This window comes from Numenius arquata, chromosome 1 (assembly GCF_964106895.1).
Source record: "Numenius arquata chromosome 1, bNumArq3.hap1.1, whole genome shotgun sequence".
Taxonomy (NCBI): domain Eukaryota; kingdom Metazoa; phylum Chordata; class Aves; order Charadriiformes; family Scolopacidae; genus Numenius; species Numenius arquata.
In genome coordinates, this window is record NC_133576.1 from 75,348,850 (window position 1) to 75,637,207 (window position 288,358).

The window sequence follows — 288,358 nt, forward strand, 5'->3', positions numbered from 1 at the left end:
AAGACCAAAAGGGAGGCCTATAGAGGGTGGAAGCGGGGACAGCTAGAATGGGCAGAAAATAAAGAAACTGTCCGAGTGGCCAGGAATCAGATCAGGCAAGCGAAAGCCCAGGCAGAACTAAATCTAGCCAGGGACATCAAAAACAATAAGAAAAACTTCTACAGATATGTCAGGGACAAAGACAAGACTAGGGAAGTTGTGGGCCCTCTCCAGAAGGAAATGGGAGACCTGGCCTCCCAGGATATGGATAAGGCTGAGCTACTGAACAACTTTTTTGCCTCAGTCTTCACCGGCAAGGGCTCTAACCACACTTCCCAAATCACGGAAGGCAAAAACAAGGGCTCTGCAAATGAAGAACTACCCACAGTAGGAGAAGATCAGGTTCGAGACCTATTAAGGAACCTGAAGGTGCATAAGTCCATGGGACCTGATGAAATCCACCCACGGGTCCTGAGGGAGCTGGCGGACGAAGTTGCTAAGCCGCTTTCCATCATATTTGAGAAATCGTGGCAATCTGGCGAAGTTCCCGCTGACTGGAAAAAGGGGAACATAACCCCAATATTCAAAAAAGGAAAAAAGGAAGACCCAGGCAACTATAGGCCTGTCAGCCTCACCTCTGTGCCTGGCCAGATCATGGAGCAGATCCTCCTGGAATCTCTGCTAAGGCACATGGAAAATATAGAGGTGATTTGAGACAGCCAGCATGGCATCACCAAGGGCAAATTGTGCCTGACAAATTTGGTGGCCTTTTACAATACTGCCACAGGCTTGGTGGACAAGGGCAGAGCAACAGACATCATCTACCTGGACTCATGCAAAGCGTTTGACACTGTCCCGCATGACATCCTGGTCTCAAAATCAGAAAGTCATGGGTTCGATGGATGGACCACTTGGTGGATAAGGAACTGGCTGAATGGCCGCACTCAAAGGGTTGTGGTCAATGGTTCAATGTCCAATTGGCGGCCAGTGACGAGTGGAGTTCCTCAGGGGTCGGTACTGGGACCAGTGCTGTTCAACATCTTTGTCGGAGGCATGGACAGTGGGATAGAGTGCACCCTCAGCAAGTTTGCCGACGACAACAAGCTCGGTGGTGTGGTCGATGCACTGGAGGGAAGGGATGCCATCCAGAGGGACCTGGACAGGCTTGAGAGATGGGCTCGTGCAAATCGCATGAAGTTCAACCAGGCCAAGTGCGGGGTCCTGCACCCGGGACGTGGCAATCCCAGGCACAAACACAGGTTGGGCAGAGAATTGCTAGAGAGCAGCCCTGAGGAAAAGGATTTGGGGGTGTTGGTGGATGAGAAGCTCAACATGAGGTGGCAGTGCGCGCTGGCAGCCCAGAAAGCCAACTGCATCCTGGGCTGCATCAAGAGAAGTGTGGCCAGCAGGTCGCCGGAGGTGATTCTACCCCTCTACTCTGCACTCGTGAGACCCCACCTGGAATACTGTGTCCAGCTTTGGAGTCCTCAACACAGGAAGGACATGGACCTGTTGGAACGGGTCCAGTGGAGGGCCACGAAGATGATCAGAGGGATGGAGCACCTCCCCTATGAAGACAGGCTGAGAGAGCTGGGGTTGTTCAGCCTGGAGAAGAGACGGCTCTGGGGAGACCTCATAGCAGCCTTCCAATATCTGAAGGGAGCCTACAGGAGAGCCGGAGAGGGACTCTTTGCCAGGAGATGTAGTGACAGGACAAGGGGTAATGGTTTTAAATTGGAAGAGAGGAGATTTAGATTAGATATTAGGAGGAAATTCTTTACTGTAAGGGTAGTGAAGCACTGGAACAGGTTGCCCAGGGAAGTTGTGGATGCCCCATCCCTGGAAGTGTTTAAGGCCAGGCTGGATGGGGCTTTGAGCAACCTGGTCTAGTGGAGGTGTCCCTGCCCATGGCAGGGGGGTTGGAACTCTGTGGTCTTTAAGGTCCCTTCTGACTCTAACCATTCTATGATTCTATTCTATTCTTTGGGAATTAAATGGACAGACAATTGGAGCTTAGGCAAACAATTTTTTCTTTCCTATTGTAGGCTGACTCCAATTTTTATGACTCAGAACACCATTTTTCAGTGCTTAAAACTTGTGGTAAACTACTTTTCATAAATGACACAAATAATGAATCTGAGGTTTCGGGTATGGAACAGTCTCAGACTAGTATCTACATGCTGTCAAAATAGTTATGGCTCACATCTGAATGAGGCATCTGAAATTCTTCAAGGTTTGGCCAACACAGCAAACTGCATAGAGGTGTAATGTTAGACCAATTTAATTACATCAACTCAACCTTACTTCCTCGTATACCTTCCTGGTTTATATTTGGCTCCTACCATATATCAGCTATGCTAGGCCACAGCCAAGCTTAAAGAAACTGTACATTCAACAAAGTTGAACACGTATTTCGCTGTTAGTCAAGGGACAAGATGAGGCAGTGAGAAATAAAAAGAAGGTAAGAAAAACTCTTGCACAGAGTTCAGTGTCCTGCAACACGGGACTGTTTCTTATTTTTGTAGTAAAGGGCAAAATGAGAAGCACTTACCGACAAGAACCCGTAAGTTTTTATACTGGTTAATGCATTGAGCTCCAGAAAGTATAAAATACTCATTCAGAATTGTTCCCCCACAAAACCATTCACCATCCTCATCTTCTATTAGAACGGCCTACAAAGAGAGAGAAGAAAGATAAAGCACAAAAACATACATACAGAGAAATCCTGAGCAGCTGGCTGAGATTCAAGCAGTTTTTCTGAAAGTAGACATTTTCATACGTATTTTCTGTCAAAGGTATCCTTCATTCAGAGGTCATGAGAGTTACACTGAGGAGCAGCCACCACAGCGGGAAACTTGTCAAGACAGACCTTTTTCCCGGCTCAAAGCAGAGTTTGCACATTCAGGCTTTTTACCAACAGGTTTTGGTTGCTGTTTTTTAAAAAAAATTTAGCTGGTACTGTAATAGCACTATTCCTGTTGGGGTTGCTTTTGTTTCGCTTTAGTCTTGGCCACAACAGGAACTCAGGCTATTCTTCTGATGCTGCAACCTGACTAACGGGGTGGCTGGCAGGGAAGGGGCCCGGTGGCTCACCCAGCTCTACGTCCTGTATCTGCAACCCTAATCCTTCCTGGCCTCCTCCTCTCAGCATTTGCTTGATGCTGAAATGAAGGCACAACGTCATTCATGGTAGGAGACCTGTGCAGAATCGCAGTACTCAAGAGGGGGACAACCACCCCATATGTGGACACCAGGGAATTCTGTCTCAAATCAAGTTAGCCCCCTTTGGCAAGCGGGGATGAGTATGATGAAGCGCGAATGGCTGCTGGTCCTGGTGAGCTGGGTCAGGTGTTAAATATCTCAGGATAAGGGTGCCTTACATGCCATGGGCACACACTGGGTAAACTGTCAGCCTCCCCGGTGATCTCTGGATGGCTGCTCGGGGCCTCAGCGGTTTCCTCATTTTCAGGATGAGCATCTGGGCTTGCTGTGGTTCCTCCAACTTTCTCTCGACCGGCTTTATAATTTCTCTGAAGTTTACCACACGGGAACTTGACTGCAAAGGCAAAACCAAAATACTAATAGTTGATGTCTGGATGGTACTGGGACTTTGAGGCACATATCACATGCTGAGAGGAAGACGTTCCTGTCCATAACACTGAGCAAACAGCTGTGAAGGCTCAGCTGCTGTTACCAGCCTTCACTTCAGCTCAGAGCTACCTTTCTTGCTGATTTAAGCCAATATATAGGATGCGGAGGACCATGGCCTCCCATCTCTGTGGGGGGTGGTTCCCGTGCTGTCGCTGAGGCACTGAGCCAAGTGACATACAAGGGACAATAACCTCCAGCAGAGCAGAAGGACAGACAGTTGCTGTTGAAAACAATCTCTGTCACTGAAGTGCCATTCAACAGACATTGTCTGACAGAGCCCTTGGCATAAAGGACAGTTTCATGGCCAGAAAAATAAATCTGGCTTCCAGTGCACCTTGTGTTGTTCATCATCGCAAGAAATAATTCAAACCTGTTGTAACATGGGTTTTGCAGTCAAAAGCAGCCCTTAGAGTTACAGATAGGTATCTACAGTGAAGGAAAATGGCTTGCAGGGAAACAGGTCACTTTCAGGGAATCAACTCTTCATGAAAATGAGAGAAAACGTGCTTAACAGTTCAAGAAAAACTCCTTGACAGTAGCCTTTTGCAATCAAATTAGGTGTGCAGATGTCCTTATCAGGGGTGGCTCTGCTAGATTTTTCAAGAAATTAAGAAAAACTTTACAATTCAAAAGGACTAGAATGGTTAAAAAATGAAAATCATTTTCCACTTCTAAAACTCGCCCATTTTGAACAAGTGGGCAAATGGGTTTAGAATTTTCAAAGTATTGAAAAGGTAAACATCTTCCATTATTGGCACCACTATTTTCGTATACCTGCCATTATTGAATCTTTTGCAATTGGGAAACTGAGCAAAGTATTATATGTTAGAAATTATAAACTCATGACACCAATTTGGAATTAAATTGCAAAGGACATTATAACAAATATTATCAGACAGAAGAATAAATTAATAACTGGTAATGTTCACTTTGAAAGGAGACAAAACTGATGGATTTAAATTCAATGTCGGTAGCTATTCATGTATTTAGGTTACTATAGAAAAAAAATATTACAGAAGACATGTTTTTAAAAGAAAATAGAAAGGCAGGTTGTATTCCTTTTAAATGGAACAGGTGATATTTGAGGGGAAATAAGTGAAATATAACTGCAATCACATTATGTCATTACCACTGAAATTATAATGAGTCCTTGTGAACTCTGCATTGTAAAGGGAGAAGTTTCTTGGGTGCCTACTCATTTGGATCTGTAGATGTCCAGCACAAGCTGGAGGCCTTGAAAACAGACACCAATTCTCACCAATGAGAAATCTAACCCATTCCTTTCTAACAAAACCTCCTGAAGCCCGAGAGGTCTGTTTCAATCTGTGAGTGAAGAGAAATCAGCACCCCATTGTAATCACCAGTTTCTCATATAGCTTTGTACCTGCTGGGACATAGGTTTTGCAGTCCGCTCCGCGAATGCACCCACTTACACAGAATACTTCCGTGCGTTATTTTTGCCACTGCTCATTGCTCACAGTTGCTTAATTTGATGTTACTTAAATTATGACCTTTGGCTAAGATCTTATTAACTTTGTTGGCAACACCTCAAGCAAATGATGTGAAAGGCATGAAGAGTCAACATGATTCCTTATGCTACAACAGCACTACAACACACCAGCACTTCCCAAACAGGGTGAAGATGTGATGTGTGTGCCGTAGAAGGAACTTGAAGTGTGGCTTCATACCTACAGGAACGCAGGTTTTGTTGTCATTGCCCAGGGCATAGCCAGCAGCACAGGAACATACAACTTGATCATCTTCAGCTTTGCAGAACTGCTCACAGTTCCCGTTGTTGACTTTGCACGCATTTGGTATGACTGCAAAGGAGATAAATTTATAGGCAGGTTACAAATTTGTGGTCATTTAATAAAAGCACAAGTAGCTCATAAAACCTCGCTTGCAAGAATTGGTCAGCCCCCCCACCATTTGGGGAAATTCTGTGCAATTCCTGTCAAAGGCCTTAGTAACAACAGTTGCAACTATCATTATTTTAAAAATGGCAAGTTGTCAACATTAAGTAGACCACTACTATTTTACATCCTATTCTGTGTTTCCCAGCTATACCTGACAACTCTTCGAGGTCAAAGGAAGGGATAATCCATACTCACCAGTACAGGGTACTAAGTATTAGTACAGGTACTAAGGTAAAGATGAACATGGGTGTGGGTGACAGGCTAAAACTAGCGACAACTGAAGTATCAGTAATAAACAAAGTACTGGACTTTTGGTAGACCCTTGCAATATTCCTTTTCCATCTGCATATGGCTCACACTACTCACCTGAGCTCAGTCCCCGGCACCGCAAGATCACAGGCAGAATGGGAGAGCTCTTTCTGGCACTAACAGTGTGAGAGCAAGGAGAAGTAAACCAGTGCTAACAGATGCTGTTTAACCTGTTCCTATAGATTCACAATGAGTTTCCACAGCTCGCCCACACAGCCTAATCTGCTCCTTAAGTAGTCTTACAGTGTCTAAAAAGTGTTTCCTAATATCTAAACTGAGTGTCCCTCACTGTGGTGTGATCCCATTACTTCTTGTCCTAGCTGTTCATCCTCATGAAAATGGAGATTTCTTGGTTTTATTACATTTTACAAATTTCCTTGGTTGTGTATTGAAGGACTGAGGGTGAAATTTTGTTTATGTTTTTACTGAATTGCCTTCTATTTACGTTGGACCACTGTTCCAGTTTCACAAGGTCATCTTGAACTCTCATCCCGATTTATGGTAGTCCTTCCAGTCTAGAATGAGCTATAAATTCAGTGAGTAAACACTCTCTTCCATCTTGCATGTCCCTGTGGAAAATACCAAGTATCTGAGGTCCTGTATGGAGCCCTGCACGTATAATCTTTCAACCAATTAGCACAGTTTCTCAATCAGATGTGCACCAAGCTTATAGTAGTTTAATCCAGGCCATGTTTCTCTTTTTGTTACAATAAAAGCATTATATAAAATGATGTTAGAAGCCTCCCTTAATGGAGAGATCTGACTTGTACTGCATCTTTTGCAGCCACCCAGCCTGTTATCCTGTCCTTGGAGGAGACAGATGTGATTTGTTCCTAACTAGTGCAACTCAGCAGTTTTTTTTCTCCTTGTTGGACACAAATAATCTGGTACTTTAGGGAATAAAAATCTTCTTCTCCATTGGGAACGGGCTAACATTCTTCTTGGTCTCTCTTCCAATATCCATATACTTGGATCAGCCCTAGATTTTCACATCATGTTTATCTTACTCTATTTACTCCTTAGCTTTCCTGGTTTTATCTCAGGACGCTTGCAATTCTTTTATACAGATCTAGATTTTTCTATACTTCCTTCTGGATGTCAGGTCATGAAGGAGCTCATGATTTTACCTAATCCTCCTGTCCTTTCTTGACCTTGGCATAGTTTGGACATGTGCCTTAAACACTTCGGGGTTTTGTGGGTTTTTTTAGAAGTAGCCAGATTTTTCTCTCTTTTAAAAGATATGTTAATTTTATTCCCTTGTTTTTCTTTACTTCCTTTATGAGCTCTGTCATTTTACAGCTATTTTTATTAAAGTAATCTTCTGTCTTTGTATTGTCAGCCACTTCTAATCCATTGATTAAAATCAAACGTATATGAGTGCACTCAAAATTTCAAAATTGCTTCCTACATGCTTGTATGAGAAAATTTTCCTGGAAACCTCCTGAAGACTCTCAGGACACTGTATGTCCCATTAAGTACCTTTTCCACCTCATCGCTGGGATGTCAAAATCTCCCTTTTACTCCCAGCTCTTGTAATGTTGGTGACTCAGGTGTTTGTTCAGTTGTGTCCAACTAGTCCGCTGTAATCACCAAATGACTTTTACAGCAAAAGTAAACAACAAAGCATGCATCATGTCTGCTCTATGATTTACATGCTTCACTCGTAGAGAAGCATCTCAGGCTCCAACCTCAAAGACAGGTGAGACACTTCCTCAAGTGGAGACAGGATGTTTGTGTTGAGACTCAGACAAGCACAGTGGGTGACGGTGTGGGGTTCTTGTTCCCCTCTGCACTGTTAAACCTTGTGGGGTTCATTTTGTCACCCAATAGCTTATGAATGGATAGTAAGGATTATTTAATTATCACATCTTGAGGATGGTGAAGAACAGCACATTGTTTGTGCTGTCAGTTCGAAAGCCCTGCATATTGACATATTAACTCCGTATTTTACACTGGCATAATTATTTCAGACCAAAATGTTATTCCTCTAATGACTCAGGCCTGGATATTATTGCACTGCAGCAGACAAATTGTAGCAAGGCAGGTGAGAAAGCAAAGCTACCAGGTTTTCGCTCATGTCACCCTGGTCCACAAAGCACAAATAATGGCATATAATTACCTGTGTTCTTTAGGCAAAGTAGCACAAAGCCAAGCTAAAGCAAAGGCTGTACCTGTCTGCACCAGCTGAAGGAAAAGGAGGACAACGGGAAAAAGCCACATTCTCCCGTGGTGACCTGCCGTTGCCATCCTCCGAGCTCACTGTCCGTCTCCCACCCGTTTCTCTGCAGGGCTCTGGGTCAGCTACTAAATGAGAAACACTACAGCACAAAGGTCACTAACACATGAGAAAACAAAACCTCTAAGAGTAAAGCCTGGGCTCAACGTCAGCATGGGACAACATTAAAACAGAAAAAAAGCCACTGTGCTGCAGCAGTGCCACCCTGATAGCTTGTGTGTGCCTCACGTCAGCAAAGCCCCTCTCTCCTGCACAGGCAGCATGGAGCTGGGTTTGCCACCAAGGCTGTGAAACCTGTGTATTTCAGATTCCTCAGGAAGAGGGGACTCCATTAACCAGGGCAGGTTCTGCCTCAGCAGAATAACATGTGGTCGCATGGTTGAACTTGGATATGCCTTCTTCACTGTCAAGCATTGGAACAGGCTGCCCAGGGAAGTGGTTGAGTCACCCTACCATGATATATACCATGAGGTATTTAAAAGATGTGTAGATGCAGTGCTGAGGGACATGGTTTAGTGGTGGACTTGGCAGTGTTAGGTTTACAGTTGGACTCAATAATCTTAAAAGTCTTTTCCAACCTAAATGATTCTATGCTACCAAAACTCACACACAGAGTCTCTTGCCCAGATACATCATCTTGGACTAGGAGTGAGCAATATCCTACCTCTTCTATTCTTTGTATTAGTCCTTTGCAAAGCCTCAAAGTGATTGCAGTCTTTACTTACCATCCTTCCTTTCTTCCCTTTCTTCTCAGGACTGGGTTTTCCTTGAAGGCTGAGGAAGCCTGAGCACCCGGGGGTAGATTAGAGCTACTTCTTCCACCATCCTTGGCAAATATCAGCTCTTACCTAAACCAGCAGTGTTTGCTTACCAGGAGGAGTTCTGGTATTTTAAAACCCACCAGTTTACACATCAGTGTGCTGTACCTCTTGCCTGGATTTTGCAATCTGTTCAAATTTTGCTATGTGCAATTACGTCAAAACGATTAGTCTACACAAAAAAAGTGTGCTTTAATTCTTTTCTTGCAGGCCCTAGAGTTGTTTATGGGCTTTGGTAGGAGGCCAAGATCAAACAGGTGCTTGACTCCTGTCCTCTCAGCATGGCAGGGACACTTATGGAAGGAGGAATCCTGAAGCTGGGATGTGGAAGGTCCTGCACCTGGGATGTGGCAATCCCAGGCACAAACACAGGTTGGGCAGAGAATTGCTAGAGAGCAGCCCTGAGGAAAAGGACTTGGGGGTGTTGGTGGATGAGAAGCTCAACATGAGCCGGCAGTGCGCGCTGGCAGCCCAGAAAGCCAACCGCATCCTGGGCTGCATCAAGAGAAGTGTGGCCAGCAGGTCGCCGGAGGTGATTCTACCCCTCTACTCTGCACTCGTGAGACCCCACCTGGAATACTGTGTCCAGCTTTGGAGTCCTCAACACAGGAAGGACATGGACCTGTTGGAACAGGTCTAGCGGAGGGCCACGAAAATCATCAGAGAGATGGAGCACCTCTCCTATGAAGACAGGCTGAGAGAGCTGGGGTTGTTCAGCCTGGAGAAGAGACGGCTCCGGGGAGACCTCATAGCAGCCTTCCAATATCTGAAGGGAGCCTACAGGAGAGCCGGAGAGGGACTCTTTGTCAGGAAGTGTAGTGACTGGACAAGAGGAAATGGTTTTAAACTGAAAGAGGGGAGATTTAGATCAGATATTAGGAGGAAATTCTTTACTGTGAGGGTGGTGAAGCACTGGAACAGGTTGCCCAGGGAAGTTGTTGAGGCCCCATGCCTGGAAGTGTTCAAGGCCAGGCTGGATGGGGCTTTGAGCAACCTGGTCTAGTGGAGGTGTCCCTGCCCATGGCAGTGGGGTTGGAACTAGATGATCTTTAAGGTCCCTTCCAACTCTGACCATTCTATGATTCTATGAATTAATATAAAGCCCTTGAGCCTCAAGCACTGTGGGTGCCGTGGCACAGGATGAAAGGCTCTCTAGGGACAAGTTTCATTTGTAAAAGACATACTCCAATTGCAAAGACCAAGGACAAAATCTCTCATACTCTGCAGAATAATGACACTTCTTTTCTAAACACAGTCGTTGCACACAAATGTGGACTTCTATCACCCTCTTGCATGCTTAGCTGTTAAACCAGCTGTGTGCCTGCTCTCAAGGTGCTCTCAAGACCCTTGGCTTGACAAAGACCTACATACACACCAGCTAGTAAAACCCAGCTACTGCCACCATGGCCAGAAGTAGGGCCTCCCCTCAACCACCTCAACACCTTATACAGTCCAGTCTGAGTTTCACTTCAGTCCTTGGGCTTCACTGAAGTAGAAGAATGCCATTTGCACAAGTCCATAAGTAGGATGTGGGTAGCACCTCTTCCTGAGGAAGTCTCTTTGCAGAGGAATGTTTCACCCTGATGAAGCACAGGGCAGGCTACCCATGGGACAAGGGATTAGAACAGGAATCCAGTGGACAGAAGAAGTCAGGGAACAAACATTGCTGAGCAAACATGGAAGTAAGCCAACTGAGAGTTTATACAGGTGAAGACCATCAAGCTGGGGTAACTGACCTGCAGTCCTTCCTGCCCGCATTTCCTGCTGACTGCAGCAATACCTTGCTGCTCTTCAGAGTTGTATTTCTAATTTTTCAACCTGGTTTGCTCACAGCACCTGCTATACAAAATGAGCCAGTACCAGCTCAAACCCTAAGAGATAATTAGCAGGTGCCTGGTGAAGTTGAGCGTACCTCAGACAACAGAGGAGCATAACAGATTGGAGGTGCCTTGGAAAGGCCATCAGGATGATTAGGGGCATAGAGCACATGATGTACAATACAAGGCTGAGGGGCCTGGGTTTGTTCAGTCAGGGAGAGCTGCAGGATCTGACTGTAGTCTTCCACTGCCTCAATGGGGATTACAGTGAAGACAGGGCCAACCAGTCCCCAGAGGCTCCCATAGAAAGAAGATGAGGCAGCAGTCAGAGGTTGCAACAAGGAAAATTCCCATTGGACATGAGAAATTTTATCCACGAGAGTGCTAAAGCACAGGAACAGGTTCCTGGAAGGTAGTAAAAATCTCTGCCTCTGAAGTTTTTCAAAACAACATGCTCTAACTTTCATGTTAGACATGCTTTGAGCATGGGGTTGGGCCAGATCACATTCATCTGTCCCTTCCATTGTAAATTTTGCCATGATTTCTGCAACTAGGACTGAAGCTGAGAAGGTTTAAAGAATAATATATGGAGGAACACTGCATACAAAAAACCATCTGAATGCGGAGCTTCTGCCTGGAAACCTTACAGCACAGATCAGATCATAGTACCTGAAAAGACTATGTGTGGGAAATGATTGGTTGAGTTTGCCTCTTTCCATGAAAATTAGTATATTGGCATCTAACTTCCCATTTATCAACATCTAGGCCAGTGAAAGTCAATTTTAATTACCCATCTCCACCCTCTACCTCCTCATCAGCCTTGACATAAGGCAGGTGAAATTTGTCACATGTATTTGCTTAGTGATGTTCACTCTTTTTTCACTCTCAAATGAGATTTTGTCTTCATATATTTGTAAACTGACTAGAAGGAATAGATATAAATAAAAAATAAAGAACAAAAAAGAAATAATATTTTATTTCAAATGCTGGTGTACATCAATATTGCACCTTACAGAAGAAACATCTGGAACAAGTACACATGGGAGGAGCTTTCTGATCCTCAGCCACATACAATCCAGAACTTGATACAGAAGACAGTGAATATGCACTTTTTTTTTTTTCTGATGAGCAGAACAGAAGTGTTCAAATTAAACTGAAGTGCAACCTGTATAAAGCAAACCCCCATTTTAATTAGCTGCTGTGACCTAAGCAGGCAATTTTGTTGAATATGTGGTTATTTAGCATCACATGTTGAATACTTACTTGTGTCCCAGCATTTACCAAGCAAGCTTCCCGGCTCCCTTAATCTTCTAAATACACCTGCAGGTAGAAGCTGAACAGCTCTGGTAATAACAAACTCCCTACTGAGCCAGTTGGCTGCAATAGGAGGATTAACTGAAGTCCTGTCCTTCTCCCTCTCATCATGATTAGTGCAGGCTCCTATTATCTCCAGAAGCCTCTGGCGGAAGCACTTGGGCAAACAGACAGGAACCAAAATGGCAATAAAAAAATAACCAAACAAGCAAACAGAAGACCCCACTGAGCAGCCATCTTGTTTGGGGAAAGCCCCTCACTGTGCAAATTCAAAACACCAGCAGCAGACCGCATATACTTGCTTAAAGCCAGGAATAAAACAAAAAGAAGCAGTACCATAGCTTTAAGGAAGCAGCTCTCAAAACAAGTTTAGCAGAGGTGGCTAAAAAAAACCGAAGAAAGTTTCCATTAGAGAAACTGCACCTTATTAGCTAAGAGAAGGATCAAGAGCCATACCACTAAAACTTTTGTCTCATGACTGCTTTTACCCAGCGTAAGAACCTGGACAGTTTGGTATAGACACCATATTTCCCTTTCCTTGCACATCCTTCTCCCCAGCTAACAATTCCAGTAACAAAATAAGTATCCTTATATCTGGTTACGTGGGGACCTCCACTGTCTCCTTGACAAGCATCTTTTTGCTCTGTTTCATAACCAGCACAGAACATGTTTTCTGTTATTGCAAAGTTAGTGGATTGCTTGCAAGTGTTCCTATCAACATAGGGGACTTCAAGCACTTTCAGTTTTTTGGATAGTCGTCCACCTTCAAATTCTCGCCCGAAGCCACTAACCATCCCAGATCTTTGGTTCATCAGAACTTCATTAGCAAAGTCTGCTTCAGGGAGGCACGCTGCGATAACGTACTCAGAAAACGTTATAGGTTCCTTCAGCTTTATTAAGGCTATGTCGTTATCATAAGTCTCAGCAATGTATTTAGAGTGAACAAGTATTTTGTCCACGGTATGCATCGTTTCAGACTGTTCTTTCTTTTCTCTGTCCACTTCACCTGTACAAGATTATTAAAAGGATTGTTAATATGGACATAGTATAAGAAATTAAGAACAACCTTGATATAGGAGGAGAGTAGTACACCCATTCCTAACACTTTGCCCAAGCCTTTATACCATCCAGGTGAACTGTAAGAATGTACTGCAACATTTATTAGCAGCACCTGGATCAGTTTCAGTTCTGAGCTTTTGTTTACGGAGATTTTTGTACCAGTTTACAGAAAGGCATGAACCGATTCAGCCAAACTGATGCAACTTTGGGTGGAAGCTCTTACAGGAGCTTGAGCCTGGCTTGTATCAGGGAAGAGAAACTGGTCTGCGTCAAGACAAAAACAGTGCAAATATAAAGTTCTGTTGATCTAGTATCATGCCTGAGTAGTGAAGCAGTCATAATTTGAGTTCGTTTCTTCTTCCTCTAGACCATGGGTCATAGCTCTCCTCAGTGTTCCTGCAGAAACACATCTGTATGCTTCAGATGTGCCAGGAATGACAAGCTTTCTGAAGCATCACTCTGATGAACACAATGCTAGCCAACACTTCTAGAACATTTGTTCTTAATCACTTCCAACCAGCTGGCAAAGAAGAAAGGGATGCACCATTATCACCTCCCACACCAGCTGTCCCTGTTATTACAAAGCAGGATTCCCACAATAACAATAAATTAGAAAAAGGAAAGCAAACCAAAAAAAAGTAACAAACCGTGACAAATAAAGTATTATGAGTACATCTCACATGAGATTTAAAGCACAGAGGATTAGTCTGCAACACGTGCTCAAACATCACAGGAGTAAAATAAATAACCACTTACCTACAACAACTTTGATTTCTTTAGATTGGTTGATGCAATGAGCTGCAGTAAGTATAAAATAATCACTAACAATAGTTGCACCGCAAAACTCTTCCCCTTCCTCGTTTAATAGAACAGCCTGAAAAAGGAAAAAAAGGAAAGTGCAGAATCAAGAAGAGCAATTTAACTTCAATGAGCTATGAATAGGTAATTGATTTCTCAACACTCTACATATATGCTTATTACTACCACACGTACTACTCTGTGGGTGTCTCCTAATATTGCACACACATACGTGTATGCTATAGATTGGCACATACTGCTACAGAGTCTCAATTGTCTCTAGGTGATGAAGATGTTTGGCTTCCGTGTCACCTCACTCACAGGGCTTAGTAATGTCTTTCAGGAACAAGACACTGGCTGACTGAGCAAGGAGAGTGCAGCCCCCAAATCATCTCATTCCTTGGACTTACCACCCCAAAGACTCCTATCCATGTTGTGTTCCCATTTGACCTCCTCCCTCTTAGTGTCCTGAATACAGAAACTCATTTTGGCTAGTCCAAACTCAAGAGAAAAACTTAGATATGAAACTGTATTTGTGAAGCAAATGCATGCTTTATCTGACATGCTCTCAGGTGTACTACCTAAATGGACAGACAACTGGACTATAACCTGCAAAACCAACGCTAGTAGGCCACCACGACCCAAAAGCCCTCTCCGGTGACAGGTTAAGGAACACCATTAAAAATCGCACAAAGCTTTTCATTTTGACATTTTAAGGCTGCACTTTGCAGAATAGCACATCTAAGTGCCTGGGTTCACACAATTCAGCTACCGCCAGTGTACTACATGGGTAGCATTCAGAAGGCAACCAGATTAAATGGACAGTTGCACACTTTCCCTCAGAAACAGGTTCTGCTTATGTGCAGAGCACAAACATCAGACTTACCTGCCATGGACATTCGCCAAGACGACACTCATCACCACCTACTATCCTGGTATTGACATACGGAGTCTTGCTACTTGTTTCACGGCCAGGAAGGACGGTTGGGCTTTCTGTGGTAGTAACAATGTCCTCCTCCAAACTTGTTTCATTTGTGGGAGGGCCATCTTGATCACTAGTGACATTGCCATTATCAGCAGGTAAAATTGTCGACCTTTTTTTCCTTTTCACAACAACTTTTCCACAAGGATACTTTACTGTAAAGACAAGAATGTTAACTTAGAGACTGACACAAACAAGGAAACTCCTTGATGAAAGCATCTGAATGTTAACTTAGAGACTTAGAGATGGACACAAACAAGGAAACTCCTTGACAACACCATCTTACAATAAATCCGTTAATGCAGCTGGCCTGTTTTCAAAACACTAGCAAAACCTTGGCAGATGCAACAAAGGAAGAAGATGAGAGAGTCCTAAAACTTGTCCATAGGTTAGTCTCTGGACAGTGTTTTCAAGGTATTTAAAATTTAAAACATCATCTTTAATTGTTTACATTCCTGTATTAATGTACTTGCTCTTACTAAAACCATCTTAATTAGGAGACTGAGTGGAGTATTTTATTTTAGGAATAATAGGGCCCATGACAGCAATTTATTACGAGTTATAAAGGATATAAAAACTGATATAATGAGTATATGTCTGACTTATTCCTCCCCACAGGTTAACTGAAATCTAAAGTAGAAAAGTTTTTGGGAGCTGCTATTTTAGATGGAGTGTAGGTTTAAGCAAATGAGATACAGCAATCACTTCTCTCCTGTCAACAGCAGAGTTTACTCAGGTAATTCTGTGAGAGGCACCTTGCAAAGCGTTCCAAATCAGCTAGATTTTGATAAGTCCATCACATCACCTCACACATGGAAGGCTTTGGAAATATAAATCAGTTGGCCTCAGTGTTAAACCTATGTTGTGTAGAACACTGATGGTTCAAAAGACATTCTTTAAGTGCGAAGCAGCCCTCACCACCATTGCTATTAGTTTATGACATGACTTCGTACCTGTTGAAGCACAGCGTTTGCCATCCTCTGCTAGAACATATCCTTTTGCACAGGAACACAAAACATCCTTCTGTGCACCTTTTTTGATGCTGCAGAACTGCTCACAGTCACCATTGTTTATTTTGCAGTACTTTGGTATGACTACAAAAGAGAGAAGTTTGGAGAAAAACTGTAAATAAACACTGACTTCACAGATCTTGAAGTTCACCAAATTAAACTGCACTCTTTAAACAGGATCTGTATCTCCACCTGTAAAACACCTGAAGCACATCTTAGTAACAACATGAGTGGCTAACATTAGCTTATGCCTTACAAAGCAGTCACATCCACTGCACGAAACATGCTTGCCAAGCCCAAGTGGGCCCAGGGGCCATGTCATGGTGACCTTAAAAAAGAAGAGACAAAATGACAGTGGAATAATGGATAAAACACCGAGAGTGAAGTCCTGATATTGGGAAATCCTCGCACGATTCCTCCCTCCTGCCTTAGAAAACCTCAACTCCTCATCACTCCCCTCAGTCCCGTGTCTGAACTTAAGTTCCACATCTCTTACTCTGGGCTGACCACTCTTACATTTGGGCTACCGATACACGCTTGAATCATAGAATCATAGGATGGTTAGACCTTAAAGGTTATCTAGTTCCAAGCTCCCTGTCATGGCCAGACACTCCTCCCACTAGACCAGGTTGCTCAAAGCCCCATCCAGCCTGGTCTTGAACACTTCCAGGGATGCGGCATTCACACCTGTATATCATATACATAGCTGTATGTCACAGAGATGAGACTCAGGAAGGATTTACATGCAAAAAATGATTCCTTGCAAGGCTGAAAAAGTCTGCATTGTCTACTGAAATCTGCTTTCTTTGGTTCTTCGCTGCTGTGAGCTGAGAAGGGAGGCTGTACTTCTGTACTTGGGTAAAGGCTCTTTGGTATCAGTTATAAGAATCATATGCTTCTTAGTCTTATCATCACGTTTTGGGGATTCAAGCTCACACGAAGAGGCACTACCATAATTAAGAGTGCTTTCTTTGGAGTAAGTGTAACATTGGAGCATTCAGAGTTGGATGGGGCTCTGAACAACCTAATCTAGTTGAAGATGTCCCTGCTCATTGCAGGGGGGTTGGACTAGATGACCTCTAAAGGTCCCCTCCAACCCAAACGATTCTATGATTCTAACACCATGCAGCTGTAGAGCCACTAGGGCTTTGTGTTTCTGGCACTGTCCTCCAACTCATTGTTGACTGCCATCCTATTCTATGTATTTTCCCAAGAGGCAAATAATGCCTGTTAAGAAAGCATTAACTCTCTATGTTTCAAATCCCTGCGAAATTCACTGCCATAGTTTCTAAAGCAGAAACATACCAAATTCACAGTTCTTGCCTTGATAACCATCCAAGCATGAGCAAGTGTAGGAACCAATTCCATCTTTACATTGTCCACCGTAGTGACAAGGATTTGAGCTGCACTGGTTCCCATCTACAAAAAACAAACAAAAAACCCAATTATTGTAAGAGCACAAGCATTTTTCAGTGAACTCTGAAAGAGCGATACTTTAATAAGCAATCTTTCATCTTTCCTTTTAAAATGTACATCCTGTGAGTTGCCACATTCCAGATGGAACAAGGAGTATAAATGCAATCACCAATGATTCATATACATATCCTCAGTTTTGCAATCTGTTTTTGGTGGCTACTGTATGACAGCGCATATGCAAGCCTTTTCTTGTAGGAAGATAAAGTAATACTTCATGGTCAGAGTATATACATCATTTACAGTGAAGGCTGTAAAAGCAGACAGGACACTTCCACGTTGCAACTGCTGTGTGAAGATATTAACCTTTTGGCCTCTTGCATTTCCCTACAGTTTCCACATAATAATGACAAAACTTTTATTTGTTTAAAGGTCATCTCATCCCTTGTGCATGTCTTTTGCCTGCAGGGCAGTTCATTTAAAGAAAAAGACATCAAAACAGACAGCATATTAATCAGAAGATTAAACAAACAAAAATGCTTTAAAAGCCTGGTTAAATCCATGTGTGCAGGCCCAATTCCTGTTTTGTGCTGCTTACAGTATCAAAATTGTCCCGCTGTATCCATTGAGATACTTGAAGCTTGAGCTTCAAAAAAATCAGCTCTTATCTCACGCTCCCCACATCTACGCTGAGATCTCCCACATTTGAAAGGTAGTTCTCCAGCCTTCCTTCCTTTCCACGACCTGGGCACAACTGGCTGACCCGACTCCAGGGCCCAAGCCACACGTGTGTATAGCACAAACTCAGCTACAGGTAGGACAGTGAGGCTGCGCTGCGTTTGGAGACACGTTCCACGTAGCAGCCCTTTCTCCCACCCCCACAAAGGTATCTCACTCCTGCATGGATGCTCGCTGCCACGCTCTCACCCATCTAGTGACCTGCTGTAACAAATGCATTCCCCCACCGCATGACCTTGCTGGGCTCTTCTGCACTGTTTGATGAGAAAAGCAGGATATCCAGAGAAGTGGCACTTGCTTAATAATAATAATTTTTTCATATTTCCCAGCACCGGCCTCCAATATGCCGAACATCCTGGCCTGGCTCCCACAGCCAAGGTGGCAGCCAGAACAACTCTTGTTTTCTTTATGTATGCTTTAGATACATGGTCTTCAAATTTTTGTATTTTGCCACCTGCTCTGCTCCTGTTTGGAGCAGCTGGAAGAAGGGTAGTGCCCACAGAGGAGGCAAGATGTAAGAAGCTGCTCATCCTAAGGATCCAGCTCACCACCTGCATGGTGGCTCTGGCCTGTGACCTCATCTGCTGCAGCTTTATCTGCCACAGGGAACATCTGCTGGGCTTTGCGTACTGCCCCCACACCTCAACGTCCCTTCTGTCCCCACGCTGGCCAAAACCAACAGCACCCCAAATGCCCTGTCTTTGTGGTCTGCCACAGAGGCACTGCAGGCCGATGTCCATCCTCAACAGAGGGAAGGCGAGAGCACCATTTACAGAAAGACAGACAGACTCAAGGCCTGCAGTACAGCTCCTGGTTTCTGCCTCCTCTGCAGTGCCAGAGCACTCCGTTCTGTAGTGGTCTTAGCTAAGCAGCATCCTACTGTTAGAAACCATACTTGTTTTTCCCTCTACTGTAGCTGTCGCTGTGGTAATGAGTTTTATATCAATATTGCACAAAAGCATTGCAGAATCCCCTACTAAAAAAGGAAGCAAGAATGAATTGTTCTAGCAACAAGGCTGAGGGTAGCTGTGGTTTTCAATACTTCTGAACACCAATAAAGCATTCGTGGACTGTGGTTTAAAATGTATGGAATTGGCATTTCCGCTAAGAGCACTGGCACTGATGTTCTGCTGCTTGTATTCTCATGAGAAAATGGTTTGAAATTTTCCACTCCTGTTCACTGAAACACTGACTGGCTTTGCTTGAAATTTCAGCCTGCAGGTTGCAGAGTTCATCCCCCACTAAGAGGATTGTGAAAGTCTGCATCTTCTGTGTGGCAACTGTCTTCAATTTTCTGCAGACTCTAAAAGACAAAGCTGAGCTGTCTTTGATCAACATTTTTGAGGTAATCCTACCACGCAAGCTGGACACATACTTTCAAGGAGAACACATTACCAAACACTAATACGTTAAAAATCTGTCCCTGCATAGTAATTACGAACAATGGAACCCTAATAAACACAACTCAGACCTTTAGAAAAAAACAGAAGAGACTGATGGGTAGTATCTGCTAATCTACTGGCGTATCTTCATGTTCTGTAGAAAACACATCCCACAAAACGCTCTATAATACAGGAATCAACAACACTCTGGCATGGAAGGTGACGCCAAACTGGCAAGTGACAGCTTAATAACTTTGTGTTGGCCATGGCATTTAAGGGCCATCCTTGTCTATGACTCTTTACATCTTAAATGCCTCCAACCGGCGCTGGCCTTCTGGAGGACAACTGACCATTGCTGTCCCATTGAGTCCCACACCCAATTTCTGCTTCTCACTGTCCTTTGTATGCAAAGGGCCACTACTCTTTTTTTGAGAGGAAAAAGATCATCCCAGCAACTGAAAGCAGCTGAACCTTGCCTTCAAATGAAGCGACTGGGTTCAAGCAACAGCAAGGCAGGAAATCAGATTCCTTCTTCAAAGAAAACACAAAGTGAGGGTGTCCCACGGTGGAACGAGAGGAAGCAAGGGAGCAGGAAGTGGTTACTTAAGAGGTGCATCCTTTTTAGCCCTGCAATAAGGAAGCTTAATTCTCTAAACAAACACAGAGTGTTTCTTACCAACGTAGACGTTCCAGAATTCCTCCTACAGGTAGGTGTGGGAAAAGGGGAATAAAAGGAGACAAAAAGAGTTAGATGAGAATTACTGAATTCTTCAGAAGAATATTAGAGCTTTCATACAGAGGATACTTCCAGCTAACAATTGTTAAAACAAATATTTGAGTTACAGGCACATCCTGTGCCTTGCAGCCTGCTATTACTATTTAAGAAACTAAAACCATATGATCCATCTATGGTGCACAGCTCTACAGAAACAAGTCTCATGCATTTTTCAGAAATATCTAAAACTCTGTAGAAATTTTCCAATGTGACTCACTCAGCATAAGGCATTTGATTTCTTGCATAACTGTATCCTTCCATCAGTTTTGACCGAATTTTCTTACATTCGTGTAATGCCAAGTTCTCAGTCTCCATCCCCCCCTGTACACTCATCAATAAGGACCTCAGAAATCCTGAGATTTTAAAATATTTTGTCCAATTTGTGTGCTTCTTCCCCTCTGCACTGAGGACTTCAGGTATGCTGTCTGTCCAAGACAGTCCTTTTCAATGACTTTTGATCACCAGGCAGAACAGGCTGTGCTGGTTCTGCTATAGATCAATCAACCTTTATGCTCTCAAGTACACTGGCAATGCACCCATGACTCCCCACCCAGGTCATCTCAAGGCCACTCCAAGAATCAAAACCACAAAATGGTAGAGATTGGAAGGGACCTCTAGAGACCATTAGTCCAACGCCCCTGCCAAAGCAGGTTCACCTACAGCAGGTTGCCCAGAGAAGGAGACTTCACAATCTCCCTGGGCAGCCTGTTCCAGTGCTCTGGCACCCTTGTTCTGGCCATCAAGTAATGCTAAAGTGAAACTAATCTGGCCTTAACTCCACTTTCAGGGATGTTCTTAACAGCCACATAGCTACAGTCGATGTTCCCCATTCCCCTCCACCATCAAGTTACTTCAAGTTTTCAAACATCACCGTTTCTACTGACCCCAATTGCCCCACCTCTTTAACTCTCCGTTGAGCTTGGGAACAGATCATCTTTCTGTCTAAAGTTAAGCAGCCATCACAGTAGGGAAGATGACACAAGAGTCATGCATACAAAATTCATCAGGGTAAGGAAGGTGACACAAGAGTTACACATACAAACTTAATTCCATGTGGGCAATTTAACATTAAGGCATAAAACAGCTGTCCACAGTATACATTCTGTCAATTCAGACAGTGAAAAAGAGAGCCACAAAATGATAAGCACTGCAAAGCTGCTTGAGATAAGTTCAGCAAAATTCTCCCATGAAGTTCCTTACCAGCATTTGCCTTCTCAACCTTCCCGTGGACTCTCTACCTAGGAACTCTTGAACATAGTCATGACGCTCAGCTATGCCAACCCAGACACCGTGAACATCTTTCTAACACGGGTAGTATCAAATCATCTAAAGGTCAAATATGTCACAATGGCAATTAAACAGATCAGAACAGGTGAAAGAATGGAGGCTTTAACATGGGCTGGCCTTGCAAGAGCTAAATTAAGACTGTCATTGTATGTTTATGCCTTAGCAATTCCAACCACAGCCAAAACCACTATTTATTCTTTGCGTTAAATGACTGAAAGCAACTTGTATGTTCTGATGCCCAGCTCAAAAGACCTTAATACTATTTCATAAACCTGAAATATATAGATCTATGTTTCATATTAGTTCATCCTTACAGTTTTCTCCTGGTCTTCAAAGGCTTCTCTTGCTTCTTCTTTTGAGCAGCGCTCCTCATTGCATTCTCTTTCAATATTCCCTTGCCTCATTTCCTCGAAAAGAGAGTTAGCACGTTTTGATCTTTCCAAGAACTTGTCGGCATTTTCTTTCTTGATGAATACTAGACAACAGAGAAAATGATACAGGTGGCAGGTAACATTTGGTAGTGGTGAAGAGTCATTAGAAATAAGTGGAAAGAAAACCAAAGGAGACTCTCACCACTCTACCCATAAGCAACGTCAACCCTCACACAGGCTAATATATCTCAGGATCTCTCAGAGCAGTCTGAGAATCAGTGACTCCAGGACAAACCGTAGGCACCAAGATTTTTCTCCTACTGTTTTTAGTCTTGAAAATAAAACATGCAGGCTGCTGCTGCAGGATTATATTTCTGTCGCTCCTGCTGAAGACTCTGGTCTTAATCAGAATGACTTTCCCTGAAGGCCAGGGATACTGCTTTCCTTGATTTGGTTTTAAAGCTGACAACCAGGCAACACCACCACCTACTCCAGGTACTTGTGGTGCAGAAACTAAATGCCACATGAACTCAAGATGCCGTAACTTGTCTATTGACAGATGGGAAAAGCTGTTTCACGGTCCAGCCCATGTATGAGTTCTACTGCCCTTCACGACCCCAAATCTCACTGCACTGCCCTGGGGTCTTCCTTCCCTCTTAACAACACTTCCCAATTGCGTGTAGTAATCATAGAATCCTAGAACCATAGAATGGTTTGGGTTGGAAGGGACCTTGAAGATCATCTTGTTCCAAACCCCCTGCCATGAGCAGGGACACCTCCCACTAGACCAGGTTGCTCAAATCCCCATCCAGCCTTACTGGTATGTGTGCAGGTAGAGCTAAGGCAGCTGCGTTTTAAGATTTAACAAAGAGCAGAAGTAAACGAACATCAGCGTTAGCAGGGAATACAGCCTGAGCTCAGTTTGCTGGGTTGTTTTATTTTTTAAAAGGTTGGTGTCACAGAGGCATGCGACCTTCTCCCTTCAAGTTCAAGATGCAGGTACCTGTTGATTTAAACTGAAGGATCAGAGGCATTAAACCCAGCTCAGCCACTTGGCTGCATGAACAATAGCATTACTCTCCAGTGGCATGTGCACACATTACCAGATAGGAAACACAGGAACACCACAAAATTAAATAAATTGCCAACTATCCTGTGAAAAGCATACACTCTAGGACTAAAGTTTGTAGAGTCTGGAAGCTGGCATTTAATTCTGTTCTGAACAGCTGGAATTTAAAGGGAAAATAAACTTCCCTATCGCAGACTGGAGTGTGGAAGACAGTGCCGCAGATGGGCCTTCAAGGCCAATGGCTCACGCTCAGTGGGCAGCTTCCACGCACCTTCTGGCACATTCTTCATGCAGCTCAATTGAGCAATGAATAAACTAGATGATTAGTAATCATAAACCTTAATATCCTCTAAGCAAACACAGAGGGGACTTACTCTGCTTTCGCTGAAATGGGTGGATCAGCAAAAGGGAGCCAAATTCTGCTAGTGATATTTATATTAATCGATCCCACAGAGCCCACAAGCACTTTGGAGCCCTGCTTATCCTGAAAAGGCCCCTTGCAAGGAAGGCTTACAGAAGTGCTTGTAACTTGTAGCTCAGCAACTGTTAGTTCATTCACCCGCTATCTTATTTGCCCTTAAATCCCTCTCTGCAGTGACAGGAAAGTGACAGGACACAGCCGGTGGGGTTATCGCCTCTATATTCCTTTGCCTCCGTATCACCCGGGCAAGAGGATGTTTTTGTAAGCTTGAACTAGCCGATCAGTCTTCTGAGGCTGGTCGTTCCCTTCCCAAGCTTTCCTTCATGCTTTCCTCTTTGGAGACCTCAAGGAGAAACAGGCATTGGTCAACTGAAGCAGGATGTTCCAGAAACGTGTAGAGGACCTCAATTCAAAGCCCAAGCGGGCTGACTCACTGAAGGAAGAGTTAATGACTTTAGAAAAGCCACTTGCTGGTGCTGCTCTGGACTTTGCTGCTGACCTGAGCGGCACAGAGGACAGTGGGACGTCTTGCCCCTCCACGGCCCCTCCATGGCCAAGTGCACCCAACCGAGCCTCGGCCAGGCTGCCTCTCACGGAGGTGTGAGCACCTCAGGCTGTGGGGCCAGTTGTCTTCCCGGTGCAAATAGCGGTAAGGGCCAGCAGTCCCGTCTTCCAAGGGGCGGGACAGATCGGGGGGATGGGGAAGGGACACAGCCCGGGAAAGGTGGTGGGGAGGGGCAGTGGGACACGGCGCCTCCGTGGCTCGGACACTTCCAGGTGCCCTCTGGCAGCTCCCTGCCGCCGAGGCAGGGTGCGCGGGGGGCGGCACCGGTGCAGAGAAACCCTCGGCCGCTTTGAAGACCGAGCCCCCAGGGAAGGCGAGCTTTGGGGTGCCCGCTCCCGTCCGCCGGCCGCTTCCTAACGCCCGCGGCTCCCCGCGCAGGCAGGGTCCGGCAAAGCCCCTTCCCTCGGCGGGGACCGGAGGGGCTGTGTCCACCTCACCCACCGCGGGGTCCGAGACCCCGGCCCGCCGCGGCGACCCGCCACCGCCTCACGCCTTCCCCCGGCATCTCCCCCCAAAGGCTGTGAGGAGGGGGACCCTCGCCCCCTAAAAAATACACAAAGGTGCCGCCTTACCGCCTTCTTCAGCCCGCAGCTCGCCCGCCAGCGCCGCGCAGATCAGGAGGAGCAGCAGCCGGCCGGCCATAGCGCCGCGGAACCCCCGCTGCTGCCGCGCCGCCGACGGGACGGGACGGGACGGACGGGACGGGATCCGAAGCCTTCACCCCCCCGGGCGGGGAGAGACTGAAGAGGCGTCGCTTCACCCTGCCCAGATACAGCGGAAGCACCGGCGAAAGGGGAAAGCCGCCGCGGGATGTCTCAGCCCAAGGAAGGCGGGGGGGGGGGGAGATGATGAGCCTCCTCTTCTTTCTTGTGGTTTTTTTTTAACCCAAGGAAGCCGGCTTTTTTTTTTTTTTTAACATTGTGCCTCTTATTTGCGGAGGAAGGGAAGTTATCCAACACTTTCCATAAGCAAAGCCCGGCGCTGGCAGGTGTGGGGCCGAGCAGGGGCAAAGCCAGGCTGCCAACCCCAAAATCCATGCCGCCCTCGGCAGCTCCCACCTGTCTCTCCCACATCCCAACGCTATCACCTGCTGGCTCCCCACTTTCCACGCCCGCAGCCCAGCAGCCTTGGCCTGCCAGGAGCTGGCTGCCATCTCCCCCTTTTTTGGAAGGGTTTCCCTCAGTTATGCCCACTGAGGTCTCTGCATGCTTGTGGAGGCCATGTCTTTGGTGCTTCCAGAGCCTGCTGTTGGGTTACCTTCATCTTCTTGGCTTGTTTAAGAAGGCAGTTATATTGAAAATATACCTAAAAGCCAGCTTTGTTTTGAAAAAATCACTCCGTGCAGTCATTAGTACTGGTTGTTTTCTTTTGGGATTTTACCCTTTTTCTGAAAAACGATGATTTGTTCATAAATGTCATTATTTATACAGGAATCTTACAAGGAAGAAATCATCCTATGGAACATGGAAAATCATAGAATCACAGAATGGTTAGAGTCAGAAGGGACCTTAACGATCATCTAGTTCCAACCCCCCTGCCATGGGCAGGGACACCTCCCACTAGACCAGGTTGCTCAAAGCCTGATCCAGCCTGGCCTTGAACACTTCCAGGGATGGGGCATCCACAGCTTCCCTGGGCAACCTGTTCCAGTGCTTCACCACCCTCACAGTAAAGAATTTTTTCCTAATATCTAATCTAAGAAATTCTTTCAGTTTAAAACCGTTACCCCTCGTCCTATCATTACACTCCCTGATAACGTGTCCCTCCCCATCTCTCCTCTAGGTCCTCTTTAAGTACTGGAAGGCTGCTATAAGGTGTCCCAGGAGCCTTCTCTTCTCTTCTCTTCTCTTCTCTTCTCTTCTCTTCTCTTCTCTTCTCTTCTCTTCTCTTCTCTTCTCTTCTCTTCTCTTCTCTTCTCCTCTCCTCTCCTCTCCTCTCCTCTCCTCTCCTCTCCTCTCCTCTCCTCTCCTCTCCTCTCCTCTCCTCTCCTCTCCTCTCCTCTCCTCTCCTCTCCTCTCCTCTCCTCTTCTCTTCAGCTGAACAACCCTAACTCTCTCAGCCTGTCCTCATAGGAGAAGTCTCCATCCCTCTGATCATCTCCGTGACCCTCCTCTGGACTCGCTCCAACAGGTCCATGTCCTTCTTATGTTGGGGACCCCAGAGCTGGACACAGTACTGCAGGTGGGGTCTCCCGAGAGTGAAATAGAGGGAGAGAATCACCTCCCTTCACCTGCTTGCCATGCTTCTTCTGATGCAGCCCAGGATGCAAACCCCAAAACTATTCTAGCTTGAGGGGTGTGGAGGGTGGTTTTGCAATGCTGAGTGCCTTGTCTCAGTGAAAATGAGGTTTTATTTGCTGGTCGCTGCTCCTAGTCTCCTTCCTCCCTGGAAGTGTCTTCTGCTGGCATATATGCTTTCCTTCTAGGAGCAACAAGAACTTCTGGGGTATGTTTTCATGCTGTAAGACCTCTTTTTTCTCAGGTCTTTGGAATTTGCTGCTTTTTCCCAATTCAGTTCACCTGTTAAATGAGGAGTATACCATTTTTCTGTGTCAGTGAAGCAGGTTATAGGATCTTCAGTATTGCATGGTATATGTACCGTACAATGTCAGTGTTTTCCCTGATAATAAAGCATGCTTAATTGTAAGCATCCTACTTGCTGATAAGCTTTTATGATTGAGCTGATATTCAGCATGATTGGAATGAATCCAAAGTGTAAGTTTTACATAAGATACTTATACTGTTTTCTAATCTCCTGGTCAGTTTTATCTATGATCTCCCCCACCTTTTCACTGTTTTAATTGTTAGATTAGAAGGTACATTTCTTAATGGTATAGTTGATGGTGTTTTCAGAGCTCTTCAGGCCCTACGATTTATGCATTAACACTTTAGAGAATGATCTTTGGCCAATGTTTTGCAGATGGTCAGACAATTATCTTATTCTGCTTTTAGATCTCAGGACAGAGAGTACAATTTAGATTACACTGGGCAACAAATTAAACATTCCCTTTCATTTGTCCTCTTCTATATTGATCAAGCATAGTACCAAGGCAAAGATTAGATTAAATCAATCAGTGGTGTTCTTCACCACTTATAGGGTTAAATGTTACACTTAATAGCCTTACTGCAATAATGCTTGGTGCAAGAAGACTAAAATCAAGTTTTCATAGCAGACCTGTAAATGTGGAATTAACTTTTTCCCAGCTTTCTTGTCCTGGAGACTCTCTACAATTCCTCCCCCTCAAATCTACCTGTTGCCACTGCAACTGTTGGAGAAAGCTACTTTAACATAAGCTAAAAGAAACACTTTTTCTATTTCTTCTATTGCATCATTACATTACAGGACCCGTCAGCATAGGAAGTTGCAAAAGCCAGAAGCATAAATGTGTTCAAAAGAGATTGCACACGTTTTTGGACAATAGGTTAATTCTTGACTATTCAACCTAATGCAACTTCTGCCTCAGGAAGTCTGTACATCACTGATTACCAGAAGCTGAAAGGGTAGCTGGAGGAAGGAACTTGATGTGTTGCTGACAGTCTTTCTCTCAGCATCCCTCTCTGTCCCTTAGCAGAAAATGGGTGCAGAACGAGAGGGACTCTGAGTCCAATTTGTTGTGGCCGTTCTGTGCCTGCTTGACGAGACATGCAAATTTACAAACAATGCTGATAGGGAAGTTATTTTATATATTCAAGTAGGCATTAGGCTCATTTCAAATCATTAATAGTGGTGTAGGTATCACATGTATCACATATCTAAGATAATGAAGGAATGCTTCAATAGGAAAATGGCACAGAGGGATTGAGGGGCAACAACGTGATCTGGAAATGCTCTGGTTCACCATCATTAATCCATGTGCTTGTTCAACCAGTTGATGTATTTGGATACCCTTGTGTAAACCCCATAGCTGCCTTTAACAGCACAGCCCTTTCCCCAGCTGACAATGCCAGTCAGAAACCAAGTGTTCTTGTACTTTGTAGCATGAGGTCCACCACTGTCTCCCTTACAGGAGTCTTTAACGCCGGTCAGGTCTCCTGCACAGAACATATTCTCTGTAATATTTAAATCAGTCTCCTTTTCACATTCTTGTGTCTTTACACGTGGCAAATCAATTCTCATCAGAACAGAAGAGGTGGCACCTCCATCTAGTAGGCGTCCCCATCCGCTCACTGTGGAGAACTTGATGGAGGACAGTTCATGCACTGCAAACCGTTTTTCAGGCAAACATATCGGCACCACGTAATCGGTGAGATTCACAGGAGTTTCCAGGCTCAGGAGGGCAATATCGTTATTGACTTGTCCATTTATGTATCTTTCATGAATGATTATCCTGGCAACTCCACTTTCTTGCTCGGTTTTCTCATCGTAATTTATTGCGTGTTCACCTGGAAAAGTTGTTAATCGCAGGTCATGTCAGGCAGCTCCTTGCTTCCTCAGAAGGTTGTGGAGATAGGGGGTTTCTAGTTTTTAAGGACAATTCCCTTATTCTACCAAAGCCTGCACTTTTTGTCTTTTACTCTGGTTTGTCAGGATGAGGAGTTGCCACCATAGCCCCAGCTTGATAACATGAGGAGGAGAAGATACATACCCAGTCTCACCCGAAGATCTTTAGGATGAACATGCTCCAAACAGTGAGCTGCAGTGACTACCCACTCTGGGGAAAGCAGGGTGCCGCCACATGTTTCTTTATGATTCTGTATTATAAGGGCCTGGCAACATAAAACAAATCTATGTCTTACATCAAATGTGCGCTTGCACTGAATCTCAGTAATCAGGTTTTATATTGCTTCAGTATCTCACTTTATGCTACCGCATTTGAGAATACGGTGCTGACTGTCTGGAGAATTTAGGGAGGGGGGAGTCTTTCCATTGACATTTTCTTCATCTTGTAGTGTGGACTCTGCCTATTATGACCAAGAGCATATCCCTCCAAGCTGCAGCTAAAATTCTTGCTGGCACTAAGGTTAAAGACTAAGGGGTGAGGAGATAGAGAAGGTTGTATTACCACTCCACTCCTATGAAAGCAGGCACTCCAGAACAAGGCTAAGATGCATGATCTGCTGGCTATGGATGAACACAGAATTTGTTTATCCAGACCTAGCACTTTTTATGGATTTTTAACATAATAAATACAAAACAATGAATTTAAGGTAGTGGTTCATAAGGCAATGAAAGATTTCTGAAGACTCACTTGCCATGGACATTCACCTGGAGGACAGATTAAACCACCTACTATTCTCCCCCGTGTGGTTGCATTTTTCTTTGCCAGCACCGGTATTCTTCCACATGGGTATTTCACTGAAAAACAAAAAAAAGGAAAAAAAAATCCATAGGGCAGCAAGCGTGATTTTATTGCACTGAATTCACAGCAAAATGTGCAAGGTCTTCAGTGAAGGTATGATAGCTGAAAAACTGGTTTCTAATCGGGGAGCATGGGTTCTCAAAAATAATTGAAAGCAGCTCAGTAGGCAGGTAGTCTTTTTGTTTGGAAACAGCCAGACACGCTTTTACAAATGGAGTGCAGGTCCACACTGTATCATTGACATGTATTGACCTACCACAGGAGTTTATAAACAGTATACCTGCTTAAGTTGTACATCAACACAATGAGGCAGAAGTGACTCTGTCAAGCTTTCTAGTCTACATATTTTCAGCAACCTGCTGACTTTAACTCAGTTGTACTAAACGCCCAGCATCCATGGCATGGTGAGATACAGGCTTAAGTGTGGGATGTGCAGCTTGCTATCCCTTGTTTGAGTGGACTGAAGATCTTCTAAGAGCAGACACTATGTCTTCTGGTATACCTCCCAGCAGACTGTGCCTAGTTTGCTTGGGTGCGGAGCATCCTTGATTCTTCTGGACTGCACGTCTCAGTCTAAGGTCCATTTTTAGCCTGAGCAAGCATGTGAAGGTTGGCAATAAGAGAATCAAATCTTGAGGACTGAACCTGAGGCTGAGGTGCAGTGCAGAGGAAGCCTTGGTGTTTTCAGTACATCCTTCACCCAACAGAGCTTTCCTTTTAAGAAGAAGGTGGTCTGCCTTTGGGTTTTCTTGTGTGCCATGTGGCTGTGCGGTAACTGAACACACACCTTCCCTTACATCCAGCAGTCACTCTGCCATAATGCTGTGAGGATGGGTACTTTGGGAGCTAGGGTCAGTCTATGCTGAGCTGAATCTGACGTCCCCACGGATCTGTAGTAGCCTGAATGTGCCAATTACTTCACCTGATGCAAAGACAGCATAGAACTGTTACAGGAACAGGCAAGGTATGGAGAAACAGGACTGGCTCTTTGGTGGCAGCTGGTGGAAGGTCAGCATAGACCTAGCACAAACCCATACCCTCTAACGCAATGACAGTTCGGGCGTTTGAAAGGGACATCGTGAGAGATGACAGGAGGACGGTGAAGGGACTGGCAGTCTGGCAGTGACACGGTTTTGTCTCCTTGCAACACACGGTCAGTCCTGCAGGTATTTTGGTCCCCAAGAAGCAGGCAGCGACAAATACATCTTTCTCGCAGGGGAAGACACGCTGAAAAGCCCGCGGGGAATAGTGAATTTGCTGTTGCTGGCTTTTAACAAAAGCAGCTTCCCCATCATGTGATATTGCAGAATCTGCTAATAAGGGATAAGCACATTACTAGACATTGTTTTCTAATGAAATTGCGGCTGTTGAGAGCGAGGTTGTCATTATCAGTTCTTTGCATGAGTGCTCCACTGAGGTGTGTGTAGGGGGGCACTGCCCCTCAGAATTGCTTTGCATGCTCCCTGCAGCTCTGTCCATTATTTTCACATCCCCAGGGGGCTCTTTTTCCCCTCTAATAAAGTAATTGAAGTAGGCATCTGCAATAGAGTCAGGTGCCAGCTTATGTGTTGGAAAAATAATTAACTTGTGCTATCCTAGTCCCTGTTGAAATTTACCGTGTTAGATGAGTAGGAGAAATATCTAGCCGTAGTGTCTAGAGGAATACCAAAAATGCGTTGGTTCTGCTAAATGGGAAAAAAAAAAAAAAAGAAGGAGAAAAAAAGAATAACTGATTTTCTCTGGTTTTAATAGGCCTCTTTTTCTCTTGACTCCTGTGCTGAAATAAATATGGTAATAAACCCCATTCTCACAAATTCAGATTGGAGATCCAACAGTAGAACAATGCTGCCCCAAAAATATTTTCCCAAAATATTTTACCTCTGGGGCCAGAAAGGAGGGGGTCCAAAAAGCTCCCTGCTCACTGCGCACACTTCCCCAGTTGCATTTCTGGGGTGCTTCACTTCCACCAGCAACCCAAACCTACAGCTCTGGACTCTGCCCTTGAAGAAGAGGTGGGGAGCTGGTGGCTCAGAGTTATAGCTCGCACCTCCTGATGTGAACATGTTAAAAACTTCTCTTCCGGAGCTGGTTTAGACTTAGCTTTGGGTCAGTAGCATCTTACCTTGGGGAACGCAGGACATGCCATCACTCGCTAAAGCGTAATCGTCCGCACAGAAGCACACTCGTTTTTCAGACTGCTCGTCGGTGCAGTACTGTTCACAGCCACCGTTGTCGTAAATGCACTTCAGTTTGTCATCCACCGCTAAAGTCAGAGAAAGAGTATTTAGGTTTCCAAATGTGGATTTTGGTGCTTAACGTGAGTCAATTGCAACTTGCCAGGGAAACAAGGTAGCAAAGTAGATTTCTGTGGTTTATGTGCAGCGACTGCATGAAAAACACCTTCCATTTGGCAAAAGCGAGGTAGACCTGGATCTCCAGGGTTTAGGGAGGAAAAGTCTATGCCTAAGAAACATACACCTAAAATTAAATTGGTCTGCATTTATACAGTATCTGAGTTGTTTGGAGGTGTTGTAATTGTGTGGTAACCATCGTCACGTATGACTGAAAAATTATAATATTTTTTTTTTGCCACTTGGCAGAAGGGTGCTCTGGGATGCCCATTCAGACTACCCCATTAGACTTAATCAGTGCGTAGTCCTCGTTTGGGCTCGGCATGTTGTGAGGGTGTAAGTGCAACACTCGGTATGCAGAGCCCACTGAAATCAATGGAACGACTTCATTAACCGCTGGATCCGTCCCCTCGGGCTTTGGATGATACATATGCAGCGTAGTTCTTATTCACGTACAGCACCGAGCTTCTAAGGCAAAGTGACTGCAGCACTTGGGTAGGAACAAAAAAAATTTCTCCTTTTGTCTCAGGTGGTACACAAAAGGCACTTGTTTTGTTTTTTTAACAAAGTCATCATCGGGTAATAATTATCTTGCTGCCTTGCAGTGCCTGACTGCCAGCTGGTTGGATCCATCACGTGACACCGCAGGCAGTGTGAACAGTAGCTGTCACAGCTAGAATGATGCAGAATGATAACGATTGCTACTGTGTACCTCAATGCCTCGTGTTTGAATTAATAATGGTGTTTTTATTTTGTTAAGCTATGCCACAGCTGACCTTTTTCACAGCTTTTGCCCTCATATTCTGCAGGACAGCGGCAAACGTAATCCTGAAACTGGTCGTCACAACTCCCGCCGTTCTGACAGGGGTTGGAGTCACACTGGTTAGGGTCTGTAAAAACATGCAGTGTCAGTCTGGCTCATGTGAAGAGCTGCAGCAGCGGGAGCATTTTCACAGCTCCTAGAACATCCCGAATGGTCATACCGGAATAGATGTGCCAGAACTCTTTCTGGAAGAAAAAGATGCGAGATTTAATTAAAGAAAAATTAACTCAGGTTAAGTCTTACAGCCCTCGTAGCACAGGATGGATTACACACAGCCACAGCGATACCCTTTTTGCCTTCATAATTTATGACTGTTGATACCCATAAAACATTCTACATTATTTTCTACATTCTACATTATTTTCACATACGAACAGAGAAGGGCACTGTGTAACACACACAAATAGGTTATCCATCAATAACCTCAGTATAGTTGAGGTGGGATTGTGATGTTGCCCAATACAATAATTTAAGTTATTGTTGGGCCAGGAATTACTTGGGGGGGGGGGGGGGCTGGGAAGAAAACTTAGAAAGCATTCACTTTCCCACCATCCCCCAGATAAGTATTGCCCATGCAGAATGCCCTCCTGCAACTCACTGCTGCTGCCTGTCCCTCCTATAGATATAAGAGAAAGATGCAAACAGCAGGACACAAAGTGCTTTTTTTGCTCTCACGGTTTAAAGTCCTTGAGTAGGGGGAGTCCATCTGACAGTGAGCGCTCACCCAGCCCCGTGTTACTTACTGTCCTTTCATCATCATGGTAAATCTCTCTTGCTTCCTCAAAGGAACACTTTTCCTCCATGCACTCTCGCTCTAGGGACCCCAGCTTTATCTCTTCAAAGAAGCTGTTGGCTCGTCTTTTCCTTTGCAAAACGCTGCTTGCCTCCTCCTGCCTTAGAAAGACTGAAAAAGAGTGGCACGTTCTGTTTGTTGTACAACTGCGCTCTCAGACCGAGAGGACAGGGGGATTATTCCCTCCAAAAGCTTTTCTGCTTCCCAGGCTTTTTCTGAGACGCTTTAGAAAAGAAATTCTCTGGCCTGCCTCCCAGGTAAATTGGCAGCACGGGCTTACAGAGCCCAGAGGCTAAGAGAAGATGGTGTGTTACACCAGTGGTGTACATCAGCAACTTCTAAGGTACCATCACACGTCATATAGTAGGTCTCACCATACACAGCAGAGTTTGCCTCAATTCTAGCAGCTGAAAAGCATGTGTTTCTTTATCTAGGACTGATGTAGATGGTGACACCTGATTTTCCTCTACTGGTTACAGTAAATCCCTTGATGACAGGTGGACCACAGTCACCCCTTCACCTACAGTCACATCTTATCTCACACCCCTTCACTCTTTGGACCTGCAGAAGGGACTTAACCCACCACTAGTAGACCACAATTTTAAAACCACTGCTTTAATATATTTATCTCTGGTTTTCTTTTGTAAAAAAGGCTACGGTAAGTACATAGGAAGGCTGGACAATGCTGTATGCGTTTCCTAGTGTAGCCTGTGAATGGCTCCTAGCTGCTGCCAGAACCACAGACTACGGCCTGTGGGTCTTCTAAGCCTACAGGATCTTCTCCCTGTGTGTCTCTGCCACTCTTTGGAAGGACATTGTGTATGCAGGTTCAATAGCAGACATGAGCAGTGCTCACATCATAGAGATACACCAACTTTCAGCTGACAGAAGGGTACACCGAAAGAGCTGATGGCATTGTCACCACGCTGACCTGCTCCTCAGCTTCAGGATACAGGCACACCACACAGCTACACCCTCCCAGTACAGATCAGGATAATGAATAAGAGGTCCCAGTGCTGTGGTCTACTTTCGCTCCATGTACTACATAGAACAAGTCTTGAAATAATTAATTCTGCAATTTTTTTTCTCCCCCATGTAACTAGTGGATTCTGGAACTTCATGACAGCAACTTACATTTCATAGTCTGGGATTGTGGGTAGATTTGGGAATTAAGACTGATGTAAATCACCTGCCTTTCCTTCAGGATGTTCTTGACTACATGACCCCTGAGAGAGCAGGAGTTACCTCCTATCTGCTGGAATGGCCCTGAGGTGGTCACTGAAGGATGAGACTTGTGGGCATCCTCACCGACATGCACACACACATAAATCCTGAGAGGGTTCATTCCAGTCTGGTGAGGTGTCTCTAAACTTTTGTGTCTAATCAGAACATTTGCTGAATTTCATGCATTTCATTTGCATTTCATGCAAATAGTGGTAATTTTCCCTATATTTCAAAGTCACTCAAAGGAATAAAATATTGTGTGTCGTGCATTGAATTTATCCCAAGGTGCTTCATAAACATTTGCCCATTGTAGGAATTTCAGCTGGGTCTTTCTGCTGTCATTTCAAAGTTAGGCTGTATGCATTTAATATGACTTTCTTTAAAGGCTTTTAATTAACCTTACACTGCAGATACATGACACATGTATCAGTGCATAGGCACAAACTCTGACAGAGGACCATGCCTGGGCGTGTGGCTGAGGACATCGTCTGCTTTTATTCTGGTGTTTTCCACTTATTTACGTTGGAAGGCTTTCGACTTTGCTACATATTTTTCCAGCTTTGTTCACTGCGATGCAGGAGACACAGTCAATGCCTGACTGGGAATCTGAAAGCACTGGGGCTGCCTTATTAATTTGGGAGCTGATTTTCAGACACTAACTGGAGCCACCGAAGAGCTACCAACTCACCACCTTCTGCTGCTGCCGAAAAAGGGTGGATCCCCACCTCTTTAATTTCTCATCAGCTGAATGACAGACTATTGAGTATTTGCTTTGAAAAATACCACAGTTCAATATGAAATAACAATAAATCCAAGTTCCTTTTTTTCATGTAGTGGGCAGACAGCTAATGGTTTGCCTGCTCTCTGTGCAGTGTGATAATAGATCCATTTAGCAGTCTAGAGGGGCTTTTCCTTAGGTAGCAAAATAAGTCTGCGTATGCCACCACTGAAAGCAAACAAGAGCCTTAGAATAACTCGCAGGTACAACCGGAGACGGGACAAACATGCAACAGGGCTCAAAACTTGCAATGAGAATTACATCTGAGTAACAGGAGAGAGGCCCCTTGCCAGTAAACATAATTACAGCCATATCCTACGACATACCTGCATCCAGAGAAAAAGGAATCAGTATCGGAAAGCAGAGGAACAAAGCCACACACTGCCTGGAAACCATGATGAACCCTGCAAGCCAGCGTCCCAGTAGCGTATTGACATTTCAGCAAGGACTGTTTGGCCAAAGATCTCAGCTTCAAATGCTGGGAGCCAGAGGAGGGGCCGGCGAGTCATGGAAACAGAAAAAGATCCATGACAGACCGGCAAGCGGAGCAGAAGGGCACATGCAAATCCTGAAATGTGCCCTTTTCACACAAGCAGACCCATCACACTCCTGACCCGTGCAAAGGCTGCGCTGATTACACAGGCCGCTACCCCAGGCCTTCATTTTCTATCATCTAATGCATTTTTTTCATGGGAAACGTAAATGCCGGGACCCTGCATCCATATGACTGGCACTAATTAACATAGCCCCATGTGAGAGAGCAGCGACGTGATGTTTATCTCGAACCAGCAGTCACGATACGATCTTTCAGTGCTTTGGAGTACGGTCGAACCGCTGACATCTGCCTTTTCCTGTTTCTCCGTCACCAGCTGAAAAATCTGCACTTCTGGCTGAATTTGCTTGGAGACACTAATTAACCAGCAAGAAGCACCCTACACTGTTTTCCTCTGTCTTTACTGCAAGACCCATGTGGCCTGCACAAGTTGTACCCGGCTGGAAGAGGTGCTGAGCTGGTCCACGTTATATTTCATCAGCAACGATAGAGGTTTGAGGGGCTAATCTGCAGACAACGTTTTATCTGGAAAACAAGCAGTCTTCTGATTTAATGGAAATCAATTAATGGCATCAGACTAGAGGGCTGACAACATTCTTGGGGAAATATTTGCTTAAGATAGCAGTGAGGTAAAGAGCATGTTTGCCTATGGGAAGTGAAGAGCTGCCTGAGGGCTGGAATATTTTCCCGGCCGTTCTCCCATTCCTGGCTGGAAAGGAAGGAGGGTCAGCTCTGCATCTGGACGCTACAGCAAAGAAGAGCAACAGCTGGATTTTTGCTTTGCTGCCAAAAGGCTTAGCAAAAGTCCAGCGTAGCTCCCTGCAGAAATTGCGATTGCTCAGGAAAGCCGGGCAGGCTCCCGGTCATTCTTTGCATGCGGTCCTGTTATTTGTGGTGGTGCACACAGCTGGATGTCCTGCTTTGAGACTGTGCTTTCCCAAGAGGGAACATCCTGGCACTTCTCTGGATCACAGCCTAGCTCGTTCCCAGCAGCCTGGTTCCTGGGATGGCCGGGGCTGGGTGGCAGGTCCTGTCCCTGGGCAGAGGAAGGAGGCCGGTTACAGGAGTCCAAAGGGAGCTACAGCAGTCCCACGCTCTCCCCGTCTCTGCTTTTTGGGAACTCTCTCCACACCTCACAGCCTGCCAACACGATCCTCACTCCTTGTTCACTTGCCTGAGTTGAAAATAGCAAGGGCATGTTCAACTTAACAAGACCAAAGCTAAGCTTGTTGAAGCTGCTTGGAAACCTCTCTTTTTCTCTCATCTTCTTGGAGAAAGGTCCATTCCCATCTATTTGAATGAGTCACGCAGATCGGAGCATGGGGCTGTGCCTCCCATACCTGAGGCCAGCCCGGGTCTGCACCTATTGCCCCCTCTGCCCCCCAGCTTCCTTAGGCTGTGTATCTCCCTGCCAGGGAGGGTTAGGTGGCCACCACTCCACAGCAGCTTTGCAGCACCTCTGCACCACAGCACCCCTTGGCTTTCTCATCTCATTTGCAGATCCTGTACATCCTTTAGGACTGATGCAGTATTTTCCTCCTTTCTTCCTTCCTTCCTTTCTCTGTTGGCATTCCTTAAGTGTGAAAGATTCTTCTTTTATTGCTTTGGAAATACAGCCAAACTCTCAGTTGTTATTTTTGGAGCCCAGGGAGAAGCCCAAGTGGTGGGAGCAACAGTCAGTTCAGATGGGGACAGTCCTTCTTCCAAGAAAAATTCATGCCATTAGGTTTCACCAGGCATGATGGTGACGATCATGCTCATGAGGAGGGTCACTGGGGATTCAGCAGTCCCAGGACTTCATTACAGCTCTTTGCTCATGAACTTCATATTCACAGATTTTGTCTCAAAGCTGTTTCCTACTAACTTCAGCTGGGCCAGTTCTTTGGTTCAAAAGATGAGTTTTTAAAGAAGAGCTCCTCTTCCTCACTGTCTTCTACCCCAGCCAGAGGAACAAACGTCAGTTCATTAACTTTTCTTCCCTAGAAGATCCCTAAGTCTTACTTCATTTTTCTTCTTGTGTGGTCTTGCTGCAGTTCATGAGAATTGCCCCGGTATTCTGCTCTATAAATCTCCTTGCCAGTGCAGGCTTCAGCCTTAGCTTATGTTTTCTGAGCAATTCCAAGAGAAATAATCCGTTGTTGAATTAAAAGTAAATATATATTAACGCAAACATGCACCCCTGCTGCTAGAATCAGTTTGGGGACAGCTGTTCAGAAAATATGATTTAGGGTGGTTTTTAGCGTATGCTTTGAATGCGCCAAAGTTGCTTTATTTAAAAAAAAACATGTTAAAAAAACTAAACATGGAAAATGTTAACAATGGGCAATAAAAAAAATCTAAAGCAGAAACATTAGCCTGGAAGACATGATGAAACGATGTCTCAGAACATACCGTTCTTTATTTTTGTTTTGTTTCCTACTGACTTTTTTTCAAAGAAAAACTCTTACAATTTTGCTATTTTTAGTTTCGTGTTTTGGGTTGAAGAGGAGACAGATATGGAAGCGATTGGGAACTGTGTAACTTGATCTGATCCAGTAGGTCATTGGTCATTTAAACATGAGTTTTCTAGTCAGCACTCAGGAAAAATTTAAAAAAATAAATCAATGATTTTTATTTCAAAGAGTTAGTTTGAGCAAACTGACAAGGCTGTGTCTAGGTATGAAAGGTTTAAGAACAGGCCGCCCCAGGAATTTACGGAAAATTAAATTTACATTTCCAATAACAATACTAACTTCCCATCATTCCTTTATCAGACTAATTAAAAGCAAGCCAAGCCTGTGATAAAGATAAAAATTTGCTGTTTCTGTTGTACTAATCCATAAATATATGAATATCATGCTGCTTAGCTTTAAAGCAAATGATTTGGATTTTAGACCTCAAAAGAGAACTATTTATTTCCAGGAGAAAATTACTTGCCTGCTTGACTGAGGTCTGTATCCCCATACAGCAATTATTCTCATAAAGAGGAACTAGAAAATGAGGAGATAATATTTTTGATAATTTCTTTTTTTGTGACCAGCTCTGAATACAAGTGCTTAACTTTTCATGTTAATTTTTTTAATCTTGATGAGGGCTGTTTCTCTCTCTTCTTTTTCTGCCTGAGGAGAAGGATACCTGAAGATACCTAGTTAATAAAGGAAGCAAAAGACATAGAAAAGGCAGTGCAAAAAAAGTTTATAATAAAGGTATTGGCTCCCCAAAGTTTGTCTGTTTAATACCACATATCTCAGATGGTAATGAGAGATATTAACTCTACTACAGACCTTCTCTTGACTGTGTCCCCAGACCATCGCAGCTGCAGCAGCACCACTGGTAAATCCGTCATTTAAATGCAGCTGGGGACCTCGCTGTCTTGTCAATTGGTGCGGAATGAATAAATATAAAAACCTGAAAGGTGATTCATCAATTCACTTCAGTTGATTTGTCAAAGAGAGCATTTCAGCACCAAACCAGCTAATCTGAGTAAAAACCCTTCAGATGAAAAATGCAAAACTTGATCCTTGATTTTCTACCACCATCTTTAGGCTGCTGCTGGTACAGACAGCGGTGGTCACAGTGGCACTTGGGAGAGGAACAAAGATGCTCAGCAAGCATATTTTAATACATCGTCTCTTCTTCTCTTACTGTTGTAACTTAACGTTGTGGGCAATTTTGGCCTGTCCTCGTAGGGTCAGAGCCACAGAGAAGCTGGTAGAGCTCCTTGTGGTTTGCCTTTGCCCTGACTGTGATTTGGCCTCTCCTTGTGAAGGGCTGAGGGACTCATCTTCTTGCTGCACCGGTAGGTTGGATGGGGAAACATTTCCACCTTGTCTTGCAGCCTGCTTTTTGGGTACACCATGCTGCTTTTAGTTTCTCTTGAGGCTTTGTCTAGACATAACATTGCTCCCAGATTTCTCCAGGAAAAGCCTTGAGCTTTGGGTAAGGATGCTTCAGTGTGAACGCCCTTCGGACCAAGCAAAAGGGCTGGAGCCCATTGATGAGGGGTGTGTGTTTATTTACACATGACAAGATATTTTGAATCAACCACGTACAACAGCACATGAGCAGCCAGGGGAGGGAACAGATGCCAAAACAGCTGTACCAGCCTTACCCATGCTCCAGTGCCTCACAACCCTGGGCACCCTGTGCCCCTGCCCTGCTGCCTTGGGAGTTTGTTTTGCTGAGGCTGCAGCCATGGGAGCAAGTGAGGCCACTAGTGCTCAGGAAGGGGAACACCACACCTGTTCTGGGAGCTGATCCAGCCAAAAACTGCCTGGGGAGAGGAGGTGATAACTGAGTTGCTCCCCGGAGCTAGAGGGAGCACAGGGGCAATGGGGGAGGACTTGGGAGGCAGGAGGGGAGCTTGCTGCTGGATTGGCAGCAGCTCAAAGCAGCAGATAATTTGGCATATGATATGCAGCATTTTTGCAAGTTAAAACATCTTTGTGCCCTGTGCTCCTCACCCCACCAGCCCCATGTACTCACCTCAAAAGGTAATCCATCCGCTCTGATCTTTGACTGACCATCATGTTACAGCTGAACGTATCAGCTTGAGGTGCAGCAGCTTGGGAATATGTGGAAAGGAATAATGAAAAAACAAACAAAAACCAAACAGGAAAAATCCAATACAGTCTTGCTGGCAAGGGAGCTGGCATCCCTCTGTTTGAGCTGTCTGTTCAAGTAACACCTCACCACCCAAGGAGAACAAGTGCTTTGGTCCCCATGTTGCTATTTCAGCATGTTATTTCTATGCAGGAGGGTGTGCAAAGTAGCAAGCTCCAAGTTTCACAAGACTTTAAATTTCTTTCCTGGATGTGTTAAGGGAAGAAGGGATAATTTTATAAATAAATAGGACAGCATTTAAAGAGGGTTTCTGGAAGTTGCCTGGAACAAAGCGGAGCACGTGTAATACCTTTGCCAAAGGCTTTGGGTTGTCCTCCTGCAGCTGGCCTCACCCCGTCAGGGTGTTTATAAGGACAGGAGAAGCTGTTTATCAAGTGCTTTGCTATTAAAGGTCAGAAAACTACCTTGCCCTCTTTGCATAGCCATTTATTTCTTTCCAGCTGCTTATGAGTCTCCAAAAAGTCTCATCTTCCTTAACGGCTCCTAAAATAAACAGTAGTTATTGCTAACGTAGCCATCATAGCTTACATGTTACCTATTCATCTCCTTTCAAATGAAAGCCCAGAGAACCTATTTCAACATCTAAACATCTTATTTTGATAATAGGGCATCTAGACACAGTTTACACCAAATTGTAAGGGACAACAGAATCTGGCTCTTCTATTCCTACATCCTAAGTTAAGGGAATTGAATTTGGGTAGCTCCCCTGGACCAAACTGAACTGACACTCTCCCCCACAGATCCAGGGAGGCAACTGGTGACTTGTGTGGACACTCAAAACTTTACAGTGCAGTTCATAATAACCATCTGATGTATGACACAGAACGGGAGTCCCTGTCATTTTGAGAGAACTGAAGTAAATGAGTTATGGCCCAAAGTCCTCAGTTTTGCTGACAACATCTGTGCAGAATGGAGAAAAGGTTTTGAATTCCAACTAGCATACAGCCTCTGTATCTAGGAATGACTGTGCTCCAACTTTGAGCCAATTATCCAGCATATAAGAAACCCAATAGGAAATAAACATCATTACAATTAAAAAGAAATTAATCATTATTAGGCTTTTATGTAGAAAACTCTTTACTTCCCACTAAGGTAAATCTGGGCTGGACTTCTTTCATTCTTCTGCTGTAAAAAGTAGGATGTGGTTGTGCTTAGAAAGGCTGGACCTCCTTTTGCTCAGAACAGTAGGAATAGCTACTACAGAGGTAGCTCTTATGGTACCAAGAAGAAGAGTAAATAAAAGCAATCAAATCCCAGTAACAGCTTAGCTGCATCATATAATTGCACTTGGCCACCAACTCAGCCCAAATCACTCCAGTTCAGTATGAAATTCACCTTCTACCAAGGCGTGATGGTCCTTAAAGCCATTAATCAGTGAACATGCAAACATGTTCCTCTTCAGACGCTGTCAGTGTAAATGTCATTTCTTGTTTCTCACCCAGCTGCAGCTGTTGCCAGACACAGACCTCCAACTTGGTCTGCTAAGACCACAGGATCAAGAGGAGCATGTGTACAGGAGGAGGGGAATCACAGGATACACAGCTTTTTTAGGGAAAACCCAACAGTGATGTGCCATCTGTCAAAAAAAAGGGAGTGTGGGAGAAAGGGAATCAATCTGATCACCTGGCACTGGCTTTCATTTTTTTATCCTCAGCCCACAGACACGCTTTAATTCCTCAGTGTCAGGTAAGTGAGACAGGGTCACATGGGTAACACGGTGTTTTTCCGAGATGGTCCAGAATGAGTAGGCAAAGGATTTGAACACACAGACCCTGACAAGCAACAGCTAGACAGACCTGGTTTTCTGTTCCAAATCCTTCAGCCTGTCTCTGTTTTTATATGATAGCTGTAAGAAGCTTTTAAGACTGAGACAAAATAAAACACCGAGCACATCTATATAAAGGCATTCAGCAAGAAGCGCTGAAATTTATTCAAATTAATTACAATAGAGACCTCTGAACTTCTAATTCACAACAGCAGTAAAAAAGGAAATGGTGAAATGGGTTGTATTAAAGTGCAATGATGTGGAGAAAACCATTGAAATAACACAAACGAGGCCGAGAAATGAAAGGACAGTCTCATCCTAGCAATGACAGCAATATATAAGTAAATTATGTTACAGATAATTTACAAAATAACTTACATAGATGAAGATAAGCTGAATCTCATGTTGCCATTCCATTGTTAAATATCAGACTAAATATTCCCGGTCAGCACAGTATTATATGGGATAATTAAAAAAAGATCAGAGGATTTCTACATTGGAAAAGATGCCCGAAGTAAAACCCTGATCAGCCTTTATATTGCAGTATTGCAAGAAACCTAAGTATTTATGAATTGTAAAGTGACACATTGAGCAGCATGAAGACTATAAATACATCTTTTACATTGATACATTATATCTACACACATATACATATCTACACACATATATATACACACACAAGCACATACATGCATAGATATATGTACATAAATATACGTGTGTGTATATATATGTTTCAATTTGTACTGACCACGGTCAGCTGCATTTTGATTGCATCTGGGGTAGGGCTGCTTTTGCAACTCAGGAGTAAGATAATTCTTTAGAGTATTCATCCTTTACATTTCCTAAGCTGCAGCCTCTAAAATCTAAAATTCTGGCATAAAGACAGACTTCAGGGCCCAGTCATCAGAGGGTCTGATGATTAACAGCAGTTCCTGTTGCTTCTGAAAAATTGCACTCTTAACGTCCACAATATTTTTAAGTAATATGACACATGAATCAGTTAAAAACCTATTTTCATAGAAGTAAAAATATTTGAGAGATGGACAGGCATGAATACAATATTCCATACATGCACACAGTTCTGGACTGTTTGTAAGGATGAAGTGCAAAGAACATCTGACAAGGTGAAAATTTACAACATTGGCTTACATCATACCTTGAAAACCTGCAAGTTTAGCATTATCCTTCCTTTAAAAAAAAAAATTAAAATACTCATCTGTAGAGAAGAGTCAGATTTATGCTAATAAAGGCCTTTTTTTCTCCCGTGCTCCCCTTTTGTAGAAAAATTATGCCATCGTGGTTTTGTCTTTGAATAAATCTGCAACAAACACTACTGACTACAAATATGTCTGGTTTCTAGCCCTCACAAGTTTGCCTGAAGGAAGGCTCTTCACCCATAGTGCAGCCACATTGATTTCCTCTGCCTGTAACTGCATGTTGATTGTGAGACCTGAAGGTAACTATGCAATTCCCATCTATTAAGAAATCATTTAGTGAATAAGAATGTTTGTGTTTCATTGTGCACCTGCATAAGGAAAAAAAGACACTACTAAATTGCCAAGGCTATGTAAACACAGTGATCTTGGTAAAGAATTTGGTTGCGAGGCCAAAATACCTCAGAGAACAGCTGTTCCATTGCACACATCATTAAAAGGTCGGAAAGGATAAAATAACGGTTCCTTTTGATGCTGCTGTGGTCAGTGAATAGGTCATGTCTGCATCCCAGTTTCTCGGGAGCAGAAGAATATCCTGAAGACCCGAGAGAAGATAAAAGGCAGGACCAAACCTCCCTTCCTGGTTGCTGGAAGAGTCCCGTTCACTGCATTGACCGAGGTACGTCCTTGGAGAAGGGGTTTTTTGGGGAGGAGAAATTGTAAACTCAGATTTATTTTCTTCATACATATCCTGTACAGTGATTGCTGTGTTATTAGTTTACAATAAGGATTTAGCACTGAACACATTTTGTTTGCTCACATTCAGATCCTGGCTGTTACAAAATGATACAGTCCTGCAGAAACCTGATTGTATGTCAATGAGAAAATGTGTTTTATGCTAACAGCTCTGCAGCTTCAGACTTCAGAGTAGAAGCCTCTGCAAGACCCTATTTCAAATCGTTTAACTTTTATTTACAACTTCACATTCCACGCCCTTTTCACTGGGATCCTCAGGGAGAACCTGTAAAAGTCACCAGTGAAAATACTCAAAGCTGGCAACACAGAACTGGTGGTTCTCCAAGTCCAACATCCAGAACTCCGCCTAAAATGACAAACTCTGGATTTACCTTCCATGGAGGTGTGGTGAAAATTTAATGTTAGCCCTTAATATCTGAGAAGCTGGTGCTGCTGGCATTGCAGCTATCACTGCAACTTGATGATGTGCTCAAAGTGCTGGAGGCAGTGCCTGATTCTGGGAAAGGGAAAGAAAAGAAAAAAAAAAGTCAAGAAAATATGATATGGTCATTGTTTTGCACAACTTACTTTCATAAGAGGAGTCTTCAGAAAGACAATCACATAATTTAAAATAAATTGCCTACCAGAGCTGCTTAAAGATTGAGCTGATTTTGAATTGCCTATGAGCATGAGCAGATTGTTTGCTGGGATCCAACCTTCTCTACCAGTGCTCAGGTTCTTGACATACCTAAAAAAACCCCATAAACAATAAAAAGTCAGATGGCTTCATTTGATGCCTTTGAGAGTTTTGCCCTAAACATCTGCCTTCCAAACACAGTTCTGCGTATAAAAATTTCCAAACACAGATCTGCGTACCAAAGTCCATCCTCCCCTTCACGAATCAGTTGAACTAGATCTCCACTTTTCACTGTAAATTCTTCAGAAACTCCTTTCTCATAATCAGTCACAACAGTATATTTACCAGGAGTCTAAATGCACACAGAGGAAAAACAAACAAATTATTTCTATTGAGTAATTTAAGGTATGTTGCAGCTTTTGTTATGAAATTACAGTACTTTTTTCCTTCTCTCTCATGCACATAAATGCTGAAGACTGTAAATATACATACACCGAGAGCGAGTAAAACTTTGCTGTTCGATTACATGCAAATTCAGTACACGAATTCTCAAACCCTGAAAAACATTCAGTGAAATGTTTCCATTACGACAATTAATTCAAAGCTCTACAAATAAAATTAAAAAAAAAAGAAAAAATACCAAGCTGGCAAACTAGTGACATGATGTATGCGTGGAAGTCTGTTGACATGGTAGCCAAGCGTGTCATTGCTTGACTGCTGTACTATGCCATGAGCAGTCACGGTCTCATTAGCCTGTGGGCCCACAAAGGCACGGACAGACCTTCCCAAGGAACAAACACAGGCCTGATTTAGAAGATGGGGATATTTTCCATTCCCCTAGGAATTTTGCCCACCTGAGGATTTCAAGGCAGATACTTTCCTTCCTGCAAGCTTCAAAAAGTATTCCTATATACTGCCACATGCAATGTATCAGTAACATTTGCTTAGCTCAATAGGAAAGCATTTCTGGTTACCAGCTTCATCTCGGCTCCCCCTCCTCCTCCTCCTTCTTCCTCTGCATCCGATGAATTCAGCGGATCTTCAGCACTAGACCAGCCATCATTTTCTTCAGATGCATCAAGAGAATGAGATGTTTTAGCCCAACCTTGGGGAACAAACAGCCGCTGGTTAATTTTGCGGCACTGAGCCACTGACTGGGAAAAAAGGTCTTCCCGCTGAAAAGCTCTTAAGTGATCAACATAAACAGGAGGAAAATCGTACACAGGGAAGTTATTACAGCCACTGGGTAAAATTCACAGCTGGCAGAAGTCGGCCCGTTTCCATCAGAGAAAGTGGAGTTGTGGCAATGCACAGCAGTGAATTTGGCTCTTTGGATTAATATAGAGGGAAACAGATAGAAAGAACACAAACTAAAAAGAAGCTGTTTCTCCCTTATACAAAGATGAACAACGGATAGATACTCTTTTTCTTGGGAGGAGGTAGAAGACAGGAACATGCACTCTATGGGAAGAGGATGAACACACAGGGTTGTCACCCAAAGCAACCTAAACAGCCTGCTGGAACAAGAGATGGATGCACATAGCTTTGTTCAAGCTGTTGAGCACCTAGAACTGTTAAAAAATTCAACATAAGCTACAGGCACTCTGTACTTCACCTGATGAGGCAGCTTATTATTTAACAGTATTCAGGTACAAGAATTACTTAATCACACTGAATTATCTTGGTGTTAAGTCATTGCATCAAGCACAACAGGAACAAACTCCTGCCTGTCATTTATTGAGAAGTGTTCCTTTTCCTCTCTCAGGGTGAAGCATTGCATTTATTTACAAGGTTGAATCATATCCAGAGTGCACAAAAGCCTTTTCCAAATAAAACTACAGTAAGCTTTACTAGTGGAATGCTTTTCACTGAGGTCAGCAGCTGCTAATAAATGTCAAGCTTATAATGAAGAAAAAGTAATAAAAGTCAAATGAATACTTATAAGTAAGATTTTGGTCTAAGCCAAAGGGTAACAACAATGAAACTCAATGAAAACAATGAAAGGAAGAACAAACCTCCCAACTTTTATGTAACTATTAGTTAAGAAAGCACCACCATTTTTGCTCTTCACTGCGTCTGAGGCATTTGTCGCATGACTGGTCAAACCAGTACATTAGGAAAAAACCTGAGCATCGCCATAGTAAAGCCAGAGCAATCTAAGGTTCATAGAAAGAAATCACACCCAGAGCACACCAAACAGAGTGGGACTTTTACCTCGCCTGCACTGCTGGATAACCTGCACAAGTTTAGAAGTACTGACCCCTTTGGCCCTGTCCAGGGTTAAGAATGAACTTCCATCTGTGAAGAAACTGAGCAATACATTCCCACTGTATTCCATGCAAATTTCCTTGGAAGCTCACACCCTATAGTTAGCTCGTAGGACACAGGTGAAACCCTTTCCATAATTTCCAAGTTAAGAACAAAGCAACAAACGAAAACTTGGTTTCTCCTAATTGTTCCAAGCTCTCCTTAGAAACAGAACCAACGAGTTGCACAAAAGAAAAAGTGAAATCACTGTAATTGCTCTGCCTGTAGCATCGTACTCACTGAACTGCTCATCCGGAACACTTTGGGTAACAGCTCTTGTTTCTCAGCCTTTCTTTTCATATATAAGCTCATATAAAATCCCATCTCATCCTGGGCAGGGAAGTGGTCACTATGGTCATATTCATGTTAGCTAACTACAGGCACCAAAAATATGCATACACATTCAACATGCATGTGCGTATTCTGCACAGCGAGACTAAATCAGAGCTCCCTATAAAGGCAGGAAATGTCAAAAAATGGCAGGCAGTCTTGAGAAAAGGCAAGGTTATGCAGAAATTAACTTAGATTTGATGGTACCAGGAAAATCAAGAATTCATTAAGTGCTTCTCTTCAGAAATGGGCCCACAGGTTTCTTCACAGAGCTGGGATCTCTCTGCAAGATGTGATTCTGTCAACCAATTCATTTTCCTTGAGCCTATTGCAACGTAAGTCAGAGAAACGTAGCAGTGAAAGGAGACCGGGGGAGGTCCATCACCTGGTGCAGTTTCATCCTGAAATGCCTGGGTCAACTGCCTTCTTACCCCTCTTTGGGTTGAGGGAGGAGAAGAGATTAAGTGCCAGAAAAAGAGATCCGAAGGTACAAGACAGAAAGGGGAGTTACTAGATGTTTTGAATTAATTTACTTGGTTTACTGGTTTCATGAAGTGAAAGGCTGCTGGACAGGACAGCGAATCAGACAAGTCTGTTCCAAGGACCCAACAATTTTACTGTAAATTAGCAATGATCAAGGGCTCTCCACCCTGGAAAATTCCAGGCCACAAAACACCCTTTGCTATCTGATAGCATTTTCAGGCCCTCAGAATTTCCATGATACCTGGAGGTCTCAGAAGCTTGACCGCTACCTACAGAAAATTAGCCTTGTAACTCCCGTGACTGCATTGGTCTGGCCTGGGATTACTTTTCCTGCTGCTCAGACAAGGTGAATGGTGTTGCATAGTTCCCCCAGCATGACAGCCCAACCAGCATCATTTCCACAGGTGAGACAAAGACAAAGGCTGTGGAAACCTAGAGAAAAGGATGATGGCAGGGCTTGAAACAGCTTCATCTATCTTTAGAATAATATTTTCTAAAAGAGATGTTGGTGGAAAGACAGTCAGGAAGAGAGGGACTGCTTTCCTTGTACTCTCTAGTTAATTTGCCCCAGGGATTTGTATTCAAGCCTTCACCAACAGCCTTGCTGGTTAGAAAAGGCTCATTTAACTGAAATGATTTTCTATTCTTTGCTTAGCTGCGGGTTGAGAGGACAGGAGGCAAACTGCTACAAGAGGTTCAAGTTAAATCATCTGGGGTTCACAGGGTGCCAAAAATTGTGTACTATCACCCAAAGAAAGATCATAGAGTCATAGAACGGTTCAGGTTGGAAGGAACCTTAAAGATCAAGTTCCAACCCCCAAGATGCAACTGGACTGTGACTACAGTAATAAATGCAGATCTAAAATGGAAATTCCACATGACATTGATGATCACCTCTCTGACTAAAGTACATGAGTTTTGGATTGTTTTGGTTTTTTTTCCTTTAAATAAATTAAACCCTCTCCACAAGGGGCACAGTGACAGGACAGTGCTAACCGGAAAACCACGTGTTTCATAGCAACTGGACACCCCTGTAATTCCATTAAACACCTAGCTTCTGGTTATTTCTTCAGCAGAAGATCCCCTTCCCATTGCCCTCTTCTAAAAAAACTAGTTAGTCATAAGCTACTTTATTTGATGCCAAAGTAAAACTTCAACCAGCTGTGTTATCAAAAACACTATATATGGAAGCTGACAGACCCACTTGGAAAAACTCAGCTGATACCAATACTGCTGCACACAACAGCATCATATAGGTAAATCCAGCGCCCTGTTGTAACATATTACATGAGGGATGTGTGAATATTTGTGGAGTACAAGATGTGGTATCACTATACCTCTTAAACCAAAAGGAGTTGGGTCACTCACTACTTCATGTCGTTTAGATTTTTTGTCAGGACTGGTAGGAGAAGCTGCAGGAGGATGAATAGGCAAAAAACACAGAAGAGATATATTGAAGAACTGGAAAAAAGAGAATAGGTGGAGTGCATGCTAAATACCTTTGAGTTTACACTGGAAAACAAGAGGATTTCTGTAATCACTCTAATTTTAGCCATCATTGGTCAATTACAGCAGGAGAAATTAATTATTTACATGTAGTTATTTGAAGATAAACTGGCAAATTTATTTTACAGTAATAGGTGAAAGTATATATAAAGCTTTTCTAAATGAATTAGACATCAACTGAATACAATTAATTTTAATTTTAGACAATCATTACCAAATCAAGCAATCATTTTTTGTATAAATCTAGTGCTACAGCAATACCTGGTCCTGTAAGAAGGATCATTGGCAATGTCTGGCTTTTAGCAGAAGATGGAGTTTCTGTCAAGGCAAGCATGGGACATTAGTGCTCACCTCATTAACATCGGATACACAACCCTAGAGTCTCACCAGAAAGAACTCAAAGGTAATCAGGTCTTAAAAAGGCATTCTGAAAAGATGCTTGGGGAAAAAAAAAAAAAAAAAAAGTCATGCTCATGAACAAGTGTCATCATCTTAATGCAATTCAGACTGTTCAGAGGCAGCTGTTCAAAGCAAGAAGTGAATGTGCCAGTGCGATTACTTGGCAGGAGGAAGCAAGAAAGGTATCAGACTCCTATTGCCTCTTTTACTGAAAAAAACACAACAAACCAAAACCAATAAAAAAACACACACCACCAAAAAACCCCAGACCATTTCTGGAAGCATAGGAAAATTCTTATTTAGTTTTGTATCCAGCAAAACAACATTGTCATACACATTCTACTGTAGCCATGACTTAGGAGTTTTGAAAGATGCTAATATAGAAATACTCTAGCAAAACCTTGATTCCTTTTTGCCAAGTAGAGGTGCATTTGGGGCAGATCCACTGAATCCAGAAGCCAGGCAGGTGTCTGATCTGAAGACAATTTCCTTCCTCTAGTTTTCTACAGGTACGGGGCACTATAAACTCCTTCCTCAGCCTCAACAGTGAGACTGGAGGCATTTGAAACTTCACTCTGTCCCTTGCATTTCCAACAGCTCCACTTTTCATCAGTTGCATCCCTCCCTTTCCCACTCTGGAGCCAGTTTCTCTTGAAACCTCCCTGTCAGGGTCAGTGACTCAGGAACCTAGCTTGAACTCAGGAGAACAAGATAGTGCATAAACTGAAAACCTGTTGCACTACACACACATACAAAGTGATGCTTCAATTACAGCCTTAAACAGAAAACAGCCTAGCTTTTTTTTAAAAAAAGTTACCTTTCTGACTTTTGAGATTAGTAAAACCCTGCAGCGTAAAGCGCTTTTTTGACAGTACAGAGCACTCTGAGGTAAAGCTACTGTCATCTACAAAGAAATAGAGAGACACAGAAAGAAAGGGGAGAAGGCCATGAAAAGATCAAGGCAAAAAATCATTTGCAGCCCTACCAGGGAACCTGCATGTTAGGATGAGAAAGGACAACTAAAAGTCCAGGTACAACAAAAGAGTCCAAGTGGCCAGTTGTCCTCACTATGCAGGGGGCTTGTACCGCCACTGGTTCAGTAAATAATTATGAACGATGGGAACCAAAATTCAAGAGGAAAGAAAACGAAACCAAAAGTCTTTGGAACAGAATGCTGAGAAATTTACCCAGAGGAAGAGAACCCTGAGAAGGTGGGCAGCTCTAAGAGAAGACCCACTGCAGACTTGGGCCTCATAACACATAGTTCCCACCTCCTTTTGGCTACCCTTCATTCGAGGTGGCTTTTGGCCTGTCCACACCACACAGTGGTATGCAGAAACCCCAAGCTAAGGGCAGATGGGACCTGCACACTGGTACAGTGTGGGCAGCTCTTTGTGGATGGGCTGCCTTAGGGCTGAAAGCAGCAAAGCTTTGCTTGTTCTGGCGTAACGCTGCATTTCCCTGTGCTACTGTGGCTACTCTGCTGGTGGATCTGCCTGTGCAACTGCAGTGCAGGCATGCTCTTTGCAATTCAAGGTAACGATACAAACATGTGAACTCACCTTTGCCTTTCTCAGGGTTCTTTGGTGCTACTGCGGTGCCATAACCTTCTAGACTTGCAAGATCAGCTTTTCTTTCCTCCATTTTTTTGGTGTTTCTGATGTGGTTCCGTGACGGACTGTTTATTGGAAGAAAATTGAGACAATTACTTCACCTCCAGCAAATTTGAGGTGGGTGAATGAATTTGAACGGGGGTGATGACCTTCAGTTATGGGCTGCCTTTTACATACAGATATATAGGCTGAAAACCATTTATTAGCCACTTCCCAGATCATAGCTCACAGGGCTGAAGAAATCATTGGTGATTGTGTATTTAAAGACCATGAGCACTTACAAAGGAGAAAGGATCCCCTAATTGACTGCAACCACATGTACTATGGCAGTGGGAGCTACTGAACAGACAGTTCAGGACAACTTCCTGTCACTCAACTACAGGCACACATTCTGTTCTGACAGTTTCCTCCTGAACATACTAAGGAAAAAAAGAAAAAGAAAGTAATGAACTCTGCCCCTCAGAAGCTCTTAACACAGAAACTGATAAGGGATGAACACAGAACACAGATTGGATCTTGCAATTGGATTCCCATCACACGTCTCATTGGGAATAGAATGGAGAAAGACATCCCACAAATACTATACATCTGGGAAATTCTCCCTGAGTGATAAGAAGATGCATAAAACATGCAGGGCAGAGAGCTACTGATATGTATTCAAGCACACACCACGTGCGAATGACTGAAGACATGAGCACACAGGCTTATGGGTATTTACACATACACATATGATGAAAAAAAAGACTGAGTAGCAGAGGATTAAAAGACGTGTCACAGAAGGGCAGAACAGCAGGTGGGAGCAGAAGAATATACAGGTTGGTAGGATGAAGGATGAAAAAAAGGAAAAGAAGAAAAGCTTGACTCAGAAGCTGGGATACTGGAGGAATCAACACATTGCTTAATTTTGAAAAAAGGAAATTAGAGGAAAAGAACAAGAGACAGAGGAAAGATAACACCCTGAAAAAGACAAAAATTACTATCATGACATTGGAAAAGGAAGAAAAAAACCAATCCAGGTAAAGGAAAACAACAGAGAAGGAGGGAAAAGGCTGCTCCACATGACTCTCTTATCTGGAGTGCAAAGTATATAATTAGCTGTTCAACAAACCAACCCATAATACCACCAGGAGGTTATCCTCCCCCTCTACTCTGCCCTGGTGAGGCCTCATCTGGAGCACTGTGTCCAGTTCTGGGCTCCCCCAGTTCAAGAAGGACAGGCAACTGCTAGAGAGGGTATAGCAGTGGGCTACAAAGATGATTATGGGACTAGAACATCTCTCTTATGAGGAAAGGCTGAGGGACTTGGGTCTTTTTAGTCTGGAGAGGAGAAGACTGAGGGGGCATCTGATCAACACCTATAAATACTTAAAGGGTGGGTGCCAAGAGGATGGGGCCAGTCTTTTTTCAGTGGTGCTCAGTGACAGGACAAGAGGAAATGGGCACAAACTTGAACATAAGAAGTTCCATCTAAACATGAGGAGGAACTTCTTTACTTTGAGGGTGGCAGAGCACTAGAACAGGGTGCCCAGAGAGGTGGTGGAGTCTCCTTCTCTGGAGACATTCAAAACCCGCCTGGACATGTTCCTGTGCAACCTGGTCTAGGTGGACCTACTTTGGCGGGGCGGGGTTGGACTAGATTATCTCTAAAGGTCCCTTCCAACCCCATATCATTCTGTGATTCTGTGATTTTGGCTGGTGCAGAAAATGACTTTTCCATGTTGTTCTCTATCAACTGGCAAAGCCCCTGCCACTGCTGCTCAGTTTAACAGTTCTGGAGATGTATAAGCCCCAAGCTTTACAGATCTAAAGTAGGAAGAGACCTAAAAAACCCCTAAAGCATAAGGGCCAGTTCTAAGGGATCAGAGTAATGACGCATTAGTATATTTACAAGACAGCCAGACTGATTTGGCAACGTACTTACCTTGTACAAGATGATGATGGTAAAGGTAAACTCTGTGTGTGTTCTAGTGTCCTGTGCTGACTAGCTTCTGTAATGGAGGAAAGAAAAAGAATTATTAAAATTGATTTGTGCTTTGAGCTTTTCACTTCTACAGTCCTACACAGTGAAGATATACAGCCCAGGTTTTGAAGTTCAAAGAGAAAAGCAATTACTACATACATCCAAAATATTTTACCTCTGCATGCCTGCAGTTGACTTGTCAGCACTTTTCTTATTTCATTTACCCAAGTGGCTTTAACTTCAGGTGTTGGTGCCTACTCAAAAACAAATACAATCAGCCACCAAGCATATAATACTTACTACACAAAGAGTTGCATGCCACAGTACAGCCTCAGAGGAATCCTTCAAGAGGGACAGACAGATCTCCCTCTAGTCCTTCAGTGAACAAAAGCTAGTTGTGACACCTGGAACACGCTGAGGCAGAGGCTTCGCATGTGCTACAGTCAAACCCTGGCTTGCAAGCCATCCGCTACTCCAGTGACAGCAATAGTAATAGTGTATATAATATCCCCCATGGATATTGTAAAACGTGATTTCCACCCCCTCTGCCCCCCAAAGACTGCAATTCAAATACATCATTTAAGAAACTGCCTTATGAATTAATCTGGTATGCTTTGGCTTGGATTTTTCCTCATTTCCTCATCACTGTCTATTGGTGATATAGCAAAGGGAAAACAAAAAAAACCCAAACAGATCATCTTAGTGTTAAGACTTCCCACCCCCTGGCCTCTCTCTCTCTTTCTTTTTTTTTTTTTTTTTTTTTAGTGGCGTGTTATTTACCTGTATGATGTAAACTTCTTCCCTTGCATTATACCAGATTTCAAATTTTTTTGCATCCCCTTTGACATTTTCTGTTATTCCAACTGCTGCCATCTGGAAACAAAGAGAACAGAGGCTGACCTACCACATTACAATTATGGTAACAATGGAAGCAGGCGGCTGTTGGTATTCTTTGGTACCCTATTTCTGAAAAGCAAAGCCACATTTGGCTTCTTATTCAAGGAAAATAATAACTAATAAAGAATGATATACTAATGAAGCATGATCTGCATGTTGGATGAAAGAGATTCAGTGCTTTCTGTCAGCTTGGCTACCTCAGGTGGAAGAAAGGTTTAGGTACATTAAATTGAGACTGACCCACAAGATGTCTCTCTTAAAATCCAGACCACCAAATCTTACATCTATTTTGTACTACCCTGCTCTACTCATTATTTTTCTGTGTGATTAATGCAACTGCCATTCAGCTGGACTAGTATGGTTTGGATTTTCTCAAAGGATAATTTCCCCCTACCCCGACTCTCTAGCAGACAGCAACACAAAGTGACACAGACCTGCAGCACCAGTTAGGTTTGCCTGAAAGGGTGAAGTTCCCAACGCAAAACCATAACACAGCTTTGCTGACAAAAAAAACTAGAATACTGCATTGCTGCAGGCTAAGCCCTCAGTACCTTGACCTTACTGGACTGCTCAGTGTCTTACATTTAAGGAGTGTTTGTAGCTGTAAGAAGGTGCTTTCTCATATCCCTCTCCATTTTCTTCTCGCTTTTTACAGAACAACACTGCTTTCTCGTGGAGGAAGAGGTGCCGCTGCATTGGCTTGAAGCGTGCCAAATCTTTCACCTTCGAGTGACCCTTTTTGTGATCAGTCCAGACATTGAAGGATCCCTGCATTAAGAGCTTGCCCAGCTCATTCAGGTTTCCCTGGAACAAAAAAAAGCACAGTATTTATAACTACAAAGAGATTATATCAGACTAAAACACATGCTCTGACCAGGTCTTTACAAGTTCTGTCATTCCAAGAAATCTCTCACATCAGTGTTTATGTTGGCTTTGGAAACATAATAAAAATAAAGTCAGTGTTGGATTTTTACACATAATTTTCTCCCTCACCAGCACTGTTCAGGCAGGATTTTACAGTCAAGAGTACCAGTAGCAGAGATGCAAAGATCTACACATAGAGAGAGGAGGAGGCACAAAACACATATTTGGTTGGTTGGGATTTTTTCCCCTAAACTCTGCTCCAAAGCTACTTACGTTGTGTTTTGGGGTTGGTTTTGTTTGGTTGGTTTTTTTTAACTGGAAGTTTTGGGTGTAGTTTTACACATAGATATTAAAACTTAGTGGCGACTCCCACTTGACAGTAGCCTAAAGATAACCTCAAGAGAGGTTATCCTGCCCCTCTACTCTGCCCTGGTAAGGCCCCATCTGGAGCACTGTGTCCAGTTCTGGGCTCCCCCAGTTCAAGAAGGACAGGCAACTGCTGAAGAGGTACAGCAAAGGGCTACAAAGATGATTAGGGGCCTGGAGCATCTCCCGTAAGAGGAAAGGCTGAGGGACTTGGGTCTTTTTAGTCTGGAAAAGAGAAGGCTGAGGGGGCATCTGATCAACACCTATAAATACTTAAAGGGTGGGTGCCAAGAGGATGGGGCCAGTATTTTTTCAGTGGTGCCCAGTGACAGGACAAGAGGAAATGGGCACAAACTTGAACATAAGAAGTTCCATCTAAACATGAGGAGGAACTTCTTTACTTTGAGGGTGGCAGAGCACTAGAACAGGGTGCCCAGAGAGATGGTGGAGTCTCCTTCTCTGGAGACATTCAAAACCCGCCTGGACATGTTCCTGTGCAACCTGGTCTAGGTGGGCCTGCTCTGGCAGGGCGGTTGGTCTAGATGATCTCCAGAGGTCCCTTCCAACCCCATGTGATTCTCTGTGATTCTGTAAACCAGACTCTTCATGATGCTTTGCAGTTCCTAACTCGGTGTCAGGTAGATCAAAGAAAGAAAACTCGGGCAGACAAAGCAAAATATTATTCACAGCAGGAAAACTTCAGAAGAGTATAGAGAGATCCATTTCCAATTCAGTTTAAAGGCACCTTTTGTAAAACATTCTTCTCATCATTGGTACAGTATAGGGTATGCTGTACATATATCTAAGAAATAAATGAAATTAAAATTATGTAAAAATACTGTTACTCACATCATAGCCTGTAATGGCTATCTGGTGCATAGAATCATTAACTGCTTTGAGAATACCCAGTATAGAAGTTAATGCCTCCTGAAGGTCTTCAGCACCTTCACAGTTCTTACTGTACTTCAGCATTTCCTGAGATGGCAGGGAATGACAACATACTTAGATTTGGAATCAGCAATAACTAGAAACATTCAAATTTTAACACTGAATTTAAGCTTTTAAATTAAGTGCTTATAAAGTTTTTAATGTTATCCAGTAAAGTTTTATACCACATGATCTAGTGCATTAAATACTGTCTGGAACTCAGAAGACCCTAAAGTTTTATTTCTCATCTCTGCTGCTAATTAGCCACATTATCTCGTTCATCTAAACATTCTATAAGCACTACACCTAAGAATTTTACAAGACTAACTTTACAAACATTTTCATCATGATTGCTAAAAAAAAAACCAATAAAAAATTTTGTTATTTTTTGTATTCATAACTTTTTAGAAGTGAACTGTAAAAACATAGGCAAATTTAATTTATTATTTGAATTACAGTGAGGCCTGGGATGCTAGTAACAGATTTAAACTTACTGCACTGGGCATTGTCTACACATTTAAAAAGGCATCACTTCTCCAAAGGGATTATTGGTGAAGCTGCATCTTCGAGTTTGATGCAGATAAACATAGCTGTGAGTTGACATAGAAACCCCAAGATTTCATGGTATGAGAATAAGCATTTACTCATGGACTGCAGGAACTAAAGATACTTTAAATCAAGAACCTTTCAAACACTCCTCTCTTCATACAAACTTAATGTAATTAATTCTTTAAAAGCAGTTAACTTTAACTCAGTTTTAACTCAAAAGTACATGTGGTCCAAGGTACTTTTTTTTAAACTACTGTTAAATAAAATTATTGAAATATGCATCTATGTGGGAAATGTTTCTTAAAACAAGCCAACTTCAAACGTGGAAAAAACTTAAGACATTAATTTTAAAATTTATAATAGTATATCACTCTCATTTTGATGTCTCAGTATAGTGTGTTTAAGTGAATCATAACAGTACCTTTCCTCAAAATACCATACAGTGCTCTTGGTTAAGTGCGTTTGCTAGACCCTAGCAAAGGAAATTCCTGTAATATGCATGAGGTGACCATAACTGGCAAGTAACAAATATTTCAAATACTCTCTTTTCTTTGTTGCAAAGATTTCTTGGTCCTTCTGTTTCCCCTAATCAATTTTTCATTCTTCTCTTCAGCAGAAACATATGGAGAAAGCAGTTACACAAGGTGTCTCTGTGTAACATTTGTCTGTCTACTAGCAGCTTTTTGGCTGAAAGAGAAAGGAACCGAGCTGAGAGTCGATAGACTGGGATTTGTCTCTGTTTTGATTTACACGTGTCCACTAATTTTTAGGTTTCTCTCCAGCAGGATGAGAGAAGCAGCATTTAAAAAAACCCACAAATGCACATACCAGACTTAGTGTCATAGCTTAGTAACACATACCTTTAGCAATAATTGGTATTTGGTTATTCTTTGAACGGGTTTCAGCAAATATGAGTCCAAACTGAGCTTGTGATCGAGTTTTCTTTGACATTCCTGTAATCAGTGTTGGATTTCATCAGTACACTAATCAGTATTTCTGTTACTCAGTCTTGACATAAATGAAGTTTAAAAGAAAACAACCAAACCAACTTCCCCCCTCAAGTATTTTAGAGACTCAAGCAAGCATACCTGAAAGAATACAGAATCTGAAAACTGCCTCCACAAACTTTCAGATCGAGGTTTATTTTGACAGTATTTTTCATAAATCTGGAAGTCTTCCATCTGAAATTGCAGAGACAAGTAAAAAGTTAATACATTCCTGTGACCTTAATGGACAAAGTTCATAAGATTTTTTTTTTCATAATCAATAAGGCTCAGAAGAAAAAAACAAAACAAAAATGCAATTCCTTGAAGCATCCCAAGCAAAACTCAATTATTCAAAATAATTTATTTTGTAATGGCTACTAATTATTTACTTGGAACATCAGAATAAAATGTTCCTGTTAATTTTTGCTTCAGTTGAATGTTAAGCACCTTATGAAGCAGCATATATTGTATTTACAAATATATTTCTATTACAATATGAAAAATACTTCTATGAATGCCCAACCATGAGTCCTTCTGTGCAACTTTTTTAAATGCCTTTGCCCTTTTTTCATTACACATTTTCATTTTATGAACATGTTTCTCACTGGGAGTTGCACTAAGGTAGACCAAGTAGTTTGTTGCCCCTTGTCACTTTAGCATCTAAGCAAAAGGATGTAAGACTGCTGAAAATGTCATAGTAACTACAGATACAAAGGAAAGACTAGGTAGGAAATCAGCAAGCACGTAAGTACCTCTGTCCTTCTAGTTTTAGAAAACAGCATCTCCATAGATGTAGCCAGTAAATAGAAGAGGGAGGCATGGCTCCTCCCTGGAGTTTTAGAGCATCAATAGCAACAAGAGAAGACTGATTTCCACAAAAAGATTCCTATTTAGCCTTTGGTATACTAGGGATAAGACTCATTGTTTAATAAATGCCAGATTAAAAAGTTTAATTCTGTCATAGCTTTCTATTTTTCAAAATATTTTTATTATGATTTACTCTGTTGAGGTGTACTCTTTAAAGAAAACAGAAGTACAACAAAACCAAATCCAGTAAAGAAATCTAACCAAGTAAACCAATCATTTATTGTGATATGAAACAATGCAAAACAACTCCTTTTCATGTTTTCCTAACTGCCACTTTAATAAAGCAGTTTTCTTTCAACAAGGTGGTAGCTCCTTCTAGCAAAATTAATTACCCCACACAGCAGAAAATATCCCCAATTCTCAATTAACATCTACATTCTCAACCTGTTACCTGTTCAAGACAAACGAAGGGGACATGGCGGCGATTGCCACATGAAAATCACTCTCATATGTTACAGTCTTAGAAGGGCTTACAAATTAAATCCCAGCAGAAGATGACACATACCTGATCCAGAAAGCACCGTCCTACTAGTTCTGGGTATTCTATGTATTTTTCTAGTTCTCTCAAGAATATTCTATGAAGAAGAAGATTTTCTTAGAGCACATGTTAAAAAAGTGGCAGTAAGTGTTGACATTCTTGCAATTAGCTCTCTAAACTTTTGGAAACAGCTGCAATTCTGTACTACAAAACTAAACAAAACTCTTCTAAAACATGTACTTAAAAAGGGATAGCAAATTAAAATATACAAACATTCCAAACAATTTCTTTAGCTTACTGTTGCTCCAACTGAAATCAAATATAAGATTGGGGAGGAGAGTGGGATTGTTTTTCCCTGCCTTATGTATTCAGCAGCAGGATTTGTACAGTTTAAAGTGTTTTTTCCTTCCAAATACTACCAAACACCACAAAGCAAACAGACAAACCAAACCCCACCTCCCCAAATAAACAGAAAAAAAAACCCACCCAAAAAAATCTGTGGCAAAAATTTCAGTCTAGTTTTGTCTGAATAAGAAACAACTGTTTAATATGCTCAACTTCTCTTGAAAATACTTCTCTTTTCTACCAGTTTAAATATTATCCTGTGAAAAAATACCTCTCTAGCAGCAAGGATTCAAACTTCAGAGAGAGGTCACTCAAGTACAAAATTAACCAGCCTCAGCCTTGTAAGAGTTGAGAACTTGTGGTTTAGAACAAACATTTACTTTCCATATCAAATTTCATAAAAAATAAAAGCAACCCAAACCCAATCTTGTAACCAGATCCCAATACCTTTCTTCAGAAAGAAGAGAACAATGCAAAATTTTACTTGTGTACTGCAAACATTTGAATAAAGTTTCCCACAGCTTTGCTCATCTTTTATAGATATTCTGCTTTTCCTCTTCTACGCAATATGAATTTTGACATGCCACATAGCCAAGTGGGACTCAGTAAGGATCTTTTTGCATTTTAAATCAGATTAAAAGAAAGAGTAAAGAATCCCATCCAAATGCTACTTTCAGATCTGAACGTGAATCCTCACCTGTTGTGAAAGTGATAAATTTCTTCCATATTCCCAAACAAGATATCCTTCTTATTTTGGAGTTCTGGTGAAATGAGATGAGCCATTAAGGGGTTGTCCATCTCTGCAGCATAACCCTGCAACACAGGAGAGAGGCACACTGATTATCTCCCTTTATTTGCAGTACTTATCTCTCTCTCTGACAAAGCAGTGTGCCTGCAGGTTGACAGACGGCAAAGAAAGAGCTCAGAACTAATAATGAAAAAAGTATACAAATTCTGTTTGTCCATCAGTCCAGTAAGACACTCCTTTAGAAAGACACTTGAGTATTTACTGCAACTTTAGTTAAGCAAGGATGAAACAAAGTTTGCAATCATTTCCACCAAGCAAAAGCTATGCATTCCCATACTGCTTAAAAATTATAATTTGTACTTTTTCTGTTAAGACTTTACACATCTGACATTAAAGCCACAATTCCAGTGCACACACAAACCTTCATGCTAGTCTTAGCTATTAGTATGAGGGAACAATCTGCCTGCAGTTATTTCTGCAGGTAACAGAAACCATTAAGCCGCAAATTCTATCTTTAAGAAGCTATTTTCATTAGCTTTGATACCAGAAGTCGTAACTTTATATTCTGACATCTTCCATTTGGCATATAAGGTCACATTCTTTTGTCTGTTTATCTGTCACAGATAAGGAAAAAAGAGCACACACATGGCTTTAGTGCAGGATTCTTCTCCTCTGATCCTGAGGTCACCATTCTGTGATCTCGCAAAACACTAAAAAAACCACCAAGCAACACTCAACAGACAGAGCTTCCCCCCCCCCCCCCAAAAAAAAACCCCACTCAAAACACCCCCAAACAGTCAACAGGAAAAACTGCATGAATGCTCTAGTACCTCTATTGTAGGCAGATTTCTTAGTGTACAGGCACTAAAGAAAGAATATGCAACCCATTTTAGATTTAGGTTAGTTTTTTTTCTCTTTTTTTTTTTTTGTTTGTTTGGGGGTTTTTTTGGGGGTGTTATTTGTTTGTTTGGTTTTTGTGTGTGTGTTTTGTTGGTTTTTTTTTTTTTTAAACAAAATTATCATGGACAAGGTGGTCACTGCATTAGTGACATTGATTATGATAAACTGCACTGACAAATTAAATGAACCAAACAAGCTGATGGAAAGGATAAGCAAAAGCGCACCTACAACTAAGGTTTTAAGTTTTCAACTGATGTCCAAGCTACAAAAAGCAGGAGAACTAGCTGGTAAACTCAGTTAGCCTGAAGAACTCAAGCATCTGAATAGGACAGTGATTAGATTTTTTTTAAAACCAGAAATATTCCTTTACAAATCTGTGTATTTTTTCCTCAAACACCAAAAACCCCAGTGGTATAGGCAAAGATGCTGGGGCTCATAGATAGCTAACCATTGGTCCCCCTCCCATATCTCTCTCCCCAGACAGGAAAATGAAGAGTCTGAAAGGGGGGTTGGGGGGGCAGAAGGAAGTGGTACAGCCTTAAAAAAGATAAAAATCATTTATATAAAATGGAGTTTAAAAAACTGCAAATAATAGGGAAAGAATAACTGCGTCCACCATGGAGTTTAGATGCAGTGAAGAGATGTACGAAGAGAACGATTAAATTCCACTTGAAGTAAAGGTGATGCTGAACATAGCAACAAAGCCAGCCTTGGCGTAAAGAAGGGGTACCTCACCCAGTTGAGGTGAAAACAAACCTGCCAGAGCTCAGTATTTTGAAATTCTGAAAGAACAAAAGCACGAAATCCACATGGTGACAAAAGGCATTTGACAATTTTTGATTTTTGTTTTTCCACTTCAGGCTGATGTAGCACTTTAAAAATTTAATATAAAAACCCTTCATGCTTTACTACCTATGCAGTACTTGTGTTTTAAGAAAGCAGAGGGAAACCTACTCCATGCAGTCACAGGGATCATTTAATCTTACTTTAAGAATATATAAGGCTTTGCTTAGTCTTACATTTGAAAGCTGTTCAAGAAAGCATCAAAGTAAATTGGAAAGGATTCAAATAAAACACCTAAAAATAGATTACACCATTATTTTTCCCCAATAAAAATTACTGTATTTCACATACTAAAGTGGGATTACTATGGTTATTAATGAAAACTATCAAGCTTGGATAAAGGCAGCTATAGCAGTTTCCCAATAATCAATCTTGGGAACGACCTTGTTTTTTTTCTGTTGGAATCCTTGGCAGAGAGAAAACACATGGAAATTAGATATGACATCATAAAAGGAGACACAGTATCAAGTTATTTTACAGGAAAAATGGGAAGATTAATAGAATAGTAGAAACAAAGGAATTGGGAGAATAGCCAGAACTATTGATTAATAACTAGAATTACTCAAAAGCTGGAAGACTGCCATTGAACCATAGCTCAGCAAGGATCTGATCCAGAATTACTGCTGGCAGTCCCAAGCACCCAAGTTCAAGAGATGAATCCCAAACTGCAAGGAGGCAGAGAGAAGTGTGCCTGGCATGATCAGAGTACTGAACAGTCTATCACATTGGCAGAAAACCAAGACAGCTTGGCCTAGAAAGACAAAGGTTGCACCATACTCTATGCAAAACAAGTAATACCAGAGGAACAGAACATACTGCGACAACTCACCAGTAGCAGCAGTAAGGACCAAAAATCCTCCAACTATTTGAGTCGTGATTTTATGAACAGAACGGTAAAGATAGCATTGCATAAAAAAAACAGAGAAGAAAGTGATCCTTAAGGTCCACTCCAGACCTACCTTGCTTTATTTACCACACAACTGATGCAACCATCCTACGGTCAACAACACTTCCTAGCGCTTGCACCGGACCCAGGACATAAATGCTATGGGAAGCTGAGCACAAACTAGGCAAAAGCAAGACCAGAGTTCAAAACCCTCACACTGTAATTCTTACTTGAAGGTACGTACTTAGAAATTATCACTACCAGTCCGTAACTTCAGACAGCTCCCATTTAGGGGCTTAACACTGGCATAGACACCAAGAGTACCCACTTGGCTCAATTCCAATTCATCCTCTAAAATAATTCAGCCTCTAATCTCTGCAACTTCATCATCTCCTACAGTCAAAATTACACTACAATAAAATGACACATCCATGTCTGAAAACGTAACAAACTTGAGGAACAACACAGAATACTGCGACGCATTTCTACAAGCAACTTGGCAGTACTGCAATTGTGCCTCCAGAGCTGTGGGGCAAAGGGAATGCTTTGTTTCCTTTACAGTTTTGAATGGAGGTATTATTCTTACAATGCACCCTGTTACCACAGTTGTACCCAAGACATTTGGACGATTACTTAAAGATATGCAAAGAGGGATGCAAGAAACAAATTTTCTCTTCTGACACAAGATTCTCTCAATGCAGATTCACACTCCTGTGTGACACACAACCTTCCTGGAGTTGACTCAAGGCTCTGGAATGAACAGGAATTAATGATTATTACAAATCTCACTATGTTCCATGTAAATAGTTAGGCATATCTTATTGTCTGCCCCATTTGTGGTTTCTAATACAAAATCCTAGTTCCATGAATATGTCTAGAAAAATATTGCACATTCCTGCCTCTGTGAAAATATGATGAGAGAGGAGAGATGCAATGATCACACTGCTTGACAGGACAAGCAGAGGCATTACAATAAGGAAAGCATAAAAGCATACATGAAACAGAAGAGAAAGAGATTCACTAACAGCTGCAACGAAATTTAATCTTTACCTCAAGAACACAGAGAAGTTCTTCCACATATGCTCGTTCAGTCTCAATAAGTTCATTAATTACATGCCTGTAGACAAAGAATGTCAATTAAAGTAGGCATATTCTCTTATGCAAAGTAATGAGGCAACATCAGCTTTGTCTGTGTTTCTACTTTAGTTCAGACAACAATAGAGCACTTTCCAGGTAATGGAAAATGTGATGTTTCATGGATATTTCTGTCAACAGTTTATATATCCTTATTGCAAAGCACATATTTTGAAAAAAAAGGCCCTAGGTGGACCTGCTTTGGCAGGGGGGTTGGACTAGATGATCTCCAGAGGTCCCTTCCAACCCCATATCATTCTGTGAAAACATTTGAAAATGTGTTTAAACAGGAAAAAAGTAAAATCTAGCATTTTAAGTGCTGTAGTAATTGAGATGAAGCAGTGAAATATTTCATCATTGTACATACGGGATCTTGTTATGCTGTGTTCAGAAGTATTACAGGAGCTGGAGTTAGAGCTGCATAAGATTTTCAAATACAGACTTAAAGTTACACCGGTCATTTTAAATTAGAGGCATTTGGGGCACACTTTAAATATCACAATGCTGTGTTAAGTTTAATTTCCCTAACAGTCAAGTAAGCATGCTTCTCCAAACCCACCCCCCTTGTGATTTTGTATGATTTCACATGTGGTTCTAACAGTGAAAAGACAGTAAAAGTACCCAGTTCACAGGCAGAAATGCAAGCTTTGCTATACACATTGTAGGTGGTACTAAGTTATTTTTTGAATATGTGATTCTTTTTAATTTTTATATAAGAAAGTGATTTTTTGTAACATTTATCAAAGCAGGAACTAAAAAGTGTCAAATAAAAAGACACAGTCTTCTGAAGTATGGAGACCCAAATCTCTGATAGATTTACTGGAGGCTTATTACTCAATACTATGTAGTCTCCGAAATGAAAATATGCACTTATCTTGCCATAGCATCACCTTGCTGCAACAAAGATAGAGTCTGGTACTATATATAATATAAATAACGTTGCAGACAGACTGAAATATCTTCCTCTGTGTACAGAGCACAGCCAATGTGTTCCAAAAAGCACTGAGGCTTAGTTCAGAGAAGCATACTTGTCTTATCAAATCCTTAGCTGAACTCAGCCTTGCTGGAACCAAATCAGAGAAAAAGCATTTTTTGTTTATCAAAATACACTTACTGCCGTAACACAGCTAGGTTTTCTTCATCATCCATTGCAGATCCTCCTCTGCTTTGATGGAGTTCAGTCATTTCACTCTAAAGAAAGAAACAAGCACAACAACAACAACAAAATTATCACAGCATCACAGATGGGGGAAAAACACTTTAAAATATGGAGCTTTGCACTCAGCTCTACTTGCATGTGTTTTCACAGAAAAGACTCCATTAAAACTGAAGGCAATTTTCAAGAACGCTGCAAAAAAAAATCCAAGTCAACCTGAAGGTCTTGAAGCACACAAGAACACTTACACACAGGGAGTTCTCTGTGAAAGGCCAGCTTAGAAAAGACCATGGATCGAGGCCCCTTTCCAGGAAGGCATCAGAGCATCAGCATAATCTTGGAGGCAACACTGGCCTTAGTCTGTTTTCCAAGCTAAAAATGAAGTGCTGTGCTAACTTTCTGGTAACGTCCTAACTTGACACAGAAGTTCTCTTACAACTTCTACTGTAATGGCTGACCTAATTACGGCTTGCTGGAAAAAAATGAGAGGTTGTTCTTTCAGTCTCACCCTGAACCAACCCTTTTCTCCAACTGTTGTCCCTACTGGTCATGTGGTCCTGCCTTCCTCCTTGCATTGTCTCTTGCTGAACCTTCGCTGAGTCGATTCAACTCTCTAACCCAGTGGGAAACTACTTGTTTCTGTTGCTGCCGTCAGGTTACTTTCCTCACCAGAGGCGGGGCAGGAAGACCATCCCCACTTGGGAACAGCAACCCATTAGGTCAGGTGAAGCTGTCTTGGAGCCAACGACAACTACCTCTTCACTTTCACCAGTTTTAAGAGTAGCCAATTACTACTGGCAAATAATAAATGTTTCCTGTTCATAGATTTTATATTTTGCTGCCCCTAACATTTTTCCTAATATAGGCAACTATTTACTTTACCTTCCCTCATACTCAGCCCAGTGACAAAGCAGCCTCTATTTAAACCACATGACTGTTTCACCCGAGTTACTTCGATAGGGGCAATATCATCATGTTTTCAGTGGAATTGCTTCATTCTTCTTGACGTTCCTGAATATTCCATTGCATTACGACTTTAAGCAGTACGTGCATGAAAAGCCCAAAATAAAAACATTACCTTTCCTCTCCTGTAGTTTACCCTCCGAAGCGCACTGCTTTCTGAGTTGGATACGTATTCTCTTTGAAGACCTAAGCACATAAACCAGAATCAAACAGCAGTTAGAACTTGAGTAGATCTGACACAGATGTTTGTGCAACCACAAATTAGAGTTGAAAGTTTCTTTAAGTTTCTCAGCATAGTGCAAGATTTTAGTTAAAGGCTACTGCAGTTACTTACCTGGTGAGGTACAAGGAGATTTTACAAAGGCTTCAGGTCTTGGTGCAACTGGCTGAACAGGACGTGTCTGCTTAGCTGCCAGTTTCTTAAGACTTACTTGTCTCTTTTGAAACATTTCTTCCATGCTTTCTTGCTTCTGGAAAACCTTTTGCACATGCTCCTACCGTTGCCACAGAAATTTAAAAAAAAAAAAACACCACAAAAAAAATCCCTGTCAGAGACCTATCAACAAGCTACACTGCCATTTACAGCACACTGATTTGAAATTGTGATTGCTTTCATACCTCGTATAAAAATATTACCCTAATCTTCAATCCTAACAAGGCATAATTTACAGTCATTTAGTACACTTAAAAATTGGAACATCAGTTCATAAAACTTTTTGTGTGCTTGCTGTAGAAAAACCAATGTGGTTCGGGTTTCCATTTAAAAAAAAATATAAATAGGGAAAAGTTTTCTTGACAGTGTCTAACGGTTTTGTTACATGAAGCGATCAACCAAGAAAAGGGACATATTCTCAAGTTCTAAAAAAAAGCAGTTACAAAGCAGAAGTAATACAAATATCATGGACAGGTGTGTTTTCGCTACATAAAAACAAAATTTACATACTTACTTGGGAGAATTTTTTTAAAAGCAATCCTACTATCTGAGAAATTGAAGTAGTTATTAATAGGCTCTGAAGCCCTTGATGCTTATCCAAAGGTATGACAGGACTAGCTCCTCAGGTAGGAAGATGTGTTGTCTTTCCAGTTCCTAGGCATAACTCCTAGTACTGACTGTTTAGCTTTATCAATGGCATGCAAGAGAGCAATTCTAAAATTAACAAATGGACGCATAGACAGACGTAAACGTCTTGTGGTACCTTTAGGTCCTCATTGAGGATGTGTGCATACTCTCTGTAAATTTTATTCAACTCCTTGATTTTATTGCCCGCACCAGTGTCCAGGAATTTCTCAATCTCCTGTAATGCTGATTCTGCACCATCCTGAGACTGACACTTATCTACTGGCTGCGAAGCCAGCAGATAAATTCCTTCATCACACCACTTCATAGACTAGAAACAGAGAAAAGAACAGGCTCAGAATGCACCCATGTCAGCATCAAACACTAAAAGGTCTAAAACATTTCATACTTTTACTTGTAATGTATTCAACTATTTAAGTAGAAAACTTCCAGCACACCTAGGTATTTTTACCTGCTGTTATGAGAACTGGTCAACTGAGGTTTTAGCAAACAAGAACTGTTTCATACAAAATTTACCTTTTCTAGTAAGTCATGCAGTTCTAGAGATTTGTTAAGAAGATTTCTCCTCTGTTCTGTTTCAGTAGCGAAGGCATCACAGAGATGATGAAGTTCACTGCATTTTGGAATAATGGAGTCCACAGCATAATGATTGCTTTGAATAAAAGCATCACCCTCTGAGGCTAACATTCTGGCTTTTGCTATAGTTTCCTAAGAAAGCAAGCATTGGTTTAGGTACATCTTTCCTTGGATCAACATAAATGAAAAACATTTAAATTTATGTAATTTGTTTTTACGTGGTTAAATACACATGAATACATATTTAGTTAACAGCTGCCTTGCTTAATAAATCAAAGTGATTTCCTGTCTTCCCAGATGCCCAAGAATTTTTATGCCTCCTCCTTTATTGTATCAGAGTACTTTAGAAACATTAATGAGATTAATCATATGGCCTCTGTGTGGGAACCACTATTAGTCCTTCTATGCCTTAGTTATTCAGCAGCATGTTTGTGTGCCTATGTATGCAACTTGGAGTACAGCAGCAATCTGAACCCAAATCTGAACCCACCTCAGTCTCAAGAGCAATGACCTCACTTATAGAGCTGTATATTTTATTATGAAGCACAGATCATAAGATTTTCTTTCCACATTGTTCAGAATGCATATTTCTGTTGGTCATCTTTGAACATACTGTACATTCAATACACAGCCTTCTCATTTCTGAGATTTGACGAAATAAGTGGCTTTAATAAGAATGGAAGTGGACCCTTGATCACTAAGTGCAGAACTTGGCTATGTAGACACTTCATGCAATTCTTCCATGAACCGATCCCACCGACTTTGTGAGTGGCCACTCTGCTCTTTATTGAGGGATGTTGGAGAATTGGGCCACTCCAATGGTTAAAGACTTTATTTCAGATTCCTTCTGCACATTACTTGAGACACTAATTCTGCCCTGTTGTCAGCTTAAGCTCTGCTCGTAAGATATACTCGATAACCAAATACTGTTCCCCTCCACATACACATTGTCATCCTGGAAATTAAGGGGACTTGCAGAGTTCTTACACATGATTTTTCTTCAAAGTTGGCAAGATCTTTCAAAATGTGCTCCACATGTGAACAGCTGTTTCCCACATCTGTGAAAGCAGACAGTCTCTCGGACACAATATCCAAAGCTGCTTTGACCTGAAATGAGACACAGCTATGTATCAATTAAGTTGATTCCACATCTCTGGAGACCCATCAGTTAAATAGTTGATAGCCACTATTTCCAGTCAGGTGACTCACATTATGGGGTTACTGGAGCACAGAGACAAATCACATTTTTTGTCAGCCTTTGTCAACCTTTAACCCCAATTCAAACTGAAAACAAGTACAAAGAAAAGGCAGTGAAGTAATCCTGTTTCCTGGTACTGAAAAAAGAAAAATGCAGTAAAACTAATGCTCAGGAAACATTTATGGTCTTGCTTTTACCAGATGACAGTAACACAAAGCAACTTCAACATAAAAAGCAAAACATGAGGGAGACATCCTCACCCTAACAACTGATTGAGACACAGACATACAGAGAAGGAGATACACACACTTGTAAGAGGGTTTCTGAGCATTGCTCCCATGGAGATGTGGGGGCTGTGCTCTGAGATCAGCTACACCAGCGTAAAGTGACTGTAGGTGCCATCAAGCATATGAGTTAAACTAATATGAGATCAGAAACTGGCTGTAAAAATTTTAGTTCAGCCTCCACCCAGTTTCTAACAGTGTGGTTGCAACTTCCCACCCACAGTGTTGGAGACTGTTTTATAAAATTTCAGCCAGAAAGTTTAGGTAAGTCTTGGTTCCATAAAAGGGCCTATTGGCAAGATGAAAGGTTTGCAGCCAGCATATTATGCTTCTGTGGTGAAGAACAGGTTTCAAAGAGGTTTTTGAAAGCTTATACACTGCTGGACCCGTGGAAAGAAAATCATAAGACTGCAGAAGAGAAGCTATTATGTCTCTATAGGTGAGTATTCAAGGTAGTAAAGATAGCAGGATGTCAAGTAAGGACGCGTACAAGAAAAACGTTGGAGAAAGCTTTCAAGAACACACAAGACTGCAAAAACAAGAGGGAGAAGTATTTTCTTCTGAATCATTTCTATATTACCAAATATTGACTGCCACCAAGAAGTTCTCACCTCTCTAAAATTCTGTTCAAAATTCCGAAGGTGCAGACACTGCTCAAGTTTTTGCTGGTGCTTAATCCAAAACTCATCAAAGGCAGTCTCCGTTTCATGCAATTGAGTCAGAAGCCTTAAAAAAAAAAAAAAAGCAAAGAAATACTGTAAGAATGATGGGTGCAACCTTCAAGGGACAATACAATCTTCCACAGTAAACAAAAAGCCTCCCCAAAGCAATATTTTCCAGAAAAAATAAACTGGATACAGGAAACTTTTTTGAGCATTGCACAGAATTGTTTCCTAAAATAACATTGATGTAAAACCGAAACCCAACACAAACATTAAGTTCTGAAAATTTGGAAAGTGCGGATTTGAAGCTAGCTGCTGCACATACTACTTCTCAGCTCTGGCCTGGAGACATGGGGCTAGCAAACATAAATAAAACATGCAAATGCGTGTGGGCTAGGGCCCATGGGAACCCAAGCCTTGGGCTATAAGGAAAAATGAAGGCAAAAATTCATACTGCTGTGACCCGCCAGCTGCCCTTACTTTTAATTCCTTGGAGCAAGGCTCATCATAAACCTGAAGGTCATTGCTCCTCCTCTATCTGAGCAGAGTTACTACTGAAATATCACAGGCAAGTGCACAGCACTACTGCGATGCAAAGAATCTTCTTCAGTTATAATTTTGGCCAATGCCTTAAGACTTTTACTTTTCAACTTATCTTCCAATATTACATTTGACAGTATGATATCTTATGGACTTGGATCCTTACAGTGTGCTCTGCTGTACTTCAGCTACATCCAAGGAAGGCCATACATCTGAATTTTAATGAATTTTTGTCTTTAATAGCATGGATACAAACCCTGGATTTACAAATTAAAACTGATTAGAACAAAGGCGGGGACACACACACACAGTTTGTTCCAACTTCAGTCAGATATTGTATTGAGTGGGAACATTTTGGATAAATTAGCAATCTCCACCCCGATTGTCCTTTGGAGAGCTGATAGCAACAGCGACCAGAAAAAGTGACTTCTGCCAAGCCTTGTGGACTGGAATGGACAGTTATTTGGAAACAAAAGTCAGCCTGAGTGTAACAGAAACAAGGAATGACAGACAAAAAAAGAATGCAGAATACTGCCTGGGGAAAATGAGCTATGCTTTCATAGCTTTGTGCAAATTTACATCTGTGCTATGGTGATATAATATCTTCAAAATTGGCAGTAATTTAAGGGGGAGTGGGGAACAAAGGAAAACTTCTATTACTTATATGCTCAAAGGAAGCTTATAGGAAGTTTGTGCATAGATACTTCAAGAGTTGTGTACTCCCTAGTAGCCCTTTAAAGGCTACTAATGACATTGATAAGGTATTAGCAATGTTAGAAGCTCCTTCAGGCAGGTTTAAACATAAAGAAGCCTCTCACTTCAATTCAAAAGGACTTAATAAAAGTGGACAAATCTGCTGAAATAAAGGGATATATCAATGCTGTCTTTCCCTCCTGCTTTCCCTAGAGCAGTGAAGTTTCCTTGGATTGCAAAGCATCAATATTCTTTAAAATAAGGAGAACCTTCTCAAGTATATAGTCTCAATCTGACAAAAAGGGAGAAAAAGAACAGCATTACTTTTTTGGTACTGGAACTCAAACCACATCCCCTATTTCCTCACATCCAGGTGACCCAGTAATGAACATCAGTGGGTTACTTTGCTCAGGACAGATCTGAGAACAGATGAGCTGTTTCCCAAAGTACCTTTTTTATATTCACATTGTGACATTTGCTTATTTGCTAAGCATGCATATGGAATTAAGTAAAAGAGCCGGGGAGAGGTCAAAAAACCCAGAAAACCAGCATGTTCAGTATTTCGCTCCTCTCACCTTTCTACCGTTGTTTGATTGTCTAGCTGATCTTGATTCAGTTTGTATTCAGGATTCTCAGTAACTGGTTTTGTAATACTTCCAAGGATATCATCTCCCTGTTCTACTGCTAACCTGATATCCTCCTACAAAACAAAACAAAAACCCCACACACTGTAGTTGTCTGTTGTTGGTTTGTTTTAAGCAGACTTCATAAGGCAGCAAACTGGAAAAAGGATTTTGTTTTAATAGCAATTGAGCAAGCATAGTTTGATTAAAAGTGGTGTTTGACAACAGATACAGACAGTAAATGCTAAATGTCAGCTTCTTCTGCATTTACCATCTTAAGATCCCAGTGTAACCGAGTTGAACTTTCATGACAGATTGCCTTCTAGAATTTCCTTAGGCTACAAATATCTCAAAAGTTTTAGATGTATAGTTTTGAAACTCTCAAATAGTTTTCATTTAAGCCAATTTGAAAGAACATTTGTCCATTGTTTAAGAGGTCATATATTTTCATATGCAGGCAAATGCAGTCAAATTTCTTGTTGCAAACAAAACTACAAATTAAACACACTACTGCTTACAAAGAAATTTGTTTCCACATACAAATCAAGACGCATTTGTACATGAGTAAACTTAGCTTCAAGAAATGTCATTTTTGAATGCAAAAAGGATTTTTAACATCAAAGTAAAACAAGTTCAATAAGATTTAAATGTTTTGTATTATTATTGTCTATTAACATCCTCCAGGTTTTCTATTAACATTACTACCTATAAATTAAAACACAATTTAACTAGAAGACAGCATCTTTACAAAAATTACATACCTTCATTTTGTCCTTCTTCTCTGTGTGTGTTGCAAGAAGGGAGCTAGTTGATTGCACATCATTTGGTAGTTCTGTTTCAGCCAGCTCAGTCCCAAAGGACTGAAGAATCTGAGCTGTTTGCTTAACCTTTTGGGCAAAACCTTCTATAGCCTTTTGGAATAAAAACCATTAATGATGTTTCATGCTCATCACATGCATATGTACAAACAGACACATACACACAAAATATAACTCAGAAAACAAACCCGAGCAGATGAATTACGAGACTGAAAAAATGGTCAAAGTATAATTTTGCAAGCAACAGATACCGTCACCATTAATTCCTCAATTGTATGTTTTTCCTAGGCTCGTATCAGGTATATCTTCCTCATATTTTTATAATCTGGAGTTATTCTACAACTTGAGCTTTTTCTTTCTTGTAGCAAAAACAATAAACCTCAACATAATAATACACTGTAGCTCCTTTGCTCCAACTGTTCAGAAAACCACTCCCAAATTATTAGTCATAATTTTTTTCTCTAAAATGACTAAGTACCATTGGGAACATCTTCTCACTCCGAGCAAGTGAACTTGCATCACTTGGAGTCTGTTTTATAAATGACAGGGTATAAACCAGAAGGGTTTGTTAAGCTGAAAAGTTAAAAGAAAAACTTAGACTTACAGTGCGACGGGACAGCCATCTGTTATGGCAGTAATCCAGCGTGCCACCAAGATCTTCTGTTAATTGTGTTTTATCAATGTAACCCTGTAATTCTGATACTGAGCCCAGCATTATGATCTGCAGCAGCAATAAAAAAAAGTAAATGCAAACAGCAGCAAGAATTCCCTTAATAATGATTCTAAGCCCCATCCTTCAGCCTCTGATAGAGAAATTTCAGTTAAATACATAAGCAGGTGATGGAACTATTTCCTTTGGGTATAGAATAAACAAACTTAAGAGTTGTTTCAGTTGAAGATCATGCATTTAAATGATCTTCACTATGAGAATTTAAATAACAGTAAATGAACATAAGTACCACGGTTAACAGTGCATTATGAAAATAAAGATTATGAATTACAACATAAATGACTGTATCAAGGGTTTTTATCTTATTAAACCATGCATGGCTATTTTCTAAAAGGAATCTTTAATTCAAGATTCCAAAACTACCTTTAAGCATGGGAGTTTTGTTAGTAGGTTTTTTTTATTTTTGGTCCTTGCTGGCTAGATTAAGCACTGTAACAGATTGAAAATAAAAGTTTACTTACAGGTACTTTCATTTTAATCTCATCTTTGTTCAACTTGAAAGCAATGTCCGAGAGAGCTCGATGAAAAAATCCTGTTGGGCGCAGAACGAGGACTAGTTGCAGGTTTCCTGGGAAAGATGCCTGCAAAACAAGTTTAGTCTGCTGCTGTGTCTCAGCTCCAGAAGATATTTTTGGACAAGCAGAAGCTCCTGTTAAACCACAAACTAACCCTATCAAAGGCGTCCCATAATGGGGTGACCAATTATAAACTTAGCAAGACCTGCACAGAGAGCTTCACTCAAAGAAGCTCTCACATTTACTTATCTTTGGGAACAGGATTTATTCTCCTGGAATCAAATTTTTCAGGACTGGCTTGTGCTGCTCTTCAGCTAAGATTACATCCTTGCCAAGGAGGACAATGAACAAACAGCAGGGGCCAGGAGAAACCTCCATCACTGTCTGAACACCTAACAACACATTTCTGCTTTGTGCATATATTACTTTGCCAGTTGTCTACACAAACTATCACCACTGAGACGGAATTTCTCAGGCAGTAGCTTAGAAATAAGCTCCAATTTTGCAGAGAAAAATAAAAGATAATAGTAGTTCTCAGCTGGGGTTTTTCCTCATCATCTTCCAACTAGTAGTCTGATGGATCTTTCCCAGTTCTAAAAGTGATAGTGGGAAAACAGAAGAGAGAAGGAGGAAAGCAAAGAAATAGCATTAAATTACTAAAAATCAACCTCCGCTGAGGCAGAGGTTTGCATTCTTGGCATTTAGCCAGTTGTGAAATCATGCAAGTCTTCTCCCCTATTCAGTGTTTCCACGGTAGGGAGGTAGTGAAGCTCACTAAAGAAACTATCATTATAATGATTAAGTATGCAATTTTCTTCATTATACTGTTGGAAATTATGTCACATTTCTAGCAAATTGATGTACTACAACCAAAAATAAACACTGACTGAAGGAGCTATTCTGCCATGCTCTGTTTCCATGCCTAGTGGAATGTATCTGGAATGTTGGAGAGTGGTTTAATGCTCATTTTAAGGTTTCCAAGTGCTCCAGGTATTTAGCATTGGAATCAACATACTTTTAATAAGAGAAGAGTAGTTAAAAACTTCTCTGGAAGACTTCATGGATTCATTGTGGTTCCCTAGATATTCAGTATACAACAGAGATCTTTAACTGATTGAGGAACCTTAAAAGACTTGAGCTTCACAATCTGCCTCCACTTCAGTGATGTCCAAATTTTCTAGAAAGCACAGTAGCTCAGTCCTAAAGAGTCTGCCCAAGGGCTGGGAACAGATCCCAGGTAATTCTGAGTGCCCACACGAGCTCTTCATCCTTGCACTGTAATCAATCTTTCTATGTGTATTAAAAGTTGTAAATCCACAGTTATCAAACAGAGGAAAAGATTTTTACAGAAAATTCAGAAGAAAAAGCAAAAACAGAAGATTTTTTTAACCATCTTTTCTGAAGTATTCAGCCACAAACAAGAAAATTTAACTCATACTAAGAAATATCATAAGAATAGACCTTTTTTATTAAAGTCTCCCGAATAATATTTTAGAATTTTAGAATTATACCTATGTAATCTATTTATTTAGACATGCATCAATTCATTTTATGCCTGTAGCAGCAGGGTGCGGACTCTGACAGAGCTGTTGAAGGTAAAAATCAACTTCCAAAATATGAAATTTATTCAACGGCAATACCAACATTTCAGAAGAAAAAGCTCCAAGAAGAAATACCTTTTAGATAACACGCTTTGAAAAAAATAACGGGACTTCATGTGAGATATCTGCCCCAGTACATGACATTGAGACATGCTGTCTTCAACAGAGCATGCATGTTACCCATTTAGCTTTACCCAGAACACTGGGAAATACCTGGCCCATTTGCTTCAAATTGATCAGATACATCAGAAACACACAAAAGCATGAAATGATGAAGCATGAAAGACACTGAACGGTAAAAATATATTTTCAGTTACGTGTATGAGTAAAATTCTAACTCTAAATTCTCACTTTTAAACTTTGTGACTGTAGTCTAGATTTTCACTCCAGAGTTGTAGAGAAAATATCCTGAGAGGGACCTGGGATCCCGGCGGACAACAAGGCAAACATGAGTCAGTGTCCTGCTGCAACAACCAAGGGAAATTGGATCCCAGGCTTCACCTGCAGGGGCACAACTAGCAGAGGTAGTCGCGTGACCATCCCACGCTACTCAGCACTTGTCCAGCTGCACCTGCAGTACTGCGTCCTGTTCTGGTCCCCACAATTTAAGAAAGATGTGGTCACACTGGAGAGGGTCCAAAGGAGGGCCACAAAGATTATCGGTGCCTATGAAGACAGACTGAAGGAGTTACATCTCTTCTCCAAGGAGAAGGCTCAGGGGGCACCTCATCACAATATTCCAGCCACCACTTACAAGGGTGCCTACAAAGAGGACAGAGGTTCTCTCTTCACAAGGAGCCATGTGGAGAAGACAAGGGACAATGGGTACAGATTGCACCAGGAGAGGTTTCATCTCTATGTAAGAAATTATTTTACAGTGAGAACAGTCATTCATTGGAAAACCTTGCCAGGGTCAGGTTAGAGTGCTCATAAATGAAGGTTTTCAAGACACAATTGGACAGGGTGCCAGATAGTCTTATCAAGGCTCCCTTTCCCCATGAAAGGTTGGGCCAGATGATCTTTTGAAGAGCGCCCCAACACTCCCAGGGAGGTGACTGTCCCACTCTACACTGCACTGGTGCAGCCCCCCCTCAAGCACTGTGTGAAGTTTTGGGCACCTCATTGTAAAGAGGACATCAAACTATTAGATCATGTCCAGGGGAGAGTGACGAAGACGGTGAAAGGCCTCACAAGCAGGACTTATGAAGAGTGGCTGAGGTCACTTGGTTAGATCAGCCTGGAGAAGAGAAGGCTGAGGGGTGACCCCATCGCAGTCTACAGCTTCCTCAAAGTGGGCAGCAGAGGGGGAGACGCTGATCTCCTCTTTCTGATGACCAGAGATTGGACAGAAGGAAATGGAATGAAGCTGCATCAGGGAAAGTTCACATCATTAGCACTTCACAGAGAGGGTGGTTGGTCACTGGAACAGAGTCCCCAGAGCAGTGGTCATGGCATCAAGCCTGTCAGAGTTCAAGAAGTATCTGGGGTGACACTCTTAACCATATAGTTTAGTTTTAGGTAGACCTGCAAGGAGCAGGGAGTCAGACTCGATGGTCCTTATGGGTCCCTTCCAACTCAAGACATTCTATGATTCTATGAACCCAGGGTGTCATTCTATGATATTTAGACTATTACTGAAGCAAACAATAGTAGCCAAATTCAATGCAATAGTAATTTTTTCTAAACTGTGTATTAGGTCTTATGAGATACAAAGTTTAATTGCATGACCAATTTAAGTAGGGTCTCTCATTAATGTTTTATACATTACAATGTTTCTCCACCTCAGTGTGTCTACCCAAAACCATGCTGTTGAAATCACTAGTCTTGTACCAACTAGATTAATTCTCATTCAAGACTTGGCACAAGTTCTCAACCTCTCAGCAAAAGCTCAAATTATAGATTACTGTCCACAATGCTGTTCTTGTCTCCAATGCTTCTCGGGTTTTTCTGTTGGTCATCTCCCTCAAAACCACAAACAAACCCCAAACCAGTCTCAAAAAATGATGCCTCCTTTGTTTGTCATGGCTAGGAGTGAAATCTGCAAATTGACCTCTGTGAAACAACAAAAAGGGAGGATTGCTACAGTAAGCAATGCTGGACCAGTGCCAGCTTTTCCAGTTTCTTTGAGCTTATATCTTCACTACCCAAATGTTACTATTTTCCTAACTTTTTTTTTTTTTTTCCTTTCTAAAGCCCTGGTGACTTACAGAGACCACAATATGATGCAAGAGACACTGCTTAGATGCATATGAACTTTGTCAACCAGTCAACTTTACCCTGAACAAGAGAGAACAACAAAATCTCTGTCCCAGTCCAGCAGCATAGTTGTTTGAAGCCATGGTATGCTCAGCAGGCAGAGCAAACAATGACTTCTCAACAATGCTGTGTCAAGTGTTAAGCACAAAAATAAAGATTCATGTATGCTTAGCAGTGTCATAAAATAAAGTGCCTTCAAGGACTGTTTTAGTGAAGTCACTGAACATCATTGTGACTTGAAGAAGCATGTGTGCCTGAAAACTGTTTTTTTCCAAAAGTGTCTTTTTTTATTAGATTAATTAATTAATTAAGGGAGATTGCTCCCCCAGCATCTTGTCTCAAATATTGCACTTCAACTCATTTAATGCCTATGCAAAATTGACCAGTGGGGAAAAATACACTGTCATATTTTTGGTACCCTCTGTGAAGATTAAGGTAGCCGTTATTCTCTTCTAGCCCAACCCATGTATTCCTCCATCTCGCTTTCATCAGCACTGGCACTTATTTGATACTTCATGACACTCCTGGAATTAGTTTTCTATCCACTTAGCTCCTTCACTTCCCCGTCCAGTCAAGCCAATGCTGATTCCAAAGATACAGAAAAAGATGTAGATGTGCACACAGCTATCAGCTTTGAAATAAATCTCACCAAACCAGGAATTTATATACAGCACAGCCCTTAAATCAAAGCATTCCAATACACTGAAATCTTTGCTGCCCTACAAGTACCCCAAACCTGGAACAGGGAAGAACTTTTGCTGGCTGGGCAAAACAGGAGCTACCTGAAATCTGCCAGGAAATCAGTTAATAAATACTCAGGAACAGGTTGAGCTGCCTGCTTTCAGGCCTCTACTTCTCAGGGATGGGGAGCTTTCCACTGCACGCTCCAGGCTTCTGGAAAGGGGTAATCTTAGAGAGACTGAACCCAAGTAGGTTTTGGGCAAAACGTAAAATTGTTTGTTGCATATAATCTTAATTATCACTTTCCTTCACAGGATATTAATGACAGAGAGGCATCAGTGCTGACTCTGAAGTTAAGTGGCTGCTAACAGGGGAAGGGGGGCAGGGGGGGAAGGAGAGGCAGGCCATCTCATGAATGAAGATGACATGATGGTGAATGGCTGGTAAGGAACTGCAAAGCTGAGCAGGAAACAGCCCCTCAGTAAGGGGTGGTGGCAGCTTATTTGCAGGGAAGGAAGGTCCACATTTCCCCAAAGACAGGTACTGAGATTCTTTCTATCTTTGGTTTTCACTGTGTATTGTGGTCTTGCTATGTTGGTGCCAGTGGGGAGCTATTTAAGTCACTCAACAATTTTACCTGCCCTAGTCAGGCAGAGCAGCAATCCCACACACTCCCACTTGACAGCAGCTGTAAACAGCAGATATGTGCTATAGGCTATTGGGCAGATGGCATTTTCAAAGGAGGACTAAGTCTCATTAAATTGCATACTTTACAATAGTCACATTATTCACTGAGACAGGATGCAGTGATGCCAGGCTGCTGCTTCCTGAAGAGGCAGAGTAGGAGCAGAGTGATGGCTGGGGTCTACAACCAGAAGCCAGTCAACTACAGCTTTCAGCAGTGAATACCCAAAGGTGAGCTTTTGGAAAGAAAACCAATACTTTTGAGTTTTCATATCTCAGGTTTCCTCCTAGGGCTTATTTAATATACAAAGGAATTATGCAGGTAGATATGTATACCTTTTTGACAGAGATACACTTAAAGTTGCAGTCAATCTCACAGAGCAATTCACTTGGCTGCTCTGGTGCTCAGAAGTCTTTTATACTCCCACACAGCAGAGGAAGGCTGTGCTGATAAACAGTGAACCTACAATCCCTTTTCTTCTGCTTCCCAAGTAAACAGCCAGCTTTCACAAATATGTGAACCACGCGACCCATCAAAGAGCTAACGCTTGACTCAGTTTTAGTAGCTCTGTCTTAAAATACTTGGCACAACACTATTATTCATTTTGTGAAGAGCTTCAATATACCCACATTACCAAACTCTGTGGTGGTGTTTTCCCTTCTGCACTTACCAGTATGCCGTAAGCCACAGGGCACTTCTTTCCAAAATACCTCTGTATATAAAGGAGCTAATAAGTACTTTTTTTTTTTTTTTGAAAGACTGTTTATTCCTGGTCAGAATGAAGTCTCTTACACAGGCTTCTTGTCAAGAAAGAATCTTGAATTAAATAAATTCATAAAAGGACCAGTTTGAAATCTAGTTTTAAAAACATTGAGTTGTTTTGCATTAGATCTGGGTTTAGTGCTTGAGATGTTATGATCCTGTTTTCAGAGTTTCAGTGACTCACTTCTCTCTTTTTACGTATTAAAAAAACATGTAATAAGAAGGAAAAATGGCTGACTATACAAGAACAACTGTGAAAGTGCCTGCACGTGTAATAGTCTCAAAATATCCAAAGCAATAAGACAACCTCACAGCATCTCAAAATAACCTTTTTAGTCTATCGTTTACTGGAATAATTCATAACAATATCTACAAAATTAATACAAATACTATTCTAGCTTGATCATACTGTCAAGTTCTTGGTCTTGTTTTGAATCCAAACAAAACTTAGAAACATGACTAGGGGCTGAAGAAGAGCAGTTTTTTCCAACTTAACCCATACAAATTGCTAAGTGTCATTACAGTTTTCAGGACGTGACGCAAAGAGCTAGCTAGAAATGGGGCTAGCAGGAAATACCTATCCATAACATAAAATAGTGCCTTTCATGGAGCATCAGTTACTAAACGCATCTTTTCTCCATCAACCACTCACTAAGAAATTCAATGTCTCTCTACAAACAAGGTCAGAGAACTCAAGGTCGGATTACTGTAGTTCACTGTTTCTCACCTTGGATGTAAAACCAACGATAAGACTCCAGATGGCACAAAACTGCGACTGCCTGGCTCCTGCAAGGTTTAGGCTGGTATTAGCACTCCAGTCTCTCCATTGGCTCTCCATTGGTCTTCTCCTGCTAGCTAAAGATCTTGGCCCTAGTCTTGAAAGCAATAAATGGGCTAAGCCTCTGTTACAGCAAAGACTGCTTTTTGATTTATGAAGAACTAAGGAAAACAGTGCTCTGGACAATGCAGTCCAAAAGAGATGGCATGAAAACCTGCATGCAACACATCCTCAATCAAAGGTGGCAAATCAGGAAGCAAACTTCACTAGGAAGTTGGATAGAACCCAACTCTTGTCACATTGAGAAAGGGCTGAAAAGTTGCGACTGGGTAAAACTTTCTCACTACAACCTGAGTGAACTCCATACGAACTGCTTCCTCAAGAGCAGTTACACACACGTATGTTATTTCCTAAGCAGCAAGTTTAAGGAAGTTTATTTTCTCTGGACTTTCAATATGAGGCTGATGGATGCCTATGGTGGAACTTTACATAATGTTGGAGTGCAGTTTTCTGTCTGTCTAAGAGACTGAGTTCATGCTTGAAAGCTTCCCTCAAGATGGAGGAAGACAATGATGACAGGACAACAGAGACAAAGACAATGTAATGACATAGGCTTAATATTCTTTTTAAGAAAACACACTGGAACTGTGAACAGAGCAGTGTGAAACCACAGAACACACTGATTAGTAATGTGCCTTGTTCCTACAAGTGTGGATTGAATATTGCTTGTTTGAGTACGATAACACTAGGAGAGAAAAGAAAGAGGAAAAAACAAAAATGTAATTTTGACTGCATAAAAAGGAAAAGGGGATCAATTTATCTAGTGTTTATCATTCACCTGACTTCAGCTGGGACAATATGGAGCCATTATACCAAGCTACGTGACTGCTCCTCCTTTCACCCTCTTCCATGAGCCTACCCTCTTGTTCAGTCACAGAAGCTAAAAAGTTCAGAAGGTCTTGTGTGGCTCTGTATACTATGTTTAACTGAAAACAGGACATTGTAACACAAATTTATAAGAATCTCAGCAGCTGACAAGGCAAAAAACTTAAGAGTGTTTGTATCTTCAAACAACGATGTAATAAGAGTGAACAATTTACAACAGCTAACTTCACTATTTTTCTTGCAATACCTTTCAGATTTCTACAGCCTCTCTGAGAACATGACAATTTAGTGCCAAGACTTCACACTAAACAACATAAAGCTTGGCTTTTGGCATCTCTACCGGAACTCCACCTCTCAACCCGGCTATCCCAGTAGGCCAGATTCTTCTTAAGAGACTCAACAGTAGGGATGAACTCTGTCCAACTTACAGGTGTCTAAAAGCTAAGCTTTCCATATAGTCAATGGTATCTCTAGGTTATCCATCCCACCTATCACAGATAGGATGAGTCACCCTCCAAACACGTGCTGTTCTTGGATGCATTAGGCTAACAAATTTAGCTAAATCAGGGAAAAAAATTTAAAAATCATTTCGTTTGCAGTGGCCCTTAAGCCACAGTGTCTGCAGTCTTGCACTGGCTAAGGACAACCTCCTGGGCCGCTTGCCCATTGCATCTTTGTCAAGTTGAGTGTAAACAGCAAAGCCTGGATGCCTGGGCACATTCTTTCTGCAATCTCTGGGTACGTCCCAGGAAAAGAGGGGCCATTTTTCAGTCCAGTGCATCTGGCTTTGGTTTCAGTCCTGCTGTCACTGCACCTGCTTGAGCAGCAGTCATCCTGGGTGAACGGTGCAGCTGCTGCCCTTCCACTATGACTGCAAAAATAGGTTTACCTCACCTTCACAGCCTTGACTCTCTACAGCAACCCTAAAGTATCAGCAGGAAATAAAGATTCAGCTTATTTTTGCTTATTTTCTGTCCCAGGAAAGAAAATGATCCCTAACAACAAAGAAGGAAAAATGAAGCGTAGAAATTTTTTAATATGGAAAGATATTCCACATTAATTTCAGCCTGAAACAAAAATTCTTTCTCCATTAGTTTTGTTTCAAACCATACTTCTAACACCTATTAGCAAAACCCAAACATTCGTGTGTCAAGAGTCTTGGAAATAACATAAAATTATTTAAAAAATACACATTAGTTAGCAGCTAATGTTAGCAGCTGGTCAGTGCTTAAAAATATATTTCCTACAGTTGTCAGAATATTAGTGATAGGCAGATGCTCCAGCCAGAATATTCCTGTTGGGCAGTGCTCCAGCCACATGACCCTGCGCTGGCACCTCTGATTTCACAAATTGAGAGGGTCAAACACCTTGGAGCAATCAGAGAAAAATCGGGAAAGATGGCCGGGAAGATGCTGCAGGACCTAGTACAAATAAGCCAACAGCCAAAACTCTGTTTTCAAACAGCATGAGACTCATACCCTCACACACAGCAATAACCTTAGGCAATCAAAACTGCTGGAGATACCAGGTTTTCAGACACAAGGTTCAATCTAGACAGCCCAAATGACACTCAGATGCTCGATTACCATCAAAAGATAACTTGGGCGGTTAGGAAAACCAGCGAAGGGGAAGTTGAGCCTCTAGTTACCCTTGAGCCATTTAAAAATCTCTGGTTCCTGCTGATGGACAAAGAAGTCCTTCTGACTCTGGTGCAAGATACATATTGCGTATATCTGGCTTTGTTTTTTTAATGGACAGCAGAATGCATTTAGAATTCATTTATGGCAAATATTATAGTAAAAAAAATGGTGGACAACAGCAAACAACAATTTTTCACTACATTTTTTTTTGGAATAGGAAGATACAATTTTCAAGTGTTCAGGGATGATGCGATTATTGCCGAAGCCCAAGAGGAGGACAGTCGCATACCTCCACTGACACAACACAAAGCCAAAGCTGAACCAGTTTTGGTTCAAATATAAAAACGATCATGCCTCTAACACATTAGACTTCAGATGAGAAGCATGATTTCTCTTTAAAATAAACCTCACAGAAGAATGAGAAAATAAGAAAAAAGAAAATTAACCCACCATCAACAGCACTGCAACCCACAGAGCTCACTGCACTTAACACCCTTCTCTAGGCAAAACCCTTAGGCACGAATACCATCGCTACAATGATGGATCCCGTATCCTGGAGAACAGATACTCAGGTTCTGTATATTGTGCTCCTAGGCAAAATAACACGCACTGGAGGAACGTCACCATAAATGTTAATATTATGGCTATAAACAACATGTGTGTAGTTGCCCCCTACCACCTCAATTATGTAGATAAAAGGAGTGTCACATGTTGACTACTTATCTCTCTTGAAACATAAACTACAGCATTGAATTTTGAAAGAGATTCAAAAACTCCAGAGATACAGTCCTTTTTCTTTAACCAGCCCAAATTGTGCTGCTCTCAGTTTCCATTACTGGAATCTGTTCAATGCTGCATCTCAAAATTTCAAAGTGAGCTGCAAAAGCAAGTTTTGCTATATTTATGTATATTCTCCATATTTTAACATTCCTAAACATCCTTAGTGTGCAAAAAGTTGTATTGTGGGAATATTATATCATTATATATTCATCCATGAGAAGTCATATAGTGGTAGTGATACATTACCTTTAAATAAATACCTTTTAATTTACAATAAACAAACAGTTCTTTGACTTTTTCTTTTACAGAGCTTAAAATTTTCAGCCTTGAAAAATTAAAGAAGAATTGCTTACAGCTCTGTTTTTCAGCACTTACTGGAAAGATTATCAGCACTAACAATTCAAGCAAGGATAACAAGAAAAAAACCAACAAAGAGTAAACAAACAGTATGGTAAGCACATGATAAAATGAATCTGTCTTTTCCTACTTATGTAAAAAAAAAGGAAAAATCCTCTAATAAGCTTAGTTTTCATATTAAAAATATTAATTAAAAAGGAGATAAAGTAACCACATGTGCTGTTGATTGATCATAGCGGGTATATAAGATTTTCTTGCTTACAAGCAACTTCTGTTTTAATTTGAACACCACAAGATCAGCTTTTACACCTGAATTCCTTTCAGAAGTGGTAAACTAAATCACGACCCTCATCCTCAACTCTTCCTAAAAAGGAAGCTTACTTGAGATGCACAGGCTGCCCACGCAAATATTAGTTCCCACTTGGGACAGCTGTGTGCCACACACACATGTTCTCCGAGTGCCTTCTCAGGCTGATGTCCTGAGCTACAAACTGCATTAAAATCACGTCATAGACACATGATACTTGGTCCCAGTCACCTGGGACACAAAAGCACTACTTGATACTTTTTGTGTCATATATCAGCTAACATTTTGTTGAAGAAATCAAGTCATTGCTGCTTTTCTACTCGTAAAAGAAAAAGGTACAACATGGAAACATTTTTCTAAGGAGTTAATTAAAAACAATACTCACTGCTATCCGCAGTATAGAAGCTTTCACAGAGGTCCATTTGTCCTGTCTGCGATCTATGACAAGAATAAATCCAATTCCAGCATCTTGTAAACTAAGTTTGGAGGAGGAAAGAAGAAAAAAAAGAGAAAGTTTAGTTAAAAATACAAATTAAACTCCTCTGGTTCTCTCACTCAAAAAAGCAGTTTAAAACTAGTTTAAAAAAAAAAAAAAAAAAGAAGTAGTTTGACCTTTTTGTGCAGAATCTTCTTTATCTAAACATATTAGATAAAGATATACTACACACCATTGGAAAGATGCAGCAGTCCCAAATATGTTCCACAGAGCTTCAAACCATAGTCAAATCCTGAATTCTTCTTTTTCACGAAAGAGTTTTTACATTTCTTGTTCAGAGATAATTTCAGAGGAAAATAAACCCCTTTGATTCTCTATTTTTTTGGTGTTGATATAATCCCTCCTTCATGCTGTTTTCAGTGTAATTTCAGGATCAAAACAAAGTTGTTTTTCCTTTTACATCTGCTTTTAACCTGCTGTTTGAATTCTCTTCCTCCTCACTGATATTTAAAACTCCTTAAAAACGCAGGTCCTTCAGATCATTCCACGATACTGCTCTGCGCATCTGAAATTCTCATACGCCTCCAGGTTGCAAACTTGCTCCCAGGTACATTTTCACATTCACCGTAACAAAAAATCCCTGCAGCATTTAAACCCTTCAAGTCATAGATGAGAAAAACGAGATGAGGTGCACTTCTCCAGAATGGAAACATCTGTGAGAGAGATCCCGCTCAAATCCTTGCGTACGGGTGACCTTTCTTTTTTCGCCTGTGCTCAGCTGCATGTGCTACCGAGTCCCAGTCAAGGGACCTGCTCCTGTTTTGTAATTCCCCATCTAAGCCAATTGTGCAATGCCAGCAGCAGCCCTTGCCAGCCAATCGCAATCAAAATGGAAACGACAGGCAAACACAAGGCAGACGGACTCGGATTTGGTTGCTTTTTCTTTCACCTATATTTGGTCATTTTTAACGTATGTGCTGTATTTTTAGTCCAAATAATCATTTACTGCAAGGCCTACTGTCTGCACTGTGTGACATTTAAAAATAATGCGCATCAATTTATCGTCATAGTTTAAAAGAAATATAAAAATCAAGACAACAGAATGACCGTATCCCTTATTCAAGATTGCTGAATCATGAAAACACCAGCTTTGCTTTATAAGATTACAGTGGCAGCATAATAATAACATGATGATGAGGAGGATGAAGAATATAGGTACCCAGACGTGTCATCTTAAGCTATTCTTCAAAATTACAAATTTAAACGTGACTCACAGTCTATCCCCTCTATTTTACCAACTGTAATATCTCTCAAATTTACAGGCTAGATATTTAGAAGGAAACATGAATAAACATAAAAAATGCAAAGGAATGCTTGCTTTCCTTCAAAAGCAGCTAAACAGTCATTTTAACATACGATAATATTAGAAACAACCCCTCACTGTCCACATTCAGTGCACATCACTTAACTCTTGCCTCTGGGTAAGGACAACACTGATAAACAACATCTGAGTGCTCGCCTTGTAAGCCTGAATAACCCTTGCAGACAAACAGGGCTTTATACTAGCAATATGCTTCCCACTTTCCACGATTTACTAAAGCTTCCCCTGTTCCTTGTCTTTCTTTATTTGAAGGGCAAGAGGAGAGATCTAGACTGATTTCAGTATATTCCTGTTCCCCATTTAAAGTTATCACCATTTTATCCTTCAGTCACTGAGCAAAGCAAAACGCTAATAGCATCCACATTCCACAATAATCAGGTAGCAAAACAAACTCCTTGGGTCACACAGTCCACTGTGGATAAATGGAGTCAAAAAGGTGCTGCAACTGTTCCCACAAGAGTTCATATGGATTTTGAAAAGTTTCAAGACTCTTTAAGAGCTAATTCCCAGGCTCAGTAGAAGTCCCCGAGAGTCCTGAAATTTCTGCATACTTCCTCAGCGGAAGCACAATCTCAGACCCCACAGAGTACCTAAATGCAACTTCTGCATCATATTTCAAGAAACTATTGACATTTCTGCATAACAGGAATAAAATTCAAGCCTCTGAATCAATCGGATTTCTCTCCAGGAGCACAGGGAAAGACAGGCTTAACTAGGATCCCAGAGAAGATCTAGATGGCAGCTCCACACACAAACATCGTGCTTCAATACCTGGCAATAAGCAGAGCTTAATATCGTTATCCTAGGAAAAAAAAACCACAAGGCCTACTTAAATGGAAAAGTTGACAAAGGAAAGCATATCGCTGCGACAGCCCAAAAGACATCTTTAGCCAACCTTCTTTTTCCACTGGATCAAATTGATGGATCAAATACGTGGGGTGGTTGCATGATCCAGAATGTGGCCCCCTTCCAGGCTCAGAAATAAAAGTCAAGATTCCCCACTGCTGACTAGAAGAGATGCAGAGACAAAGTCTTGAACACCTGACTTCAAACTGTTAATACTCCGTTAACATAGATTGCTTAAAAAAAAAAAAAAATTAAATGCTCTGTTCTGAACCGATCACAGTGGGAAAACTATTTGTTATCTTGACAACAGTGTCTTGTTGCAAAGGGCTGGCTATTGAGTCTGGGATCCAGCTCCAGCATTCGTAGGCAGGAAGCAACAAACTCAACTAACACATTGTGTACAACAAAGTTGAGAACATTATGAAGACAACAAAGTCACGTATTCAAGAAAAGTAAATATTGGAAACAGGTCTCTGTGCCAGTGCACCCTTGCTCTACTGACCTCTCTTTGCTGCCACATGCACCTCGGTACATAGTTATAACCCAGTTTGCAAGACCCCCCCCTCTTTTAGGGCGTAGGATAAATAGTGATATGGTAACAAGCAGATATTCAATTTGGCTCCTGTTTTAACTGTGAGTGCCAGCTGCCCCTCTTTCCCTCAGCCATATTTATTCAATTCTATCCAAATACTGATTTTCTCTCCCCCACTCCCCTCCCCATTTGCTTGAGAGTAAAACATTTTGGCTTCTAATCCGTCTCTCAGCAGAGCCACGCTCTGATGGACACATCCTGTCCTGCTCATCAAGCTTTACCCCATCTTGCTCTAGTTGCACTGTACTCATCAGCTTAGCCCAGGTCTTCTCACGCCTCTGTAACACCCTTCAATAAACTTGTCACCACCACCCACATTTGTCTCCTCCACTCATCCCTTCAACCATTCTCATTCCTTGCTGCCTTGTCCCAAGAACAGCTCAAAAGGTCTTGGAGCTTTATTTTTTTAATTTTTTTATTTTTTTTTTTTATTTTTTTTTTTACTGTCAGGACAAATGACCAAATTGGTTCTCACCCCACTCCTTCCTGAATATCACGGTCACCTTATCCTCCAACCTGAGTCTCCCTTACTGAAAGATTGAGTGGGATATAGGGTATCTTTCCTCGGGTGGACACTTCCCTTGGCTGTGGTGCTGCCTGCACCGTCTGCCTGTCAATATGCAGCACTCGCATCCCATGAGACAGTCTTCCTGCTCTCAGCCCTCGTAGTGGACCTGGCTCTTGGGCAGCTCACTCTGCAATCATGAAGAAGCCCCTGCTCAGCCCCAGGATGAAGAGGGACATTTTTGACAAGACTCAAGCAGCTGCTAAGCATCAGTGACCTGAGATTTAGGCAGATTTTTCTCAAGGTATTTCTTTGAGACAAAGGCCATCATTCTTCTAAGTGTCAAGTCCAAGTCCTTGACCAAATAGAGAACACTTGAAGAGAAGAGACACTTGAGCTTCTCAAACAAAAGGCTGTTTCAATGTTTGAAAAGCACAGTGGGTTTGTTGCCTGGCTTCTTGGGAACAACTTGGCTATTTTGGCCAAACTTTAAACCAAAAACTCATGTGAGACCTCACAAATGGCAAGAAAATTTGGCAGAGTTGCAAGTGACTGGAAACCAACCCTTACAGCAAGAAACAGCAGACAACCTTAGCAGAAGCACCTGCTTATTAAGGGTTTCTTGACATTTCCCTTACAACCTCTGTTTTCTTTAACACATTAACTTGTATCCGGTGTACTTTCTGAAACATAATTTATATAAGCTTGCAATTCAAACTTAGTATTTCCTTCCTTTGTTTCCCTCCCAACACACACCAAAAAAAAAAAAAAACCCCAACATCATGAGATAAGCTCTGTTCTTCTGTTTATTCACCATCACAAAGAACAGAACATTTTTAGAAATCCAGAGAAACAATCCCTGCCGTGCAGGAAATACGGCCAGCAAACTCACAAAGGCCAGGTCAGAAAGGTAGAAAGCAGGGGAAGGGGAGCAGAGGCTTCAGAGGACAGGAGAAAAAGCAGCCGAGGGCTGACTTTCCGCTTGGTCCCCTCCCTCCATCTTGGGGAGCAAGTGTAACACCATCCGGAGAAGGTGAGAGAGTGAGGTTGAAGTACCTGCCCAACAAGCACTGACTTTTCCACAGAGAAGATAGAGCAAGAACTGAATTTTCCACTTAGTGACTCCTCAGCTTTAGATTATGGGGACATCTCCCTCTCGTTTGCAAGACTTATGAGCTCATGCACCTGGGGGAAAGGGTGGGAAAGCTTATAGCACATAGGACTGCAGAAAGAAACTTCTCTCTGGGGTGTGTGGAAGCAATTACATAGTCATCATCTGAAAGATCCTTGCTTTTCTCCAAGGTATGGGTGGTGACAACTGCTACACAAATAAGTTCCTATTCCTAAGCTTCTACACTGCTTTATGAAAACTGCTTGTATACATTGCTCTCTACTACAAACAAAACAAAGCAAATCTCCAGGTTCATCGCAGAGACTCAATAATATCAAACTTTTGCATGTTTGAAGTTCTGTGCAGCATTTTAGGGTAAATAATTCCAGTTTAATAAAAGTGAATTTCAGTCTTAATGCCTTATTATTAAGCAGTTGGCTTACGTTACACTTAAGATTGTTCCATACCTTGACTACCTCTGCCTGGCCATACAAACCAACTAGAAATTCTTGCTCTCAACGGCTGAACAGCTATTTTGATAGTAGAACTTCAGTAATATTCAGCAAAGACCTACTGCATAGAGCAGAGCAACAAGGCAATGTCTGCAGCAATCTGCATTATAAGCAGCTGAAAGCTGTCTTTAGATCCCTGGTACCACCCGTTCTTAAAGCTTACTCACCCTCTGTAGCTCACCACTAACCATCAGTGATAGGCACACACTGCCTGAAGAGATGCGGGGCCTCAGACTGCTCACAAATCCTGATCTTTTTTGGCATGCAACACATAGGCCTATGTAGGAAGTACCGTGGAATTGGTCCATCCACCCATTATTGGCCATACTACTGTCCCACAAAAGGGCAAACATACAAGACTCGGTGACAGGTCATCTTAGGAATGGTATTGCTCATCCTGTCCATACAGCAGTTAGGTTTATGCCTGGGCATGCCACAAGGGTTATGGGTATCAGCTCTTAAAAAAAAAATATTAAAAAAATTAAATCTCAAAGGTAGAATTGTATCCAGTGCAGAAAAAGACAAGCTGGAGCTCAAACAGGTTCAGCATATACAAGGAGACAGTCCAGTAGCCTGAGCACAGGGGTAACAAACACTTTGGACAGCAAGGATTCCTATCATGCCCCAGTGATAAAAATGATTCCAGCAGCTATCACTCTTTGAAGTCAGAAGTCATCCTATATTCAGTCATCAGCAAAAAAGCTAGGGTAATCAAGAACAGCATTGTCTGTTACTTTGCTTAGGAATAGGCTATTGGAAACCAGGCACTAAGGTGCAAGGTTATTGTTTCCCAAGAGAAACTTTGCATCCTACATTTTCAGAGGCATTTCAACTGACTGAACCTGAGCCACTTCAAAGACCACTTCTCCATCTCTCCTGCTGCTAGGAATGACTTCTTGGGGGGTGAGGGGGAGACAAAAACTCTTTCTTAATCATAATTGTTTCACACATTAAAAAAAATATGAAACCACTAATGGCCCGGCAATGAATGAAAGCAGAGAAGAGCCATCTCTTAGTGGCCTTTATATGCTCCAGAAGACAGCCAGATAATATGGTGAAGAACATGGTATTAACAAATCGAGATAGAAATCTCCAGTACAGCAACCATGAAAGAAAGTAATTCAGCTAAACCCTATGGTGACATTTCACATTACAAGTTTTATGCTGGTTTCCCAGCAAGTAAAAGGGCAGGAACAATTCACTTGGCATAGCTTTGCCCCACATCTCCCTTCCTTGTGTCCCTAATGTGGGATAACCAAGACTTCTTCCATTTAATCACTAAGTCCTAGAGGATGCAATTTTTCCTAGAGCAGAAGAATTTAATGGTGTATGAATTTGACAAAGAAAAAAAAAGTTTAACTGTAACATTAAACAAAATCTGGTACGCAGGTACTAAACAATAATTAGACCTACAGCAGTTTAATTTTCTTACAATTCTTGATTCCTTGTTATCATAAAGCGAACTTTGTTTCAAAACTGGCTAATTTATACGCTTAATTCCAAACAAACCCACCATCTGGGTATTTTAAAAAAGAAACAAATTTTGTTTCACATTTTCCCCTCATTTTAAAAGGTGTTCTACTTATTAATTTTTAAAATATTTTTGTGCATGATTGGTTTTAAGTATTTTGATCTTATGACAGCTTCTTGCTTACTGTCTAAAGTTAGACTAAGATTAAGGACTTCTTAACATTGGAAACAACAGTTTCTAAGAAGAAAGTGGTCTTGTGCTCTCTTGAGTAAATGATGGAAATAAGAGGATATATCATGCTCCAGTTTGAAAGCTACAGATATCACAGGGTTTTGTAGCCCATAATACCCAGCCTCACTGTAGGTGGTGCCTGATTAAATCAATTTAGAGACAGCAGGAACTGAAAAAGAACTATAAACCAGCCATTATTTGATCTCTATATTGGACAATGAACTTTATAGTTTCAATTGCTGAGTGAGCCTGTAGGTTTCTGACACAATCTCTAAACTGCATACTGCTTTGTAATGCTGCTGCTATTTCAGATGTTATGTGTTTTCTAGAAACCTGCACTTAAGTTAGTACTTAAAAGCATTCAAGTTAAGAATAGTCCGGAAAATAAAAAAATGTTATAATCCTCTAATGTTACAAATTATATTCCAAATACACAATGTAAATGTATAAAACAAATTGATTACACACCTAAGACAAGTTAGAAGTGTTCTGAAAGCTGGATATAGCAATACCTTCCCACTAACTACACTTGATCTAAATTAGCAAACTTTAAAATTATATTTTCTATTTTTATGACAGAAAATTTGAGGTTTGCATTGGAATTGAGATATCAGTGGCAAAAATATGCCAAGAAAATAAATAGAATGAAAACATATTCCCAAAAGATGGCTGTATATACAATTGCATGATCCTGTCATGACATTTAATTGGTTAGACAGAAAATAGCAGTTTGGTGCCAAGTTCTGCCTCAGCATGTATGTACGACAGAGGTTCAAAGAATATTGCACACATCTGAAAACAGAATTGTTCCTAACAAGGGTAATCTTTATGAAGACAACGTTTACAAAGACCCAGATGAAGCTGTTTGGCTACCTAGCAGACCTCCTGAGCCCCTAAAGCAAACTGAGATGACATTCTGGCTCCAAGTCAATCTGTGGGCCTGATATCTCAGTTTGGATTCCCCCAAGAATCACTTTCAGTTGAGGTGTGTAACCAGTTTATCAGAAATCAGTTCTTATTCTAGTAACATTTATGAGAAAAAAAAAAAAAACCACAACCCAGAAATGATGAGTGTGCTCCATTTCTGGCACATGGCACCGCATACGGGACAAAAATGAATGCAATGGTTAACGACTTCTGCATAATTTCAGATGGAATTAGTAATATAGTTTTGTCTTTAATTTTTATAACCTACATCTCTTGAGCTGAAAACATGGAAGTCAGCTAGTGCAGGAAACGCATTTGGGAGGACACGTCCATTGCATCTGATCTCCTTGACCATCCCTAGAGCACAGACCCAAGGAACAGGCCCACCTCAAGGTTCCTGAGGTGCTGAATTTAAAGCCAGTGCTTGGTGGTGTGGAAGTCACTGCACTGCACCTATCTCTCTGTATCCGAATCTCTGGAAGCAGGGACAAAACTTGGCATCTACTTCTTACTGTGAGCGCCTGCACTGTATGCTTCAACAAAAGGCTATTGACCTAGAAGAATTTTCTGTATTTGATTATTGGGCCCTCTCATAGTCAGCTCAATGAACTTTAACCGTAGAAGGAAAGACCTAACATAGCCAACTCAAACTGAGGCTGACCATTGTTCATAAAGAAATAGAGGAAAGAGAATGAATTCCAGCAAAAGAAATTTAAAAAAAGACAGAAGTGCTGCTATACAAGTGCAGCCTCTAGTGGTCTGTCCAAAAATCACTGAACGCCAAGTAAAACTTATTATATATAAAGCTCCTGGCAGTAACAGCTGCATTTCACCCAACACAGCTGATGTTGTGATGCTCAAAAGCGGAAGCATAACCTGTAAGCAAGGAGGCAGCATTTCTCATTGATTCTTATGTCTAAAACCTGATTTTGAAAATAAAAACTGCCCCTCCACCACCAAAACACACCCCACCAAACCCCAACTAAATCACTACCAATACAACAATGGCATACTATTCTACGATCTTTTTCATTCTACGGTAGAATTCTGTGAACATACGGATTTTTGAACACACATTCAAAACACAGCATTTGTACCTTCTCTTTACTTTGGTTTTGATAGTTACTACCTTCCCTCCAGAGAAACCAGTGAAGCTGCACAGGAAATGAAGAAAATCTGAGCCTTTCTGTTGGAGCTGAACCTGTTAAAGTTTCATTGTTAGACCAGGCTCAGATAAGAAATTTGATGTGTTTCCCTCCACTATGTGCTTCTTTTTCTTCCTTCTCCACATTTCACTCTTTCTAAATCTTATCCAGTGTATGACTGACGAAAACCTTATCTCTCCCCTTTCCTATTATGCTTACTTTTGGTCTTGGCTGTTATTAGTTCACGCCCCAGGTATGTCTGAAAACACTCATACTGTATTTCAATTTTCTCAAGATTGAGGAATCATCAGATACACAAAATTGTATTTAGGATCTCACAGCAAGCAGGCAAAGAAGAATTTAGATGCATGTTGGGTTGTGAGGTGGCATAAATAAAAACCATGATAGGCAAGTGGTTATAATTTGCTCATGAGGCAGAAGAGACAAGCAGAATCATACAGTCTGGAAGAGCAACACCATGCAAATGCATTTTGAAGCTTTATAAGCATAGGCAGAATAATTATACATGATGTCGTGTCAGTGACAGGAGATCTTAAAGGGCAGGCGAACAGGAGACAAAATAATGAAAGCAACTTCAAAGAGCTTTGTCTAAGGGGCTAATAAATAATTCAAAACTTTGGAAGTCTCATCCAAACTTCATGACGACTAGCCCAGTTACATGCAGCCCTACCCCTGATCTGAAAATCCTTCAGTCCCCACAGGACTGCGACATCAACAGCTCACTGCATCTGCCCGCAAAGCAAGAGCCTGCGAGGAAGATGGGCTACTATCAGAGAGGTACTGTTGATGAGGCGAGTGACAACTCACTGACAACCAGGAGAACTGCTCTCAAGCCTTGGTCCCAAAGGCGATCAAAAGTCCTGCACAGCAGTAGGTCCCTTGAAATTGTGAGACAGAAATCCATCCAAACACGTTTACTTGAAGCACTTCTTGTCTCAAGCACTGCTTGTGTTCCTCAGCCAAATAAGCAGGGCTGGTACATACCTTATTTATTTTAAAGCATGTATGCCAACTTATATAGCATACACAATCACGTTTTTTCCCCCCTCCTCCCCACTTAGCTTCGGAGATCTAGCCATTAGTATCTTCCTTGTTTGGTCCCTATAGCTCCTCTATCTCCTATGCAACTCTAGATCCTCAAATCAGCCTCTCTCCCACTTTCAAGCCAATTCCTCCTTAAAAAATACCACAACTAATTGGAGTACAGTAATGCTGGCTATATTCCATCATATATGCTGACATTCTTTCTGCTCCAAAAAGCTTATGCTGTTGGGGGAAAGCTGAGGGAATGTAGCCAGTGTTAAAAATAAGAACTGAAGTGTCCAGGCGCCATCATCTGCCTGGGCCTGGACATCTGCTTGTACCACATGCACTGATTTCCTTTCTGTGGTTCCATCAGCCTTTTTTTTTTTTTTTTTTTTTTTTTTTTTTTTTTACTGTAACTTAGTAAGCTTTACCCCAACAAGGAACCCCACAGCCTAAAATCAGAATGGCTTCGATGTATTTCTGCAGGTAATGGAAATAACCATTAAAAGACAAAGTTACCACTTAACATCCTTTTTTTAACTGTGTGAAATTAATTAAAACAAGTTTCTTTAAGGTAGAGTTTTAATATTCTAAATAGAAAAAAACAGCGTAATTTCTTCAGGTCACTCAGACCTTTTGAAAGGACTGTTTGGAGCAAGACAACAACTTTGAGAACTCATTTAGATTTAAGTACAGATGGCTCAAGTAAGCCATGTCATCCTTGAGGGACAATTAAGGATAAATAGGTCAACAAAGGCAAAAAGGCTCCACACTGGTTAAGCTTGAGTAAATATGAGCAACAGAAAGTCTGCACAATTAACTCAGACTCCACAAAAGCATTTTTATACCTATTCAGAACTATGATATTAGAATTACACATATTTCCAGTAGACTTCAACAACTGTTAATGCCACTGCACAATGTATTGATGCAACCTTACCTGGAATGGTGTGTGTCATGTTTTAGAAAGGTGAGTTTATACTTAAATAGGGTGTTAAATATTCTGAACTTAAGACTAGACTAACAAAAGCTCCTGTGTGAGCTCCAGCATTTTAGTAATTAACTTTCAAAATTTTACAGTGCTCAATTTACCTCATCTCCTTAGCAGATTAAATTTATCACCGGACAGTGTGTGTCATGCATACAGAGCCTATACACTATTCAAATCCTCTAAGCTTTGACGGTGTAAGTGGGATTTAATGACTAGAAAGGCTTTGCCTGTACAGGGCTGAGCTTTAAAACAAGTTTAAGACATTCACAAGGTGGACACCAAAACAAGTGTAAATTGTTCCAAACTCAGGAAAAATTCCGACTTTAAGTAACGCATTCAGCTTTGACCTAATCTTGTGAAACTAAGCATCTGACACAAAAGATTCAAACTACTACTTAACTTTAAGATGCAATGCTCTTACTTCAAACATAAGCCTTTACGTTTCCTTTCTGCTTACAGGAACATATGGCTTTTACAACTGTTTGGCAGCTGTGCTCTGAGAAAGGAAGGGCACACACAGCATGACAGATTTTGCTGGAAGTCCTGGGATGTTCTCACTGATGAATTTGAGGGGCTGCCAAGGCAACAGCAGGGTTCAGGTTCCACATCTTCAGCCCAGATTGTAATCCCACAAAGAGAAGAGCATGGAAATGATGCACAGCTGAGAGGAGTAAACTCTGAAGCTGCAAAGCTGTTGCTCAGTGTATCAGTGGGAACTGTCAGGGCATCTGTTTTTTTGGCACTTCTTACCCATTATGTGGTTACGTTCATCCCTGGCACTCTATAAAACAAAAGTGGTTAAGTCTCAGCTAGTGGTGGTGCGCTTGCTTAGTTTGCAGGTAAATGAGGAAACATTGTGGTTACCCTCCCACATTGGATCTTCACAGGGTCAGCCCTAGACCATGAGGGATTTGCCAGCTCCAAACACAGCATTATCCCAACACGGCTGCCCCCGCTTCCAGAGCACAGTGGTGGATCTATGCCGAGGAGACTGGCCAGACCCAAGCTCTCTGCTCTCCAGTGGCCCCTCATGCTGAGAAGGTTTGTAAGCTCCAGCAACACCCACACTGTGCTGTGACATGTTCTTCTGGCTGCTACCTAAATCCACCCCGTCATGCTTTGCTGTGCCCACGCTAGCGAAGCCTTCTCAGCCCACTGGAAGGCTTAGCACAGACATTTCTTTTTCAGGTTTCCAGTGTTACCCCAAACAATGGGGAGCTGGTGTAGTTAAAGAAGGGTCTACCTGAAGCTTAGCAAACCCTAACAACTGAGCTTGCAAACTGTCAGACATCGACACTTTCAGAGGTCATATTGTTCTGTTTCGTTACTTGGACCGGATGGCTCCCTGGTTTCCAACACCAGGCGGTAGCACAAACAACAGGATTTCTTAGAAGTCCACATGGTGTTCAAGCACTGTAAGCCATTGGGACCTCAAAGAAGGGGACGTTCTCCCGGGCAGGAAACTGACAGGGACAGCTTTCAAAACAGGAAACTGCCGAACATGACAAGTTAACTTGAGATATGCTCAAAATCATACAGTAGGACAGAAAGGCATTACAAAGAGAGGCTGTACAAGGCTCTTTCTGAATAGAGTAAATAAATGAAAAGGCCTGTGTACTGTATGTAATCAGCAGCATTGGGACTCAAACTGGTCATCAAAACCTGTTCCGAATTTTCTAATCTACACTATTTCTTATTTCTCTTGAAAGGAACTTTGTATTTAAGACTAAGTGTTACATATTTAAAATATTAATTTTCCAATCCCTTGTGACCACAAGAATTTTTGCTTGCTTTCTTTGTTCAAAGATGAACCTACATGAGCAACAAAGAAAAGCATTAAAACTATATCCTTTTTTTCTCTCATACAGCATATTGTTTTCTGATTGCAGTCAAAACTGCTTAATTAACTAGAAGCAAAACCATATGTTGAAAAATCCAGTCTTTTTTTTTTTAACCACTGCAATTATCTATTAATTTGTTTTGGACCAAGTTCTCATGCTACATCCCACTATTGGTAAATTCATATTCCAAGAATGTGTACACACTAAAGTTAATGAAATATGTTTAGAGTGGCAGCTGTGATGGATAGAAGTAAGTACGAATAACACTTGCCTTCAGGGTACATTGCAAATCTTAAAAGTCTATTTACTAGGATAAATAGAAAGAGTTAAAAATATTTTCAAAACAGAGGGGAAAAATGAAGGGAATACTGAATGCCCCGAGATGACTTCTTAAGGGTACAGTTGGCAGCTATTTCAGGACCTATCGCAAACTTGAATGGAATATTTTTCCTCCGTATTCTGTATATGTGGGATGCAAAAGGTACATCCTACAGGTGCCTCTCCCACTTTGCAATAAGAATTATGGACACTGTGTATGGAAGTTGTCAGTTTTTGCCTCAGCTAAGAGGTGGGACAACCTTGTTCTGCACGACATCCTTTTCCTACCCAGCTCAGTAGCAATCACCAAAGGACTCACCCAGTGAAGTATTAGGAGACATTTTTCTCTGCAAAAGGAGAATCAGACTAGCTACATGGACATTATAAAATGTTCTCAAAGCATCTCAGATAGATGCAAGACTTGGCTCACTGTCCTCTGCTGAAACCCAATTGAATTTAAAGAGGTCACCTCTTACAGATATGACTTTATTCAGCAACTGCATCAAAAAGAACTATTAATTCATGTGGATCAATACTTATATGTAAACTATTTGTACCAATTCAACATTTTAGCTAAAATAGTCTTCCTAGAAAGTATTGCCTTAAGTACATTACATACTGCCATGGATCCTTCTTCTTTCATCTTGGGTACTATATGTATAAAATAAATCACGTGACCTAAGAAAAATCTAAGAGAATCCCCACCTTTTTAATAAAACTTTATCTTGCACTTCAATAATAATAAAAAAATACTAGCTGCTAAAATGAAAACTCTATTTCAGAAGTATTACATGTATACCTTTACAACATACATCTCATTACCAAAACAGCAGTTATAAAAGGATTAGCTGTAATCTTCCATTAACTATAGTACTCATCCTTAATCCATTGGTTTTCCTTGATACAGCAGCAATCTTGAAGTACACAGGGTACGCAACTGCTGTCACACACTATGTCGACAACATGTACTGAATATTGATATTATTACAAACTATACATTAGACATCGTATTTTATTCAGCTGTATATAGAACATGAATTTACCTTGCAACATTAACAACACTCACCTGAAGAAGATAGTTCAGCTCTCTGCTTAATTATATGCAGTTGCACCAGGGTTAACTGAGTATCTTAAATTGAGATGAGGTATTCCCTTTCCCACTGTCTTCTTTCTTAACATCATCATGTATCAGGCATTTACACATCTAAGCACATGCTTAGATAGCTCTTCTATTTGCACTATTCTACTCCATGGTCATCTAAGTTGGTAACATGCAAATTGCAATAGTTCCATTCCTAAATGCAAGGTGCCCCACGAGACAATTAACTCTTTATTATTAAAGTTCACTATGAAAAAGACAAGAGAAAGTTTACATATATAAAAAAAACAACTTGTGAAGCCCAGTGTTTAGATAGTATGAACAAGAACACGGTAAGAGGGGACAAGGTCATGTTTACCTATAAAAGTAGAGGGAGTAATAAAGGTAGGTTAAGAGGTTTCAGTTTTTCCTCTTTCAAAGTCCTAAGACAGTCTTATTACCAAAACTACTTCTTTCACTCGGGAACAAATCTTGAAAACCTGATGCCACTGCTAAGATTTACTATACCAGTAAATATTTTATTGGGTGAACTCTACTGCAGAGCATAGAAAGGTCCTTTCTTATGAGGCTTTTAAGTAGCTCCTCACCGTCATTCCCATGAAATATTATTTCCCTTAACATGCGATTGCAGGCAGTCAGACAATGAGTTTTGAGTTATTGCTGCCAAACCCTTGCTGTGATCAGGAATCTTGTACGGGGCCAAGTAGCACAAGTAGTTTTCTGAGGAACTGTTGTGGCTCCAGACATGTCCATGCTCTACACAGAAAAGTCCATTTCCCCCAGTCAGTCAGAACAGCCAAAAGACACCAGTTATGTATTTCATAAGATAAATGACACTGATCTGGAGAGCAGTCCATGCGTAAAAGCTGAGGGCTGCATTTTTGTCCTCCCTGTAAATCTGTACTCCTTAGGCCTCTTTAATAAACTGAGTAAATAAATAAGTAACAAACTGACTCTGCTTCCCTCAAAAGCCGTTTCCAAAGCATCCAAAGCAGTCTTTGAAGTTTTAGCCCTTGAAAACTAAGTTAACAGCAAAAATCCTATCTTATGACACTTTTGGCAGCACTAGAAATATCACAATTCAAGAAAAAATACTGCCTATCTTTGGGATATAGACAGTCAATTTATCATTAGCAAAACATATTTTATAAGGGCATGTATGCTGACATCCAGCTAGTGGCATTTCTACAGTTTGTTATTCCTACAGACCTGCACAAGGGGTCATAAACACAATTTTACACAGTAAGCTCATAACACCCCTTAGTGAAGATATCTTAGTGAAGATATCTTCAGCTTTGAGACTAGAGTAATCCTCAAGCACAAAGAGGTCCCAGTTCTATCACTAACAATGGTATTTTTACAAAGTTGAAAATGAAATGATATCACCCTAATACCTAAAATATTATTATATTCACAACAGTTAATACCTTACTTTTCACATCCAGCCAGCTGAGCTGTCTCCTTGGTTTATACAGAACAGTGATCTCTTTCTAAAGGATTTGAAATTAAAGAAACAAGAAAATCCTACAAGAACAGCCAGACTTAATGGCCCCTTCTGCCTCAATACGCACCAAGGAGTTGTGGGAGGGTAGGGAAACAAACTGAAAAATCTGAAAATCTGCTCCCAGGCTTTTAATCAGCAAAAATGTGCTCCTGCCAAACTGATGCTCCGGGATGCGCCCAGTGCTCCCTCCCCTGCACCAGATGCTGTTTGTTCTGATCAGAGCTTCTCACATAAACCCCACTCCGCACAGAAGTTCAATGGCCACCATGAAGCATACCACCAAGAACTTTCAAAAGGAGGAGCAGATGTGAATTTAGAACATAATTATTTGTAATAACAGTATTCAAGAAAGATACTATCAAGGGAGATTTTGCATCACGCAGTTTAACCAACAGAGTGATAAACAAAGAAAATGAAGCTGGCTGTCAGCTTCACAGCTCCTCTCCCTGATAAACTGGGGATTAACAAGTACAACCAGGAGGACATGTCACAGTACTGTGCTGTGTAGAGCCAGCATTCCCTTACAGGGAGTAGGTCCTACAAAACAATTCAGAGGAAAACCCTTTGCAAGAATATAACTATTTCTCTTCCTACATGCACAGTAAACAAAAGTACACATATATATGAGGGACATCTGCCACAAGCAGTTCCAAATGTGAACTGAGCATGGTCCATGCCGAGTTGCACCGAATGCCGTCAGTGAAAAGAACATGAAACGCAGCTTGAGATCAACATTTAATCAGCGTCATACAACCTGTGTTTCTATGAGTTTTTAACCTGGGGCAGCAATATAGCCTAATTTGGGAAAGACATAAAGGAGATCTCTTGATTCATACAATCATTCAAGTTTGAAGGGATCTCAGGAGGCTTCTAGTCCAACCTCCTGCTCAAAGCACGGTCAACTCCAGATTCAGATCAAATTGTTCAGGGCTTTGTATGGTCAGGTCAAAAAACCTCCATGGACAGAGTCTTCACAGCCTCTCTTAGCAGCATATCTCAATGCTTCGTTATCCTCCCAGTGACAATTTTTTTTCCCTTACATCTAGGTCAGAACTTCTTTGTTCCCATTCCCACCCCAGGCCTCTCCTTCCCCACCACCCATCTCTGTCAGGAGCCTGCTGCTCCTTCCATCAGTGGAGACAGGGGCTGTTGGGCCCCTGCAGTTTTCCATCCCCCGGCCGAGCAAGCTTGGCTCCTGTAGCCTCTCCTTACACATCATTTTCAGCCCTGGCCATTGTGAGGGCCCCTCTGGACTCATGCCAGTTTGTGAACCCCTACTCTATGGTAACTCAGAGCTGGGCCCGCACTGCAGATGGGGTCTTGAGAGAGCCAGCCAGGGGATGGCTGCTGTCACCCACTCTAGGCCATACTCCTGCCTGCACAGCCCCGGAGCTGCCAGCTTTCACTGCTGCCAGGGCACCTCGCTGGCTCACATTTAGCCTGCTGTCCACCAGTGCCCTCAGATCCTTTTCAGAAGAGCAGCCCCACAGCAAGTTAGTTCCTGGGCTGTACTCTCGCAAGGGGGTTAGTCCACCCCAATTGCAGGATTTGGCATTTGTCATTGCAAAATTTCATGAGGTTCCTGTCAGCCCATATCTCCTACCCATCTATGTTCCTCTGACTGGTAGTCCTTCCCTCAAGTGTACTGACTGGTCCACCAGTTTCTTATCCATAAACTTGATGAGGGTGCACTCCATCTCCTCCTCCAGGTCATTGCCAAGGGTATCAGGCAGCATGTATGGTTCCCTGAGGAACTCTGTCTCCTGGTAGAACATGAGCCATTTAACCATCACTCTGTGCTTGATGATTCAAGCAGTTTCTCACCCACCCAGCAGCACACCTGTCAAGACATAACAACTCAAAGTGTACGCAAGGCTACTGGGGGAGACTTTATTGACAGTTTTGCTTAAGGTGAAGTAAAAGACATGCACAGCTTCCCTTCATTCACATATCCAGTAATTTCATCACAGAAAAATGTTGGTCCAGCACAATTTACTGGTTTTCGATCCATGCTGGCTATTCCCCATCACTTTCCTCTTTCTTGTGCCCACAAATGTGTTTTAAGAGGACTCACTCTGTAATATTCTCACAGACCAAAGTGAGGTTGACCAGCGTGTAGCACTCTGGATCATTACTCTTACACTTTCTGAAGATGAATGCAGCATTTGTCTCAAATCATCACAGTCCACCTCTGATCTCAAAAACCTTTCAAAGACGATGAAGAGCTTGCCATGACATTGGCCAGCCTTCTCGCCACTCTTGATGTAGCTTATCTTATCCCAAAGACTAGATGTTAGTCAAGGTTCCTCAAGAGATCCTTGACTTCATCCTCATCCATTGCTAGTCATTCTCTTCCTTGAACCCTCCCTCTAACCACATCAGCCTGGGAGACAGAGTCAGAGGAGACTGAAGAAAAGAATTCAAGTGCCTCAGCCTCATCTGTGTTGGCTGCTACTAATTTACCCAGCCCATTCAGCACAGGTCCACATTTTCCTTGGTTATTCCTGTATTTCTAAAGCAACTGAAGGTGGGTTTTTTTGTGTTGGTTTTTGTTTGGTGTTTTTTTTTTTTTTCTCCCCTGAGGGGCCTTCATGTCCATTGCTCCTTGTCCCTCAGTTCCAGGTGTGCTTCAATTTTCCTGAAAAACTGTCCCTACGTGTTTGGGCAACACTTCTATATTCCTTCTTTGTAGCCTGTCCCTGTTTCATTTCCTGTATGGTCTCTTTGTACTCCAGCTCAGTCATAAGTTCCCTGTTCAGCCAGGTCAGTCTCCTGTTATGTCTATTCATTTTCCAGGACATACCATTCTTTTGCTTGAAGGATGCTGTACTTAAAAACTTGCCAGCTTTCCTCAGAAGATTTAATCTTCAGACTTGCTTTCCATTGAATCCCACCCATCAGTTCCCTCAATAAGCCCAAAGTCTGGTCTCTTGAACTCTAGAGTCTGTACTTTAATTGCTACTTGCCTTCCCTCACCTCCATCAGGATCTTGAACCCCGCTATTTCACTCCCTAACAGATCTTCAACAAAATCACAATTTTTATTAAGCAGCCCATTGATAAAAGCCCCCCTTTAAGAGAGCCAGGATAAATTGATGGGCCTGCTTAGCACCTTCAGCCAAAGTTCTGGAAGTGCTGCAAAGACTACGTACAGCTGAGCCAGGAAAACAGAGCACAAGTGGTCAGGACAAAATTCTGTATGTAACTATGGAGTATCCTCTCACACCGAGTAACATCTTGAGTAGCATCTAAGAATGAGCTTATTCTGCCAAAATTATACACGTTTTCAATTAAAGCACTGAACATTGCACTCTAAGATACAGCAAAGATAAGAAACAAGAGGACAACGTCCATCATGGAATCTGCAGCCATCCATACCAGGAAGTAATTTTCTGAGGAAATAGGGATAGCACTATGTAATTCATCTAACAACTACATTAGGCAGCTGTCACTAATCAACACTTATTGACACTGCACTATAAGCTGCATTTTCCTTTTCTTTAATTAATTACCAAGCCTAACCTTTACACCATCACGTAAGTGACTGAACAGGAAAAATCACTTTGTGGACAAAAAGGTATTTTCTCCTAAACAGGTGCCTACCTTGGGATGCTTGTCAGGTAGGTCAGGACATTCTGGAACTCCTTCTCGGGGATCTCACTGAAAGCTGGATAGTCTGGAAAGGTGATAACAGGGCATCCATCTCCCCCTCTTCCACCTACAAAAGAAACAAGCAGCAGGCACGTTTACATGCAAGTCCCTTCACCTAGCCTGAAGTTTCCCAGTAATGAAACTACAGTGCTCCCCCCGCCCTTTTTTTTTTTTTGTGGTGCAGGGCTCATCGGTGTGGAACCTCTTTATTCTGAACAGTCTAATGCCTTCTTCAAAACTTTTATAGGAAGTTTTGTAGGAAGGAACTTGTTACACCGCATTCAGTTTTGGTTTTCTGTACAAACGTCCTTGCTCATGTGAACACAGTTTTGACGCCAGATGGCAGTGCATCTTTCTTTTGATAAATGTCAACTGTATGTAACTATGACCAATTTGGAGAAAGAAAAGAACTGATTTAGAAAAAAAAAAAGTTCATTCAGAATTAAGTAGGTGAATCTCCATCTTGAACTGAACTCAACCTTCTTACTAGTTTGAACTCTTTCCTACAACACCCCCTCCTTCAGATACCTGCTCTGCTTCCAGGGCAGTCTACAAGAAGTGGCAGAACATTAAAAGAACTGGGGGAAGGTGTTTCAAATGAGATTTCTTGTTCAACTTCTCAGATTACCTACAAAAGGTAAAGCAGAGCTGAACACCTAGGCTGCAGGATGGCTGCTGATGAGCTAGATATCATCTGCATCTTTTTTGGCGTGTGCACCACTGGGTAGAACTCAAAAATGCAACACTTTTTGAAGTGCTCCACACACATTTTACCACACAAAATGTAATATTTTTTTAAAGGCAATGTTAAGGTTGTATGTCTTATGCAAGAATATTTTGATAAAGATAGGCTGGATAATGGACTTGTTGAGCCCTAGCAACTGCATGAAGTTAACAGCTGGGGGTGGCAGGGACACATTGCCAGAAACTTATCTTTGCTTTACAGTTCAAAAACAGAAGAAAAACAGCCCAAAATGACTGTGGCAAAATAATAAGGCCTTTTTTCCAGCGCTGAAATCTGACAATTCTGCAGAAGTCAGCTGTAAACTGGTTTAACAACGCTGTCTGATCATGACAGCAACAGTGATCTGTGAAAATTATTGTATGCTACTGGCCACTCCAAGTCCCTTTACATCTAACCTCACCAGAAAAAGAGAAGAAATATTTGAGCTCAGATTCATTTGATAAAAGAAACCACCATTTCCCTCCAAAACCACATGTAATTAGAAGAGCTCAAATAGTATCCTTATGTTAATTTGTGGTGAATCTGACTTCAAACTACTTGCTTACAGGCAATATGGTGCTACTACTGTGAAGCTCTTGAAATCAAACTACATCAGAAAATAATGTGCTCTGGATGCACTTAAACAACAACAAAATGCAACTATTGGGCAAATATCACAAGTTTGAAAACATAACATTACAGTATTTGGATAAAGGTTAAGTCAATGGAGTTAATTTTAGCTATATAAATGTTCACAACACAAGTATAAGTTAAGACCAATTTTGATTCTATGATTTTTCCTTCTACCCAGGCTACAAGGACCAAAGCATTTTCCTCCCTCATTAAAAACCTTTTTTCAAGCATGATAATGATTATTTCTGTTGCTGACAAAGTGTTCTGCTCTCTCTAGCATATTTATTTTTAGGTACAATTATACATTATTTGCCGTATCCTGCTCAGTTACTTGCTTTGTTCTATTTAACTTCTATAAATAGGGCATATGAAACAAAAGAAGAACAATACGCTTGCAGGACACATCCTAAAAGCAGAAGCCCGGACTATGACCTCCAGGAAGTTCCCAGACCACCACAAATTGTCAAGGGCAAATAGAGCCATCCTGCCTTCACATTGCCTATTAATTTTCAGTTTCTAGTATACTCATCCCTGGTTATCTTGGGTGGAGACAACTCTGTCCTGCCACGTGCTGTTAGAAGATCGTTGTTCACTGATTATCTTTTTCTCCAGTATTTTCCTGCTGGGACACTTAAACACAAATATATCTTCAAATGCTGCTCAAGTGCTTTTCTCTTATCAGGACCTCGCTGCTGAAAAGAGTTTAGGGCAGAGTGACCTGAAGTACTATACATAAAAAATTCTGTAAAATTTCAGCTTTAACATTGCTGGCCTATAGAAGTTGTTTTCCATATTGCAGTTTTAAATACGTGGCCATCAATGGGAGACAAGCCACTCAGCAAAGCAGTTGCTGCTTACAAATGAGTGTTTGCCACTGCAATCTACAAAAAAGGCATGGGAAATACAACAAAGGAAAAATCCTACATTTAAATTCTGTTTGCATTAAATCATAGTAAAAGTACTAGGTGAGTTCACTTTTTAGAGTGTCCTTTATTTCATAATAAACTTGACACAACAAGGAATGATTTTTTTTGTCTTTATTCATTTTTTTCTTGCTTCCTTTCTGCAAAAGCAGAATTAAACAGTTTATTCCTAAATTACCTGTGTAAAATGGGATTTTCTTCCCTTCTCCCAGAAGTAAATCAAGCCACAGAATTTAGGGTGAGGAGATAAAATGGAAATGCAACTTTAGGAAGCTAGGCTGGGATTTGTTGTCGTTGATTTTGCTTTTAGTGAGAGGGAAAGCATGTGAGTGACAAAATTAACTCCTCTCATCATTCTTGAAACACAGGTTTAACGCAAAAACTTAAAATACCTTATTAAAATCAATTCACATAATAGTCTTCCAGCATCTCAGAATTATATATACCCAATTACAAAAAAAAAAAGGATATGAAAGTTTAGATGAACTCTATGAGTGCTACAACTCATGAGAATAATTCAATTTGTACAGAGCAATTTTTAAAACGAACAACTGGGATTTTAATCTCCATCCAAAAAAGTAGCGATTTGCTTGGCAAGTTTTGTCTACTCTAGTTTCTAGGCTTAAACTGGGATGAACTGACTTATACAATTGGAATTTAATAGTTTTATGTTTTCCTATGACAACCAAGTATCTCTTTGAAAGCATTGAGAGCATTTTCTTAGTCTAATCTTAGTCTTTTTTTTTTTTAATCTACATTTCTGAAAGGATATTAGACACCCTTATTTTATATAAAAAACATAAACCCAAGCCATTCTGTGATTCAATGAAAATGTTGAAAACCACTCAGTATTATTTAAACATTAAACAAATGCCACTTGAGCACCAGCTTTAGGTTTTGTTTGTTGCAAAGAACAGAAGAGAACACAGCAGGTTTTAAGCAGGTGCAATCACAGTCCAGGTACATTTTACCTGAAATCATAAAATAGTTTGGGTTGGAAGGAACCTTTAAAGGTCATCTAGTCCAACCCCCCTGCAATAAGCAGGGACATCTTCAACCAGATCAGGCTGCTCAGAGCCCCATCCAACCTGACCTTGAATGTTTCCAGGGATAGGGCATCTGTCACCTCTCTGGCAACCTGTGCCAGTGTTTCACCAACTTCATTGTAAAAAATATCTTCCTTATATTTAGTCTGAATCTAGCATCTTTTAATTTAAAACCATTACCCCTTGTCCTATTGCAACAAATCCTACTAAAAAGTCTGTCCCTATCTTTTTTGTAAGCCCCCTTTCAGTGTTGAAAGGCCACAATGAGGTCTCCCTGCAGCCTTCTCTTCTCCAGGCTGAATAACCCCATGATGGGGGGATGAAATGATTCCCAAGAATTACTTGATACCTGTCTCATAACATGCAGCTGTAAGGAACGGTCTCCAAATGAGAGGTTTATTACTTTTCAGTCTAAAAATGGAAACACCATAGAAGTAAAGAGCACTGATGTGTATGTCAGCAATTACAAAAAAATAAAAACATGCCACTTTAAGTAGATATGTTTCCACCCTACTTCTGTGATCCTTCATTAAAGAAAAACTTTGTTATTAACTCATTTATAACTGACTTTGGCAATCTATTCAACTGCAACTTCTTTAACAGAGCTAGTATCAAAGAAAACACAAATAACCTCTCTAAAATGGATTTTTTTCAGTGGATAAATCTCTACAGTTCTAGTAAACCTCCCGTTTGGCGGAGCTCTTCTAAATAGATCTGTGTGCCTTAGTCTAAGGCCAGTTTTTATGACAGCAACAGCCCTGCGTTTTGGAGAAATATCCATTTAAAAACATGCCAAATTGCATTAGCCCCAGAGGTTAGGTAGCAAAATGACTTGACTGCTCTTAGGAAATAGCACTTTGTGTTCTTAACTTCTGTATAGAATTATTTAAACACTAGCACCAACCATTAAAATTTTGTGGACCCAGAGCATCGTGATCTTACGTACGAAAGGAGTAGAAAAATGATCTTTGGAAAACTACCAGTCCCATCTTACAGCAGCGCATCTAAAGTTTACCTTAAGTCTAGGTAATTTAGCATTTATTCTTTATATTCTGCTACATCTAACTTTTCTCATAACAGTTGCAATCTCTTTTGGTTTTGTTGGGATTTTTTGTGTCGGTTTTTTTTTTCATTATTTATTTATTAAGCAGGTAGGGTGGTAGAGAAGAGCCACACCAAGGAAATTGCAATGCTGCTTTACACAATTCTAGTCAAGAGGCATATTAGTGTCTTTGTAGCTAAAAACAACCTCAAATGAGAAATAATTAATATTATTTTCAATTTAAAAGGGCATTGACAGGGAAAACTATGAACTGTGCAGCTGCTAGCACATGTGAGCATGCAAACACACAGAGAACAGTGTAATTCCCTACAATCCTGCAGAGACATGCTAGGTTTTTTGGTACAGTCCGCAATACTGGGGAGCAGCAAAGGACATTTCTCAGACTTCCAGGAAAGAAGAGTAGGAGATTATTTTGTAATGCTTCCCTAGTTATTCTGCTCCTGTTTACTTACAAAAAAGAAAAGGTTAATCTCAAAAGCACTCTGCCCAACCCCACCAAAAGAATCACAGAATCTTAGTGGTTGGAAGGGACCTTTGAGATCGAGTCCAACCACATTAAAAAAAACAAACAAAAAACACAACACACAAAAACAAACAAACAAGCAAACAAAACAAAACAAAAAAAAAACCAACAAAAAAAACCCCACACACACAAAAAAAAAAAGCAGCACCCACCAACTAAACCCCACACCCACAACCTCACACACAACACCCCACCACAAACCAACAATCCCGGGCACTAGAGCATGCCCTGAAGAGCCATGTCTACACATTTCTTAAATACCTCCAGGGATGGCGACTCCACCACCTCCCTGGGCAGGCTGTTCCAGTGCCTGACCACTCTCTCAGTAAAGTAATTCTTCCTAATATCTAATCTAAACCTCCCTTGCCGCAGCTTCATACCATTTCCTCCGGTCCTGTCGTTATTCCCTTGGGAGAAGAGGCCAACCCCCGCCTCTCTACAGTTTCCTTTCAGGTAGTTGTAGAGGGCAACGAGGTCCCCCTTCAGCCTCCTCTTCTCCAAACTAAACATGCCCAGTTCCCTCAGCCTCTCCTCATAGGACTTGTTCTCCAGACCCCTCACCAGCTTGGTGGCTCTCCTCTGGACACGCTCCAGCACTTCAATGACTTTCCTGTAGTGAGGGGCCCAAAACTGAACACAGTACTCGAGGTGAGGCCTCACCAGTGCCGAGTACAGAGGCACGATGACTTCCCTGCTCCTGCTGGCCACGCTATTCCTGATACAAGCCAGGATGCTATTGGCCTTCTTGGCCACCTGGGCACACTGCTGGCTCATGTTAAGCCGGCTGTCCACTAACACTCCCAGGTCCTTTTCTGCCAGGCAGCTTTCCAGCCACTCAGCCCCAAGCCTGTAGCGTTGCTTGGGGTTGTTGTGACCAAAATGCAGGACCTGGCACTTTGCCTTATTAAACCTCATCCCATTGGCCTTGTCCCATTGATCCAACCTGTCCAGATCCCTCTGTAAAGCCTTCCGACCCTCAAGCAGATCAACACTCCCACCTAGCTTGGAAGCAATGTAGTTGGATATACTTAGATGATGACAGAGCAAAGAGGTAGGTCTTCTAGCCTGACTCTACAAAGCAAATGAAATGGTATTCGGACTACAAGAAAAAAACATGATCTCTATGTTGATCAATATGCACACACAAGTTTCAAGAGCATCATCATTGTTAAATGGCTTGGATCTGTAACTCTGGTTCAAAAGACGTAGCTCAAGTAAAATTAATCTTGTTTACAGTCATGTAAAAAGTGAGATCCTTACGTGAGTGACAGAAAGGCTTACTACAGATTTTGCTTTATTGTTGTGGTGGTTCAGATATTATGTTTGTATGATTCTGATAAAGAATTTCTCCTTTCTACTTGCATAATACACTTAACTGGAGCACTCGGAGTATTTGAAATTACGTGTAGACTTCAGTGAGGTAGTGGATAAAAGCTTCATTGCATATCCTTTGCAAAGAAAAACAGAATCAAGAGGAATTTATTAAAATATTCTTTCCTTGAAATGAGAGAGTTTTACTCATACAACTTAACAAGCTGCATTTAGCCTAGGCTGATCAGCAGCAAGCATACTGGCTTAGAAATCAGATTGCAATAACTAAATTTGTACCTGAATGTATTTGAACTGGAGATCTCTTAGCCAAGGATTCATTTTTTTTCTTTTCTTTACTACCTTTCCTTTTTTTTAATAAAATCTCTACAGACTGTGGGTTTAGCACCATGAATATAAAACAGCTGTAAAGCCTACACCTGTGCAAGACAGAAACTGCTAAGTAATACCTTTTCCACTGTCAATACACAACATATACATTGACCGTATCATACTGGCAACAAAAATCAAGTTGATATTTTTAACTAACTGATGCAATATATGTGGTACAGGATCCACTCAGAATTTTGCAAACAGACTGGGCACCCGTGGATACTTCAAAGGGAACAGTTTAACCAGTGAGGTATTTTCAGCTCATTTCCACAGAGGAGAGCAAGAGCACAACCAAGGAAATAAAGTTATGGAGAAGCTTATTATTTAGAATGATAATTTAAAGGACCAAAGATACAAGCATTTTGAAAGCTAGTACCAATGCTAACTTTTTCAATTGCAGGAAAAAGAACTATGAATCAATAGGCAAAAATCCAAGTAGCATGAACCCCTATTTGTATTTCCTTTTGTTTGAAGTTGGTCAATGCATAAAGAGGCATTCAAAGGAAAGTGAGTTGAAATAATTACTACTTATGGTGACCAAGAGTCTCATTTGCACATCAGTTTGTACGATTTAAGATGCATATAAACATACACACCTGTCTGGATGCTCTTCATCTACATTTACTTTAACATGCCTGCATGAAGCGATGGCAGATAGTTGCAAAGTTGGGTATGAAAGTCACACAGCAACTTTCCAATTAAGGAAAGAGAAAAGAGAAAACACAGGAAAGAAAATATGAAGCGTGAATAAAAGACTGTAAGGAATACATTTTCCAGAGACTTTAAAATGGATCTTCCAATGTCCTTCATGAGGATTAAAAAAAAAGGCATAATACCCTTTGCAATGAAGAAGAAAAAGTGGTTGCACAAATACTAACTGAAGTAAGAAAAGTAAGACAGATGAAACAATGAACCATGTAGAGAGGATGTTTAATAAAGCCTAGCAACAACAAAAAAGAGTAACAACAGCTCTTGCAAAGATAAGGACCTTGTTCCACAGAAAGAATAAACTCCAAGGGAAAAAGTAAATAGCTGGGCATGAGGTAAAATATTAACTTTGGGGTTTATAAACTTGTTATGTGAATGATTGATTAAAAACCTCATCCACTGCTTGTCCTTCCATTACACTCAAGCTGAACACACGACTGCAGTCTCACTGCTGAGCAAGAACTAGAGCCTTCGGCACCTGTAGGACCTGTAGCCAGCACCTTGATCTCATTGCGCTTTGCTATATTGACTGAAAAATGGAAGCATTAATGTAAATTTTTTGCTTTATTTTGTTTCAAGCCTAACTTGGATGTGCCTGTAGCATTTCTGTTATAACCTAGCAGAATGAGGGACATTAATTACTTTGTACCTGCAGAGGAAAAGAGACCAAGAGAAAAAAGTGACCCCTATTTAGATCAAAACACAGAAGTGGCTTGGGAAGGGCTAGAGCCTTTAGCCACAGAAGCAGCTTAGGTTTCATTCACTATTCAAGCAAGCGTCCCACAAGACCTAGATACATCCTATTAGAGAAACTAAAGTGATTCAAGCATAAGTTGCCTTGCTCTTAAAAAGCCAAAAACTAAAAACTGAAATGCATCTAGGACATTACACAATTTATCATACCTGCAAAGACGCTATCTACCAAAAATGTTTGTAATCTATAGACTTTCATTTTAATGGAGTTTTATGCCATGTCCTAAGATTCTATTCCCAAGGCAACTTAGTAATAGGCAAAAAAGTCCCCTTCACACACGCGGTGAAGGTCTTAAGCGGCATTGCAACAAAGCTACTCATAAGCACAACTGCAAGAACAAGTTGTACATAAATCAAGTATCAAAATATTAGCTCTGTTCCTTTGTTCACAGAACTCGCACCACCACTATTTGGTACAGCACAGAAAATTAAACATCAGTGTCACGCAGGAGAATATGCAACAAAATGAAAATGCCTAACAGTCAGAGTGCCCAAGAGTAATAAAACACAACAGAGGATATAGTCAAAGCCCACAGTAATGCAGCTGGCCTACTATTTTAGGCAAACAAAACAGACTTCCAATAGACATGAGGGTGAATAAATAGAAGGAAATAGAATGATGAACGTATGCTTTTACTAAGCTCCACTGCACAGTGGATATAATGAGTGCTGATGATGCTTGTGGCTGTGTGAACTCAACAGTCTTAAGATGTGAACAATCTCCAGTTGGACTCAATGAGATTTTATTCATCTACTGTAGTTACCAGTTTTCCTTGTCACTTCAGAGGGGCAAAATATAAACCCTACTTACAGTTTTCTAGATAGGCTGATTCTTGCATAACATTATTATGAGCCATATTCTGCCCCTGGATAAGAAGGAAGAGCTTAGAAAGTCAAGAAAATAAACTGCCAGAAAAGAACTGTAGACTAAACACCATCATCTCAAATGGAGCATGAAGAGCAAGCTTCACAAACAAAATTTTATTTCCAAGTGCTACCATTGCCCCATAGAAAACACAGTTGCTACCGCAGACCCACACTTAAGTTTATATCTTGTGTGGCAGGAATAAATCATAATTATATATGAGAAGATTAAATGAGCTCTTGCCAAGCAAAGCAGTACACTGCTTCATTCCCTGTGTCTCTTGATCTGATGCAGCGATGGATTGAAAGGAAGAGGGGACAGTCATAAAGCCCAGCTTCAGCCTGGCGAGGTAAATCTCCTTTATGTTGAAGGAGGCAGGGCATCTCTGCAAAGCCACTGGTGCTCTCCCTCTCTGTGTATCAGAGGGAGGGCCGGGCAGGGCAGTAACTCCAGCAAGTTCACTGCTGCACACCTGCAAGAGCTTTATAGGCAAGAGGACGGGAAAACAAACCCAGAAGCTTATCAGACACCTGCAACATGGCCTGATCAGTGAGCAAAGGCACTATCTCACTTTACCCATTAGCAGCCAGCTGTGGTTCCAGCATTGAGATGGACCAAGCCCAGCAACTAACACCTGCACAGCAGATAAACACAGGGTCCCAAGACCTACCTGGCACAGGTTATCCAGGGACATTGAAGACACTGTGCTGTGTGAACGTAGCTGTGCTGCTTTTAGAGATGACTTCATTCCTAAAAGCAGGTTCCTTTGCAAAAGGCAGGCGGTGATACCAAGCCAAAAACCCTGTCCAGAACTTGGTGCTACACACACCTGACCCCTCGCGCTGAGGCTGTAGGGAAACACGGTACTGCAGTGCTTGATCAGACACTACTTTGGTCAAGTCCAAGGTGTCAGCTTGGACTTCAGTACTGAACCTGACAGCAGAGCCAGCGGCAGCGCAGCCTGTGGGGTGAGGACTGTGACACCACAGCAACAACCAGGACATCCACGCTGCCCCCTCCAGCTGTCAGCAAGGGCTCAGTAGGCTCAGAGAGCTCTAGGTCAGTGTTTGAGCACTGTCTCAGCTCCAAGCACGGGGAAGCTCAAGGTAAGTACCCACAGCTCCCTTAGCACCAAAACCAGGAGACTACATGTTCCCGTACCGAGCTCATCAGCACTTATTTATTTTCCCCCCATTTATTCTTTTATCCTACCCTCAATTCCATCTCATTTCCTGGATATCGGAAAATGAAGTATAATATAAAATTCCTATTATATTTTCTTTTTTAGAAAAAAAACATCTTCTCTTCATAAATCCTTGAATAAAATACAGACTACCAAGATTTGTTGAGTTGCTCATAAAATATTCATTTCTCCTGTATGAGACCTCAAAAACTATGAAAGCACAACAGGTCCAACCATACACCCAAGCAAAGTCTGTAAAAAGGAACCCCATAGTCTTACCTGAGAGGTAAGCAAATTGTTTCTTTAACTGGTCCTGAATATCTGCAGCATAGAGGGGAATGATATCCTGATGCATGATTTCATCTGTGGAGAAAAAAAAAATAATTTGCATTGCAAAGTCATTTTATGTAAAATTTCACAGCAGACATAAAAAAAAAAAATCATCCCTAGAACACAAGCATCCAGAAAACTACCCAAGTTTTGAAAAATACATGAAAATGTTGAGAGTCTTTCAAGTCTCTGCCAAAGGGAAACTTTTCTTTGAACAGCATATTGATAAAAGAGTAAAGTAACATTGATTTGCTGACACTTGGAAGCGGTATGGGATGTCACTGAACCAAATACTGTAGAACTTATATTTCTCAGGAATATATGGGGTTTTTAGATATAAAACTCAATTTTTATTAAAACCTTCTCAACTCGCATGAAAAAGAGAAACTTATGATCCGTCTAGCCTGTTGTCTAGTGTTCAAATACCCCAAGGCAACAGCATTCAATAAGGTAGGCAGAACAGGCTTGAAAGAACATCTTCACATTGAACATACACATTTACAGCTCAACTGTGAAAGGCCTTGCTTATCTTTTATCTCAGCCCTTCCACTTTAGCTTAATGACACACATAAAACTTTCCCAAATCCTAATTTTCTGCCACAGTGTTTGAGTGGAGGGATTTCCTACAGCGTTTTTCCAGAGGTCGAGCAGAAACCTGTTTCACTGACCACGATAAAGATTGCATGACGGAGTTGCCTCATTCATTAAACTATGATTTTTTTTTTTTTTTTTAACATGGAAACAAAAAGTTTTACTCTTTTGCAATTTCCAAAAATTAATTATTCTACATTTTAGCCTCATTGCAAAGCAGTGAAGGGATAACCTAGCACTTTCATTATTTGGTTTTGAACAGTTCTTTTAACCTGGCATTGTATAAAGAAGTTTTGTTTTTAATGTATGTTGAAATGCCATTAAGATAGACTCAAATCTGACACTCAGAACTGTGAAATTCACAGGAAAAGTAAGTAAAAATATAAAAGCGGTGTAAGGATAAGTGTCATCTGCCTTGAAGTATAAGCCAATCAAACAGAAGTAGAGCTCTGGCCTTCAAGGAAGAGCTTGCTATTACTGAGATCTTTCAAATGCTAGATCTTGAGGGGAAAGCCACTCACTTTTACAGCGATTCTCATGTGTGCAAAATTCTGAGAACTGTAATTATTTGAGAACAGCAAAAAAACCCCTACTTTCAGTTACTTCATGCAGATAAGCAACAACTTATACTGGGAAACAGAACTTGTCTGTTCTCTTTTGGCCAGTCCGGCAGAGGAAGACCCGTGACCACTTTCAAGGTCACACAATGATTAGAGCTATTTTTCTGCATCCGGTGAACTGCCGCTTGATCAGAAGACCTCTGCATACCATGCTGTCAAATCCATAAGTGGATACGTTTAACTATTAAGTCATATTTCACCCAGACCATCAGTTATGTCATCATCTTCATATTTTTAAGAAAAAAACTGAACACATAACTTTCAAAAGTCCGATCTCAGATGACCAAGTAATTTCCAGAGGAAGGTACACCTCCCTCCCCCCTCACCCCCACAAGGGAAAAAGAATTTAAGATATTTTTTTTTTTTGCAGTCAGTGCTTTTTAATATAAGGAGTCCTCCTGCAGCAGTGTTTAAGAAAATAAACACCCCTGATTCTAGGCAAACCAATGCCTTCAGTGGTAGATGGGAAAAGGGAAAATAATGTAATCGCTTTGTAATATGCCTCCCTGCCTACCGTCACAGGCAGAAATAAATTTTCATTATTGCAGCATAAGCATGTAATGAAATAGGCGTGTCTTGCATACGTGAGTAAATACGTGACACAGAGCATTCAAGCAGGCAAGATGTTCCTAAGTCGGGGAAATTATGTTTCCCAGACACATAATGGTCGCTATTTCCTCATGTATCCGTGTGATCAATCCCATTGCAGTTCTGACCTCTGCCAGGTAAAGACACAAGCCTAGATTTAATTGCCCCGGTGTTCTCTCTGACGGGAACAGTAGCTTTTGCAATCAGCACAGGGCAGCCCGCAACATTGTGGTCAAATACTATTTTCCTGAAAAGACAGTCTTTTTCTGTTTTCCTCCCTGTCATTCTAAACTCTGTGTTTGCAACTGGAGGAACTGCACGCTATGCTTGTTCATGGCTGGAAAACCTCCAGAAGCTCTTTCTGCTGCTCTCTCCTCCACCACAGCCGCCTCCTCATCTTGCTGATCTGGTTTCATGACACTCTTCAGGAAGCAGAATATGTCTTAAGATCAGAGCTGATTTTCAATAATTTGAAACAGTTGAAATAACAAGTAGCAGTACAAAACAATGTGAAAAAACGCAACTGTTGGAACTGCTGAACAGTTTGCATCCAGAAGCTTGACAGGATAGACCTGAACTCGGTATCAGCGCTCACAGATTTAGTCAGAAATCCCTCTCCGATACCCTGTCTCCTTTCAGAGAAGATGCAATGGTAAGAACTCACGGCTCTGCATCATTTCCTTTATATTTAGCATCCCTCTAGAAAAGAGGGTTCACCACAGTTTGTCTGGGACTGAATCTGATTTCACTTTAAGTTTGTCCATTGTTACTTAAATATACTATTTCTTTAGCGGGATAAGGCAATGAAAGGCACACATGCTAAACAGACTGTGAGGGCACACACTCCCCGCTCTCATGGACTTTGGGGAAAATAATTTCTTGGAAAGATTCTTTAAATAGAGAATCTGCCACCTGCTACAGGCTCTGGGGACAATTTCCATTTTAGTAAAGCTAATTAAGTGCACATTGAAATACAGAATTACTGAAAATCCGTTCACTGTTTTCTAAGGAATTTTTATAGGTTCCAACTCTAAACTCTACTTCCACTTACTTGGATTAACATTTACACAGCCCACAATTTTCCCTGTTCTGTGTTGACTGCTTTACATAGTATTTTCAAAACAGAGACCTAAGCATTTGGCTGTTTTACTGTATCTAAAATTCATGGCTGAAAAGAGATGCTCACACCAAAATATGCTAGAAAAGCCAGTCTTTCCTGAAGAGCTCATTTAAAGGCTTTCCCAAAGTAGTCTGCTTAAAATAAAGCCTGTGGGATTTATAATTAATCTGCTGTTGTGGGTGCTAATAAACAGTAAAATAAGGTTCTGTATAGTTATTACTGCTTTTTTATCATAATTTTTAAAAATTTAACACACATAATAGCTGGAAATGCACAAAGATTTTTTTTTTCTAAGACAACAGCTGGAGGTTCTTTAAAAACCACATTATCTAGTATTTAAAATAAGACAGGACAGATTGTCATCTTGCTAACATAAAGGAATCGGTTAAATATGCGGTTCTCATTTAAAAAAAAGCCTCTCTTTAAAAACGTGAACCATAATCTTGCAGATATATAATCTTCTAATTCAATTTTAAATCTTGCTTTGATAGTTCTGTCCGTGTGACGGAGGAAGATGGCTTGGGGGGGGGCTGACCCTGTCCCATCAAAGGCTCCTGACTGCATTTCAAATGAAGCAGGATGACAGATTTAAGCACAAGGGCACAAAGATAACTTGTGCTTGAATTACCTGGTGCCACTAAGCCCTGCAGAAACCCGGATCTGAGAAAACAATCAATGTCACTCAAGTCAAGATTTTCACTTATTAGTAAAAGGCTCCTCTTTCTTTCCAATCAAACTGAAAATCATCATCATTCTGAGTTCACCTGACATGCTGAAGCAAAGCCATTTTCACAAAAGACAACGCTGGAGGGGAGTCTGAACAGACCGTACCTACATTACATGGAAGGAAGTCTCCCAACACGACTCATTAGCCTCCTGTAATGGGTTTAATCCAATTCCCACCAAGCCAGCTGGAATTACACCACCCTTTGAGTAGGTCTGCATGAGCCGTTACTTTATACCAACTTGAAAGCCAAACTGTTTCTACACATACGGACACAATTATGCCTTTCAGTGCAGATCCCAGTATCACACCATAAAGCAAACTACAAACCATTTTTTCTCCTCCATTTTCTTGCTGAGTCAGCAAGATTTCCCTGAAACTGTGTCTATGGCTTCTCTATGAAATTCATGCCTTAAATTGAAGTAATGTCTTTTTCTCAACCAGTTTTGTTTTGCTTCTCCTGTGGAACAGCCAACCCACCCAAAGAGTTGAATGCCTTTTATGAAGGGGGTCTTCATGTGAAGCACCCTCCCATCTGGTAATTATAAATCCAAGATAATGACTTTCAGAACAGTCCCTTCATCTCTCTCAGCCCCAAGGCAAACCTTTCATTTCCTCATTCTTCCCTCTTCATCTTCGCCCCCCCGACCACCATCACTAACAGTCAGCTCCTTTGTGTAACCCCCAAAGGAGGAAGGGCAAGAGCAGCTGATGTGGTGAAGATAGCCCTCTTCCGCGCTAAGCCACATGAAACTAATTAGCTAGTCAAGACGGCAGGAGAGCTCTCCAGCTTTAAAACTGAATTTTAAAAATCGCTGCTGAAGAGCGATGATGCCTGCAAGCTCTGTGCTACATGTGCTCAGGCACACCACCTACAGGCCGAGCTCCTCAGGTCCATGTGCTATTGGTAGCCACACTGGGCTGATGACAGGAGTTCATGCAAGCGTTCATAAATTAAGTATTAAAAATTCACCAGTCCAAAATACCTTAAGGAAGAGTTCATTTCTATTTTATTTCAATACACTGCCATGAAAACAAGGAGCTGGGGAAAGCAAGCGATTAAATCTCTGGAATTTTCATGTAAAAGGCAGCTCTCTGCTAAAGTGTACTTTGGAAGGAAATTATCACCCATGTAAAACAGCACTCTTGCAACTTGCTTGTTTCTGGTGAGCTAAAATATCCCAAGCAAGTAGGCAATATGAATTCTTCACTTCCACCAGCATCCCAATTGCTAGCACAAATAGAAATAAAGCAACCTAGCACTCCAAACAGCTTCATTTGGCACCGAGTGTCCAAAAAATATTTTAAATTATACAGATATGTAAGAATTTTACTTGTAAAAGCTTAACAGCCTACAGTCAAGCTACATCTCCCATTGCCTCTCCTAGTCAAAGAGAGACAGTTTCCTTTTAAGAGCGCTAGTGCATAAAAGAGATGCTCAAGGTGAAATACTTTTTGGTTTTTTTTCCAGAAAATTATGCTTTATAGAAGTTCCTCCTCCTATAGAAGTAGTATAGAAGATAGCATCACTAACATCAGTTCATTTTCTAGGACTGTATAGTCTATTGCCACAATACACACAGACCACGTATCCTAGCCCAGCTAGGTTGGAATCCCATGTATTTTCAGTGCTAAATAAGGATCTAGTTCAGTCAAGACTTTGAAGTGCTACTGCCGAATAAAATCTAAGCCCTTAGGAGTGATGTTCTCTCTATTATAAGCCCATGCATAGCAGACAGAGGCACTTACTGTTTGAGTGGTGTTTTTAATGCCTCATGCATCGGAAGCCCTGACCATTTGGATGTTTCACAGAGTCTATGATATTTCTGCAGCACTTTTCATAATCCCTAAACTTTGGTAATATTTAAATGATTCCATTGAAATGAAACTTGATAACTAAGCTTTAATCATACCTGAAGCAACTACTTAGAAGACACATAAATTAACCCCAAAAGGCTGCAATTCCAGAATTTAAATACAAGGGGCAGGAACTTATTCATGGGTGAAATAAAAGAAAAAAATCTCTGTATTATATAGATGCCTACTGAGCCACCTGCTTCCTGTAATCACAATTCAAGAAAAACAAAGAAGTCCACCTGTTTCTTCTTTAAGATCACAGAGTTGGAGATTTCACACAGGACTATCTACAAAGCTACAATGATGATGATTCGGATTCAAGTAGGGAGATTAATCACTGACCCTTCTTTTAGAAAAAATGTTTGAGGTGTACAGCAAATGCAGTGCTGTTGGGTTGACGCAAGACAACAAGAGGTGTAACAGTCCTCATTTTCTTGACTCAAATGATGAAACACCTACTCAAAAGCACACTTTGAGAGCCAACCAAGATTTTGGTTTCTCTTAAACTCTTCTCTAAAATTTTTGGATTTGACCACTTATTATGCATGTTGAAGGATCTCTTCCTTATTCCACCTCCCCTTTTGCAAAAGCCAACAAAGTTCTTTGTCTTGATTTGCCTAAATAGCATCATCTCAAAGCACAAACGTCAGAGGAAATATAATCCTCTCTCTTCCATGTATAGTAGATGTACTCACAGGATACTATGAGTGCTAAATACTACAGCTTCTTCCTCTTCTGCTTCAGCAGTCACACCTACTTGACACACATACTCCGTAGTCCCACAGCTTCTCAGGGATCAGCTTTAAGTTTGGATATGGCTTACAAGAGCAATCAAATATTAGCTAACCTGTAACTAGAAGAAAACGATGTAGTAATTAAGAAGTCAATCTACGGATCACCAAGAACACCTAGTGTTTCTCTGTACTTGAAGAAAATCTAAAACAAGATGGGGGGTGGAGGGAAGGAAATGTTGCAATTTTTGCAAGAAAACTTAAAGTGTTACCAGTTATAGCATCTAATTTTTGTCATGCTTTTGCTCCACACAGTGCTTAAGTGCACCTATTATGTTTTGGTGAGAAAGGTGTTCTTCGTGCTATTTCAAGTCATAATAATTACTCTTCCCAAAGGGAGAAGGAAGGGGAACTTTGAATCATGCCACACAGCCGTATTATAGCACAGATTTTATTAGCCACAAAGAGGACTTAGAGATAAAGGGCAGCAATAGCATCACATGTGTTTACTACCTAAAAGTAAAAATTAACCTGGTGTGGATGGTATACTCTTACTACTTTAACAATAATATTCCTCTCATCCTCTTTCCAGGACATCCTGAAGAAAGCCAAGCCTGCTGGTAAACCCTTTTACGTTCTTGCAGGGTAGTTTCAGACTGCTAGGAACCACACCCACAAATAAGGTTAAAATCTTGCCAAAACTGCAGCATCATTAACTCCTTAATACTGTAAATCATGCTGAGTGTAGAGTGCAAAAATATCTCAAAAGTATTAGCTGTACTTAGTCGCCTACAAGCAGCAGATTTTGCAAAAAGCAAGGATTTATTACTTTTTTTAATGGAAAAATATTAGATACAGCCTGAGCAGCAGAGAATATTCCCCCAGCCAGCACTCAAGCGATAAGACGACAAGTGACCCAGATGCGGCTCGCTTAGTACTTAAGCAAGCAAGTCTCCATAGAATAACAAAAATATTAGATTTTGCCAACTGCATTTAATAAGATTTACTGCTCTGAGAAAGTTATTACGGAAATTTTGCTTTCTAACTACTGAAGCCTTGCAAAAAAGGAGTCATCTTATAAACATGGAAAATAGAAAGATCAACTCTGAATAGAAGAGCTGCATGCAAATTATAGGACTCATCTTCATTGTGGCTTAAAAACTAATGATGCAATCAGACAGCTTAAACACGTGCTAAAAAGGACATCTTTTTAGACAACCAAACCAAAGATACTCTTCACTGAAACTGCCTGCTTTCAACCTTCCCTCTGTAGAAAAATACATATTTCAAATCATGCCCCAAAGCTTTAACTGAAAAGTCAACACACACAAGACCAGCTGCATGAGTACTTGGCAATTCTACTAAATGGAAAGCTATTTTTGTGTGATATTTTGGAAGCAAGACAAGGTTTTAAACAATGCGTGATTTTACTCTTGATCTGAAAATTAAAATCACTTCTATAAAATAGCAAAGAGAAAATCCCATTGCTTACTGTACACATCTATTCTGGAGAGAAATTACAGCAGTTCTAACAATTGTGAGGTTGTCACAGAATGGTTTGGGTTGGAAGGGCCCTTCAAAGATCACCTAGTGCAAGCCCCTGCCAAGGACAGGTATCTCTTTCACTAGACCAGATTGTTCAAAGCCTAATCCAACCTGAACTTGAACAATTCCAGGGATGGGGTATCCAGAACTTCTCTGGGCAACCAGTTCCAGTGTCTCGCCACCCTCATCATACAAAAAAATTTCTTCCTTACGTAGAATCTAAACCATTGCCCCTTATCCTGCCACTGTAGGCCCTGGTCTTCCTTGAATTTTATCATTTCAATGACATGAAAGATGGCTAGAATCACTTCTAACAAGTGATATAAATTTATGGTATTCTGACACAAGTACATTTTTACATAGAACTGTACATCTGTAAACTAATGTTTTGCAAGGTGATGTGATGCATTTCATGGGTGTGAGAGAGTAGGAAGAGCTAAGTGTTCACTAAGTGGCATATTTGGAGCTGAGTACTAGTTTTCAATTATGACACACTTACTTGCAGATGTTTGTAAACTTCCCAGTTCTTGGGACCCTGACTACAGATGACTTACAAAGAAGAGGTTGCCGAGTTCATAACAAAACTGGCTGCCCCATCTTATCACACAGAGGGCAGAGTTGTTAAAGAAGCAGCTCTTGAAGCACTGTGGCTTACTGCCAATACCATTAAAAAGATTAAACCCATCACATTTCTCTCTGAAGGGATACAAAGACAATTAGGGGACTAGAACATCTCTCTCACAAGAAAAGGCTGAGGGACTTGGGTCTTTTTAGTCTGGAAAAGAGAAGGCTGAGGGGGCATCTGATCAACACGTATAAATACTTGGGTGGGTGTCAAGAGGATGGGGCCAGTCTTTTTTCGTTGGTGCCCAGTGACAGGACAAGAGGTAACAGACACAAGCTTGAACATAAGAAGTTCCATCTAAACATGAGGAAGAACTTCTTTACTTTGGGGGTGGCAGAGCACTGGAACAGGCTGCCCAGGGAGGTGGTGGAGTCTCCATCTCTGGAGACATTCAAAACCCGCCTGGACATGTTCCTGTGCAACCTGCTCTAGGTGGACCTGCTTTGGCAGGGCGGTTGGACTAGATGATCTCCAGAGGTCCCTTCCAACCCCATATCATTCTGTGATTTATTCTGTAAAGGACTGCTAATATTAACTGCTTTGGGCAATACAGAGGCAGGCCATGGCTCAGCATCTTTTACGGGCAGCTAAAGAGTCCTTTAATGCAACATACCCAGGTCTGCTGCTCACATCCAGCATTTTGCAGGCAGCATGCTAGAGGCTGGGCAGGAGCCTCCCCTCCTTTGCTTTACAGACCCCCATTTTCACCTCTTTTAGGTCTCAAATGAAGCATCCATTCATAGAATCATTCAGGTTGGAAGAGACCCTTGGGATCATCGAGTCCAACCATCTACCCTACTCTACAAAGTTCTTCCCTACACCATATCCCCCAACACCACATCTAAATGACTCTTAAACTCATCCAAGGATGGTGACTCAACCACCTCCCTGGGCAGCCTATTGCAGTGTCTGATCGCTTTCTATGAAGAATTTCTTCCTAATGTCTAGTCTAAACCTACCCTGTTGCAACTTGAAGCCATTCCCTCTTGTTCTATCGCTATTTGCTTGTGAGAAGGGACCAGCACCAACCTCTCTACAATGTCCTTTCAAGTAGTTATAGAGAGTGATGAGGTCTCCCCTCAGCCTCCTCTTCCTCAAACTAAACAGTCCCAGCTCCCTCAATCGTTCTTCGTACGATTTATGCTCCAGGCCCTTCACCAGCTTTGTTGCCCTCCTCTGTACCTACTCCAGCACCTTGATATCTCTCTTGTATTGAGGTGCCCAAAACTGGACACAATACTCCAGGTGTGGCCTCACCAGTGCTGAATACAGGGGGACAATCACCTCCCTACTTCTGCTGGTCACACTATTCCTAATACAAGCCAGGATGCCATTGGCTTTCTTGGCCACCTGGGCACACTGCTGGCTCATATTCAGCCGCTTGTCAATCAGAACCCCCAAGTCCTTTTCCGCCAGGCAGCTTTCCAGCCACACTTCCCCAAGCCTGTACCGATGCAGGGGGTTGTTGTGGCCCAAGCGCAGGACCTGGCACTTGGTCTTGTTGAAGTTCATACCATTAATGTTGGCCCATCGATCCAACCTATCTAGGTCTCTCTGTAGAGCCTCCCTGTCCACATGCAGGTCAACACTCCCGCTTAACTTGGTGTCATCTACGAACTTACAGATGATACACTCTATGTCATTATCAAGATCATCAATGAAGATGTTAAACAGGAATGGCCCCAACACTGAGCCGTGGGGAACACCACTTGTGACTGGCCGCCAGCTGGATTTAACTCCATTGGGCACCACTCTTTGTGACCGTCCAGACAGCCAGTGCTTGATCCAGCAGATCGTATGCTCGGCCAGGCCATGTGCGGCTAGTTTTTCCACTAGAATTCTATGAGGAACAGTGTCGAATGCTTTCTGAAAGTCCAGGTAGATAATATCCACAGCCTTTCCTTCATCCAATAAATCTGAGAATTTGGCACATGGTTGTCATGACTAATCAAGTTCTGGCCTTGTGAGCGAGGAGTTATTTTTGATAGAAATTGTCTGTGCAAAACAAATCAGTGAGGGTACAATGTCTTAGATTTATTTCAGTCTCACCTGCAAAAAACCATTAGATTCTGTTTCCTTAAGCGCAACAGTCTAACTGGATGTTACCTCTATTTTGAGAGGTTGTTTTGCTAGACTTCTAAATCCAGAGATGGACAGCTTTCTCTTAAAAAATCTACACTTTTGGGTATAGAAGGAAATTACTTAAGCTTCCTAGAACAACAAAAAACCCCACCCTATTTCGTATGTACCAAGTACAACACAGATGCACATTAAAAAAGTAACAACTTGCTGTTTGTTAAGAGAAGCCATGGTCCATAAATCATCTTAAGTGAAATGCAAAATCCTTGCTTAGAACTTAAAACCAACAAAACCTTGTCGTGTTCAAACTGAGACGTGAATAGATGCATCATTTACTCTGAATTAGACAACCTCCACAATTTCTTGACTTTAAAAGTGAACACAGAATAGGGTAAAATTTAGTTAAGCTGACACACCTACTGTATCTCAGGCTAATAAAATCTGTCTACCATCATATAATACATGGTATATCAGTTTTCTGGAAAACGAACTAAAGCAAAAAAAAACCAAAAACAACTTGCTCTTCCAACTAAGAGGAAGTATCCCAGAGTCATGATGAAGTAGCTCTGCTTTCTAAAAAGACCTAGCAAGTAATTTGTTTCATAAGAACTGTTCACAACGCTCTGGAAGGGTCCCATGTCAACAACAGCTTCAGGATGCAAAAGTATCACGTGCTAGCAGACCCCTTCCCAGTGCAGTACTATAGCTCTGAGAAGATCATAGAAGATCACTGACTTGCCTTGCTTTCCTCCTTTCAGGTAAAGCTTCGGCACATCCTTAACATTGAGATGTAGCAAATGATGAAGATTCATCCCCTGCATCATTCGTTCCCTGACATGCGACTTGCCAGCGCTGTGCCTGACTCCAGCAGCTGAAGGGAGTCCACCTTCATCACAAGTAAGGCTGAGACAGACAGATTTTAAGGACACTCCCCTCAATTACAAGCACACACAGAAGACCTCTGCCGGCATTCCAGTCACCCTCTTTCCACATTTCTCTTACCTGCAAAGAAAGCTAGGAGAACCTCCATGAAGGATCCTCCATGGGATCCTGTCCCTTGGAGACAGCCTGCTAACTCCTGGGGATTCATGGCCACAGACGGGCAGTGCTGACTCCACACCCCACTACTGCAACACCCAAGTTGCGTCAGAAACTTTTTGGTCCTGCAATGTACCTACAAGGCAGGAGGCGCTTTACCCCTATTTGGATGTTGAAAAGCAGAATCAGCATTGCTCACAAGTACCTGCAGAGTCTTTAAGCAGAACAGAGACTTGAGTCCTGTGCCAACATTCCAAACCAATCCTCTCTTTTCCATTGGTTCATCCTTTTTCCCATGTCTCTACCCTCACTCCCTGATGTGGACTGACAAAGGAATTCTCTAAGACGACATTGATTTCCTTGGAAATTTTCACAGGGCTGAGTACAGAAATAGGAAGATGGGTATCTGAGACCTCCCCTTGGCTTTCATTCCCTCCCCTCTGCTGCATATAGGCACAAACCCTCCCACCCCTGTATAGTGCTCAGGAGGAAAAGGAAAGAACGGTGTTGGAGAAAGGGACAAACCCTCTGCCCACTTTGAACACAAAATCATGGCAGTGATCTCTGGCACACTGAACATGCCCACAAGAAGCAGTGGCAGTCAACAGATGAAAATCAAGCCTTAGAAGTTGCTAACAAAAGCAGCCCTGCTCACTTATTTCTCAGTAATCAAATTCAGATTAAAACCACGTATTTTAAACTTGGCGACTTATACAAATAGTCCTGGCATAGCTACATATACAACATCATGATCTGACACAAAATACTCCCTGCCTCTGCAGTTGGAAACAGACATCCCCTCTCTCATACAATAATCACCCATTTCCTAAATCCAACCCTCCCCTCTCAGCACAGACAAGGATGCACGTAAAAACCAAAAGTTACTCAGACTAATTAATCCCTCCACTCTTTCCATCTGGCTAGCCTCACCTTTCTTAAATCTTTCATTCATTCCTCCTAAGCAGCATGCCTTTTCGTATTATCCCTAGTAGCATGGAGTACTACTGAGAAGCAGAGCACTCAGACTCACATGTTGATAATTTAATTAGTAATACTAATTAAAGATTAGTAACAAGATCCACCCTACAGTTAGAAGAGCCACCATCACGTACCTGTTTCATTTAAATTTGACATTTCAAAAGCAACAACGTTGGAAGGTTAGACATCAGTCCATTGACTCAGTGCTCTTTCTCTGGTCCTCCCCTGCAACAGTCGTGCATACCACAAGCAGAAAACAGAACTGGAAATGTGAATTCAAGCACCAGAATAAGGAAGCAGTTTTTGCTTGCCCCTATTCCACAAAACACGCTTTCAGTTTTGCAATGGACTGTAGCTGCACTATTAACAGCAAATAATATCTCCACTGTTTCATTATATCTTAACAGAAACAAGATTCCTATAGAAAGCTTTGACTCAAGGAATTTAAGAAATAATGCATTTTAGATTAATCTCCTATACTAACCACAAGGGGATGCCAAATTGTATCCTGTGAAAGAAACTATGTTTTTTTCCCTACCTCAAATAAGAAGCAGGAAAAACTATGTATCTGAGATTTACATAAAATGCAATTAATTGAGAATTAAACTCCTCTCTAACTCAGGAACAGCAGGACAGTTCTCTGCAACAGCAAATTCTCCTTGTAAGCTTTAGCTGCGGTTCTGATCACCATAATCACTGCGTGAGCGAATCCTGAACAAAGTACCTTCCATGTAAAATACAGGAATAGATTTAGTGGACACATCTGATTTACTGAGAAACACATCTGCAAATAAAATGATACACTGCAAATTTACACAAGGACAGGACACACACCCACTCGTAACAATAAACTGTATTTATATATGAATGTACACAAAAAGAGCACAACTTCTGCCTTCGTACTAAAACACATCCTATTTCCGTCAGTAGGATAATGTCATCTGACAGAGTTCCTGCCTGACCTGCAATCAAGTAACTAAGAAAATTTGAAAAACTAGACACACCTGTGCTTTTCTTCAGAAGAAGCCACAATTCAGCAATATCTTTGTAGAGCAAGGAGATCAGGCTTAAGGTCATGTTGCTTCTAATCGATTTAGTGCAAAATAGTTCCGGAGACAGTGACCTATTTATCTGTGAGCCCGTCTTCAGTGCAAAATGAGAGCGCAAAACTCCATCTTTCAGTAAAAGCCAAGCCACCAGGGACACAATACCCTTCTTCAAATTACATGCAGAGCAACTGTGTCTGTCAGGAGGCTCAGAGGTCCCCCGGAAGGCTAGCTGTTTGCTGGTTACTTACCACTTCTCTTCCTGCATAAAGTGCTGGCATGTATTAGATGCAAGCTGTTTGCTTTCAATGTGTACACATGTACTGTTCAAACATTATCGGAGTAAGAATGCATTAAAAAAAGTTAATCGTAAGTGTGCCTTGTCGAGAACCTCCCTTTAAGAGCCCTACTTTTAACAAACGATGATCCAGTAAATCCATCATCGTCATCTTTTTCTGCCACCCACCCCTTCAACCCCACACAAGGAAACTAACTGCCCGAGGGGCAAATGTCCTCTTCCAATGAGCCTTTGGTTAGAAAGTTTCTCAGAAATGCATGGAACATTTCCTATCTGTGAGGGAATTCTCACCCATGTGTCTTTGGCGGAACTAAACTGGGATGTTTTCCTTGGTGGTAAACCCATCAAGCACCTGTTCCCTATGAAGGGCCCTACCCAAAGCAGCAGGAACCACCAAAAGGACATGTCTTTCAACTTATAAAGTCACATTAGTACAATATGCACAAATCATTCATAAGAAAATGGGAAATAAGGCAACAGATAACAAAATCAACTATAACCAAAATATTCCATATGATCTTTCAGGCACAAATACTCAGCCGTCTTGCTTTACTTGATCCTTTAAAGTAATTGTCCAGTGAGGGACTACCTGTTAATTAATACACTTGAGATTAGTTACTGGCAATCCAGACTCACCAATACAAAGAGCGAACCAATGAGCTGGAGTGACAGCAACAACCATATGAAAACAAACGGATTATTTTTCCTCACTTCATGGTGTTCTAAGAGCCCTTTCCCAACAAGAGGGGTCAAGGAAAGAGGCCAGTGAGGATAAAAAGCTTGGACTGATGGTTACATCTGTTCAAAAAATACCATTTACAGATGGGGCAAAGCTCAGCTTTAGCTTCAGCGTTCCTGGCCATCAACCAATCCCACAAACACAAACCCAAACACCACACCAGAGGTTATTTTCTGAAGTGCCCCCACATCTGTGTTCTCACCACTCATCCACCACGGGGCAGGAACTGTTGATAATCCCAAACCAGTCAGCTGTATTGTAATAAATCTACCATCTAGATAAGCAGCTCTATTCAGTGCACAGCATTAAAACATGACCTGAAGAATATAATTGAGGTAATTTATTTTAAATTCTGCTATTTAATTTTGGGGCCCATTACATTTTGCGATATGTCAAAACACAAGAGTTTCCTAAGCAATATTTAATATTTTTAATTAAAGGTAGATTCAAAAGAAATAACACTCAGAAATGTTTTACTTAACTGCTCTGTATTTTACAAGGACATTACTGGCATGTTTGATTTTGAGGAGAGTTCAAAATTAGTGAATGAGTCTCCACACCGCTCCCACAAGTCATGTAAATACTCAAACATGTGAAAGTCGAGACTGAGTAAGTGACCTAACCTGGATCAGGTAACAGCATCTGTCGCAACATCAGAAACAGGATCTACGTCTTGTCTCGGCTCTAAGCCAGTACTCCCTCCTTTCCAGGACTGTCACCTAACCGGCTTGGTGGAGATGCGTGCTCCTAGATCAGTATCTTGACTTGTAGTCCTCAGACAGAGATCACAAGTCACAGCATTTTATTTCTAGCTGTTGTGCTACAACGTGGCTCCAGGAAGAACAGTCTTAGGAGTAGCTAGAAATCCTATTAAATATGATACACCATATGAAAGTATACACACTGATATTAATTTCTTTCTTATTAGCACCAAGCCAGTCTTGCTAGCGAGAGTCCTCAGCAATATGCTTGGCTGACTAGTTATGACTGTTAATATTAACAGGAGTTTGCTAAAACCTAACCATTGTTATCCCAAGTTTTACGCAATGATATAGGAGCGCTTTCCAAACACACAAAGAGAGGGAGAGGAAGCTTTATGGCCTTCCTTCAGACATTAAAACCAACTGAAAGAGGAGATACCTTTCCGAGAAGGGTGTATCCCCCTCACTCACACCCATCCAAGTAAGACAGGGGAACCTAGTATTTTGGCAAGCTGCCTGCTTCCTTAAGAGGGGAAAAAAAAAACCAAACCACTAAAAAATCATTAATGTAAAAGAGGAAAAAGAACCACCTACAGCATGTTGGCTCTGCTTGCTCATTGTCAAGGCAGAGAAGAAGGATAAACCCATATATTAATCAACTCTGCCTGTTCCAGAACCCCTTCATGTTTTATGTAACATAGACAATCACCTCTCAACAGGCTTCTGTCTTCAGATTTTGGAGCAGAGGAAACTGTGGAGCAAGTAATTCAGGTCAAAACCAAGTACTAGTTTAAAAACAACCTAATTTCTGAGACTAGCCCAATAGATGCATATGATATCCATTCTCCAGGCACCCACCTAGCATCCTTCTAGCCTTCAAATCTCCTAAATCCACAGTTCCCGGACCACTCAGGATCTAATAATGGCTATGAGTACCAGAATACAGCACTGTTTGTTTCAATCTTACTACTCTCCAATATTAACCAACTGGACACACCTTCACCTCTCACTTTCACAACCCAGAGAGTCCCAAGACTAAACACCACACGTGAAGAAACAGTACGGAGAGCTCAGCCTGTGCTGTACAGGAGATTTGGAGCCTGCTCCCACTGTGCTGGAGGGACAGGAGTTCACACAGAGTTCCTCTGTGGAAATTGGCCTCAGCTGTCTGGCAAAATGGTGCTTCAGGCAATGGTGATTTTTTTTCTCTAGCAGTTCCATTCTGCACAGAAAGCTTAAACTTTCACTGGGCTAGAGATGCTCCAGGCTCCAGGCTGCTCCAGGCTCCAGGCTGCGAAACAGCCTCCTGGGAAAAGAGGGCTCCTGCCAGTAACTGAATGCATTTTTATTTTAGCACTCTATTTTGGAGCGTGTGCGTGGGGGAAATGTTTGCTCCACAGTTATAATACTTGGTCTCCTTGCTGTGGGCTTCAGAGAACAGCAGCAAGAAAGAACAAACAAGTCAAAGCACAAACCCCTTCCCCGGCCTTCCTCTCCGGTTGTATTTCAAGCTGGATTGTGAAAACTGGTATGTGGGCATGCATGTTAGCAACAAGACTTCAGGGTAAATTTAAACTCTATTGAAACACACAGGAGCAACAGCCCTCCTGAGAAAGTCTACATGGGTAAGAGCTATATTATAAATGCAAGGAAAGCCATTTCAACTCCACTCACACTCCACGCTCAGGTTAAGCTCTCCCTGCCACCTCAGCATGGGCTGTGAGTGACATACTCCAGCCCACAGAGCAGAAGAAAAAGCTGTGGGAGAAGCTGTTAAGGGATGCATGCAAAGTCAACTGAGGGTAAAAGGCTGTGGCATCCTAGTCTCATGAAACCCATCAAAGGAAATTATGGCTGTGGCTTAAATATACAGGATACCGTACCTGCTTAATAAAGCATGTGCAAGTATACAGCATGAGGATGGCGACATTCGTGGTAAAGGATGCCGAAGTTTGATAAGTTCAACATTAAGGTATAACTACTAAACGTATTTTTCCTTTGGGGGTGCAGTACTTAGCAAAAAGCACAACAAGAAAACAACGTGGCACATTGTGGGATTCAGCATGACAAAAGTTATCTTTACAGGATCATCTTTAGCATAACGTAAATGCATACTCTCTCTAAAAAAACCCAGCAAAATATACCTAACTCGCACCTGTAACCACAGAATTTATAACTGGGTGGAGTTTTGAAGATGTTGAACAATATGTTGCATCTGTTGGCATCTCGTTTAACATACTAGATTATTTAAAAGCCCAATTAATTTTCTCCTTCTAATCCTTCTTGATGTTTTGTTTTTCAAAGAATGAACGCAAAAAAAAGGTTTCATTCTTTTTAAAGTCATCAAGCATTCAAAATTGCTGATTCTGTCTGGTTTACATCAAAAGATTCCAAAGCATTGAAAATGAGTTTATATACACATCATACTTTCATACACACACACATATGTTTGCATAAATCCATTACATAAAGCAGCTTGTTAAATCTCCACGCAGCAACAAAACTAACCCATTTTGAAACTGCTTTGGCAGTCTTCAACTTGGGTGCTAAGTCACCAAAAAAAGGTCCCTGTATCACATCCAAACCTAAATTTAAGCAAGCGTGAGCTATCAAAACTCGTGGTCAGAGAAAAACAATAAAAGCTGCCATCCATAAAGACAGACACTGCTTCCATGAAAATGAGCATGCTGGTAACACCAGTAGTTGCTGGAGCACTTTAAAGTGAAGGATGCTGTTCAATTAATAGGATGAAGCCTGCAATCTTTCAAAAAAATATTGCCAGGAAGAAACGTAGGAAAGCTACTGAGGAATTACATCTTAAAAGTACACTTTGCACTGTAAATCAATAATAAACTTCAAAGCTTTGAAGATTACATGTCCCTTACACTGGGTATCTTGGAAGTGAACAAAAAGCAAAAGACTTCAGTAAATTTTAAGGAAGTGCAACACCCCATCAGGGACATCACATCTCCTCTCTCATGACCACACTTAAGAGTTTCTTCCCCAAACCATGACAGAAGCCTGGCCACTGAATGCAATTATCACACCTCTGTTTCCATTTCTAATTTCAAAATTGTATCTTTTTGGGGTTCTGTGAACTGCATTTCAATCAGTTTATATTTTTCTATTTACACGTCCTTTCTAAACAAGCTCCCACAAATATTTAATCAGCCTCTCCTCCACCGTGCTGCAGGATTTACTGAGGTTTCTCATTTCAAAGAGACATGAAAACCGGACTTTTCTTCAGGTCAAATTTAATCACGCAGGAGTTAGTAGTAAAACACTTTATCCTGCAGTATTTGGTGACAGTTCCATCTGTCCACAGCTGCAAAAGTCAACAAAGAAATGCATGCGACCTTTTTAACTTCACAAGCAGCGGTACATCCATACAGCAGTGCCTGCAACGAGATGCGGCTACTCAGACTCCACCAGGGTGAGGAAAAGAAGACTCCTGCCTCTGCATTGAAACTGCCCACAGCAGTATTCAAAATTCAGTAGAAGGGAGACTGCAGTCTGGTAAGAATTGAAAACTGTAATTAAAAGTGGAAATCAAATCACCACTGACATTAGATAGAAGGTAGGACTAAAATCCAGGAAAATCAAGAGGATGAGATCTGTTTTCATACCAGCAGTGGGATTAAAGGAACAAGTGGAGGAGATAAAAGAAATGGATGAGGAGTGTTGTGGCAACAGAAATGGTAACCCAACAGTGAGTGACAAGAACAGAAACACATGATGAAAGCAGCACAGCAATTGAACTCAGGAAAGGAAAACCAGGTTTATTTTGTATTCTAAAACAATATATATTAATAAGAACATTACTTCAGAAAGCAAGGAAAACCAGCAAAGACTATTACAACAAATGAAGTGTTGTGCCACAATCACAACTATATTTATAGTCAAAATACAAAATAAACTTTTTCAGCAATAGTAAACCCTTTTTGTGACTCTTAAAGTACGTGGAAACATTTTTTTTCCAGATTAACAAGATACTGAGGCAGGAAGCATAAAAACTTTCATGTCAGAAGTTGTGGGAGAATTGGTTCCAACAAAAATATCAGATAAAGGCTGCAAAACTATTTATTACAAAGGAAGGAAAGGAAAAGAACATTTGCAGAAACCATCATTCCCCAAAATCCTGAAAGAGCAAACATGTCAGAGAGAAGAGAAACCTGCCTTTGATATGAGATAAAATGAAGGGACAGAAAACATTAATTGCATCACGTCTCTAAAATAATTGTGTGTGATTTTGGACAAGCTTGTTAGAATATTTCAAAACTGGAAATTATTCATAGGTCCCAATAAAATGAAAAAAATTCCTATTAGATCATCTCACCTGTCATTTTACATTGGTGAGTATAAGCAAAATCCTTCAGAATTGGCCATCAATCTTACACCTTACTTACCCTGCCTAAATCTGACCAACATTACTGTGAGGTTACACTTGAAAAATGGTAAAACCCACATAACAGATTAAAATGCCATTGTCTCTTTAACAGCTTCTTACTTTTCAAGCCAGTTTTGACTCATGATGTGGAATTTTTATGGCCAAGGCATGCATGCTGCAGCAAGCTTCCTGTGGCTATGCAACCCACCAAGTCCCCACTCATGGGAAAAGTGTGAAAAACCACAAGTAAACCCTTCGAGCAATCCTCAAAGCTCACCATTCTCTCTTCTTACTGGTTCCCAAAATAGTATCTCAATTTCTCCCACTGCCAATCCTTCCACCCTCCAAGGCTTCAAAATGCTCCACAGTTCCCTCAAGAAAAGAGAACATTTAACATCAGCAAAGAGTAACCAAACCTCATTTTCCACTGGTCAAAAAGAAAAAGAGCAGAAAACACATTTAGAGTAGCTTTTTTTCTGGAGAGGCAACCTGGAGAACTTCTTCAGATTCTGGACAGAAATTAACTTCCTTTCAAGAAAGGAAATCTCACTGCAACAAAAGAACAAAATGCCTTATCCCTTGTGCTTAGCAGCGCAATATCCTTGGTTAAATTTAGTCAATGGAGAAAAGAGAAAGCTCATACTGTTTGCTCTCTGTGGAAAGACAAGACATACAATCACACCTTACTTTTTTACTTTGTAGATGCAGGATTTTTAAAAAAACATTATTGTATCCGTAAAAAAAGGCAGTGATCCCTTTAATAAAACACTGCTTTAAAAAAAATAGAAATCTAACCCCACAAAGAGCTGTTGTAACATCCATAAACAGCAGCAGCAAAGATACAGAGCAGCTGTAACTGTGTCCTGTTTCCAGTCTCCAGGAAGCAAACAGGAAACCTATATCCTTACCTGATTGAAAAAACAGCCAGTCCCTGAGATTTTAAACAGCCTAAAGCAATAGACATTTTCCTTCTTTTCCAGTTTCCTGGGATGCTTCCTGACCCATTCAGGATAGCAATATGGAGACCAAGCTTTTTAACAGCAGCATTACCTTCATTTTCCACATTAAATATTGCTACTTGCCCTATTACTGTATTTACTTTTGGCCCAGGTGCGACAGCTCAGGCAGGGTTGTGGATTCAAACAACAAAACCACTTGTCTGCCAAGGGCAGTTTATTAGCATCAGCCTCTAACTTCAGAAGGCAGGATTTTTCAGCACACCTCAAAAACCTTCACACTATTTTGAGATGTGCAGTAATAAAAAAAGATGCACCAGCCATGCAAGAGATGTAATTATGCAAACCTTCAGCAAACAAGGAAGAAAGATCTATAAAAGTCTGGCAACCCATCACATCCACCTCCTAATCTCCATCAATTAGGACTTTGCAATTAAGAGAAAGCAAAACTTGCCAAGCCCCACCATCCCCTTTGGTAGTTCTGGGGTAACTCCTCAACCCCCACAAATGCTTTTGAAACAGTTTTGTGTTTCTTCTCCTTTCCAGAAGAAGAACAAAGATGTAAAGAAGGATGAAATGAAGGCCAAAGAGCAAATTCCACTTGTTCTGACACACACAGCAGCTGAACTAACGCCCCTGAATCTCACAGGAGTAAGAGACAACCCAGGCACAACCCCCACCCATTCTTTCTGCTCTTCCTCTTGTTGTCTTTGCAAAAAATGAATTTAGTTTCCCCCAGCTTCTGTCTTAACAAGTGCGTACCTGATTAGTTGAACATAATTGTAACTTAGCCCTTACCCTTGTAGTTTCATTAAGAGAAAAGCACAGGGCAAGCGGATCAAAGGTGAGCGCGCTCTTTGTAGTTCCCTGCACTACGGTGGCAGCAAATAAGACTTCTTCAATTAAAGTCTCATCCTGCAGCCAATTTTTGGAGTATTTAACAGTTTCTTTTTAACAGGACAGATTTTATGCCCTTGGTTAAAAGCCTCCCTCTCCCCTTACCCAAACATTGATTAAGTACTCAATGACTTACTCTGTGAACACCCTGTGACTGCTGCTGTTTTAATCAGCAGTTTAGCCAATGCTGAACACACATATACACCTTTTCAGGACACCAAATGCACAATGCTGAGGATAACAAATACAGATACCCAGGCAGTTCAAAGGATCAGCAAAGAACCAAAGATACTGCACAGACAGTATGCTAGAAACGTTTTCCAGCAGCTCTCAGGGTTTTTTCCTTATTGGAATTTCTTTTCCTGTACTATGAACAAATTTGATGCAGCTTACACATAAGATGTGTTCAAGTCTGTACTCTTAGCTGCATATAACTCCTTAGATCAGAAAAAAACAATCCACATCTTTTTAACCTGCCTAGTTTATTAGCTAGCAAAGGAAACAGCAGCTCAGCTACAAATAAGAGCATATAAATACATTAGTCTCCACAAACCAACAACAAAACCCCATGACTTCACTGAGCTTATTTCATGTTTTCTTCTTCAGGCAAGAAGGAAGAAGCTCTTACTGTACCTGAGTGGAAGGAAAAGACTCACAGTTCTATCATCAGCTTGCCTAAAAAAGCAGCATGCATCTGTGTGGCACCTCCTGGCAGCTGATGGGTATTCAGCTTCAGCCAGCCCAGCTGGGGCGGATTCTCAGGCATTTAAAGATTCACAGGTGCAGCTACCAGCAGTTAGCTGACAAAGAGCTTGTGCAAATACTCCTTTCGCAAGCAGGTCTTCAGATCAAGTGTGGTGCTATAAACTGAGGTTTCTCCTGAAGCCTGAACGCTGAGAAAGAGACTCAGACCTAATGTGAGCCTGCTCCCATCTGCGGCAGCCGTTCCACTGAAGTTACTGCCTCCCATGCAACAGCAGAGATTAGGAGTTAATCAGTATATTTCTGCTGCACTCCACAATTTAGCAAACTATAACCCAAAGCTTCCTTCATCACATTTTCTCTGTTCTTATTTTATTGTTTTATACCATGCTGCCTCCCCTCGCTTGCTTAACTGTTGGTATTGTGCTCTAAAACATGCCCTTCGTCTCTGAAGCACTGATGCTGTTTGCAGGTACCAGCAGCAACCTGTGTTTTTTCCTTTCTAAAATAAACATGGTCACATAGAGGAAATTGTTTTAAAAAATTTAAACTATTCAAGAGTGAACAAGCCCATTGTTTGGAGAGCAGACTTCAGGGCAGCAGTGCACTACCACAACCGTGTTGCAGAGCATCCATAAAAATCCCGTGGAGCGCGAGGGTTTGAGGATGGCGTGTGCTGGGACAGGGGGAGAGGGGACGGAGCATTCTCATTGTTTAAATGTAAACAATAATAATAATAGGCTTTCGTAATTGAGAGAAGGAAGCAATCTAATGTGGAAAACAGTTGTTATGACTCTGTTTATGACTCCCTGTTCCTGAAAAATATGCTGGGTTACTTCAGAACACTGAAGGGAGCTAAACTTAAGTGACCTGAAACTGGGTGAATGGCTGAAAACCCATCTGATAAGATGCGCTTGGGAATACCTTTTCTCTTTTTTCTGCTGAAAGCATGTCAGAGTGGAAAATACTGGGTGGAGGATCCATAACTCTTGCGACTGTAAGAGATTTATCCTCAACCCCCCAGACAAATTCCAGTTATTTAGGCAGTAAACTAGATTCACTGCCAAACAGTGGCTTAGTACCTTCAAGGAGAAAGCTGATACCCAAGTCTAAGAGCATGATCCCCAAAACAACCTCCTAACACCTCAAAACCTGAAGGTTCATTAGAAATTCTTCCAACACATCTGAAGTTCTCTGCATACAGTATCTGATCTGTATTTAGACAGTTTAATACAGAAAGAAATTCCAAGACCCAGACCAAAACCCCAAGTTCCTCTTTTGGCAAGAAAATGGGCTTTGTTTGGGGCCTCTAGGACTTATTTTTTTAAGCTCTAAATACTAAAGGTGGGTACCATCAAACATCCTCTAATGCTTTCAGTGAAAATGAGAGCAGAGGTTGGTTTCATGCTGAACTGCAGGTGCACGTCACTCACACTCGGAGCATGCTAACCAGACCGGGATGCCTCACAGGACATAAGCAGAGGATCTCCTCACATAAGGATGCCACTGCAATTTAGGGTGGCAAATCTGGCATTCCTAGAAGGATATTTTTTGGCACTGTGAGTATAGTGAAAACTATATAGTTTTTTATATATAAGCAGTGATACTTAGGGACCCAAAGGACCACGTGAGGACTCTCTCTGCTGATGTACCCAACTTCCATTTAGATCACTCTGGGACTTTGAGCCTCAGTGGCTCTTACGCTGCTAAAGTAGCACTGTACAGGCAGTCACCTGTGCCAAAGCAGCTCCTGTCTCACACTGCAAACAATACTAGTCCCTTTGACAACATAAATCTTAAAAGTTCCAGCCACACTCGGAAAAAAATAGCAATCTCCCCTTAGGCGACCTTAAATACACATTTTGTCTTGCTGCTTGAGCTAAAAGATGACTAAATCTATATTTTACTTCTCTGATGCCTTTTCTGCCATCAGGCATTCTGTTGTGTCTACAAACTGTTTTACTGGTGAAGCATTACAAGATTTTGCCACAAGCAATGTATATACTTCATTTGGTCAAAGGAGGTATCTTTTAATGAAATATGAAGTTAGCACTCTATCATTACTCTAATTACAAAGGAAAACACTCAGAATAGTCAGTAGCCTGATTTTTTTTCTTGAAGGAATCTATCCCTAAAATAACTCTTTAAATTCACATGACAACATCTGCAAAAATTATTATTACAACTTACCTTGCAGACAAATAACATAATTTTCAATAGCTGGAAGTCAGAAAAAAACAGAGAAGGAACCAAGGTCAAATGTTATCAACTAAAAGGGGAAAAGTTTACACTGAAGAAGGTAGCAGACACCACCTGTACTTCCACCTGAGGTCCTTAAACAATCTTTGATAGCCATCATGGTAGATGACACAGAGACAGACAGCAAAACATTATCTGTGTCCCAGATGTACAGTCCAGTTAAAATGTCTGAACACATTACTGGAGTCCTAGAGGTTTAGGTGGTTAGAGAGTTAGTGAGCTGAAGGAGAGCTGTGTGGTTTTGCGCTCCCAATAAGGACATGTTTTGAGTTTCTGTTTCAGAAGACCAGCTATGACATGCAATATTGAAAAGGTAAAGCTTCTCTAATCTAAAAGGATAGAGGCAGTATCTTGAATTCTTTGTTTCACGTCAGCTCTCTTTAAAAATAACTGACCTACTGATCCCTACCCATTTTCTCATATACACCTTTTGAATACACCAAAGAGGGTAAGAATTAATAAAAGTTTGGCTAAAACAGAGAAAACACTTATTTTTTAATCACAAAGGCTTAGGAATTAAAGAGTAATTCTGCTCCAAAGACTCACTGCATGAAACAAGTTGCCTGTGTTTCATGAAAGCTTATGACTTTCACCTAGAAGAAGAAAAGGAGGGAAATACAGATTGCATCTTTCTTTCAAATAAAAGCCTGAAAAGCAAGTAGCTCCTTCCCCAAAACCCAAAGCACACACAGAAACAAGTTCTTCAACTAACCCTCTGACATATATTCATATAAACTATATGTCACATACTATGGAGACTTCTAAAGTGATTTCTCAGAGAAGTAAATCAAAAGATGGACTCATTCAGAGAATTACTCAAGACTAATACAACTAAGCAACCACGTTATGACGGTCCATCTGAAACCCATGACAATTTTTAGAATACAGCCTCATCCAGATTAAGATCACTGTAGGTAATTCACAAATCACAAGAGTTCTTATAATCCAGGGCAACTCTAAGATAAATTGTCACCTGAATTGTACTAGTCACAATTTTTAAAAGTATAATCTTGACTAACCACTCACATCTGAAATTATAGGGTCATTCTCTCCCAACTGCCCTGCCAACTGCTACATGTTTGTTAAGTGAACACAACTACTTACTAAAAGACAACTGCAAGCTACTCCCACTGAGTCCTTCAACATCCTCTTCTAATTTGCTCCCTGGACTCATTTTTTGTGGCCTCTACAAAAGTTCCAAAATTGACTAGAAACTTTGAAATGAGAAATAAATGTAAGTCTGTTTAAAATAATTAGATGAGGATGAGACTCACTGCCTGCTGATCTCACATTTTTTCCGCCTGAGGAGAAGCCCCTACAGAAGATTCCCATAGGGTCCTCCAGTTAGCCTCACTCCAAAAGGAAAGCAGGCCTTGTCCATTATTTTCAGAAAAAGGACCAACCAACAAGGCTGAGGAAGGTTTCATGCCATACTCAAGTCAAAGTGGAAGAAACACAAGTTGTGTGTGAGGTTGGATTAACCACCGACTAAAATAGGATCTCTTTTGGTTTTGGTTATTTTAAAACACGGAGCAAGAAATGAAACACATAAAAGTTGCGTTGATCTTCGCTTCCTGCTTTGGAAGAAGATGTAGTGGCTCTGAAATAAAATAAAATAAAATAAATAAATAAATAAATACAAGAGCTAGCTTCAATTAGGAAGTGCTGGAAATCTTACAATAAACTTTGATCCTTTTAACTTAGCGTGCTTTACCGTGAGGCCGTGTATGTTCAACTTTTTCAGGTTAGCTTAACCTTTGAGGTTAATCTGAGGATCATGTGAGATTTTGTTAAACACTACAAGGAAGTAGTTCAGGCCATCTTATTAAGCATGACTTCAGTACTTGCAACAGCACATGAGATTGGAAACGTCTTGAAAGAACAATGAAGAAGATAAAGGGAGTAAATAAAGTTACATTCTGGTAACTTTACCAGACCAGGACTGGTTCTGCCCAGAGAGTAAATACCTTCTTGTTGACAGTTCTCCATATGGAAAAGCAAAAGCATGCTATAAAACAGCAAGTCAATTTTACTCTAAATGACTGAAGCAAACTATCTCTGCTTATTCATCAGGGAAAGTGTAAGTTCTTTTTTTCACTATTGGATTATTTTTTCCAATCTCCTTTCCTCATAAAGGCACATACTCTTCAGTGGCCATGAAAGCAGGAAAAATATAAATTCCTACTAACTCACTGCATATTATGGCATTAATACCATAAATGCTAGTGTCTCTAACTAAATAGGCTTTTAAAATAACACTAATGGTCAGGAAACCATTTTTTCCCCATTTCAAGAGTCACAGGCACAGTCAGATTTTCTGAGGATTCATTTTACACGTACTGAAGTAACACGATAATTTTTGACATTTTTTTTTCACTATTCACATGTGTAACCACTAATGTCACACAACAACAACCCTTAGAAAAGGTCTGTTCCTTGGAAGAAGACTCATTGGCAGCTTAAATCTTAGCAAACGGGGACAAAAAGAAAATCATAGGCAGAGGCTGGGGAGGTGCAAGGGGCAAGGGAGAAGGTTCAAGGAGTTCAGAGCTCCTGTTGGAACAGGAGCCTAGAGGCAAGGTCTTGTATTGCCCTTAATTCTCTGTTTGTGTGTGTGTCTCTCTAATTGGAAAGATTTTTAAAAGCCCTTGGTTTCTTGGAGGAACCATCATCCAGAGGAATAATAGTGGTAGTCTGTACATCAGTATCTGAGAGCCTATGTATTCCTTCATTATTATGCACATAGCTGGAGAAATAACATTTTTCCCCAAAAACTAAGGGACCAAAAATTTTAAAATATTAACTTTTATAACATTGTAATTTAGAATAGTATGATTTTATGTTGTTTGAAAAGGAATTCAAATCACTTTTTAACACAAGAAATGGGAAATAATTAGCAATTTCAGGGACCTTGAGTGGGACCATTCAGAAATCTGCTGATAACGTCATCCATTTTAGATATTTCTTCTTTCTATCACAGCATAACATGATTGTAAAATACACTCCTCAAATCATGCCTTTTCTTCACTTTTACTTTTTAACACAAAGAATAAAAATTTTAAAACTAAAAAAAAGCTAAATTAAAAATTTCAGAAAAAAAAACATTTTAAAAATGAGGCTAAATAGGAGGCTATATTTAGTTTTATAGGACAAGTCAATACAGCTACCTAAATGAAGGAAGAAAAACATTTGCCAGTGTCACTGAATTGGTATCTCTGAACAGTCACAATCTCTTTATCAGAAAACATATACTGAACACATTCCAGCAGCAGAAACTGCCCTATAAAATTGCGTGATGATGCTCTGAAACTAATTTCTGAGGGAAGAAATAGCTCATTCTTGATGGACTTACTGCCTGGAAACTTTTCTGACAGCTGTGACTGTTTTTGTTGATGTGATTACTCTTCACTGAGTAACTTGGCTGAGCCCAATAAATCATTTAATTTAAACACCTCACAGATATTAAATGGTAGCAAGTTGTGAAAGGGGATGATATCTGAGAGGAAAGAAAGTTCTATAAAAACCTTATATGAATATTTAGACACTAAAATATCTAATATTTTACTTCCTTCAGAAAAGGGGATTTATAATAAAACCTAAACATTACCACGCACCAGACTCTCCCAACAGCGTGCATTCTGTGAACAAAGTGTATTTTTAAGAATCAATGAGCTAGCAAAATTTATAGTAGTAAGACTCTTGAAACACATGCTTTTTTGGCACATGTAAAACAAGGAGTTCAAAATGCTTCAAAGAACACAGACCCAAGCCACACAGCTTACCCACCCCTGACTTAGCAGCATACAGTCTGTTTACATTTACAAGATCTGGCAGTTATTATAAATTTAAGCCAACTTACCCTGCGCTACAAAATCCAGCCACGAACACCATTCTGAGAAAAAAAAATAGCTCTTCATTTCTGCTACAGAAATGCCTCTCTGATTCATAGTCAGAGATGAAAAACGTCCTCTTTGCCCTTCCTCTGCTCAGAACAAACTACCCCGAGAAGGTAAGAGCTTTCATATTAATTGAACTTTGTTCCATAAATGCAACAGGTGGCACAAGATGACTTTACAAATATATTTTCCTCCAGTACTGCCATTGTTCTTGTAATTATCTCTTTAATTATAGTGTTCTCCCCTCATGTCCCCACCCTGAATATTTACAGACTGCCGATATACCCAGTGTCTGATACAGTATATCTAGGCTATAGGCTCAAGCCCTAAGCATATTTTCACTCATGCTAGGCTTTAACAAGGCAAAGCAAAACTGTTTTTCACTCAGACACTCATAACGCTATCTGAAACTAGTTGTATTGAATTGCTAACTCATAGTTTTAATATTTTGGTACAGTTTACCACCTCTGCTGTGGATTCACACCCAACTCTCTTCTCCAGATTGCTGTTGGAAAGTGTACCAAGGCATTGCCAGCAGGGCAAGTAATGGAAGTCTCAAGCATGGAAACTCCGAATCTCAAATAAATCCCTTTTCAACACTTTTATCCAGCCAGCAAACGAAGGTGTGAAAGCAGCAACGGTAAACACAGCCTTACGTGCCTGGACCTACCTGGCATGGGGACCAATGGTAATAAAGTTGTAGTGGGAGGCTTTAACCTGACCAGAAATCCCAGTGTTTACACAGGCTCCAAGCAGGCTTTGGTTATGTTGAAGCCTTCAGTACTTAAGTATGCCTGCTACATTTATGTATTCAGTCTGACATTTCCTGCATCCATGCATTTTCCTATCCTACCTGTGAGTTAACACCCTCTTCCCACACAAGAAAGCCCAACATCCAACAGAAATACTCACACAACTCTGGGAAAAGAAGCACGACATCTCCATCCCCTCGGCTGACACAGAAGATGTAAGAGTGCTCTTCCTCTAGACTCCTCTTCACTATTTGTAGTGGATTACCCAGGCTGTGGATTAACCAAGCTTGGTCTGACTCTTTCACTACAGATGCCCATTAGTATTATACACCCACATTACAGCGCTGCCTCACTGTACCTCGTCCCAGAACTCCTTTGGATTGGATTGGAAGGACGTGGGACACGGACGGTCTCTTCATCCATCCATTCATTACACGCCTAGAGCATACACACGAAAGCAAATCGCCTCACAACTTCAGTTGCCTTCATCAGAAAACTAACCTGAATCCAGTGTGAAAAGATGCAGACTACAGGATGCCTCCAAAGATACTCCTCGTCCATACCAAGCGCAGCACAGACTGAAGACGGATGTGTCTCCAGTCTCCACTTGCCAGACTTGTTTTACAGCTCTCAGCTCAAGCTGACCTACTGTTCCTGTTTGCTTAGAGAAGGAGCGAGAAGAGGGAGAATCTCAAAGCATGGTCCACAAGCACCACGCCAGGAAGCCCATCACAAAGGGCCACAGCAGGTCAGCACTGTGGAATATCTCCCCTGCTGATGGGAGACAGGTGTCCCAACAGAAGACAGCTTGAAGCCATGGCTTTCCAGGGCTGAAATCCTCCACAAACTCTACAACTGCCATCCCACTTGCCTGGAGTCGGAGATGCAGAAGCACGCAGAAGATGTACAGTCAGGGACAGATGGAGAAACCATGATGCCCTTCTGTCTCACATGAGCCTGGCCATACCAGCCTGGGCCCTGACTGCCCAGGCAGTAGAGGCCACAGGGCACCCAGTCCCAAACCTCTGCATTCCAAAGAGCAAGCGTCACTAGAGCCAGGGCTCAACCACAGCGAGGGGGGCTAAAGGCAACACAGCCCACCCTGAGTAAAAGACACCTACGGAGAGCAGCGCAGGCAGGATTAGGCCAAGGAGAACAGATCCAACTGTCCACAAGCTATAAGTAAATAAAGTCTGCTTTGTTAAAATGAAAACAAAACAGAGATGGATTTGATGAAGCATGAAGACTCTGGAAGCCAGCCCAGCTTGCCTTACTAAGGTAAATAAGGTAATGCAAAATCAATATATAAACTAGGACATCTATTGTTCACGTAAAGATTTTTATAGGGTTTTTTTTTACATGAAGGCAAAGGGTGAAGTGACAGTGATCAAACCTGCTCTCATGACTTTCTAGAGATGTTAATGAAGAGAGAACAAAGCCCTATGAGACTTGGGGCAACAGAACCAAGTGGCTTAATTTTGTCACAAGGAGAAGAGAGATGCATACATCATGGGATTCACAGAATCACAAGCACATTTACTTTGGAAATACATGCTTGCCGAAATTTTAATTTTACCCGGTGTACCTACAGGACAGAAATGTTCCCAGGCTGCAGTACCTTTCCTCTTCCACAATCTAATCCCTTGATCCACCTTCTGTGCAACTTTTGGTCTGCAAGTGCCACTGAATGCTAATTGAGGTCTGCCACCAGGAAGGCGGGGAAACTCTTATCAGTCCAAAAGGCTGTAAAGCGGCTTTGACCAAAACAATGGAATAATTCTTACTGGATATACAAGGCTAACATTAGAGGCATATAATTGCTTTCCTACTGTCAACATAAAATGGGTAACAGGAAGGAAAGGAAACAGAATTTTTGCATACTTGAAGACTTCAAACAGAAAAGGCTGTAACACAATCAAAAGGAGCTTGGGAATAATAATAAAGATGGGTGGGAGAGAAGACAGACAGCTTCCTACAGAAACATACATTTTTCTGACTACACACACCTATATATAGTGAAAGGAGCTTGCAAGTAAGAGATGATTGTATAGCATACAAGATTTTTACTAAGGGTCTGAGTCTGAAGGAAATTAGGCTAAAATGAGGAAAATTATCTGTGTTAGAATGTGTTCAATGTATTAAATTTGAGTTTTTCTCTTATGCAGTCAAGGCTCTGCCTCTAGTTGGGATTAGCTCCAATCCACTCATGAATGGCCAGCAGGTGCCTGAAACTCAGAAGTACATAAATGTTATAAAATAATTGGTGCAAGAGGTAACTTTTATGGCTACACTTAGAAGTTGACTGCAGTGTGATTACTACCAAGTGAAGGTTGAATCCTAAAGGAAGGTAAGACTGAAATTTTGCTTTGCTTTGTAAAACTGCATCCCATATGTTTAAAATACAACTCATTTTTTTCTGATTTTTCTTTACTGTCATTACCAGCAATTAACATAAAATCTTTTTCTAGTCTGAGCTGAATGGAATTAATTGTTAGATCTTAATAATTTATTAGTTAGCACTCCCAAAGGTACCAAACCTTGGCTTCATGAATGCCCAGAACTGACAAGTCAGGAAAGGTGAAATCTTTACATTTCAGAAGTTACCAAAACCTTACAATTTTCATTCCAAACAGATGACAAAAGATTTAGTGAGCACAATACAAATAAAAGTGTGAGCAAAAGGAGCCACCAGAGAGGGATTTTTCTCTTCCTATTTTGTTTCTAGGAGTATCAACATTAAATAAAGGAATATTGAAAGGCCTTGAAAATTCTATATTTTCCTATAAAGGTAGTTTAACTTATGTTGATTTCAATTTCATATGCTCCAAATCAGTTTTGAAAGAAACACAAAAAAGTCCTATTTTTTTAAAACCATAACAGGTCAGTGTGCATATAAAACCAGAAAGGATTTATTATTGAAAAAATCTGTTTCAGCCAAAATCTTATCTCAGCCAGGCAGGGTTAACCTATTTCAGGGGAAAAAACCCAATAAAATATAGCTTTACTAAACAAAAACATTATAAAATTATCAGTCACACTAACATACTATTACACTACATAGTGATGAAACAGACTTTGAGATTGAATAAATGGCAGCGAGTCCTAAATTTAGTACATTTCACTTAAAGATCAGAGGCTTCCTGATTTTTTGAGTACAGTTAAAAATAATTTTTTGGTGCAATTAGTTATATTTTTTAAGAACAGAGCACTCAGTGAAGTTCTTCTAGACTATCGAAGGAGAGTTGGTATAAAGCATTCAAATCTGTGTTTGTTAGATATTATCACATACCTGGAAGAGTAAGGAAAAACAAGATAAAATGTTTTTCTCCAGTAAGTACTGGTGACAGAGTAATCACTATCTATGAGTAATATCTAATATGGATAAAGATATATAAAGATATATATATAAAGTGTTCCTGGATCCCTACGTGAGTATGCTTTGAGAAAAAATACTTGTTCCTGTAAGAATCATCAGAGTTGAGAAAATCCGTAATGCCAATACTAGGCTACTTACTGCTCATATTCACCTCGCACGCTGCTCAAATTTAAATGCAAACATTCTATGTAGATATAAAACACACTATAGGACCACCTATACGTTCATCTCACCAGAGCATATTTGGCGTGGGTTATTTCGTGAGTGTCGTCTGCCACGTAGAATCTGGATGATTCTTGGTGGGATCCTAAAATGTCCGTCCCTTAAAAGGCGGCGTTGAGACATTGATGTGTATCCCTGTATCTTCACCAAGTTATTCACCAAAGGAAATAAAAAATCAGCTCTTCAGAATTACACTCTTCTAACACACTGAAAGATACTCTGACTTTGTTTTAAAATGTCAATGGAACATAAAATTTCTTTGTCAAATTCAGACTACCAAAAAAGATGAAAAAAAAAGCAGATTTAAAGAACTGGAAGTGGGTACAGTTCGGTTATTTGTATTATATCTGCTTTTCCTGAAAAACCAATACTTGGTTTTACTACATAAAAAAAAAAAAAAAAAAGAAAAATCAGTTGTACTTAAGGGATGGAAAATGCCAAGACAGTTCCTGCACGAAACTGCGAGACCCTCTCGGTTCCTAGCACTCTGCACCCAGCAGGCAGGACATCTTGCCACAGCCTTCAGTCTGCTGTCAGTGTGGCTAGCATGAAGGCACAGCTTCTCACATAAGCCAGTCAGACTAGCAGATGAAATTTTGAAAAAAAAAAAAGGGGTGAAACGGTCTGTTATTCAGTGTTTCATCCAAAATAACTGTAGCCAAACTGACAGCCCTGTGCTGTTTCCGATGAATAAAAGCCCCTGCAAAACGTCCAGTTTGTTAGTGCACTCCAACTGCACACGGTGATCCGATGCCGCTGCTCACCCCAAGTAGCTGGTACTATCGCCTCCGCCTTCACATCCTTCTCCTTAACATGAGGGGTGTTCAGTCGTTGCAAAGAGACATCCAACGGTTCTCCTGAAGAAGGGCAAGTTGAAGATCTTTCTTATAAGTTTACAGTCTTGCTCGTAAGTTCACAACTCAGCACTCCAAGGGCAGGAATCTCACGCTGACACTTGCTGTATTTCCCTACTCCTGTGTCTGAAGCACCCTGTATCCCTCAGGGGCCAGCAGATCGAAAGAAAATACTGTTGTCAATACAATGTTGTCAATTAGAAACTCCCCTTCAGTTCGTTTCCCTAAGTCAGACTCTCACCGTCAATCCACCTCCTCTTCCTCCCCCTGAATTTGCAGAGAAGTGAGGACCAAGTCCCTCAAAGGCAAAGCCCGTTTCCAGAATATGCAAGCAGAGAGGTCTCAAGAAAAACGTGAATCTTCCTGGGAGTTAACAAACAACTAATAGGAAGGAAGGGAGGGGAAATGAATCCCAGGCTTTCTTAAAATGTATCAGGAAACCCTACACTGTCTGTTCCCCCTGTCTTTTTCAATGCAGGAGAGAGGAAATTGATAATGCTGCTTTACTTGGCAGTCAACGTTTTCCTCTCAGTTCTGTTTAACTATGTCCTGTATGGCCACCGATCCACCACAACCCCAATTTATACCATTGTGCACATCAAACTGAAGAAGTGTTTTGAAATACGGTGTACCAACAACTATCATTACTCTGAAAAGCAAATTAAAACAGGTAACTTTTAGTAAAGTCACACCGAAGTAAATATTAACTAACTTATTACAAAATACTAGCTTGAATATACCTTGCTAACACAGGAGAATCACTACAGTTTTAGCTGGAAAATGTTTGACTTTCAAATGAAATCACGGGCAAATGTGACAATCACAGAATCACAGAATCACAGAATATTTTTGGTTGGATGGGACCTTTGAGATCATCAAGTCCAACCAACAAAAAACAAACAAACAAACAAAACCCAAACAAAAAACCCCCACACCCAAAAAATCCCAGAACACCAACACCAAAATCAAACCAAAACAAACACCCACAACCACACCCCACCCCCAAAGAGACACAAACCAACAATCTCGGGCACTAGAGCATGCCCTGAAGAGCCATGTCTACACGTTTCTTAAATACCTCCAGGGATGGCAACTCCACCACTTCCCTGGGCAGGCTGTTCCAGTGCCTGACCACTCTCTCAGTAAAGTAATTCTTCCTAATACCTAATCTAAACCTCCCCTGCTGCAACTTCAGACCATTTCCTCTGGTCCTGTCATTATTCACTTGGGAGAAGAGGCCAACACCCACCTCTCTACACCCTCCTTTCAGGTAGTTGTAGAGGGCAATGAGGTCTCCCCTCAGCCTCCTCTTCTCCAAACTAAACATGCCCAGTTCCCTCAGCCTCTCCTCATAGGACTTGCTCTCTAGACCCCTCACCAGCTTGGTGGCTCTCCTCTGGACACGCTCCAGCAGCTCAGTGTCCTTCCTGTAGTGAGGGGCCCAGAACTGAACACAGTACTCGAGGTGAGGCCTCACCAGCGCTGAGTACAGAGGCACGATCACCTCCCTACTCCTGCTGGCCACGCTATTCCTGACACAGGCCAGGATGCCGTTGGCCTTCTTGGCCACCTGGGCACACTGCTGGCTCATGTTAAGCCGGCTGTCCACCAACACCCCCAGGTCCTTTTCTGCTGGGCAGCTTTCCAGCCACTCTTCCCCAAGCCTGTAGCGTTGCCTGGGGTTGTTGTGACCAAAATGCAGGACCCGGCACTTGGCCTTATTAAACCTCATCCCATTGGCCTTGGCCCATTGGTCCAACCTGTCCAGGTCCCTCTGTAGAGCCTGCCGACCCTCCAGCAGATCAACACTCCCACCTAGTTTGGTGTCATCTGCAAACTTACTGAGGGTGCACTCAATCCCCTTATCCAGATCATCAATAAAGACATTAAACAAGACCGGCCCCAAAACTGAGCCCTGAGGGACACCACTGGTGACCGGCCGCCAACTGGATTTCACCCCATTAATTACAACTCTCTGGGCACGGCCATCCAGCCAGTTTTTTACCCAGTGAAGAGTACGCTTGTCTATGCCATGATTTGCCAGCTTCTCCAGGAGAACGCTGTGGGGAACGGTGTCAAAGGCCTTACCAAAGTCCAGGTAGACAACGTCCACAGCCTTCCCCGCATCAAGAAGGAGGGTCACATGGTCATAGAAAGAGATCAAGTTGGTTAAGCAAATCTTGAAATGTGATGACCAAAAAAGGTATCAAAATAAATACAAACTGATGCATTTCATACAAATAGGACTTTTTTTCCAAATTCATTATACTAAGCAGATGGACCACTGCATACTGCATCATTACCTGGATCAAAGGCCTACCAAACTGAAGGAAGGAAGGAAGGAAGGGAACAGCTTAGTGGTGGAAAAACACTATGCTACACACTGCCACTGTATTATATATTCAGGGTTCAAACAGAAGAGGAACTGAAATAAGGCACAGCATTCATATTAGACAACAGTCCATATTTTCTTGTGCTGCTTGTCACTGGGGGGCAGAAGCAGTGATTTTGGTCAAATACAGGGGAACAATAACATCTGCAGAGACAACACAGCAACCTGCTCCTTGCTGCCAAGTTTCCAAGCGGAGGCACTGAATGTGACCAGGAGACAGCTGTGGCAGATTGCCAACCATCAGGGCTTTCCTCCTGCCTGGCAGGCTACTACTTCTTGGGGACTTTAGGAGCACACCAGCCTCATGACCAAAGGACCCCATCTGACAACCAAGTGGGACGCTGATGATACTACACATCTTCTTCCAGCAGCTGAGCCACCAGGTAGAAAAGTGACTGTTTGTCTCAGCGGTGTTTTGAGCATGTGGGGACACTAGTGGCACATGGTGGAAATCTCACCAACAATTTGTGCAGAGGATTATTACAATGAAGCAAAAGGACGTTCCTCTTGCTTTCTTCATGTATCAAGTGCACGCAGAAGATTGATGACTTGAGTTGTAAAGTTATTAAGTGCACACAATCCTACTGAAAGCTAGCCATTAGCTACATCCCCGTCTGCAAAACAAGCTTTTAATCTTCTTTCAAGCACTCAAATTTGTGCCTAGAAGCAAAGAAATTAATCACAACAATGCCTATGGTGGTGCACAATCAGAAGGAAACAGATGGTGTAATGCAGTGTTTTCCAAACAGCAGCAGCCTCTATCTCCGGGAAAATAATCTGAATATTTTCCCTTGCCGTTGGCATTACTATAACAAAAGCTCCTATTAGAAGGAATTCTCTCCTCTGCTCTGTACTGCAAAGACAGTAACATTCTCTGAGTGTTAGTTGGCAAGACCAACTAGACTGCACCCATCTCTTCTTTCACATCACATAAACAGTAACATTCAATGGGTAACACCTCCATGATTATCTTTAAATGACTACAAACTGTCTGATGGAACCAACAAAATTGTGGCAACGTAACAGGGCTTACTTTTCTCATGCTTCATTTCCAGGTCTGTTTCTGACCACAGGCGCAGTGTTGCAGATTGATAACAGAAGCAGCCACACTGACTGATGGCTGTATACTCTCTCTGATTCTTCTTTCGAGTCTGGGGAATCTCATAATATTTTAGTACAATAACTTCACGTTTCTTGGGAGTCACTAAATTAAGCTGCCATCACTTTCATCACCCATTTTCTTGTGTGTCCTCATCATTCCCTTCATCTTTTTGTTTGGATAGGAGCCTTATCCTTTATGGGACATTTCAAACGCCCTACCGTTATTACTCCTCCAAACCCTAACAATTATTTACAGGCCCTTCCTTACATCCTCACATTCAATGCAGTGCTAAAATGTTCACATTATAGGACCATGTATCCCTCCCAACTGTACAGTGGAGGAGGCTCTGGTAGCAGAATCAACACTGCTCTGGTGTTTTTCCTGTGTTTCTTCCACTCCTCAAAACAAGTTAATCTTCATATTCATATTCATACTCCATATTCATACGCACCAGCCACTGGCGTTGCCATTTCTCTTTAATTGTAGATCATGTTTTTCAGGGAAAAGAGTGTATCTTATGGACAAGAAAACACAGCATCTCTAACGCCTGGTACTTTGAGATCCTACCATGCACACACCTCACAGGAATTCACCTGTGAGATCTGTATCTACCACTTCTCCTGTCTTTTCCCCTGGAGTGCCTGCAGGGAGGAGCTTCTGCAGAGAAACTTCAGTATCAGAGGTGCCATCGCATCCCCAATAAAAACCCAAAGGACTCACTGCAAGAGAGATCTCACAAGAAGAATATAAAAGACTATGAAAATTATATAGGGAATTGAACCTAACACACACACATAGAGCTCAGAAATTACTGTTTCTTGCAACAGTTTCTAAAAAACAGATATAAGGGTACATACAAGCTAAATCTCATAGTCTTTTCTAAAAGGTCCAAGTGCATATGTATCTTTCAGCATCAGCACATTCACAAGAACAGTGGAAATGAAATGAGGGGGAAGGAAAGTGAAATGTTGTTTAGATTTCTCCATTTAAAGCATGCTTCATCAACTATCTCTGCACACATATTTATTTTGTTGAGAGCAGTAGTACAAACAGAAAGCTAAATTTGACTCACTACCTTATTGAACAAAATGACCATTTTGCACACATTAAAAATATAATGTACAAACTACTTCTAATCTGAAATGTTATCTGTTTTATAGAGTTTCATACCCGTATACCATAACTAAGTAACACTGATTGTTGTTATGCTTAGTCCTGAGATTTCTTGTAGCTATACGCAAATGTTGAATTATGGCAAGTATTATGCTTGTGTTAATTTTTAAAATCAAAAACAAGTTGAAAAAAATTAATCCATGCCAGAGGCTAGTCACTAGGCTAAAACAGTAAAGAATCAACTAGAAGCTGAATTTAAATGAAAAAGAAAGGGTAGTGGAGACATTAGAGACACAGAACTTGATATTTTTATATCCACAAATTCCACAGGGCTCCTGTTGAGGTAAAATGCTGAGGGAAAACCTGCCTGAAAACCTAAGAAATAAATTATTATTCAGTGAATATTCTAGTATTCTTGAAATACAAGAAAATAATCAATCTTCCTTTTCCAATGTGGATGAGATGAATATAAAGTTTAGGTACATCTTTTGCCTGTGTTATTTTTATGCTTGTTAGAACAGGGTAGGTGTTCTTATATTTCAGTTTCAGGTTACTCTATCAGAACATTCTCTCTAACAAAAAATTTAGAAAGAGCTCCCATAGTGTAATCTAGAGAATCTGTGAGCTGAAATTACATTTAACAAAATACCATGACATATAAGGAGAAGCTGGAGTGGAGAGAAATCTCAGAAATAGATATGAATGGAGATATCTCCCGGCAAACATAAAAGCTATTACAAACTAACTCAGAATCTCCCAAAAGCATAGACAGTGATACATATTCTCAATATTTTTATATTAATTTATTAAAGGTTAGGAGTTAAAAGAATTATTTGGTTTTATGAGAAATCTACACAGAAACCCTGAATTAAGTTACATGAGTGAATTAGGTTAGTTGTCCAAGCTTAATCCTAACTGGATGTATCTGATCAGAATCAAGCCACGATTGTAATAAGCATGAGATGAATATAAGTAGATCAGGACTGAGATAAACGGACAGCTTGCATTCTATTTATACTTGCACATTATGCTGCTGAACCAGAGCTGCCAGTCTTTCTTTAAAGCAATCTCTCAAAAAAAAAAAATTTAAACTAAAATAAGTCCTAAGATCAATGCAGAGTGTTTCATAATTTAAATGTACAATAAGAAACAAAAAAAACCCTCACAAGATATAAAATTAGGGTTTCAATATTCTAGTAGTGTTAAGATTAAATTGTCAAGATAACGAAAAACTTGTAAAGCCTAACATCTGTCCCTCCAATTTAAGTAATCTTATATTGCATGTCTGAATTTCCTGAGGGTTAGAAATAAATTTGACCCCTCTCTAAAAGAATGAGTTCCTCCACCATTAGCAACAGAAAATACTCAGAAAATCACAGACAAATAACTAGCAGAGAATGGCTTTTTATGACCAGCCAAGCAAAGTGCAGTTTAACATTTAAGAAGACAGCTCTTCTAGTTTGTCCTTTAATGTAAGTCCTTTCACTTTTGAAGGTGACTAGCAATCAATATCAAAACTTCAGAGACGTTCTGGGAAAGAGCAAGGAAACTGCACTTATGCTGGTGAAGACCAGGAAGGACAAACATGGGAAAAGCCTGATTAGTGCCTGGTGCTAATCCAAAGCTGCAGGTAAAGGTTACCGTGCTACTGGAGTTAATTAAGCAACTGCCACCACCAGTTCACTCATTCACTTAAATTCTATTAGGTAAAAGGACCTGGCAAATGACAAGTACAGGTCGGGGTTGAGCAGATTTGTCCGAGGTACAAGGCTCACCTTTTTGGTCAGGAGTGGAGGCATGTGAAGAACAGGAATCTGTTCAAATTCGGAAGCTCCTGGGAATTCCTTCTGTCCTATGCTTGATACGGGCCCGTGCTTTCACCCATCCGCACCGGCTCAGCTCTGTGTTCAGTCCCCAACTGCTGCTGCTGCTGCGAGCATAACGCAAGGGAGGGAGATGACCCCGGCAGGCAGTGGGCCCATAGAGAGGGGATTTTTGTGGCAAAAAGAAGGAGAAAGAAAGTGATGGGAGACCTTTGATGTCACTGCACAGCTGTGCCTGTACACCACAGAATCACAGCAAGGGGAGGCTGCTGACGTAAACCAGATAAAACAATGGCAAAGAAAAGATGTAGCTTAAAATGGTTTATCAAATACAGCTTTACTGACAATGTCCTGTAAAGACACTACAGTTTTAGGCACATTGGCCATTCCCAGCCCATACACCCTGGGGCACAGTGGTCATTCCCATCACATGCCAGCTACGCCTATAGTCAATAATAATAATAATTATATATATAATAAAACCAAGGGGCTGAAGGTAAGAAGTTGCCTTTATACATTAAGTTAAGCTAGTGGAAGCTCTGTTCAAAAATCATCTGCATCTAATATGTGTGTATATACATATCTATATAAATATATATGAACATATTCAAATGAATAATACATGCAGTCAACAACATTGACTGACCTTCCAGCAAACAGCTCTGTGCAGAATCAGATGGCGAAGAGAAAGCCAAAATTTGATGTTTAAAGAACTTTTGCTGGAATTTAGGAATACTTTAATTATGCTTAAAAGAGGGTTCTTGTTCAAACCTTGTATCGTTTAACAACTGTAGCAGGTACACAGTATTTCCCCGTTGGGTTGATTTCTGGCGGAAGCATAGAGAGGGAAAAGGGGGTTGTATGCATTTACCCTCTGGCCAGATACTGCTGCTTTCCCCAGCCAGGTCTGCCACATTTGAGATTAGTGATCAGCTCACTAATGAAACCTGCACTTTCATTTCTCTGCAGGAGATAGAGCGACCTCTTGTACTGCTTAGGAACATGTTTCTCAATTGCTCAGAAAGGCTGACATTGCTGAGGTTCAGGACACTGCAAAATCTATGATGAGATGGGTGATTTTCAAAAGGTCTTTTCCTGAAGATGATGACTTTTGACATTTACCGTGTGTGGAATATGGTATAGACCACTGCTGGATCTATGCATCTAGCCAGCTCCCAGAAGGGGTGGACCCTGGCTATAGTTTATAGTGTTCTCAATAATCTAGTGTGTACAGTGAGAAATGACTGCTGTGCACCTACATAAATAGGTGAGGTTGTCTTGCTGTGCTACCACAGGCCAGAAACACCCTTAGAGCCTTCAGTCTCTGATACTGTAATTTCCTTCCTCTAAAAAAAGTTCTCTGTTGCCATGTGCTTTGGACCCAAGGGATCCTGTGCTCAGCTCTCACCTCTTCCCTGTCAGACTTTAATTCTTTTCTACATTTCACAATCCTCCCTCTTTAGTCTCTCCATGAATGGGGTATTAATAAAGCAAAAAGAGTTTTCAGTTGAGTAGCTGCTTTGAAATTCTTCTGCATGCACTGTTACACCGATTACAAATTTATATGGCAGTAATCCACTCAGCACAAAAGAAATGGTGCTATTAATACTTCACAAAGCTAGTATGCAGCTATAAGTAATACCTTTTAGGGACCTTTTAGAAATGCTATAAAAATCCCTAGGCTGTAAAAACCTAATACGATTTTTCTCAGGCCACTGTTAGGATACAGCTCAGTAGGTTTTCTATTGCAACTTTCTGAAATGGCCATAGGGATGGCAAGAGTGATAAACCATCTAACAATTTGGAGAAAGAACAAGATTTTCGTAAAGAATTAGTGAACTGCTGATTTCAATGACTGTTCATGTAGGCTTCCAGAAAAACAGGATTTTCCCTTTGTACAGAAAATACATTTAGCTGAACTGGAATGAAGGGTGCTACTGGTGGTTTACTAGACAGTCAAAGTTTTACTCTGTTCAGAGTTAGTTTGCCTCATTCTGCTTATCCGCTTGTCAGTTCTAGTTGACATTTTAATTATACAATCATAATTAAAGACATTCAAACAAATAGAGCTAAACACACAGTGAGAGAGACACCAGGGGTCTTTATGCCATCTGGAACTGTGAAGGGCAAGTCCGCATTTAAGTTTAAAAATGAAAAGCTCTTTGACAACTGAGAATCAAATGACAATTTCCTTCTGAAAAAGTAAAACAAATGCTGTACGATACTTGGCTGTAACTCTTAGAAAGACCGATAAACTCATTCCATCTATAGCATCTTATCAGCAAGCACCAACACTAAAAACAGCCACAATCACACAGGCACTCTGTTTGACCGGACCCTGTACTGCTGCCAAAGGGAGGATTCCCTCTCCCACTAACCTCCCCCTCTTGCTTCCCTGGTGTGGGCACTTGCACTGTGAATTATACATGGATATGTTCCAGGTAGGACAACCAGGACAGGGACACACGATGTGGCTCCTGGTTAAAGTCAATAACCTTGGCACAAAATGTGGTATGTGGAAAGCTGATGAAATAACAAATACCTATTGTTTTCCAGGTTGGGCATATTGGTTAATGATTATTTCCTGAAACGAGTACTGCAAGCTGTGCTTGTCTCTTTTGGATTCTTCAGCAAAAATCTTCACGTGATTTAATAAAATAGTATTACTGATTACTATGTATGGCTATACACTCAGAGCTCCAATAAAGGCACAACGGGCAAATGCATCATTGGAGTTACAGTCTCCAAATGAATTATTACATCAAAACATGTTGAAAGATACTGAAGATTTTGTGAATTAAATATATGAAGTAGAAATAGGCAGTGATGAAATCATGGCTCCTCTTGACATAGTCTCATTGCATGAAAACACTGAAGGAAATAACATCATTAGTGTGGAAGCTACCGAGAAAAAAAAAGCCAAAACATTACATAAAAAAATTATATCTGAGCAAAAATATTTTCTTGCATATTCTCTCATGTGAATAGAGCCTACAGAGTACAAAATGCAGTTCCCCACAGCTGTAGAGCTGTACAACCAAAGGTCAATTGCAGTCAGTAGCCCTTTCCTTCCTCTCAGATTTTGGTCTCATTTGTTACATTTGGATTCACAGATTATTTTTTTCCAGACAATCTAAATGGTGCTTCTCACTCACCAGTTAAAGATAGCGCTGTGCCAGCAGTTTTTGTTTGTCCCCATGCAGAAGAAATGATACACAGGCATGCTCCGCCATCCATCAAGGACATGTTTCTGAAAAGTGTGACACTTAAAATCATTACGCCATTGCGTCACTCTTCATCTTAAACTGATTTGATCGATCCCAGTTTGTCTGAGGAAGACGATGATGACACTGAAAGTGTAACTATTCAGAAAGCAGCAGCAACAACGCTCACACTAAAAGACTAATACAGGGGACTTGGTCTCAGGGATGAAGCAGTTGGGATCTTTGAGGAGGGTGATCTGCTCCAGAAAGCTGGCATCTCTTCCAGGTGACCATTCTGATCCCACTCTCACCACTCCATCCACCATGGCCTATATACTGTCCCTGTGCATTTAAACTGTGTATGGTTTTAGTCTACACACACATCCCACCCTCCCCACAGAAAAACTGCTTTGCCCTCCAACCAACCTCTGGTGTTTCACCTATGTGACACAGCAGTTGGTAGAGCAGGGTTGTCAACAGTCTGCAGTGGAACTCCAAACACGAGGACAGGCTCGTCTCGGGAACTGGTCCTTTCATTTAGCAATCAAACGTAAATCAGAGACTTGGTCACAGAAGCAATCTTTGCTAAGTTTTGTGATGTGCAGAGGCCACAGCACATGGTGCCTCTATTAGTAATGCACAGGTCTGCACGGGATATTTTTAATTTTGAACCCTTACATGCAGGCAGCGCATCTGGAAAGGATCACGCATATCAACCTTCCCCATCAGAAGAACATATGGGACTTCCAGATATATCCTTGGAGTCAGAATCAGGTAGGAAAATGAAACAGCAAATGCACAGATGCTGCAGTTCATGTTAAAGGTACACAATAAACAAACATTTTAGAATTTCCCAGCTGCTTCCAAATCCAAATACATCCAAATCAAACCAAAGTTATATCAAGGAAAACATTGTTACTGAGTGCAGAAACTTTGCAGAATATGAGCTTAACTGTATAGAGTTTATATAGCTCCTTATTAAACCATTTCTGCATCAGACTTGAGTGGTAGAGCACTCTGCTTTGCAGCTACACGCTTGGACTTTGTTGCTGTGCTGGATACTTATAATATAGCATTTCCCCATATACAACCATTTAATTGTCTTCAAACATTTAAAACCAATCTGGGAAAACTACTACAATGTACAGTACATAGATGTGGCAAAACAAAACAAAACCAAGCAAATAACTAAAAGAAACAACTGGCTAGTATGAAAATTAACAAAACCAGATTATTTTAAGTAGTAAGCCTAGAAGCCTTCATAAAGTCACTGTGTTTTGATCTATTAAAGTTCCATTTAGAGTGAGCAGGAAATTTTTTGCTCAAGAAATAAGCTGTGCCACAACAGCACCGGAGCGGTTGTGTGCTTTGCTGGAAAGATTTTAACCAGTGGGAAAATTTTTAAGAGCGCAGGCTGCCACCAAATTCCACCAGCCAGGCAGGCAACAGGTCCCATGTATCCAAGGACACCGGAGATTCCTGGAACATCTCCATCCTGGGACTCAACTGAGCATATCCATAATAAGTAGATTGGCTTTGAGCAGGTGGTGGGACTAGATGACCCCAAAGAGGCCCTTTCCAATCTAAATTATTCTATGATTGTCTTGCCCATTTAGCTCCCTTGCTGTTATCCAGCTGCATTCACTGCTTTGATTCCCACAGAGAAAAGGGGAACCATTTTTGGTGCTTAACTTCTACCAGTTGTTCCAATTTCCCAGTGAATGAATAATTTAGAAGAATTTTATCTTCCTCATTTTAGAGTTATGTGAAGAAGCCAAGTGGTAAAGTAAAACAATAAATTATTTACAAGTTGTGCACACATGCAGGCAGATAAATGGTGCAGCATTACATATTTAACAATTGTTAGAAAGTACAGAAACTATAAGCATGATAGCCAAACTCCTTTGTCAATGGAGAGAAAAGCAGTCTTCAAGTATGTGTTAATTTTTTTAGACATTAAAGAGCTAAAGCAAATGTATTTAAGGTAGGTCGAAAACCTGTACAAACTTCAGAGCTACCAAAGTAAGGAGTTTCTGGCTGCAGATGAAGGAATGAGGCTCCATTTTCCTATTGGCAGAATTCTTCACAGAAGGCAATTAAAACCCTGCTCCATGTTTTAGCAGGATGGAACTGAAAAAATCACAAGTGTGCAGAACTTTCAAGTGCTGGCAGCTGGTTAGGTTATCACAGACTAGGAGAATAAATTATAAATTCATTTGTAATGTAACAGATCCTAAATCCTCAAGTCTCCAATTACCACCTCTATTCAGTTTGCTTAAATGAAGGATTATGCCTTCTTATTTTGGTGCTCGAGAAATAAAGAACTAAGAAATAATATTAAACTGCTGAATTTTTACACCCTACAACTCCAAATAACCTCTACACGTGATGAAGTACAGCAAACAGAATTCCTCATAATTCAGCCTTTCCAAATGTATTTAGTCTTACATATGCAGTTGAACAACCTCTTTCAAATAAAATTTAACCAGAAATAGCTTTGAAAAATGGAAATAGGTCTGAACCATCAGCCTCTGAGTATATACTACAAAGTGACCATGATACAGAATAAAATACTGCTATAGTCTTTTTTTTCTGCCCTGTAACTTCACATTTTTCTTCAAAACTGATTTAAAAGATATTTCTTTCTTAATGTCCATATATTTTACACAAAGACCTTCTGTTAAAATTCATCTGGCTATCTGACCCCTCCTTCCCCCAAATGCACGCAGACAGACATAGTCATTAAAGGATTGGCTGAACAAGATCTCCTTTCTTTTCTGAACGGGCCTCTCTAACAAAGGACCTCGGAAAGTAGTCTTTATTGTTAGGCACCCAGTGATGCAATCTTTTATGGCAGTGAAGATTTAGGATACACTTCCTCTATGTCCTGACAAATAGTCACATCTCTTATCCACACTATATTAGCATCGTCCTGCCCTCTGGTTTTGACAAAGAGTTATGGCTTGTTATTGATTTTAATTTCAGCAGGAACCCCTTTCAGCCCCTAATAATACAAGCTCCACCATATGCAGAAGGTAGTTTTCTATCCATAATGTGTTAGGCTCCTAACCTCTGGTGTAACAACATCAAGAGGAAAGGGTAGAGGCACTTCCAGCCTTGAGGCTTGCCACGGCTCCCCAGAAACACCCAATCTGGCTGGGAGCTCACTCTTTTCACTGGTGCAATCCCCTGCCTCCTCTCAGCAGCAAAAGACCACCAGGCGCAGGAGGCAGAAGGATCCCCAGCAAAATAAATGTGGCTGCTGGTGCAAGGTGGACACGAGCCTCCTAGCTCGGGGAAGGCCAGTCAGTGAGACTGCACCATGAGGAGAAGGGAGGCTGGACTTGGGTGATGGAAGATGTTGGGCAAAAAGAGCCATCTTTTAGTGAGAGAAGACACTACGAGGCCTGTGGAAGGGAAAGGACTTGGTACAGGGGAGGCTGGGGAAGGGCAACAGGGACTGAAGGACAGCGAGGACAGAGGAGATACAGGCACTGGGAGATGAGGTGTAGTGTGAGGTTGAGTGCTGCAAGTGGACCTCAAGCAGGAGACCAGAAGAAGGACCTGCTTAGGACAGCAGCAATGGGAAACCAAAAGGTTTCCCATTGCTGCTGGTAGTTAACTTTGCAGGACTCATTTGAGAAGAGGAGATCAACTCTACCATGCAAGGGAAACTGCTTCTGGCTTTGCCTGAATTGCTGTTTGGTGCCGGCTGATCGATATCTCACTTTGAGTAGCTGTTTTGCTGTCATGTATTAAAGAAAATAGACAAGCAAGACTTGGGATCATCCCACTCCTATTGTATCGATGAAGAAATGTTCCTTACCACACAGGCAGGGATAGAGAGGGGGAGAGCAGTGCACATGTGTGAACAAGACATCATGACAAGAACCAACCTAACTACAGCTTATTTTGACATTACAAGTATTGACTGTTTAGGGACACAACGTTTAATCAAGTGCGGTAAAACACAACACCTTGGTGAGTTACCGGCTCTTACCTCATCTTACTGGCGATGATTAGTGGCCTACAGAGCAAAAAATGCAAGGCCCTGGAGGAGCAACCATTTGGCAGTCAGACAAACCTAGGTGTACCTTGTTCGCTTTTCAGAGTGTATCTTATGCCTCAAATCCATGATTTAAGGCACTTTTCCAACTGAAAGAAGAAACCTGAGAGCTTGAATATATTCTCGCCAAACTGCAACACAACAGGAACTGATAGCATATGCAAAGTAGGAAGTATAAAAATATATATTTCTCACATTAACTTTGCAAGTATTGTAAATAAATAATAAAAGTTAATGACCAGTAAATGACCAAAATGTTCCCAGATAACATTTAAGATAAATAATTTAGCACTGCAAAATAAGTTTATTATGAGTATAGACTTCTAAATGGAAAAAAGAAACACGTAAGAAGTATGTTTCATATCAAGGCTAGCAAAACAGCACACAGCTGTCACGTAATTGGGCTTTTCTTGGTCAGAACAGGACAAATGACAAACCTTAACAATATTCTGGTTGAAAAAAAATCACTGAAATTTGCTTTCTTTCTTTTGTCTGATGGCTTTAGCAGAGAACCGCCTTCTCATCACAAACATGGCTAAAGCTATAAGGAAAAGAGTCTAATCCACATACTGAGGGCAAATCTAGGGCAAAAAGATGTGCTTGCAAAGTGGTTTGGGACCAACTATTTTCAAAAAGCTTCAAAAATTAAAACTTTATTAGAAATGGTTGTTGTTAATTCTTGATTTTGTTTTTTTCAACTGGCCTAATTTATTAGGTGGCAATAATGTGGTTTATTACTAGCAGGCAAACTACTGCTTCACATTAGAAACTTCTGTTTGAGGAAACTTCAGTTTTGTTGACTAACCATCTAACATCTGTCAGAGCCTAACAAACTATCCAAGTGTTGACTCACATGGTATGAAACCACAGTTCTGCATTAAGCATTGTGGAATGGGATATTTTATGCCATTTCAAATCAATTCTTAAAAAGAAATAAAAAAGTACAAAGACAAAACCCAAACCAACTTTGGAGCAAAAATGCTACTTCAAATCTTACTGACAGAAGCAACCTGAAGTGAAGAACAAGACTGGGAACAGCCCCAGATATCCAGGTTTACATACAGCCATCATCAAATAGACGCCATGCAGGCCACCTCCGGATGAGACAACATGAGGGTGATTGCCATTTCCCTGGGCTCCCACCCTAGCCATGCCCTGACTTTATCAGGGGAGGAAACGCCTGAGTGCCAAGGCCTCCCTCACCCTGCTCCCTCCCATCACACCCCATCCCAAGGAAAGGAAACCCAGGCGACTGAGCTGGGCAGGAACCACAAGAGGACTGCCACCTCTGCAAGCAGAGGAACAGACCTGACAAGAGATACCATGGGGCACACAGCCCTTGTTCTCCCAAACTAGAGCAGGGACAGCTAGAATAACTGCTTGAAGCCCACTGAAGGTACTGTGCAGTGATGCGCCTGACCTTATTTCTTGCTGGGAATGTTCCTCCCTCATCAATTCCACCACACTTGTCTGACGTTCCTTTTTTTGCCGTGTTTAATACAGATAACAAGTTACTTGAGGCAGGGAGCTGTCGAGTGCAGTATAGCTCATCTGCAAAGGGCATAGCAGGCTGTGCAGTGCCATGGCCAGGAACAAAAATAGAGCAGAGCAGATGACCAGCCTTTAAAACAAACACAGTTTCATTTATTCATACTTCAATAACTTACTAATTCCTTGCCTGATGTGTTATTAGCGACATACTTTCAAAATCAGGCTTTGACCCTCAAAAAATGCCTTTCTAAAGGCATAAATACTTCAAACTAAGCTTTCTCCCTCCCCCCACCAAGTATTTTATGAATGCAGTGGTAATTTTCAAAGCCTGAGATCTGCAGTATTAATGATGCAGATGATAATGATTTAATACAGTTAAATCTGATACTTTAAATAACTTCTGAGTACTTCACAACCCCAGTAAATTGCAGCCAGCGCAGCTGCCTGCGGAGCCCTCCCAGCTCAACGGGACAAAGGGGCCCCGAGGGCCAGGATGGCCCACGCAGAGCCAGACCTGCTGTTGGGCAGGATCTGTGGAGGGGAGGCTCTGCAAATCCCCAGCACAGCACCCAGTGTGGCCCAAGCTCCCCGCACAGGACAGTGATGCACGCACGGCAGGAACCGAGCAGAGCTGTGGGATTTCCTCTTCTTGATGCGTTTGTGAGGCTTGGGAGGCCCCAGAGAGGCTAATGAACAAAAACAGCCCCCATACAACTACCCCAACAACTGATCTGCTGCCAGGAGCAGGGAACAGAGAGAAAGGCTAGGGAAGAGTGGAGAGCTGGATTGTAAGCTGTCTTGATTCCTTTTCCTCCATGTGTACCTTTAAACCTCAATACTGTATGCTGCATTTGCTCCCATTTAATGCCGTAGGACTAAGTCACTTTACCAGCCATGCATCACACGTCTCACATGCCATGGAAACTCCCAGGCTGGCTGTCAAACCAGCAAGGCTGCTGCTGGTCCAGGGTGGTGGTAATAATGAGCGAGCGGGAAGGGAAGGCTCCTTTCTCCTGTACCACTGCCTGCTCCAGCTTTCCTTCTCAGGCAGGACGCACACCAGAGAGCCACCAGCGACGCCGCAGCTCAGGCAATGCCCACGTGCAAAAGGTCAGGAGCTACTTGATGAGAAAGGATGGGAGAGGAACTCCTGAGGGAATGTGGGGGAACAGGAGGGGCTTCTCCGCAATGCAAGCGCCAAACGGCAACACCCAGATCCCCTTCCTGCCTTGGCAGCCGCACATCGGGACTGTCTCAAATACCTGTATTTCCCTTCAAACCACTCTTGGATCTCTCTAAATTCTCGCCCTCCTTAGGGGATAAAAATTTAAATCCTGCCTGTTCTCACCAGCTCAAATAAGAGTTCCCTGCAGCATCATATAAATCTCAGGCAGAGTCTTAACTGAATTCACTCCTAGACCATTACACTAAAAGAACCATCGGGGGGCTGAGGGGGTGTTTAAAAATGATGTCAAATGAAGCCCAGGGTAATTGTTCTGTTGCCATGTTTTAAAAGGCAGGTGGTACGATGCAGAAAAGTTTGTTCCAAATTTTCTGAAGGCTGGATGGGAAATGTTAGTACTACTTCAACTTAGACATGTGCAAAACTAACAACATAGTATTTAATGCATATCTTTACTCTCCTGATACAAAATGTATGGCAGCCCTCTGCACCATCCAGCTTTTACCAGACTTTTTAAACTCCCTGTTAGATCTTCAAAAAAGTAAACAATTGCTTTGAAAAACACCTCCACCTGTCACACTGAAATAATTCATCTTCTTTCTTCATACAGCAACAGAGGGAAGCTGTTTCTATTAATATCCTTCTCCCGCTCCAGGCTGTGCGCTCTCAAAGCAATTCAGAGATACTCTTTTCAAAGGAGCTCGCTGTGAAATAACGATGGCACCAAAGTCAGAAGTAGATTGCAATGTCCTTGAAAGGTAAGTACAGCATGAGTAGGGGTAAGAAACACTGAAGAGACTCAGCAGAAGGAAATGAAGAAGGTATACAATTAGAAATCTGGGAATGCTATGTGATGTTTTATATTTTTTTTCTTACCTTTACTTCATAAATTACTTCGCAAGTGATTTGTCTGATGTGGAAATGACCATTTTTTTCTGTAAGCTGCTGATACCATTTCAAACACCATCAAACAACTTCAATGGCTTCCTCTTGCTCTCTCCAGTGAGCCCAGATGTTCTTTGCCCCTCTACCTTCAAATCTCAGAATTCCAAAGTACTTCCCATGGGTCACTTACAGCCTCAGCAGCCTTCACACAGAACCCAGAAAGAGGATTTTTGACTGTGGCTGTCCTCGACAAAACCAGCTGTGTCAGGATCACAGCAAATGTCTGGGTCCTGAGCAGACTGCAGCTGTCTCATAATTAGAGCCTGGCATCTACTCAAGCATGAATTAAGTAACGATGATGAATTTTCATCACTATTGTGATTCTGTGTATGTAGGTCATATTCCACCATAACTATTAAACATACAGCTATTGTGTTTCAGACACTGTATTACAGGGGCCCCAGCATTATCTCCTACTAAATTACTATCTATGAGCAAAACATCCAGAAAATCTTTTTATACCACCTTGTTTCTGCCAGCTTTCTATTCTCATCCAAGCTGCACAACCAAACACACCTGTTTTGCTTCTTTACCCCATCTTTTTCCTTCTCTTCTCTTCTTCCACTGTCAACAGTCCTCAAAGTAAGCTGGGGAAATCTCTTCCTCAAACACAAATATGCTTTTTTATCGACTTTGTTTCACTGAATGTTTGCGTGGGAACTTTTATTTTGTTCTGAAGTATTTTTACAAGAACGGCCCATTTTATACAAATGTACTTTGCCATTACAAATACACTGAATGTCTGAGTAAAATGCATCAAAAAAGTGAAATGCTAAGTAAAGAAAGGATCAAGCTGCCTTTGTTGAATCTGTTGGGTAATAAGAACCAAGTTACAGACTCGGCTGGAAGCTGAAAACAAAGAATTACCCAGCGTTTGGAGAGAGGAGTGCACCATATATGGCAGCGAGAGGGGACAAGACGGGTACATTTCGCTCTGCCACACAGCAGGCTCCTGCCCGAGAGTTCAGGCACTTCTCAGAGGCAGGCAGGGAATCACAGAAACCCACTCTTAAGTTTTCATCTCTCCACATGAAGTCACCAAATGAGTCTCTCATTCTTTACTGCAGTAAATCTGAAAATTGAAAATGCTGAGATAATGGAAATAGGGAATAATCAATTCAATTACAGATACAGATACTCAGGATACAGAGCTGTAGAGAACATTAAAGTTTGGCAGGGCTTTACCACTGCAGTTGCTTTGGGAGGCGTCGTGCCTGTAGTAACACATGCCAAATAATCACGGAAAGAGGAAACAAATGAGTCACGCAACACGCTGGTTCGTTTAGTGTACTGTATGTGTAGGCCAAAAGCTGATGCAAGGCCGGGTTTGCAAAGCCGCTGTTAAAACACAGGCTTGTGACATGAGGTAACCTTGACCAACCGGGTAAGTGACACAGGGTAACATGGAGCAACAACCAGCAGCCCAGGACAAAATACTGACCGAAGTAAAGCACTTTGTCCAGCCCAGAAGCCAGACACAGGACTGTTTACAGAAAGGGTGTAATTTATTGTTTGATAGTTTTAATAACAAAGGTTGTAGCCTGAAGATTCATTTTTAAAATCAGCTACGTGTATTCTCATTATTTTCTGTTTATATCAATTATCCTTTGTTTCCTATGCAAAGCCACCCTCCCTTTAAATTCATCAGGCTATAGGCAGGAGTTGAAAGAAAAGGAAGATACATTTCTGGCTCAACAAGAATTGAGACTATAAAAGAACTAGGACAGTCACTTCTTGTTGCAAATTTTCTGCCTGATACAGGAAGTGTTGAAGACAGAAAGACTTTTAGTAAGACCAGAACTTAGTAAATGCCTCAAGCACATGAAGGGGGTCAGCGGTTATAACCCCGAAGTAACAGCGCAGGTGGAAAACAAGAGCCTATGTACCACACAGCAGTGTGGTTCTCAACACATCAAATACCTATTTGCCCAGATTATCAATTTCAAGGCAGCAGACTGCTGCCAAGCGGCATTTTACACCTCTGTGCTCAAAACCAGGCCGTACCATGCTGCACTGTGCTTTATCAGCTTACCACAATTCGAGCAGCACGTTCTGCCAGGAACCTGTCTTTCCCTATGTCCTCAAAGGGATTTAACAGCCTTTAACTGCCCCATCACACTAGTCCTTCCCAAGCTCAAACACCTGCAGCCTTCACATAAAGATACGAATATTTGGGGGTGGGTATCACAAGGCTTCTCCATTTGAGGTTATTCTCATGCTGAAACTCGTAGCCAGTTCTGTCCTTTGTGCGACCAAGCTCAGCATCTTTCCATCATAGCACAGACTCATCGTGCCTGACTCCCTGTTGCTCAAGGGAACCACGTGGAAAGCCCAACAGCCAGCTCCATGCCCCTGGTACACCACAACCCAAATAGCGCTTCTCATCAGTCATCAAGAAATTCAAAGCATTGGTACAAAAACTCAAAAGCCACAAAAAGACCAGCAGACACAGATTGAGGATATAACTAACATCCAAGATTGCTCTAAGTGGGGCGATCTACTGTTTGAAACTGGCCAAACTGTGCAGTAAGTCAGCCTCCAAGATGATGATCCTGTCTCTACCTATGCCCAGGACCATGTGCTTGCGCTCACTGTTCCACAAGGCTTGAATTGGTTGAACCCACAGTGCTGTTAAAGGCCATTTTAAAGGCTGGACTACCAGCCAGCTTGCCTCAACCACAATGCCTGCATTCCTACATGCGGTGAGCCAGGTGGCTCATGCCCAAGCTATACAGCCATGGGGATAACTGGAGAATGTAAAGTGAGGTCAAAATAGCTAACACGGTATTGCAGGCTTATCTCAAGAGACCTACAAGTGATTAATCTATATAAAAGCATCCAAGATCATGCTCTTTCTTATGAGTCAAGTCATGATCTTACAGATATTGTACAACAGCAGGCTGAAACTTCTAGCTGAAATGCACCGTTTCAGATACCTGATAACTTAAGAAATTGTTGGGCTGACTCAGAAACAACAAAATCGCAAGCCTCTTCCGTAGCTTGCTTGATCTGCTTCGTTAAAGAAAAAAGGTTGAGCAACCAAACGCCTCCTGCTCCCTGGCTTTGCTCGACACGTCAGCTTAGAGCAAACACCTTGAAGACAACGCAGCCTGTGATACGTATCACACCCCTGTCCCCACGCTGTGCTGCTCCTTTTCTGCAGAAGTTCCCTGTTACTTGATGTGCACGAGGTAATCTTGCAGCTTGGCTCTCTGTGGCTGTAAGCGTGGCAGGCAGCTGTGCCAGGCACTCTTGCCAAGAAAGTATTCTGAGTCACTATAATAATACAAATGCATCAAAGTAACAGGGTTTTTTTTCTTCTTTAATATCACTAAGTACATAAGTCCAGGCAGGGCTTTCCTGGCTCTGCAAGCTTTAAGTATAGATACCCAAAGTCCACAGACTTAACAGGAGACTGACAATTGTGCATCCTGCAATCCGCTGAAAAGTCACTCCAAATGTGCCACCGCTTACTGTTTAATGCCTATTTGCCCCAATCTCCTGCTTGTCTGGAGAAAGATATCTGTACAGATTGCAATTTTCCTACTGTAGTACAGTAACTGCAATTAAAACCAGTGAAAGACTGGGGCAGATGACATGATAAGAGGTTATGATGTACTAAGATATATTAAGATGATATGATGACAATAAGATTATACAAGAGATTATTATTGTTGACAGTCCCAAAAAGAAGTGCACATGGATATATAGTCAACTGGGCATTTTCTTTTTTCTTCCATTGTAAGTAAAAAAAATGAAAACAACCTACTGAGCTGAAATATTTTGGGATGCAACTTTTAAGCGACCACAGTTTGGTTAAAAATAAAATTTAATCAACCTTAATGTTGATAAAAATATTTTTCCTCGAATTACCAAAAAGGCAGCTCCCTTTAATAAACTGACTGCTGCTAACTCTGAGCCTTACTTGCACCAGTTTCACTAGACCCAGCAGTTTCAGGAGTAAAATAAAGATTTCGATTTAGGCCAGAAAATATGAAGAAACAGACGCCACGTAGGTGGCATGCAGAAACTGTAACAGTACATGCTTGTAGAAAACATGAGCAATCCACTCCTAATTGCTTGATTGGGTCTGTTCAGCTGCAGCTCCCACCCTTATTCTTGAAATTTTAAACCTCGTGCCAGGAAGAGCGTGCCTGCTCTATACCCTCTGGCCCAGGAAATCAGAGGCATCTTTCATAGTTAAACTCAACATGGGAGCGGAAGAGCTGAAATGCAGGGCCAGCAAGCTAAGACCAGACAGAGGGATCCCCCGCTACCATTAAATGCCACCTGGGCACAGCGGATGCACCAACAACCTGCTGATTTTGGAGCTCTCAGCTGGATCTCTTCAATTCCACCAGCTACATAGAAAGCTGACAAAGTTGCCAAATAGTAATTTAATGCCCTTCACTCTCAGACCTGCCTGCCTGCCAGATTAACACCCACACACAGAGCGCTGCCACATGCAGAAGCATTTTTTTGGGGGTTCCCAAACTGGAAAATCAAGTCAACTGAGGACAGATGCTACAAGGGTAAGAAGGAGCAGGCAAGCTCTCAAGAGAGTAGGAATGGGGAGGACACACAGAACAGGTCCTTCCAGCTGCCAGCAACTTTATGACATCCCTTAAGTGTGCCTGAGGGTATCCCCATTGCTCCCTGCAGTAAACCAACCCTTTTCAGTGATGCTGGGCACTTGGAGGTGCTATGCAGAGTCCATTCCTCCTACATCTGTTCCTAATTTGTCAAGACAGGTGAGCCAGCCTTCAAAACTTCAAAAGCCTGTCTGTCAAGAAGATAAAGCCAGGGAAATGAAGTGTAAAATTTTGGCCCAAATTGTGAATATGACAGAAAATCTGGAGCTACTGAAAACTGATTGAAGCTGAAATGGCTAAGGCATGCTACGTCTACTTAAAATACTAGCATTGATATACATTTACTAAGAAACTACGTAAATGTTTATCTTCTTTTATTTGCAGATGTTTCTTCTTTTTGCAGAGTGCGAAAATTGTGTTGGAGGAGAGGAAACAGATGGTAGCTGTAATAGTGGCACCTTTCCAAGGTGGGAAGAAATCCTTAGTGGGGCTACCCCAGGCTTACGGCCGGGAATGTCAGATTTGTATTGCCTATTTGCAGGAATTTGACATCATCATCATCATCACTGCAAGGCTTCCAAGCTCAGTGGCGATGCAAATGCCAGTAGTGATTGCCACAAAAACCTGGTGCCTTAACCCTGTTTTTGTATCAGTCAGAATAAATGGAGGCCTAAGCAGAAAACTCACGGCACACAGGAATATAGACAATATATGAGATCCCAGACCAGAACTGTTTATAAGCTGGGGCTTCAGCCTCCGAGCCACTGTTCCACGGGGAGGGGAAATTCTGCCCATAAACAGCAATTTGTGGAAGAGGTTTTAGTTTAACACAGCAACAGAACTGGAAAAGAGGAAGAAAAGTAAAAACTATGGCCAAATGAACAGAAATGATGTAATTACCACCAAAAAAATAAACACGGACAAAACCAGGATAATTTTTTTTTTTTTAGTATCAATAATAATTTCACAGTTTTCTAGAGAAAAACCACCCACAATTCTAATGGAAGAAAAAAACTACCTTAGGTAGAAATAGAGAATTTCTTTAAATCACTTCTGCCTTGTTTTAAGGATTTATATGAAAATAGGAAGAGCAATAGTCTGGCCATTCAAGTCTAGGAGGCCATTTGATAGAAGGGAAGTGACCAGGAGGACTGAGGAGCATATGGGAAAAAACAAAGGAAGATGCCATGGGAGCACCCTTTTTTGTTGTTGGAAGAGGGCAGAATACAAGATTATTTAGAACTGTGAAGCAGAAGTTAGAGAAGGAATATGAAGAGGATTATAATGTTAAACTAAAGAGCATGATCTTTATGATCCTCACCTGGAGTACTGTGTCCAGCTTTGGACCCCTCAGCAGAGGAACAACATGGACCTGTTGGAGTGGGTCCAGAAGTGGGTCACAAAAATTATCAGATGGCTGGAGCACCTCTCCTGTGAGGCCAGGCTGAAAGAGTTGGAGGTTGTTCAGCCTGGAGGAGAAGAAGCTCTGGGGAGACCTTATTGCAGCCTTCTAGTACTTAAAGGGGACGTATAAGAAAGACGGGGACAAACTTTTTAGCAGGGCCTGTTCCAATAGAACAAGGGGTAATAGCTTTAAACTAAAAGAGAGAAGATTTAGACTAGATACAAGGAAGACATTTTTTATGAAAAGGGTGGTGAGACACTGGGCACAGATTGCCCAGAGAGGTGGTAGATGCCCCATCCCTGGAAACGTTCAAGGTCAGGTTGGACAGGACTCTGAGCAAGAGGAAGAAGGCATTTGAGGGATCCTGTCGGAGGGTCACATGTTCATGAGAGAGTAAGGAAAGAGAGGTCAGTAATTTACCATCGGGGCTGGGAGTGTGAGCAAATCAGAATTTAGTCAGAGCAAAGGAACCAAAAGGAAAGTGCTGGTGTGGCAGTGAGGGAGGAGTAGCCCAAAAAGGCTGTGTCAGCACCAGACTGACACAGGGGACTTGCTAGCAGGAGAGCAGCCAGAAGCAGAAAGGCTGCTGTGGAAAAAGAGCACAAGATTACAGACAAACCCAGATTTACTATACCTAACTTTAGGCTTTGGGGGCATGCTAGGTTAGGAGCTGAGCTACTCCAGGCTTCAGCCCGTCAAGGGAAGGCCAAGCGCACCTCAGAAGGTGGAAGGACTTCCTTTCTGAATGTGCCCCTTTCTCTCCTTTCAGTGCCTGTGGATTTTAGAGGAATTCCTCCTCTGACTTAGATGTTTAAAACTACTTGGGCTGAATCTCAGCCTGCCTGTGGTATCCTTCAGAAAAAGAAGTGAAGGAAGAGGAATAGTCTTTTCCTCGGGTCCTACAAAGGAGAAAATCCCTTGACGCCTGAAGGTGGGTAGCTGCACTATGGGGAAGCCAGGGGAACCTTTGCATTTCAATTACTCCTGGGCAGAGAGCTATTGAAAAATGGGCTTGAAAAAATCCTGCACATGATCTTGGGCTGTTAAGGAAATTTCTGCTTACAAAAGGTTTCTGAGTCAACAGAAAGACAGCTGTGAAGCCAGACAGTAGATAATTAGACCCAAGGAGAGCTGACCCAATGGGAGACAGCAACAGAGAAACACTGAAAAAAAGAAAAAAAGGGAAAAGGAAAACTGAAACAGTCACCTATAAATACAACCACTGGCTGTAAAAAAAGAGGTGCCTTTGGCTTGGGAATACCCGCACCGGGATTACAGAGAGGAAGAAACAGAAAGAGAAGGGGGAGGAGAGGGACCAGCTAACCACATGAACATGAAATTGGCAGTAAAGTAACAGCTGCTTTTTTGGAAAAATATGCACGTTTAACAAGCTAAGTATCAGCACACAGTCAGAGCCTGCTGGCAAGTGTGAAAACAGCACTGAGAGCTGCTGGTGACTTACATGAAGGTCACAGTGTACCTACATCCACACAGCTGAGAGACAGGCGGTGTCACAGGCAAACCAGAGAGCCTGCTGCCAGGCTGGAGGCTCCTTCTACTTCAATTCAGGAAGAAAAGGCTCCCATATTCCCAACTAATTCTACCATACATTATTGAAATTTAGCTTGCCTCAGAAAAACTACAGCAACAATTTTAAGGGAGTGGAAAAAAAATAATGTACAAATTATTAAAATAAACTGCAAAAGACAGTATGCCCCAGCAAATATTAGGCTGGCTTTCTTCTTATTTAAACATTTAGAAAATCAAAACAGGCAATAAAACAAATATTCAAGCATTTAATAAAGACGTGTTTTGAAAATAGGAAGATAATCAGGGGGAAAGTGCACAGGAAAAACATAGAAGGAGATAATAGTATGTATGGTGACCTTTACTTGTAATGTAATGCTTGTTCTCATCGTGTTAAGTCTTTCTTCCCTCTCCCTCTCTCCCGCCTCCCCAAAAAAAGAGTGTTACTAAGAAGGTAAAATACCTACTTGCCCTATCCAGGAAAACTGATGCACCTAATCTGTCCATTCCACATTTGTCATTTAGTCTATCTGTTCATCGGACTACAGCATCAGCCATCTTGCTAATTATCTCCTTGTATCACATAGGAATTCAAAAAGCTGAAAAAGACACCAATAGGACACAGAGGACCAGGGAAATGGGAAGAAAAATTCCAAGTTTTGATACTGCAGTGAATAATACCTTAAATATTCTGTATCAGCAAACCACTGGTTTGCCTCAGATAACAAGACGCAAGACTTCTAACATCTGTCAACAGACTAAGAATAAAGGGCAAAAGAAACAGTTTCAAAGGATGCAACAACCACATCTCTTCTCTTTCCAGGTAACTTTTTATTCTGAAATACGTTTACATCTCTGCATGAGCAACAGACAGGAAAACACTTCTATATCTAATCACAGATCACCTTATTGTACACTGCTGTTCGGTTCTAGTTTTGAACAGATTAACATTTACTTTTTCAATAAAATAAAATTCTCCCAGAAATCATAAGACTCTCTTTCTAGAATGCTAAAACCATTTTAGTAGCTATGCTGCAATTTTTATCCCATACAGATGTAACACTACATTTACCATCATTAATGCATTCAACTCTTCATTCTCACGAAAGTGCAGTTTAGACCCACCCAAAACACTGGCTGCAGTGCCTTACAGTTAGCCAGGCTTTTCACTGCTTCATGGTAGACCCCTTTCGCTAGACAAATCTGTAATTCCCCCACTTCTTAGCTACAGCTGAGTCTGAGATCAAAAAAGGAATCAGGACCCATTTAAAGTATTTGACTGGGCTAGCTAGCTACTTAGCTAGCAGCTAAACTATTCAAGGGGATCTTCCAAAGCTAGCCTCATTAATATCTAAGCGCTAAAAATGTTAATTAGTGTCAATACAAACAGAAGTTAAACCCGGTGGCAAAAGCTCTTAACGTTTTCTTTCCTATTAATGCGAGCATGCATAAAGAATGCTAGTCAGATTACCAGGATTGTCTGTAAATCCTACAAAATCACTAACAGCATCCACACAACACATTATTTAAGACCAGCAGCTCCTCCTACCAGCACACTGGGAAACCGCATTTAATCTTTGCATCAATTCTTCTAGGGCCATTTCTTCAATTTTCAGCCAGCATCTCATTTTCTGATAAAACAAAAAGGATCCGCAGCAAACATGCTCCCCCCTGCTCCAAGAATGAAGGGAGAGGGAGGGGAAAAAAAAGCCCCAAACGAGACCACTAGAGCAGTGCTTCGCAGCCCTGCATTTCAATTACTCCCCACGGATTCCCTCTCGGCACAAAGAGAGGCAGGAGCCCACGTTCCCTCCTGGCAGCGCCCGGGTGAGGCGGGCGCCGCTTGAAGCCGGAGCCGTGAATGTTAATGACGGCAGGACCACTTAAAACTTCTCTCCCCTCCTCTAGAGCGTATGGGTTTGCCCGCAGTGGAGTCCTCAAATGCCAGAATTAATGCGGAGCGTTGATTAGCCGACGTATCGCCCGTCTCTCCCAGCCCGCAGCGAGCGCTGGGAAGGGCGGGCTGCGCCGAACCGAGAGCAGCCGGAGCTGGCAGACAAGCCCCAGTCCATCCTCACTCACGCTTCTGGGAACGCCCGGCTCCTTTCCACCTTCTCACCAGCTTGCTGTAGGGTGAGTAGCTGTGGAGGAAGATGCCTTCCCGCTGACAACGCCAAGATTGTCCTGCTCTCACCAGCCCGCATGACACCTTCACGTCCGGTTTGAAATGGTCATTTTTGAAGGCTGAGGACCTCAAATTTCCTTTGAACACCAAAATAACCACAGCCACCTTCCAGACTACTTGGAGGAGCTTGACTGCTTAAATGTTGTACCACAGGAGTGTCCACAACTCTATTTCGCTTTCCCTTAGGAACACAGAATCATCCAGGCAAAGGGTTTTTTACGAGCCAGGATCTGCAGACCCCACAAGGTGTATGGAGTACATACGTACAAGAGAACTGCTGCAGAAGGGAACTAGGAAAAGCAAGCCTAATAGCCAGTAAACTTCCATTTGCTCCAGAGGGTACATCACCACTGGAAAACTTTCAGGGATATAGAAAATCCGTACAATGCCTCTCTGTACAACTGCTCCTCATAATTGATCTTCAGGGCTTTTATACAGACTGTTTTACAAGTTTCAAACTATGAGGCTTTCAGCACTTTCTTTTTTCAAGATTATCCCAATGCCTACCAAATGTCATTATTAACATGCTTTTGCTGATGGTCACCTGAATTCTCCCAGTCTTCTAATCATTCTATTGGTTTTAGTTGTCTTTTATATTTTAGCCATTAAAATAAATAAATGGTTATGTCTAAAAGAAAAAGGCATGTTTTCCTGTATGCTTAAAAGTGTTATTTAGTATAAAGATTATTTTCCACAGATTACATACAGCAGACAAAAAGCAGCAGTCCTTCCTAAGAAAATACGTGGATACCTGTGATGACTTGTTCATAACTCTCAACCCTAAGAGGGCATGAACTACAAAAAAATGTTTTAAGAGGACCCATCAATCTACCTGTGCTTCCTCTGTCAATAAAATTAATTGAGTTCATATTTAAATATTCATTTATAGAAAGTCCGACATCATTTCCACTCCAAGTATGACAGGCCTACAGCAGCTCCATGTATTATATATGACTAGAGTCATATATATTTCCATTTCTATATTAATAGAAATGAAAAAATTGTCTCCAGTCAAGCTTTTGCATAACAAAGTATTACTGTAGAAATACAGCATCTATAGGAACTTCATATGCGAAAAGTATTTTGTATATATGACCGGCATTTAAGATTGCATTTCTGCAAAGGAACAAGTGACCTGGAGCAAGCCCATGATTACCAGGTCAGGCTCTGGCCATTCAGGCGGTGAACCAGGAGCAAACAAACTAGGAAATGTGGGCAAGTCCACAGGTGTGGCTGAGGCTTGCTCTGAAACAAAGGCTGGGGATAGAACACCTTGTCCAAAGAGAGCACAGGGATGTCAGGAAGCCAGTGTTGACTTGTTGACTGCAGCAAGTTAAAGGCCCAAGACGTTTAAGCGCATGCAGAACAGCAAAGTTCACTTGTAAGATGACACTATTTCCCAGTGCAGCAAGAAGTTCAGGAGACATATTCATTCGTAAGTATGTATTGCAATAGAAGATGCTAGTTCAATCCCAGCTTTCCTGGAATGTCCTGTCTCAATTCAATAGCAATTTCACATTTTCCTTGGAGAATCAGCAAACTGCTTAAGCCTCCCCTATATCACAAGTTTCATTTTTCCATGGCATTTTCTCAGTGAAATGACAAATGAAAAGCAAGATATAAGCGTACTGATGAATTTTATCACATCAGCCAGTGAACTTTCAGGATCGCATGCACAAAATAGCTATTTATACTTGTGCAAAATGAATGGAGAACTGTAATATACTAGTTCAAGCTCAGTTATACCAACATCGCCACCTTATATATACTTTCTACACCTTCAAACTCAAAACACAAGGCACAAGCAGAGCATCAAAGCAAAAAGTTTCAGTTAGCTGGACTGCAAGTTAGTTTACCTAGAAGTGGGGTGGTTTTTTGTAATCATGTACTTGTTTAATCATGTTCATTCAAGGAAATGAGGCAGCCTTGTCTGAAGCGATACAGTAACAAGCTTAGCTGTAGTTTCTCCACTGAAAGAAATAGAGATACAGTATTTTCAATATACTTAAGCACAGAACGTGGGATTAGGATCCTTGCTGGTTCGAAACTGAAATCTAACCAGATCATCCATGGTTTAATGAATAATCTTGAGTCAGAGTAAAGAAACAGACCTTAAGCTAATTAAAATCAGCTCTTAACAAGAGGGCCACCTGGGCCTTCTTGCAACAAAAATCAAACCAGTATCTTACACGAGCTACCTAGGGAATAAAAACAATTCTGGAAATAACAGCATCAGTATGGCTTCGGGAAGAGCTACTGCAATTTTTGCTCTCTTGAAGTTTGTACCTGCCCCCCCCCCCCTCCCCCCCCTTTGCAGGTGATCATGATAAACATATTAGGTAGTTAAATATGCCATTTCATGCTCACACATCTCACACTAAATTAAAATTTGAGAGTAAAAGGACTGATGTCCATTTCTAGCACTAAGTCTATAAATACAATAGGAGATGTTTTCATTTTTCAGGTAAAATGTGATTATTTTTAATATGTAACTTTTGGTTTTACTGAAAAATTCAAGCTGCTTCTGAAATTCTGATTTTTAACTTCTGCTAATGTATCACTTCTAGCAAAAAATCTTCAATAGTCCCAGGCAAGCCCCTGCTGCACCAGAGGAATTTATACTGAAGTACAGCACTGTGAAGAAAATACTTTTATAAAGAAATTTGAGGAACACACATTCTTTCAGTTCTGTCTTAGATATTTAAAATTCAGTGAAAATATTTTTGTCGAATGGCCTGTACTCCTATTTCTTTCAGTGAAACTGTAAAGATAATAAGCAAGGAGTAAACATATTTGTAGAATTTAATCAACCTCCAGGGGTATATAGATGTAATATTTGACCTGACTTGTGCAGGTTTGTATTGATTTTCTTCTAAACTTCTATTGGGTTTGAAAGCCACAACCACGCTATTTCTTTCCTTCAGTACTTTGCTTTGCTCTGGTTTTGGCTGCAGTCTCCAGCAAAGCCTGTTCAAACACAGCAACATTACACCCCTCTTATTTTCAAGCAGCTCCAGCCAAAAAGTATTACCTAGTTCTTCAAGAAATTGTAGCTACTTTGAAAATGTTCCAGAAGTGACATAACTATCCTCTTGTGAGGAGCCAAAGCAGTAACCTTAAATCATTAACATATAATCATGTAATGAGTTTTGCCCGAGCAAAAAAAGATACTTGCAACTAAAGATTTTTCTGCTCACTTTACTTTGATCTCCACAGTATCATTCACCAACGAGTTCCAAAAAGTAATGATGTGCTGTGTGAAAAACTGCTTTTGTTTAAACTACCTTCCTGAAATTTTTCTGGGTGCCCCAGTTTGCCTTTTGTGAAGCAGTGGGAAAAAAAAACCAACAAACCAGGAAATAAACACTCTCTATTCACTTCCCCAAGCCATTCATGACTATACAGACTGCCACTGTAGGTGATATTATGTCCCCTCCGATCCTTTTTTTTTAACCAGACAGAAAATTTCCTACACTAATTAGTTCCTATTTGTACAAAAGCAATCTCATACTTCTGACCGCCTTCGCCATGCCTCCGCGTACCCTGATTCTACTCTAACAAAGCAAACAAAACTGGACACGGTACTCAAGAAGTAGGCACAGCAGAGTTACACAGTGACATAAGGATTTTGTTGTTCTCGGTTTCCCTCTCAGCCGTTCGTAATGCTCTGTTTGCCTTTTGGACCCACACTGAGCGCCCACTGAGCTGCTGCTGCTTTCAGGGAACTACCCACCATCAGTCAAGGTCTCTTATTGAGGGTACAGACAGCTTTGGGAATAGTGTTGTTTTTTCTCATATGTATCACTCCGTACAATTAATTAATTTCCCTTACTTAGCATCACTAATTTATCCTCCAACTGTTTGCATTCAGCACTGAAATTGACTATTTTGAATCATTTCACATATTTGGAAATTTTGTCTTTCTACAACTCCTTTCCACTTCCAACTAATTTGGGACTATGTTGAATAGCTGAAGCTCCTGCAGAAATCCCTGCTTTAGTCCACCAGTAACTCTCCTCCACCCACAGAAAACTGAACACCTAAAGCAACTCCCTGTTTACCAACCTATTAATTTACCAAATCTCTATCCAGTCCTCAGTGTCAGATCAGCATCAATATTTTCCTTTGAGAAAGTAAGTACCATACAGAAAACTGACCACCTAAAGCAACTCCCTGTTTCTTGTTTTTTAATCAATTATTAATCCACAAGAGGGCTTTCGGTTCAACCCACAGGAGCTTAGTTTCTCTAAGAGCCTGAGACAAGCTGCAGTGGAACAAATAATGTTCATGGAATATAAAGCAGAACTACAAGAAATTAAAACACATACAGGTTTCCCTGCCACTTTGCATGGGCCCTACCACATCGCTTGCTGCAAAGGGAACGGGCAGAGCATATGGATGGTTACGCCTATGAAGCTGAACCCTCTGCCAAACATGCCATACTGCTTTCCAGCGATACCACGTGGTCAACATCAGGCAGGCGAGTCAGCCACGCTCTCTTCTGGATGGCCCCACCATCACATGCCACAGAACTCTATAGACTGTGTAAGTAATGAAGCTACAGGCATCCACGTCACCATCACAGCCCTAAGGCACTGCAAATATAGCCAAGAAAGACTTACCTAAGCTGGGTTCCTGCAGAGCGGGAAAAGACCCACTGAACGTGGTTTTCATAATCTAGGGTCCTCACAGGTCCTACAAAAAACTTCCACATGCACCCACTGCACAAAAGCAATGCTGATCCCCAGCCTTAAAAAAGGGGAAAGAAAGGGGAGACAGGACAGTTGATATGAAAGATCCAAACAGAAAATGCATTTTTAACATTTCAACCTCCTCTTGGCACCAGTTCTTCCTTCATGAAGCAAAGGGATTTTTCCCTTTTATTTTTCTGAATGACTGAGTTCTCTTGGTAATCAGCCCAGTTAGGCTTTATTATGTAAAGCATCTCGGATTTGAAACTGGGATTCATAAGCAGAGATGGCAGTATTCTGGTTTTGGCAATACCTCACTCTTTCACAAGGAGAAAATTGTTTCTAGATTCACAATCTCAAGGAATATAGAGAACTTTGCATTGTACAAGTCATTACCCTGCAAATACATGCAGGAAGGAAAAAAAAAAAAAAAAAAAAGAAAGAAAAAAAAAGTAGAAGTCTTTTCTCCTTAAAAACTTGATGCTCAAACACTCGTACAAAGCCAGAGCATGGTCAAGGTTCATACAGGAACAGAGACTAAAGAAGCCTTCAGATGTGCAGGAGCATTTAACAGAGGAATTCCACCAAAATTATGCCTTGTTTTACTAACCTATTAATTTACCAAATCTCTATCAAGTCCTCAGTGTCAGATCAGCCTCAATATTTTCCTTTGAGAAAGTAAGTACCATACAGAAAAAAAGGCCTAGCAGCTGCTCTCCATGCTCCCTCATCTGGGATGTGTGTTAGTCACACACAGGGACCAGGCCAAGGTGGTACCCGAATGAAGTACTCAGCAGTAGGGGAAAAGCTTCACCCTCACCCTCTTTCTACATAGGTGCTCCCCTTCCTTTCTGTTATTGCTCAGGCCCATGGCTGGGAAGTAGTAGAAGATGAATGAAACGCAACATACTCATTTCTGTTTGGTGGCCTCTTCCCCAATTCAGCCCAATCTTGCTACAGTCCAGCTCCCAGTACTTTCAGTCTTCTTCAATAAACATGTTTCTTTCCACCTTATCAATCACAATCTAGACTCTTTAAAAAAAAAAAAAAAATCAAGATTCATACTTAAGTCTTAAGCTGAGCCACTAACTCTTTCATAATTCATTTCTTTCATATCCTGTACCAGTTTCACACTAGAGCAGCATTCCTCATACTTCTGTGAACTTTTGTAGTTAGGCTCTTCAGCCTGAATGAACTTAAAATGATTAAACTGATCAAGGGTTTTAATACTTCCCAGCAAAACAGGCAGAGTATTTTTTCCCCAGCCTCCCTTGTTTCTAAGAAGCAAACAAATGAAATGGCATTTGAATATCTTCCAGTGATCTTCTGTGTTCCTAAAGAGTGCCAAGTTTCCCAGTAACTGCTTCATTCAGTTTTCTTCTTCATCCTCCTCTTTTGCCACATGGGATTAAGTAATCACTGCAGAGCCAACAGCCTTGAAATAGTTTATTTTGTGTAACACCTCCAACTGCCCCTGCTCCAGGGGCTTTATCTCTCTCCAGTCTGAGGAGCTAAACCACCCAGATGTGCCAGCAGCTGCACTCCTCTAAAAGCAGGCACGGCCATGAATGAATATTGTCTTTTCACCAGGGCAGTGCCAAATAAGACACTACCTTTATAAGTTTACTGAGATATCTTTAGAGATGAAGGAAGCACTTTCTGTAGGAAGTCAGGAAGACTGAAGACAGGGAGCATACAGGTGAGCGGGAAAAGAACTTGCTGCAAACAGAAATAATATGGAAAGAAGTGAAGTAGCACTATTATTTTCTCCTTTGGGGGACTTCCACAGGCATGTAGAACTAAAGGAAAGGCCACACAAGGGAAACTACTCCAACCCCTGAAAAAATTGAAACCACACTACTTTAAACATAGAAAAAAGTTGAAATTGGGGAGCTCTTGTTTTAGAAGATCCGATTTTGAAAGGTACCATGATAATTAAATAGGTGGTAGAGTCTGAAAGAAGACATGTCATTGTCATATTCTCCTCCAGAGTTAGTATTCTGCATTTAAATGCAGAAATGAAATCAATCTAGAAAACACACATCTTTTGTCTTCTCTTTCGCGGTGATTTTCTTTTCAAAGGTTTTCTTTTCTTTACAGGGTAAGGAGTCATAAAATTAATTTCTCACCCCCAAAAAAGTCTGTCCAACATTTGTAAAGCTCCAACATTTGAGGTCTCCTAAAAAGTATTAGACTTTAAATCAGTCCAGTTTAAATCAGTGTGTTCAGATTTGGAGTATTAAAAAAAGTACAAATTTTATTACATGCCCCACTTTGTAAAAATCACTATTTCAAAAGAACTGGCTCTACACATAAAAGTTTAGCAGGTTCAAGAGTCAGGGCTGATTTAAAATATTCCCAGGAAATTACTCTGTAACAAAATGTGATATTTAACTGTCACTTGTAATTGTTAATCGGCGATCTAAAAAGTACTCAGAATAAAAAAAGTAGGGTATTTCCAGGACCATTCAGTTTGATTGCACAGAATAAATCTGAAGTGCTTACCCCTTGAGGAACAGGCTGACAAGTTTTATCACAGATAAAGGACAGAGTAGAAGGATGTCAACTTTAATTCAGAACTTTTTTATAACAGGATATATCTTAAAATTTGACTGCCCTTTTCCACTTGTACATCTTTTAAAATGTAGCATTCACTGGAGCTTTAGGCTGACAGAAAGCTGTTCCCTTTTCAGAAAAGGAAATATTGCAATACTCAAGGAACTCACTGAAGACATGGGAAAACTCACTTTGTGGTTGGTCTGGCTGGATGGCCCACCTCCAGCAGGTATGTCCCCCTAAGGCTACTTGCTATTCTGCCCTGGGTGCTGGCCTCCCTGCTGGACTGCACCCTCAAAAGCACCGTTAAAGGACTTGGCTTTGTCTTGATGCAGAGCAGGAATATTTAAGAAGTCTCAAAAAGCATCTAGGAATAGGAAAATCATTTCCAACAACGAGAAGGGTACTTAGACTGCAGCCAAAGAGGCCAAACCCCGAACAAGGTCTCAGTCTTGCTGCAGAACACTCACCCTCACTGCGGGTCCTTCAATGGTGCCTTTGTGTCTTTCACGACAGAGCTTGAAAATTTCTCTGTGTATGTTTCCTTAGCAGGCCAATTCCCTCATCTATTTCACTGCATACAATCCTTGGTAAATAAAATAGCATTATTTTCTTAGTCTGGTTATTTGCCTTGATGGATGCTTAATACAGGAGAGAAAGAGCAGGTCGGATCTTGTCAAAGTGGCAGGAGATTCCAGCTAGGGAAAAAAAAATGCCTCTGAAAAAAAGTCTTGTGCAGACAATTACAACTTTTTCATTTCTTGACAACCAAAAATTGCTATGTCCATTTCACAATGATTTGGGGTTTTTTAATTAGAATATGAAATAGTGAGCACTTCCAGATCCCATAATTTTTTTCCATTAAATATTCTTCACAGGAGACATTACTTCCCAAACCAGCCACATGAAATTGATCTTTCCTGGGAGCTGGTCTGTACAATCCCTCACTAGATGAGGGAAAATGACGGCTTTTCAGTTTATAGTTTCTCTGCCTTCATTATGGTAAAGCTGTCAGAAAGGAAAAGGTCATATAGGCTTCTCTACATCGTAAGCCACATCCAAACCACCATCTCATGCTTTTTTGAAACAGAAAGACTGAATTTTTGCTTTAACGGTCTTATGAAAGTGTTGTTAGTTTTCTTGAAGGAACACGGTCCTGAGTAGTTACTGCTTTTGAAAGAAAAATGTAAGCGTGCATGTATGTGTTTCCTTGTTATTTTGATTATGTCCTGCTGTTGTTTTTTCTTATTTTCCTGCCTTCACTCTTACAACTAATTCCAATCCATAACAAGGATTCTTTTGTCAGTGATAAGTTTAATGCAATGCTGTTTATTTTCACTTTCTTTGCCTTTAAAATGCAGTTAAAAAAGTGCTTTTTGACAAACCATCTATTACACATAAGAGGTTGCATGAGCTTCAATTTCAAATAATTTTTTAAGCTTTATAATGTCTGGATACTTTAAAAAAAAAGTCTTTTGAATTGAGTCAAACTCAACCACAACCAAAAGCTGGCTCCACAAATCCACAAAGATTAACACAGAGGGATAGGCTCGCAGACAGACTCCCCCCCACCCCGAGCACAGTACACCATTTCCTCTTCCAAATCATGAGACACATTTGTTTCTAACCCTCTCCACTGCTGTCAGGTCAGCCGCACAGTTATTGATAACTAATAACCTCCAGGATGCACCAACTGGTGTATCAAAATATTTTCAACACTGGAATTTTCAACAGTTGCTTTGTAATCATGCTGTTCTTGCTCTGCGCTCTGTTGTCCATTGAGTAATGTCATGTTTTATGAGACCTAAACAAAGTTTGACATGAGATTTCCACAAAATGTCAGGTTCTGTACTCTCGCCATTTCTCAAGTTCTTCAAGTTTCTTTCTGCAAAGTTTTGCTCTCAGAAGTTCTTCTCTTTATGAAGAGAACTGAGAAGTTCTTCTCAGTTTCAACAGGCTGAAAATGACTCGCTCCTTCAGCTGCTGGCTCTCCCCCAGAGACTCAGCAGAATGTCAGTGCCATCCTGTCCCGCACTTCTGCCACTTACCATCTGTGTTTACTCATCAGTTGTAACTACTGCATCAGGACTGAAGAGTTTCCTCAAAAGCTCAGTAAGGGAACGCCTGCTGAAACACAGTTGCACAGCTTGGATGTGGTAATTCAAAGGGTGTATCTACAATGCTGGTTTGGGTTCAGCTCCAGTCAGATGTTATTTACGACAACGCTAAAAAAAAATTATTACTTAATAAAAAAGTTCAGAAGCACACAAATAATTCCCAGAAAGTAAAGAAAAAATACATGAATGCATCACACAAAAACCACAGCGTCTCACACTAGTTCGTTGTGCATGGTCATATATTTGTCATGGCATACAACGCTTCTGCATGATTATTGTCAGGGTCTCAGGCCTGAAAGGAGCAAAAGAATTATGGTACCGTATGCCCCCTTCCAAGACAACCGGTGCATAATGGACCAATCATGTTTCTTTATACTTCATGGCAATGCCTCGATCTCTGAAGGAGAACATTTTGATCCTCTCCACTATTCCCACTCGCACACCCAAGAGGAAGAGCATTTTCAGAGCTGAATAATGTCAATGCATCAGCAGAGCACAAACGAGCAGCAGAGAGAACAGGGAGGCTAGAATTATGAAATATAATTTAAAACGTGCGATTCCAAAGGGCAGCATATAGAAGAGGCTTGAGTATGCCAGATACCATGCACCGGGAGGCCTGACTTGAAACTTTAGCTATACCACAGCAACACACACAAACGGAAAAGTCTCTTTGGCCCCTAGAGACCGATCTGCACTAGCATCCCCCTAAGAGCCATTTACTTCCTTCAAGATCTTGACCAACTCTTTAGAGAAACAGCGTAAGGTATTAAAGAAATAGTCACCTTTGCGTGTGTGGATATTAGCACAGCTGGATCCCTTGGCTGGAAGGCTGTAATGGGTAAAACTAAAGAAATGTCTAAAACTAAACCCCCTCACAAACAAAGTTTGAAATGATGTTATCAAATACAGAAGTCAGATATTCTTCAACTATCCAAAAGTTTTCCGTAACACAATGTTACTCATAAAAACTGTTATTCTACTTCTTCTTTCTAAATATCAGATTTCTCTTCGCTGTCACATGTATGTGCAAATGGGAAGTCTTTTAGAGTAATCAGCAGTGGTGTAGTAATGGCTTGCAGGCAAACAGCTCTCAAAAAGTAGAAGTAGTTATGTTATTAGATGGCTTAACTTTAATTTTATTGCTTTCATGGGATTAGGCGGCATGTGGTTCAAGGAACTGCACTGTTTGTTTTACAATAGAATAAATATTTTTGTATTAATTTTCTGGGGGTAGTATAGGGTTCAGAAGATAGATCATGAATAACAGCTGACATACAAATAATTCTTTCACCTGACTACTATCCCTTTCCTTCCTCTCTCCCTACATTTGCAAAAAAAGTATTTAAAACGAAAGACTCATTTCTCATGGAATAGACAGTATCTGCCTGCTCTCCCCATCTCCCCAACCCCCAAATAGGCTCAGTTTGTATACACAGAACATGTGGACCATTCTAATGTAATATTAGTAATTGAGAGGACCTAAACCAAACAGTAACAAAAGGAAGTCCATGAAAATTCCACTTCAAGTCCTTTCTAAAGAGACAACTCTTTAGAAAGATATACCTCAGCAATGACAGGCAACACGGGGAACACAGTAAGGTCTCAGATTCAAAGGTCGTTTAATACTCATGAATAAAATCCCAAATGCAATGGGCCTACTGACTAAACTTAATATATAATTTCATGTGAACAGCTGCCTCCTTCAAGAGAGGAAACTGAATGTTTCTGAAACATTTCAAAGCCTATTTTAGCAAGCAATCCCACCACGGAATCACTGCCAGATGTCTCTCTAATATTTGACGAGCTACAGCCAGTGTTTTGTCAACACGTGTTAAAAGTGTTTTTCTATACAACCTAGTCTTCTCATTACTATATGTTATTTTTCCAATATGTATGGGAAACCATTTCACTAACAGAAAGACAGTCACAAATGTGACTTCTACCTCATGTACTTGTGACCCAGGTACACAAGTGAAGCTATGTTAAACATACCTGCTGAAAAACAAGCTAATTCTTATGCAATGCTTGCTTAACAGAACTTCTCTTTCTTAAAGTACAATAGTGCAAGTAAGTTTTAAATTAATTCTGTCTGATACAGTTACACAACCACACTGTTGCACAGATTTGTTTTTGGCTTGAACAGTTGAAGCATCACTAAAATCTTCTAACACAACATATGAAATCATACTCCTTTCACAGTCAGAAGAAGAATACTAATCTGTGAGAACACATACATATATCCCATATTGAATTAATTAAACTACAAATAAAAATCAATGTCCTGCCAAAATCCTACTACGAGGCAAATGAACCAGCAATTCCTTTCAGCAGCTCTCTGATCTCCAACTCCAAATAACAGCTAAGACTGCAACAATAAGCAAACAACAGCACTGAGCTTTAAAAGGCAAGACTGTAAAAATAAGCACTCAGAAAACTCGATGCTGTCTGTAAGTAAATATATATATATACACACAGAGAGAGTCCATGTTTAGGCTTGTAAATACCAACCTTTCTTGTTGTTTTGTCCAAAATCCAAAGCATGTTGTACATCTCCTTTGATCAGGTGTTTTACGCCAGTACAGCATAAACGAAACAGCATTTGAGAAACAAATGCAGTAAAAAGGTCCAAGTGTGCATGTTAAACTCTTCTCAAATGCAGTAAAATTGACAGGCTCAGTGCAGTGCATTTAGCTTTTGCAGTGAATTTGTTTCCAAGGAAACCAATAGCTGCGGATGTTTTCCCATATAACAGGGAAAAAAATTCAGCAGTGAGATTACTTTTTCAATATTTTATTCACACATTTTTTTCTGATCAATAACAAACTATCCCTCAAACTCTGTTAGAAGACCAGACTACATTAAAAAATAATTTAAAAAAGCTTCCTCTACACAAAACCTTATTGAACAGGTGCTGCTAAAGGAAACACACCACCTTTAAATGTTTTCCTCTTTATCCTCTTTCAGTCTCCTCCCCCAAAGTGACCTGCCTCCCTGTCGAAGGGGGCTTTGTCTCCTTCAATAAAAGCAGGCAAAACCCACCCTGTATCATGGGTTTTCATCTTAAAAGGTGCTCCAACAACTTGACAAGGCCCCAGCTTCCAAGGAACAATGCTGACTTGGAGAGGCTACAGGAATGCCTATTCTTATCATATGGCATAGCTTTGCAAAATTGTATCGTGCTATAGAGATACCACCATGGCTGACATGATTTATGCTTCTCAGGATGAGAGTAAAAAAATACAGATATTTAGTAAAACCATAATGGAGATGCAAGATAGAAAACCTCCTTTCATTGTAGTTCTTCTACAGGACACTAAACCTATAACTCAAAGTTACACACACAATGCTTACTTCTCATTTATGCTGCAGATTCTCCAGCTGATATATATACATGAAAATACTATGGGCACTGCATTTTTTATTTTTTTTAAATTAGAGCTCTCTTCTCTGGATAAGATACATGAACATTTACCACACCTTCTGAGCTCTAAAAGCTTTTTTTTCCCCCCCTTGTTCTCTTTCAGTGTTATTGATTCAACAGCAACATCTACTGGGCATGGAAGGGCACAATTCAATTTCTTAAAAGAGATTAAAGGGCCAGGCACAGTAGCAGCAAATACTTCAGTATTTGTCTCTGGATACTTTTGCATCCCAGTCACTGCGAAATCAGAACTGAAAGGAAAAAAACTTTCCTTTCCAAAAGGAAAACAAATCCAACAAAAAGATGCATAAAAGAATAGCAGTGACTTCTAGTTGTCATTTGGAGATAACATATTTATATTGTATCTTCTAGGAATATTACATACACTGGGCTAACAGAACCAGTTGATAGGAATTCTGTCAGTAAAATTATTCATACACTCTCCAAGTTCATACAATTAAGGTCTATTATACACCTTTTTGCACTTTAAATATATTTTCCCTCTTTGTTAAACAATTATACAGATTTAGCAAAAAAAACCTCAAACAAAAAAAAACCCAAACAAACCAAACAACCTAATAACCAGCCAGATCAGACCAAGCAGAAGTTCTTCAAAACTTCATGGAGAACTAGATGATCACATGTGGACTTATTAAATATTAAGAAGGATCCCAAAGGACTTTGGTTAATGACACGCAGCATTTGCCTTCCATAATGGAATCTACTGGGCTCTACATTCCTTAATCGGAGCACAAAAAGAATTGAGGCCTTCTGAGAGGAACACAGGACAATCCACATTTCCGGCACACACCGTGTAAGTAAGCTAAAGAATATGACAGAGGGGCAGCTCAGCCTCATCTTTCTTTCTGCAGAGACTGACATTTCATGGGCCTGCTGAAAGGCACACATCATGATCGGGGTTCACAATCACAGCCCTTGCTTGGCTTTTGACATCTACACAATTCCTTCTTTTAAAATGCAATCAGATGAGTACAAGATCCCTACTCCAATCACTGATTACGCATCGCATATCAAGTGATTATGTATAAATGCTATTGGAAACAGAGAGCAAAACTCAAGACTCCCATTGTACAAGTTAAGGCCTCGCTCAGTCAGCAGGGAGCCAAGTTCCCCCTGGCTACCATCCCGTCTAGTGAATCTTGACTCCTTCAAGACACTGTCTTCACCCAGGAAGAGCCCAGCAGCCGGTCAGCTGGATATCCACACAGCTCTCTAGGCTGAGGAGGAAACCTAAGAGCACTCTCTTTTTCTGGGCAAGCGCTCCAGCCACTTCACTATGACGTATGTTGAGAACCCCAACATCTCTGTATCCAGCCTGCATAAAGTTGACCATCCTGCCTTCTGTGAAGCTCAGCAAGGTGTATACTGGACACGCGTAGCAGCTCAAGAGCACGGCACATGCCAAACTCCAGATAGCCTTCTCAAGAAAGCAGCAGCTCTGGGCAAAGTCAAGGGGACCCTTCAACCCCACATAGCTCAATCCTCACCAGAAAAAACTACTGAAGGAATTACAAAGAGAACGAGGGGCACCCTCTTGGACTTACACCTAAACGCTACCGAAGTCCCCCAAACACTGGCACTGCTCTCTCCCATGTGCTGCTGGTGAGCCTCTTTCTTTGCAGTACAGTGAACACAAATAAGCCCAGCAGCCCTGCTGGAGGCCCACCAGTTAAGTAAAATGGGTAAGTAACCCAGCTGCTCCCTTTGGGACTGCTCCTGGCTACACACACGTATGCCATTGCGGTATCTTCTTGAATCTCATTTATAGCCTTCCTAGGTAAATGTGGTTTTTGCAACAGTGAAAAGGGCAGGCGCAGATGATTTCTGTGGAATGAAATATGCCAGGGTACACGACGCACCACATTGTACTATTGCACAGAGCTGGAATTATACAAAAGCACACTACAGCACAGATGGAGCAGCAAATTTATATATATATAGTATAGTTCTTGAACATATAGTATATATTCTAAAATGAGGTGTTTCTCAAAATAAGCAGTAATAGGGAGGGGAAAAATAAAACAGCTTCCTTAACATGTGTAATGGGGCATTTTTGCTGTATTATTTTCCCCTACTCCTCTGACTGCAAGCCCTGCCTATGTGGAAAAAGAAACTTCCAGGATTTCTCCTGGAAAAAAACTCTTCTTAGCACAGAATACTAGTGAAGAGGACTTCAGGCAGCATTAAGAGAAATGACTCTGCTTTAGGCCCAACAGCCTTGTTCCAACTGGATTTTTTGGCAAGTCCCGGCTGCATTACAGAGGTCTCCAATACCTTCTCCGCACACTAACAATGTCATGCACGTATCCACGCACCTTACTGGAAATAGAAGCTGCTGGCAAGACCGCCCGTTTGTTCAAGGACCTGCTCCCCACCTCCTAGAAACCTCAGCAGAACCAACACTGATGTGGTTTCCCTGGAACCTTCACCTTTTGGACAGGTCTCCTTGGCAGCAGTTAATCCCAGGCAGCTTATTTTCCACTGCTGCTTTCCCTAGAAGAAACCAGCGTAGCTGTTCTGCCCCAAGATGGTTCTTGGATAGAAGTCATGTGTGCTGCAGGGCTACCACAGAGCCTTCCCTTCCTCCACACACATACTAATTAGCAAAAGTACATTTCCCCAGGTAAGCCTTTGCAAAACAGGTCACACAAATTTGACAGCAGTAGTAAGCTTAAACTGACAGACTCCAGATGCAGCATCAAATTTATTTCCCTCCACCTCACTACATAAAAAATTGTTTAGTAACAGTCAATGGAAAATACATTAATTTGTTCAATAATTAGTTTAGATGACATTTTAAGACTACAAGCAATAATTTAATCATGTGCAACAAATAATGTTAAAGAATCACAATTTTTTTAGAACCTTATGATCAACAAATAGGCTGAGGCAGATCTGATAAGATGAGAAAATAAAACTGATCACTAAGGAACTTAAATTGCATGTCCAAATTAAATAAACTCTCTTTAGCCTCTAGCAATTAAAACAAACACAATATCTTTAGCAGGAGGAAAAGGTTTTTCCTTGGACAACTGGCTGTTTGGCCTATTCTAGTCAACTCTAAACCAGCACAATTTTCAACAGCAAAGAAACCCAGTCATATCAGTAGGCAGCCAGTCTGCAGTTTGTACCTTAATAATGAAAAAAAGGTGTTCCTAGAGAGCTGTTTGTTTTCAGTGTAAGGAAGACTTCTATGCACCTTACTTGTGGACATAAACACCTGTTGTAGCTATAGCAAAATGCAAAAAAAAAAAAAAGGCTTGAAAACAAATTAAATCATTTATTTCACTATATTCCAATATTTCTGTTATCAAAGCTCCCTCCTCCTATGTAGTGACGGTTTAACTTTTTAAATACTCAAAGAGTGTGCATCGATTAACCCCAGCAAATCTGTGCATTTTCATGAAACAGCCCTGAGTAATTCCTCAGTGCCAGAGGCAACCCAACATCTAATCTGGGTATTGACTAGAACAGAGGTAAAGCAATTAATTTCCATGACAAACAGTCCAGTGGGAAGCCAGTGAGTCAATCTAACCCCACCACCTTTTACCCTACAGATCTGTAGGTGATGCTGAGACGATGTGAAAGAAGCACATGAAACCTTGTAGCTCAGATGGTTGGTTTCTATTGCACCTATGCAAGGCAACGTTTACATTCACAACTTCTCTGTCTTCATGGCCTTAGGAGTGAGTGCCAAATCCAGTAAGCGATCTGCCGTTACAGAAGCAGGGGAGGCAACAAGCAAGGAAGAATGCTAAACTTGCCACGCGTCTGCTTTTCATTCCACCGGGGTGGGGGACACATCAGAGGCATGAGATGTCTAAGGTCATGCATTACCCTGTCAGAAGAATATGTCACTTTCTATAATAGAGTTTGTTTTTTCCCTGTTTAGGTATTCTAATCAAGCAGATTTACAAAGATATCCAGTGCCTACAGATACAGAAAAACGGGATTTACAGAATGCCTAAACAAGTTAGACATATAACCCCCTCTGAATTTCAATTACACTGCTGCTTAGGCACTTTTCCAATTTCTTTGGAGCCACCTGAGGCACAAAGGTACTCACGTCAGGGACTAAACAGAACTGACAAAGCTTTCCTACTTTAGTTTCAGCAAGCATCTGATGTTTCATCCTGCATGGAGAATATCTGAAAAGCGAAGCATGATCTAAATCGAAAGAGAAACATTCATTACATTCAGAGGTATCAGAAAAGCTATTAATTTTCATTAATAAATGAAAACATTAATAACTGTTATTGTTTTCTCTTCTGATTAAATGGTGATATATTTCAAGTACGTTATAAACAAAAGGACATCTATAAGTACATAATCATAGAATCATAGAATCATAGAATGGCTAGAGTTGGAAAGGACCTTAAAGATCATCTAGTTCCAACCCCCCTGCCATGGGCAGGGACACCTCTCACTAGAGCAGGTTGCTTAAAGCCCCATCCAGCCTGGCCTTGAACACTTCCAGGGATGGGGCATCCACAACTTCCCTGGGCAACCTGTTCCAGTGCCTCACCACCCTCACAGTAAAGAATTTCTTCCTTATATCTAATCTAAATCTCTTCTCTTCCAATTTAAAACCATCGCCCCTTGTCCTGTCACCACTCTTCCTGACAAAGAGTCCCTCTTCAGCTCTTCTGTAGGCTCCCTTCAGGTATTGATAGGCTGTTATAAGGTCTCCCCGGAGCCTTCTCTTCTCCAGGCTGAACAACTCCAGCTCTCTCAGTCTGTCTTCATAGGAGAGGTGCTCCATCCCTCTGATCATCCTCGTGGCCCTCCGCTGGACCCGTTCCAACAGGTCCATGTCCTTTCTGTGTTGAGGACTCCAAAGCTGGACACAGTACTCCAGGAGGGGTCTCACGAGCGCAGAGTAGAGGGGCAGCATCACCTCGCGAGACCTGCTGGCCACACTTCTCCTGATGCAGCCCAGGACACGGTTGGCTCTCTGGGCTGCCAGTGCACACTGCCTGCTCATGTTGAGCTTTTCATCCATAAGCACTCCCAAGTCCTTCTCCTCGGGGCTGCTCTCCAGCCATTCTCCACCCAACTTGTATTTGTGCCTGGGGTTGCCACGTCCCAGGTGCAGGACCCTGCACTTGGCTTGGTTGAACTTCATGCAATTTGCACGAGCCCACCTCTCCAGCCTGTCTAGGTCCCTCTGGATGGCATCCCTTCCCTCCAGCGTGTCAACTGCGCCACCGAGCTTGGTGTCATCAGCAAACTTGCTGAGGGTGCACTCTATCCCACTGTCCATGTCACCGACAAAGATGTTAAATAGTACTGGTCCCAGTACCGACCCCTGCGGAACACCACTCGTTACTGGCCGCCACCTGGACATTGAGCCATTGATTGTAACCCTTTGGATGCGGCCATCCAGCCAGTTCCCTATCCACCGAGTGGTCCATCCATCGAATCCATGACTTTCTGATTTTGAGACCAGGATGTCGTGCGGGACAGTGTCAAATGCTTTGCATAAGTCCAGGTAAATGACGTCAGTCGCTCTGCCCTTGTCTACCAAGTCTGTGGCAGTATTGTAAAAGGCCACCAAATTTGTCAGGCACGATTTGCCCTTGGTGAAGCCATGTTGGCTGTTTCCAATCACTTCTTTATTCTCCATGTGCCTTAGCAAGGATTTCAGGAGGATCTGCTCCATGATCTTGCCAGGCACAGAGGTGAGACTGACCGGCCTGTAGTTTCCCGGGTCTTCTTTGTTTCCTTTTTTGAATATTGGAGTTATGTTCCCTTTTTTCCAGTCAGTGGGAACTTCACCAGACTGCCACGATTTCTCAAATATGATGGAGAGGGGCTTAGCAACTTCGTCCGCCAGTTCTCTCAGGACCCGTGGATGGATTTCATCAGGTCCCATGGACTTATGCACCTTCAGGTTCTTTAAGAGGTCTCGAACCTCGTCTTCTTGTACTGTGGGTGGTTCTTCATTCCCAGAGCCCCTGTTCTTGCCCTCCGTGACTTGGGCAGTGTGGTTAGGGCCCTTGCCAGTGAAGACTGAGGCAAAGAAGTCATTCAGTTGCTCAGCCTTATCCATATCCTGGGTGACCAGGTCTCCCGTTTCCTTCCGGAGGGGACCCACAGCTTCCCTCGTCTTATTTTTATCCCTGATATATCTATAGAAGTTCTTCTTGTTATTTTTCACATCCCTGGCTAGATTTAGTTCTGCCTGGGCTTTCGCTTGCCTGAATAATATTAAAATATATAAACCCAAGAAAGTTGTGTTAACTTTTACTAGCTTAATGTTGCTAGGGAATAAATTAATACCTCCCTATGCAACATAAGAATGCCACTATTTGAGGAAAATCCAATTTTCAGTTTACATGGACCACATCTTACCATGAAAGTGTTCTGAACACCATGCAGAACAAAGCAGATATAGCTTCTCCCTAACTTAATCTTAAAAAGTCCTTGCTTCTTTGTACAGATCATTGGTATTTGCCTCTCCCTGGGCAAGGAGCTCTCATAGTACAGGCCAGGCAGCAAAACGAAGGCAGACAGTCAGGCTGGCAGAGCTCCAGCTACACCTCCCAGGTTCACATGCTCTCACAGCTAACAGGGAACCCCAGCCAACTCTTTCTGAAAAGCAAAAGACTCTCTAGGAAATGGGAGAATAGAAAGGGGGGGGGGGGGGGGGGGGAACAAATGCTGTGGCTGGGCTGCTTATTACAACAGAAAACAGGGAAAAAGTAGAAGGAGGTACAGCAAAGGTATTTCCAATATACTAATACACCATTAAAAGTTGTGATGGATCAGTATAAGCCATTGCAGCACACAGTACTTGGAACATCTGCCTAAAATCTTTCCCAGTTGGCTTCAGGGAACTTTAAAGAAAAATTCAAAAATGCTTTCATGCCTTCCCTATAGCTGCAGATGATACCATAGGTTCTTCGACTTTATCTTAGTGGCTAGCAGTTAATAACAGCAATTTCAGTCAGCACTGTTTCCTGAAAATATCCTTTTCTTTTTTTCTTTAAGCTGCATTCTTTCTCTGTTACTGTATGAAATACCCACAACATGCAGGAAAGGAAACAGCAGTTGAACTGAAAATTCATCAAGTGTGGCACAGAATTACAGACATATATATATGCGCACATACATACACACACTCTGAATTTTATTGCTGACATTACTGAAATACCTCTCCATAGCTCACTTTTAGCTGGCAATGCCATTTTACACTAATGGAGCTTTTCTGCTCTAACTTCTTGAACTGAATGCTACTAGCTGAACAAGAAGTTATTTTTATATATTCCATATTTGCTGTAACTCCCAGGAAAGAAGGAATTAGAGTAAGATGTTTAATATTAATTTCATTTAAGAGGCTGGTTAACCTGCATAGCTTAAAAGTCTTAAGACGAAAATCCTGACAAGACTCCTACTGGTTTTAATCAAGCTGGGATTTCATTGCTCTGTTACTTGAAGCAGCAACATAATACAGATGAGGTTTACCATGCAAAGATTCTCCTTTCCCTGATGTTAGATAGATTATTCTAATTAGCTTTAAATATGTCTCATTTTGAGGAGTTAAACTCAAGCTTTTGCCAAATTCCTTCAGTAGAAATTCAGTTTCAGTAAAAAGCAGCTCTTTTAACTAACATATAAAAACATTGTCTCATAAACAGATGCTGAGACTGATACCAGTCCTGCAGCACAGAGTAAAGGAACAGGTCTGTAAAGACTTGTATTTATAAAATTGAGTTCCACTGTAAGCAAATAACCTTGAACACTGAGAAATGTTAACTGTGCACACATAATATCTGCTGTATCTTACTTGGACATGCAATTCACATCAATCAAACTACTAGTACAAAACAAAAAGCTCAGCATGGATATACTTAAAAGCTCCCACAGTAAAATCCAGCCCATCCTTTGGGGACAACCTACTGCCACCAAGCAGACAAAGAGAAGCGTACAGCAAAACAAATCATTTTCTCTGCCAACAGTTATGCTGATCCCAGTTCTATGTTCATAAAAAAAGAAAATAAATCATGATTCCCCGCCTCCTCCTCGTCCTTGAGCATTACGACAGATACCACCAGGGACAGCAATAGCTCCCAGCTCTGTGCTGGACCACATATCACTAAGTGGCTTGTGTATTACAGCGTAGGGGCTCCTGCTCTAGGTGGCTTGTTTTTAAAGGCAAAAAAGGTCACGGGCTATTCAGCATCCACACAGACAGGCTGAGAAATCTATTATGCCATCTTCATTCCACAGAAGTTGTACTGGTGATAATCAGCTGACAGCATGCTCTCGTCACTCCCATGAAAAAAGCAGTCTTGTTGCATACAGAACTCTAACACAGAAGAAATCTCCAACTGGCTCACAAATTTGGGGTCTTAACTTGACATTTTAATATTATTTTTTTGAGTATGCAAACAATCTCATCAAAAACACTTGGTATAATATTCATAGCCTCATTTTCTACATATACCTGCTAGCTGTATTCGTCTAGTTCGTAAGTAATCCCTGGAAAAAAGTTTTTCATCAATTTGTTACTTGATGTATGCTGTAATGTACACAGCTTTGCAAATTAAAATTAAAGTTCTAATGAGATACTGAGTATGATAAAGCTTCTCAGAGAACACAAAACAGCTCCAAGAATCAAGGAACTTTCCAAATACATTGCATAAATGGAGGACTTCTCCCCAGAAATGCACTGGCACTCTTTTAGCTACCAATAAAAGCAGCTGGAGTTAGCAGGATGTACAAATGTTTAAGAGACAGCATGTTATTAGTTTTTCTCCCCCCCTCTGATGCAGGTGATGGGTCATCAGCCATCTTGATAATGTAACCCAACCACACTGGTCCAGCCAGTGATGTTGTAGCAGGTATATAATTCAGTCAAAGCTGTCAACTCAGTAACGCTACTGAGCAGTGCCAAAAAGGTGTTTATGTATGGAAAACAATGCAATGTAACATTCTGAGATGATACTAAGCACATTTCTTTCCAAGAGCACGTGAATGTAACAGATGAGCATTTCAAGTGCCTGTGAGCGCAACAGATGATGGTGTGTTTTGCAGCACTGTTACAAGTGCTAGAATTGACACATCCCAGTCACTCAGCTGTCTTCTCAGCTGCCTTGTAATTTCTCAAGCAAAAATCCTAAAAATCATGTAAAATGATAAAAAGACCCCATTTTAATATTGAAAATGGTTTTAGCAGTTTTTTCTACTCATGGTAGAAAAAAGAAGTTTTCTTCTCAGGTAAATTTGCACCAGAGAGACTTCAGTCAGCAGTCACCTGTATCCTTGGATTCCTCAAAACCTGGGCAGAGTCATGATAGTCCCCTTACTTTTGTAAAAGCTTTGACTGTAGCATCCTCATGGGTGTTTGCTGTAACATCAGCAATTACAGTTCCCAAGACATCACACTAGCAAATCTTGATACCACAAAAGGCTTCCTCTGCTTCCCTATTGCTTTAGCATCATGGTAGGAGGCTAAAAAACCCTGTGTGAAAAGACTATTTTCCAAACAGATCTGAACTGAAGGAGGAAAAAATTCAAACAAAGAAAAGGTATCAACCATTTGAAGGGGAACATTTCCAGAGTAGAAAAGCCCCATTCAAAAAAAACCCCTGTTGTTTTGTAAACAGGCCTCCAAGCACAGCACTCCTGAAGTCCAACCCCAAACAGGTAGAACACCATAACAGGAACTGAGAAATTATAGAAATACTGGATTTTTTATTTCTTTTTTTATTTGTAAAGACTCATGACTGTCTTCCCCGCCTCTATCCTTTCCATTTTCCAGTCTCTTCTGAAGACAAGAAGGGGAAGAATGTATTATACACATGATCTGAAATAAGGCAAAACCACATACAAGTTGGTTGGATGTTATCGTGCTTCCACCTTGGTTGTGCTCTGCCTCAAGCTCAATTTTGCATGTTTCTTCATCTATCGCTTTCAGGCTAGGCTTTTAAGCCTTCTGAGATGCAACATGTTCTCTCTGTGTGTAAACTCACAGACACAATAAAGATCTGATCATAATTATAACTTCTAGGAAAACATTGCCGTAAAAAAAAAAAGCTATTAATACAGTATCAATAGCAGAGCAGATGAGTTCCTGGGGAGGGGGAGGGAACAAAGGCGTTAAAACTTCAGCAACAGCAACATATGGTTTAACTAAGAAGAGCAGCAAGATGCTCTCCATCCTACAGTATTATTAGTTTGCCTAAGAGACTAAGACCCCTCAACACTTGCTTACAGAAGCTGAAAATAGAGAAGGGAAAAGACTCCAACAACATTGCTGGAGTTTATTTTCTGCAGCAGCATTTCTCTTTCTGCCTTTTCCCACCAGAAGACTATAAGGCTTAGCTTCACAGAGCAAGGCACTATGGCTTTCTTTATCAACCACAAAAATACTTGCTTCTTTTCCTGAAATAAGTATTTGATAAAGTATTAGAACTAGAGCAAAACAACTGTTTATCCAACTGCATACCCAGCATACAAATTGCCCCTTTTAAATATTCACCATGTTATGCCGCTGTAGTTCTTTTCAGAGCAGATTCTTTTTAGCAGTCCCTTGATAAAGTCAGAAAATACTAACATGCATAAATTAAAGAGCAATAATTTGTTACAAATCAAAACCCAATAAAATGGCCACAAACACAATGACTCATTCAACCCCCAATACTAGCAATATTATTAGCTGTAACACAGAATGAGATTTCACACTGAATTTAGTTTTAAAGTTTAATAACTTTACCAGAAAATTATCTGCAACTAGGTTTCTCATTCATAGCTCTGGAAAAGCTCCTTTCCCAGTCTACACAACGTTCTCTTCTTCAAGCCAAAAGAAAACATAGTTTTTTGGTTGGTTGGTTGTTTTTTTTTAAACTACGGTCCCACTTTTTCCAAGTATAAAGAGTATTGTCAAGTGCTTTTCAGTTTTGATTAACAGCTTGCAATTCAGTTGTCAAGCCAGGCGCGGATGTAACCCTCAATGAAAAATCTTACATCTCGGGCCACGAAACTTAGTCCAGAACTTCCATTACTAAACCTCCCATTCCTTTTACATGGATTTCAGTGACAGAAGGACAGTAGCCACAGCTAAAAGGTTAAATTAGCATAGCCAAGTACATGCAGGTTATTATAGGCAGTCCCATGCCTATGAAGTATGTATATACACTCAGTTCCTGGTCCACCTTCACTGCTTTCATTCTGATCCGTGCAGCTTACTAAGCTTGCTTTGTAGATCAACCAGTCAACTGTTGATTCACTGTTACATCAACAGAGAATACACACACCCCCCCCATAGTCTGAAGCTAACACAGCTCTCCCTTGAATTTCTGGAGAGAAGGAGTAACAATTTCCCATATACGATCCTTCAGATGACACAAGACAGAACCACCTCTCCTCTAACTTCATACTCCAGGCCTGCCTTCCCACGACTTAGTTTGTTCCTTCTTCCACCACAGAAGCACTGTACTAAAAAAAACTTCTTGAAACGTCTTAGTCTAGCTTAAAGCACCAAGATGGAACCAAGTACACCTAGCTCAACTCCAGCAGTGATTTGTTTCCCTAGAGATTTCATTAAGAACAGGCTAGAGACTCTGCAACCTCTTTAGGGAGTCTGTTTAACAATCCCCACAGCTAGGTCTAAATCTTCTCTGCAGAAATCAAGTTCTCATTTTCTTGTTCTTATTCGATTAGATATGGACAACAAGAAAATTAAAACAAGCATATGTCCACCTTCTTCCATAACTTACAAAGATCTCCACCAGAAACTCAGAATATGCATGCTCTTCCTTCCGTTTTCTCTTGTAGTCTAGATATACCCTCCTTATTTCCACAGAAGTCATATTTTGTAACTCTCTGAGCAATCGTGACATCCTCCTCTGGAATTTCTGCAGGGTTTTATTGTTTGTTTGGGGTTTTTCTGCATCTTTCCTTGTTGCCCTCAAAAGAAATCTCATATTCTGGCTGAGATCTCAACAGAACACAAATAAAATGATTACTCTAATAACTACTTCCTGTTAGGCCAGAGCAGAATATGAATCATTCTGTAGTAGCACTAACATCATTAGCTCATCCAGGCTGAAAGAATGAGCTTTTTTTTTTTCTTTTATGACAAAGGAGTCATATCCTGCCCTGTAATTGTATATTAAATGCAAAACTGCATTTTAGTGAATTTCACCTTTCCTGTTTTGAATCATTTTTCCAGCTTAGAGGTTTGCATGAATATGTGTAGATATTTTTTAATTACCTAGGAGGCTTTTTAAAGACTTCTTTGACAAAATGAAATGAAGATGTGTTAATAAAGACCAATTGCTGTCAGATGCAACTCCAAATCAAATTATAGAATTATAGACCATCTGCACTAGTACCAACGCAAAGGTCACATAGGTCATATATGAATGCAACAATCTCCTGCATGGGTAAATATTAAGATCAGATGGTACAGGGAAAAAAGTATTCTTAACCCCTGTAACCATTAACTAGCACTCACTACAGCTTTCTGCTTGTGGACCATGGCAACAAAAGCAATGTGATAAGGTGCAGAGGTATTTTGTATTTGCTTCTTAGCAGTTTCTCTAGAGTATGATTTTAAAACTGTAGGAAGGTAGGTCAGGTTTCTTCGGGATGACTATTTTTTGCTAATCAATTAATTTATGGAATTATTTTAATTTCTTATAACATGCAACAATCCTCCCGAGTAAAGGTCTTCATTCTTCACTAGCTGCTACTAAACATTTATTTTTGTGGTGACATCAACATCCTGCAAATGAATACTCACCTATTCCTTTATTTGGGCTCCCTGCCCTACTCTAATTACTAGTGATGAGACACTACTGCTAAAATTCTTAAAGCTATCAGTCCTCTTCTAAACTCAGTTTGGCAGCCAGCTGGACAACTTTCAAAATATACCGTATTTTTCTCACCTGCTGTGCTTTCTGGCACCTCCTGCTTCTCTCCCACAAGCTGCATGATATCTGACACCACAACCTGATGGTTTGTATCTTCTTCTTTCTCTTCATTAGACTGGTTGGCTGTTGCAAAACAGTTGCAGCTTCCAGTTTCTCTGCATGGGATCAACCTCCAATACCAGTAGTCAGACATGAAAATGCTGTAAGTTGATTTCTGAAATTTAAAAACAAACAGAAAATCATTTTCTGCAAGAAGAAAAAACCCAAGCTACTTGAAATAAAAGACTCAAAGAATGTTAAGATTGACAGTTACATGCAGATTATCATATATTTGATTTTAGTTAAAGAAAAAATATGCAGTTTATAATAGCCATCCATGATATTGTACACAAAATAAATACTTCAAGAATCCCCTGTAGTCTCTCAGGCCAGGGAGCTAATCACAAAAAAACCCAAACAATATACAAATACCAGATTCCATATGATCTTAATAACAACTGCATAAAGGAAAAAATTAGCAATTTCACTCTATATTTTCAGCAGAACAAGTCAATATTTATCTTAAAAATACCTTTTGAAATCCAGTTTAACTAGGTGAAAGAACACCCCAGAACATGGACTGTCAAAAAGTGAAATACTGTAAGAATAAAATAATAATAATTAAAAAGATACTACAATTCCCATGATATGGCGGACTGAAATGACAGTTCAAAATTTTCATAAACAGACTAACTAACTTTCATAATTCCCATGATATGGCGGACTGAAATGACAGTTCAAAATTTTCATAAACAGACTAACTGGAAATGTGGCAAGAAAAAGAGATGCTTAGTTTCTGACACAGTGCCCAGGTCTTTCAGGGATGCCCTCTTCTTGAGCAGAAGAAAGGCGCCACAGTTCCTTAGCCCAGACAGAGTTAATTACCAGGCTTTTTTGTGCTTACAGGTACCAGAGCGACCATGTTCTTAAGCACCTGCAGGTTTCTCAATTTACATATATAAATGCCAGAGAACTAAGGTGTTTTTACTCTTTCACATAAACAAAAATCACCCTTCTTGAAGAGTGTAGTTCTTGAAATTACAACTAAATCATCATTAACTGTAAAAGACTTCTTCCACATGAGAAAACAGCTTGAGCTTTTCAAATATTTATAGTTGCTAAAAAGCATTTGGGAATTCTGCAGAGTGCTAGCAAGGTGTCATTTCTTCAGGAAATTACACCACATCCAGAGACAGGTTTGTTCCTGCTCTCCTCCAGAGGGCACGTGGGCAACAAAAAAAATGGCCCAAACCTCCAAGCACAAGGGGCCTGAACAAGCTTTTCCATGTCTATCTGGAAAATACCAAGTCCAAGCAGGGAAGAAGTGCATCTCTCTGGGTGAATTTAATGCTTTTTGGATACGGAAAAGATGCATGACCTCGGTTTGTCCTACAAGCATCTAAATCTAAGTGTTTCAAGCGTATCTCTTTTCTAGCTGCTGATGAGCTTGAGTAAAAGCATCACTCCAGACTATGGATATTAACAATGATACATGCAGGGATCTCTACATTACATTTAAAGGTGGCAGTTTTATAGACCTGAAGAAAGTATAAAAGGGTTATCTGTTTAAAAAGTTAAAAAAAGAGCCACACATTATTTAGTGTCAGATCTCCCAGGATCACCCATGAACGATAAAGTACTCTCTTTGTCATTTATTACATTACTTCAACAGAAGAGAGGATTTCCAGATAAAACACTCCTCTTCAAATATTACTGCAAGGTGCATCTTCTTCCCAGTTTAAAGACAGCAATTTTGTTTTATTTTAGCCAACATACTGACAGTTTCCTCAGTTCTCCCTTTGCCTGCTTCCAGACTTTTAGGCTTTGCAACATTTGTCAGAGGATGGGTAATGCAGTTAAAAGCAAATGGCTCAGCTCTTTCTATAGCTGCCGGGGTTCAGGACACACATCCTCCTTGTCACACAGGTAGCAGCAAACAGTTGCAGCTCTACTAAAGCACATGCTGCTTGTAAATGATGTATGTAGTACATAGTACATACTTTTGAGCTGCATCTGCATCTGCCTCTGCAACTGTCTGATATGACACATGCAACGACAGGCACAAGCATGCACGTACAGGTACCTAATGAGCACGTGCATGGGGGTTTTAATGAAAAAAGCATTTCATAGCACTTTAATGGATTTTTTAGTTCTGTGGGAGCAGGGGGAGTTCTTTCTATTACCCTTACACTCAAGACATTAATTTAATAGATTTTACTTCTTAAAGCCACTTAGCAAGGCTCAAAGGTTTTCCTGTCCAGAACTTTTCCTTTTCACCCCATGAATTGGGGCAGAGATGGGGAAGTCTCCTCTGAAGGAGACAAAAATCCCAGAAGCTTCCAGTAGTTTTTCCCCTGCTCCTGTGCAAGGTGAACTGAAAAGCAGCTGGATCTATGCTTGAGTAGTCAGCAAATTACTCTAGGAATACATTTTTAATTTATTGCCGTTCCTTAAGGAATGGAAACTCCTGAAGATAACCTGAAATAATTATATCCAAACATGCAGTTAGAGACACACATTTATGACCTTAATCCTACTTTAATTAATTAGTTTTCTGATCCGCTCATCATCTTTATTATGATTTTAAGAGCAGCAATGTGAACTTAGTTTTTAAGCCAACAGCTCAGGGATTTGGAGGGCAAAGAAGTTGGATAAAAAAATATGGGAGGGCTGAGACATAATCACTACATATGTTTTTCATACTTCCATGAAGAGAGACAGCTCGCAGAGACATTCACAAAACTGATTTGACCAAGGTCTCCTATAAAAAGGAAAACATATTAAAAAAAAAGGAGGGGAAAAAAAAAACCAAACCCCAACTTATTCTTTTAGAATCATAGAATGGTTACAGTTGGGAGGCACCTTAAAGATCATCTAGTTCCAACCCCCCTGCCATGGGCAGGGACACCTCCACTAGACCAGGTTGCTCAAAGCCCCATCCAGCCTGGCCTTGAACACTTCCAGGCATGGGGCATCCACAGCTTCTCTGGGCAACCTGTTCCAGTGTCTCACCACCCTCACAGTACAGAACTAGTCTAAATCTCCTCTCTTTCAGTTTAAAACCATTATCCCTCAACCTATTGCTACATTCCCTGATAAAGGGTTCCTCCCCATCTCTCCTGTAGGCCCCCTTCAGGTACTGGAAAGCTGCTATAAGGTCTCCCTGGAGCCTTCTCTTCTGCAGGCTGAACAACCCCAGCTCTTTCAGCCTGTCTCCATAGGGGAGGTGCTCCATCCCTCTGATCATCTTCGTGGCCCTCCGCTGGACCTGTTCCAACAGGTCCATGTCCTTCCTGTGTTGAGGACTCCAAAGCTGGACACAGTATTCCAGGTGGGGTCTCAGCAGAGCAGAGTAAAGGGGCAGAATCACCTCCTGCAACCTGCTAGCCACACTTGTTTTGATGCAGCCCAGGATGTGGTTGGTTTTCTGGGCTGCCAGTGAGCACTGCCAGCTCATGTCGAGCTTCTCACCCATGAGCACTCCCAAGTCCTTCTCCTCAGGGGAGAAGGACTTTTGTTTTAAGAGCTAATGTAAAATGTTCCAAATAGTCACAGCATCACTCATGGATATAAGTCCAACTGGATCACTGCAAAGATACTGCAGACAGCAGTATTTTTTCTTACTATTTCAAAATATCCAAAGATCAACTAATGCCCTCAACCATCATAAAAACCAGGCTGATGTACCAAGAAAAAAAAAACCCCAAGAATGAACCTTCTTTTGACACAGGTCTAAACAACTGCTCCCGAATCTCAGCTTTGCATACTAAAAACAATACTGCTTGTGGTTTGGGGGTCTTCTGTTTTGTTTTAAACCAGACTGCAGACACCAAAGTTGGTGGAATACCCAAGGAAAAGCAAGAGCATAATTTGGATCCATTTGTCAGGGCCTTGAAGGCACTGACAGACTTCACCGGCCCTGATCAGCCTCAGCCAGGACCTCTACCCACAGGCCCAAGAGCTACACGTAAGTTCAGCCTGAGGCCTTCAGTCCCTACTTAAGCTATGCCATTGGCACACCTGGCTATAACCCCTGTCCCCTGGGCAGGCCTATGTCACAGCCCTGCTTTGAGTCCTGGCTCCGAATCCTTTCACTCCTGACTGGACTCCCTGCAGAGACCAGGTTAATGGCTCGCCAGGTCAGGGAGGGCTGGCAGAACCTGTTACCAGCACCCAGTTCTGGTATTCAGACCCTGTGAGCAAGTGCCCTGGTTGGCGAGTCTGTGCTGGGGCCGCCCTCAGCCACTCTTGGTGCAGCAGTCCTGCTCTTGCTGCTCTCTGACACCAATTATTAAGGTGACAAATTCAGATAAAGACCTACTTCTCAGCTCAGTGAAGTTTATCAAAATATTATACTAATGGGGATACAGCAAAGGACACAGGAACACGCGGGGCTTGGCAGAGTACATCTGACGAACGTGATGGTTCCTTACCACTGTATGAAAACCAGCAGAGATACGATGCAGTTTTGGCACGTGCTCTAGGTTGGGAAGGAGGGAAAGTCTCCAGGAACACGGTAGGTACAGCGGGTCACTGTGAATTCACAGTCTCTGTGTAAAACCTCTGTTCTCCCCCTGTGACGCCAGTTCCTTGCAGAGGGAATATCAGGGAGGGGTCACCATCCCCCCATTTGTCAGTGTTAGGTTGATGGTTGGACTCGATGATCTGAAAGGTCCATTCCAATCTAGACAATTCTATGATTCTATTTGCTGCAAATAGTTGCCAGCTATTCTGATATCAATTCGGTATGCGGTGTGCTTTGTCTGCAAAGTCCGACGGCACATTAAATGGATGAGGTCTTAGCTTTGAAACTGCAACTACATACGGGGGCAATAATGCATTAATGTTCAGTATTAAGAAGTAATATGTAATATTATTACGTAGCACTCCACTTCTTAATTGAGGTGCAAACGCTTTCTGAACCATTGCTTACGACAGACAAAAGAGCAGTTTTTGAAAGCAAGAGTCCTTCTATTTCAATCACTCAGCACACACACTTCACTGAACTTACTTCAGTTTCCCACCCAAAATCCCCCTTTAATTCAAGCATAGCACTGCAAAGGGAGTAGTTAATAATTATCTTCAAATGTAACCAGATTACGCAAGGCATTCAGTTATCTCGGAAACTTAAATCCGTATTCTACAACCACTTCACAATGGCAGCTAAACCTGATGCCTGAGGTCCCGGTTCCTCTCAGTGGATACACTATTACTGCATCTCTGTTGCTGCCACACCACGCAATTTCTTCAGCTATTTCCCTGGTCATTTAGGCAAGGCATTATTTCTAGGCAGGTGTAACACAAACATTTAGATGTATCTCACTTCTAAGACCATTTGTCCGATATTTTCAGATTGTCCCATGAATCACCTCACTCAGCATTTAATCACTGCAGCATTTCACCGTGTTTTCATCATTGCTCCATTTAAGTCACTTGGGAAAAAAAAAAAACATTTGTGTGGGGAATACTGGTCCTAATTCAGCACCTACTAAGATTTCACACCCTTATTTTCCATAAACATGATGACCCGTTATTCCAATGCTCTTAAAGAAAGCCTGTTTGATATGTTATCCAGCCTGAACAAGCAGGCTTAAATGTAGTAATTAATCTCAGTACACCCCTATCAATAGAGATAGTGGAGTCCAGCTGATGAAATAAGAGCTCATCTCTGTACCTCACAGGTCTCTGCAGGAGGATTGGACTGAACTGGACACTGATGCCTGTATAGTACTTATTAACGAAGGGAGCCTACAGGAGAGCTGGAGAGGGACTCTTTGTCAGGAAGTGTAGTGACAGGACAAGGGGTAATGGTTTTAAATTGGAAGAGGGGAGATTTAGATTAGATCTTAGGAAGAAATTCTTTACTGTGAGGGTGGTGAGACACTGGAACTGGTTGCCCAGAGAAGCTGTGGATGCCCCATGCCTGGAAGTACCCAAGGCCAGGCTGGATGTGGCTTTGAGCAACCTGCTCTAGTGGAGGTGTCCCTGCCCATGGCAGGGGGGTTGGAACTTGATCTTTAAGGTCCCTTCCAACTCTAACCATTCTATGATTCTATGATTTTAGAATGGATTAAAATACACTGAATGGTATTTAAACCCATCAATATTGTTCTGATGAGAACCTTATTTGAAGTGCATGTATACAGGCTGCAGCATTCTTTCCAATTTTTATGCTTTGCAATACTGGCCATTCATTCTTCGTATTGCACAATCCATGTTCTGCACTTTCCCAGTGTAAGACATACATGCATGCATTATGCCCAGATTCCTCCCACCTAAATTCAGACATTAAACTAAGAGGTCTAGCTTAAGAACTACTTGACCCATGTGCCTTCAGCATTCACTGGAGTAAAACAGATGCACATCTCCTGAGGCTCATTGGCCCCTCACATTGACTCGAGACAGCCCAAAGCAATCGTGGATGAACCTGAGTTTGTATGACGAAAAGTCCCACTTTCGTATACAATACTGATAGAGCGCCACAAAGAATGAGTCATGTAATAAAAACCATAAAGCATTTTAGGATTTTAGTAATGCCTATTAAACCACTCAAGTTCTGCCTATGGAGATATTGTATTTCTACTCTTGCCCCTCCCCCAGTCCTTTCACATTTTGTTCGGAAAGATGAGGGAGGAAAAGCAGCAGTAACAAAGCCCCAGACATTCTCATCTCTCTCTAGGGCATGCAGAATACCCAAAATCAATTTAAAGACTAAATCTTTTTCTCATTTTGAGCTTTACTGTGATCAACATTTAACTTGAGTACTAAGTAGTCCTTCAAGATAAATGTTCTCATTTTTTATTTAAAAGCCTTCCACAAAGCATTAGAAATCAGACTTCTGTAGGAAATACTAATTTCAAAGAAATTGCAAGACTATTTAGCAAGAGCTAAACTGAGGCTTCTTCAAAAGAAGGAGAAAAAAATAATCAGATGTGCTTAATGAGAGAAATGTTTTCTTATTTATTCAACTTCTCATCTTATAGGGAGCCATTGCTCTTTTGAGGAACACTTACAAGTTTAAATGAAGCCCCCTCAGCTATCTTCCTTCTTCCTTTTGGGGCCACACAAGAAAAGTTTACCTTTTTTTTTAATTAACCCAGAATTGTGCATCATATTTTAAGACAACAAAAAGTATAAAGAGGTAAACAAACACATAGAGGTTAGCTGAGGTCTCCCAAGACTAGGGCAACCTTGCCTACTGCCTGCCTACACCACTCTCTGCACAGGCACAGGAATAGCTTCAAGTACGCAGTCAAATTCTCTCTCCCTTTTCAGAGCTACAGGCCCAGTGCACACCAAGCTGCCCACAGATTGCCAGGGTAGAGCACAAGGGCAAGGGAACAGCTTCTTGCACATATTAAATGAGGTATGGACAGAGCCAGAAGTTCCTCCTCCCCTCCAGCTGCAAGCATCTTAACCTGAGCTGCATCTCAAGTCCTTCACAAATCTGGACCTTACACATGCACTATTTCTACTTTGGATCCACTATGGAAGGAAAACAGAGGTCCTCAACTTTAATACAGTATTGGATTTACAAAGTGGCTTGCTGTTAGTTTTGTATGAACTTCATGCCTAATGTTCAGTGAATGACCTTCTCTGTTTTCAGTGAATATAACCAAAGAAAATCAGTCTGGGGAGTGTTAATGTAAATGTGAGAGAAGCACTATATTATAGAATTCTAGTTGCCTAGAGATCATTATTAGCAAAATCATAATTTCCTTAGTGTTTAAAACTCCCACCAAGCCACCTACATTCCTGAAAACTGAGCTTTTGGAATTAGGTATCTAAATTTCTTCTTCTCCTGCCCCCTCACACCCAAGTTTTCTTTCCCACTCGTTTCTCCTTCCATCCATGAGAAATCAAATAATCATATTGGCCTGAACATGGCATCCTCTAAACTGGCATAGAGAACAGTTTACATCTCTTTAAAACTGTTCACAGTCTATATCTGTTTCCACTTGGGTCATGTTTCAGAGATTTTTCTCAAGACCCCAAAGAATGACAAGCTAAGTTTCATTTTTAAATTAAGCCTGAAACACAATAGAAGCTGATAGTGCTATGCAGCGTTCTGTGGAGGATGAGGTGGTTACCTGCTTGACCCCTTATTTTAAGTGGCTGATAAACCTTCCCGTATTCAAGTTGTTCTCATGATGAACCCAAACTCCCATCTCACTAATGCATTATTCTTCCACATGCAAAGCCGTGACAAACACAAGACACTGCCACCAGCATGAAGACACTATGCAAATACCATTTGTTTCACTCAGAGGTACCTGTGGCCAAGCATGCAAATCCTAACTCCTAGAGTAATTCAGCTGAAAGAAGCAAAATATATGCTACATACGTGGCATGTTCTGTTTATTTTCAATTTATTTATTGTGGAAAAAAAGGGTTAGAATATTAGCAGTTTCTCTTGAAATCACAACTTGGAATTGTCAAAGACCTTTCTCTGCAGAAAGCTCCTAGGACAGTGTCTTTGTTCAGTGACCACAAAACAGGAGTACGTGCTTTCCTCAGCTTAGAGGACACAGGTCCTCGAGAAATCACTTGGGTCACTTCATCCTACCGGCTGGCTGACAAACATATAATAGGTGTCCAGTTTCAAAGGGCTCACAGAACATCTACTGCACAAGTTCCTTCTCCTCCTCCTCCCTCCCGACCCAAGCTTGTCGCAGATCAAAAGCATCTTGCAATAAACCATAAAAAAACTTCAAGACTTATCGCTTGAGCATTCAGCCTTTTACCATAACACACATGGGGAAAAAAAAGGCCCAGCTGAGGTTTCCTAAGGCTCAAGAAACCTTCCCTACTGCCTGTCTACAGAGATGGAGAGCATTGCAATATTCTGTGCCTGTAGAATTTGTTGAACAGAAGTAGATCCTTTAGGAAAGAAGAGGTAAGTTCTCTTCCGATCTACTTAGGATTTAATTTTCTGTTAAGTAACCATGCTGAATACTTCCTAATAAAGTTGTTATAGATTTACCCAGCAGGGTAATTTTGTTAGAAATAGCAATTGACAACAATTTTCATCTTGAAAGGAGCACTGTAGTTAAAATTTCAAGTAGATGTAAGCTTTAAGATGATTAAACCTGGTATCTATTTTGAAGCTTCTGCAAAGCCTCAACAGTGCACACAGGTGGCTGCCTTCAAGACCGATTTTATAGACATCTTTGCCATTAAAAAAAAGGCTCTCCATGCAACTTCTGTAATTACTTTTGTATAGTCCAGTCCTGGATCAGCGAAGCATACAACTTCTGGAAGCCATCTGAAACACAAGCATTTCAAAGTTCAACAGAAAAAAAATGTTGCCGATGCAGCCCAGACCACTCTACAGAAGGGGCAAGGACAGAAAAGAGGGTTTTGTGGTAGCAGCCAGGCCCAAAACACAAGAAATGGCATGCCACATCAACAAGTATGAAAATAATATCCAATTCTCTACTCTAAAACTGTGCCTTTATCAGGCATGTGCTCTAGCACCTCCCTGAATTAGGGTCCAAATCAATTTTTTTTCTCTCCCCTCCTACTTAAATGACAAGATGTGTACTTTTGTTTAGAATGGTATTCTTTATTTTTCAATATGCTAACCAAACTTGCACTGGGTAAGTACATTTCACAAACGTGGACCCAGCTACTGAACATAATTTTGACTGTTCCATTCTCCAAGCCAGAAAGGTTGTATGTGTACTAATAAACTCTGAAAAGCATTTGAAGGTTGTCATAAAAAGGCAACCTGCAGGAGACCTTCTAGAAAATAAATTTGGTTTCTTTTTATTTGCTTTCTGAGCCTTTACTATTCACATTCTCAGTCATCCTGAAATCACTAAATCGGACTGGCTTTAAAAATGAAGTAAAGGGTTTGCAGGAGCAAATCTATTGTCGAGTCTATCGAGATAAAGTTTTACATTCTTTTTCAAGGTTTTCAGCTAAAAATATCTTGAAACAAATATTCCTTTTCTGGCTTTTAGATTGCAAACACTTAAGCCTCCTTCCTTTTGCAGATACAAAGAGAAGTAAAAAAAAAAACCCGCAATAAATCTAGACAACACAGCCGGCTGATTTATTTTAATAGTCCAGCCCCAGTGAAATACAAAAAGTAAATAAACACCACAAGCGGCGGTAACATCCTATTTTACAGCCCGTGTGATTAACCATTGCAGGTAACACCAGCCAACAAAACCCCGCATCTAAAACATTGTCTTCGTACCAGAGGACCGCTTTGTTTCTGTAATTCCGGGATGCTTAATTAATCTACTGCAAAACCAACAAGCCCAAGCCCTGCTCGGACCACCGCAGCGCACGGCAGGCTGCGGCGGGGCAGCCCCAACCACCCCCTCACCCTCCGCCTCAGTGAGGAGAGGGCATCCCGTAGAGCTCCCCCGCATTTCTTTCTTTCTTTATTCGCTCGTTTTCAGGCAGGTTACTGTGCTTGCCTTTGTTTCTCCTCCTCCCCTAGCGCCACCGAAACTGAGGGGGAACAAGAAAGAGAGAAAGAAAGAGACGCGCACAACCCCCGACAAAACCCACCCGCCGAGGAGTCCCGGTGGCCGAGGGCGACGTCCCACCGCCGGTTGCCCGCTGAAGAGAGTCCAGCGGCCGGCGGCACCGGGCGCGTCCCCACACTCACACCCCTCACCCGGCTGGCCTGGCCCACGCCCGGCTGCCCCTCCGTGCCTCTGCCCGCGGGCTGCCCCCAACCCTCTGCCCGCGGGGGAGCGCTGCCCCCGGCAAGATGGTGGCGCTCCCCCAGGGGCGAGCGGAGGCCGGGCGGGCTTGTGCGGTGCTGCCCCCGGGCCACGAGGCGCCCGCCTCCACTCACCTCCCTCGGCGCCCTGCCCGCGGGACCAGGTGGCCGCTGCCGCCGGCGCTCAGCAGCTCGCCCGGGCGAGTGGGGCCAGCGCCGCCTCCCTCCCCCCCCTCGCCCCGGGGCCGGTGGGATGGTTGGCAGCGCGGGGGAGGCGCTGCGGGGCTCCGCCTGCAGCCCAGGGAGCGGGGGGAGCGGAGAGGGGCTGCCTTTTGTCAAGGGTCCCGCTCCTCTCCCCGCCACCGGCACCCCCCCGCCCCTTTGCGTGCTCCCGGGGGAGGCGGCCGGAGGCCCTTTGTGTTGGCGGGGCGGGGAAGGGGAGTGAAGCGGAGCGCTCCTCCCCGCCCCAGCCCGGCTGGCACCGCTTCCCTCGAGCACCTGTAACGCCTCTGCCTCGCCCCACCGCCGGCCGGGCGAAAACCCGGGCCGCCAAGGTGGGAGCGGGGCGACCTGCGAGGGGCTTCCGCCTCACCGGGGCCGTTGGGACCCCGCTGAGGCGAGGCCGGCGGCAACGCCTCGCTTAGCGCCACACCCAGCCGGACCGTTAACGGTTTTTTTTTCAGGGGAGTCGGCTCCCGGGGCTGGCTTGCGCTTGTCCTTTATGGCCACCGACAGGTACGTGCTGGGACCGGGGCGTGTGGGGAGGCGGCTGGGCGGGCTTCCCTGTGGGGAGCCCTGGAGCGGCTGCTTCTTCAAGCACCCGGCGGGGGCAAAAGGCGGGTGAGGCACCGCCGCCTGGCCGCTACGAGGCCTGGTTACGAGGGGCAGGTGTTCCCCGGGTGGGAAGAAGCCTGGGGGTTACAGCCTTCACGTGCCTTTTTTTTTTTTTTTAAATTTCCAGTTATTTCCAGGAAGGCAGTTACAACCTGTAGGAGCGTTGCCTCGTCTGTTAGGGAAACTATGGCAACTCAATGTAGTGGCGCAGAGCTACGGCCTGGATGAGCAACGGGGAGGTTTGGCGGCCTCCATTGTGGTATGTCACTGTTTTGGCTCCTGGCGTTTTTATTTTGCTTCCACCTGAATTGTGTATATAAAGATAACGGTGCCTTTTGTGTTTACATCTTCATCAGACAATTCAACAGCGGGAGGTGAATTAGACAGTTTTCCCATTATGAAAAAAGAAAAGCCAACCAAGAGTGGATATTTGTTTTCTTATGTGGTTATCGCTGGATGGTAAAAACTTTGCTTATAAGCAAAATAGTGCACTTTGTGTGCCGGACACATAAACACGTGGAAAACGGGCGCTGATGAGAAGGCGGCATGTGCTTCAGGGGAAGCACCCAAGATGTGTGCGTGACTGACCGCACAGACTTTCCCAATGCCTTCTCCTCTCAGGCGCTCAGCAGTCTTTCATGCTGCTCTACTTCCTTGCTCAACAGTGGTGGTTTATGTTCATGATACCCAAACCACAGATTTCAGGAACTAACTTTTTCAGGAAAGCTATTCCAGGACCGAGGACAAAGGGGCTTACCACGCATTTCTTGCACTTTCTCTTTCTTGAGTGAGAGGCATCTGATTTTTAGACGTATCAGATGACAGAGGTATGGTGCATACGCTTGTCTTCTTAATAACCTGAAATGCTCTTTCTTATAGCCCGGTGACCCAAGGTAGTGTCAGGGAATGGCTTACAGAAACAAGGTTTCAGTATATAGCGGCTTCTTAGAGCAGCTTAACCCAAAATGCAGGTCAAACAAGACCTGAGATATGAGTAGGTACTCAAGTCACCTTCGCAGCAACCGTGCTCTGTTCTCTGTGAGATACCCTGTGCTGCAGTATGCGATGGGAAAGAGTGACCTTGTGACACTTCACTGCAAAGCTGGCAACTCTGCAGAGAGAAAGTGCAGATTAAGATAAATTACTCTTTTTTTTTAAATTCTTTTTTTTTCAGTGCCTCACAAGAACATTTTCAGTATTGGTTAAAAAGATCTGATTGGTTGTCCAGGGAAAAGGGCCAATTAATGATGACATGAAAGAGCAGAGAGGATGCCTTAATTTGGAAATAACTGTCAAAAATAGCTTTGAAAGAAGAGTCTGTGAAGCACAAGGGAGACATCAATAAAATGTAGAATTTAGATTTCAGCTCTGGTTTGTGTTGCAGGCACTTTTTTGATCTCTGTCCCTATAGCCACCCCTGTAGCAGTAAACTAAACAGGGCCAGGGGTCAGCCTCCAACTGCGGCATGTGCTCATTGTCCGTACTGTTAGGTAGTGTCCCCAGTGTGGTTCTGTCCTATCAGACTAGCAGTCTCTGAAGCAATCCCCAGCACAGCTCATGGGTGGGTGTGGGCCAGGGGCTATTCCCAGCAGACTGCCTGCATGCAGCTGACCTATTTGGGGAGATAAGAGAGAGTTTAGTTGTGCGTATGCAAGCCCACATTGTGCCAGCTGGTTCCCGTGCCAAAAGACAGTCCCTGACCTGCTTTATTTGCTAGTAGAAACATGAGGTTTTTGACTTTTGCGATCCCTACTGTGTTCTGGGTCAAACCAGAACGTTAGGCACTGGCTGGTTTCAAGCAATGAGAAGTCAGACAAGAAGATCTCAGCATATTTTGATGGAGTAGGATTTCTGCAGAAATCTTTGCTCAAAAGAAGATACAGTTGCGTTGGCTAGTAGTATTAGAATTTATGGAAGAAATTAATCTTGTTACAAATAGCCTGTCTTTTGTTTCCTCACAAATGTTATTTCTTCTGCATTAAATAAAATGTATTTATGAAAATAACATTGGCTTTGATAAGAATGCTATTATTACAAGGAAAATACTCTCTTGTTCCAGCTATGTCAAGAAGGTGAGGTGAACTTCAGGAGGGAAGCAGTTAAGTTCCAAGCAAATGTCAAGAACAGATGGCATTTAGGAGTCCTGAAGAAATTAATAAAGAAAGTAAGCCACTAGAGCAAATGTGTGCTTACACATTACAACAGCTGAAGGTAAAAAGGAATGAGGTTAAGATAGCTTAAGATGCCCATCCTAAATAGGGGAAGTAGGGTGGGATTCCTTGGAATTGTAAACCAATGAAGTATTATGGCTCTGGCAAAATTGTACCATGGAACACCTCCTTCAAATGCATGTACATTGTATTTCTGGTGCCCTGTCAGTGTGGAAGTGCTATAAATAAATATGGGGGTAGTTTTGCTGATTTTTATTTTTTAATTATTTTTAAATTTTTCAGCTCAAACAAAAGCTGGGATGAGAAAGCCCAGAAGGATCTAACAAATGCTGAGGTTCTGGACATGCTCACCTGTTGTGGAAGGTGTCCCTGCCCATGGCAGGGAGGTTGGAACTAGATGATCTTTAAGGTCCCTTCCAACCCAAACCATTATATGATTCTATTGCATAGACGTTGCAGACTATGACTGGATAAACCCTGCAAGATGTTTGATACTTGCTGGTGTAACTGTGCTTTGGGAGTCCCGTTGGGAAGACAGATGACAGTATTTTCAGTGAAGGGCCTTTAGTTCAGGAGTTAACTTCTCCCGGTCTAGTGCCCAGTGCCTGTTGCCAAATTTATCCAGAAGAACGCTCTAGAATACAAGTTTGCTTAAAATTGTAAGGAGTAAGAAGAGGTGTACAAAGGTATCTAAATAAGGAATCGTTATTGTGTGCCCTGTGCGGTCTGGTGTGATTCTACCTGCACATATTTCAAGCAGAACTAACTATGGTGCCATAGTAAGAATTTATCTTAGTGTGAGCGGTACCTGTTCCTGCCAGTTATGAACTCTGGAGGGGCTACAAAATGACAACAGGCTGGCTTTCAGGGAGAGATTACATGAATTGTGTCTACCAAATATCTGAGACCTTTCTTTATTGAGCAACTGGTCTAAGACATGTCTTGTCCAGAATCAGAAACTGTCTGTAAAATCACAGTAATTTACTGAGGAAAAAATATGCAGAAAATTAAGCCTCAAAGCTCTTCTTTGGAGAAGTTCTCCAGGGTATGTTAGGAGGATTTTTGAAACATGATGAGAATAAAATAGCAGTGATTGTCCACGGGGAAGATGAAATTGAATAGTTGTTTTTTTTAAATAGACTGACAATGACTCTCTTTTTTATAATTGTGGCAATAAATAATGAATGACGTAAACCAATTTTCATTAAAATAAAGGCAGTCTGAAAAAAAAAAAATCAGAGCAATTGAGATATGTGCAATAAAGCACTGGGCTGAATGATTTATTAATGGCAAGTATAATGGAAATGTGATAAACTGGGAAAAGGAAGAGGCCAGACTTTAGAGAATCCCATTGCCAGGCTGCACAATTCTGTGTTTTTGCAAGATGTGAGGAAAATGTTACCAGAAAACCTGGCCTGTCTTCTTATTGCACCGTGAACACTAACAAACATGACTCATAGGCTCAGGGGACACTGTGCAATCATACTCTGCTTTCTGATGGTGTAAAGTATTTCCAGAAATTCCTTCTCCCCTGGTATGAAATATTTACCTTAACACAAAGTCTAGGAACTCACTAAAAATAACAGCAGTCTCTCCATAAATAATAGAAAGGCTCTTGATTTCAGGGATATTTTATTCTATGGCTGAAGATTCAAGCTGAATGTGCTGGAAATACCAGCATAGCCATTAGTAGTCCTTTTAGCCTATAGTAAGTTAGATTTTATCTTAAAGGGCGCTGCTGAAGATTCGTCTTGTGATGGCTGGATGATCCTTTTGTGGCCACCAGAGTTCTTGATGAAACACGGGACAATTGCCACAACAAATGGAATTGCACCGAGAGGAGCTGGCTTGGGGAGGAATCAAAAGGACAAGACACTCAAATCACAGAATCACAGAATGATATGGGGTTGGAAGGGACCTCTGGAGATCATCTAGTCCAACCCTCCTGCCAAAGCAGGTCCTCCTAGAGCAGGTTACACGGGAACTTGTCCAGGGGAGTTTTGAACGTCTCCAGAGATGGAGACTCCACCACCTCTCTGGGCAGCCTGTTCCAGTGCTCTGCCACCCTCAAAGTGAAGAAGTTCCTCCTCATGTTTAGATGGAACTTCTTATGTACAAGTTTGTGTCCATTTCCTCTTGTCCAGTCACTGGGCACCACTGAAAAAAGACTGGCCCCTGTTCATTGAATAGGAAGGAAGATAATTAGCCACAAGGGAAAAGAAATGCGCGCACCAACTGCCCTTTGATGCCCTTCCTGAACTCGTGATTAAAAAAGCAGCGTACAGGCTTGGGCTTTAAAAACCAGATGGTAGGAGACTTCTTAAGCGTTGTCACAACCTGTGTGAGGACACATGGGGTTCTGAAAATGAAGCTATTCATTATAAGTCTTCTACTGTTTATTGCCATGATTCCCTGGAACAAAAGTGAAGATACACTCCAATCTTGCAAGATATAAGAGGAATGAATAAACCAGGAAGAAAATTATCTCCAAAGAATCAGCTGATAAAGGGGAATCCTTTGGTGGGACCTTCCTATTGGAAGGTATGACGAAATCTGTAGCAACAGGAGCAGGGACTAAGGAAAAACGTAGGTAATGTGGAGGAAGATTCATTTATACTGCTCTAAAAGGGCAGATTAAAAACTCCAAACTGTTCTGAAGTCCAGAAAGGGCTTTTCTGTGCTTTTTCACTCTGACCGAACCAACGCTGTGTGGAAAGTGCCAGTAGCAGGAAGCAGGCAGTGTTCATGCAGCTGATGCTGGCCATGGCTACCCTGCGGGGCAGGGCTTCCAGAAAGGGCCTGGGAGAGCTGGGTATGGCTCTCCCTGAGCCACGCAATCTCAGAGGCCTGTCACAAGGCAGAAGGCAGTTTCCTACATGCATGGGGAAGTCTGCAGAGCAAGCATCTCCCTGTTGATTTAGCAAATATGTGAGATTTCGAGCAAATTCACGCTGGAAGTGGCCATGGAAAATCTGTCTGGTTGTTTTCCTCAGTGGTTGGCACAGAATCAGACTCTTCCACCTTCTGGTGCCTGTAAACTGTATGTGATGTGTGGAGCATGTGATTCTCTTTCCTCTCCTCCCTTCCTTCCTTCCAGGATTATCAGAGTCGGGCCAGGCCTCTCATTAGCAGTCCCACAGCCGTTAAAGGTGTTGGGAGGACTGGGAGATGTGCCTGTAACCCTGAGCGTGGAATACATTGAAATGGAAGGAGGAAGATTCCCTGGCTAGAGACCTGGGACTCGAAAGATGCTTAGGTCCTACAAAACCCCACAGCTTCAGGCTGCGAGGTCCAGACCTTGTCAGCTAAATAAGATTAGTCCTAATCTGTGTATTGGGGACACGGCCACAGGCAACAAAAATCACGTGGGAGGATGGAGCTGTAAGTCCATCTTGCTAATGGCTTGTGCAAGAGCCCCGAATTCTACCTTCGCTATTCACGTTTCAAATTTTGCATATCTCTGTGTCTACGTTGTCATAGTGACAGAATGCACTGAGAATATTTTGTCTTTTTTTTCTTGGACACGGCTGCAAATCATCCTTTGCCATGCATGTCTTCTTTCCCTCCTAGTTGATTTTTTTCCTTGGCTTTCCCAAGAGCTTAAAAAAGAACTGAAATCATTAATGGAGTTCACTGTGCTGATACTCAGTACCGTTAGACAGCAAATACATTTTTAATGTCTGACAAACAAATAGAATACACAGCAAAGGACTTGGGCTGAATGTAACAATTAAAAATATGTTGTTGGTACTATTTATTGTTCTTAGCGTATCATCCAATAGAGAATCTTCTGCTGACTGTAATGGGAGCTTAGACATTTACATTGTACACACGCAGATGGCAGTGCCTGAACTGGGCATTGGGGTGTCTTGGTCGACAACAACCTGGGGGTGTTGGTCGACTGTTGGCTGAACACAAGCCAGCAGTGTGCCCAGGTGGCCAAGGCCAACAGCATCCTGGCCGGTATCAGGAACAGCGTGGCCAGCAGGAGTAGGTAAGTGATCATCCCCCTGTACTCGGCACTGGTGAGGCCTCACCTCGAGTACTGTGTCCAGTTTTGGGCCCCTTACCACAAAAAAGACATTGGGGTGCTGGAGCGGGTCCAGAGGAGGGCAACGAAGCTGGTGAGGGGTCTGGAGCACAAGACTTATGAGGAGCAGCTGAGGGAGCTGGGGTTGTTCAGCCTAGAGAAAAGGAGGCTGAGGGGAGACCTTATTGCTCTCTACAACTACCTGAAAGGAGGTTGCAGAGAGGTGGGGGTCGGTCTCTTCTCCCAAGTCACAGGTGATAGGAGAAGAGCAAGTGGCCTCAAGTTGTGCCAGGGGAGGTTCAGATTGGATATCAGGAAAAATTTTTACACTGAAAGGGTTATTAAGCATTGGAATGGGCCGCCCAGGGAAGTGGTTGAGGCACCATCCCTGGAGGTATTCAAAAGACATGTTGACATGGTGCTTAGCGACATGGTTTAGTGATGGTTTTTTATCAGTTAGGTTGATGGTTGGACTAGATGATCTTAAAGGTCCCTTCCAACCTAGACAATTCTGTGAACACGAACCTCACACTTGGCTTCTTGGATCGTATTTTGATGCTGAGTTGTTCAGCTACTCAGCTCCTACTTAATTCCTGTCTCAACTTATGCAGAGAAGAGGCAGAGAGGGAGGGGAGAGTGGAAAAGTTCCTGGGAGTAAAAGCACGACGTGCTTTGGTCTGCAGTATGTGAGAAAGGGATTTCAAAGTCATAACGTGCTGCTGTCTTGTTCTGTGGAAAACACAAACTGCAAATCAGAGTTTTGGACTGTGAACTATGAAACAGCTGAATCATAATGGTGAAGACTGACCATCGAAGACTGACCGTCAAAGACGGAGAGTGTTTGGGACTGGACAAAAACATGGACTTTCTTTGAAAATATTAGTAAGGAAGGGCGTGTTAGTTTTGGCTGTAGCCAGTGTGGTGGAAGAGAATAAATGGATCTGAAATCCTATTAGAAGAGAAGAGCAGTGTCACATGGCAGTAAGACGAAATGGCTGTGAAAGAGTAATGAAAAGGTGAGTTGCAGGCAAATGTTCAAAATGGACAGTCATCAGATTGATGGGTCAATCCATGTGAGAAGATGACTGAACTATGTATCAGTGAAATTTATTTTTATGCTACTATAATACTTTCCTAACTCCCAAGCCAACGTATTTTAATATATCATCCATAGTGTCCACACACAGGTGATGAGAAGACAGACAGGAGTATCATGGGTTCTATGGTATAGTGCCTGGCAGCAGCGCTCTGGGCTTTTCACACAACATCCACTTTGTTCCTTAGATCAGTAGGATTCCAAACATAGTGTCTTGGCTCAATACTTGGATATAAAGTCAATTATGATAAATCAGAATTGTTAAGTGTACACCTCTGGGAAAAATCAGGGGAATGTAAATCTTCATAAACTGAAGCGGTTAAAAAGTTAATAAGGTGGTTGAATATTAACCTTATGAAAAACAGGAGTGCCTTCTAGAAACCAGTTAGTTACCGTTTTAAAATAGCAACAGCTCTTAAACAATGGGTAAGGGTGGAGACTTCTGGGATGAGCAGATCAGTTGCCAGTGAAATTAAGATAATCTCTCCACTTTCTGTATTTCAGTGTTCATACATATTTGGAAATAAGGAGTTGGCAGATGGTTCTCATGGACTACATCTGGACGTACAAGATGCCAAAGTTAAGCGCACGAGATTCAAACAGGCTACGATGGAAAGATTTGTGGCCTCAGGATAGTGGCATATTGCCCAAAGTTAGTTGAAGGATATAATCGTGATTGATGCGGAACCAAATCAGTATGAGGGAAACTTATCTTCGGGATATGGATAAGCGTTTCCTTTGGGGAAGGAGGTGCGTGTATTAGAATTTAAACAGCCATTCCCTTTCTGTGTTAAAATTTACCTTGAAATCTTTGGGTATATATGAAAATGGACCTTCTCTCTTGTCTTACAAATACTGTCACTCAAAAAAAAAAAAAATTCTCCCTGGAGACCCTCAAACATGTGAGTGGTCAGGTGATGTGTCACTCAAGCCAAAATTGCAGGATACAGGTTGGTTGTAATAACCTCAGTGCATTAAAAATTCTTTTTTTCCCAATACCTTCAAATCACAACTTCTAAGAAAAAAAAAAATACTGAAAAAGTTCCATGGGACCATGTATCCTTTTGGAGCAATGAGCTCCAATACAATATACAATGAGCTCCAATATACAATAAATGGATTGTATAGAGAGAGGATTAATTTCCAAAATGTGTACAATTTTAGTAGAGAAAATGATGGATGAGCTTATTTAGAGTCTCAATTTGCTTTGAGGGAGACCTGGGAAAAGCAAGAGCGCTGTACGCAGGAGGAAGGTAAGAGAGAGATTATCTCCCACATGACATTCACACCAGGTGGAGGGTGGTGTGAGTAGGTGTGGTTTGAGGTGTTTGTGTGCATGTGTTCAAAAATTTCTTGGGTGGAAGTGGCCAAGACAGTAACCATTGCGGTGGCAACCATATTGCTTTGGCCGGTTTGCCTGCCGACTGCTCCTCTAAGAAAGCATGAAAAAGAGAGATCAGGATTATGCTTTGCTCAAACGTGGAAAGAATGTTTTTTTTTCTTTCCGAATGGAGCACGGCAGGCTAAAACAGACTCCTGGGGGAAAGGGAGGTACCCCAGCATGTCATGTACTAGAGAAGATGCAAGAAAGGGGAGATGTAAGCGTATGTCCCATTTGTTACTTATGGGGAGAAAAAGCGTTGAGCAGGCATGGAAGTTTGAAACCCTAGTCAAACCCTTAGAATGGACAAGTTACATACAGCTTTTTTCTTGGCGTGTGCACCTTTTTTTTTACTTAACCAAAGGTGTGTGCCTACCTAATTGTGTTGTGTTCACTCTTTTTTAAGTTCCTCCTGCTGGCTGGTCAAAGCAGTTGCTATTCTCCAAATTCCCTCAAACTCTTTGTTATCCCTCCATCAGCGTACCAGACTGCATACAGCGCGGCATCGGTGTGGCCTCCCCTCGAGTACTGTGTGCAGTTTTGGGCCTCACAATATCAGAAGGATGTGAATGTATCACATGAAGGATGTGAATGTATCACACGAATCATTAGAATGTGTCCAAAGGGGGGCAACAAAGATGGTGAGAGGGCTAGAGGGCATGACTTTTGAGGAGCTTCTGAGGATACTTGGTTCGTTGGGCTTGGAGAAGACCAGTCTGAGGGGTGACCTTATTGCTGTCTACAGTTACTTCACGAGGAGGGGGAGCGGAGAGGGAGGTGGCGATCTCTTCTCTCTGATGATAGGACACAAGAGAAAAGCTTAAAGCTGCATCAGGTGAAGTTCAGAATGAACATTAGAAAAAAGTTCTTCACGGAGAAGGTGGTCAAGCACTGGAACAAGCTCCCCAGGGAAGTGGTCATGGTCCCAAATTTCTTGGCATTCAAGAAGTGTTAGGCCAACACTCTTAAATCTGTGGTTTAACTCTTAGGTTGCCCTGGCTGGAGACTGGAGTTGGACTTGGTGATCCTCATGGGTCCCTTCCAACTCAGGATGTTCTATGATTCCATGAGTAGCTCATGTTTTATGTGAGAGACTGGGAGTCCTTTTGTTTAGTGTTATGACAAGGAAAGAAGATCAGAGACCTCAAAAAGAATAAAAAGACCTCAGTCTTGAAATGGCTGCAGTGGGACTCCTAAATTTAGGTCAGCTGACTTAGCCAGCACTGGTACTGTGATTTACAGACCCTTTTTAATTGCTGCATCTTAAAAGCTTTTTGCTCAATTTAATGAATTCAACTTTTCTGTGCAGATGGCGGCAAAAGACTGTAAACTGTATACAATTACAAAAATTTCAACTAAATAATAAGCTTTAGGAGTAAAATCTCATTTTTAGAAAAACGTTCTCCAAAGGTTTACTTTATGGTTATACAGAGCATTTTAGCTGCCAGTAAAAGCTCCCAGTATGACACGTAACTAGAAGATAATTTTAAGCCAATGAGCAACGTGACAGGGCATGGAATAAAGCTGATCAGCTTTACTCTCATTTTACTGTTAAGTGATAATGCTGGAGATTTATTTTTCCTTGTTTTGCTGTTTTCAGAATGGAAAACAGAAGTAACTGAATGGAATGCTTGTTTAGAAAAATAAAATTTCTTGTTTCTAGGCTGGGAAGAAATATGTAAACTTACACCCCCCGAAAAAGTTTATTTTAAATGAAGTTCCAGAATTATCTCCAACAGCTCTAAGTGTTTGCAGTAAGCACCTACTATATTATACATAGACTAGTACCACCTTGGAGGTAAGATCATCTTGGGACTCAAACCCGTTAACGGTAGAAACGTTGCTCTGGACGTGCCCTACAATGGATGCAAGTTCACGTTCTGAGCAGCTGCTCTAACAAAGACCCAGCGAGGTCAGAGGTTATCAGGCAGCTGGGCATTTCCCATGAGGGTGCAGAAGTCCAGGGCCTCCAAGAAAGGTGGATTCCAAGTCATCTGCTGTGGGACTTACCTGAAAGGGCGGAGAGAAGCCCGACTTGTGTTGTAGTACAATCTGCAATGGAAGGGTCTTCAGCTTTTTTTCCATCTGGACCAGTTCCTTTCAGTACAATGATGCACAAACACTGCTTTTGGGCCAAACCAGCATATAATTTGGACTTTCTAAGAGTCATCACTTAAAAGCCAAGTGAATCCCAATGGTTACCGAGTTATATCGCTGCATCAGTATTAAACTTTGTGGTCTTGTGCCTGAAATCCCTTAGGAGGTGAGGTCTTTCTTTCTGGGCTATAACTTTATCGGAATAAAAGGGAATGCAGTACCACTTCATAGCTGGGAATAAACAATTAGACTTCAACCTAATTAATATTGACAACTTTCTCCAGCTATGCAGCGTATAATCATCTTCGAAACCAGCTGCTCAGCACTTCCTAGAATAATACTCTTCTAGACTAGCTACTTGGAAGTATTTTCTGAAATAAAAGTCAGCATAGCACTCGACGGTCTTGAACCTTGGACCGGGATTTGTTTTCCTTCTTTTCTAAAACTTGGTGCTTATTAGATTGCCAGATCTAGCTTTCAAATTTGGTTAATGTTTCAGTGTGAAGTATCTTTATGAAATACGTTTAAAATCTCAAGGTAAGTGTTGATGTCCTTTTTAACTACTAGCAACGTTGCTTTCCTTGTTAGGAACAAGCAACACGTCAGGTTTTCCCACATTAAGTAAGGAGACTGGGTGTTAACAGTCCTTCCTGATGCAATCTGAATAGGGAGCCCCTGAACCTAGCAGGACACTGTATCATACGTATTTTTAAAACCTTAAGGCACTATGAGATTTCTTAACCAAAATGAATAATGGAAAAGAACAACAAACCTTTTGGTGGTTTAAAATTGAATACTACTCCTATTTGTCTCCTTTAAATGGAAAATAAACACTTGAATAATTAAGAGTCACCAGCAAGAACTGATCACACGCTGTAATTTTCCATTAAACAAATCCAAACCCAGACCGGGGACAATTAGGCATCTGATAAACCGGTCTGTATAATGAAATGAGTTAATGGCCATATTTGCTTTTTTTTTTTTCCCCTTTCACTTCACAGTGTAAATGAAGCCTTTAAGCGGCTGGGATTTTTTGCTTTATCATTTGAAGGAGATTAAAATTAAAAGACCTGTAAGTATGTGTAATGGAAACACAACAAAGCCTCGTTAGAATGGTCAAATACTATTTTTAAATTCCTGTAGGGTATCACCTGAGGAAATTGGAATATGCAGAAAACAAAACCAAGAAGCTTCAGTCCGTCTCCAACCTATCTCACTTCGTATCAGAATAACCTTCAGGAAAAGTTTTATGCAGCAGTATTGCCTATATTGCAGAAAAAATATGTAGTCTCATTGTAGAATGTAATAACAGTTTTCAATTAATTCTACAATGTAACTTACTAAAAGAGCGTAATTTAAAGAGCTAAAGGAAAACAAAAGGTACTCAATTCAGAATACTCTTCAGAAACCACTGACTTGCCCTTTTTCCTCCAAGTAAGCATATTTTTACACGCAAAATAAAAAGCTGTCTACTTACGAGGTAATTTGTTCCTCTCGCTGTTGTGTTACTCCTGAAATCCAGGTGCATCATCACATTGTTTTTTTAAACACAGTTTCAATTTAATATTTCTATCTAATTGCAATTTATGCATTTTTTTCTTCATTGCACGAATAAAGGAAAAACGATCTTCCATATTTACCTTTTCCTCTCAAACCACCTTCTCCAGAAGCTCATTCAGTAGAAACACAAAATTTCTTGCTGTACAAAAGGGAGGTGGGTACAATACACTGGTATTGTCTGGATAAAAAGTTCATATAAACACAAAAGGGTTACTCTGAAATCTTTATTACGGGAAGCGCAAAACCAGTATACGAAAAAAGGTGCCTGAGCATCCTCCATAGCCTCAGAGTGGAAGAGGAAGGCACCCGACCCCTACTGCTCTGACGGGCTTTGCGGAGGCTGCCCAGGATACCTTCAGTCTGACTGCATCAATGTAACCGTACAGTCCACGTGTAGGGGACTGGTGTCCATACACCAACCACAGTGTAATGGTTTTGAAACTACAGAAAGGCCCATAATATTGTACCCCCAAATAAAAGAAAATGATGGGATTTCTCTGCGCTCGGCCTCTTTTGTGAGAATCCGTGAGCCCTGCTACCAACTTAGATGGCAAAGCACATTGTTTTCACCTTTGATTCAGTTTCTTTAAATCGCCAACGTTGCAAAAGAAAGGAGAAGCAGCTCTGGGTACCCCACACAGCAGAACCATAAGGAAACACAGATCTTCTCACGTGCAGCTTACGAGTTTAGTTTGGAAAGAACTTTAGCACTTATCCAATCTGCGCAGGAGGAACAAAGCTCTCCTGGACCGGTCCCAATCTCTATTAGCTTTGTAACAAACTGCCCACACCGCTCATGTTCCAGCTTTCTCTCCATCGCCCTTTTTTGTTGGCTTGCTTTTTTAGCTGGCTACATACACTCTCAGAGAAGAAATGTGACTACAAGTATATTCAATAACAGAACCAAACACTCATTCCGTTTTCTGTTATCTACTTACATTTTATTACAGACTAATATGAAACCGTCTCATACTTGTACTAGAATTATTTTAATTACTCGTGAGCAAACTTAAACCGGTCTTGAATGTTTATATTTATTGCAAGCAGATTCATGTCTCCTGCTTATATATTCTACATAAGGATCCAAAATGTGACTGAATATAAACAAGTTATATTTGGTTATCTACAGAAATAAAAGTTAAAAATAGCACTGAAAAGAAACTTTACAGTAACGTATTCACACGCTGACTCTTCAAATCAAATAAATGAAGTGGTATAGGATAATCTAAACATTAGATTTGAAGGCTGATTTATTGTCAAATAAATGCACCTATAATTGTACAATTAAAAATAAGTGTCAGTATTTGGTGCTGATGACTACAGACATCCTTAATGTTTAATGCACGTATAACTACCCCCCAGCCCCCACACAGCAACTTTCGCAGATTCTACTTTACATTAGATCATGAAAAGCCATTTAAAATGCAATGTGTAGATAGCACAGAATTTGTCAGACAACGCAGACTAAAATTCTGTGAATTTTCATACAGTAAAAAATTAAAGCTATAGAAACTGATTTTTCGATTATTCTGCAAAGTAGAATCACGTACTTTTTCGCTTTCGTAATACTTTCACAAATGTCCATTAAAGCTTTTTTAACAGAGACAGTAGCATGAGCACAAGGATCCCACTGGCTTCCAAAAGAAAAGTAGTGCAGTTGCTCAATTAAGCTATTTTTGTTTTCTTTTTATATTTGCAAGCCAGTAGGGTCAAGACAGACAGGCTAATGCAAGCAAGAAAGTAAACTGTAAGCCTTTACGTTAAGTGGCTGAACAAACAATTATTGTACATGGTAAAACAAAGAAGATCTTTTGCCACAAGCCACTGCAGGAATATATGAACTTCAGTGGCCGAAAAGCTTGAAATACTTTCTAAGTCTTCACATACATTTGGTTAGCGCTTACCAGTTTCAAGACATTTATAGAAGCAGTTATGGAGACACTATGCTGTTAAAGCTGCAACAATTTAAACAAGGCAAGTTAGGGAGTTATATAGATTTTTATACTTTTCCCCTTTAATTCTTTTTTTTTTTTTAATACATAAAAATCTGTCTCCTTTCAGTGTCCCATCCATAATGAAACATTCTAATGCGTTTTGATCTAATTTCTACTTTTTCAACCTTTGTATCGTCTGATCCGTTTACAATGAAATCCAAGCTAACACCTGCTGCAGCAGACGAGGTTTGCACGGCGACAGGGACAGGGACTGAAGCAAAAGCACAACAAGTGAAACCGAGTTGATGTTTTATGGGTTTTTTTCCATTAAACGGTCTATTTTAACAAACAAACAGTACCAACTTTTAAAGGAAAAAGTATTGCTAAATCAAAGCAGAAACTTCCACTTAAATTCAAGCATTCTTTCTCCTCCAAAAAAATGACATGCTTAACTAAAATTTCCCCAGCGCTTCTATGGGTGGTTCAGCCTGAATATCGTTGTCAAGAATTCCTAAGTGCGGGGCTACGGGAAGTTTGCAATGAACTGCTTCGTTAGTAGGCAGAAGAGGAATGCAGCATTTTCAAAAACATCAAGCAAAAATCTCCTTATTTAAGGCTAAAAGATGGAACTCAGAAAAGTAAAAAAGCAGGAGGCTATAATTTATAGAGTAAAAAAGCTAGCAGTAATAATATAGCACTGAAAGTACAGCGCTCACAAATACCAACAGAATGTTTGGGTGAGACTGACAGAGCAACAGACCTAGATTTCTAATTTGACATTCATTAGAATTTTAACATTCAGCCACAACTCCGCTCTAAGCTAAATTTAAGTGGCCAAAACTCATAGGTATAAAAAAAGCCTTCAAAACATATACTTAAAAAAAATAGAAATGGTGTGTTAACAAATGTATGCGTAAAACAGATTTATAAATAGCTACAGTATGAAAAATATTTCAGTGCAAAGGCAATTTTAAGATTTCTAAAAAATACATTACAAATAATTTGTTAACTACACACAAGAAATTTGTCACTGCTACTGGTATAAAATTTATACCCATATTAACTTTTTAAAAATATATACACCAGTGTTTTATGTAGGGGACGATTCTAACTGACCAACATTCATGTCTGCAATGGCAAGTACGTGCACACACACCCACACACATACGTATGTATTTCAAAATGTTACTGCTGTGAGGACATTCTTTGAAACGTGAAAGTGCTACATGGCAAATGGTAAAAGTAACTCATCTGTGGTGCTCACCATTAGACTTTTCAAAATTCTCCTATCTTTGGTATACTGAAAATGTCACAACTCGCTTTACAACCTCTGCTTGTCCCAGGGCTTTTTAATAATATTTCACTGTTTGCTTAATGCAAAAATCACTCGGAATATTGTGAGGAACATTTCCTATTAAGGTGATTTTTCTCTTATTAAGAAGTAAATTAGTAAGTAAACTATTTTGCCTCTGTTTGGGTTTTTTTATAAACACAAGAAGGGAGATAATTTTTCTCTGCCACCATAGTCTAATTGAAAGACAACTAACAATGTCTTGGGCCAGGTCTTCTAATAAAGGCTGCAGCTCTGATTCTAAACATTTTGTTTTCACATTGAAATACATTTTTAGCTAATGTCCTCCCAGAGGTATTTAATGACTTATGGTTATTAACCAGTTCTGACCACCAAGCTGGAACTGACTGAAATCAGATTACTCCTTCAGGTATTTTTGCACCCCAAAATAAAACACTGGACTAAAGAAACAAGACAAGGACACAGCTAATAGTTGAATTAGTGCAAGGTAACATAAACGTAGCAGAGAAAACAGAAGTGCAAGTTGGCTGGCATTCTTAAAGTCATTCAAACAGAATCCTTGCAGTCAAACTAGTTTCTACATCACAACTACGCTTCAACTCTTAGTAAACAGCCGTGTGCCACCTCGTGGTTTGCTGGCAAAAGTTAACAGTTGGGTACTTTGCAATACATCTAATACATAAGCCAATTAGCCAGTATTTAACCGTACATACAAAAAAAAAAAAAAAAATCAAAATTAAGAAGATGAATCCAGGTAGTAAAAGATGCTTATTTGCAGAAATAGCCTTTCTTCTCTTAAGGAAAAAAATGTGTCAAAAAAAAGCTTAATATATACTACTTTCTGCTGTGCATATTTTACAGTTACGGGAATAGGAAGTGGGAACACCGGGTAACCTGCACCTTTGACAAATTCACAAAGACCTTTTAGGCAAAATCCTTATATTCGGTTTTTGAGTAGCTATTAACATTGGTGATATTTACCTACTGAACAGCCAACTTGCCTTCATATAGTGTGTCCATACTCTACGCAAGGATTGCTTTGCCTATCTTTCTACGGGGGAAAACGAACTGAAAACCAGACATAGCCCTGATTTGGCCACTTACAAGGAAGTGAACATTAGAGAGTGTTTCTTGAAAGCAGATTTGCACAGAGGAAACACCAGTTTGTTCTACAGAAAGAGCAAAGAAAGAAAAAAAGGACAGAGGAAAATCAGAAACAGCACTTGTTAAATACGCTTTAGGAGACTTTCATTGGAGATAACTGAGGTCATTGCTTCTGGCTGAAAACTAAAACTGTTGATCTCAAAATGTAGGTCACTGACTGAAACTATACACTTCAAGTAACAAAGAAAATGACTAAAGATGACAGAAGCAGTAAATGCACAAAAGTCTTGACACAGGATGAAGAGAATTTTTAGTGCTACCAGTCTCACAGTACCAGACTGTGCAGATTGTTCATTGCTCCAGTAGTTCAAAACATAAAAAGAGGCCTATTGGCCTGGAAGGGTTCATACTTCTAGCTCTTGTTCCTGTTTGTCTGAACATTACCTCAGACAGCAAAAGCCACATATAGTTTAATATATTTCTGTGACATGTTTTGTTTCCTGAAAAAAAGAAATAAACAAAAATACAGTTTTTAAAGGCTTGACTTGGTGTTCTGTCATACAGATGTTTCCAAACCTGACCCACTGTAGCGGTAGCCTGCACTGGAACGGCAATGCTTATTTGAATAGCCAAACACAGATGGAAGTACTGAATAATCAACGCCTCTCCAGTGCGTAAACATCATTTTTTTAGAATGAGAATTAGACCTTCTTGCTGGGGAATTGCTGCAGTCACTGCTCCTGTATCTTGGGCTTTTCAGACAGGCAAGAGGTGTGAATTCTGAGATGTGCTCCCGACAGTGCCTCGATGCACTCTGTTAAAAGGAAAAAAAATAACAAATAGACAGTGAACAGATGATTTTGGAGCTAGAAGTCTACAATTGTGTTCTCTCATTGGGCCATCATGCCCTTGGTATAATAATGCCTTTCACTAGATCACGACTCTAGTGGTGGTATTTGTTTCATGTAAAGTTATAAACCCTCGTGTTGTTGAGCTACCAACCACTTTCAACATGATTAGTTTTATATTAAGACCTACACAACCAGGCCTAATTTTACACATGATCTCTAAATCTAATCATGGGCTCTTTAGAAAACAGATGAGGACACAGAGGAGTGCTTGCAATTTGAATTGTTTTAAATCAGGTTTATATTTCATTTTGCAGTCTCTCCTGGTACTTCTTTTTATCTCTAAACTTTTTTAGCCAGGATTTCTTATGAGGAATTTTAAGAGAGAAAAGATTCAAGGACTTTGCTGCCCTGCACTTCCAAAGAGAGGGAATTCTTTGCAGTCAGTTTGTGCTAATAGATGAAAGTTCCAGAGGTTTAATGCACTTGTTTTGTACTTTTAAGCATCATCTGATTTTGGACTTGCTTCGGTTGCATGCAGCAACCTGTACAGGTGATTTATACTACACATCACAATGCTATCTTGGCCTAATTGTCCATTAAAATTTATCTGTACCACAATCTGGCAGAATTGGCACTTCCGCTCAGGAAATACTGAGGACTATAGTAACACCATGGGTGCATGACAAGTCCCTGGAACATGGGCACAAACTGAAAGAAAATCAGCACAGTACATTCCCTAATGAGTTTATTTAATTCTTCTCACTAAACGTACATATAATTTCCAGGTTAGAGGTATGGTGGTTATATGACAGTATTTAACGTATGAATGCATTACAAGCATGATTCAAATCTATGGTATCACTCTCTCGTAGCGTATAGAAGTTTGACTGAGATTTAATATTACACTTTTAATGTAAATCACAAGCTTCAAACACTACTCTTGCATAACCAAGAGCAATCAGAAAGTTCTCTTACAACAGTTACTCTTGGAAAAGTCAGCAGACTATACCAAACTGCTCACTAACAGTGAAGCTTGGGTTCTTTCAAAAACACATATAGACCAAATACCAACATTAATGCAGACAAATGTAGATAATCAGGTAACAGATTAGCAGACTTTGTTTTGGAAATGTCGGAGGAAGTAGCCATAAACTGTATGGTAACTATTTTTCCTATTCTTCCAGCTAGAAAGTGAAACATTTTAATTACTATATGTATTTCTAAAAATAAAATCATGGGGTTTTTTCTACACATAGCTCCAAGGCAAGCACTTTCAATCTGCCATGGTTGAAGATACTCAAGAAAGCTGGGTTTTTCTACTACTGCTTGTCTAACAGTCATTAAAAGTAAATCAAAAGCACCCCTCAACTATCTTGAAGCCGTACAGCCCACACCAGCTCATTACATTGCATTTGGCCTCTTCACGTATTGGTACTTTGTACCTTCACTTAGTTTCTCTTGTGCTGCTTTTGGGGTCAGAAGGGCACGTAGGGACCAGAGGCAGATACGGCATCCAGGTGGGAAAGCATTTCAGAAAAAGTAAGAAGTGTACCTTCTTACTTATACTTGTTTGAGAACTTCATTCTGCTGCCCTAACGTTTGGAGGATTTAGGAGTTCACCACTCATGCTGGTGCCTTGGGTACTTGGCAGGGCTGCCACGCTTCTCTCTTGATCCGAGGCAGTGATGCACTTCTCTATACAGAACACTGTATAGATACTGCCAGATACACAGCCCCGGTCTCCTGACCCAGTGTCCTACTCACAAGTAACTCCCTTGTGTATGGTTATCTTCCTTTCTTACTGCCTGCATTTGGTCTATATGTGTATTCAAGAGCAGGAGAGATGACGGATAAACTGCTTAATGGGTGAGAATTACTGCTGACTTTACGTATTCTACACTCTGCAATAACCACTGCAGTTCTTAGAGAAGAAATGTAACACAACACCTATACATAACGCAATGTATCTATAGGCCTTTAATATGGGTGTATTGATTCATTGTTTTGCCTTACACGAGCGTCTGAGACAAAAAGATCTTACCTGTGGCATGGAACACCTCTTGCAAAAACTAGGCTCTCCGAGTAAAACATAGTGATTTTGAATCAATATTAATAAAGTACATCAAAAACTCTGGAGGAAACAGTTGATTTGTAAATAGCACAGTTCACCGATAGAAATTAATCCAAACTGGCAACACGCACAGTACTGTTACCTAGCTTTGATCTAATTATGGCTCGGAAGCTGAAAGAATTCCTTCAAGAAGTCGCCCATCGCTGTTCGCCAGTGCATTTAGGGCTGTTTTTTGTCTCATACTCTTCTGCAAGGATGAGGAAAAACAGTGAGACTCTTGCTGAATACAAAAGGGAAATGTGAGTGAAGGTACCAATTGGTACAAATGTAACTATTGTAGCAAAAGCCTGTAAAAGTAACGGATTTTCCGATAGATTTAAAAAGGAAAGGTTATCCAGTGTAAAACAAGGTTTCTGTTTCTTGATCCTGAGGCTAATCCTTTGAACCACTCCGAGGACGTTTTTAATTCTATTTCCAACTCTGTTAAAAATACTTAATTCCTCTCAAAAGCACTTAACTGTACCGTGATTAAGTACTGTGGGCTGTGTGTCTTGACCCTCTGACAATAACATGTACTGGATGGGAAAGGTCCTTGTGAGATTACGAGGTCAAATCGATTCCAAATTAAGGAGCGGATGTCCCGCTTCACTACTCCCCAGAACGACTGGTGCACTGAGGGGAGTGCTGCACACGGAGGTGAAGGGGCCAGTGCTAATGAAGGCTGATTTACAGCTTACTCATTACACCACGGGGAGAGAGGGCAGGGGAGTTACTAAGGTAACTTCTACCATGGGATTCAAATATTGCAACAGAAAGATCCGTTTCTTTCTTTTCCATAGAAGAGGAGCCCAGCACATGACAAAGGCAAGAGTTTGCTGGTGACCAGTTTTTTAAGAGCCCTGTGCAGTTGTTTAACAGCAGCTAAGCCCATGGCGGGACAGAAGAATGATGAATCCCCAGAGAGGCTTCCCCAGGCAAAAGCACCACTTTGCATTGCCCCAAGCACAGCAAAGGACAGAAATCTCATAATGTGGCTGATGGGCCCATCTTGTGACTGAAGTGAAAATGAAGTAAAAAAACCCATTAGTCAGAAGTAAAGAGAAAAAGAAAAATATTTCTTGAAAAGGAGTGAAAGCACAGAAGTTATTTACAGCTTGGAATCTAAACACCTGGTATTTCAGCTATAAAATATTTGGGATTGCTGAAACACCGTCAAAGTGACAATTATAAAAATAAAAAGAGGATAATGTGAATAATAAGTGAATTTATATTTTCTCTAACAGAGCTGCTGAGCTTCTGCTATTAATGAAAAAAAGAATAAAGAAAAAGGAAATATAATCAATTGATGTAGACTGGATATATAGCTTTTTAGAAGTAAAGGGTGAAAGAAACCTCACAGCTGCACAATTTCCAGGTAAAGCACAAAATTCAGCTTCTTTCATTGAGCCAAAGAATCACTGGGACTGCATGTGTGAGAGACATGAGCAGATTTTGACCAAAATTACCAAAAGACAACAGATTCCTCCAAAGCTTTTGCAGAATTAGTGTTTTAGCCCAAGACAGACACCAGTTCATATGTGTGTGTATATATATAAATATACATGCACATATATATACACTTTTATGTACATATATGTATGTGTATACACACATATGTTATATGTGTATGTGTATATATATATACACCACTGAAAAGCTCTCCCAAAAAAAACAGAACTAGATCTGGAATGTTTAAAAACCTCTGAATGATAATGATGGTAAACAATTACCCACCACACACTGACATGACTCACAAATAATTGAAAAACTCAGAAGCATAAGAATTGCTTCAAAGGCTTTATGTGATCTTCCTGCCTAAGAAGAACTAATGTAGTAACCTGTGAGGTGGCTGCTGGTCCTGTGTTAATCTTGTCAACTATTCCAGAAGCCTCTTGTTACAAAGAAAGCAATACAGCTGATAGGAATGCAGTAAGTTTAAAAATAATTGCTTACAGGCTCAGTTCAAACCAATCCTAAGGCTCTTAAAAGCCAATTTTAGCCACAATTTTCAATAGTGAGAAAAGCTTTGTGTATTTTCCCTATGACTTACGTAATTACAGTAATTTTTATTCTCTACACATTTTTGAAGGGGGGAAAGAAAGAGGAAATGTGTATTTTATCTTAACCAGTTAAGAAATAAAGATATAAAATCTGCCATGGAAACCAACAGCCTCCTAGTACTAAGTCAAAAATAGTTTTCTTGCAGACTGTAGGGAAGCCAAGATTTACTAGCATTTCTTCTACTTATATTAGAAGTCATATACTTCTGGATCTTGAGCTGTTTTCTTTCTAGAAAAAGCACAGAATTTCATAAAATAGAGTATTAGGAAAGCTCAGTTTCAAAATGCACGCTGGAAATAACTTATTAATTAAAAAGTTGCATTTTCTTCTATCACAGAAGAGCAGATGTATTAATATAATCCAAAGATCGCTTAAATGGCTTCCAGTACCATATTTTCAGTATTACACTAGTAACATCAGCATAATCAGAATTATCACTTCTTTGTGTGCCAACTATTCCATTTACTCAGGTACAACGCAGGCATGACATGCATTCACCTACAGACAGACCAATGATTAAAATGAGGATCTAAGAATCCTAGATTCTTGAGGCAGAAACATTATGTAAAATTTAGTAGCAACAGTGACAAAAATGATAGCGATAGTGATGGATGGTGACAACAATTCATAGAATCTTTGAGATAAACAAACGAAGGAAAAAACTATACTAAAAAGTATTCTTCAACATATAGTTGATGTGAATCAGAAATGGAAATAATGAGTATGGTAAATAACTTCAGATGATAAACTTATTACTGTCCTTTGAATGAAATGGCCAAGCATGCAGAAAGGCAGAAAAAGTCACCTTTTGTTCCATTAGAAACTTAGACTGCTTGAAGTCTGAGAAAGCATAAAGATGGTGGACTGCTCAACAGAAAGGCACTGATGTTTAGTCTGATTTCCCCAGCAGATTGTAGGAAGTAACCGTGCACATCATTTATGTTTAAAGCAAGGTAGCAGTTATTTAGACAAAGCAGATTGGAAGACAGGAAGAAACAGAGGGAAGAAGAAACACAAGGGATATAACTGGTTAAAAGTCAAAGATTTTCTACTAAATATTAAAAAATGAGTATTGCCATTGTTAAGCCCAAAGCCTGCTTTACAATTGATTCATTTTCCAGCGCTAACATACAATGTCTGTAAGAAATGCTGCAATACCTTTGTTTGGGGCTTTTGTTTGCTACCTTGTTTCTTTGCATTAACCCATCCTCAGTCTCTCTTCAGACTTTAAAATTAAGCATGCAGAACCTATACTGAGATCAACTTCTTCCACAAGTAGCATATGTAGCAAAGATACATCTATTAAAGATATCGAAATAGAAAAATGCTGATCTTCCTGGGAATGCTTTTCTGCTATTATTTATTCTTTCCTGTCCTCCTGAAGCGGGGCATTTTCACAACTGTACATTCAAGGAATACAGAACAATGGCAAGGTTTTGCAGATACAAGAGAAGACTTTTTTACCTTTGCCAAAGGGGAAATTTGACTTTCCCCGGAAGTAATGTTCTTCTATTCCTCTCCTCTTAATGCAAAGTATCTTCTCAAATAAACATCAAAATGCTAACTAATCCCTACACACACAGTTGCTGGTAGCTCGTTTTTTTAACCTACCAGTGGTGGCTGATGGGCTGAAAATGGTTAAGGGCAATAACATTAAGTTTCAGGTTCAATGCCTCTGCTGTCCTTCACCTTCTAACATATATAATATATGGAAGTTTGTTTGGATCAAAAATACAGGTAAAATTTTTTACTGGGGCTGGTTTGATGGCCCCAGAATAGTACCATGCATCCCACAAAACATGATGTCCCTTTCAGCCTCATCAGAGCAAGTCTTTATTTACACAACAGTTTCTCATTTTGGGCTTATCAGAAGAAAGGTGGCAATAGATTTTAAAATAGTCTTCCCATTGGCACAGCAAAGCATATTTATGTAGAGATAATACATCAAAACAGGCAAAATATAAGTTGAAATATAAAAGAGGAAATAATTATTAATAGAATGTGAATAAGTTTTAATAGAGGTGTTTTGTAACAGGCACAGCATCAGTATAATATAGTTTGCTAAGGAAATATTATATTGCACAGATCATGCAATATGACTGTTGGCATGAGTTTACTTCATATTCCTTACCAACATACTATATACTCATCACATTTATTTTAAGTGTACAATTTCTAGATTTATTCAATAATAAACACACATGCACTTGTAGAGTCCCTTGGTACTGGATTGTAACTGCTGGTGCAAATCCCTACTTTAAAGGGGATTTCTATAAAATCACATGCTCCCTTCCTAGCAGTTTTTATGTTGAGCTTAGCTTATTTTAGCTGGTTTTCCATTTCAGAAAAACTATACTCAGCTTGCACGGTAAATGCTAAAACGTCCACATTAGAGTTTCATTTATGCAGTAGAATGACTCGGTATGAAAGATAATTACTTCAATTCAGGAGTGTGGGCTGTGCCTCTGAATACTCCACAACAGCAGACACAACTGCCGTCCAGGCCAACGTAAGTGCCTCCTACCTACCCTCACCAACATCCCAATCCCCTTTCCCTTCTTATCTCCTCAAGTCAGGAATCATGTTAAGCCATATACCTGTCTCCCACCATTCTCATCATCTGATTTCCCTGTGGTTGCTGGTAGGGAGGCACAGGGGTTGCCCCAGGGTTCAGGTAAATGCCACCATGTAAATAACAGGCAGGGTCTTTCACCACACCACTCAGAAGTGCCTGGTGTATGACCAGGGACAGACACCACAGGAGGGGAACCTCTGTTCTAAACTTGTCTCTAACACCTTGAAAGAGGTCTAATTATTAGAGACTTGAGATACAAAAAACTAACTTTACAATGAAAAACATTTTTACCTGGATTCTTTCTGTTGCTGTAGGCCACAACTGTCTGCATAAGACCTTCTTGATAACATCTGGAAGAAGGCTGACAGTTATGAGCAGAATTATGCCCAGCCACGCAGGACCACTAGACAGCATTTGCATGAACACATAATACATCCTCTGATAATTGAGAAAAGGCCTAGAAGGAAAAAGATTAAATAGATATTACACTTCAATACACAGAAGACTGGCAATGTTAAAAATTATGACACTGATGAAATACTTCAGGAACGACTTGCCAGTTTGTGGCAGTTCATCCATCCCAGTTTTCTCAAAAGGAGATCTAAACATTCACTGACTAGAGAGAATTACCTTCCCCTTATCCTCCAGGCTGCAGAAAATACCACACTGTCCTCCCTCCCATGCTGCCTCTCCCTCGCAAAGATAAACTATCTTCTTGTCCTGTTTATGCTCTTCTATCTACTCTTTATCTCACTCCAGGTATTTTCCACCTTTCTGAGAAGTGTCCTACCCATCACTTTCCTACCCTTTCCAAATGCACACACCAAGTAAGGCTTGTTGATCACACCTTTTTTCATACCCCTCAAGCTCCCTTAAGCATCTCTGATGGTTTCATGTTATGCTCCCTAACCTATCCACTATGTTTTATCTGCCCCCACTTTCACTGCCCCCACTTTCACTTCAATTGTTTCTCTGTATCTCCATGGCAGTTGTGAGGTTGTTAAAATGCCATCACCGCATAGTAATAGGAACCAGAGGCCATGTTTACTGAGAGCAAAGATCAATGGACAGTTTGTAGCAGCACTGAAGTGTAAAGGCCTCCTACCGGCAGGGCAGTTTCCTGCTGGTTTCCAAAATTTGATAGGAGTCATTGTATTCTAAAAAGGTAATCAAGTTAAAATACACTGCTGCATGTAAATAGTCACATCTCTAATACACAGCAAGGCTGGCTAGAAAATGGTAGCAGGGAAAACGTCACTTTGGTAAACTGTTCTCATTCTGATGCTGAGGAAACTAAGATCTGACCTTACTGAAAAAAAAAAAAAAAGCCTACTGAATATCCAAGGGGTTGACAGGTAGTTACTAATTTCCAATGAACACATCGAAATACAAATTCTTACTCCAAATTGAATGGCACCTTAATCACTGTGCAACACCCAGCCTCTGCTTTCTCTTTGGGACCTCAAAATGTTTGCTTATGTATACAAAATAGAACAGTTCCGGCAGAAGAGGTTAGAAAAGATAACTGAGCACTATCTACAGATGAGAAAAGCAAATTCAAGTTCCTGTTGGCAATCAGGCAGAGTAAGAACTTGAACCTGTTTCAGCTTAATCTCCTTCCCAAAAATTCCAGTTTCAAAACCACTGAATTTTTAATAGAAAAGAAACCCAACAGCTACTTTCAACTTACCAACAGCTACTTACCAACAGCAGAAACAAGTAGGTGCTCAGACATCTACAGAAAATCTACTTTGTTAAATAAGGGGGCAAATAATGAGCTAAAACACAGGACTCCTGGCCATCCACACAACTTCAATGTTAGTTCCTGTCCCTAGTTTAGACTGCTACAGCTTGCTCCCCCCAGGACAAGCTGACTAGATGGGTGGCTGGTCCCGAGCTGCATAGGCGTGACCTACTCGGTGACATTTTGCCTCAGACAAACAGCTTCAGCTACTTGAACCTTGAACCAACCCTTGAACTGCTCTAGACTGATACTGAGATAGCCCCAGTGGCAGCCTGAGCTCTGATACTCTTCTCTAAGAATATTTTAGCAGCCATTCAGTGAAAGAGGAGCTGAGTGTTCTGTAATTACCATTACTGACGCGTTTAAAATGTGACCGCTATTGGGAGTTCTGCAATACATAAAAGCTAAATTTAGTTCTGTTTGGGACAAAAAAAAGTGAAATACATAACAGCTTTATAATATCTTTCTAAAATAACATTTGTGATGCAATTTATATGAAGGTTCATACCAAATAATTCCTCCCCAGAGCAGAGAAAAGATAATGTAGAATACCAGTGATCCCCAGATCATGAAGTGATTTATCCACGTCCAATAGTGTGTATCCAGCGCGAGCTGAAAAAAACCCAAATGAGATTATATGGTGTTATTACTATCTAGCAGCAACAGAATACTCAGCAGATGAAATAAAATGACACCCTTTGAAAAAAGGGAAGGATTCTACATGGAACTAACCAAAAAATGTTTTCCAATTTTGAGCACAGTTAAGAAGGCACAGATAGCAAAATACGTATTTAAACTAATTTAAACTAATATGACAATGTATATAGAGAAAACCCAATATAATTAAGCAGCAATCTTACTTACTCTTAAGAAAACAAGCTCTAAGAAAGTTTCAATGGATAAAACACAGCATACCTTACCTTCAATGTAACCGTGAATACTAGCACAGTAAACACCAGTGTTCCAAAGGTCCAGTTTCCAAACATCTATAAAAAATGGGCCAAAGCAGTTATAGGTAATATTGTCCACTACTTCGTGAATTGTCCAGAATGACCTCTTAAAGCTATGTATTGCTCTGTATCAGGAACTGACACTTAAGCAAAAACACTGAAATATTACTTATCTACCCCGTACAAATTATTTTGGTTTCTCGCCCTTGTGTGTACACACCTCAGATTTCATACAGACAGGAAAAAAACCACAATCAATGCACTCAACCTAAAGTTCACAAGCACGTTTCTTAGTAAAAATGAAGTATAGCACAGTTAAATCACTGAGATTTACAAACGAACTGCAAATATTTCACTGATCTTCTTTAACATCATCTTTTCTCTGTCTCCTTCCTCTGCTGTCCTTGGTGTTCCACAATTTCTTGGAGGTTCAACAGCATGTTATACAGATGAGTAATAGCACAAGAAAGAATGTATTAACATCAAAGACATGTAAGTACTTAAATGTTCTACATACATTCTCTCCCCACCTCCATCATGGAATAAAAACACCTTCAGCTTTTAAAGTGGGCACAAATGATCATTAATGCTGATGGAAGAAAGAACCAATGGTGAATATAGTCACAGAGGATTGTGTGGACTCCAGCAGCTATGAGAAGACCAAGTTCAGGATCCAGAGAGACGTTGGGAAAGTTAAGCAACCAAGTCAGGACACTGTATTTGAGGAGAAGAGACTTTGTTTTATTAGAGCATTGAACCCATGAAAGACAAGGATGCCCAAGAGACATGAATGAATTTGAAAGAGAAAAATGGTGAGATCTTATGAACCCTCTTCTGCAGAAAGACATGAAATTTCAGCAGAAGACCCACCTGGCCAAACAGGGTATTTCTCAATGAATAAGAAGGCAAAATGAGAGCATACAATAGATAACAATATGGGCAGGCAGCAAATGGGTAGTGCAAAAGCATTACCTGGATACAGAGGAACAAAATCACACAGGTTGAAGCTCAGCGAAGGGTGTTAAGGGTAATAAAAAGGATATTTACAAGTATGCTAGTTTCAAAGGGAAAATGTAAGTCTGCTTACTGGAGTGGTAAGGCAACCTAGTGGAAGGTGTTAAAGAAAATGCTGAAGTATTCAATATTCTGGATATTAAGTCTTCAAGAGCAAAGCCTGCTCCTTGCATTTAACAGCAAGGCTTGGGAAGGAGAGGAACAGCCAACAGTGTGGGAGCAACAGGTTAAGGAGCTGTTAAGGAATGTGAGCAGTGGATGCAATCTATTTTGAATTTCACAAGGCATTTGACACTTGACTCAGACAGTCCAGGCTGGGTAAACAGACTACTATTTGTATTGAAAACTGGCTGAACCACTGGACTCAAAAATTTAGTGATCAATGACTTGATGTTTGGGTAGCTGGTGGTAACCAGTGAACGACACCAGGGACTGAAATTGGGACTGATATTGCTGAATATCTGTCAGTGGCCTGGATGGTGACACTGACAGCACGATAAGCAAATTGCCAGGTGGTACAAAAATAGAGAATGGCTGACAAAATGAATGGCAGAGGCTCAGTCCAGAAGGACCTCTATTGATCTGAGAAGTTGGGTAACAGTTATCTTAGGAAGTTCAATAAGGACAAATGCAAAGTCTGACACCTATGGAGGAGTAATGCCATATATTGGAACTGATTGGCTGAGCAATGGCCCTGCTGAAAAAGAAGTTGCAGTGGGGTTACAGTAGACACCAGGCTGAGTACAAGCCTATACTGTGCTGTCTCAATAAATAAGGGAAACTGCAAACTGAGCTGTATTGGGAGGAACATGGCCATTGAATCAAAAAAGGTTCTCAGCTATACTACTCAGCTATAGTGAGGTTGAACCTGGAACACTGTTCCTGGTTTTGGGCCTCTCAGTTCAGGAGCAATGTGAAAAATTGTAAAGGATCAAGTGGCAGGCAACTGAGATGGTTAGCAGTCTGGAGCTCTCCTGTGAAGAGAAGCTGAAGGACTCTAGCCTGGTGGAGGGGAGGTTAAGGAACAACCTAGTAGCTGCCCAGAAATATTTGAAGAACAATTACAAAGATGAAGAACTGTAACAAACCTCTCTTCAGCAACAAGAAAAATTCTGCTTAGGTATTAGGAGAATTTTCTTCACATTGAACACAGAAAAACACTGGAACAGGCTGACCACAAATCTTCATCCTCAGGGATATTCTAAACAAAGTCTTTTGTAAGTCTGTTTATTAACATCTAGTTTATTAACAAAATTTTTTCTGTGCTCTGCTTCCAGCCTATCCAAGATTTCCTTCCCCTCCTTCTGCAACTGTATTTATTGTATCTTCCATATTCCTATTTAATCCACTCTGCATCAAATATTAAAATAAAAAAATCACACAGGAAATACATTTTATTGTATGGGTAAACTAAGATGACACTTACAATCTGCAATCACTTCTACAGTGCCTTCTTTTTTTCTTACCTTCTTTGTGTAGTTAGTCTCTGACTATATGTTTTAACAACACCAACCATGTCATATCCAAAGTGGAACACCATACACAAAGTAATATCACCAATTAATAACAATTAATAAGAGATAAATCTTTGGCATCTTAGTTTTGTTTACCAGAAAATGATTGAGGCAGGCATTTATGAAGTAGGTCTCAGCAATTAAAAGTACACTTTTCCATTATTCTAGTAACATCACTCTCCAGCATGCAAACAATTTCAAACAAATTTCTAGATACTGAGAAACATCCTAGGGGATTACGTTTGGAAGCAAGCTTAATGGTACATAAATTTTAGTCTGACACAGGTATCAATCCTAATGAAAGACACTGACTTTCTTCAATTTTTACTAGTTTTGGAACAATGGTGATTAGTTCATTTATGGAGAGAAAGAAGAATTCAAAATTTTTGCTTCAGCACCCATTCTAATAATATGGAACCTAACTTGAATCATATCACTGATGGCATTAATGTTACCTTCAGCCATTTTATCCCCTTTGCTGCTTTCTACTTTTTCCCTGTTCCACAATAGCATATTGTTGTGGTAAACTTTTCAAATTGTCAAATCTTTCATAGACTTTTTCCAGAGGTAAGCATAATTTAAATACTCGGAAATAAGCATCAACACCAACTAGCATTCATGTACGTGTAAACTCATATTTGTGTATCTGACTATTCCTGAACAGTAACAATTTCAAGCCTTTAAATCTAAAATTGCAATTCAAAATCTGTAAGTTTTATACATACAGACAAGCATGCATGCTGAATTATGATGAATTTTCTAACCCACTGACACTCAAGAGTCAGAATGTCTCATCAGGCAACATATTTTATCATAAAATATTAACATGGGTAACTAGTTGGATAATTTAGAAATTAGGCACTAGTCAGGCTTTAGAGCTTTATCAAGAAGAATTTGATTTAATGTCTGCAACAGAAGTAGACTAAAATTTCAAAAAGGAACCCAGTCAGAATATTTGAAATACAAATAATTTATGAAATGTGTTCAGGTATAAGAAGTCTAATTTTCAGGACTATAAATATAAGCTGATGCGGAGTTTTGAACATCTAACAGAGAATATAACAGTACCAGGAAAAGAAATGCTGTAGTGTACAGTTACGTCTAATGGAAATTCATTCTGTTCTTAGAAGAGCTCTTTCTAACAAGTGTTCTCTCAAATGCTAGAAGTTCATTTCCCTGACAGGTGTCACAAAGATATTATTTAATGGTACTTGAATATCGCATTTCTAGTGAACATATATATGTTACATATAGGCAACAAAATTGTGCCCAGTTTATTTTCTCTCACTTTTGAGGGTCTTTTCTAAAGCCATTCAAGCACTTTATAGCATAAACTGTAACAAATTTTCTAGAGCAGAGAGAGTCAGCAACAAAATGTAGGTTACAGAAAAGCATAGAAAAAAATAACAAATGCGAGGAAGCAAAAAGCCTACTTATTTTTTAAAGTTCATGGCTCTTTACCGCACCTCATATATCTTAATATACCTTATATTCCATATAAGTTCTTTCTTTTTTAAATACTTATGAAGTAGCAATAAAGAACATTTCTATCTATAGGTTTAAGCGATATTTTGACATAATTATAGGAAATATTTAACTGCTCTTTAACAGTTGAATTAAAGAACAGTGAAAGATGAAATGGATATCATGACAAATCCACAATAGTCTTACCATGTGAGTGCTGGTTGTCATTAGCTGAGGATAGGAAGAGAAGCAAGTAGCAAAAAGAAAAAAAAAGCACACAAATAAAATAGACCAAAATATCAATGGGTAAAATAAATAAAATGCAAAAGTTCTTAAAATTTGCATTCATGTGACTGCAAAGCAAGTAGAGATAGATTATTTTAAGCTGCCATACATAAAAATAATTAAAATATTAAAAAGCTTGTTATATTTAAGGTCTTTTATGATCATTCATAACTACTCTACCAACAGTCTTATGATACGTTAATCAGATACATGTTTGGCACGAAATAGAAAAGTTACTATGTAAATTCTGAACGAATGCTTGGAATTTACAATATATAGTTCTCCTAAGTTGTATCTAGTCCTATGCTTCTGTTTACTGATACACAGAATTCCTGTTGCATAGTTCAGACTTTGCTAAACAGATAACCCATCTATCTCACCATAACTCATAAAATAGTTATCATCTGTGCTGGAAATCTTGAAGAAAACAATTAAAACTTGTGTGTTCATAGCACACGACGTTAAAAAATCACCTTTGACTGACTGATCAAATCCAACACTAACCTGTCCATTGCTGGTCAAAATTGTGTTGTCAAACAAGAAATAGGCACCAAAGAAAAATACCACAGCATCAAACACTCCTAGGAATGTCCAATAAATAAATGCACGCCAGCGCAGCAAAGCATTCTTGGCAACATCTCTGTGTAAAAGAAAATATATTGCATTAATTATCAGCATGTTCAAAAAGCCTAGACAAATTATGTCACTCATATTGGTTTTTGAAGGAAAAGCAATTAAGAGACTGGATACCAGACCACCACATTACCACATAACAACAGTCTACTACTTCACATCCAAATCCCTCCTGAAGGTTTCCTCTTTTATTTTATTTAATTTTTACTAAATCCTTTTAACCGTTGCCTGTAATTCTGCCTATTTCAACTGTATGGTAAATTCTCCTGTGCTGCACCCTTTTACTTTTCAATCTTTTTACAGAAGGTATCTTTTTTCCAGTATTTGCTACGCATGTGACGATCCACTGCAGATTTTAAATGGAAACACTAGAGGTCTCTGGAGACTTTACTTTATTTCCCATGGGGTACTTTTATACAGAATATTGCAACAGAACAAGATATTAATTTTATGTGGAACATGCAAAGCAAGGATTTTGCAGCTCAGCTGAAGCTTCAAACCTTCAGCTGAAAGTTAAATTTGATTTCTGGAATGTTCCCCCCCCCCCAAAAAAAAAAATACAGGGATTGGTCAATAATAGAACTGTTCACTAGGATGCATTTTGTTTTACAGAAAAATGTAAATATTACAGCACACAGAATGAGTATATATCAACTTGGCATATATCCTAAGACATATGAGAGTAAATCAGCACACAGTTAAATGAAAACCCTGAGTTACAGAAACATTTACTACCAAACCAATACTTTCATCATATCACCATACCTTAAAACCTGTCTGATAACCATACGAAGTAATTTCTCCCTGCTGTTACCAACATACAGTGCAAAACCATACAGGGCTAACAGTAGCCTCATCTGGCCTAGAACAACTGCGTTATTGCCCCAAACAGCTTAGCAATAGACTCTGTTAGATATCAAAACCCAAACGTTTTTGACCAAATAAGCTCTGCTAGCTTTCAGAAACCAAAAAAGGTCTTCTGAATGACCATTTCTAAACTGAAAACATTTAAAATATAAAAGAGAAAAATAAAAATGGGGGGGTTCAAGTTTCAACAGTAATACCTTGTATTCCTCTTCAATTTCATAGGTAAAAACATATTACTGCATTGATTAATGCATAGATGACCTTAGGGCATCTACTAATACCTCTCAAACTATATACCATTACCACTCCCTGAAACGTACTGGTTTTACAGCTACAAGAATCAAAACTGGGCACTGTTCCTGATTTAGATGGCCACATACTGTTAATTAGCAAATAATGTATTTCAAATGGCTAAGAATCTAAACCAGTCACAGCTGCAATGCCCAGAAGTGACTAACAACATGGAGGCAACAATGTTGAACACCACACAGAATACATCCTATGATACAACACCCTACAACTCACTCTTCTCTTCTTTCTGAATAAAAAAAATGTATATAGAAGAAACTGTATGTTTTCTCTTTTTAAAATACTTCTGTTTCCCCTGGCTGAAGGAAATAGTGTGTACTAAAATAAATCATATTTTCATTTGTAGAACAATAATTTCTAATTTGGTCTCACTCACTAGTGTAGCAAATGAATGGTGTGGATTGCAGTACATAAATATACATGTAAAAATACATGTATATCTACTACATGTTGTAGTTCATAGACTCTGCACATGGTCTTCAACCCTTCTGTTGCAGTGTTGTCTGATGTTTTACCATAATGTTGTGATACAGACATCCTGAAGACTTTGATTATAATCAGAGATAGATATCACAATTGAACAGTCTTTGAGGCACAATGTATTAATTTTACCTGTACAGGGAAGGCTCTCTTTTGAGTGTGTCTGCACTGACATGTTGTTCCATTAGACCATACAAGAGAATAGGAAGGGAAGTGAAGCTGATATTGTACAGTGTTAGATATGCGGTATCGTATAAAGTCTGTAGATAGAGAAGAATTGAATCAGCTAATGTTAATTTTACAACATGACCCACTGCATGACACTTGATTTAAAATGAAAGAGTCAACTTCAGAAAAAAACAAAACTATATCCCTTCAGAATGGGGGCAAATATCCCCAAACAGCTGCTAACTGATATAAGACACAACTCTGCACTTGTACCCTATTCATGTCAATTAAAAGATTCATTTAACAGTCTGGTCCACATATAAGCCCCTCTTATCGTTTCAAGTGTAAGACCAACTCCACATTACCCAAACTGAACAACAGCAGATTCCTGTAGAGGCAGAAATTCCTCTCTGGCACATCCATCCCCCCTTTTCTCTCTTCCACATCTATACAACATGGAGACATGCAGGAAGGAAGGGGGAGTACTCCAGAGGTTCTTCAAGCTGTGAGTGACTGCAATGTGCTGTACAAAGAAACACCCCAACGTGTCTTTGATTCTTCTTCCCGCTGAACTATTTTTCCATGTATGTATCATCATTGTAACTAGCCCTCAAACTTACCACATCACCCCATAAAAAAAGAGCTGTTTATTTCCCAAAACCTATTTGGAGCTCATTTATGCCATAAAAATTGCTGTCAACCCCCCCTTTTTGATTCAGAATTGTATTTAGCACTTTAAGGAACAGGAAGTTAAACTAAGTTTTCATCAACACATGCTTTCATATCTAACTCCTAATAATGCTTGATAAAAACCTACAAAGTTTTCAGCAGTCATGTGAAATTAAAACCAAAACAGACCAAGAAAAATTCTGTTATTTTTACTCCTTCTGGAGCTTTCTTTTGAGACATTCCACAAATTCAAAGCAACAGAACTATTTTCTCCCAATTAAATCCTCCTCTTGTCCAATTTCATCCTGAAAACATAATCCTCCTTTTGTCTAAGTCTGGTCATACATTCTTTTGTTTTTTTCTCTCTCATTCAGAAGAAAGAGGTAGATTTTTCTGCCTAAATTATATGAGAGCAAGGGGGAAAAGTAAATAATGATGGCACTTTTCTGGTGAGCAACAGTTCACTTTCCCTATACCTTTTGTTTTCAACTAACTGAATGCCAGTATTTGTCTGAATTTTGCAATTCATACCTGTATACACCAGAGAAGCCTACTTCATTCTTCCATTTTCATTCTGAATTCTAAAAATGATCAACTAGTTTAATTACTTACCTTTCAGGATTGCCTCTGTCCATGTTCAATAACCTTAAACCTACCAGACTCTACACTTCCCACAGCATTTCACTTTGCACTGCCATTTCCAAATTTTGGGTTCCCGTATTCTTTAACTTTGAAAATAACATTGCTTTCATCATAATTCATAAAATTGATTTCTGTAACTTAACTGCAATTGCCACTGAAAACCATAGGAACCAAAAGTGATGCTCTTCCTTTTACAGTGTGTAAACTAACCTAGAAATTTTCTCAGCTTAACAGGCACAGTGCTAAAGGATCCATTTTTTTAAAAAAAAAGCCAAAGAAAAAATGTGTCAGTAAGAGGAAAAGAACAACTAACCTGTTGTGAAAACCCACAGAAGAACTGATATAAAAACTGAGGAAAAATGAAGCAGACATTCTGAAAGGCAAAGTGATACAGCCATCAAATGAAATATAAGTACTAATTTATATGCTATACAATGCTATAGCTATGTATATCATAGTTTTGTAACACTAGTAATAGTAAACACTGCAGGAAGAGCTGCATACATTAAACAACAACATTTTCATCTATGGTAGTACTGTTAAGAATAAAACCTAAAATATTTTGAAAGGAAACTTGTAAGACTACAGTTTCAAAACTCAAGGCCAAAGAATTTTGTGATCCAGGAGCACAGTTCAGTTAAGGCAAGGCAAATATGGCATGATTGCCAGTGGGACATAAAACGTGATAAGGAAGCATGGATAATCTGGTTAGCCTAGTTTCCAGCAAAGTAATTTTAAGATGTTTCTAGTTGTGACCCCAAATTTCATCCTCCCCTAACTACACATATAGTCAGACACTAAGACTGTGAATTCTCTTCTGAAGGTTCCTTTCTATAATCTTTCACTGCTTACTGAAAGAACTTTGATTGGATCCCAACATTTAGACATAACAGAACTGTCTAAACAAGGGGTTGCACATTATAAACTTTCTCCACCTACACTATCCCAATGAATTTAGAAACTAATGTAAATTAAGTTATGCTAAGTTCTCAAATACTATTTCCACCCTGATTTAAAAGGCCACTGTAGAGAGAACCCAGAAGGTACTGAAAACAAGTAGAAGAGTCTGTGCTGGAATTCGTAAGAAAGGGAAGAAAAAAAAAAAAGACAAGGCAAATTTTAAACATACCACAGATTATAGAATGTATCTATATAAAAGCTATTTCACTTCATGGTCTGGATAAAAACAATTATCCCATTTCAGCCTTGCATCTGGTACTCAACAACATCTCTTTATGGAATTATTGCTTTTTTTGTACCATTGACTGTGCAAACTGTATACAGTTAGCTATTACCATGTAAGTTTGTGAGATTTATGTAATTAGAACAAGCATTCTCCTACCTTATAAAAGAAGTATTGCACAAGTTCAGATATCCTAACGTAATAAAAATGCCCATGAACAAGCAACATTTTTTTCAAATGTTTAAATTTAGGTATTGCATAGTCACTGTTTCTCGCTGCTTGACGACCTTCTTTGCCAATGATTCCTTTGGAAAAAAAAAAAGTAATGAAGCTGGTTAATAACAGAATAACTATTTCAAAGACACAATTATTTGTAAAATTAGATAGTAATGGTATGATATTGATCTAGTAAGAGATCACCACTCTTCCTCATAAAATTCCCGGGGTAAATTCACTACAAGTTGTCTATAAAATGCATAACCTGATTCTTTGAGACTGCCAATTTTGAAGAATATTTTTTGTCATCCCATTTGAATTAATATTGTAAAAAACACACTTACCTATACCAACATGTGCTTCTAGAATCATACTGACATCATTCGCTCCATCACCAATTGCTAATGTGATAGGATGCTCCTTTGATAATTTAATCAATTTTACAATCTGGAAAGAAATAGTGTTAAAAAGTCTTCTCTGTAATCATTTGCTTATTTTGCATGAGCGTACAATTAATTAAAAACAACCAACACAGTTATATAAGAAATTCTGTGAAGGGACACAAAACCAATATTGCCCAATGCAACTACTATGCATGAAGATCACAGTAGTTTCTTCATATTAAAAGTATTTGCTCCAAATATAAAATAACATTTTTCAAATCCTTCCAAACTATTTTGAGAGAGATGGACAGGAGGAAGAGCAGAAGAAAAGAAGATGTTGAGATTGCTTAACGCTGTATAAGTGCATTAATAAATTAAAAGGTTCCCAGAGACAGAGCATACAATTTCAAAGAAATCCTGAAAAGTAAAGACTGAAAGCTTCTGCTCTCTTAACTGTGCTGAACTTTTTCTTACTATTTAAGATAATATGACTCTGTATACATCTAAACACTATTGACATATAAACTATCCAACATTTGCCTTCAAATCTCTCAATTATAAATGATCGCTTCTGTAAATTTGGTACTGAGTCAGCTGCAACTAAAAACTTCTACAAACTTCCAGACAGTTTGAGGCATGCTGGCTAAATACATTTGTTAAAATGAAAAAGGGCTACATATGCTCTACCTGAGCACTAAGAAAAAGACAGGACAGTTTGAAAGGAAAAGTGTATATTCCGATGTTTGTTTCCTTTAAAAGTTTTTCAGCTATATTGAGATGTTTCAGTAATGGAAGGATATATGTTTTTACTTGATACAAACTAGTATACAACAGTCAAGAAGTACTTAAAAATCATAATGCACACATTTTTCTGCCTGGATATTTCATTCTTGGCTTCCCACTTATGCTAAAAATAGGGAAGAAGTATCACTCTACAGTAATAAATAATGCAGGTTCTTGTAGTATCAACAGATTGTAGACTATTCAAAGCTTGTTAGGTTAAAAAGGAAGCAATTAGTTCAGTTCATTAAATATGTTCATTTATCAGCATATACCAACCATAAAATTTGCACAATATGTACATAAATCAAATTCAGGTGCACAGCTGGGTGCCATTTTAGCATACCATTATCTAAATTGCTTGCCAGTAGAAATTTTCCCCTCTCCCTTTTTTTTTTCGTTTTCCATTTTAGAAGATACAAAAGTGAATAATAACATTTTAAGTTAGCATAGTAAGTCATACAGAATATTAAATTTCAATATTGACATATGTGCAGAGTTAACAAACAATTATGAAATGAAATACAAACCTGTGCTTTTTGTAGAGGTGCCATTCGACAGCATAACACTGCACTGCAGTTCCTGCAAATTTCAAGAAAGAGCTCTCTGTAGTTAGCAGAGCTCCCATCTTGTCTTGGTTTCATTATTAATGATAAAGCTGCTCCATCAATAATTAAACCATAATCTTGCATATCAGTTGAAAGTCTGTTCAGGAATAAAATATAAACTAAGAGTCACTGTAAAATTCTCAGACATATTTTAAATTTGGCAATAATTCTTTTGTGAAAGTCAATTAATGAAAAAAATAATGAGTATGGAATACTGCAAAATTAATATACTTCTAAAGAAAACTTGTTTAGGACTGCTACTTAAGACATTTTAAAATTCTAGATTATGTTGAAAACATTTAGTGCTTTGCCAGTTGAAAGACAGAAACCTGATACCTCAGTGACTTCACCAACAATTATGAGTGTATAATTAACGACCTTTTCAGTTTGGTTTGAAAGGGCTCCAAGAACTGCAGTGAGGTAAACTGAGTTGCAGGAATAAAGTTAATTTTGTGGCACATTCCATAATATGGAGAAAAAGTTAAAGGGAAAGGGCTTTGGTACTCTGAAATCTACTTTGATGAGGAAAATAATAATATTTTATTCCCAAGGGTCTACATTCAAGGAAGTAAACCATCCTTTGAAGGAAATGCCTGAACAGACTTGTTGGCCTGGAGAGATAAGGCCACTGTCTGCATTCACAGTATGTATACTTCGTGTTTAATGTGGTGGCTAAGTCTAATAGAGGCATACCTGTAATTATAATGTTAAAATAGAATAATTATATATGTTATCTATAATATTACAATATATTATTACATATATTAATCTGTTACTGGTATACCTGTAATAATTTGGGCATTGCTAGAAGTCTAGCCGTGGTCACATGAAGCACAGTTTACCACAGTAACATGCTGAACAATGGGGGAAGATGGTCTGCAAGACGAGAGCAGTTTTCTGTGGCATCCAAACTACCTATTTCAGAGCACCCCTGCATTTGCCTGCATTACTCAGCAGCCCCAGGCTCCAGCTCAGCAGCGAGTGTTGGATAAACATACTTTGAGGTTTATTTGTGCTCCAGTTTCAGCACTCCAGGGTTATACTACTGTGTGTGGGTTTTCAACAAACGTGGTTTCACCAGGGCCAACGTACGTGGGGAAAAAGCATTTTCACCTTCACTACTAGAACACAAGCTATTTTTTACAAATAATAAAAAGTACTGTAACCTATATTTAGTAACAGTTCACAGATATTTTCAGCACTTTGTTACCAGTGGCACAACTAGGGCGATGCCGTTAGTATACAATGATATCAATGTATCAAATATAGTATTATGAAGTTCAGGCAATGTACTGAACGTTTGATGTATTATAGTGAAGGATTTTCAGCCTGAATTTGAACATCCAGGCAGAATCCTGCTACTACTATCTTAGCACGTTCTTCAACTCTGGAGCCAAAGACAAAAAATTCTGATGAGTCTTACCATGTAGAAAATTGGCCTTGCACATAAAGTTAAACAAACATGTTTAAACATACCTTGTAAGACCTGTGGGACTTAAGCTAAATGTGGTACAAATGACATAGAGAAATATGATTATTTAACTGAATATAAAAATGTTCTTGATTAGACCAACGGGGTTTAAAGTGTAAGGAGAGCTAAAAAAAATGCTCTGGCCCAGCGTTTCAAGCTGCAAGGCTAAGAGTACAGAAACTCTCTGCTCAAATAATATCACACATGCTTGTTGTTCCTTTACTTATTACAAATGTATATAGAAACTACTTACTAGGTGGTTCCACATTAAAAAGAAAAACAAATCAAATATGCACCATTATGTCCAGAAGACCAGCAACTTCCTTTCTTAACATTTTAAGATGATAAAAATGCTTTAAAATCCAACTCTTAGGTTTTTACAGTGGGAAAAAAAGAGCAAGTAAAGCGTACCAGCTACAAAGCTTCGAATAAGTAGCCTGATTTATTACCTGTATGAGATATAATTTACATTATACCTGGGTTTTTTTGCTTTTTAATGTCATTTTCTATCTCATTCCATGTTATTTTTCACTTCCGTATACACAATACCTATCCTTCTATGGATATTCAAAAAGTCAATGATTTCTTTATAATTTAGGCCACTTTAGGTATTTTTATGCACAGCAGAAGATTTGGTACTACGCTGTTGCCTGTCACCTGTCTGTAAATGTACATAATCTTCCCTAGAAAGAGAGCCACATATTGTTGCGCTCTGTGGCCTTGGTCTTATCAAGAAAGTCACATCACATACTAACTCTGACTACAAGAACGTAACAAATCTACTTCCTTTTAAAAAGTTAGAAACAGTATTTTGTTTGACAATCATTTTTTCCAAGAATAAATATTTTTGCAGTGGAAAAATACATAATTACGATGTCAGTTGTGATTTTTCTTTTAACAGTTAAAGCAATACCAGAAATAAGATAAAGAACCGTGGCTGTGAAAATTTAAACTTACATGGAAGAAATGTATACTTAATTGCTACACAATAATTCACATTTTAACAACAGAAACTGATACATAGTATGCTGCTGCTCTTAAAGTAATTGATCAATCATTTAATTGTTTATGAAACGCATAGAAGCCCATTCCTGGGCTTGTAAACTCAACTTTTTCCTTACCCTGAGAAAGTATCCCTGGTTAAGCTGCCATTGTGTCTTAGGACAGTTTTGCTTAGGTCAAAAAGCACATCGTGTAAACTCTGTTCCTCAATTTTCTTTGTGGTTAGCTCAAGTATTTGTGTATTTCTCCGGAAGAGTTTGCAAGCGTAGCAAGTAGCTGCAGCAGTCTCCATTTTGTCTCCTGTCAGAACCCAAACTTTAATTCCAGCTTTCTGGAGCGCCTCAATAGTGTCAGCAGCTTTTTCTTGTAGCCTGTGGACGACATAGATCGATAGATTGCTTGGAAATTAGAAATTCAGACATCCTTATTGAAAGGTTTCCATAACCAAATTAAAAATGTCAAGAAAAGTTATCAGATCTAAGAATTTTCCCAAAAATGTGAATCTAAAAATTATTTATAATTAGTTTTGACACTTTCAAAGTGCTCAAAGTTTCACCTTTCATTTATATAGCCTAAAAGGCAAGATGCTTCATTCCCCAGACAAGTACTTCAATTAAAACATTTTCAGTGCTTTCAGCTAATGACAAACAGTTGAGTACTGCTGAGTTACTAAAGTTACCTCCCAGTTTTAACAGACAGTTTTTGAATTTTAAGACCTAAAGATCCTTCCTTCATTTCCTCCATACCCATTTTATAGTTCTTTCCTCCAAAACTTTTTCCTACAATTTGTTCAATAAAGTTTTACATGACCTGCATGTAAATGGCTTGAATATACTGATTTTTGTATGCTTAACTATTGTTACTAGCTTACTAAATTATAAAGTTACCAAGTGTAACTTCAGTAAGCTAAGGGTATGGAACTGATTCAAATAAAAGGTTTTTCAAATAAATCTCTAATCCAGTAAAAGAGTTACAATAAGAGTCTTCAACTGCTTTGATAACATCACTAAACATAAGAAACTAAGAAATGTACTAACCGATCTTCAACAGCTGTAGCACCAAGTAAAATAAAATCTCTTTCTATCTTCTCATATGCTTCTGCCAATTTCTTTTCCCGATCCTGGAGGGCCAGCTTTGCATTCTGAAGCAGCTTCTGTGCCTTGCTATATTCTTCTGCTGTGAGTTTTTTATATGCAACACACAATGTTCTCAGTCCCTCCTAAAGAACATAATCAAAGAAAAAACATACCTCTTAGAAAACTCTTCTTAGACTTCTTGCTGGTGTGTATGCAGGAGTATTTGAAAATTTGCAATGATTTTAGTATTAACATGAAGAATCCCACAACTCATTTTTATAGTGAAGTAAGTATAGTATAAAATAGTACAGTATCATCTAGACTAGAACATGGGTCAGCTTGATTCTGTGCTGCCCTGGAAGCAGTTACTTCCTGAGGGACAAACCTCAGTCCTCCAAAAGAGAAACAACTCAGCTACCCAACTGGATGTATAAGATTACCAGGAACAGGAGAGTCAAGGTAAAGGTTTCCTTCCCTATGTGTACAATTAGGCAGGATGAGTCAGAATAAATAACAATAATATAAATAGTAGCTCTGCAAAGTCTGATGTTGATGCTGTGTTGCAGCAGAGATAGGGACAAAACATCACAGAGGGTATTGAAAGTGAAAATCCAACTGTGCCATTTTAGTCAAGTGTGGGTGTTTCAGACTGGATGAGACTTCTGGACTGTGTGATGAATAAGAAATCGTGTATATGGACTGTGTAAGGCGGGTAAAAACTGCTGTAACACAGAAAGGAAGTTTTGCCACCACAAACGTATTGCCTCTCACAACACTTTATCTTCATAAACTTTAATCCAGAAGGTCTTTGTATAGTTACTTATTACCTATCCAAGAAGGAGAAGTATTAAAAAAAGCTCCCTGACCCCTGTACTGAGAGGGGCAGGTGTCAGGTGCTGCCTGGATCTTCTTTCAGAAGCTTCTGTATGTAGGAGCCAGCCCTATTTCTAATTATCCAGGATGAAGAGACTGCTGTTGGCCTGGATTTCTCTCTTGACAGACATTGGATAGATATGATACGTAAACACTTATTTGAGTTTCATTAGCCTCCTTCACTTGTAATTATGACACAGCTGCTTCATATAGTAAAACTTAGCAAACACTTTGGCAAAGAGTTTTGAGGCTTCCCTTCAAAACAAAAGCTGGTAACACTGCTTTTCACATACCAATAATAATACTTTGTTTTCAATTTGAGTACTGGATGCTAGCAAATTTTATCCTATTTATAAGACTGGCAGTTATATTCCATTGCAATAGGTTCTGCATATTTTTGGACACAGCAAAATTCATTATTTTATAACTGCAAATATTACCTTTTAGGTGAAACCAAGTTCTGAATTTTTTTTTAAAGGTGCTTAGGCAGCTCATAGCTCATTTTAGGAAGCAAAAACGTTAAGTATAAGGATGATCACTGCACTGTTTCCCCATGAGAAGTGCATTTGTTGCTACACTGCGGTCTAATGGATTTTCTCTTTTAACAGCTTGTAAAGCAATCAAAGGCAGCAAATCCCAATTGCTATGGCTGGGGACTCAAAACCAGGGATGAGATTTTCAGTGAAGTTTTTCACTTTTCTTCCATTTATTAATTAATTCAATCCACCACAGTGCCACACTAAAAAGCTAATTGATGAACTCTGGTATAACCTACAGTTGTGCATATCTAATGCACTCCTATCTCACCACATCTACCATTTGGAAGATAGATTCAAGTAAGGGTGTAACACAGATTGCTACCCATACGGCCTGTGCGTGCGTTAGCATAGAATAACCTCAGTGCCTGGGAAGACCAATCTGTTACTGGATCAAGCAGGAGGTGAGAAAAATTAGTATTTTTTTGACACCGGTATCACGTGAAGAGATGAATAAAATGGAATCTTACCACTGCATTGCGTTCAACTCTGGATCGTATTTGGTCAATTTTGCCTTCTTTAACTCTAGGAAATATGGAAGAATCTGCTCCTTTACAAAACAGAAATATATCACCTAAAAGAGACAGCATATGTAATTCAAAATGGCCAAATGTATCTTTCTTCAAAAAAATCATCTAAATTACTACGTCTTCAGAAAGATTACTTCCAATTTTTTTTATAACATTTGCACTCACACTGGTACCCAGTCTCCTTTTTTTTTTTTTTAATAAAGAAAGGCACAGAGACTTTGATTAATGCTTAACTCTTTGATATCTGGTATAAATTCAAGGGAAACAAAAACATCTAAGAAGAAACAGAATGTGACAGCCCTACCTGTTGAAGATTTAACAATCACACTCATTCGCCGTCTCACAGAATCAAAACTCAAAACCTCTAATAATTCAAATCTGAAACAGAAACAGAATATTTTTTAAACAACTCTGCTTTTTCAGATACCTAAACTGATTATTATGACTTCAAGCATATCAGATAAAACATGACTTTCTAACATGGAAATTTATATTTAATACTATGGAATATGGAACTAGTACAGAAAGAAACAACAATAATAAATAACAAAAAATAATAATGAATAATAATAAATACTAATAAATAAGGGAGGCCTCCAGCTCCTAATTACTTGAAATAGAATTTGCCTGCAGGCTGTTCCTAAGTATCTTTGGATGTATAGTCTATATAATTCATTTAAGCGGAAGACTAGAAACCTTGCAGTAGAGCACTCTACTGCTTATAAGTATGTAAATTTCTACCTATAATACCTAGACACAGCCTTAAAACTTTAAATGTGTATGTATTTACACAGAAGTCTTTATTTAATATTTTGCTGATTTAGACCATTTCTATCTCCCAAAACTGCCCACCTAATTTCATGAATGTTGCTCAAGTGTTGGCAAGTTATTCAAGTGAAAAAAGCATTTCTTTTTACTGGTTTTATATTTGCCGTTGTTTTTACGATTTATCCCATGTTTCTTTCCTTTCTAGGAGGAAAAATGAACAAGTTCCTGTTGTACTGTTTCTGTATAATTCATCAGTTTATATACTTTTATCATTTACTCTCTTACCTATTGCCTTTTATGTAAGAGACCATCTCTTTTTCCAGTACAAAAATAAGTATCCCCAATCACTAATCCCAAACTCTTCAGGATTCATCTTTGTTAATGTTTTGCTTATAAAATAGATCCACTTATTTAATTAGATTGTTCAGTTCTAAGCCCTTACAACAGCCTGGAATTCAAATTTGCGCAAGGCCACAGTGTATATTTCATTAAAAGTTACAACAGATTCTAACAAGGCGCTGGATCAGGCCTATGTCTACAAACTATGATTTTGGAGAAGATTCCTAATTACTGTGGTTTCATAAATAACCAAATTATACTGACTCCAGTTCTTATGAGTTGAGATACAAAAGACTGAAGTAACCTGTGAGAAAAATCCTCCATATTCCCCTTAAAGGAGTAAAAATACCAGGAGGGTTCCTATATTTGTGTCTGAGAGTGCCTGTGTAGATAGCAGAGTACACATCCAGATACACAATAGACTTAACCAGGAAGCTAAGTTACATTTTCAAAAGTATGTACATCCCATTGAACAACTGTAATACTTAAATGTTATTCAAAGTTTCCCTCATATTATAGTCTACAAAATTTATTCTACATGTCAAAGGAAAATAACACAAAAAACAGTACCTGTTTTAAATTTTCTTTGAACCAGCTATAGAAATTTATTCTACATGTTACCCCCTCCTGTAAATTATACAGATTATTTGTGAACAGCAAATGGGGTACATACCATTTTCTATTAAGAAAAAATTATTTATCATATAAAATAGGAAAGATACCCATAGTTCCTAAAATTCTTAGGAACTACTAGATTAAGTCATGAACCACTACATCACACTTTTGTTGTTATATTAATATTTCATATTGCATATACTGTCAAATTAACAGACTAAGTGAAAATATAAAACTACAGGGTCTATTTAAAATTATAAATATTAGTAGATCTTTTTTTCCTACCAAAATGTACAATTTCTGAATTTTCCAAATTAAAAATTAATGTATAGGGAAAGAATGATTTATTAAACACATGAATAAAAATTCCTCTCATTAGTCCATTTTGTTATATTTCTAACCACTCACTTCTCTAGGTTATTTTCCCGATTTAAGATCTCCATAAAATTGTCCTTCAGCCTTAGATAGGTGTAACCAAGTCTGCAAAATGAAACACACATCAAGAGGATGAATACAACAAATATGTAATTATCCAGTATAAGCATGTCCTAAGGATTTAAGATTGAGTTTATCTTCTGAAAAAAAACCCAAACTTTTTTTTTTTGATTTATGAATATGAATAATCATGAACGTATGTTAAGAAAATCATCACCTTTAGATGACTTGGTGTTTGTTAGTAGGATTTCTGTGCTGAAAACAATTTTAAACTTCAGTGATTAGGATCTCCAAATTAAAAAAGTATAACACCTAATTACACACATACCTCTGTATTCCCTCAACTAAAGCAACTTCATCAGGTGATGATGATATATATATGCAAGATCTTCTTGAGAGCTGGTTCTTCTTCAACCCATCTACGCTGTCATCATCTTTTACCTGAACTGTGTGGCAAAGACAAAGAGCTCGGAAAAATAGTTCCTCCCTCTCCTAAAAAAATAAAAGAAATGTCATGATGTGTTACCACTTTCAAGTACTCCTTTGAAAACTTTTCTTTTTTTTTTTGGAAGGTTAGCAGTGTCACTGATTACGACTGTATTATCAGGTAAAGACAGCGTCACAGGTCACCTGCCTTTTAGAGGGAGCCAAGTCTTTCCCAGCATTAACCACACAGCTGTTAGTGCCATGCAAGTCAAACCACTGATGCCCAAAAAAGACTCTGCACATTTTGCCTCCTCTGAGGTCCCAGATGCGGCTAAAGGATTTTTTCTTTACTTTTGTTTAAATTTTAACAACCTGTATTAAATACTGGACAAGGAACAATTTTAGAAGTCCTGAATCCAGTCAGAGGGACGCAACACCTGGAGCACAAGTGTTTACAGATTTCAATTTCTTACGCAGTTTTAATACCTCTCAGAGCTATATAAAATAAAAAAAGTGCAGGCACTTTGGCAGCTGCAGCCAACAACTTCTGTGAAGTTTCAGATGATTTGGTAATAACAACTTATCAATTTCTTTTTTTCTGGTTTAGGGATCACACCAGAAAGAGATTTCTATTTAATGGATAACTGGCTGTGTTCTAACTGTATCTTTGTATCTTAATCTTATTCTTCTTTGCTGTTCAATACAAACTGTGTCATTGCAATTCCAAGATAAAAACACGGTGTACCTCGGGACCATTGTCTGAGGGCTGTGGGTGAGAGCCATAAGGCTGTTGAATTACACCGGTATATTTTAAGGGGCCTTGTTTTGCTATAGTGAAGGGTATGGACAAAGTATGACTTGTGACTGTATTGACATATTTAAAAAAATACTGTCCTTTGGCTATGATTATCCTGCCCATTTACACACTGCTCATCGGTTGACATTTGAGGTCTCCTTAACCTTCAACTAACTTATTTTGCTTTACACAGCAAAAGCACCACAGCACATATATGATGTTTGTAGCACAATTCAGAAGTCACATTTAAGAGTAAATTAATTTGATCAAAAACCATTCTCTAGCCGCATCTTCACTCAGTGATGATTAAGTTAGTGTTTGCATTGAGCACTCATTTTCCCTCTTGAGGAGTTTCCTGCCTTGTTTTCCCTACTCTAGCTAATGTTAAATGGAAACCAGGTATTATATTTCTTTAGCTATTAACCAGAGAAAGTTCTATTTCAGGGTTTTTTATTTAATTCTGTTTTACAGCTGCAGTAAGTTGGGAAATTTCATATTAAGCATCTAAATCTTACTCTGAACTAGGAAAGGAAAATGTTTATGTTGTGATGCATTTCCTGCAGATATCTACTTTGATTATTTAAATTGAAGGATGTTATATTTCTAATATTCCCTTCATTAGCATAGTTCAATTTCCACGTTTTATTTCAAAAAACAAGAACCTACAAAGAGTCATCATACCTTTCCACTTCCTCCTGGAGAGGAATCGATCATATCAATTCCCGTACAATTGTGGAGAATTTGGCCATTGCAGATAACATGTGGTACATAAACATGCCCTTCAATGCAACATTCTACAAATTCCATGTTGTTCTCAGTTAACGTTCCTGTTTTATCTGTGAAGACATACTCAATCTGCAAATGAGCACAAATTAAAAACAGCAGGAATATGAACAGAGATCTTCCAAAGTCTCTTAACATAACTGAGATTATTACAGGGTTACACCTTCCTTTAAAGATCCTTATGCAACCTCTTTCAGAAAAGGAACAATAATTTATTTTGGGAATTACCTTCCACAGAAATGTGGGCACTGAAAGATTGCTCATACTCTAGTATGCTAAAAAGCTATCATTTGCCTCATAACACACATAAATAATGTGCTTAACCTCCTTTCACGCTTCTCTCAAGCTCCTTTCTGGTTTTTAATATCTTTCTTGCTGCAAGACAGATATTCATGGAAACAAAATGCATGCAAGTTCCATTTCCTGGGGATCATTAATGTACGTGTCTGGATTTGGATCTGTTACTGTCAGAATGGTCCTTAGGGTAAGATCAGAATTCTCTACTACAATTATGTTAGTGTGAGGACTCTGGACTAATGGTCACAAACACTTATACACATGTGCACTGTTATTGCCCTGGAAACATTCCTTTTGTTTAATTTCATTAATTTTATCTTTTACAATGAGCCCCAGCACTTAAGGATAACAACACATAAAATAAAACCAAAATCTGAACTATAAACCAGAACAGCGAGAAGACACAAGCTCAATTTTGGATATTTGATATTGGTATTGTATACAGACTGCATGTATATATTTGATAAACTGGGAGCACTATGGAAGGTTAGGAATTAAACACTGGAAGTAAGCCAATTATTTACTATTCATCAGCTTGTTTAACAAACTTCAACATTTACCACACGCATCAAACAAAATAAAAAATGAATTTTTGTTCTTTTTGTTCTCTCACTTCTTCTAAAAGAAGTTATTAAGTATTTGAACTTTCCTCCTAGACTGACTTTTCTAATATTCATTAATCTGAAAAGGCAATTTGCCAGTGGTTTGTTATCTGTGGATTTAATACCCATATTTAACTTTTTTCTAAGTGGACAGGATTTAGATTAATTTCTTTCATCTCAACTCCTATATTCAGTTTCACAATACATTTATAAAGGATACAAAATGCTACCAAGCAAAGGTCCTTTATTCATTCAGTGTGCTGTTTTGGGATCAACACCCATTACACAAAAAAAGAAATACAGCATCTATATCACTATGACACTCTTTGCTACAAGCACAAATAATGATTCACAATCAAAGCCTTAGAAATACAAGGTAGAATATCTTTCAAAAATGTGAATGCAAAATATACTTCATTGGATTGGTACTGATAATGTCAGGTACTGATGAGGCTTCCATTTTTGGGATGATGCTTAATTAAGTAGCAGAAGTTATTTTTTGTAACAGAACCACAGAGTGGTTAAGGTTGGCCGGGACCTCTGGAGGTCATCTTGTCCAACCCCCAGTTCAAGAAGGGACACGTAGAGCCAGTTGCCCAGAACCACATCCAGACAGCTTTTGAATATCTCCAAGGAGGGAGTCTCCACAGCCTCCCTAGGCAACTCAGTCACTGTCACAGTAAAATAGTGTTTCCTGATGTTCAGACAGACTCTTCTGTTTCAGGTTGTGCCCGCTGCCACTTGTCCTGTCACCGGGAACCACTGAAAAGAGCCTGGCTCTGTCCTCTTTTCACTCTCTAGGTGCTCTCTTCAGGTATTTATGTATATTGGTGACATCCTCCCTGAGCCTTCTCTTCTCCACTCCCCACCCTGTCCTCACATGAGAGATGCTTAAGTCCCTTCATCATCTTTGTGGCCATACATTGGACTCATTCCAGTATGTCCATGGCTCTCATGTACTGGGAGCCCAGAACTGAACACAGTACTCCAGGTGTGGCCAAGCCAGTCTAGAGTAGAGAAGGATCACCTCCCTCCATTTGCTGGCACTACCTTGTGTAATGCAGCCCAGTACACCATTCACCTTCTTTGCCCTAAGGGCACATCGCTGGCTCACGTTCAACTTGGCCTGGAGCAGGATCCCCGGGTCCTTTTCTGACAAGCCGCTTTACAGCTCGGTGGCCACCAGGGTACACTATGCCCCATCATCCAGACCATTAATGATCAGGACTGGACCCAGTATTGAACTCTGGTGTACACCACTGGTTACTGGCCTCCCACTGGACTTTGTGCAGCTGACCACCACCCTCTGAGCCTGGCCATTCAGCCAATTTTCAATCCACCTCACTGTCTGCTCATCCAGACCACAATTCATCAGCTTCTCTATGAGGACTTTATGGAAGACAGCGTGGACTTACAGAATAATAAAATACTTAGTATCTCCTTTCATCCAAATAGATATGTGTCTCTGAAAGCTTAATTACTAGCCTGGCTATACAAAAATAAAGAAACACACCATCTTATTTTATTTGAAAACCTATGAAAACATTTTTACTTTGTAGAGAAGTACATATAAATTTTTGTATGTACGTACATGTATCTGTGTCAAGGTGACAACTTTCTTAAGACAGAACACTGAAGATAGAATTTCTTTTGGAAAAGGACAAGGGACAGTCAATCATTTTACTGGGTATGGAGATTTGGCGTCAGTCTAGCCAGACAAAAAAGGTTTTTTACCCTAACTCTTTTTTCCTGACTTTTACTTTAAGGAAGTTAGATACTTATATAATCTCCCTCTATAGTCAATGGAGAGAAATCATTATCTTTCTAAACTGTTTATCTTTTACTAATAAGTAAAACTAATTGACTTCCACTGTCCAGCTGAGAAATTAGGATATTTGACTCTGAAAACCAAAAGACCTCAAATTCTATTTTTAAAATTATTCAGGACTTAAGAAAATGCACACTAAGCTGCAAAAAAAAAAAAAAAATCTGATGTGAAAATTAAAAAAAATAAATTATGGTAGAAATAGTTGAGAAATTTATCATTTGATGAAACTTACTTGTCCCAACTCTTCATTGAGGTCAGAAGTATTCACCAGCGGTCCTTCACCTGTGTCCTCATCAAACATTTCCTCATCCCATGTAAGAAAATAAGAACCAAGAAATTTCTGCATTTCCACAGTGACATACATGGATACAGGAATAATGTAGTTGAAAAGAACCATGAATGCAAGGAAGTCTGTAAAAGCTTGTAGAAACTGCCAAAGAAAGAAGATGAAAATATTGATTTTTATGTACCATCAAAAAACAAAAGGTGACTATATACATTTGCAAATTATTTTTTTTTCTAATAACTTTCAAACAGTAAGCACACCTTTAATAGCTCACAGTTCGGCACAGGATGTATATGTTTGTGATTTATAACATCATAACCAATTTGGCATGAAGAAAAACTTTAACTTTGTATTTTTCTTTACAGACATACAGGTGTAGAATACAGTTACATAACCTTGTTGTAAAGTTTTGGAGCAAGTAACAAAAGTGATTATATACAAATGATGAACATCTGTATGAGAACAAGGAAAAAAAAATGTACATTCACAAATTACCAGAATACCATAAAACTAAAGGCAGCATTTCGTTAATAAATAAAGGGTTTCCCTTCCTTGTCTCAAGGCAAACAGAATGACTTGGCTCGATTTTTCCACTGGTGGAGACTGACTGGAGGTATAGGCAACCTGCTAAGCAGGTTGAGATAGTGTTATTGGTGGTAAGAAAAATATAGAACATGCCTGGCTACTGTGTGCTCATCATGCATTTAGGGTAAAGAAGGAAATTTTCCCGTAGTTTGATATGAAGGTTTTGGTGAAATAAGATTATGTTTTCTGTAGTGCTGGGTTCAGTTCATTACTTTGGATCATCTGTGAATCCGTTCTGGACTATGTCCTTGCTCCTGTAAGGACACTGGACACTGACAACTTGTTGCTGGTCTCTACCACTCATGGCAGCGTTACAGGGCTATATGAAACTAAGCTTTTGAGAGATATTTTTACAGAAATCCCTATGGCAGATTCTTTTGATTACGTCCATTATATGATTGCTAATAGCTGTGGGACTCCTTTCAGTCCTGTATTTCTCTGCAAAAGGTCAGTTCTTTAGTAATTCACATAAATGACAAGAAACTCCAAAACACTTTCATGAGGCTTTCTAGACTAAGACAGTATTTTCTCATCAGTTAAATTCACACATACAACTTAAGTGCAAAAATTTAACATACAAGCTTTCTGCGAATATACTGTCACTGTTGTTAGCAAAAAAGCAACAATTTATGATTGGTAAGTAAGCAGGCTGTATATACTTTTCTAGTAGGATTCTTATGAATTAAGTGCTTAGTGAAACTTTTTTGGTATTTTAATTTATTTCCATACCAAATTTCTTTTCCTTTCTGGCTCTGTTTTCTGATTATACCATGGCTCATCACGAAATGGTTCACTCTGCCAGACATACTTCAGGACAGTATTTATTAGTGCTTTACTGATGAGAATGCAGAGGTATACAATAAGGAATACATTCATTGATCTAAAAAAAATAAAAAGCAAAATAAAAATTCCATTAGCATATTAACTACATAGTTTATTAAAAAATGTTATACATGTGCTTCAGCCTAACATTTTCTGCAAGTCTAACAGTGCTACGATGTTAAATAACTTCTCCACAGTGTTTTCCCAATGAAGAAAAATATTATTGAGGACCGTTTTCTATTTAAAATGTTAACTGCTATAGTTGTTTCAAAAATGTGTGTGATGCATTACCAAGCCTAGTACACTAGTGGAAACAATAGCACGGATGGATTCATAACAGAATAACCAGGCTTGTACCTGCAGACCTTTTTATGCCATTTCTTTGAACCAATATAAAAACACTCAAATAAGTACGTTTATTGAAATATAAATCTATCGAGAATATTTTGCTATGTAGCTGTAATGCTTTAACTCTTTCTAGACAGATCTAAAAAAAGAAAGAGCAAGAAAACTTCACATTTAAAGTTATATTTAGATTAATGATAGGAATGAAGTAAAAGCCATGAGTTGTACATCAGTAACGACAGAAAGAGATATATCATCATTGCTCAGTCACTGCATAAGAAAAGGCTGTCAGCTGGTCAATACATCTTGCCGTAATCAATAACATCTTTTTTTCTTTTTTTTTTCACAAGGTTGGACATCTTATTCAGAGCTGATGATTTCAGATAGTGGAGCAGAACTAGAAAATAATCTCCATTTTAAAAAATTAAGTAATCAATGCCAGCTCATCACTTGAGGGTAGCAGTGTCTTCCTTTCCCATCATCTATGCCTTGGAAAACATGCCACAGATGGGCTTTTTGTTACTGCAGTTGATCCAAAGTCAAGTGCATCAATAGTTATTTTTTCTGAATTCAAGACTGAATTGCAAGAAAAAGGGATGTTAGGATATTGGAAGTACATAGTCTCAGAAAAGTGTCAGTAGGCGTACTCAAACCAGTGAAAGGAAAATCTTCTGGAAGAGCAGCAAAACACATCATATCTTATAAAGATAAGAATAACATTAAGGTGGCTTTTTTTTTTTAACACTCAACATTTAATAATTATTCAGTACTGAGAATATCACTTATATGGCATTATATGATGCGTTTTGTAAGTAAAAAATGATACACACAAAAAAGCAAATTTTAAGTCCCTCTATCTCTTTTTTAATTTAAATCAATGCAAGACACAGCTTTATCAAGAAAAAAAAAAAATCCCCTTTTTGTCACCATTCAAGCATGCAGTTTTCCACACCACCCCAAAAAAAATTAGAAATTTTACTTTTCTACAGCAGATCGCTTCTGTGATTTTGCCTGATAATTTAATGCCATCTTAGTTTCCATGCCAGTGTAGATAGCAACACCTGAAATTAGACAACTTGTTTTACTAAAGATTGCACAATACAGTAACTTAATAAAAGCACAATTCACTAGATTATTATACTCTGTCATTTCTTTAATTCCCTGTAGTCTGAAGAAAAAGAACAAAGATTTGGATGATTTTCAAAAATTAGAAATGGCTTTAATACCTTGGTTCTTAGAGGGAAATTTTAAGCAGCACTTTATCCCATTCCAGAGTCACAGTTCCCAATTGCTAAAATTTGCTGTGTATTAAAGCCAAACCAAAGCTGGGTTTTGAATATATCCCCTTGCATTTTTAAGTTATTTTTTCTGGGTTTAGTTTTATAATCCAGGTCATACATTGTAGGAGAAAATCCAGGTAGGGCTAAACTACAGGGTACATCCAAGAAGAATAAAAGGCAGCCACCGATTTTGCTTGCTTCAGGAAAATCTAATAATTCATGAAAACAGCAATCTTTTATATTACCAATTTCTTGTTGATAACAGAGATTGAGGGGCTAAACTTCAGAAGATTAAATACAACAACTGAAAGAAGCTGTAAACAAGAAGATGGATTTTGAGTACTTATTAAACCAGTGCAACTGTACATTGTTAAAATAAAATAATGTAGGTTATGGATTGTGCTGGGGTAATGGTGAAAACTCTATGTGCAGAGCAGAAACAACCACTCATATTAGGAACATCTCTGCCCGATATACAAGTCAACAGAAATATTTAAGCCATCCTCTGAAGTTTATAGAAATACTTACTACAAAACTAATTATATTAGTTCATCTATTTTAGATTACAATTAAAAGCAAAGACAGCAAGTTTAAATTATGACATACTTTTTACGCTCTTTTTGGAGAAAGAGTTGCAAGATTTTTGGTATTTTAGGCTAAGTGGTTCCCAGCTATCTATGATTTTTCTTGGGAGTAGGGAAGTTGTAAATGATAGAGGATGACTTGTATCCTTGTCCTTTTTGTCACCAAAGAGTGACTTGTAACAATAGAACTATGACTCCCACTATGCTTTCTTGAAGAATTTCCAAAAAACATATCTCAGTTTGTGCTTCCCATTTCTACTAAAATGTTCAAAATATTTCATGAACAAACACAGTTCATGTACACAAAATACTTTGGCTAGCAGCAAGTCTAATTTTGATCAGGAACTGTTTAAGTAGATTTTTGTTTTTATAAGCCGTATTTCTATCTGGTTGGGTTATCTGTCTGTTCTGACAAATAAGCAAAAGAGATTTCACATTTTTTAGCAGCTCATTAGCTGCTTTGGGACAACAACATTAATTCATAGTGCTTGTTCAAAAGCCATGTATTTGCATGAAAAATTTGAGTCACCTTCACTAATCCTTGAACACTAAACTAGAAAATCCCTCTCCCAAAAATCTCTTTAGTCATTGTACACAGTTACGTTACTGCAATTATAGCAACAGTAAACCTTATAAAAAAGTTGTAGATCAAATGATTCAATAGAAATCATATGCTCAGTAGCAACTGTAGGGTTGTAACCTTGTTTGATGCTTTCTTATTACTTCGGGGTCCATTTAAATAATCAATAGAAATACTTACCAAAGATTTTTTCTGTATTCTTTAAAGTGGCTCCTCTAAGAAGCAGATTTTCAGACCCTAATGGCCTGCAAAAGATAAGTATTACAAGATATTTAGAGAGAAACAGCAGACCTTAGTGGAAGCCTCATAAAAGAGGCAATTAGTTTTACTCAAATATTTTATTTGGTGTAACAAAATTACTAGGCAGAATTTAAATCTTTTAAGTAAAAATAAATAAATTAATAAATAGATGCCTAAAATCAAGCTCATAATTTCACAATCTAAGTCTTAAACCAATGCATCTAAAACCCACATCTGCAGGTACCACATACCAAAATAAAGACTCATCACCCAATGAGTGCTTATTTTTAAAAATACTGACTCAAGTCTGTTTTAGGTTTATATAAACTATAGTGTCCTGTATGTTAGAATTACTTATTAAGGACAACACATTCTTCCATTTTATTTTAAGTATAAATGGTATACAAGAAATTGTTTGATACACACTATATGCTTTTCAAAGCATAAAGTATAATATAGGTAAAAAAAATTATTGAGAAGCAGGGGGAATTAACGTAAGGAGCCCCATGCAGTTTAAAATATTATTTTTGGAGCATGATATGTAATATAAACCACTATAGAAGAGCAAAACTAAGGACTACTTTATAGACAGTCAGAATGCAGAATTGTCACACTCTATTTATACAGCAATGGAAAAAAAGAACAAAACAAATTGAATACAAAATGAATTTCCCTGGACGATGTCTTTCTGAGCGCACACAACATTGTGGACATTTTAGACAAATGTACACACACCCTTAGTAAAACTGAACATGATGACTGGCAAGCTCAATCTCCTCTAAGACGAAGAAGAAAGTGAGAGAAATACATAAGTGATACCATTCATACTGTTTGGTGCACTACAGAGACCCCATGCTAATGAGGCAGTATTATCAGAGTACTGTCTAAATTCTATCAAATTAAATTCACCTAATTTACAAACTAAGTACATATCAAATAAAAAATGAAGTTGAATAAAGACAAAATTTAAGAGAAATCTAACTGATCAAAAGATGAAATATTTATGATAATGAAATTACAGTCTGTAAATGAGAAAAATAGTCTATCAGTAAGACAAGGTAGCACAACGTTGGTGAAACAAAGGTAATTCTCATTATTGATACTTATTCAACTCCAAAAATCATGAAATGAGTAGAAACCCTGGGTTTTCCCTACCTTGCAGTAGGCTCATTCCTGTCATGGTAAACATTTATTCGACCAACAAATCTGCAAAGGAAACATACAAATAGTTTAACAGCACTGCTATTTTGTGTATTTTTATGTATGTATGTCCCAGTATTACAGTTTTTCAAATGTAAGTCACAAGGACATGTCATTCTCTCTATATACAGGTGTATAAGTACCACACAAATATTTAAAAAAATAAATTACTCTCACTTTGAATACCTTTAAAAAGTATAAGTGAGAATAGATTATTTGAGAAGAATTTTATATAAAGCATTTATTACACTGAGCAAACAGCTTCCAATTGAACATGCTTTGATTATCCAGGAAGTAAACAAGAATATAGAGATACTTTAAAACATGTAGATAAAAAATACACAGAACAGTAAGCCAATGTAAAGTTTGCATACAAAAAGATATAAAAGATTATAAAATTATGAATAAATCTTCTAATTACACAAGAAATCTTATTCTTTACACTACCTGAGATAAGTAACAGTGTGATTACTATCCTTTAAAAAACTTAAGACCTACAACTCAGTTAAAAAACAAAACAAAAACATAAAGCCAATAAGCAATTTTCTCTCCGAATATCTCCAAGTACATTTTATGTCTATTTGGTGGATTGATCCTGGATAGCAACTAAGCACCCACGAGCCTCTCACTCAGACCCCTCCCAGCAGGACAGGGGAGAGAACTGGAAGAGCGAAAGTGAGATAACGACAGTTTAATAAATAAAGGGAAAAAAAACCCCAAGCGATGCAGAGACAACCACTCACCACCTCCCATAAGCAGACCGATGCCCAGCCAGTCTCCAAGCAGTAGCTACTTTGGAAAGACTACACCCCCCACCCCCACCCCCCTCCCCAATTTTATTGCTGAGCATGACATTACATGGCACAGAATATCCCATCTGGTCAACTGAAGTCAGCTGTCCTGGCTGTGTCAGCTCCCAGCCTCTTGCTCACCCCCAGCCTACTTGCTGGGGGGGCAGAGTGAGAAACAGAGAAAGCCTTGACACTGTGCAAGCACTGCTCAGCAATAACCGAAACATCGTGTGTTATCAACACTGTCAAAAACACTACACCGCATGGGATGCTAAGAAGATGATTAACCCCATTCCAGACAGATTCAGTACACTGTATTTGCAATACCACTGTCCAAATGGGTAACCTCAAACCAAAAGGGATTAAGCCAGACATTAGCATTCTGGATGGCAAAGGAAACTGTGGGGAGTTGTTGGGTCTGTTACCCTGACTATGTGCCTTTGGAAAGAAAGATTCACCACTATGGTTTTTTGAGCTAGAGCAGACCCGTGAACTACCTGCAGGAGAGGAGCACATATAAAAGACTAACCTGACTTTAAGCTCACTTAAGGCCCACCCTAACCAGCCAGATGCAGGCAGTATCTTTTCATTATGATACTCTTATTCTTCGGGTACCTTAAATGAAACAGGTAAGAATTATCTTCTTACTTATAAAGGTCAGGCTGAGGTTGTTCACATTCAATGGTAGCATGTAGTGCATCGATTTCTTGTTCATTGCGAAATGCCTTTGTATCTTGAACAGCATAGTAAGTCTGGATGAATAGAAAGGGGTAAATAAAATTAAAAAAAGTAAGGACAGATATGTAAAACATTAATACACAACAGTTCAGCATGAAATAGATTTACTATCCGTTACATAGCTCAAATAACATGCACCTTTAAATGCTCCTAATTGGGCATCTTCTTACATTATATGCAAATACCTTGTAGTGTACTCACAAATCAGGCCACCGTGAAAGCATTTAAGTACAAAAAGGTTTGTGCATTATCTCTGTAATCTGCACGTCTATACTGGACACACAAAATCACAAATAAATACGTTTTAAAACTTTCCATAAAATGATAATACTTTAAGAAAAATGAAGTCAACTCGCACAAATTTAAGTTACACAAGCTAGTGTATCTGCTCACACATATAAGCACAAAGTAAAAATCAAACACAAACTTTGCCTTAAGAAGAAAATGTAGAACATTTTATTACTTTATGACTGGATTCACCATCCAAACTAGCTGTTGTAACAAAACATGTTCCATCTCCTCTACTACTTGATAGAAATATTAAGTCACATGGGAATGGTTCGTCTTCTTTTACCATTACAATATCTCCAACCTAGGGAAAAAACACAACAAAATAAAATGCATTTATCATGTATGCAGCAGCCCAGATTTCAGATTTCAAACTCAAAGCCTAGGTTCACTCAAATATCTTGAAAATTTATCATTTTTTATTTATACCAGGATTTTACTGCAGGAGTAAAAACTACATAAATATCTCTGAAAAACTGAATTACACCTCGTGGAAAGACTGAAGTCTACTGTGTACTACCTTTCCTCTCAGGATAATGACAAAAAGTTAATCTGCTAACAAAACAAAAAACCAGCAAAAAACAGTCAGAAAAAAAAAAAAGCATAAATTAATTTCTGAACATAACCTTCAAAATACCATGAAGGGAATGTAGCAGCATTCAGAAGGCCAATGAAGACACTGTGATTTGATGGGTAATGAAGAAAGTATTCTGAATATGTTCTATATATATGTATACTTATGTGTTGTATACATAGGACAAATCAGTAGCATTGACTATCATCATCAGGCTTAAATAAATTATTAATGTGCATAACCACAGAGGACTGAAAATGGAGAAAAGACAAAAGAAAAATCATGAGTGAAATTTCAAGATAAAAAATGAAAAATTAAAAGAACAGTTATGAGAGGAGTTAACAAAGCAAAGATAAAGCAGAAACATATCTAGCTTCTAAAAATACTTTATTCAGAGGCATTAAATTAAAATAAAAATTAGTATATTGTAGATCTAATCTCCATTAAATGTAATAAATGCTACAGCATTATCACACTACATTTCTGTATAATTTGTTTTACAAGAAGCGTGAAGTAAAGCCTGACTTGTAAAATTTGTTAAGTCATAGTTACTTACTCTTAATTTTCGGCTTTGCTTTCTAACCAGTTTACCATGTTGAATGAAATGAACAGGGCATTGGTTCATTGCATTGTCAGCTTTATGTCGAAGCCAATCTTCATAACCCTAGAAAACAGTGAAATGGAATGATGCACTGATGCACATCTGGCTATAATGATACAAAACAGCTCTAGCTTGCAACCAAAACTTTAAAAATTATCCTGGATCAAGTTAAGGGGAAAAAAAGAGAATATTCTCACTAGAATAAATGAAATTGTGATACATGTCAGTAATACAGTCATGTTGCACATAAATGAAAAAGAGCACTCAAGGTTATAATAAGTCAACAGAATTATATATTTCGATGAATAGGGAGGTTTACAATGTGTAGAACAACTTCTGGTGTTTAAGCAATCACCTCTTGCCCATGTTCTATTGACTCTTGAGTAAGTATAAAATACTCATGGAAGTGATTGCCGAGAAGTTAAAAGTGCAGAAAATATATTTTGGAAGACTGGGACTCCATATTGAAAGATGATAAGGTGACAACATGGCTGAAGGTGGTTGTATTTCCTGACTGTCATACAATTATGTCAAACTTTTTAACCGTATATACAATACATATAGTCCTGAGGAATTTCATTTCAAGAGACTGTGCAGAGTAACCTATTTTGATTGCTCAATTATCCCATGAATTTGTGTTTTATACAAATAAACAAAGTAAGGGACAAGGAAACTGCAACCTTCCATTCAAAAGGTCCAGTGGTTAAGAAATGGGAAACACCACGTGTATTCCATAGTATTTTTATACCTAACTCTCTTGAGGACATTTGAAAATTCAATGAAGAACGAAGTATCACTACCTAGGATGTTCTCAAAGGCAATCTGAGACTTCATAGAGTCTTTATAACTTTAGTGTAATATATTTCCAGGGGCTGGTACAGCTCCTTAAGCAGGTCCCAAAGTCTACACCAGTTGTCAGAAGAAAGACTCAAAGAGATAGGCACAGTATATCATAATCCAGACAGTAAGACTCTAAAGCATAACATTTAAAATCTTAAGAGTGGGAAACCTACCCCTAAAATACTAGCTATTGCCTGTATCACAACTTTCGCTCACCACCAAGAGCTGAATTCTACTATAGAATATATTGAGTTGTGTAGAGTTAACACTTTACTGTAAAGAAATGGAAACACTGCAGTCCGTAGTTTCTTTGAAAACTAATGAAACAAAAGTCTGCATTTAGCATAAAGACTGTGAAGGTAATCAGTTATCCTATTAAGGGACAATCAAAATTACTGTGTGTTCTGGGTCTGGCTGGGATGAAGTTAACTTTCTTCCCAGCAGTGCATATGCTGCTGTGCTTTGTACTTGGGGCTAAACCAGTGTTGGTTACACTCCAGTGTTTCAGCTACTGCTGAACAGTGTTTGCACAGCATCAAGGCTTTCTCACCAACCTTCCCCCCGCGCCCCCCCCCCCCCGGCAAAAAAGGCCAGTAGGCTGGGGACAGGCAAGAGGCTGGGTGGCAGACCCAAACTGACCAAGGGGATATTCTACACCATGTGATGTTGTGCTCAGCCAGCAAAGCTCAGGGAAAACATGCAGAAGGGGGTCATTTGTGGTGATGGCATTTGTCCTCCTAAGCACATATTACATATACTGAGGCCCTGCTTCCCAGGAAGTGGCTGGACATCTGCGTGACAATGGGAAGTAGTGAATGAATTCCATGCTTTGCTTGGCTCATGTGCGTACCTGTTTCTTTCCCTATCAAAGTGTCACTAACACAATACATGAGTCTCTTCACCTTCCCCCTATTTTCCACTGGGGAAGGGAGTGAGCGAGAAGCTGGGTGGGTGTCTGGCTGCTGGCCAGGGTCAATGCACCACATCCTCATTTTTGTTAGTCATTGTTTTAATCATCATAGTCCATCACACGTATGTAAGAAATAGACTCCCTCTGAGTTTTGAGCTAAAATGAGGAGCACTCTGTCAAAATTCATCGCAATCCTTCTTTAGGCATTGCCCTAAAACAGTCTAACACAAAAAGTCAGTGAAAAATAAAATGCAAAACAAATAATAACATTCTCTTTAGTCCTATTTTTTCTCACTAAATTACTCACCTGTTTGATCGCAGTTACAGTGATGACAAATAAAAGTGGAAGTCCACTTGTAACTGGACTAGTAGGTGTATCAATAATTAACTGCAACAAAAGGAACAAATATTTTCTAGTTATATTTTTGTGAATGTAAGCAGTCAATTTTTCAAGCAAGAAGTTTCAGGTAATCATTTCACCAATATCTTACAAAGCACCAAGGAACTATAATTAAAAAGAACAGTACTTTAATACAATTTTAAGAATACATATCAATAAAATTTAAAAAGTGCTATATTTATAGCATATATTTATATGCTATAAAAAGATACAATAGTGTATTTAGATCACATTAACATTCAGATATTAATGGCTAGTAAAAATATTAGCTTGTAAGAGTTAAGTAAGTACCAGGCTGGAAAACTGCAGCTTTGGAGGCAAAAATACTGAACAGCATTAGAAATTAGCATGGGGCTATTTTTACATGTTATACAATACAGCTGCTCTTATACATGCAAGGAGTAAATCCTGAAATATTGTGCTGTGGCTTCTGCAATTATAGACAAAGTAGAAGAATCCAGGGAGGAAGTTCAAATGATAAGAAAATCTAGATTGTCCTGGGAATCTGCATAGCTTTTCTTTCTATACCATCTGGCCAGCAAAGTAATACAGCTTTTCACTTAACTTAGTGAGATTTTTACTGTTTATCAGATTTACGCGATTGTGAAAGGTTCAGAACAAAGACACCTAGAAAGCAGGAAACTAGTTATCTGAGGTAGTAATTAAAAAACTAAGTATTTATTTATGTACTGCCCTAAGCAAGCATGGTGTAGGCACCTATATTTCAGATTCTCTACAGGCTTTGATGACAGTGCAGTTCAAAAACTTCTTTTCAATTTTATTACGAGATGTCTTGCCAAACCAGTGATGGTGGCAATTTCTCTTTAGTTTAGATTCCCATTTACAAAATAGAAATGAAATAGAATTCCTTTTGTCACATCATCAGTGTAAAAGGCTGTCCAGGCTCAACCATTGACCTCATCAGTCATCAAAACCACTGCATTTTTAAAACTTTGTCAACTCCTTTGTTTTTTAGGAAGAGTCCAGAAGTGTACTGAAAAATAGGGATAGCTTACCTGAACAAGGAAAATGATGAGAAAATAGAAGTTAGCTATTCTTCTGAATTGCTCAAACAAATTTTTCGGTACAAAGTTCCAAAATGTGTACTGAAAACAAATGCACAGATTATCAGTTTGTGAGAGAACTGTTATATGCATTCTATGTTCTGAAAAATCAAACAAATCCATGATTCGCAATACAAGATTAAATTATACAAGAAGTAGGAGTGTTTACTACTTTGTTTAATATTTTACTGAAATAGAATTTTAAATTGGCAATCATGTATTCCTGGAATCATATCAATTTCCTGAACTGTGATAATCTTGATATGAGGGACTGAAATAATTTTTGACTAGCAACAATGCTAGCTGTTCATTCGGAGATTTAGTTACAGAACAGTCTATTTAAAGCCATCAAGGGACTTTAAAAACATCTTAGTCACTTCAAACAGCACTTGTAATTGACTTCTATTTTGTATGCATGGCCTGAGAAGGTAGGTGGCACTCTAAGAGTTAACTATGCAGTCATAGCAACTGACCAAATAAAAGTTGTCAGTCCCTCTTCTGTTCCTTGGCTTAGACACAAACACAGTCCTCAAAATAAACTATAGCAGTGAATAAGAGTAAATGGCTCCCTATTCCTCTACTGATCTTGCAAGTTATCTAAAGATTAATAAAATTACACAAGAAACAGTATATGCAAGTGCAAACAGAAAATGCAAAAAACTCAAAGGAAAAAAGATCATATAAAAGTACGAGAGAGAACACCTTATGTCATCTAGCCCCTTCCCCTGCCCTGCAGCAGGTTCAACCATACTCTTTTTACACAGCTCCGTACCTACCAAAAAATTGCAACCATTGCTTATTGGAATGCATGTAAAAATGTCAACTAAAAATGTGTGAAAAAGTGCGAAAAATGGCTTGAGAAAACTAACACTATATCATCTTATTATCCAAATTATCATTTGACATGTAATAAAATGACAACTCCAATGCAACTTTCATTTCACAGAAGACAGGCTAAAAAGCTTCTCCTAATTTATTTGCTCTGCTACAAATGTGCCTTGTCTCTTCTCAGCAGATTACACTGATACTTGCTGATATGCAAATCATGCCATGAGTTAGACATCTTCTGAATTTGGTCCCAAAAGCAAAGACAGCCAGAGACCTAAAAGGAAAATACCTCTATTACAACAGCAGATGAAAAGGATTCTCAAGAAGCATGCCTTACTTGTACATGAAACTCATATTATGTAGAATAATCTTTTTACCTCTTGGGGGTTAAAGCCTGGACATGTGTAAGACATCGGAACAAGATGTTCTTTTACTATCATGTGCCAACAATCAGTATCTATTCTAAATATGCCCTAAGTAAACGCTTATCCTGCTTAATAGTTACCTCAATATTAAATCACCTGTGAGGAAGCCAAAACTCAGGCAGGCATACATGCAACGACTGGAAGGTCAAGTGCTCTCATCTTGCAATCAGAATACTTTTCATCAGACTGGAATGCTGCTTGCACTCCCTGCTACCCAGCTACTTCTCTTGGAATTTTGAAAGAGAACCGGTTAGACTGGGTTATTTTTCCTTGCACAACAGTCCTAATAATTCAAAGCTGCTGTTGTAATATATGACTATATAGATTGTATTCTACGATAATAATTTTATATTTTCATCATTAACTTTATCAGGCAAATCATCTCTGTTTTCTAATCTTATGAATATTTTTATTAATCTCTGCCTGCTGAGAATGAAAAAAAGGAACAGAGGTTTCAGTGAAAAACTTTTGTTTACATTTCTGTTTAGGTCTTTTGATAGAACAAGTGTTTTTTCCATGTTAAAGAGGTTTTGTGACTGCTAAAGTCTGACGATTTATACAAGCTCCCCAAATCACCATTCATAAAATAAAAATGTAATCTCTTCTGCAATAACTTCCTGTTTAAACCTCCTAGAGGATTATTGGACTAAAAGTGTGATGACAGAATATAGTTGTCAGACTAACTAGTTATTGTAAACATCTGATTGAGAAAGTCAAGTAAATTAGTTAAAACAACCTATACAAAGGTTGAATGTTCATCTTTACCCTTACTATCCGAATCTCCTCATATTCCAACCTCAGCTCACTGCTTTCCCTGTCAAGCAGTGGTCTTTCCCACAGCTCTACCTCTGGTTGGCAACTCTTCTTACCTGAATATGAATACCCTGGGAGCAGATAACTTAAGAGGTGTTACTTAAAATGGATGCCTCCTTAACACAGAGAACTTGTTAAAACTTCATTTTCAAACAACCTGACAGACTTTTAGTACTTTACTACTCTGGGTTTCAGACATCCAAAGTACATCTTTATTCTGCCCATTCTTCTTTAAAGAAGTACAATTTTTGAAGGCGTTTAGGCATGAAAGACAGACCACTAAGATGTCTAGACAGATCTCTTCCTGCCCCAGCCATCAGTAGCTCAGAGAAGTATCTACAAATGGATGATTAGTGTTTAACCACCATAATCACTCGCAGGAGAAACAACAGAGCGGCTGCCACTCAGAACAAGATTTAGCTCATGAGTGCATTCAAGGCAGTTTCTCTACCCTAGTTAGGCAGGAACAAAATAAAAATCTTAAAAGAGAAGACAGTAAAAATGAAGATATTAATTTCATCAGATTACTGTTCCCAGATAGAGAGCTAATCCCACCTCTCTTCTTCAGATAATTTCTAGTCATGCTCTTTATAAACTCTGAAAAGCAGTTTACATAAATTTAACTACCTTTTTTCACTGTAACTCACTTGAAGGAAATAAGGTTATCCAAATAGTTACATACTTGAAGCTTTTAAGTTGGGGAGGTTTAACTTATCTTTTTCAATTGCTGCAAAAAGACTTAGAGGCCAGAGCACATACTTGCCTTTTGCATACAGGAGGATAATACATCAGACAGCAAGTAGTAGTTACGTATTCATCCAAAAGAAGAACACATTGTGCGAACAGATGCATCTGAAGCACTGTGCAAAGAACTGTAAAATCAGTCTGTCTCAAGTCAAAACAGCATAACTCAAGTAGATTTTCTTCCCATTTATAATCTTTATAGCACCTGCAGTGCTGGTGTATTTCTGTGATCATGTGCTTGGACTACTTATATGCACCTCTGCACTATTCCCACTCATGCCCCTGCTCCATCTTACCAATTCTCACATCCCCTTTGCTAATGCTGTGTTGCTTCCAGCTCCAACACCTCCTTGTTAGAGCCAGCCTCATGAATTCAAAAATATAAAATAGGGTCTTCTTAACAATGGTTTAATTTTTTTAAACATTGTATTTTGACTTTTTCATTTGATATCCATATGCCAGAATGCTCACATTTCAGCTGTCCTAAGAGGCAGATATTTTCTTAAGAGTTTCTTAAGTAACCACTTGACATCAAAAGCTGGAGCTATAAGAAAAAAGCACTCTATATTGCATCAAGTTCTGTCAACACCTCGATTTCTTACAGCTTATCTGTTTGAAACAGTCACCTCACTTCTAAGCTGCTCCGATTTCACTCCTTTCCCTCAACTTTTTCCACTGTTTCTTGTAAATGCTTAAAATGCTATTCTGGCAAAAACATCTACTACGTTGCTATCTTGCTATGCTTATTCTCATCCCACGTGGAAAACAAAATTTATCTTGAGGATAATAAACTCAGGGAAGAACAGATAAAAGCCCAATAGTTGCAGTCACTTCTTTAAGTTTTTCCATGTTTTTCTTTTAACAGATCAAGACATATACACAAAACTTCAACATGTCCATACTGATTTTAGTATTTTAATATACAGATTTTTATAGTACTTATCAATTACCAAGAGACAATACATTCTTAAGGCTGCCAGCTTAACAACTGGATAGTGTGTGTATATATGTGCACATAATATTTTATATATAACAATACCTTATATATTATTACGCTATTAAAACAACCCAAGTATTATATATATTACATATAGTTATCCCCCTTCAACAGAATAGTTAAAAAAGGTCTGATCAAAAGTTTGACAAATTCTTAAAAATTAGTTTTATTTATAAAGATGTTAAAAAAATTTTAAAGACAATTTGTCTTGTCTAACTACTAGAAAACTGACAGAGAAAACCCCAGTAAAGAGTGTGGAAAAAGGAAATCAATAATTAGCTGAAATCCTAAGAACTGAGTCGAGAGTAAGACTTGTCTATTTTAAGTGACTTGCTTATAACCACACAGCAAGGTTGTAGCAGAACTGATCTATGTTCTTTGATGTCTTAAATCAGTCTGAACTCTTTGACTTCTTCAAGCAAAAAACTTCAGAATTCTGTGCTTATATATGACTCAATAAAATTTGAATAGTAATATCCATGAAATTTTGAAAACCACTTTGCAATGTTTAGGACAGTTTGGAATGAATGTAGAAATACAAAAAATTACTATATTTTGATGAAAGTATTAACATGTGCACCACCTGCACAGTGTTAACCACTCCACTGAGAAAGAGCCCCCTGTTTCTCCACACCACATGATCATAGAATCATAGAATGGTCTGGGCCGGAAGGGACCTCCGAAGGTCATCTAGTCCAACCTCCCTGCAGTCAGCAGGGACACCCCCAACTAGACCAGGTTGCCCAGGGCCTCGTCGAGCCTTGCCTTTAATACCTCAAGGGAAGGGGCCTCAACCACCTCCTTGGCCAACCTGTGCCAGTGTTCCACCACCCTCATAGTAAAGAACTTGTTCCTAATACCCAATCTCAATCTGCTCTTCTCCAGCTTAAAGCCATTGCCCCTTGTCCTGTCACTGCAGGCCTTTGTAAACAGGCTCTCCCCAGCCTTCCTATAGGCCCCCCTCAGGTACTGGAAGGCTGCTATGAGGCTCCCTGAAGCCCCCTCTTCTCCAGGCTGAACAACCTGAGCTCTCTCAGCCTGTCCTCGTAGCAGAGGTGTTCCAACCCCCTGATCATTTTCATGGCCCTCCTCTGGACCTGCTCCATCAGGTCCATGTCCTTCCTATATTGAGGGCTCCAGACCTGTACACAGTACTCCAGGTGAGGTCTTACCAGACCAAAGTGGCAGAATCACCTCTCTGATCTGCTGGCAACGCATCTTTTGATGCAGCCCAGGATGTGATTGGCCTTCTGGGCTGCAAGTGCACACTGCACTTGATGATGTAGGGTCGTTCACATGACAGGGATCACTGTAAACTCTGTTATGTGTAGGGCTTTTGGCATGTGACTAAAAGACACCAGTAAATTCAGAGAGTGCAAAAATGAAACTGATTTGGGGAAATTAGTTCAAATGGTGCCTACACACTCGAATAAACAAGCATACATAACTTGTCATAGAGTTCCTTAGAAATAGTTGCAGGTAATACAGGATTTCTACTACAAACAAAGCAGCCTATCTTTAGTAGTCCTTGTTCAGCAACTCTGAATCTTATCGAATAGGGGCTATATCTCCAGGAACAATTCTGACAAAGACATCCCCCAGAATCTGGAAGTTTATCTTATTATAATTAGAAAAAGAAAAAAAAAAAACAAAAAACAAAACCACAACAGCAAGGATGACTGACTACAGACAGAAGTCACAGAAAGCATTAGGAAAACAGAAGAAAATGTGTGTGAGTGAGCAAGCTTCACTGTCTCCTATGTGAAGTGAGAACTACACTCCCTGGTGCTGAGTTTGGACCTGCTTGCTTTCCTTCCTTTCTTCCACTTCTCTCTCACTGCTTGCAGACTCCATACTGATACGAAATACTCAACTTAAAGGCTTTGTTAGGGGCAGTACCAGCAGAGAATGGAAAAGTCAGAGGAAGGGTAGCTGGCTTCTTCCAGAAACACAAGGGAGGCTGCAGAGAGCCCTTGCCCTGGAAATCCCACCCCGAGCAGCATCGTCAAGAGCTAACAGCTCTTCCTTGCTCTTTCTAGGCACTGGCAGTTGTCCACAGAAGGAAATTATATTATCATACCTGGAAGGAGAACTGCAAGCTCATGCACTCCCATCCCATCACAAGTATTGCTATCCCTGAGATGGCACCAGACAGAGTTCAATAGATTCGGAAGCATTTGAGTTTGCTGATCTACTTTTAAGATTTACTCTTCTTCATTACTAACAGTTCCTGTCCCTTTGACATGGACAGGCAAGCCTGACAATTTAACACTTGCAGTGTTGTATCTGACCTTCTGCTTCAGCCAGTATGGCTTGTGAGTCAGTGGATTACCCGGGCACAAACTGGGAGCTCTGTGTTACAGCTGCTTTTAGAGCAGATAAGTATGTACACACTAAAAGGCATATACAACATTCCCTGCACTGGTACCTGTCCCATATGCATTTGTGTCTACCCATCTTCTCTGCCCCCACATGGCATGCTACACAAATATCTACTAGCTTTACAAATACATGCCTATGCTGGTTCCCACTGTGGGCTCTGGATGCTTTTTTTGACTTTCAAATGTCATTGCTTAAGGCTGTGTTTGAACTCCTCATCTTGAAACTTCTATGGTCCTAGAGAGGCCAGACAAATCCTTCCAGTTATGAAGCATCACTTTGGAGAGGTTTGGGTTCCAAGTGGCTCATCTTAGTGGAGGCATTTTAATATTTCCTTAAGCTTCAGTATTAACATTTCTTCTAAAGGTAGCCATGAAATGAGAAATCAGAACCCCTCAGTCCTTGTATTTTATAATGACACTAAGAGCGAGTGCTGCAGGGAAGAGGTACAGCACAAGGGCATGAATTTCTGCTGGAAGAAAGGAACATTTCAACAACATTCACTGAAACATGTCAGAATCACTTAACTTCATTTAACTATTAGTCACTGCTATTGAGATGACTCACAATTAATCAGATTAGCACTGAAGGTAGCTAAGGTCTCCCTTGCAATTTATAGGATTCTCAACAGGCAGCACCATCGTTTCAGGCCATTCTCATACAACCAATGTTTGAATCAGTATTTGATGGGAAGTCCCAAGGAAACATACAGACAACAGAAGATAGTATTATTTGTGAAACAAAACTGGGAGCACTTCTGGTCCATGAATACAGTTGTACAGCATTTCAAAACAGGAGTTAATATTAGTACCGTTTTCCCATTACTCCTTTATAAGAAGAACAGGAAATAAAGCTACAGTACAAGTCAGCATTTCATAATTTCATATCATAAATTAATTTGAATGAAAGCTCTTTACTTTAGGGCAAGTTCTTCAAGTAACAGTTCTGCATTCGCTGTAGATTCAATCTTGCATTTCTCTTAAGCATCATATTCCACTACTCTTCAGTATCATCTTCTGGGAGCTTAGGCCCCACTGTTTCCATGTTATGTTAATGACCCATGCACAAGTAGGGTTTTGTAACTGTAAAAATTTCTCTTTATGAAACTATGACAGGAAAAGTTTACAGCTAGGCAGAATCAAGGCAAAATACTATTATCAATTACCCACAGACTGAAAAGAAGAATAAAAGACTTTCTAAGTCTCTCTGACCCAGCTTTCTCTATGGGTGGTACAGAAAAAACAATCAGCCCTCCTCCAGGATATTCCTGGGGTTTTAAAGTTTGTTAGCTGTCTCTGACACCCGGAAGTCTCTGATCTCTCATTCAACAGACTATTCCTATCCTGGTATCTCTGAAATTTTTAGTTCTTCCTTTAGGTTGTCTGTCAAAAGCAGTAATTGTAATTAAACACATTCTTAGAGAACTCCATGTTGTTACCTCAAAGATGATTTTATTTTCTATACAACTTTCTCCTCTGTTCAAGAGACAAGTGTACACATCCAATTAGTCTTCAGTTTATTGATTCAGCTAGAACAGAAGATGCAAATCCCTACTTTGTCTAGAAATGAAAAAGATCCTTGAAGCATAGAAGTTCTATAAAGATATCAGATCAACATCAGGAAAAGGAATTTGAATGTTAGAAATTATTAACAAATTAATAAAGACCTAAAACCATCATTATGCCACTGCATAAATCCATAGTTTGCCTATACATTAAACGATATGTGGATTTTTCCATCTTAAAAACTCTACAGCTGGCTTAGGAAAAGGTACAGACCAGATCTGAGCAAAGGTATGAACTAGCTTCCACACAAGCAAATAATGAACAGACAATTATTGAGCCTGGAAAGGAATATGGTGGAAGATAACTAACAGAATCAAGAAGATGAACAGGGACTAACAGCTGTTCTCAGATTCAAGAACTTGGAATGTGAACTGAAATGAGCAAGCATTTCAAAATGAAGGTTCATAGTTTCTTTTGGCAAACATTCTCCCAGTTTAACTGTGCCCTAACTACATATTCTGAAAATTTACATGGGTGCAAAAAGTATTGAAGAAAGTGAGCAAGGAGAAATTTATTAAAGACTTATTAAATACAAAATCATCACTTGGCTCAGAAATGGCTAAATCATAGATCAGCAAATACTAAGAGAGTATTTGGGGGAAGTATCACTCTGTGCTTACTTATTCTTGCATTCTTCCCTAGGCATCTACTGCTGGTGACAACACACTGTGCCAGATGGACCTTTGGCAATTCTTAGCTGGTCAGGGACATTCATGTATTACTATGCATGTGCAAATACTCTATTTAGTATACTGATTAGGATACTCCTGGCACAAAAACAGGAAGCTTGGACCTTAAGGACGTTTCACATTAAAAAGTTATTTTGTAATTCATCAGTCTTTAAAATTCTGTAATCTTGTTTCAGAAGAAGGAAAAAAGTTGTCTCCCACTAAATTCTGCTAACTACTACTGCTGCATAATTTAACTTACTTTCCTTTTGATATAGCACTTTTACTAATCAGTAAAAAATTGCAAATGTGAGTAATTGTTAAAGAAAAAAAAAGAAAGCACGCTCCCTGCTAATTCAATTACTTTTTCTTTCTTTTCATTTGAAACATTAGGATTTTTTACCAGCTGATATTTTGCTGTGCTGCATCACTGTCATATGATAAACTCAATGAAGGGCACACAACAGCTACTTTAAAGGCTAATGCCCTGGGCAGCTGAAGTAGCTAAAAGTTAGATCAACATACGGATCCACCTTACAAAGGTCACTACCTCTAGAACATAAGCAAACTGCACACACAATGCAAAAGACATCATTTTTTGCCGCTTATTATTTCAACACAGCCTTTTTGTTTGTAATGCATTGTTAAAATCGTAATTGAATTAACACATCACATCAAAGCACTATTTTTGTCTGGCCAAGGTCTGTTTAGATATAACTTTTCATGATGAGGGATATGTCATTAAGCAGACAGAGCATTTACCACATTCCACAGTGACACTGCAATATACAAGAAATATCCCTCTGTACTGGAATCAAATTATTATCTTGCTGACACCAGAAAACCTCTGGCAAAGCACAGTAAAGTTTACCTTTGGAAGGAAATAATATGAACCTTAGACTTGCCTAGTTATTTCAAGCTGCCTTCTTTTTCCAGGGCTTTATGACAGGACATTTGTTATTACAGCAGAATACAGATAGTCTAATTGATGAGGTTTCCTCATGGTTTTAAACTACCCTTTTTAGAAACTCAGTTAATCTTAAATTGGTCAAATCTGTACTTGGAAAATCAGAGTTCCTCATCCTTGAAGAGCAATCATATACTTTCTTATATAAGCATTAAAGACCTATAAAAGCATAGCTGAAAGTTACTATCTGTCTTACTGACAAAAGATGAAGGAAATATCCTTCATGGTTGAGGCAACATTATACAGTGTGCTTGCGTGCATGTATCTTTATCTTACTCTAACAATTTTCGATCTTAATTTTGTACATTCGGTCATTTTTCAGGAAGCTTACATCCCCGTTTCCTAAGCTGTGGTAGGTGCCCCTCCAGAGTGTTCATAAGGACACTTATGAGTGCTCAAGGACAGAGTGGAAGGCTAAGAGCTAACTAGCTTACAGAATCAGAAGGAATGCAAGTCAATTCACAATGCTGCTTTACCCAGGCTGTTTGGGATGGAGCATGCAAATAACAGAGTTTACTTGAAAGGGACTGTACAGGCAAGACAGCACGGAGAGTTCTCATATAAAGACAACTGTCATTAAAACTGAGCTTTCAGCAGTCTAAGGAACTGTTCAGTACTATAAAGCATTTATGTGAACTCTGTTCTGTACTGAAATATCACCACTATTTACTTTCACAACTTATTTCATTTTTTAAGCGTGACATTTAATCAATAAACAGAAAATTTGAGAATTTCCATCAATAATCTTTTGTTTATGAAAACCTCTTTACAGATTCACAACTAAAGAGTTTAACATTTAAAACATTTAACTGAACATGCTTTATATCTAAATAAAAACAAAGTGAAGTCTGTTTCCTGAACTAGTTGAAACCATACATATTCACTAATTGCTGGCAGGGATCCTCAGCTCAATCCAGGTTTAAGTCATACTTAAAAATCTCACTCAGCAAAGCACGGTAACTTGAAACTTACACTGATTTCACCACCACAAAAAGATGTAAAACATCTTGCAGAGTTGAGTAGGATGTTCTTATTTCAAAAAGTATCAGCAGTAACTTCAATGGCTTTATTTACATATGTCCCAGATGAGATTTATGAGATGAAAAAAACAAGTGTCACAGGAATACAAAAATTGGCATAAAATGTATTTACTTTTCAATAATCCAAAAGGAAATACAAATTAATGTGAAGAGCAAAGGATTTCCCACTGTACTAGTGTGACTGTATTCCATCTGGACTATTTACTGCATTACCTTTTGAACACTCTATCCAATTAAAGATGCCTAGATACTGTGCTGTTTGTTATCACACTGTCTTTGAACAAAGTACAAAAAGAAGGTAGTAAAAACAGTAGTGAAGGAAGGTAGTAAAATACAAAATTTCACATAAGTGAGACACAGCTTGAGAAAAGTGTGTGGTTTATTACAGCTTTGCCATTATGTCTATGGATGGAAAGTGTTAAGATAGATGAAGGTAAGCACACAGTTCCTTGAGATCATAATGCTACCAAGGTTCTAAAACTGAGTCTGTGGATCTGAGCCACTGCTCAAAAATAAGTTCTCAGTAGAGGAGCTGTTCTTTTTAGTTTGTCATTTCATAATTGGTTAAAGGTGCGTGCCATTGCCAAGTCAGTCTAAACAGGTGGAGTGTACCAACACCCCAACTGCTCACAGGAAGTTCCCAAAGCTTACAGAAAGATTTACTAGTTAAAGTGAGGGACAACTGGAGGTTTCTAAAGGGCACAAATTTATCACAATATGAAGAGTTCAAGAATGATTCACTTGTACATGTAAAAAATAGTATTATTTCTATGGGTTTTTGTCAATAAGAGATTTTGAGGGGATTAGCACTGTTATTGTGGAGATGCTTCATTTGTTGAACACATATATTGATCATACTATTTTATAGTACTTTGAGGTGTTGCTTTACCTCAAATGGTAAAGAAGGATGCGGTCTTTCCTTGGGAAAATTTTCTTTACTCCAGGGTTACTCCAAATGAAACCTGCTTTCTTAGTCCTTTGTAGAAAAGCACATTACCACTCTAAGACTTTACTATGTACTATAGTAAACATTGGAGCCGTCATTCTCTTCCTGTTCATGTTGGAGGCAACTAGTTTTTGTGGAAGATACTTGAGATACTTTCATTTTACCTTTGCCAGTTACAGTAAAGCACATAAATATATAGGAAGAAAATCTTTAAGGAAATAAACAAAACCACAAAGAATAGCTTACTCTGATTTATGTAAATGAATGAAAGAATATACCACTACCTTTGATGAGACTATTCGGTTATCTGGAAACCTCTGTGGAATGTATGCTTCAGTGCCTGGAGGTGGTTCATGATGCCCAACATAAATAGTCCGACTGTCCACCCAATTCTCTTCTCCAGCACACTGTGGGGGAAAAACAGCCACCATGTCAGTTCACTTAGTATTTCTGCAGGAAGATGAGCCGCACACTGAATTAACTAATCGTGCGTCTGATCATCAACACATACACAGGCATCAGTGTGTGACCCCTCACACTTCTCTATAAAATCTCAAGACCAGTAAAACATAAAACTAAGTCAATTGTCAAAACTCTGCCTTAATTGCACTGCACTTTCCCTTAAGACCATAAAAGGGAATTGACAAAAATTACTATTCTGACTTTAGTTTTGTAACTGAAAAAAAGAAGAATGTCTTAAGATTTTGCTCAGACAAATTAGATATTTACTAAGCGTTTATGTGGCTGCTACTCATTTTATCACTGACAAAAACCAGCAGGAATTAAAACTTTTATATATATATGTCAAGTACATCTCATTTTTAAGACTAGCCAGACATCACTTGGTACTTTATTTGCAATAAGTGAAACTCTGTGTTCTCTGAAATACTAGTAATAATGATTTCCCCAGACACAAACAAATTTAGAGACTCTTAAGATTGCCAGGAAAAGACCTCAGCTTGTTAACTCAGATCCCTTGCTCTTTAATGAAAGCGTTATCTGCAAGTAGAATAAAAGTAGGTGAGCAAAAGTAAAATGTTCATATATTCGCATCATGAAACTCCACCACACCTACAGCTTGTCCAAAATTAACACTTCTATGCTTTCAATTCACTTAAAAAAAAAAGTGCAAATCACTGTACAGAAGTAATTACAAAAAAAAAAAAATTTTTATTTAGAAGTTGGAGGGGTTTTTTAGGGACTTGGACTACAAGTCCCTAATGCTCATCCTTCAGTCAACAGTCTTCGTAATTCCAATCTACCATATGAAAAATATTTTTCAAGTACAGAATATATTCCTAATACTTTGTCCTACATAGAGAAGCCCAGGCACCAGCTCTTCTAACATAATCATTTGGTCAAGTCTGGAGTAATTTAAATATTTAGTCAATTTAAACTCAAAAACTCTGCTTTATGTTGTAATGATGCATTTACATATACTTTCATTAAGCATATTAGAGGGAAGCTTCTTTTCTGCGTCTTCAACAGTTACATCTATCTAGCACATTAAATATGTCCTGAAAGTGCTCCTGGGCAATGGTGCTTGATTGTTTGTCTCTAAGCATAAACTGTCAGACTGCTACTTAGCAAACTAACATTGAACAAACACCAGGGGCAGCTTGGTAGTTAACAGAACCAAAGCATCACTTCATAAAGCAGCTGCATGTAGCTGTGCAGTTCATGACAGTAAGAGCGATTTTAATCATATGGACATGGTATCTTCTTTTCTAGCTAGTCTTGCTGTCAATAGTTCTGGGCCCATTTACTCTACTAGTACAGCAATGGCTAATAAGTCCAAA

At 40.3% G+C, this 288,358-nt stretch overlaps 5 protein-coding genes across 9 annotated transcripts in view; all 5 read right to left on the reverse strand.

Moving 5' to 3' along the window:
- LOC141464598 (coagulation factor X-like) overlaps positions 1 to 8,102 on the reverse strand; it is a 9,459-nt gene extending 1,357 nt beyond the window's left edge. The window contains exons 1-4 of the mRNA XM_074147648.1: positions 8,027 to 8,102; positions 5,319 to 5,450; positions 3,360 to 3,535; positions 2,531 to 2,651 (exon numbers count right to left, since the gene is read on the reverse strand). Of these exons, the coding sequence (XP_074003749.1) occupies positions 2,531 to 2,651; positions 3,360 to 3,535; positions 5,319 to 5,450; positions 8,027 to 8,102 (505 nt within the window). The remainder of the gene's footprint in view (positions 1 to 2,530; positions 2,652 to 3,359; positions 3,536 to 5,318; positions 5,451 to 8,026) is intronic.
- A 3,574-nt stretch (positions 8,103 to 11,676) lies between these two features.
- On the reverse strand, positions 11,677 to 24,695 carry F10 (coagulation factor X). Its single transcript, XM_074147522.1, has 8 exons — positions 24,483 to 24,695; positions 21,799 to 21,959; positions 20,099 to 20,123; positions 17,195 to 17,308; positions 15,833 to 15,973; positions 14,784 to 15,034; positions 13,856 to 13,973; positions 11,677 to 13,046 (listed from the first exon to the last, which is right to left on the reverse strand). Exons 1-8 carry the CDS (start codon positions 24,550 to 24,552, stop codon positions 12,499 to 12,501), a joined length of 1,428 nt encoding a protein of 475 aa, XP_074003623.1. The 5' UTR covers positions 24,553 to 24,695; the 3' UTR covers positions 11,677 to 12,498.
- Positions 24,696 to 27,753: 3,058 nt separating this feature from the next.
- F7 (coagulation factor VII) lies at positions 27,754 to 35,574 on the reverse strand. Its single transcript, XM_074148500.1, has 8 exons — positions 35,505 to 35,574; positions 33,127 to 33,287; positions 32,544 to 32,568; positions 32,337 to 32,450; positions 31,332 to 31,472; positions 29,099 to 29,205; positions 28,496 to 28,616; positions 27,754 to 28,292 (listed from the first exon to the last, which is right to left on the reverse strand). The coding sequence occupies exons 1-8, from the start codon at positions 35,572 to 35,574 to the stop codon at positions 27,754 to 27,756; spliced, it is 1,278 nt and encodes a 425-aa protein (XP_074004601.1).
- Positions 35,575 to 42,232: 6,658 nt separating this feature from the next.
- On the reverse strand, positions 42,233 to 201,175 carry MCF2L (MCF.2 cell line derived transforming sequence like). Of its 5 annotated transcripts, XM_074155766.1 has the most exons (33): positions 200,953 to 201,130; positions 114,592 to 114,675; positions 104,143 to 104,257; positions 84,969 to 85,059; positions 73,798 to 73,917; positions 73,211 to 73,327; positions 72,550 to 72,699; positions 71,741 to 71,865; positions 69,882 to 69,996; positions 68,776 to 68,895; positions 67,729 to 67,920; positions 67,331 to 67,522; positions 66,469 to 66,628; positions 66,250 to 66,320; positions 65,130 to 65,206; positions 63,932 to 63,998; positions 60,202 to 60,317; positions 59,187 to 59,256; positions 57,917 to 58,009; positions 57,689 to 57,781; positions 56,202 to 56,327; positions 54,705 to 54,926; positions 54,006 to 54,098; positions 53,401 to 53,479; positions 53,187 to 53,253; positions 51,215 to 51,330; positions 50,470 to 50,556; positions 49,515 to 49,571; positions 49,085 to 49,159; positions 45,602 to 45,732; positions 44,867 to 44,979; positions 44,635 to 44,738; positions 44,413 to 44,507 (listed from the first exon to the last, which is right to left on the reverse strand). In XM_074155766.1, the coding sequence occupies exons 1-33, from the start codon at positions 201,128 to 201,130 to the stop codon at positions 44,413 to 44,415; spliced, it is 3,711 nt and encodes a 1,236-aa protein (XP_074011867.1). The 5 variants fall into 5 exon arrangements, with proteins under 5 accessions (XP_074011877.1, XP_074011886.1, XP_074011867.1 ...); XM_074155793.1 differs by lacking the exon at positions 49,515 to 49,571 and having other exon boundaries at positions 200,953 to 201,175; XM_074155802.1 differs by lacking the exon at positions 50,470 to 50,556 and having other exon boundaries at positions 200,953 to 201,145.
- A 28,557-nt stretch (positions 201,176 to 229,732) lies between these two features.
- Positions 229,733 to 286,990, reverse strand: ATP11A (ATPase phospholipid transporting 11A). The gene is made up of 29 exons (XM_074149603.1): positions 286,844 to 286,990; positions 275,140 to 275,229; positions 274,031 to 274,111; positions 271,929 to 272,036; positions 270,974 to 271,102; positions 270,421 to 270,524; positions 268,937 to 268,987; positions 267,722 to 267,786; positions 266,077 to 266,158; positions 264,660 to 264,810; positions 263,292 to 263,489; positions 260,231 to 260,404; positions 258,656 to 258,819; positions 258,301 to 258,372; positions 256,475 to 256,548; positions 256,111 to 256,214; positions 254,193 to 254,374; positions 253,275 to 253,526; positions 250,605 to 250,779; positions 249,256 to 249,358; positions 248,855 to 249,000; positions 247,826 to 247,885; positions 246,166 to 246,293; positions 244,249 to 244,384; positions 243,667 to 243,690; positions 239,438 to 239,503; positions 239,026 to 239,129; positions 237,065 to 237,230; positions 229,733 to 229,990 (listed from the first exon to the last, which is right to left on the reverse strand). The coding sequence occupies exons 1-29, from the start codon at positions 286,988 to 286,990 to the stop codon at positions 229,733 to 229,735; spliced, it is 3,594 nt and encodes a 1,197-aa protein (XP_074005704.1).
- Between the last annotated feature and the right edge of the window lie 1,368 nt (positions 286,991 to 288,358).

Bases quoted from the DNA above. Each gene is read 5' to 3' on its own strand.
- F10 (XM_074147522.1), bottom strand. From the start codon at position 24,552: ATGGCCGGCCGGCTGCTGCTCCTCCTGATCTGCGCGGCGCTGGCGGGC. The intron at 20,124-21,798 runs GTAAGGATGAAC...ACCTACCTGTAG, and splicing joins TTGAAGACCAGGAGAAAACT to GAGGAATTCTGGAACGTCTA. The intron at 13,974-14,783 runs GTAAGTCTGATG...TTCCTTTTTCAG, and splicing joins TTGGCGAATGTCCATGGCAG to GCTGTTCTATTAAACGAGGA.
- F7 (XM_074148500.1), bottom strand. From the start codon at position 35,574: ATGGTTTCCAGGCAGTGTGTGGCTTTGTTCCTCTGCTTTCCGATACTG. The intron at 29,206-31,331 runs GTAAGATGCTAC...TTTGTTTTTCAG, and splicing joins CATGTCCTGCGTTCCCCAAG to TGAAATACCCATGTGGAAGA. The intron at 28,617-29,098 runs GTGAGTCTTCAG...TTATGTTGCCAG, and splicing joins CAGGTGAATGTCCATGGCAA to GCCCTTATAATACAGAATCA.
- MCF2L (XM_074155766.1), bottom strand. From the start codon at position 201,130: ATGTCTGACTACTGGTATTGGAGGTTGATCCCATGCAGAGAAACTGGA. The intron at 72,700-73,210 runs GTAAGTCTAAGT...TTATTCCAAAAG, and splicing joins GATGGCTGTCCCGTCGCACT to GCTATAGAAGGTTTTGCCCA. The intron at 59,257-60,201 runs GTGAGGATTCAC...TCTTCTTCATAG, and splicing joins ATTTATCACTTTCACAACAG to AATATTCTTGAGAGAACTAG.
- ATP11A (XM_074149603.1), bottom strand. From the start codon at position 286,990: ATGGTGGCTGTTTTTCCCCCACAGTGTGCTGGAGAAGAGAATTGGGTG. The intron at 263,490-264,659 runs GTATGGAAATAA...TTTCTTTGGCAG, and splicing joins CAGAAAGGAAAAGAAATTTG to TTTCTACAAGCTTTTACAGA. The intron at 229,991-237,064 runs GTAAAAATGTTT...TCCTTTTAACAG, and splicing joins CAGCAACAGAAAGAATCCAG to AGTGCATCGAGGCACTGTCG.